This window comes from Excalfactoria chinensis, chromosome 1 (assembly GCF_039878825.1).
Source record: "Excalfactoria chinensis isolate bCotChi1 chromosome 1, bCotChi1.hap2, whole genome shotgun sequence".
In the NCBI taxonomy this organism is placed as follows: Eukaryota; Metazoa; Chordata; class Aves; order Galliformes; family Phasianidae; genus Excalfactoria; species Excalfactoria chinensis.
In genome coordinates this window covers 135,504,130-135,792,487 of record NC_092825.1, presented here as the reverse complement: position 1 = coordinate 135,792,487, position 288,358 = coordinate 135,504,130, and the positions used below count along the sequence as shown (strand labels likewise).

The 288,358-nt window shown below is 38.2% G+C and overlaps 2 protein-coding genes across 5 annotated transcripts in view; one reads left to right on the top strand and one right to left on the bottom strand.

Moving 5' to 3' along the window:
- Positions 1 to 58,154: 58,154 nt before the first annotated feature.
- NALCN (sodium leak channel, non-selective) lies at positions 58,155 to 262,797 on the bottom strand. Of its 4 annotated transcripts, none has more exons than XM_072346553.1 (44): positions 262,651 to 262,797; positions 252,768 to 252,914; positions 249,903 to 250,085; positions 234,031 to 234,114; positions 232,222 to 232,361; positions 231,411 to 231,539; positions 214,636 to 214,790; positions 183,934 to 184,076; positions 183,715 to 183,819; positions 181,036 to 181,122; positions 152,318 to 152,449; positions 144,384 to 144,551; positions 139,910 to 140,101; positions 134,316 to 134,453; positions 130,671 to 130,745; positions 103,559 to 103,695; positions 102,141 to 102,282; positions 90,887 to 90,960; positions 88,253 to 88,354; positions 87,747 to 87,816; positions 86,414 to 86,505; positions 86,144 to 86,266; positions 84,302 to 84,358; positions 83,803 to 83,923; positions 83,578 to 83,709; positions 81,654 to 81,821; positions 80,835 to 80,939; positions 80,125 to 80,231; positions 78,210 to 78,330; positions 78,024 to 78,122; positions 75,764 to 75,857; positions 75,120 to 75,226; positions 74,653 to 74,727; positions 71,912 to 72,031; positions 70,832 to 70,900; positions 68,976 to 69,124; positions 68,532 to 68,625; positions 67,817 to 67,949; positions 67,162 to 67,277; positions 65,304 to 65,461; positions 64,552 to 64,702; positions 62,277 to 62,426; positions 61,473 to 61,590; positions 58,155 to 60,452 (listed from the first exon to the last, which is right to left on the bottom strand). In XM_072346553.1, the coding sequence occupies exons 2-44, from the start codon at positions 252,873 to 252,875 to the stop codon at positions 60,259 to 60,261; spliced, it is 5,217 nt and encodes a 1,738-aa protein (XP_072202654.1). In that variant the 5' UTR covers positions 252,876 to 252,914; positions 262,651 to 262,797; the 3' UTR covers positions 58,155 to 60,258. The 4 variants fall into 4 exon arrangements, with proteins under 4 accessions (XP_072202654.1, XP_072202663.1, XP_072202669.1 ...); XM_072346562.1 differs by having other exon boundaries at positions 262,605 to 262,742; XM_072346568.1 differs by lacking the exon at positions 84,302 to 84,358.
- A 9,467-nt stretch (positions 262,798 to 272,264) lies between these two features.
- ITGBL1 (integrin subunit beta like 1) overlaps positions 272,265 to 288,358 on the top strand; it is a 125,616-nt gene continuing 109,522 nt past the window's right edge. Inside the window, exons 1-2 of the mRNA XM_072352982.1 lie at positions 272,265 to 272,479; positions 273,600 to 273,811. Of these exons, the coding sequence (XP_072209083.1) occupies positions 272,388 to 272,479; positions 273,600 to 273,811 (304 nt within the window). The 5' untranslated portion in view covers positions 272,265 to 272,387. The remainder of the gene's footprint in view (positions 272,480 to 273,599; positions 273,812 to 288,358) is intronic.

Here is a 288,358-nt window from a genome sequence, read left to right as displayed (position 1 = left end):
GATGACCATCCAATACAGGTCTTTCCAAGGCCACAAATGCTTTCTCAAACTGTTTTTAATCAATAGCTTCTTGTTAAGAATGGTGACCATGAATTTCCAGTTATCATGGGGTTCACTTGTACTGACTCTGCAAACACCAGCTTCCTAATAGCATCCCTCCCATCCCCTCATAACTTGCCAGTGCTGTGCAGCAGGGGCTATTTCTCATTTCCAGGTTTAGTCTCACAGATTTAGAACTTTCATTAATGCAGAAAATGTGGAATTGATTTAAGACCTAATTTCAGTGGGATCATTTATGTGATTAAAATCACCATGTGCAAAAGTGTCTACATCATCATCTCCCAGAATCATTTTTCACGTTAGTCTGGAGTTACATTCTCCCTCTCTAAGAACACAGGGACCACCCCAGTTAATTCACTAACTGAATCATAGAATCACAAGGTTGGAAAGGACCTACAGGATCATCTAGTCCAGCCATCCTCCCATTACCATAGCTACCACAGGCCACTAAACCATATCTCACAGCTCCTCATCCAGACGCCTCTTGAACACTGCCAGGGAAGGTGACTCCACCACCTCCCTGGGCAGCCATTCCAGTACCACTGGAAAGGCCTTTCCTTTTTGAACATCCCCACCTTCCTCTTTCTCAACTTTCTTTATCTTCTTTACTTCTAAGCACAAGACAATATGTTATGGGTTATCCCTTTGATCATTCTGGGTCAATTGTCCTGGCTGTGTCCCCTCCTGGTTCCTTGAGCACTCCAGCTCCTCACTATCAGGGCACTATGAGGAACTGGAAAGTCCTTGGTGCTGCACAAGCACTGCTTTGATGCATCTGAAACATCGTTGTGCTATAACCACTATTTTAATCAGAAATCCAAAACAGAATCACACAGAGCTTCTACAAATGTAATTAGCTCTATCCTATCCAAAACTATGGCAATATCAGATTCAGAAGATTAACCTTTATCTCCTGGCTCTTTATCTGTTTCTTTAATCTCAAGGTGAACTTTTGTTCCTGTGTATTACTTTAAAAATTAATTTGATAAATCCATATTAATTTCTCCTTGATTCCACATTAATAATGCCAGTACATCTCAGTTACATTTCTCATACATTTTTGATCTGGAAAACAAAATAACATGGAGTACCTTGCAGCAAAGTAAGTTCTCAGTTGAAAATATTAATGGAGTAATATAATACTTCCTATAGATCAGACCTTCCAAATGGGCTTGTAAGCTGAAATCTAGTCTTCCTCATAGGAATAAAAACCTGAAGTGTTATTCCATGCTTGCCTGTGATTCTGGACAATTTTTAATGTGTTAACAGTAAAGTGAGGAGTTTTCTGTGGTCCAGAGGCATGCTAGACACAGGCAGAAAATCCATCTGATAGTTTCTTGGTGACCATGATTTGCTCTCAGCTAAATGCCGAGATGTGAAGAAAGATATGTGACTATAGCTATGACCTTTAGAGTAAAGGTGCTGATGAACTGTGAGCAGAGGAGTTGTAAAATATGTCTTTCAGTACTTAAAAAATACTTTCAAAATCTGTTCCCCCAACAACATTTCCTAAAACAACCTCAGCCTTTTGGAAACTTTTTGTCCATTTTGTGTCTGCCAGTTATTTTAGATGAAGAACCACATGGACAGCCAGCCAGAAATTAAGAAGTCTTTTAAGGGTAGAAATATTGTTTACTAACGGCATGTTCCCATGCTGCCAGAAAGTCCAGATGCTATGGTGAAAGAAAACACAGAAACAGAAAAGCACTAATCCCCATTACAGTGTTCATCTCTAAACATTCTCCCAAGACATTTTATGAACCCATTTGCAGGAAACGAATCCATTCAAGATACAAACGGGCATGAGAAGATAAAGCCAGCATAAGCTGCTATTTATGTACTCTGACCTCAAAAATTATATCAGATTGACTGTCAATCTCTGTAGAATGAATCAACAGTCCCTGATATCAGAGATTTATTCCCTAACTCGAGCCATTTGGTTCCCAGAGATAGCTGTGGACTTACTGCTGTTTGCTGGCAGGCAAAAGTGTGACTATCACCTCAGACAAATCAAGAAAATTATGATAGGGGGTTGTTTTAATTAAAAGAGAAAAGCAAAAGGGAATAATGAATTTTAGTGAGGAGCACTGCTTGTTAATTATCTAACATACATACGAAGAGAGCACTTGTGAGAGATGGGTTAGAGTGCAGGACTTAGTAGCCAAAGCACTTCCAAGCAGGCTTGGGCTGCTCCAGGACTGACAGTACAGGTCTGGCACTTTCTGTTGCAGCCTTTGCCTTTTGTGCTGTGATATTAGTGGAAGGGAAAGAGCTGGGCAATGCATGAGCAAAGCATGTATTATAGAGGTCACTTCTTTGTAGGCTTTCAGGCAAAAAAAACAAAGAAAGAAAACCATTTTTATGTTGTCATATACTCATATTAAGGAGACACACTGTTAAAATGTCCTGGGTTTGCATTTTTGTTATTGTCTCATTTAAACTATTACTGTAAATGTAAATAATAATAACAATCTTAATTTCTAATACAAATCAAGAAAATGCCTATGAAAATGCAAAAGAAAAAAAGAAAATTAATCTAAATGGCAGAAGTAAAAACTATTATTAAATCAACTGTGAGTCTTCTGGTAGCTGTTATTTAGTTTACTGTGGTTTATTTGATGTCATTTGGTCAAAAAAATCTATATCTATATTTACAGAAATTCAAAGATATTAGAATTCGGAAACTTATATAAACCTTTAGTTTACAATGGTAAATAAAGACACCTGGCTTTGCCAGTGTAACTTGGCCATAAGAACTTTCAAATTCTTTCTCAGTCTACACAAAGTCCCCCTAACCTGAGGGTAATTATTCATGCATTAACATTTTCATTTTATATCTCTGCAAAGAATAATTTATAAGAAACGCATAGAACAATATTTGAAATGGCCATAATCTCTGAGCAAGGAGACAAAATTTCAGGTACCCAGTTTCTTTATAGAAATAAGCAAATGTTACTGCGGGGGGAAAAAAAACAAAACAAACGCTGTTATTTTGACCCTCTAGAATTAATCTTGAGAATTTTCTTCTCTGTGGGATTTTTTTTTGTTCGTTTGTTTTTGTACTTTTTTTCTCCCTTTAGTGACCCTAGGAAAAAGGTTGGCATTTCACAAATGAATTTGGTAGTGCTGCTGCCATAAAGCTGGTTGGCACTATTAATATCAAAGAGAAACAGAATATTATGTACAAAGTAGATGACCCTGCAGGTTCGAGGTTAGAGCTGTGTTGAAATTTAATAGCAAAGAGTGAAACTTCATATATTTAAAGATGAATAACATTTACTTCTCTGAGTTTATAAAGCTGCCTGAAAACAGCAGGAAGAGAAGGAGCTGGGTACTGCTGTGTTATTACATGACCACTGCCTGGTGACTTGGTACAATCAGGCATGATTCAAAGCTGCATGACCAAAGCTGTGGATGGAAGACTGGGCAGCAATTTACATCCACTTGACACTGCTTAATACCGGTTTTGCCATGGTGTGATAGTACCCAAGTGTATGCCAACAATTCTATACATGGAAAAAAAACAAAACAACAAACGTTTAAATCTTTCTGGTGGTCCAATAAGGGCAATTAACTCCAAAATGCTACTATTTCAAATAGAAATGAGCCACTCTGTCAAGAGGCCATGTTGACTCAGCGCTCCATTGCCTCTTGGGGAGGAGCTGAATGGTAGTCCTTCCTGGCTGCCTAGAGGAGCTGCAGAGGTTATAGGCAATGTGATCCTGGATCATAATCCACTCTGATTTCTCATGTTGGCTATATAAATTCTCACTTTAGTCTGCTTATTAATCCAGTACCTATTAGTCATACGAAAGTCTATGCTTTAATCTAAAACAAATGTCTTGTCAGAAGGCAGCCCCTGGAATTACGGACCGCCCTATTGCTGTGTGGTACCAAATTCAAAGTGGTTCAAATTTGATTCCTTTACCTCTTAATAACTTTGAAATGGTTTTCACACCATCTCCACAGGCAGAGGGGATTGCTATTATACAAAATTTGGAAAAATGTGTTTGAAGTAATTAGTTTTTCAGAACATTTGACCTCCAAACAGTAAGGTTGTAGTCTGTTGTCTATTACAGTGTATTTAATGATTAATATTGAGGCCCCAGTCATAACTGCTAATTTTTATAAGAAATAAAGTATCCTACAAAACCTTTATTAATAATATTTGGATAATAACAAGTTAATAATACTAGTATTAGAAGGTAATGTTATTATGTTATTGTACTTATTGCACATAGCTGCATCTTAAACAGTTAGCAAGAGATCCTCTTGATTCCCTGCTTAAAAAAACTCTTCTGAACTACTGATGAAATCTTCGAACAAGGATATAGACTATTATAGTGCTTTCACTTTGTTTCTTTTTCATACTGTCAGTCCACATCTCCAGACTTTCGCAAAATGATTTTGCTTCTTAAAAATAAAAAAGCTGCCTGAAGATTGAACATAATGTCTATGGTTCTTGCCTTTGAACGTTTTTCATGCCACTTCTTACAAACTCACTGCATTTTTAAGCTTTTGACTGGAAGCTTTGTCCTAGCTTTATATCATCTTAATGGTTTATGATCTCATAGTTCAGTGAACTTCACTATTGTCTTGATTTTATTTCTGAGCCTTGAATCATGATCTGAAGCTGTCTCCTCTGGACTGGCTCTTTTAATTGTCCTTTTTTCCCCCCTCCATACCCCATTGTACTCTACTTGTGAACTCCACAAGCCTACCAAGAAGGTATCTCTCACACTGGAGTCACATCGCTGTCACTGGTTTGCAAAGGATTTAAAGTCAGCTTCACATGTGCATTTGTTAGCAGACTCTACTGATGAAATATATTGATCGTAGTTACGAAGGTTCTTTTGGGGAAAATTAGAAACAGAGGAGTGGGAGGAGTGGGGGGGAAAGAGAATCAAAAGGGAAAGTCCCCAGGGCCAGCCAGGAAAAGAGGCTGGGGTAATCACACAAACGAGAGTCTTCTCTCCAGTGTAGCAGGATATTGCTCCTACAAAACTTTTAATGCGGTAGCTACATAGTTCTCATCAGAACCTGCTCAAATATTTTATTTCTATCCTCAGATCTTGCTATTAGCACAATCCTCATGCTAGTGGCACAGATGAGAATCTACCCTACCAACACTGACATTTGTAGGATTTCACAGAGTGGTACAGTTTGGAAGGGGCCTCAAGGATCATGAATCTTCAACCCCCCCACCACAGGCAAGGCCACCAACCTCCACACTTAGTACTAAGCCAGGCTGCCCAGGGTCCCATCCAACCTGGCCTTGAACACCTCCAGGAACAGAGCATCCACAACATCTCTGGGCAGCCTGTTCCAGCACCTCACCACTTTCATAGTAAAGAACTTCCCCCGACATCCAACCTAAATCTCTCTTTCAACTTAAAACCATTTTCCCTTGTCCTGCTATTAGCTTCCCTGTCAAAGAGTTGACTCCCCTGTTGTCTAGGTACTAGAAGACTACAATGAGTTTACTCCACAGCCTTCTTTTCTCCAAGTTGAATAAGCCCAGTCCCCTCAGCCTGACCTCACAGGGGAGGTACTCCAGCCCACTGATTGTCTTTGTGGCCCTCATCTGAACCCCCTCCAATGGCTGCCTGTCTTTCTTGTATTGGGGACCCCAGACCTGGGTACAGTACTCCAGATGGTGTCTCATGAGCACAGAGTAGAGAGGAACAAACATCTCCCTGTCCCTGCTGGCCACCCCCCTTTCTGATGGAGCCCAGAATACCATTTACTTTCCAAGCTCTAAGAGCACAGTGCTGGCTTACATTAAGTTTTTCATTGAACAAGACCCCCAGTCAATCTCTGCAGGGCTGCTCTCAAGGAATGTTCCTTCCCCTCTTTATGAATGCCTGGGATTTCTCTGACCCAACTGCAAAACCCTGCACTTTGCTGTGTTGAACCTCATTAGATTCACCCAGGCCTACATTTAAAGTCTATTGAGGTCCCTCTCAATGACATCCTTCCACTGTATCAACTGCACCACTCAGCTTGGTATCATCAGCAAACTTGCTGAGGGTGAACTTAATTCCATCATTAGTGTCATCAATAAAGATGCTAAAGAGCACCAGTCCCAAGACAGACCCCTGGGGGGTTGTTACCAGCCTCCACCTGGACATACAACCATCAATCACTACACTTTGTTTGCAGTCTTTCAAACTGTTTCTTATCCATTGGGTGCTTCACCCACCAAATCCACATCCCTCCAATCTGGAGATAAGGATGTGGTGGGGGACCATGACAAAGGCCTTGCTCAAGTCCAGGTAAATTACATCAGTAGCCTTCCCTTTGTGCACCAATGCCATCACTCCATCACAGAAGGCCACCAAATTGGTCAGGCATGACCTTCCCACACTGGGAGAGTAACAACATGAAAACAACAGCATGAGAGCAACAAGAGAATGTACTGCCCTGGAGGTTCTGGAAAATGCTGCTGTAGCAGATTGAGTGAGAGAGTGCAGAGCCAATGGAGAAGAGCAAGCTGTGAATTTGTGACTGGAAGGCTCCAAGCAGCACCAAAGCTACCTGCAATACCAAGCAGTCTTATGAAGTTGGAAAGCTTTCCCCGCTTTTTCACTTCCATAAAAATTGCATGTTGCCTTCTTTCTAGGTTATGATATACTTCAAACTTCTTTAATAAACTTTCATAACTGCCTTCCTCATTTAACTGTGGAGTACTAGACAAATCTTGAGTCTCCAATGGGTAATATTAAAGAATAGTTTCTGGAGTGAGAGGGGAAGATTGATTGTTTCCTGTTCCTGATATGCTCTGAAAATTTAATTAAGAGATAAATGAAGAAAATTGTTGCGAAGGCAGGAGGAGAGCTTGTATTCCTGTCCAGTAACATCAACTGAATCTAACAGAAACCAATGATTGATTTTCTAATAAGCCAAGCCAGGAGGTAGCCTGTTTTTATGTTTCCCATCTTTCTTCGAATATCCTGCCAGGGGCTGTAAAAAGTGACTGGTCTTTATGCAAATGAAAGCTATGAGAGCTTTCATTTGTAGTAGTGTCTTCTATTTTATTATGTTGGCCCACAATGCCAGAGGTGGATGTTTGTGGTATGGCAGTAAAAGACTAAGCTTCTCACCAACATGCCGTTTGTGGCCCTGTGACGGGCAGCAGAGGAGCAGTCTGACAGAAAAGTGCCTAACATGGAATTACGTATGAAGCAAAAATGTGTCTCTGAATTCCTCCATGTGGGAGGAAAATGGCATCCACTGACCTTCACCAATGCTTGATGAACATTTACAAAGACCAACCAGTGACTTTAAGCACTGGGAGGTGGTGGGTGGTACATCCCAGCAGTGGTGACAGTGATGTGAAAGACACACACATTCCAGACAATCATGCACAGCTGTCACACCACAAAATGAAGAGCATTTCAATCACCTCACCCAAATGAACTGCTGGATTATGGCCAGGGAGTTATGTATGGAGCTGAATATTGACTTCAGTGAGTTGGAAACAGTGTAGGTAGCACTGGAATATCTCAATGTTTCCTCCAGATGGGTCCCATGAGTGTTCACACAGGAACAGAAAGAACACCATATATAAGTTTGTCAGGACTTCTTGAAGAAATATAAGGCTGAAGGTGACGGTTTCCCAGATCACATCATTACCAGTGATGAAACATTTTGTCATCACTATGAGCCAGAGTCAAATCAGCAGTCCATGGAGTGGTGATATGAATTCCCTTTCAAATAAAAAGTCCAAGACACTGCCCTCAGCATGTTAAGTGATACATACTCTCTTTTGGGAAAGGAAAGCAACGATCCTTATGAATTTCCTGGAACCTAGATAAACCATTGATTATGTTCCATCACAACAGCTGAAGTATCAAACTTCCACTTTCAGTCCAGAGAAAACAACCTTACTCTTGCAAAATGATAATGTCAGGCCCCATACCAGTTTGAAGACTGTGGAGTACATTGCCAATCTCATCTGGACAGCTGTATTTCACCCATTGTTTAGTTCAGTTTTGGCACCTTCTAACTTCCATTTGTTCAGGCCAATGGAAGATGGAGCACATGGGTGACACCTCTCTATAGAAATGCCATCATAGCATTTGTCCTTTTTATTCTGTGGCACAAAGAGCTCTGGTGGGAATGTTGTGAAAGCTATGTGAGAATTTTCAGACATAACGATGTAGTCAACTGTAATGCTATAATGTGATGGAAAACACAGCAATGACAATGGGACAGCAGAGTTTCATGCTGCAGCAAGTGGGGATAAGCTCAAGTGCACAGCTGGTGATGCAGAAACAAAGGGGATAAAAAAGCTGTTTGCCTTCAGAAGACCTTAAGTAAGCATGACTTTCCAGCACAATACCTTTGCTTCCACTGCCAACCTTAAATGAGGTCTGGTAAGGAGTGGATCCTGGCTCCACCCCATCCAGTCACTAAGGTGCGTTGCTTGCACCTGAGCTCCCCTGGGTTGGCCCTGCCTTCCCACCAAGTACTCAATCTCTGCTTCAGGCCATGACTTAGCATTTCCGCTACATCAACTTACAATAAGTTGTCTCTTGTGAGCTCAAGAATACATCAGGAGTGATCAGGCACAATTACCTTCCTTTGTAGGATATTTTCAGAAATATGGTTTCTCTTCTACTGGGAAAAGGGCAGAGACTGACCAGAACTGTGGAAGCTCTTTCACCACTTCTTTGAGCTCTTCCTCACAGGGACTGTAAATGGTAGATAAAGTACCTCAAAAGCAAAGATACTCAAGAAAGAGGAAGACTGCCCAAAATCTTAAGTCCAGGTCATGCACTGGTCATGCTTGTTCCTCAAGGATGGTGGATCTGTCAACACCAGTGGACCTGGTGTTACCCACAGCCATTTCTTTCACTGACTCACAATCACTATGGCTGTGAAAAGGTAGTGTTAGAACAGGTGAGGAGGCCTGCAAAAGTACCCTGTTCTCCTCAGGATAAATCTCCCTCAGGATAAATTTGCCTCTGTTCCTACAAGTGGTGCTTGTGATGTGAAAGACAGAAACACCAGAAAAACTTATCAGGAAAGAAGAACAGTCGTGCTACTTACTTTTGCTCTGCTGCCGACAATACACTGGAGTAACAAGATGCTATTGTTAATAATGCTGATGTTCACTGTCATTATATTTTTGGTGACCAGACAGAAAGAGGAAGCTGGCCTGATGCAAGAGGCTAAGGATGGCTTTCCAAGGTATGTAAAAACTGCGTACATAAAATTGAGCAGTACCCTGTAGATGATTAAATTACATCATATTGGTTTTATTATTTAAAAACTGCCCTGGAGAAGATTCAGTCAAGACATCAGTTTTGTTACTGAGCCCAATGCAATATCTCTCCTTCTGAATTCCACAGTGATGTATGTCTTACCAGTAGTCCAAATGATGGATGGCCTCCATGACATCAGTGACTGGCATGGATTTACTGATGCTACAGTGATACATGTGGCTGACATACATGTAGTCTGGTGAGCTGCAGAGGCTCATTGCTCATTCTAGGGGCCCCCAAAAAAGTAAGTTGTTCCTCTCAGGCCAGGGATGGAATTGCTCCCATTAAATGAGGCCAGGAATATAGCCTTGCTCAGTCTGAAAATACTGGCTGAGCTGAATGCAAGGATAACATTGGAAAATTCAAAAGCTTGTGATATATATGGAAATTGAGAAGGCATAGTCTAATGGTCCCTCTGGTCCTATTATCTATAAAAGTGGTATGCACCATTAGGACTCAATTAGTCCTTATAGTCATCAAAGCAGACTCACAGTCATCTTGCAAAAGGAAACGTTATCATTTTAGGTGCAGCTGGAGGATTATTTGAAGATCCTACCTGGGAGACCGAAAATACAGGAACCACCTGGAAGTGGTGAAGGTTTCATTTGATACAAACTTTATAGTTAAGGACTGATGTTGAAGCACCCAACTTAGTACTACAGCTTAATTAAGTAGCTGCTTTAGAAGGTTTTGCTTGAGTTAATTTTATGAGACACAGAGTCATCATGCAGTTTCACATAAAGAGGGAAAAAGATAGAGCTGAAAAAGCAGTGCAATAGCAATGAATGCAACCATTACTTTTTTAAAAAAAAGCAAAGTCTTCGTCAGCATTTTTAATAACAAAATAAAAATCTGAGACTTTTTTTTTTTTTTTTTTTTTTTCATTAGCTTCATGAATGGTTTGAAAAGTTGCAAAAGTGAAGGAATAGTAGCAGTGTATCCTGCTGCAAAAACTCAGCTTTTAACCTTTGCCAACAACAGTTTCATTTGCAGTTCTGGCTTGCGCTCTGAGCAGTGTCTGGCAGTGAGCAGACTATGCTTTTCCCTTTTGTCTAAAATCAATCATCTACAAAGGCTCACATTCATCAAAAGTAGAGCTTGAAAAAATTACACAAAGAAAATGAAGAGATGGAGAGATTCCTATCCAGAAGAGTTTACTGTCACAGTTCTTACTGTAGAATACAGAACACTGAAAATGATCCCCATAAGCCCTCATCTTTACCATTTTCTGCAAATCACACTGCCGAGACTGTTGAATTTAAAATGATCTAATTATACCATCTTAAAAATGTCATGAACTGTCTCACTTTAGTAGAGGTTCATTTTTTGGGGCTGAGTCTGGTGCATAGTTAAATGTCAGTTTCCGGATACAGCACAGTCTGGAAAAAGACACAAACCCTGGATGCACATTAGCCCGTCTTACTGGAAGTTACTGACTTGCTAGAATTGTTTCCCTAATTACACAGATTACCACTGTTTATGCTAATTTTTAACAAAAAGATGGCATTTATTTTATTTGTGTAGTATTATTTATTTGCTGTGGTCCTCAGCAAGATTATGAAGCAAGTTATATGGGGAAGAAGGTTCTTTATGCTGCAGAGGATGGTAGAGAATAGAGGAACAGATAGAAAAAAGCTAGGAGTTGTATCTCCACCATAAAGCCTGGGAGTCTTCAGTCATGTCCAGAAAATCAATGGCAAGATCTGTTAAGGGACAAAAAGAATTTCCAGAGGTGAAAAAGGACCTGGGAAAGCTTTGTCATGGCTAAAAAACCCTCATGGAATTAATTGCAACTCAGCTTGAAACATGAATCTGCCTGCAAAGACATGGACAGGAAGGAGCCGTGTGTAAACGATTTTATTCTATTTGACCTAGTTGCTTTGAGTGCTATCTATTTCAAAAGCTAAGTATCTAGTTTTTATTCCAGTGAAGATTAACTTTTCCTCAGTCTATTTATTTTTCAGGTTTCTAGGAGGAGTTCATTATAGAAGGTCTGAGCTGATCCACTTCAAATCTGTGGCTTACTCAGAGTTCCACACATATGCAAATGTAAGCCCTGGCTCACCATTCTCCAAAAGTACTGTGGCTGTCTGTGGCCATGTTTTCAGTCTTGAGTCTTCCAGGAGTTCAAGATACATCCATTTGGATTTCTATACAAAGACATCTACATTTAATCAGTAAGTTGAATACCACTCCTGGTCATTTTAGCACTATAATGTTGCAAAATTATTAATCTTGAGCCAAGCTAGAGATTTCAAAATAAACAAGCAAACAAACTACTATTCAACTGACAGTACACTAGAAAAGCAGAATGTTCACTGTGTCCTTTAGACTGTTATTTTGAATAAGGAATGCCCCCACAAATGAAGATGTAAGGTCCTTCCTTTAAGCTCCTGATAACCCTGACTGTCCATTAAGATAATCCAAGACAGGTGTCATAGGAATAACCTTAAAAATACCAGTCCCATATTTTCCTTGCACAAGTTCTTTTTTTGCAATAAGCACATCTTTTATCTCCTTGTTTAGATATTGGACACACATGAAAGAGACATATAATTGCATTTCAGTAAGTGTATGTAATTGTGTTAACTGCAAGAGACTGGAAAGAGCAGCAAGAAGGCCCATACCTTACGTCATTCATCTCTTTTGTCTGCTTATACAGAATTTTCAGTACATTCTGTATAAAGCATCAACTAACAAGAGCTTTTTTTTTCCCCTCAGATTTTATAGCAATTTTCTCTGCCAATTGTGGAATATTGACAGGTCATTGATTACCAAACATCTCTTTCTGTAACCCCAAAGTCTTTATTTCTTAAGAGATAAAGAGAAGAAAAATGTTGTTATGAGAGAAGGAGTATTTTGTCTCCTTGATAGATATAGGCTAGATATCATATAGGAAATAAGCCTAGATACCACTTTATCTGAGTGTGCTTAAAATTGCCTTATGGGGCAAACTGTAAAAACAGATAACACTTTCAAAAAAAGAAATCTCTGTTAAAATAGGCTTTTTCCTCTTTTTTTTTTTTTTTTTTTTTTTTTTTTCCTCTCTTTTTCTCTCTCTTTCTCTGTCTTTTTTTTTTTTTTTTAAAATATCTGTTTATTTCCACCAAGATTTTGAAACTTGCAGGCCTGGCTTTAGTGTAGACAGCAATGTTTGGATCTACTTTTCAAATATAAGTTCTATATACATGTGTTTGAGATCTGTGGCTTTCGAAGTAGCATACCATCCTCTGTTAAAGTTCGACAGAGTTGCAGAAAGTGGGATTTTAAAAAATTGACCACATTTTCTCCTTTTCTTCTATAATCTATGAATGAAATTTCTCAGAAATGTGGCTGAGCAACTCTTTGTGTGGATTTTATTCCACTGAGAGACATTGGATAAAATGAGAGGCTGAAATGGAACCCCATTTGAGCAGGACTGTCCGTTCTTCATGGCTGCAGGATCAGGAAGGAAAAGCAAATCACAGCAAGGCTGAAACACTGGCAAATGTCTTCAGAATGAAATTAACAGTGCTGTGTGTGGTGAAAATGGAAGTGATTCCTTTGTTCAGTGTTTAGGTGACAAAAACTGGAAAGTGAAATGACCTAATTATTTCTTTATTATATCAGTATGTCTTCAAGTGACATTTATTTCATACCGATAGAAGATTATTGTTGCTAACTATGTTGATACAGAAGTTGCATGTGCTCTTTTACTTCAATTAGAAATCATTACCTTCAATGAAAAGGGTCGTTCTGTGCTGAGAGTTGCAGTTCAGAAGTTTGTCCAATGAATTTTCCTTTATATAAAAGTAGTGAGATCCTGGGGGAAAAGAAACAATGACGATTCAGACAACATCCATTTCCTAGTCCGGTCTCTGTAACTCAGATGCTGGAAAACTTTCTTCAAGTCACACATGCTCTTTGGTTATTTCCAGAAGGAAATAAATATGCCTTCATTTCTCACTGAAGTCCTTTAGGGTTCACAGAGTTTTAATTGGTAAGAATGACTCAGATGCAGCTCAGAATTCAGTAACAGTGAATGTGAGCAATGAATGCGTACATCCTTAAAGGCCAAAGGCTGCACTAAAACTTATACCATTATCTCACTGATTTTTTTATTATGTGGTAGGAACATTATGGACTATGAGACTTCCTAAAGCACTGTAATCGGGTTATCTAGATTTATCCGTGATAGAGGCTGCTGCCCATAGAAGGGGAGAAATGAACAAAAACAACGGCAGCAATCTAAGGAAAGAAATTATTTTACTAAATACGAGACACAATATGATACAATATAACTACAACTACTATATCAAACAAGGCAGAGAAAAAAAAGAAAGAGAGAAAAAGAGTCCCGGAGAACCGGGGGCCTACTGCAATCTCTAGGCGACAGGCTGGAACGTTGCTGATAGAGCGAGACGGCAGGGATGGAGCGCTCCAAAGCGAAAGACAGGGCGAAAAGAGGGACGTTCCAGCCTGGGAGCGAGATTATATGTGTGTCCTCCTCCTCTGGTGATTCATCTCTGGCCGCGTTGTCCCCTGGGATATGTAGTTTCCTCCAAGGGCTGAGTACTCGGGATGCTGCCATTCCACAGATCTGGAGCATGAACCTTCCACACTTCCGCATACCCTCTGTTACACTTCCACATACCCTCTGTTACACTTCCACATACCCTCTATTACACTTCCACATACCCTCTGTTACACTTCCACATACCCTTTGTTACACTTCCACATACCCTCTGTTACACTTCCACATACCCTCTGTTACACTTCCACATACCCTCTGTTACACTTTCTTATACCACCAAAACAGTTCATACCGCACATGATGTCATGATGTAGAATATTGACAGCACAAAACCATGACATTCCACCCCTTATTCTACATTATTACATCATGGTTACACAGATACATGGAATTACTGACTGCACTCCCCCAGCATCAATTTGCCCTGTGGTACACACTGAACATCCCCATCCTTCTGCATCACCCACCAGGTGCACCCAGGTCCCTGGGCAAAAACAGTTCCACGGACAGGTTTGCCATTTCCAGAGGCTGGAAGGACCCAAACAGCTTTTCCCAACATGCTCTTCACATGCACAACAGGGACTTTATCTCCTTCTATGGTGTGTAGGGGACTAGATCGGCTAGGACCATCGCGATTGACAGATCCTCTAGTATTGACCAACCAAGTGGCTTCTGCCAGGTGCTTCTCCCAGTGCTTAAATGTTCCACCACCCATTGCTTTCAACATCGTTTTTAATAACCCATTATATCGTTCAATTTTACCAGAGGCTGGTGCATGGTAGGGAATATGATAAATCCATTCAATGCCGTGCTCTTTAGCCCAAGTATTTATAAGTGAATTTTTGAAATGTGTCCCATTATCAGATTCAATTCTTTCTGGGGTGCCATGCCGCCACAGGACTTGTTTCTCAAGACCCAATATGGTGTTTCGAGCGGTGGCATGGGGTACTGGATATGTTTCAAGCCACCCAGTGGTTGCCTCTACCATGGTAAGCACATAGCATTTACCACTGCGAGATCGTGGCAAGGTGATATAATCAACCTGCCACGCCTCCCCATATTTATACTTCTGCCATCGCCCTTCCTCCCAGAGAGGTTTCATCCTCTTGGCTTGTTTAATTATAGCACACGTTTCACAATCATGAATAATTTGCGCAATAGTGTCCATAGTTAAGTCCACCCCTCGGTCTCTGGCCCACTTATATGTTGCGTCTCTTCCTTGATGGCCCGAGGTCTCATGGGCCCATCGAGCTAGAAATAGTTCGCCCTTATTCTGCCAGTCCAAGTCAATTTGAGCCACCTCAATTCTGGCTGCTTGATCTACTTGGTGGTTATTTTGTTGTTCCTCTGTTGCTCGACTCTTGGGCACGTGGGCATCTACATGACGCACCTTTAGGGCCATATTCTTTGTTCGGGCAGCGATGTCCTTCCATAGTTCAGCGGCCCAAACAGGTTTACCCTTCCGCTGCCAGTTGTTTCGTTCCCATTGCTGCAGCCATCCCCATAAGGCATTGGCCACCATCCATGAGTCAGTATAGAGGTAAAGCACTGGCCATCTCTCCCGCTCAGCAATGTCTAGGGCCAGCTGGACAGCCTTTACCTCTGCGAATTGGCTCGATTCTCCTCTTCCTTCTGTGGCCTCTGCAACTTGTCGTGTAGGGCTCCACACAGCAGCCTTCCATCTGCGATGTTTCCCAACAAGGCGGCACGATCCATCAGTGAACAGGGCAAAATTCTTTTCGTTTTCCGGAAGTTCATTGTATGGTGGGGCCTCTTTGGCGCGTGACACCTCTTCTGCTGGTGATGTTCCAAACCTTTTACCTTCAGGCCAGTCCATGATTACCTCTAAAATTCCTGGACGATTGAGGTTCCCCATTCTTGCTCGATGTGTAATCAAGGTAATCCACTTGCTCCAGGTGACATCGGTAGCATGATGGGTGGAAGGAACCTCCCCTTTGAACATCCAGTTCAGCACTGGCAGTCGAGGTGCCAGGAGGAGCTGCGTTTCAGTTCCAACTACTTCGGAAGCAGCCCGAACCCCCTCATATGCGGCTAAGATCTCCTTCTCAGTTGGAGTGTAGCACTCTTCAGACCCCTTATACGCTCGACTCCAAAATCCCAGGGGTCGGCCTCGGGTCTCTCCTGAGGCTCTTTGCCACAAACTCCAAGTGGGACCTTTCTCTCCAGCAGCAGTGTAGAGGATGTTCTTTACATCCTGTCCCGTCCGTACTGGCCCCAAGGCCACGGCACGGGCTATCTCTTGTTTTATCTGCTCAAAAGCCTGCTGTTGTTCAGGGCCCCATGTGAAATTGTTCTTTTTCCGCGTTACGTGATAAAGGGGGCTTACAATGAGGCTGTAGTTTGGAACGTGCATCCTCCAAAAGCCCACCACACCCAGGAAAGACTGTGTCTCTTTCTTGTTAGTTGGTGGAGACATGGCAGTGATTTTGTCGATCACATCTGCTGGGATGTGACGACGTCCATCCTGCCACTTGATACCTAGGAACTGAATTTCCTGGGCAGGCCCTTTTACTTTGCTTCGCTTAATAGCAAAGCCGGCTTGTAGAAGAATGTGAATTATTTGCTTTCCTTTTGTAAAAACTTCCTCTGCTGTATTGCCCCACACAATAATGTCATCAATGTACTGCAGGTGTTCGGGAGCACCACCTTGTTCCAGCACAGTTTGGACCAGTCCATGGCAAATGGTTGGACTGTGTTTCCACCCCTGGGGCAAACGGTTCCAGGTATACTGAATACCCCTCCAGGTGAAGGCAAACTGTGGCCTACATTCTGCAGCCAAAGGAATGGAGAAGAAGGCATTAGCAATGTCAATGGTGGCATACCATTTGGCTGCTTTTGACTCCAGCTCGTATTGGAGTTCCAACATGTCTGGCACAGCAGCACTCAGTGGAGGTGTTACCTCATTCAGGCCACGGTAGTCTACAGTTAGCCTCCATTCTCCACTGGCTTTACGCACTGGCCATATGGGGCTGTTAAAAGGGGAATGAGTTCTACTGATCACTCCCTGATTCTCCAGCTGACGAATCAAATCGTGAATGGGGAGCAAGGAATCCCTGTTAGTGCGGTACTGCCGTCTATGTACTGTCTTTATAGCAATTGGTACTTGCTGTTCTTTCACTCGTAGCAGCCCCACAACAGACGGGTTCTCTGACAGGCCAGGCAAAACAGACAGCTGCTTAATATTGTCTGTATCTACAGCAGCTATTCCAAAGGCCCATCGATAGCCCTTAGGATCCTTGAAATGCCCCCTTTTGAGGTAATCAATACCCAGTATACATGGAGCCCCTGGACCAGTCACAATAGGATGTTTCTGCCAGTCTTTACCAGTGAGACTTATTTCGGCCTCTAACACAGTCAACTCTTGAGAGCCCCCAGTCACTCCAGAAATATGGATTGGTTCTGTCCCTTCATGACTGGAGGGCATTAGAGTGCACTGTGCGCCAGTATCCACCAGTGCCTTATATTCCTGTGGTTCCGATGTGTCAGGCCATCGAATCCACACAGTCCAATAAATTCTGTTATCCCTGTCCCTCCCCTGACTGAGGGTAGGGCCCCTCTATTGGTTACCTGTGATAACCGGAGCAGCTCTACTGGTGGTTGGTCTATTCTGTAGTTCTCTCACCCGTGCTCGCAGTACAGAAGTAGGCTGGTTATGCCACTTCCTCATGTCCTCTCCACAGTCACGTAGGTAGCGCCACATGGAAACACGCGGTGCGATTATACTGTTATTCCTTGCTCGAGCTGGGAAGCGTGTGCGTCTAATTGCTGAGACTTCTGATCTTACAGGTGAGGAGTAGTGTTCATCACCTTTAATTAGTTTGATCAGTTCCTTTAGTAGACTTCCTTGATTGTTCTGATCTTCATTGGACACTGCTGATACCTGTATGGGTTTGTCACGATTGGTCAATGGAAATAGTTTCTCGTGCATCTCATCCAGCCGGTCTTTTACTTGTGAGATGGCAGAAATAGTGGCAGTGTACAGTGGGGAGAACTGATGTTCGAAGTATTGAAGTGTCCTAATCAGTTCACTAACTTCGGGCCTTCTGTTGTGGTCCACATATTCTTTACACGTTGTTGCCAGTGATGACGCGTATTTCTCTGGTGCTGTACTTGTAAGTTTCTGCCATATGTCAGGATCGGTCTTCACATTCTCAGGATCACGTTCGTTTAAATTCGCAGGGTTGTACAACAGTTCCACCATGGCCATTTCCCTCAGGTACTGGATACCACTTTGGATTGTATCCCATTTAATAACGTTAAGCTTCAAAGCTGCCTTGTAGGGGTGCCTTACTTTCACAGCTGCTAAGAGTCGCTCCCAGAGGGTGGCATCTTCATCTGAACATCTGCTAATCTCTCTGTCGATAGCTGTGTCTCCGGAAATGTTTCCTAGCTGGCGTGCCTCATTACCATCTAGTGACAGGCTGTGGGCCCCGTTGTCCCAGCAGCGAAGCAACCAGGCAAGGATACCTTCGTTTTGACGCCGTATGAACTCCTTTCTTGAGCCTTGGATCTCAGTCAGCTTTAGAGGTCGACGATAAACAATTTCCTCCTCATCAGCCTCTTCTTCACGCCTCTTAGTCTTTCTTTTTGCCTTTCTCGGTGCCGATCCAGACGAGGTACCTTCTTCTGCTTCCTCTTCTTCTGCTCCTCCTTCTCTTCGTTCTAGACGCGTGGACACCCGTCTCCATTTCTTGCCTTCCACAGGGGCAACTGATATTGCTACTGATGCCTCCCGTGACTGATTAGAGTCGACCTGGATATTATCTTTGTTGGTCTGAATCTCAGATCGGAAACTCTCTCTCTCCAGAATAGTATTATACAGAGCACGGTATGCGTAAGCCAAACCCCAAATAATGTTTACCTCCTTAGATTTCTGACCCAAGTACTCACTTAATTTCTCAGGGTCCCTCAGGTGTTCAATAGTGAAATCCCATGACACTGCGGGTCCCCACGCTTCTAAGATCTTTCCTAAACCTTTCCATATTCCCTGCCAGTCAGCATTCTCTGGTTTTGGAGGAGACTTCTGCATAGAACGAATGTATAGGAATACATATACATTCACTGATATTGATAACATGAACATGAGTATGAGACCAAGAATTAATATTACCTCGGCTGTTGAAAAGCGTACGACAATCTGAGAGTACAGCCTGTACACTGGATTGAACATCGTGGTGTCTGTTAAATTAGCTATTCCATCTGGAATGTATGTGCCGACAATTAAATTATACCACACTGCATATAAGTACCAGGCAGGTGTCTCCATCACGGTTCTTATTAGGTTATATAGATACAGAATTCCGCAAAAAGAAAGCACGTATGGACAATATGTTGAGAGGATCATGATTGCTTTCAATCCCCTAAACAGAGCGACTGGAATGAAGAGTGGGTTCATAGCTGATAGTAGCTAGCAGGCCCTGTGAAAGTCAGAGCTAACTAGCTGTGCTCTGAGAGAGCAAGAAATCTCTTTGTTTTCTTTACAAAAGCAAGATAGTAATGCTCAGAGTGAGCAGCTAGCTCAGACTGTTGACAGTTCGTCTGGAATTTCAAGGTCACGCTCTCAGTGAGCAGCTATGAAAAAATAACACTCCTGTAACAAAGCTTTTAGAGAGCAAAAAGAGAGTTGTTCTGGAAGCTAAAAAAGCAGCAGATCTAATCGAATCAGATTGCCCGCATTCTCCACCAAGATAATGTAATCGGGTTATCTAGATTTATCCGTGATAGAGGCTGCTGCCCATAGAAGGGGAGAAATGAACAAAAACAACGGCAGCAATCTAAGGAAAGAAATTATTTTACTAAATACGAGACACAATATGATACAATATAACTACAACTACTATATCAAACAAGGCAGAGAAAAAAAAGAAAGAGAGAAAAAGAGTCCCGGAGAACCGGGGGCCTACTGCAATCTCTAGGCGACAGGCTGGAACGTTGCTGATAGAGCGAGACGGCAGGGATGGAGCGCTCCAAAGCGAAAGACAGGGCGAAAAGAGGGACGTTCCAGCCTGGGAGCGAGATTATATGTGTGTCCTCCTCCTCTGGTGATTCATCTCTGGCCGCGTTGTCCCCTGGGATATGTAGTTTCCTCCAAGGGCTGAGTACTCGGGATGCTGCCATTCCACAGATCTGGAGCATGAACCTTCCACACTTCCGCATACCCTCTGTTACACTTCCACATACCCTCTGTTACACTTCCACATACCCTCTATTACACTTCCACATACCCTCTGTTACACTTCCACATACCCTTTGTTACACTTCCACATACCCTCTGTTACACTTCCACATACCCTCTGTTACACTTCCACATACCCTCTGTTACACTTTCTTATACCACCAAAACAGTTCATACCGCACATGATGTCATGATGTAGAATATTGACAGCACAAAACCATGACAAGCACCACTTCAGCTATGAGGTAAAATCTAATAGTTTATTGACCTGTCCTTTAATCAAAGTACCCACAAGGTGTTAAAAGACTGCTGGGGTGGTAGAACTTGCATTACTTTCTGCAGTCATTTGCTACACAGGTTTGAATGCCTCTGTATTTCTTCTATGAGAGAATTCATACATTTGTTTAATTAATGTTAGGTTTTAATGATATTCATTATAATGTACTGTCATTATGGTTTATTATAGAGGCTCAACTTGGAAAAAGATGACAAATTTTTGCCTGGAAGATATGGCATTTTTTAATTTTGCAGGTGATTAAAAAGCATGGGCCAAATTCTTTCCTCAGATATCACAAAATTCCTCTGAGACAGAGTCTGGTCTTAGTTTACAGTAGACTTGTGCAAGTCTGCAAAGAAAGCTCATTTGCACATTGTTGAAAGGACTATGTTCTATAGGGTATATAAAATAGCTCAGCTTGTCTTTAACTGCTAGCAAACTCATGTAGATTCAAGCTAATTACTTTTTGGAACAGAGAGACCTGAAGTCATAGTTGCTTGTTTTAAGCAATCACTTATAAATTAACTGTCAAAATCCTTCCGAATTGTGTGAGCTTAGTGGCTCATTAGATTGCCCAAAGTTAGCGTATAAGCTTTAAATCAATCTATGATATACATTGGCTTTTCAACCTGCATTTTTGGTAGGGCCGCTACTTGTCTTAATTCAAGCTAATTTTCCCTCACTTTTATCTATTAAAGCACTTACCTGCTTCAGCCTAGACAACTAGAGAAAGAAATTCATAGATCGCATCTCTTATAAGAGTTAGAAGTAGCTTCACCGAGACAATATAATTCATGATGATCTGACAGTCAGTTTTCTCATTAACATGAGAAGGTTCTGAATCCAGCCTTATGAGAATAGAATTTGAGTTCTTAGACACTTGTATGATTTTTTTTCTATGTACTTCTGAACTTTTCTGTTTTAGGGAGGGCCTGACGGTTAAAACTGTAGACTCACATTGTATTTTATAGAATCACGGAATCATAGAACATCCCGAGTTGGAAGAGATTCATAAAGTAAGAAAAATAATGTGGTGAAAGGGTAGATTCTGCTGGCAAGGCTGTGTGTCGCAATCCATGAGGACAAGGTTAGGTGTCTGACTGGGAGTTCCCCAATGGCATGAAGAGCTGAATATCACTACATACACTCCATGAATGCTGCTGCTCAGCACAGCATTGCAAGCTCCTGTCATGGAAAAATTAAAAAATAAATCTTTATGTCAGATAAATTAGGCTTTCTTGGATCATTCATTTGGTTTATCCCAGTGGAAAGGATAACTTCCTTCCACTGGTGGAACATGCTGAGAACAGTGGTTATTTTCTCTCTCATCTCTTCACTCTGTTGAAGTCTGGATGCAATTTCTTCAACTAATCGTAGCCATCTATTGATTAAATGCATAAATCTAACCTCCCTCTGCAGTCTGGGGGAGATGCTCCAAAGAAAGCAGTTCATCCCCACTTTGACAGTGGTCTGAGGATGCAGTGTCCTTTATTATGCATGAAGAAGGATACACTGAGAATGCAATTCTCAGTTTCACACAGATATCTCAGATGGGACATATGAATTGTACTGAAATGTCTTTGTTTTTCTCCATTAAAAAGGGAGTTTGGGGTGATTATCTCAGGTGTAGATATCCATAGTGTAAAGTTATTGGGTTTACAAGGCGAGGCCCACTGTAGCTATCCAACACTTGCATCCATGACAGATACCTCTTTTTTGGGAGTAGTTGACCCCTCTGCCTGAGATTTCTGCCAGATTATATCTATGTGGCTCCTCTGGAGTTTGTAAATGAAGGATCTACAGCTGCAGCCTTTCCCATCGTTTGAATATGCACAGGATCTATCTTTTTTTTGCTCAACAGCCTAATCTCACAGAAATTGTAACTGATTATAACACAGATGTGTATGTAAGAATACCTAGAAATAAACATCCGTATTTTAGGTATCTGAGGTTAGGTAGATTGAATCACATCTACAGTGGTCATACAAGTCTGTTTCCATAGAAAAACAGGTTAAATGTGGCAGGAATTTAAATCAATTGCTTCTTCCTAAGTTTCTATAAATAAGCATTCAAAAACAGTGTTGGACTTAACTTTACAGCATGAAGAATATTTATTCTGTGAGAGGAATACACAATTGAGAGTTTTGATGCTAATATTCGGTGAGGCATACCAAAGATTTAGTGTGAACTGAAGTCTTGCTATTGCAAATGGGCTTTCCTCTTAATTTCAGCAGGATTGGGATTAAGTTGATAGTGATGTCATGAGTTAACATGTACATTAAGTGATTCTTATATCTGAAGCATTATCATAAGTGTAAGATATGTTAGAGGTACATTACAGTACAGTCTAAAATGAGCTATTCAATGTCTCCAAAATCATACTGAAAATACCTTTGTGATACTTCTTTTTCACAGCTCAGCAAGCTCAGTAAAAATAATAAGACCAGGTCCCATTTCATCAATTTCAGAGGTGCCAAATGATCAAGAATGTCAAGTCACCTCTTCGAACAGACATGGAGCAGGCTGCAATTGTCATGCTCTTGACAAGGCACAACTAAATTTACCCATGACTAGCAAAAAAACCCCAACATCTAGTCTAAGCAGATTATAACTTATTAAAAGGGCTGGTGCTCTTTCATTTAGTTCTTCCAGCATAGTTACTAATATCCATCAGCTATATGATTCTTCCCTGGAAACAAAGCAGTAGTTAAAACAAAAGCAGCTCCACTATATATATATATATATTTGCATTGCATCACTTTGTCTTTATTTGGTGGTGTTGACAAGTTCACTTGGAGGGCAAGCCAGTCTAATCGTATTAACTGCAAACTTTAACACCAAGGGGTAGCTGGATGCTATGATTTTTCTGGTGATAAAGGTGACTGAAGAAGTTCCTGCCTCCTCTCAAACCTAGCAACATGTGCCTATCCCCTGGGGGCAAGCCAGTTTCCCCTTCTAAATTTCATTCAGATATATGTATATTTGGGCTCTAAATTGGATCAAGAAGGTGACCTAGGTTCAGACAAGTTGTTATTGTTTTTTATAACCTTCACTAATTTTATGTTTAGTGTCAAATAAGGATTTATGTTCAGATCAACATCAATTCATTGAAAACCATGTATGTTCAGTGAAGTGAAAAAAACACAAAGACCACAAGATAAAAGGCTAACCTATAGAAGCTTAATATATTACTGCTTTTTATTAGCAAGTCTAGTCTATAGGTTTTATACATTCTGTTTTTGGAAAGAGAATCAATGATTTTTTCACAAGAGAAAAAAATGCTATTTCTACCTTATACTTACAATATGCATGGAAAGCACATGGTGAATTATATCTCTTTAGTGCACCCATATCTTCCTGTTTGTTGCTGAGGTTGAGATATTCTTTTGACAGTGGATGTGAGGTACTTTTATTAGTTAAAGAAAAACAGAAGAAAAGTGTGTGTTCTTCAGGGAACAGTTAGTCTTATTTGTGCTGCTGCGTATGCAACACAACAGTGAGAGTCAAATACAACTTTTAGACATTTCATAGAACCATTCATTATAAAATCATCAAAGAATCATTTGAGTTGGAAGGGACCCTTAAAGGTCATCTAGTCCAATACCTTGGCAATGAACAGACACCTACAGATCAATCAGGTTCTTCAGAGCCCCATGCAGCCTGACCTTAAATGTCTCCAGGGACAGGGCATGCACTATCTCTCTGGGAAACTGGTTCCAGTGCTTCACTACCTGTATTTTTTTTATTATTATTAATATTATTATTATTTTCCCATATATCCAATTTAATTCTCTCCTCTTTTAGTTTGAAACTATTTCCTCTTGTCCTGTCTCAACATATACTGCTAAGGAGTCTGTCTGCTTCTTACAACTCCCTTTTAGATACTGAAATGCTGCTCTCAGGGTCTGCCCAGAGCCTTCTCTTCTCCAGGTTGAACAGCTCCATCTCTCTCAGCCTACCCATGGGGGGTATACAGATCTACTCTCTTAGATAGCCTTCACAGGGAAGGTTTTCCATCCCTTGGATAAATTCTGTGGCCTTCCTCTTGATAAGCTCCAAAAAGTCCACATCTCTCCGATACTGAGTAATACACATTTGATTGCAGTACTCCAAGTGAGACCTCACCAGTGCAGAAAAAAGGGGCAGGATCTCCTTCATTAACTTTTTCTGGTTGAAGATCCATACTGGGATCTCTATTGAGTTCATTTGCACCCAAAACAGGTGCATTGAGCACCAGCCATAAGGGCTGCAATGATGAACACTCTTTGTTCCTCACACTGCCTGATTTTCAGCATCAGGAAACCACAGTAACTTCAAGCCAAAGTGAGTAAAAGTTTGTATTCAGTTTATGTGCTGGTCACCCAAGTTACATTAATGTGAATTATGCAGTGAGAAAGGTATAGAGGCAATAATTTAGATTCTCAGCCACTGTTTATCATGATGGCTCAGAGGCTCATGCAGCAAATGGCACCACATGGTTTGACTTAACCAGAGTCCTTTTCCTCTGGAGAAGATGCGTGTCAAATTTCATCTTTGATCTGCGACATTAGAAATTGTGAAAAGCTTTTCGATAGAAGCCCAGGTTGGAAGAGACCTCAAAGATCATCTGGTCCAACCTTTCATGATAAAAGTAGGACCTAGAGATGGTTGTCTAACATCTTGTCTAGATGAACCTTAAATTTCTTCAGTGCTGGAGAATCCACCAAATCCTTGGGAAGGTTATTCTGGTGATTTTATGTTCAATCAGAACCTCTCTTGGTGCACCTTGTACCCATTGTCCTCTGCCTTTTCAATACAGCTTCTTGTAAAAAGGGATATTTCTATTCTTTATGTGTGTTAGTGTGTTCTATGTGTTCCACAGCTTTCAAAAACAGATACATGTCTTCAGGAAAAAGACAGGACCTATTGGACAATTTAAACATCAGTCTTTGCTTATAATGTAGCAAATGTATGTTTTTTACCTTCTTTAACAATATTTTAAAGGCAAACTTCGTAAATGGTCACTAGGAAAGTATTTGCAATTCATAACCTCCTTCGTAGCGTGCCATAATTCAGCTCCCTGACTAAGTGGGAATACTGAACAGAATCTCAATTCTGTATTAAAACTGAAGTGAAAATTTAAACTGTTTTTGTTAACAAGTAAATTACTCAACCATTTCAGTCACAGGAAACTGAAGCAGGACATGAATACAGAAGTTTATCTTCCTTGTTTTGCTGATAAATTCAGATAATAACTCAAAAGGCTTGCATTCAGTAGCTTAGAGAAACTTCAGTTTGGGTCTCATTCTTATTCTTGGAAAGTCTGATAAACAGGTTAACAAGTGTTGACACAGAGTTGTGAGTCTTACTTTCTTACTTTCTCATTATTGAGAGATATATATATATTTTTTTTCAGTAGAAATCAGTGTTAATACAAGTATCTGTGTTCTATTCAGCATGTTCTAATTCCAGCATCTTTTCCCTACAATGAGTGCACAGCAAAATATCTCTTTGATGGAAAACAGCTATCAAGTAGTTTAGAGAACTAGTTCTTATAGTCAAAGGGCTCAACTACTAACTGTTCATATGCTCTCTGACTTTCCTGTGGTTGATAGATTGATTTACCCAAGTGCTACAGTTGGCAAATCTCATTTAATCAATCTCAGGTGGAAGTGACTGAAAGTTTAATTTCAAGACTGCTGTCCCTAGTTTGCTCTTTTGCCTTAAAAACTGAATTATTCACTGTGCTTAACTATGGCTTTAAATAAGGTTTGGAAGGTTATGACTTCAGGAGCACTGTCTTGATCTGTTCATAATGTAGCTCTACAATGAAGAGTATGACAAAATGAATTTGGTATGTTATGGCCACTCATAATTTATTTTCCTGATTTTCCAAAAAAGTAGCCTCTAAAAAAATGAAGAGCTAGAAAAAGATTTATGCACATTACAATAATACTTCCTTCCAGACTTCATTTCAAAGCTTTCATAGTTTTGCCAGTCAATTTAATTCAGCATCATAATAAAAGAAGTAAGTCTAATCTTCTTGGCTTTTGAAGCACCTTTATTTTGAGCAAATCAAGCTTGTACTAACAAGAATTAGAGTCATAGACTAGCAGTGCATGATAGTGTCTGAATCTCAAATTAAACATTCATTTATTTTCATTAGGAGATGGAAACTTTCCACAGTGGATCACACTCAAGCAATTGCCTGTCTAGCTTCTAATCTATATCTTTGTGTCCTTTCAACAATTAATAGAGAGGCATTAACTCTTTTTTATTAAAGTCCAAATTATCTAAGTTGCCAAAGACTTTTCATTTCATCCCTTTTATTAGTTACTGATAATTTTTGGGAACTGCCATTTCTAGAACCCCCTTTATTAACCCAGTAGAGCATTGTTCAAGGCTTATGCAAGAGATGTTCTACAGAGTCGGATGGGTAGAAAATGAAACTGAGTCAAATATTTATTTTCTGCTCTAAGGAGGTAGAGTAAGGGAGAAAGGAAAATAAAATAGATAAGGTCTGTGGAAATTTAGGAAGGGTTCTTCTTTTAAGCAGCTGTATATAAAATGATATGAGTGAAAAGGCATGGGGCCATTAGTAGAATTTGGCAGGGAAACAGCTTTTGTTGAAAAGAAATATTTATGCTCTTTGTGCAGGGAATTGGGTTAATTTGACCAAGCCATAAGCCTTGCAAAATTATGAGCAGTAGATGTAAAATATGAAGCTTTTAAAATCTACTGCATGCATATGTATGGGAAAGTTAACCACATAATGAAAATCTAGTAAGGTAGATTGCTGCAACTCAGAGAAGTCATCTTGAAAGCTGTATCTTGCAAGCCTTGTCAGGTGCTGAATGACTCCTTGTGCAAAAAAAGAGATCCTACTGTCTTAGTAAGAGACATTATCCTGTATTTATAATTCCCAGTGATGTAGTGTTTTCTGTCTGTTGTCAAGGACAAGATAACAAACAAGTCAGGATTTTGGTGTGGTACAGCAGTTCCAGTGGCAATTCCTGTGGCAATTTCTGTAGTACAACGAGCTTATGTTTCACCTGTAATGGAAAAGAGGCTATGAACCTGACAGGGCTTGCTGCATTGCAAAATGCAATGCATACTTGATGTGTATAGTTTCATTTAATCTGTGAGCACCGTGCCATTTTACAATGAAAAAAAGTGGGCTAAAAACTTCTCTGGGCAACCTGCTGCAGTGTCTTACCAGCTTCTGAGTAAAGAAAGTCTCCCTAATATCTAATCTATTATCTCCCTTCTTTTAGTTTAGAACAATTCCCACATGTCCTATAATTATCTGCCTATGCAAAAACACTCTCCCTATCTTTTATACGAGCTCCCTTCATGTTCAGAAAGGCCACGATATTGTATCCCTAGAGCCTTCTCCATACTGAACAAATTCACCCCTCTCAGCCTGTCTTCACAAGGCTCCAGCCCTCTGAACATCCTCATCATCCTCCTCCAGACCTGATCCAACAGCTCTATGTTCTTCAGGTGCCAGAGCCCCCAGCCTGAACACAGTACTCCAGATGGAACAGAACAGAACAGAGGGAGACAATCACCTCCCTCTTCCTGCTGGCTGCTCCTCTTCTGATGCAATGTCTATCAGATGAAGGAATAAAAAAACAAAAGTCTGTAGCAGCTGTCTGTAGGGTCAGAGAACTTGTCTACAAAGGTATTTATACTGCAATGGTAATTATATCTTAATATCACAAATTCCTACAAGTTTCATCTGGAGGAAAGAGGAAAAAAGCTCAGCATTAAATGTTTTTGCAAGCAATCAGCTCCTCTAGTACTTGTCACTACATTATATAACTTCTTACGTGCAGTGTACTTTGTATTACATATGCTTTCTCTTCAACAACTCCTGTTTGCCATCATATTCCAGGGTCTAACCAAAACTTCTGCAGAAAATTCATACCCTTGAGAGCACCAATCTCAATATTCACTTATTTATGCAGTCATACTAAACATCCCAAGCTAATAGAAAAGTCAATTATTTTGCTGATTCATAGAAGTTTTTCTTAGATTTCTGCTATGAGCAATAAAAAACAAAACAAAACAAAACAAAACAAAACAAAACAAGGTTAAATGTGCCTTCAAAAAGGCAGCCTGGGTTACAAGTAAGCTTGGAGCTGACTACAGATGGTTACTGATGATTAGCTCCTTGGTTCACTAATAGTGCAAACTTCTCATCTGGAGAACTGCTGAGTTTATTGCAGAGCTCTTGAAGCCCATTAAGAAGAGCTGCCCCAGGAACCATGCAAGCACCCTACATATCTGACATCACATGGGGAGCGCAAGTGATATTTTGCCCAGACTTCCAGCACCAAAAAATAAAGACTTGCAGAGAATTGGTCCTGGATGGAACATACCTAAAGACTGTTCTGGTGAGAAGCTATACTGAGGGCTCCTACTTTGTTTAGAAAACTGCTCATTTAAAACTGAAAACTTTAAAGAATTAGTCATTTGAGCTCTTGCATACTTCAGATCCGTGAAGCAAGCAGGGCACTATGCCACATTCCCTCTCTCAGGGCTTTGTTTCAAGAGGCCGATTCCGATGAGCTGTCGGCCTGCTGCGTTTCTTAGCAGTCAGTGATGCTGAAGTGCTCACTTAGGGAAGGAGGCAGGAGGCACTTAAATTAGTGTCTCAGGATGACAAGATCAAAGCAGGAGTTGCACATTTTAAAAAGTGCAACATGGTAGAACATCTAACAGCTATAGTCTGGTGGCACAGCTGGTGCTAGGAGTGCAACACTAGTGGCCTGTGCTTGAGACATGACTGGTGGCATTGGAAGAGGCTGTCATTCCCAGTGGGAGAGCAAACTAAGCCACCCCCAGTGGGTATTAGGAAAAACTTCTCTGAAGGAGTGGTCGGGCACTGTAACAGGCTGCCCATAGAGATGGAATCACCATTTCTGGAGGTGTTCAAGAATCATGTAGATGTGGCACTGAAGAACAAGATTAGTGGGCATGGTAGGGATGGGCTGATGGTTTGGCTTGATCTTAGAGGATTTTTCCAGTCTTAAATATCCCTGGGTCATTCTAAAGAACACACTGCAGTGGCCATGATGTTATTAGTTCTTTAAAGACCATACCCAGCAGCTCTCAGCCATCAGAATGCAGAAGAAGAGTCTTAGTATGGTGCCTACTATTAAATCCATCATTACAAAATTCAGCTGATTGAAACTGCTGTTGAAATAGGGAAGAAAACAGGGTAATTAGGCAACCATGCCACTACTCTCGTTTAATTTGTATTACCAAAGCAGCTGGAAACAGGAGGCATTTCTCTGTCAGAGTGTGTTACACAAATACGGAACAAAGAGACAGCCGCTCTCCTCACAGCTTGGGAGCATAAAGAAACAACAAAATGCTGAGAAGGATGAGAGAAAGCAGGATGATCACCTCCCTGGGAGAGGGACAGTGAGTGCTGACCTGTCTGTGCTGGGGGAGGGAGGAGGAAAATAATGCTGTGGGAGAGGAAGGCACATGGCCTCTGCCTGGCACTACAGACCTGCTGAAAAAATATGCAGATGGGGTGAGATATCACCAGCACAGTCATGGGGTTGGAGAGACAAGTCTTATGGTGATGTTCTGGCTGCATGCCAACAGTACAAGGTGTCATTTGTCATTGCTGGAGCAGAGCTGTTGTACCAGTCGAGACACAGGGCTGTAACATTGGGAGTACATCAGCAAAACAACCTTGGCATTTACTGGTAGCTCTCCAGTGCAGAAAACCAAATTATAGATAATGTCAATTTACTATAGCTTGGGCTAGGTAGTCAGTTGTATCTGTAAGTGTTTGCTTAAAAAATATTTAAAAATCCCCCCTCCCAGGACTTACAGCTTGTCAAAAATATCAGTTTGACAGTCCTGGGTCTGAAGTCTTCTCATTACGCACGGACCAGATGCAGTGCAGGAGTCAGCAGGACAAGATTCCAGCACTGCTCTGACAATCCTGTCTTGAGTAATAAGATCAACAATTGTCCATCTCCTGATGGTGCCTGCAGTCTAAGGTTGTGGGACTGGTGAGGTTTTGAGAGTGATTCTATTCTCATTGTGAGCTGAGCTGAGGCAAACCACATGTTTTGGATTACTTGAGTGAGAAGTCAATCAGAAGTAGTGCGCTACAATCAAGAGCCATTATAGTGTAATTGTCTGGAGCAGTCTCAAAGGAGACCTGATTGTACTCTACAATGACCTGAAATGAGGTTGTGGTGAGGTGGAGATCAGCCTCTTCTCCTCGGTAACAGTGATAAGACTAGAGGGAATGGCTTCAAATTGCACAGGGGAGATTCAGGTTGGATATTAGGGAAAATTTCTCCTCTGAAAGAGTGGCCAGGTGCTGGAATGGGCTGCCTAAGGAGGTGGTTGAGTCATCATCCCTAGAGGTGTTCAAGAAGCATTTAGATGTTGTACTAAGGGATGGTTTAGTGGGGAAATATTAGTGGTAGGTGGATGGTTGGACTGGAAGATCTTGGAGGTCTTTTTCATCCTTGGTGATTCTATGATTCTATGATTTGCAATAAGACATCAAAAAAATAACTGTTACCCCAGCTCAGCACTTCAGCGTGATCTCAATGAAGCTCTGTGTGTTGGCTCCCTTCATTGTCACCATTGTCCATTGTCACTGGACCATTCAATGTTTTCCAAGTTCCTGTCTTTGATCTCACTGTCCCTCTTGATGTGGCTCAGTAATCAGAGACCTGAAGCTTTTAGGAAAAGTTGGTGAGAGGGATACAAATCAGGCTTGATCTGGGATCAGCAGTGCTGTGACCAAACATATATAACTTTCACTTGGAAATTGCTCCTCATTCAGTATTTGTTATGGGATGAAATGCAGAGGCAGATCAGCTGCTCAGTACCTGCTATTTTGCATAGCCTAGAAACTAGGAAGGGTGGCTCTTGAGTAATCCTCTACCTAGCCAGGAGGATGTCCATCTTCTGTGTCCTTGTTCCTGCAGAAGTGCCCCAACCACTTGGTAATCAAGAAACCAAGAGGCAGAGGCAGCTGTACTACTATTTTCAAGCTGAAATCTCTGCTGCCTGAGGTTTTAAAGTCAGATTCTAGCATAGCTAGTGAGAGCTTCATTTTTCTGACTTCAAATCATAGAATCATAGAATCATTCAGGTTGGAAAAGACCTTTAAGACCATCCAGTCCAACGGTTCACCTACTACCAGTATTGCCCACTAAACCATGTTCCTTAGTACCACATCTAAAAGTTCCTTGCAGGCTTCCAGGGATAGTGAGTCCACCACCTCCCTGAACAGCCTGTTCCAGTGCCTGACCACTCTTTCAGAGAAGATTTTCCTAATATCCAAACTGAAACTTAGGTCTCAAGATGCCTGTAGTATCATTTTCTTTATCTCTAATCTCTATCAATTGGAACAAATTTTATGAGTTATTAAGCAGCAGATTCTAAACTAAGGATTGGTTTACTAAGACTGCAAGTCTATGCAACATGGAAACTGATAAAGCAAAAAACTCACAGTATAGGCATGTGTGGTCAGGGGATTACTATGGGGTCAAACTTCCACGGTAGGTGCCTAAAGTTTTTCTCAGATTTTCCTCATGTACTGAATTAATATATTTTTTTGCATCTCATGCTTAGCCTTTAACTCCGTTTTGGCAGAGTTCAGCTTTGGGCTTTAGTTTATTTTCTTCAATACTTGCATCAGGCAAACTGGCAAGTAAGCCCCTTTGAGTATTTAATACTTGGAATTACACTGGTCGAGTTTATAGATTTCACTAGTTTGTATGAGATCCCTGAAGTACTGTCAATACTGTCCAGGATAGTAATATAACCTTTCGACTTGCATTTTGATATTCTGCACTGCAGTTGAAAGACGTCACTATTTTCCAATAACTGTTCAGAATTAAACAGATGGTTTCAGAATGCTCCTCACCTACTTTCTTTTCAGATTTATATGATCTGTGTGTCTGTAACAGAAAATATGCACTTAATTACCTCCTTCACCACCCTTTCTGATGTCAATAGTAACTTTCTATCGGTATCAAGTAGAATGAATGCATTTTCTTTCCTGATTTTAAATGTAGAGTTGATATATTTACTGAGTATCTCTACACCATTACTTTCCATTTTACTATTTGTGGTTTTTTTTTTTGGCTGAAGGCAGGTCTTCTGGGTGCATTTTGACTACTCAGCATCTTTATCAGTATTGGTTGTTTGCCTTATTTTTCAGCATTCCCTTTATCCACTCTTCGTGCACTGATTAATTTTATTTTTATTGTTAATCATTAATGCTCTTTTAAAAATTTTTAGTTTATACATATATTTTTTAAAGCAACAGACAGCTTTTCTATGGAATTTATGCAAACTCTGTTATTAGAGAATTCCTGAGCCACATTCAAAACTAGCTATGCCAACAGCTATAGTCATTTTTAGAAAATCAGTGTTTTTAAACACATGAATTTATACATCATCTGTTGGTGCCACGTATGTTTGTACAACACAAATGTAATCAGATCATGATTATTGCTACCTAGGCAACAGCTAATTTTTAGGTCATCCTGTGCTGGTGAGTGGCTTGGAGAATGCTGCATCTCCTGGAAACAAGCATTCATTGTTTTCTAGCAGTAAAATACTCTCAGCTCTCAATAGCAGTTGTTTACTGTCAGATTTCTAGATGTCTATTTTGAGCAACTGCTGTAAAGTCATTTCAAAATTTGGGACACCTTTAAGCAGTGATGCTTAAAATTAGATGACATGAACTATTCAATTACCTGCACAGGTTACTCATCCAAAAAGGGGTCACAATTTCAGAAGCGGCCCTTCAGAGCAGGAAGACAGAAGATGTATCAGTTCAGAATTGCTTATTTTGTGTGGAAATCATCTCATATGATCCATATACACTCCAAGGGTGATCCACAGTTTCAGGAATATTCTGTCATTCCTTGACTGGCAGTTTCAAGGTGACAGGAGGAGCAAGCATGCACTTACCCTCTCTTTTCCTTAAAAGTACATCATCTTCAGGTGCAGTGAGGAGATGAGCTCAGGGCTCTGAAATGATCTAGTTGGAAACAGAATCTTGGATGACAGTCTGGTCCTGTCTGAGAATTCATCTTCTGCGTAAGAAGGACAAAGTGGCCTTGTGTCAGATCCTTTTACAGATCCTGTATAGGCCTCTGGTGTTAAGTTATGGGGTTGCCTGTCCAGCTGCTAACCACTTTCTTGCTCCTGTTGGTTAAGCTGACACCCACTTTACTACCCCTACACCCTCAGACTGTGCCAGCTCTTTTGAGGAACATTACTGTTGAACATTGTGGTAGAGTCCTTTTCATGTGCACCCAGCAATTAGAATATCTCCCTCTGCATCACCTCCCCTTTGGTCACAGGGGAGTGTTAGTTCAAATTATAATGCCATTTATTCATCTTTAAGAGAGGAAGGTGGCACTTTGCATATTAATAAGTTGAAATTACACATCCATTTTCAGCATTAAGCAGGCCAAAGAGTCAGCAGATATTTACAGTAAGTTTTTATATTTTAAACACTTGGGTAACATAACCACTCAGCTTTTTAAGTGGTTGCCATAGGAGGAAAGAGAAACATTTACATGCAGCAAAGGAGAACTAAAGCGAGTCTTGCAAGGTACTGTTCTGCATTATCTCAGGCACTTCAGTGTCAATAGGGAATTGGACATGGCAGGCATCCAAATGCTCAGCTTTTTACTACCTGCAGTGTTCCCTCTAATGTTCTTCTCTTTAAGTGGAATTCATCAGATGTAAGATGTGAAGACACATTATACGGTTCTGATTATCTTCCATTACTCTTGATCCATATGTGTTTTAATATCGCTGACCCCGAAGTTCAAAGTTCACACATCACAGTTCCTTAACTGATATTGAGTTAGAAGCCAGGAGATTTTAAGTGAAAATATAAATAAGAAAAAGCTTTTTTATTTCTTCCTGTTTTATGAGCTGTTAGGGTATGTAAGACTCTATTGTAAGGATTCTTCTGTAAAAGTTAGGTTTAGGTATTAATCCTTGCCTTGCCTTTCACCTACCCTTCCCTTTGCCTATCCACTTTTTCTCTTTTCCTTCTTTTTTCCCCTCCCCACCTTCTTTCCCTTTCCCTTTTATTTATTCATTGGTTGTAATTGAGGCCGAGACTCCAAAATAATACAATTCAGTTCTCATTAAAGCTACATTTCAGTCAAATAAAAGCCAAAGCATTAGCAACACTAGAATTTACACTTGTGGAGAGGTTCCTCATGGCTGCTCTTGAGTTGCCTTTCTGAACATATAGGAGGGGGTGGGGAGGGCATGATGCTTCCGTTCTCTCTAGTTGTGTGAAAATAGGGTAAGACTGAATTCTGCCTCATTTTATATCTTGGATTTTGTACATTGAAGGGGAAGATTATGAGTTACTCTTCTGCTTGGCTTCAGCTTTTTAAAGGAGGGATGATGATTTTTTGCATAAGATGGTAAACCTGTGAGATTAGTTTCTTATTCACTATGGACCACGGTACATTTAGATCTACTTTTTTTTTTTTTTTTTTCTTTTTTCTTTTTAATGATCACAAAAGTTTCCTAACAACCTGCATTTATCTCTCCTTATTTTTATTTTATTTTGTATTAGACTGTGGTGTCTAATGAGGACTTATTAACTTGTACCTTAAATTATAGGTCTACATATGATCTCTGTTTCAGGTTTGTGTTACAAGAGAGATTTCTGAAGGAACTGTCTTCTTAGCTTAACATAGGAACATAGAATCAATTTAGGTGACTCAGTCTCCAGAGGCTGTTTCAGAAAGAGCAGTCACTGGTAAGCTTGTGTCATGCCTGCCCACCCTGTGTAGGTATCTGGGATGATCCTGAGCACCTCCAGCAGTACCAGAGCCCTCTGGGTGTCCCCATGTAGCCAGAACAGCTCATGGGGCAAAGGTGTTCAGTTGATGTGTGATATCTGTTCTGAGGGAGGATTCCTTTGCACATAGTGTGAGGAGCTGTCTACTATGCTGACAGAGGCATCTAGCACATATCTGACACCGTGAATTATCTGAGATACCTGCACTGGTCTGACAGGGCCTTTGTGAGGCTCACACCTTGAGGACCTGGTGTGGAGTAGCAGCTGGAGGTAGGGTGGGATGCCAGACCACATCTTTCACGGGCTTACAAATTAGTGCCTGGGCAAATGAACTAATTCCTGAAGTATTGCCTGGAGTTTCATTGAGTATACTGAGAACTAAATTCTTGGCTCACAGAAAAGTAGCTAACTGTCTTAATCTATGAACAGAATCCTCCTAAGTTACAAGGTACCAACACGCAGCTTAAAACTTGCATAGATATTTCAACCAGTGGTATCTGCACTACCAGATGCCACCCACCTGCACAAAGATGAGGCATTCTCCCTCTTCAAAAAAAGTCAAATGCTATGCTTGCATATAGAAAGAGGGATTTTGGCTCAGTTTCCAGATTATTACATTTTCTCTTGGAATTCCTGCCTTTTTTTCTTAGTTCAGTGATGTATTTTGGAATTTTCATTGAACTCTTTTAAAATTCCCAAATGTATTGTTAGGAAAGCACAGCATGTTATGGGGTTTACAGTGGCAAGAAGCATGTCTGTCTCTTCACACATGCATTTTATGTAAAAAAAAAAATGGACATGCTTCAAATTTGCTCACTGCTCTGTGACTCTTGTATTGCAGCCTTGGTTATAAGTGTTTCTAAAATTTCTTCAGACCATTGGCCCGTGCCTGAAGGAAGAAAACAGCAAACATTGTTTATTTTTATTAAGGCTAATACAGGATAATAAATGCTAATGTAATTTTATGAAGCACCAGATAGCAATATTAACCTTCAGGATAAAAAACAGTGCATTAGCTTCAGGTAGATGAAATGGATAAACTACTAAACTCAAGGATCACAGATTTATCCAAAAAAATAATATATATTATATATATATATCCTGAAATAACTGAATATCCACTTCTGTTATGAAAGGATTCTCTATTTTGGACAATCCTGAGATACTGCATTTGGACAAGTTTAAGTCTCCCTAGTATCCCTGAAAGCAGAGACTGTACAAGATTCCAGGTGCGGCTGTGAAGGTCACTGTATTTCATGTAGGAAATGTCCTAGTAATTCCCACGTAAATGCAGAGAGATTTCACTTCAACCTGCAAGGATAAAACAGAAATCTCCCTTGGTTGGAGGGGAAATGTCGTAAGTTAAACGTACCTATGAGAAATGCAGAAGAGTGAAGGGATACTCTCAGAATCAAGTCAGCCAGCCATGAAAAATATTGCAAAGGATAGGAAAAAAATAATGCCAAGGATTCAGTCACACAGGTCCTCGTTAACTGAGAGAAGAACAAAACACCAGGTTTTCTCTGGAGATCAGTACAAATTTCTACCATTTCTGCTGAACAAAGGAATTGGGACATTTTTACATGCTCTTTTCTTCTGGTTAAGGCAATCAGCTCTCACCAGAACTTGTACATATTATGCCCCGCTTGAGAAGTGAGCGACGCATAAATTCCATTCTTTCTTTATGCTGTAACCCCCACAGTGGACAATAATAATGGCTGTCCACCCACAAATACATCATCCTGCAGTAAGGATAGAGTGAAAAAGATTGGTTAATTCAATTAGTTGAATAATAGCAGCATCGGCTCTCAGAAATTGCAATGAAAGCCTCATAACAGGCAAAGGTTATTTTCTAAACCATCATTTTGACAGTCTGCAGAGCTAGATTTCCACTGCAGATTTTTCTCAACTCAGAGATCAACTTTTCTACAGAGCTGATGTCTTGGACAACCCCATGCATGTCTGAGCCCTGCCCATGTCACATGACTTTTGAGATCATTGTGTTGGTGTCTGGGGCTGGTACCGTGGCTGCAGAAAGCTCTGATTGTGCAGCATGTAAACACTCCAAAAGCTGGATATGAGAACACTAATCAAAGGAGCTACTGCAGTCTTCATTCCTCTGTTTATTATTTCTGAAGTATTTGGAAGAATGCAGTTGCTGTGAGCATTATTTAGCCCTGTCTCAGCCCTGCTTTTACTTTTCTGTCCACTTTTAACCGGAGTACTAAGAAAGCACAATCAACAGGAGAGAATATTTTCTGTTCCCTAAAAATCAGCAGCTTGCTGAGCCTTGCTAGCTTCACTACCCATTATCCAGAGGGAAATCTGATGTTTTTCCTCGTCTGTCACATTGAAAAATACCCCATCATAGGAATTAGAGAAAGAAAATAGTGACTGAACACACAAAATAGACAGCAAGATGACAGCTGGATGATGGCAATAATATGTAATCTTGAGAATGAATTTTGTTCATTAAGCCTGCAGGGATCCTACACTAAAATGGCTGTAATGCCTCCTTTTGTAAGTGATGAAATAATCACTTAAAGACATGAACCATGGCTCTGCAGTGTGGCTTGGGACTATGTGTGACCCAAAGATAGCTTGTTTCAAAAATGATCATCATTGAGAAGTTCTGGAGTAGAACTTATGAAAATAAGATCGGTTGTATCTCCCTTCAAACTTTACACAGGAATAGCTGAATTTTGGTGGCTGCTGGTGCCAGCTGCAATCTCTATGCCATCTATGTTTCAAAATCCTCTCATGAATTGCCTTTTTTTCCTTTGACTGTGCTTGCATTTCTGGAGTGTAACTCTAGATCCACTAAAATCTACAGAAGACTTGTCTTTACTTTTCTGTTGACAAGTTACTGCATGCAGTTCAACTTAACTTTTGCAACAAAAAGCTAGGCTTTCTTATATGTTGAAGCTAATCATCACATAATCTCTTCTTCTCCCTTGCTATCTTCCTGACTTGTAGGTTTGACTTTGGGGGTTTGTTTTTATCTATATTCTTCAAAGTTGACAATGACAGTAGGTGTAGACACAGAGCACAGTAACTTCAGCAACAGATATTAAAAACACTATTACTGGCACTACGATCTGCTGCGTATTAAAAGATTATGTACACTAATCAGCTATTGAAGCCACATTCACAAGCAGAGACAAATGACTTGATCAATCTGAACACTCACTTCTTGAATTCTTTTTTTTTTTTTTTTTTTTTTTTTTTCAAATCTGTCAGTAAATAATAGAAAAATACTGAGCAAATTCATTAAGTTGTGGGGACATTTTATTCGTATAAACCATCTTTGCATAAATCAATGTTGTTGCATGTTGACACATTTGCCTCAACAGCAAAGAGGAATGCCTTATTAAAATTGATGGTTTCTACTACATGACCTTTTAAAAAAGCATTTTACATCTAACTTAAGATCCTCAAGCAGGTGAAAGCTTACTATTCACATTACTTTTCTGTTCCATTTAAGTTTTTTGGTCTTCTTTCGTCCTGAAACAATTAGAAATCAGACAGGCATTACTCTAGCTTTGAAGGAGAGACAACTTAATGGAATGCAAACAGGACCTTTTTGAAACAGCATCATATCCTTGTACTGATGGTGATACAGGAGGTCAGTGACTAAATAATAAATCTGGTCTGCCTCCCCACTGGGAAAAGCATAAGTGTCAGAGCAAGAGCCCAGGCACTGGGATGTAACTGTGACACTGGGAAGCTGTTAGGATAGTGCCTGGCAAGCTTTCACAGAATCATAGAATCATTAAAGTTGGAAAAAATCACTATAATCTTTCAGTCCAACCATCAACCTATCCCCACCGTGCCCACAAATCCATGTCCATCAGTGCCACATCTAAATATTTTTTTAACACCTCCAGGGACAGTGACTCTACTGCTTCCCTGGGCAGCCTGTGCCACTGCCTCACCACTCTTTTGGAAAAGTTGTTTATCCTAATCTCCAGCCTGAATTTCCCCTGATGCAATTCAAAGTCATTCCCTCTACTGACATAACCGTCAATTAACACGACTTACCTCGGGACCTCATGAGTCCGGGAGAGAGAGCCATAGTCATGGATGTCATGAGGTCTTCTCTCAATTTACTGCTGTGTCACATGGCTTATATACTAGTATGGCTTCCATGCATGCACATCTTGTACACCCGCTATGCAACTCCACACACGACCCTTCCTAATCCTAGAGTCCTCCCTTGTATAAATCATGTCATCATGGGGCATCCAGTGAGGAGCTTCTTCATATCCATGTTCCATGGTTTCGGTTCAGCTGCTTTGGCTGTTTTTATCTTAGCAGTTCTTTACTCAGGCCCATCTCCCAGTTGACCTTGTTCTACAACACTCTAGTCCTATGGCTAGTTACACGGGAGAAGAGGCCTATACCCACTTAACCACAACCTCCTTTCAGGTTGTTGCAGAGAGTGATAAGGTCTCACCTGAGCCTCCTCTTCTCCAGACTAAATAATCCCAGCTCCTTCAGATGCTCCTCATAAGACTTGTGCTCCAGACCCCTCACCAGCTTCACTGCCCTTCTCTGAACATGCTCCAGGGCCTCAATGTTCTTATGGTGAGGAGCCCAAAAGTGAACACAGTACTCAAGGCATGGTGTACTGGTGTACTGGTGCCAAGTACAGGGGGATGATCACCTCCCTGCTCCTGCTGACAACACTCTTTCTGATACAAGCCAGGATTTCTTGGTGGCTTTCAGGTGGCTTTCTTGGCCACCTGGGCACACTGCTGGCTCATGTTCAGTTGAGATCCAGCCAACACCCCCAGATCTTTTTCCTCCATGCAGCTTTGCAGTCAATCTGCTCCCAGCCTGTAGTGGTACCTGCAATTTATGTGGCCAAAGTACAGGACCGAACACTTGGTCTTGCTGAACCTCATACAATTGGCCTCAGCTCAGTGATCTAGCCTATTCAGATCCCTCTGTAGGGCTTTCCTACTGTCAGGCAGATCAACACTTCCTCCCAACTTGGTGTCATTTTCCAGACCATGTCATACAGAACGTACCAGTTTCGAATGTATGGGGTAACTCCAGGCTTCACATTCCCCTAAGCAAATTGGCAAACATTCACATTCCTCTCAATTACGAGTCTTAAGAAAATTCATATACCTTTTGGGATTAAACCACAGTTCAGGAACCTCAAAGACGGCTGTTCACAAAAGAGAAAAGGGGGTGAGAAGAAACAGGCAGAAAGCAGGAAATAGTTTTGCTATTCCTAGAATAATGTGGAGTTAGAGATATTAGTGAGGAGATACAGTGCAGCAACTAGATGAAAGCCCATAGGAGAAGCTGGAGAAGGGCTGCAGAAAGAACCCACAGTTTCTACTGTGAAAGATGAAGTATCTGCAGGGGGAAAAAAGATTTGGAGATGAAAGGAGTTGGCCACATGAAGAAATTAGCTTTGTGTGCAATTTCAACCCAATTGCTTAAGACCTAATCTGACACTTGCCTTTACAGTGGCATTACCCTAATTTTCTAAGAAAAATGCATGGACTGAAGGCAAAGAATGGTGATACAAGGGTTAACACTGCAGGGATGTCATTTTAACATTGTTCTTTTGTTTGTTTGTTTTGTTTTGTTTTTTGTAGTTTTTTTACCCCCACAGATGTGCATTTCTGGTTCCATGCTGGGATGCTAACAGATGAAGCACGTCTGTTTCCATGTCCCTTAATATTTCAACCTTTTATCTTCTGGTCCAGTGAGAAAGTGGCACAGAACTGAAATGCCGCCCATACTGTGACAATTCAATTGTTGTTTTAAATTCAAAAAATGTCCTGTTGTTTGTGGAAATGACACCACTAGAAAACAAATAGGAGCTGTTTAGAATTATTTACTTGCCTTAAACACAAGCTTTTTAGCTGCAGCAAATTCATGTCTCCCTTTTAAATATCTGCTAGAGAGAAGCTCAGCTGGATTACAATAGTGGCGTAGTTAAAATATCAATACAGGAAGAAAGAGTCCACTCTGAGCAGTACAAGAGAATGCTGTCCAAAAATTTTGTTATTGTTCCTTAGCCATTCATTGTGTCTTAGAATATAAACGGATTTGACACTAAAGCTTCTGGCCTTATGTTTTTAAAGTGTATCAGTGACATATTTTGTTCTTTTGTCCCCACTGCTGACTTTTGCATTTCCAACTCAGTATTTATAACACTTTTTCTGCTAGTAAGGAGGATGATGGCAGAAATGCTTAGAGTACATTGATTTCAAACTAGACTCTTGCTGGCTGTGTCCAGCCACTGCTGCTCCTCATCTAGAGTTGGTTGACCAATGTGAAGGTGAGCAGTACTGGGTGACAAAGCATGGTCACTGTGCACATAACATGACTGAACACTAATTTGTATGTAATTCAAGAAAGATGTGGCATGGTATCCTGAGTATTTAGGTCATAAAGGGTAGTTAAGCACTGGAATAGGCTCCCCAGGGAGGTGGTTGAGTCATGATTCCTTGTATGTGTTTAAAAAACACTTGGACATGGTGCTCAGGGACACGATTTAGAGGAGAGTTGTTAGGGTAGCATGGTCAGGTTGTGATTGGACCAGATGATCTTTAAGGCCTTTTCCAACCTGAGGAGTTCTATGATTCTATGAATCACTTGACTGTGAGCAACAAGCGATGGGAATTTACAATAAAACAAAACGGAGGTGAAAGAGGAAATTGTAACGAACTCACGAGTTACAGGAATAATCCCACACCCTTCTGTATAACTTGCAATTGTGTATCAACACTGCAAGTAAGGAAAAATGTTGCTTTTTTTTTTTTTTTTTTTCTTTTTTTTTTCCTTTTATTGTAAAACAACCAAATTTTGAAAATTGCAGGGTATTTAAATACATCACATGTTTTAAAAGAATCTTATAACTTAATTGTACTTCTGAATAAAAAGGGACTGATATTTATTTCATAGGCAATTATTTCTAGAGCTGCTAAATCCTTTACAGATACACCGCACTAAGGGAAAGTCAATGGTTTATTGATGTATGCTCTAATTAATCATTTTCCCCTTTAACCAGATTTGCGTGAGCACCACCATTGTTCCTATTTTAATAACAAAAGATGATAAATAGTCATAGCTTAAAACAATAGCTTAGTATAGTATGTGAACGGATGGAGAAAAGCAGACAAAACCAAGCAGACGAGCAGTGGAGAAATGATTAATTATATGTAAAATAAAGAAATAAATAAATAGATTGATTTGAGAATTTGGGGCTGAACGAAGTGGATTTTGTAAAGACCAATTAGCTGATGGTGAGGAGAAAATAACAGTCTGTGAAGATCCCTTGCTGAGCACATAAGGACAGTAGCATCCCAAGGTTAAAAATGGATGCATGAGAACCTGCTAGGAAACAATTCAGCACTGAACATGCATGAGGTCAAGTGTGAAAACAGTTTCCTGCTTCTTCTTTTTTTTTTTTTTTTTTTTTTTTTTTTAATCATCACCAAGCAGAGAAGGAATCAATAATCCCATACAGTGCACGCTTCTAAATAAGAACTAACCACCCCATTCTGGGCCCATTCACACGGGCTCCACACATTGCTAATAAAAAAAAAAAAAAAAAAAAAAAAGAAGGGACTTTTTAATCTGTCACCACAAGTTAGGACCAGTATTTTAGTTCTTTTTCTTGGTGCTGCTTTAGATACAGCCTAGCTCATGGCCACTACGCACCTGACAGGGTCAGAAAAGGTAATGAACAGAGCTATTCAGATATAAAAGGAAAATGCGTCCCACAAACTGCTTTTGGCTTTAGCAGACTCTACAGACACAGTGGTTACATCCACGAATGGAAAGAGCATTTGCCCTAATTCAGGGAACAACATTTTACCTTTTTCTACTGTCTCCACTTCTCTCCCTTCTTAAGCAGGACAATTGGCTGAGGGAGCTGAGGCAGGGATTCACAAACCCCATTCCATCAGTAAGTTCTTTTCAGTGTAGGTGATTCTGTTTTCTCCATTAGCAAACATTGATTTCATTCGTTTTGTCTCTTTAGAGCTTCACTCTCCAAGGCTCTGCTTGTTCTCATTGTGCTGCTACAGATCATCAATAACAGCAAGAAAAAGTCTAACAATGACACAAGCTACTTACCTGCTGCTCTAGAGCCAGCAGGGAAAACAAAAGAACAAAAGGAAGCAGAAGGAAGATGCTCTGGTGGTTAATCCCTCCTTAAAACCCTCCTCTGCTGTGATGCCAGCAGCAACACCTGACAGTTATCCAGCTGCTGCTGGGCAGAGACTCTGCTGAGCACCAGGACTGGCAGCATCCCTTCAGTGCATATGTCCCTTGTGAGTCTCCTTCCCATTTACCCATTACTGCTAAACTGGTAAACCACAGCACTGACAAAATGCGAATGGACACCTATGCATTTCAGAAAACCCTCCTGTCACAAATTCTAGGAACATTTAGTCCCACCCAGTCACACACTCACACACTCACCTTGGTAGCGCTGGTTCCCTGGGTGCCCCCCTCAGCTCACCCAGCCACAGAAGGAGCCCAAATTCCCCTCAAAGGCATTTCAGAAATTGTTATTGGCAATATGAGGAGATGTCTTATATGCCCGTGTTAATATTTAGTCTTGGAAACAGTGGTTGCAGAGCTTTGCTCTCTTATTTTCTAGGCAGAAAATAAATTGCTCAATTTTTTTTATTTTTAATTGAAGTAGTTCAGGATGTAACTACCACAGCTACAACAAAAGGCTTTTCTGGAGCAGTCCCCTTCTGAGACTTAGAAATATTTGTCTAATTACCATCCTAAATGCGTTCACAGCCACTTTCTGCCCACTGGTTCTTGCACTAGCAGTGTTCATTAGCCTGAATAAGAACTATTTCTCAGGCGACAGGGCAGGGAACCTGGTAGGGAGCCCCACAGCCAGACGGACTTGTGGGCATCCCAAATCCATTTTTCAAGGAACTCTTCAAGTCTGGAGGAACGGCTTGGTGAGGGAGCTGCACGGAAGACAGACTCTCAGCTGGTGGGGGAAACCAGCAACAGTCAGAAAGATTTCTGGATGTAAACCAATAAATGCTTTATTATATAGGATTTTACATGCAGCGGGACCCAGTTAGCTTCACTTGAAAGTGGAAGCCAAGTCTTTCTTGGCAACTCTCCTATCTCCCACACCTGATGTAGGATGGTTTCCAGTGTAAGAAAGAAAACCTTCAGAAGAAAGCTGAAACTTCATATTTTGCTACAGTAACTTAGCATTCATTAAATGAAATAAATAAATAAATAAATAAATAAATAAATAAAAATAACACTTCAGCTTGCATGTAAGAATGCTTAACTCAGCAAGTAACACTTTGCCAGTGTAAAAGCTTTGTCCCAGGAGGGCCTTTATGACAGCTCCTGGAACTGTAAGAAGCGAAGAAGCGACATGCGGACTTTAAAAGATCTGTGAAATGCTCATGTTTGCTTACTATGCTCCTAGGAGGCAGTGAAGACTGGCTCTGCTACCAGCCAGCCTCATCACCAGAACACAATCTGCACCCCACTGTTGTGACCAGGAACATCTGAGGACTCATCAGGAAAATGAATCTGAAAATGGTCACCAGAATTCCTATGCTGGCACATCACCATCTCTCTTGTCTTAATATGTTCATGAGTTGTTATCCAGCATAGACAGTGCTCTCCGATATAGGGTTTGATTTTGGGTGGGTATGGAGGCAGGAGTTGAACTTGATGACTCTTTTGGGTCGCTTCCAACTGAGGATATTCTATGACTATGGCTATAGCCAAAATACAGTTTTCAGGCTTCTGGTAAGATATCTTCTTTTCTTTCATGCCATATGGCTAAACAATCTTGAAACTAATAGTAGCAACAGGTTCTAATTTGATTGACCCATCTTAGGGATACCACCTTGTTCAGTGTATCTCCAAAATTTAGTGTATGGATTCAAAGTTAGTCAAAGTTTCTTAATGTCACACCTAGAAGAGCTCTTCAGGCATAAATCTGCAGATGCCCTTCAGGTATTCTCTCCCCATCTTGGATTCACTTTCAGTTTTTGCTTGTGACAGACTTCTGCTCACAGCACCCAGTTTTGCCTGTATTTAACTGTCAAACAAGAGGGTGTTCTTCAGCAGTTTTTCTGTCTATGTTATGGCTTTCTCAACACTTTCTGAACCTTTTTCAACTTTCCAAAGTATAGTTTTGTTTTTAAATATTGCCTTCAGATTTCTCCGACGACTATCAGATACTTGGGAACACATTATGCCTCTGGCAGACTTCCTGGGAAATTTATGAATACAACAAGCCTCCAGTTCTTCAGGGGCTTTGGAGAAACTTATATGTCAGCATAACAAGAATGAGCAGCAAGCTGCTGTAGGTTGTCATGGACCTTAGAAGACTGCCCAGAGACAGTAGACTCTGGAAATTACCAACATTTATACAGTAAGTTCTGCTTTTAAAATGCAGAGGACATGAAAATGGTTGCCTGTGGTTGTGAAATCAGATCAAAAAGAATGAGCAGAACTCTGGAAATATATTTAGGTGTATGGGCTATTTATTATCTTGGGTAAGACAAGTGAGCAGGCTGATAAACAGTTGTTCTTAAGTGTGTGCAGCAAAGTTAAGAGATGTTACTGCTGAAGGCTGACTCCTACAATTTCAGATTCATATGGTAGGATTTGGATATAAGGAAGAAGTTTTTTACAGTAAGGGTGGTGAGGCACTGGATCAGGCTGCCCAGGGAGGTGGTAGAAGCCCTTTCCTTGGAGAAATACAAGGTCAGGCTGGATTGGGGCTCTGAGCAACATGATCTAGCTGTGGCTGTCCCTGTTCATTGCAGGGGGTTGGTCTAGGTGGCCTTTAACAGTCTTTTCCAACTCAAAACACTTCTATGACTATGACTTGTGTTGCCAGATCTTTGTCTTTGAGAAATGGACCATTTGAGCAGGAGGTTCAGTTTTAAGAACAGAAAAGATTTTCTGCACAGATGTAAGGCACTTTTCTTTCAGAAGTTCAGGAGCTTATTGAGCAATTATGTTTCAGACTCCTGCATGTCACTGATGGGCATCCCACAAGATAGCTTGTGTTTTTTAACATATACTTTGTATGTCAGATGGAGCCCATGGCTGGACTTGCATGGTGGAGTCATGTTTTCACATAGGAAAATCCTATGATGAGGATCTGTCTATCAGCTTAGTGAGGAGGGCAACATGGCGTTAGGTATTAGAGTGTTGTTGAGAGAACAAGGGTTCAAGATGAACATGGGGCTGTGCCAAATACCTCAGATACTTCTGTGTATGAAATCACATAGTAAGAGAACCTGGAGCACAGAGGGAGGCAGAGCCCTTGTGACAGAGGCATGTGAAGCAGATAGCACTTGGAGAAGTCTCCCACCTGGCAGCATCATCTGGCAAGCTTGTTAAGAAGTGATCTTACCACACTGGACTGCATCAAATTTAACACCATCAATCCCATTCTATAGAGGAGTAATATGCAGCTCTTATGCAGCTATAGCCACACGCCTGTAGCTAACTGTAAATTAAATCTTTTCCTGATCTTACCACTTTCCATAACACTGGAGCCAGTGGGTGACACTGGGTTATGGGCACGTGATGTCTTCTGTGCTGCTTTGTAGAGCTGGTCTTGGCCAGACCATTCCCAGATGTCTGCATACATGATGGCTATGCACCATGGGGTTGGCACATCCCTACAACAGGATTATTAAAAATATCTATTTCCCAATGGAGTCGGGGCTCTCCATGCCAACAATGGTGCGGCCTTGGGCTTTTCTTTGTAAGATGCTAAAGATTTTAGAACTTAAAGACCTTCAGGCAAAGATCCCCTCTTTCTGCATATTTTTATATAACATCAAGGAGACACATTGCTTTTGTGTGATTTCCAGGTAAATATAGAACAATGGACCCGACAATTCAGAGGAGGGCTTTCTCTGAAAACAAGGAGATGTTAAAATAATAATTATTTGGAGCCTGAAAGGCTTGAATTTGCAAAGTTGTGGACATTTTAAAGTAAATCAACTTTGAAATTTGTTTTAACTGTATTTTTTTCCCCTCATTCATCTCAGCAAAAGAACAGATGGTCTGGGCTTTCATGTTCAGTGGTTTATATTGCTCTTATGCTTACATGTCCTGCAGTGCCCCACATCAGTAGGAAACAGCACTATAAAATAATAAAAAAGACATTTAAATATGCTTTTATGTTGTATTGTTGTTTTGTCAATTGTTGCTAGCAGAGATTCACTGTAGAAGAGTAGCAATTAAAAACTGCTGGAGTGACTTCAGGTCATTTTTAATTATTTGTAACACTAGCAATGAAATGCTAATTCCAGGCTGACGTAGCTAAGTCTTACCATCACAGCAGAAACTCCTGTGAGAGACGTACAGGTGGTATTATCCCTGAGATCACATGCTTTGTTGCTTCTGGGAAACTTAGCACCCAGGGAATACAACCAATGGTGACTCAGACAATTGCATATATCAAAGGAAAGACAACTTGGGCACTAAATCAGGAGGCAGAATTGGACACAGAATAGCGAGAGCTTGGAAAATCCCTAGGACATGCCAGATATGAAGGTGGTTGGGAAGGGTGAGCAAGGCTCTGTTTGTGTTGATGGTGGCATGGAGAGAGATGTATCTAACCGACAGGAGAGATGTAACATCTTTTGAGCCCAACCAAAGGAAAAGAGAGAGCTCTCACTACTTCTCTGTTCGGCCAATGAAAAGTCATTTGCACCATACATCACCAAACTGGCTTCTTGGCAACTGGCTTCTAAAACTTGTAAAACAAGGTGTGTAAGGGAAAGAAAAGCACGTTTCAGAAATCTAGAGGCCATGCTTTCAGTCCCTGAATAGGCCTTGCCAAAGGTCACTGGGTGCAGTACAATTCTTTCAGGCCCCTTTATTTTTAGATCAGACAGGTTTCTACTGGTTTGACCTGTTCTTTATCCTACTTGATCAAAGTAAAAAGGCTAAAAGCTTTTCCACTACATGCCACATATTGTGAGAGCTTTTGTTCCCCACAGCACAACAAACAGCATCAGAAAAGGGTTTTCTTCTACTTTATAAACTTCTAAATATCTATATACATATAAATTATATTAAACATTATAATAATATAATGGAAATAGAAAGCAAATATGTTCCCTAATGGGAAAATACTGATCAATACTGACACATCTTGCTTGTACTACTTAGTACTGCAGGAGCCAAACAAAAAGATACAAATGCTATTAAAGGATTTTTTCCACTCAAGTATTTTAAAGTTTTCCTTGTAGCTGCTGCTACAGATCTAACCATAAAAACAGAAGATTGACTATGCCGAGCCAAGCTCAGGATCCAATATCCTGTCTTTGGCAGAGAGCAATAACAGATGCTCAGAGAAAAAAAATGTAAGAAATAGTGCATTTATGGAGTGATCTTTCCCCTGGTATGCACTTGCCGTTTCCAGCAATAACTTTTTAAGAGTTCCTTGAGCCAGCCACGACATCCAGACCATCACATTTAATGAGGGAGTCCTCTCGCTGGGCTGTTACCAGGTTGCTGTAATTAGGTCCCAGGTAATTCTGTGCCAGCTGGAGCTGGGCAATGTTCAGACAGTTCCCAAACAGGACTCAGAGGGGCAGCCCCAGGGGCAGCTCTCCTGCCTAGCACCCTCCCATGATAGAGGTATCTGCCACTCATGTGCTGCAGGCTGACAACCACCAGCATGGCCTCCCTCGGGTTTACCCTTTTGATGATGCTCTGCCTTGCAGTGAGGGGGCACCTGAGGGTGAAAATTAAAAGGAAAACAAAAATTAATAGGAGGCTTGAGCATTTTCAGAAGCCCTCTCAGTAACTTTTGCTGCTGGGAAGCTGTAATTTTGCAGGTTTTAGGAGAAAGAAGTAAAGCCTGTGCACGCTTTGCTACAATTTATTGAAGCTCAGTTTAATGAGCATCCTGCTAACACCCTTGCTATGTTCCCATTGTGAAAATGCTCGCTAACCTCAAAGGGTTCTACAGATCCATGTAACCACTCAAGGACCAGTTATCTGCCCAAGATGTTGTTTGGCTCTGATCTGAATGGGATCAAGCTTCTGGTTGGATGTGCTTGGGCTATGATGATAGATCCCTAGGAGAAAAAAGGATCAAAAAGGCGGAAAAGGAGGATGACACTCAAACCAATTTACCAATGTTTGAATTCTGGAGTCGCAGACCAGCTGCCTTTTGCCTAAATACCCTGTGGTCAAGCCCTGAGAAAGCACTAAGCACTGCTGCGCTGAACTTACCCCCATTGTCCTGCAATAGGGATTCCTCATGGCTGCCTGCTACTGAGATGTGCCTTTCTGTATTGAGTTTTTCCCCTTACTCTGGCACACTGTGCAGATCTGGGACAACAAACTTTTTTGAACTTGATTACATCAGGTGGCCAAAGCTGCAGTACATTTGCAAACGATTCCTCATGTTTTAGAGACTTAGAAGCCTTACAGTACAATGTTATAGTGGAAAAACACATCTATATAAATGCTGATGGGCCCAGTCCTTTCAGATTGCATTTTTTAGAATGTCCAATTGATTCAGCTGCAAGAATCAAACAACTTGTTTGCTTCAAGGCAGACATAGCTGTTGAGACCCTACTGATTCTTCACATTCCTGCTCTCAAAACATCTTTCTGGTTCAGCCGAAACAATGAGCCCATTGTATTCAAACTGCAATAGAAATTGCTTGGGTGAAGAGCTGGCTGATGGATATCTCAACCATTATAGGATTCTGTTTTGTTGCAGAACTGAAGCAGTCCTGAGTGTTTTGAAACACATGAAAAGCAGAGCATTCAAATACCTGACTTACCTCTAGGTAAGAGTTCAGTGTTAAGGAATTGTAAAATCTTAGAATGGTTTGGGTTGGAAAGGACCTTACAGACCATCCAGTTCCATCCCCCTCCCATGGGCAGGGACACCACACATCAGACCAAGTTGCCCAGGGCCTGGGCATGAACACCTCAGGTGATGGGACATCCACAGCAACTCTGCATGGCCAATGCCAGTGCCTCACCACTCTGATAATGAAAAATTTCTTCCTGATATCTAACCTAAATGTCTCCTCTTCTAGTTTAAAGCCATTAATCTTTTCTCTATTACTACACTACCTGAGAAAGAGTCCCTCCCCAGCTTTCCTGTAGGCCCCTTTATGTACAGAAGAGCCACAGTGAGGTCTCCCTGGAGCCTTCTCCAGACTGAACAAGCCCATCTCCCTCAGCCTGTTTTCACAGAAGAGGTACTTCATCCATCTGAACATCCTCCTGGTCATACTTTGGACCTGCTTGAACATCTCCACATCCTTCATGTGCTCTGAGCCCCAGAGCTGAATGCAGTACTCCAGATGGGGCCTCACAAGAGTGGAGTAGAGGACAGTCACCTCCCTCACTGTGTGTTAATAGAGAGCATTTGCACAAAGGCAGATTTTGGAAAAATGAAAGATTTGGAAGATCCTTCTTGGCCCCACTGTCAAGGTTAATTAGGAGAAACTACAGCAGGAGGCATACTTGACAAATACAAGCAGAAACAGCAAGCATGTTTGATCTGGAGGCTGCCATGTTACTGGGTTTTCTTTCTGCTGCTATACCATTTGCAAGTTGGAAGATTTTTTTTCTATGAGCTCGAAGCAATTCCTTTTCCCCCTGGCTATTAATTTTACAGTATACTATACACTCAATTGCAGGCATTAGTAAAGATAATTCTTCCGCCAGTCAAAGCTCTGAGATATCAAACAGTACTGTAATTTGTTTTTCTCCTACTTGGAGAACATATTTCCCTCCTGTTTCTGCACCTCTGCTTTGGGGACAGCACTGTGCTAAGCAGTGGCATGGCCTGTCTTCCTGGGCTGCTCAACATCATGTCAAACAGAATCTGCTGGAGATGCCTCTGAGACAACTACTGTCACTGATTTCATAGCCTTGTTCAGCAGATGTGGTGAACCCACTCTTTTTACAGCAAGTAACAGTGGTCCCAATAGGGTCTCAAGTCCATCAGTAACACCTGTAGCCCCTGATGGCTCTCACCATGTGGCTGCATGTAGTACTAAGTGGCACCTCTGGCACCTGGCCTATCAGCCCTATGACTCCTACATGAGCTCACTCTGTACACCAGCATGACTCTATGTTTGCAGCAGCATACTTATAGTTATTATCAGGATGATGATAGATATTGCCAGTATTTGCTCTCTTAGTTTCACCCTCATCCTGTTCCCAACTAAATGTTGGGGAAAGATGAAAAATAACAATGGAAAGTTTTGGTCTGTTTTGTGCTCCAGATTACATTATTCCATTGTGCACAGAAAAGAAAAATCTCTTTCTGTTGCAACCCTTCTCATATTGCACAGAAACTGAGTAGTGCAGGAGATGTTTAACCATGATGCTAGATCCAACGGGCAACCACAATGGTAACTGACAACCAGACCCTCCCTGTGAGGTGACAGGGTGCTGTATGGCTGCATGGCAGCACCTGGGCATCACTACTCAGTGCACTTGCAGCAAATTTCAGATGTGAATGTGTGGTGAAGTTTTTTGATTAATTCATGTACAGTTCAAGTCAGCAAATCCCTTGGTGAGTCAGCTTACCTGGCAAGTCTTTCAATATAGCATAAAATCCCATGTTTCGCATTGGATGAATGCTCGGGGTGGAAGCCCAAAATAGCATCACCAGTAACGTCAAGGAGAGATGTAGGCATGTATCTGAATGTGAGTGAACTGCAGCTGAGCAAATCACTGCACACAGATGAGTGCGGTACACATGTGAGCATGTATGTAACCAATCATAAAACATGAAATAAAGTACATTAGCTTAAAGGGTCCATTAAAGAGGGGCAACACAACCTCACTGCATCCAAAGATGCAGTAACTTCATGCTGATTTCAGTGAATGCTGCACATCATCCTATGCTTTTTCTTCCCTCTCTCTCTTGCTGTAAAAAGCAACATGAAGAAATAAGCCCAAACACACTCTACTTTTCATGTTAAAGTACAGAACAACAGCAGCACATAGAAATATTTCCCGAAACGATAAACTATCAGTCAACAAATGTCGTCTGTAATGGTATCTCTCATATAACCATAGCTTGTAAGTGAACATACGCTTACTGTTATGCAAAAAAACAAACAAACCCAAAGCCACCCCAATCTAGACATGGAAAGCAGTTATCGTAAAAAGCAGATGTCTTAGTTCAAATTATTGACCATAACTTGCCTTCAAAAAATTAAAATGTGTGTTTATTCTGTGGTATAATAATTCTGACTTTCTTAGCTACCTGGTTCTTCAACTGGAGATGCTGGGTGTTGAAAATGATGTCACTTCTGAATTTTCCTGGGAGTAGAAACATGAACATAAGCTGCACTCCAGCTGACATGCAAATACTGCAATCGTTGGAGACAGAGAAAATGAAACGTTATTGGTAACATAATTTTCTATTACAATGATGTCTGTGCACATTACATACAAGTGGGAATGCCAGAATCATTAGTTTCCCTGTAAGTCACACATCTGCAAACAAAATAAGGCAGCTTTCTGGTAAGTACCACGAGGTTAATAAAAAGTCCCTTGTTGTAGAATCATGCTGAAAATTGCTTAGCAATGTGGTATCTAAATGCTCTGCAAAGAACAAAAGCAAAACAAAGCAAAACATAAACAAAAAACAAACAAAAGAACCCAATTCTGCCACAAAGATGAACAACCTACTAATAATGTCTTGTGTACATGAGCAGGTAGGGAGTATAAAGCAGTGTTAGCCCTCTAGTGTTAGAAAAGTGTTTACATTCATCGCAGTTGGGTGATAACTTAGTAGAACGTTTTGCTGCTGGAAATTGTTGACATGCCTTGGGCATTTCTGCCAGCCCAACTCAGGAGGAGTACAACATTTGGTTATAAGTCTGTAGGATAGACAATAAAATACATTGCTGTAGCTGGATTGGCTCAGAAAACAACAGTGTGTGGATTTTACTAAGACATCTTCCTCCTGATTAACAGCGCTGGTTAACTTCAAAGAAAATCTTACAGTAGCAATCCAAGGCCAAGCCAGCAGAAGTTGTACAAACCGTGTTTGATCAGCAAAGTAAGAGGGAGACTTGGGTCCCTCTTTCTGAGGGCACACTGCACAGGGTGTCACAGCCTTGGGATACAACTCTTACTCCTGAATGTTCCCTGGGCTTGAGAGGTTGCAGAGAGGATGTGTTCCATGCTCTGTGGCATGGCAGGAGGCTTCAAGGTGTACAAAGCTGCTCGCATTCAGCATCTGGCAAGTCAGAGTGAGCAACACCCAGGTCTCTTCCAAAATGCATCCTGAGGGATTTTTCCAGAGGGAATTACTCAAAGTAATTGCTGTGTCTTATCATAGAACTATAGAATCATAAAATCATAGAATGCCTGAGGTTGGAGGGGACCTTAAAGATCATCTAGTTCCAACTTTCCTGCCATGGACAGGGCTGTCAACCACTAAATCAGGCACTAGATCTGGTTGCCAAGGATACATCCAAGCTGGCCTTGAACGACTAGAGATGGGGCACCCACAGCTTCTCTGCGCAACCTGTGCCAGTACAAAACATCTCTCAAAGAGAAAAAATTTCCCCTAACATCTAATCTAAATCTACTCTCTTGTAATTTAAAACCATTCTGACTTGTCCTAAGACTGTGTAAAAATTCTATCACGTTCCTGATTATAAGCTTTTATGTATAGAAAAGCCACAATAAAGTCTTCCCCGAGCCTTCTCTTTTCCAGGCTGAACAAGCTCAGCTCCTTCAGCCTGTCTTTGTAGGAGAGGTGCTCCAGCCCTCTGAATATCATCATGGTCCTGCTTTGGACCCACTAGAACAGATCTGCACCTTTCTTGTGCTTGAGGCCCCAGGCCTGGATGCAATACTTCATGTGGGGCCTCACAAGGGCAGAGTAGAAGGTGACAATCATCTTCCTCTCCCTGCTAGCCTCTCCTCTTTTGAGGCAGTCCAGTGTAATGTTGGCCTTTTGGGCTGCAAACGCACATTGCTGGCTTGCATCCAGATTTTCATCCACTGTAACCCCCCAAGTTCTTCTCTGGAGGTCTCAAGAACTCTCATGGAGTTCTCCTCCCAGCTTGTTCTCATATCAAGTATTGCCCTGACCCAGGTGCAACACCTTGCAAATGGCCTTGTTCAGCCTCTTTAGGTTCATGTGGGCCCACTTCTGTAGCATGTCCAGGTCTCTCTGGATGCTCTCAATTCCCCTCTTCAGGTCATTGGTAAATACAATGAAGAGCACCAGTCACAACATGGACCTGTGAAGAAAACCACTCATCACCAGTGGACCCAGACTTTGATCACAACCCTCTGGCAGTAACTGTCCAACTTATTCTTTATCCAATGAATATTTCACCCTTCAAATCCATCTCTGTCCAATCTGGAGATAAGGATGTAGTTTGGTACCATGTAAAAGGCCTTGCAGGGTCCAAATAGATTATATCAGTTGCTATGATGTCACTCCATTGTAGAAAGAAATTGGTCAGGCAATTGGTTTTGAAGTAACCTGACTGGGGTGGATTAACATAGAGCAGGGGCTGAGCTTAGCCAGAGATCCAATGATAAACCTGCTCTGAACAGAGGCTTTGCAGCCATATAAGTGAAGATGCAGCTTTTAAAATCATTTAAGTTAGCTGATGTGTGAACCTATGAGAGGACTTTTGCCATAAGAATAAAACCAAGGTTATTTGGTTTTTAATGCAGGTCAGTAGAGAAAAAAAGCTTTAAACTGAAATAAGCATTTGCACAGGTATTCAAAATTATTTAGAGAAATCAATTTTCAACAACAGGTTAAGTTTAAGCTGCTGCAATTGCATCATGTAGATAAGCCCTTACAGATACATATTGAATTGATGTATGCATATGAAGCTGAAACACATTTGTAGGCCAAGGTCAGAGAAATGCTCTTGCTGTTACTGATCCAATTAAGATGAAGGTTGTAATACTTGGATTTTTAAACCTGGAGCATTTGACAGAGATCAGGAAAAGAAACAAGTGAGTGAAGCATAATACCAGCTGAGTTCAGGCATCAAGTTTTTTGGTGGGAGAAGAGCTGCTGATGAGCAGGTCCCATTCCCCGCATCAGTCCCTCAGGAGCACCCACAGTTCAAGAGTGCATTAAATGCACATTTAACATCACGGATCTGAAAGTTTTGGCCAAACAGCTCAGGTGAGCTTCATGGTGCCCATGGACTGCTCGTGGCTGCCTAGGCATGGCAGTGCTGGAGGTTTCCTTTCCACAGTGGAGTGGCCAACTGGGCCCGGCATCTGAGCTAAATCCCTTTCAGCAAACACAGCAATGTTTTTTGTTTTGGTTTTGCTTTGATTGTGTACGCAACGTGCTAATGACAAAGGCAATATTTCTCTTAATTTTTTTTTTCTATGACATTATATGTATGTCTGATACAAAATTTTATAGGAAAATGAAGAAGTGAAAATACCCGGCAGAGGTTTTGTGCATAGTGATTATTCATGTGGAAATGCAGTTTTTGGCTGACCAAAATACTGATAGTTTTAAGTAGGAGACCGCAAATAGGTTCTGGTGACATTTTCAGCTAAAAGCAAAAATCAAAACATGAAAACTGAGCTGCATTTCAGCAATGAACACATTAAGGTAATGAATCTGATTTGAACCAGTTTGCTATCAACTGTAGCAAAAGATTTCCTGAAACAGAGCAATGCCTACTGAGACACTGGAGGCTTGTGTCACTTGTGGCTGCTACTCCTATTCAGAAATGCCAACAGCTTTTCAGGCCATATGATCGTCATTTTTTCCCCCTTTCTACCAGTATTTAGGCATTCATTGCAATCTCACTAAGCCATTCTTCTGTGAAACACAATTCTGTAGGCACCCAAGTAATTTGCACAAATTCCTCAGGGCAAAAATGCAAGTCAGGTAAATGAATGAAACTTCTAATGGCACTGAAATACCTGTATAGACAGAAAACTGTGGAAGTGGGCTAAAATGGCACTGCTTGCACACTTTGCTCACTGATGGGTTAATAACTTGGTGCTTGGAGATTCTTCATTGAAACAATGGGCAACAGCTGCTAATGGAGTCTGACACTAGTGCCCTTGGGAGGAAGAGGAAGGTTAATTGAATTTTAGTGAGGCTCCCTTTGTTTTGCAGAGCAATTGAACAAACCAGGGCAGCCAACTTCCCAGCATCACCCCATGCATTGCTGCAAGTTCATCTGTAGTGCAACAGAACTTCCTCCAGTAGTAGGGATGGATTAGCCTTCCTGAAGATGAAGTCATTGAGATTGAGCTAATCATATTGGTAACACTGACAGACATGGCCAGGGCTTGTTTTTATCAGTCGAAATGATGAGGGATGAGATCAATGAGCATTCTGGAGGGAAGGCTTTAGCACAGATTTTGCTTGCTGGGGCTCCAAATGTGCTATAAGAACAGCAAGAGACACTTTTGGATATGCATGGATGTCCTTATCTGCACACCACCAAGAACTCTGGGCATGTTGTAAATAAAATGAGAGAACGAAAATGATTACTGCCCCAAAGTCACTTGCTTTTGGCATCCAAATGTCTAGCATCTCTGAAGCTGTGATATTGGACTTTGTGTATAGACAACACTGAATGCAGTGTTATTTGGAAGATGTTTAAGCCTGATTGGTCTTTATTAGTTAAAACGATGTTTTTTAGCTTGCCAGACAAAGTGCACTTTATGCTTTTAGCTCTTAAATCAGTTGGATATTGTCCATTAGCAAATGGTTTCAGATTATTAATTTCTTCATAATAAATGCAATTGTCTGAAAAAGGACCTGTCTTTGCTAGTGAGCTACACCTGTATTCTCAGACTTCATAGTACCATAGAATTGTCTGAGTTGGAAGAGACTCTTAAAGGCCATCTAATCCACCTTCCCTGCAATGATCAGGGACACCCACAGCTAAATCAGGTTGCTCAGAGCCGTGTCCAGCCTGACCTTAAATGTATCCAGGGATGGACATCCACCAGTTCTCTGGGCAACCTGTTCCAGTGCTTCACCACCCTTATTGTAAAAAACTTTTTTGTTACGGCCAGTCTAAATCTCCCCTTTTAGTCTGAAACCATTTCTCCATGTTATATCACAACAGACCCTGCTAAAGTCTGTGTTGGTACTACGAACCATGTTTTGCACCACCCAAGCTACTAAGAGTTCTACCATTTGCTTCCTATGGAACAGAGCGGTCTCTAGGGTAAGAAGAGGTCTAAATACTTATCTTTATAGGCTAGTACTGAATTTAATTCTATGGGCTAAGAGCACTGTAGGTGGTGATGTTCCCCTCACAGTTTTTGTTTGTCTAGGATCTGTTTTCGTTTGAACATTTCTTCAAGGTTGTCTGGATGGACTGATTTCCTGATTCTTTTCTTGTCTCTCTCCATTGCTTGTTCATGCTGTTTTGAACTCCCCTTCTTTGTCTTCATGTGCAGATGTGCAGTGGTTGCTCTGCTGTGGAGCAGGAGGTTATCACTTTCTCTACTCATGGCAAAGGTATCATACTGACAAATTTTTAACCTAAATCTAGTTCCCTTGGTGCTCTACTGTACTTTAATTTCATATTCATGTAACTGTTTTTTTGCAAAAGCAAAATGAGGGAGTCAGCAGGTGAGTATTGCTTTCATAGAACCAGCTTGCACATTAAATTAATGGCCCGGGGATCTCTGTTGTCTTGTAAGGTGCTGGAAGGCAGGCTATTAAACCTCTACAACCTCTCCACCAGAAACTTACACACATATACAAACATGTTCACATCTAGGAACTAAACCAAAGAAAGAGAGTTAAAGAGAAATAAATAATGACTAATCCTATTTAGTCCCATTTGCTGAATTTGAACCTTGGGGAAGTACCATTGAGGTCAATCAATGGAGTTCTCCCCAAAAATCCAAAGACCCTCCAATTAGTGTAGTTTGAAAGAACTGCTTTAAAAAATCCACTACAATCCATGCACCCAGGCACCATGCAGCATTATCACAAATGAGCTAGATATAGCAAACACGGGTAGAATGAAAACCAGAGGGAGGAATATTGCTTAAAGCAACTCGTTTTTATTGACGGAGTACTGTGAGGCAAAGAAAAAAATGTCTGCCAGGTTTTGTAAAAAGAAGATATGCAGCAAGAATGATTCATAAATATCCGCTGTTCAATATATTATTGAAATCTCAAAGATACTGTCTTATAAATCCAATTTCATTTTCTTGTCACATATACAAAAGCTGAACTTAAACAAGCATGGAACAGAACACAAAATGATGGATTTGCATGTGAGGTTTTGTTGACGGTTCATAATCTAGCCTGTAAACAAGGGAATGCACAGATTCGGTTACATAGATTATAGCCAGAGTTGACTAGATTTAAACTTAACTGTACTCCAAAGCAAATAAAGAAACCACAAAATACAGATGTGCTCAATATGACATTCCTTGAAAAAAAATCTAAGCAATGTTAAACAATACACAGAGAACAAAATGCTGACAGATGCCAAGAAAACTGCATTTTATGGCCAAAACTAATTTTGCATTTATGGAGAAGGCATCTGTGAAAATAGTTCTGCATTCTGACCACCCTACATCAATATTTTGGCCAGAAAACATCACAAAGCACTGGCTTTTGTCAGCTTTTTAAAGGATATGTATTCTAAGTGGTGATAAACATCAGCTGTGAGCCTTGTACAAGATCCCACATCAGGCCGTGGTAGAGCAACCTATCATTTCCATAGGAAACAATGGTAACAGAAAGATCCCAGGTATGCTAAAAAACCCAGTCAGTGGCCAAGCCATAAAATCTACAACCTCTCAGTTTTTCCCTGAGGGAAGGGCAAATTTTCAGCTCACATTTTCTAGGCAGCCTAAATTCTGAAAGTAACAAACTGTGTGCAACATCGCTTTGCTGCATTGCATTGTTTCTCTGCCTCCCTATCTGTATAGCGTTGGCCTTTCACCAGAAAAGCTTACAAAAAAGGACAGCTGCTTTTTTTCACCAATGGCAATTTAGCACTATTGTTGCTTCATAAAATAGAAGAATGCTAACATGTAAGAATGTGATGTATCAGGGTAAAAAGGAGAAAGATACTTAACCACAGTAATGTGTCAAGTTTTAGCACTGCAGGGCTGTACCATGAGTAGTACCCTGGGTAAATAAAATTCACTTCTACCTATACAGGCAAAACTGAACTATATTTTAAAAGCTATACAATACTGGTCCTTAATGGGAGCCCCCAAGATGCTAACTTTCATCACACAGACAAGAACAAAGTTACCTTACGACTACACAAGGAAATGGGACTCAGCTAACAGAAGAATAATGGCACCGTACATATATGTAACCAGTACAACCTGAAAATGAAGCATGACCACATTTGTCATATGGAAGTCTTTTGCTGGATGCTTAAATGCACAGTTTGCATGTCTTTTTTTTTTTTTTTTTTTTCTTTCTTTCTTCTTTTTTTCTTTTTCTTTCCCTGTATGAAATTCAAGCTTTTTGCATAATTAACAAAAACACAGAGATATTTACATTTTAAATCCAATCCAATCCTTCTTATTTTAAAGTGAGCTAACCTGTATCTTGCATATTTTAAAAAAATGTCCAGAAAAAAGCTTAGATTTGTAATTCAGAATCTGTATTTTGTAAAAATACTTCCCTTGAACATGAAGTCAGTGCTGACCTCTTCAGGTCATTTGTGAGTAATAAAATCCTTCTAAAGAAATCTTAATAAATAAGAACTGAAAGAAAACACAGAAAGAAGAAATGCATTACCCCCGTATTGTAAAGTGTTGCCATTTTAAAGCACAGCATAGGTTGAAGAAAAACAGATATGCGTATATCAAAATGCATTTTCATTATATACGTACAGAACGCCAAGTTCTGTCTCTGCTAAAGGCAATACAGTCTCTCTGGCTTTATTAGTACTGCTATTTTATATAGGTTTCCTAAAATACAGTTAATACCTATAGAGGTGAATTTTAATGTATAAGTATGTGCTATGTTTCGTATGGCAGTAGGATAAGCATTTGAAAAATGTTGCGATCATGATTTTAAATAAATCATACATCACTTACAGTGTGTTCGATTCTAAACATAGAAAATTAGATTGTATTTGAAGTGGGTGTTGTTGCAATATGACTTAAGAGTCTTTCAGATGTCAAGAAGGTCCTCTCCACTTTCATCACTCTCCACAGTTAATTGCCTTGTCCACCATTTCTTGACTTCTGATCCACAGGAAGCAGCATCAGACATGGGATTCATTTTGCATCCAACTGATTTCACTGTTAAACATCCACCAGAGCGCAGGTTGACTGAAGACCCGGGATGGCTTCTTGGTTTGGGGGCTATGAAATTAAATAGAAAGCTCCGTATTAGTTTTGCTTGTTTAACATTTTTGCTTGGAATTCAGGTATACAGAACTAACTGAAGTAGGGTAGCTTTAAAATGCTCCAGCTGCTCACCCTGCTCCCACTCATATGCTGGCAGAGCAGTTTAGTTAGCAGGGCTTGACTTCCTTCTGTTGGGATAACTGACACAATACATCATTTCTTACCTGTTTAATTGTGAACTAAATGGTTTAAGTACTGCTTACGTGAGCTGACATGCTAGCAAAATTGTGAAAGAGCCAGAAAAATGGAGGGAAAAGAGTATTTCTACAACTAGAAATTGATATTTGACAATGGCATAGGAGTAGAAGCCAGTGCAAAGTACCAACATGGTTTATGGAACACAAAAAAGCACATATAAGTGTAAGAAAAACACAGTTGAGATCGATGATGACATTCATGATACTTGTTGAATGCTTACCACATACTGGTCTGCACTGTCCATGGATATACCTCTACTTTTCTGAGGCTGTCCACCGAGGAACATTCAAGATTCCTCTGGCTATGATAAGAGCTAAGGAAGTGAACTCTAAACTCCTCATTTGCTGTAGAAAACATACTGAGCTGGCTGCTGCTCAATGATCCCTTCTTAACATGTTCCCTTTTTAACTCTTTCTTTATGTTCTCAAATGTATGGCACAGTACAGCCCTCAGTTAAAAGATTCTAAGTTAGTGTATGAAAAAAAAACAAAAAACAAAACCCAAGAAATCCTGCAAATGACCATATTTGGAAACATCTTCCAAGCTTTCTGAATTGGAAGGAAGGAGAGAGAGCTGTATTTCAGCACACCAGAGGATCAAAAAACTCTGATGTGGGTGCAATCTGCAGACAGGAGGTAGAATCGGGAATTACGAAGCTTCTTGTTTTGCTCAATTGTGTGTCTGCATCTCTAACACTTCATACTTTGTCACAGTCTCATTATTGTACAGCAAGGATTTGTCATGTGGGTACTCTACTGATACACATTTTTCACTTACATGATGGCAAACACCGTGGTCGAATTTTCCACTGAGGTTTCCCAGCATCTGCAGAGTCTTGTCGATAGCCCCCTCTGTCAGAAAGTGTTGGGCTAAGGAGCTGCTGCTGGCTACTTGTCTGAATGGAGAAAAAAAGAAAGAATCCGTTAATGATCCCCACTGCAAGGGGATAATTCCAAGAAGGATTATCTAGCCTTTCTATTCCATTTCCAAGCTTTGCACACAAATGCTAGCAAAAGGTAATGCAGCAAGATTTTCATTCTTTGCTGTCCCAACAGTCTACAACTAAAAGAACAAAGAAAAAAAAAAAAAAAAAAAAATTGGGCTCTTGGACTTAATTCCATTATGCAGTCACACTAAAACATATAATGCAGCTTTCAGACTTCTACAGTGAAGTTTCTTTGTAGTACTTCTTTTATTTCTTACCCAGGAAAAGCTCATGACTCCTACTCATAGGACCTGCTCTAGGCCTAGTGCTCACTCCCAGTGTAAACAACTACAGAATGCACAACAGGAAAACTTCAAGTTCCCAGACCTATAGAAAACACACACTACAGCTGAAAGTTGGTGCTGTAACTTAATCCTTCACAGTGCTAGCAAGACAGCTAACTAAGCCAGGGAATTCCTGCCTTAGGCTATCTTGTCTTTACACGTGAAGGCTAAGACCAGAGCAAAACAAAATATTGCCTTCAAATTTTCCACTGAAAATGATGTTTAAAAAAGAACAAATAAGAAATGTGGGCTTTTTTTGCCTTTGTTTTTTAATTTTGCTCTGAGTAGCTGATGGTCTCCTGGTTAACATACCTCCGGCTGTGCACTGTTATCTTGATTAATAGCATTCATATCTTCACTTGGCTGCGTTGTCTCAATGCTGGGAGGATTCAGAAATCGGCTCAACTCCTGCTGTTGACTCTCTCGTAGGCTATGAATAATGCTGCACGATTGCTGTTGTTTCTATCAAAGTACAATATGTGACAAAAACAGCGTTCTCATTGGCATATGTCAGTGTTCCTTTTTTTTTTTTTTTTTCTTTCCCCACAAACTTTTAAATATTTAACCAAATATTGAGTGCCAGATGTGGATTCCAGGTGCATCGATAAAGCTGCATGTATCAGATGGCTGACATTTAAATAAAGTGACTCCCAGCATATGTCAGGCCTTTATGCAGTAACTGAAGGATGAAACTTACAAAACACATTAAGTGGAAAATGAGTCGCTCATAGTTACCTGGAGTTTGACAATATATGAAGTTTTGAATTTAAGTGTCAACATTTCTCCCAAGGAGGAAACCCAATGAAGGTAGAGAATCATGTAAGATTTACATGAAGGCAATGAAAATATTCAGATTGCTTTCATGGGCTTTGGAACAGGCTTCTAATAAGGATGAATAAAACAGCAGTGGAAACCATGGGACTGAGTATAGACTTACAGTACACACAGAAAAACAAAACCACTACCATTACGATCATACAATCTAATTTGCTTTTAAATTAAACTAAACAGCCTTTAGGAAGGGTTTTGTTTTCCTGGGTAGTTTTCACAGACTTCCTCTTTAGAGACTAACAATAGAATTAGGAAATATATCTTAACTTTCATAATTATATTCACTTTGTAGAAGGTTCATATAATGTGAAATGATCTGAACCATATTATGAGAGTGGAATGAACAGCATATTTAACACAATGTAATTCGATATCATAATGAAATGAACAACTGAGTTGAACAAACCCAGAATTGAGAGCTGAGATCAAATTTACTGTCATTACTGTTATAGAGATGGAATCAAAATGTAACTATTAATCTGGATATGCCTTGAACACTTATGATTCAGATTGAACATAAACTACATTCATATAATCCAGTTAAGATTTTATAAAATTGTAAACAGAAAAGGCCAGCTCTCATGCTCATAGATCTTTATAGAGAACCTACACACACAAGCTTACAAGAAGTAAACTTAATAAAAATTATATATATATATATACGCATCAAAACCTGGACTTAGTTTGCCTCACAGCAAATGAAAAATCAATGATCAAGACAGCTACATTTAAACCTTTTACATAACACTTTTAATGAATGAAAAAGGAGAATAACTGCAAAGGCCAGTTCAAAATCCCTGAAAGTATTTAGCACACATTTCATCCAAGACAAAACTTGATCAGCATATACTGAAGCTATGCAGAACAAAGGCAAAAATGTTTCTGACAATCAGGAGCGCTGTATAAACAATACAGCAGCAAGAGCTTGGTCTATGCAAGTGAATTAAACAGACAGGGATTTCCTGCAGTGCTGAATCCAAGAGGCAGGCCAAGGCTTGTGTGATGTGGTCTGTCTCTCCGTCTCCCACAAAAGACAGTTTTAAATTTACTGCAGTTTCTGCTCTGCTTGCCCTGAATTGTGCCTGAAGGATAGTCTTATAAAAGTGGTCTGGGAGAGCAGGAGCATGTATGTGCCAAAACTGTGCCAAGGAACACACAGCCAGTATGTGTGGTCCCTTGCCACTCCTGACAAAAAAAAAAATGACCTGGACCTACTCAATCTACCTGAACAGACACATGTACCATGTGCCATGGTCTGTAGACATGATTTGCATGTACATGTTGCTCATTTGTATACAGTTACTGTCATGGCTCATTCAGTGCATCCTGTGACACATTCCATTTGAAGACTCATCTACTGGTATCTTATTCATGGTATCTTGTACCAGCGGAGGCAAGGAAATAAAACTATATTTAGATGAAGGATTAGAAGGTTTCATCAAATTACACTGTTGTTTTTTTTTCTCTTTCATTCCTTAGACTTTGGACTTTGCACACACATCTTCCTGCTGTATTGAAGAGATAGATACATTTTTGGCAGGAAGACAGCTTTTGACTTCAAAAGATGCTTATTTTTGTAATTCTGTGAATTGAGCTGTAGGCATATTTTTTTGCTGAGCTAGCAACAGCTACATTCCTTTTCACATAAATATTACGATGGCTCCAGAGTAAATTAAGCATTGTGACAGCAAATTCTAGCTTTGCTGAAATGTACAATTTATTGCAATCATTTAGATTCTGTTTTAGCTTGACTTACTGCTCTGATTCTCTTTAAGCACTTCTTCAGCCACATCCGTATGGTCTGTTTGGCCACCTCCTCTTCTATGGTATATTCTAGCTGTTCCCTTGCAAGCAGCTCTTCCAGTTGAAGACTTTTTCTTATATCAACAGACCTATATGAAAGCATGCTGGAAGAAACATGTATGTTGCACTTTTAATATGCTGATGCTCATCCAGTGCAACTTAGAAAATCAAAACTCATCATTAAAACTTTATAGCTAAAATACATAATTTAGACATGTGCAAGAAATTCAGACCTGAAGCTAAAAAACACTGAGATAATTATGGAAGAGACTTGTTCTCAAAACAGATGAATCAGCTACGTTTAACTATCTGATGCAGGTTATTTGCTGAACCGTGAGCAATTAAGGCATGAATAGTTTTGGTGGGCTTTTATTTTTATGTTTACGGTAAGCTTAGATAATTCTATGATTCTGTAACATTCTCATTTCTACTTTATTTCTCATCAGATACACCGTCCAGTTCCTACATGCGTGAGGACAGTTTTGCCTTGCTTGGGATTCAAGGACAGCATAGGATTGCTTGTTATGACAACTGTCTCAAACAAAAATGTTAAAATTACTTAGAACTACATAGGATTCCCTCCGAGGCAGTGCCTCTGTGGCTACCAATCTTGTTTCTTCCAAAACCTAATAAGTATCTTTTAGCCTAGAGGGAAATACATGACATCACATGCATTCTACAAATTTAGAGAGAATCTCACACTACCTCAGCACGTCATGGAAAGTGACATCACCGCCATTATGGAGCCGTTCCATTTCATAGCACATGTGCTTGAACAACAGCTTGTCTTTGTCAAGATCTACCTCCAGCCTACCACGCAGAAGCCTCAGCAGAAATTTCACTCGAAAGGTAGGAATTACTCCCTGGGTAAAATTGCATAATAGCTGGTAAACTGTTATTGTGATATAACAATCAATTCAGACGTTCAATTTGATCAGTGAGAGAAAAACCATTTCTCCAAAGATTCTATGTCAAATCCTGGACTGTTAAAGTCAAACTGAATGCATTACTAGATAATACATACGTGCAGCTAGTTGTCGTTTGTGGAATTCTTTGCATTCATTTTACAGATACACAATGAAAATCTGTGCTGTTTATTTTGTCAGAATTTTTCAAAATTCCTTAGGCTACTCAGTTTCCCCATTTGCATTCATCTGAAATTAGATTCATACATTGAAAATTCTGCCTTTGATAAAATGAATTTAAACTAGAATTTCCACATTCGCATCCAGACCTGCATCTAGCTGTAAAACTGTTTCATCACTCAGAGCAGGGTGCCCATTCCCATGGCCACGTGGCTTATGTAAAGCACCAGGGTGGAGATCCCACAGCGTCTGGGCAGCCTGTGCCAGTGCTCCAGCGCAGCACAGCACAGTGCTGCTCCTGGTGTGCAGGAGGAGCCTCCTGGGATACAGTTTGTGCTCTTGGCTTCATGTCCTGGCACTGGGCACCACTGGGAAGAACCTGTCCTCTGTGAGCCCTCCAGGTAATTATAGGCACTGATGAGGTGATCCCTGAACCTCCTCCTATATGAACAGTTCCAGCTCTCAGATTTTCCTCATAGCAGAGATGCTCCAGGTCCTCATTCATCTCTGTTGCACTTTGATGCACTGTCTCTAGCAGCTCCATGTCTCTCATACTGCTGAGCACAACACTGAATTCAGTACTCCAGGTGTGGCCTCACCAATGGCCTCAGTAGTTGATCTGCTGGCAACACTTGTCATGCAGCCAATAGTACTGCTAGCCTTCTTTGCTGCTAGGGCACATTGCTGGTTCATGCTCAACTTGATGCCTGCCAGAAGTCCCTAGTTCTATTCTGTAGAAGTGCTTTTCAGATGGGTAGTCCCCAGCTGATGCCTGGGTTTATTCATCTGCAGTTGCACAGCTATACACTTCCCTTTGTTTCATTTAATAAGGTTTCTGTCAGCCCATTTCTCCAGGTCTCCCTGAATGGCAGCATGACTCTCTGGCATATCAGCCACTCCCTGAGTTTTGTGTCACCAGCAAACTTGCTGAGTATGTACTCTGTTCACCATTCAGATTGTTGCTGACCTCCAACTAGGGTTTGTGCCCCTGATCACCACCCTCTGGGCTTAGCTGTTCAGCAGCTTTTCAGTCCATCCTGCTGTATGCCCATCCAGTCCATAATTTATTTGCTTTCTTGTGAGAATCTTACAGGAGACAGAGTCAAAATCTCAGCAAAGCACTTGTGAAGATTAGACAAAAATGGGTGTGAGATTGCAAACTGGAAATAATGAAACAACTCTTGTGGAGCTGGGACTAAAAATGCTACTCTCTAATCCTCTGAATATTTGCATTTATTTCTAAGTCCACTACCATCAGCACTTTACAGTTGTAAAGAACACAGGTTAGTATTTGATAGATCATCAATGGTGTTAGACCATGTTCACTGGGCTTTCAGAATCTGGACAGTAAATGCTCAGTGAGTTCCTTCAGCACTCTTTGTTTCCCCCATATGATTTTTCAATGAAAAAATAAATAAATAACTCCCAAACACAAACATTTATAATTGGATTTCTGTACTCACTTTGAAGTTTCTTACCTCTCTCTTGTCATCAACCATGTTCCAAATAATTTGAAAATGCCTAAGATCATTATAACTTAAAAGTTGGTCTTCTTCAGTTGAGTAAAACAATGAGAAATTCTCCACAATGATAGCTAAAAAAAAACAACACAAAAGCAAAATAAAGAAAGCCTGTAGTAACATTCTAACCGATGAACTGTAAGCCACAATGAATTTCGACAAAATGTGAACTGTTGTGCAAGCTTCACACCAGTGATCAGATGAGCATTTTCAATAGGCAATATGCTGTCATGCTACATAAATACTCATCGTGCTTACTTTTAAAAAGCTGTGCTTAAATATGCCTAGTTGAACATTTTCTAAAAGTTATTAGAAGAATTCCTACAGTACTGGGAAAATGCAAAATATAGGATAGAGAAGCTCAGAAAATAGAATGTGTATAAACATTCTACAACATATCTCTTGGTTGAAAAAAATTCATGTTCTCAAACTTCTGACGTTTTAATATACTCCATGCCAGAGAAGTATCAACAACATGCTATGAATATAAGATAACGATGAAGGCGTAAACCTTACGTATATGTTACCTACATATCTGAACAGCACAACAGACACAAGTCTAATATATTACATGTAAGTGACACTTCGGGTTTTATTGCATGTTTTCACTTACCAACAAGCAAATTTAGCATGATATATGCAATGATGACATAAAATGAACAGAAATACATAAGAGCACCAGCATAATTTCCACAGTCTGTTTTCCAGTAGGTGCTGTTATCTGGTGTACAAAATGGAGGCTGAACCTTGAAAACCAAAGAAGAAAAAGTCAGTCAATAACACTAACACACACAATGCACACTGTGCATTTGTACCTCTGAAAAGAAACAAATTGGTGCCCTGAAATATGGATTTCAAAAAGCTTTTCTGTACATTAATTTTAAGAAGGAAGCGAAAAATATGATTTTCATTGCAATGGAGTCCACAGGCAGATTTTTACTTAAGCAAAGTAAAATGATCCAAGGACAAATTCTGAGGTTGTTATGACCAGCATTTACCTTTCAGTACGTTTGAGCAGACCTTTTGCCACAATCAAAGCAGAGATAACAGTGGAAAAGTGATTTACTGCACTTCAGATTCAGAAAGCAAATTTTGATTTTAAAATCACGTAACAGCCTACCCCCATGAAATTTTACATTGTGAGTCTGTGATTCTGCAATTGTTGTGTCATGTATGTCATGTACTGAACTTTGTGAACACTGCATGTCTTGAAGGGACAAAGGCAGTCACACTGCTCCTAGTACCACTCTAAGGTACTAGAAACACACTGTGATGTAAGGATGTTACCTATTCCTTGCCTAGTTTATCTCTGTTAGTACTGTATTTACCATGCAGTCATGCATAATCTTGTTCCAGTCTTCTCCGGTAACTATTCTGAAGAGTACAGTAATAGCCTTACCAGCCGATGAGAAATTTGCATGTCTGTTTTAAACAAAAAGAGAGAGAGATCATTTGATGTCCCAAGAGTAACTTATGGCAAGAAAAACAAACAAACAAAAAGGCAAACCGTTTTCATTTTCTACTGTTCTGTTATTATACGGAACTGAAAACAGTTACAGTACTATCTGAATGAGCTCACTGAATTATTTATTCCATGACTTAAGACACAAGAGCTGAAATGTAGCTCAGACACAGGTCTGAATATCTTGGCTCATTTTATTAAACAGCAAAAGAAGACTCAAAGCCAGTTCCTATTTCCTGTCCCTGTTCTTGAAGTCTGATGACAATACTGATTGGGAATTTCCCAGGAACAACTCCATGAGGTACTGTACCTATTAATGTTCTCTCCGTATTTCACCGTACCAAATAAAACTACTCCAGCAAAAGCGTAACAAAGAAGCAGTAAGAACATTCCCACTATGATGAAGAAACTCTTGTACATGCTGACAACCACAGTCAGGAGCAGCATTTTTAGTGTAACCTGGAAGGACAGAGAAAAAGCAATTCATGATGTCACTCAGTAAACCAGAGAGATGAGTGAAAAGTGAGTTACTGCAGTTGCCATTTTGACATATAAGCTAATGGAAGAACCCACTGAAACAGTACATTATAAATCTGATTGAAAGTCAACATTTTGTGTCCTCCTGTGAAATTCAGTGCACTTTCTACTTGTTCAAGATATCAGCCCATCCTCAAACAATATCTGTAAATAGTACTGTATAGGATAAGATGACAACAATACAAAATAAGCTTTACTATGGATTGGCATTCAGCATAAGTATCAAAGCACTGTATGAATGGTGCTGTATTAAACTACTTAGAGCTTACCCAAAAGTGATGCGAAGCTTTAGGCTTACCTAAAAAAATGTGCTAATGTACAGAGAAGGGGATCTCCTTAAGATCAGTATGATTAATTTAACAGATTGATTAAACTAGTTGATTTCGCATGCGAGTTGGCCAAAGAGCTTAAGAAGATACTGTAATTCTGAAAATTACATAGGCAGTACTTAATATATTACCTTTACATGCAACCATATTGAACATTTTACTCTTTGTAACAGTATTTAGATTTCCTTAAAATCCTTGAATACTTTGGATGCTATAGAAAATTCTCTTTAATGGAACTGAGGTATCAGCTTTCTTTAGAATCATGCCAAACTGGTCACTCATGCTGACTTTCAAGTATTGCATCTCACCAAATAATTTGGTGAGGCTGATGCAACTCCTCACATAAAAGCACAAATGGCTGGGTTAAAACCTTGAAAAAGCTTCAGAATCAATCAGAAAGCTTTGAAGGCAATCACTTGGTCTGTCTGCATTAGGAGAAGCAAGAATTTTTTATTTGATTTCCAAAGATCTACAGGCTCTGTGTAGTTTGATCACAGAATCTTTACTGAACAAACCCCATGTCTTGCTGCTCTTAACCCTGGCAGTCCACTTTACTTTTCATCACATTTACCTTAATATGTCAGACTTCACAGAAAACATTTGGATAATCCAAGTTCTACAGCTAGAGAATGCAGAATGTTTCTTGTTAAAAAAAATGTTTTCTGCCTATTCTAATTCTGCTCGTCTACTCTCAATTAAACCATATCAAGTCTCAGCATAAAAGAAGACTTTAGAAATGACTTGCATTGTAGCCATCCTGGTGCTTCCAGAAGAATAATTTGGCCCATTATTTTTTTAAAATTAAACAGAAATCCTTTATTGCTATAAGAGATGCAGTGCTAAAGGCACAAGTCACAGACCTGCATCCTGGAAGATGAAACTTCTATTACACAGCACTACCATAACAAGGCGACTAGACCTTCCACCACTTCACTAGTTTTGCAGAGAAAATAAATAAATAGCATGCACATCACACCACAATGAAATGGAAAAGATCAAAAGTAGGACAATATGCACTCAGAGTGATAGAGAAATATTTCAAAAAATATGTTCAGTGTTGCAGAGGCACATTTACTTTACCAAATGTGCAGCTTTTCCAGTAATTGTAATGTTTTCTTATTATACAATGCACACAGAAACCCTGACATTTTAAAGGCAGTATGTAAAGTTAGAGACCGATGCTTGAAGTTCCTTTTTGGCCTATAATTTGGAGCCTTATGGAACGTGCACTAGAGATGAACAGCAACTACTCCTTTAGTCTATATATGAGTGCTGCAGTGGTTGTAGATCTTATACTTACATGCTTTCCACAAATAGAGAAAAATCTGAAGACAATTACACATGCCCCCATCATGTACGTGTATGCGTTCTGGAACAGAAACATGAATATGTAACTATCCCATGCTGATCTCCTGGAAAGTAAGGCAGTCACAACACAAACCGGTGGCAATACTACTTCAATAAGAACAGTGAGGCAGTAAGAAAATAACAGAAGATGCTCTACCACTTTGAAAACACTGACCCAGAGTCCACACATATCTAACTAAAAAGACATCAAGTCCCTTTGTAGGTAGGATGCAATTACACCCAGCTGCCCTGGTCTACTTGTCTAGGCAGCTGCTTGCTTAAAGAAACTCCTCAGGCCTTTGTAAATACTCAGCAGCAGGAAGTAAAGCATGGATGCCAGAACAAAAGGACTAACTACACAGAACAGGTTTTCCACCAAACAAGTTTGGGGCAAGAGAAGAAACCCCAGTCATAAGAGGGAGTTGACTTCAGCAGTTGGCAATTAGTGACAAGCATCAACAATCCCTTTTCCTCCCTTCATAAATAAGAGAACTAACACTACAGCAAACTTTAAAAACAACTGGGGACAGATGAAGGAAGGGTTGAATTCTTTCCCTCTCCTCCACAAGGCATTTCTTCTGTTTTCTTAATATCAGTAGACCAGAATCACTGCCGGGACTGGGACAGATAGTGCTGTTCAGTAGTCTTCAACCTATGCTTTCTTTCAGACTTTTGCTCCTATCTAGATTCTGTGCAATGTCTCCTACTTGCACCTTATGAGACTCCTGCTGGCAAGAGCTCTTAGTCTTTTCAGGTTACTTCCTTTCCTCATTCACATTCCTTCTAAAGACTTCAATTTTCTACTGTATTAGAGATTCTACCTCATATCAGCCAGATGACTTTCTTACTTCAGTGCCCAAGAGAAGGATTTCTTATTCTTAGCAACAAGCTTCATTTGTTTCATTTGTATTTCAGCCTTTTACTTATTAAATGAGCAGGGGTTTATGTGGATGTAGTGTAGCAGTGATCCTACTGCTGGTGCTTAACAGATAAAATTAAGTTTAAGCACTGGAACTGCATTTTTAAATCTTACCAGCAAGGCAAAGTGAAGTATCACCCATATAACTCCAAGAGATGTCACTAAGAGATCATATCGATTTCTTCTGCTTTGCCAGAAGCCAGAAGGTGACATGGCAATAATCTTCATTGTGACCTACAGATTAAAAACAAATTTTCAGTTTCAGAATTACCATTTCTTACTATGGGGACCTCTTCCATCCTCTGAAATATCTGATCTGAAATAAGTACCAAAGGAGTGCAGCTGAACATCCCAGACAGAATGTTCTATGTATGAATTGCTGAAAGTAGGTTTAAGACTTCTTGTAGTTAAGTGAGTTATGAAGCTTAAAATGATTGTGCTGATAATATGTAGCTAAAGGAGGTACTAGTATGCTATACAGCTGTCCATAGAAGCTGCTAAATTCACAAAAGCATACGTGAGCTCAAGAGTATAGATGTGATCTGCAGCTCCTATATATCAAATTAATTAAAAAGCATTCCCATATTGCAAATATTCATTTCTTTAAGGAATGATCTGTACCCACACCATCTGTACTCAGAAGTGTATAGAAAAGAAAACTAAGAACAGTAAAGGCAGTACATTTCACAACGTTCCCACTAAAAACTGCAGCAAAAGTGCTTGACATTTCCATAACAGGTAACAGAATTGCAGGCATGAAGCTTAAGAATAGATACTGATAGGAAAGTCACAAGTAACAGACACTGAGGTATGGTGATGCAGGCAGAGGGGATGCCAGAGTGTTTCTTGTACTCAGTTCACATCAAACATCAAAGCAATTGAAGTGTTGCTATATAAAGGGAAAAACTGTCAGGCATTCATTATGTGATTTTTTTCCCCATCTCAGCTTGCAATGCTGCCACTTAGCAGTATTCTTTAAACTTCTGCAAAACAAACTTCATGTAAAGGGACAATAGGTTATGGCAAAGAAATGATTTTCCAATTACTTCAGTAGAATATTTTCTGAAACCTGATAACAGAATAAAGAATAGAGCCTCTCAAACTCTAACTAGCATTTGAGGTAATACCTAAGGGTGTCTTGCCTCATCTCTCTCCAGTTAGCTGAGGTGCCCTGGAATATCAGAGACAGTTGTATGGTGAGTGCAGGGATAACCTCCAAACATCCTTACTCCTTGCTGTAGCAGCTCAGGGAGGTAAGAAGAGGTCAGCTAAGATACCAGAACAGCTGTTACTGATGCCTATCACTCCACATCTCGCCTGATTAGAGTCACAGACAGAACACCTACCTCACCTACATTCAGGTGTTTATAATCTTGACCACTACATGCAAATACAAAAATTACATATCAGTTTGCTCTGTGATCATTAGTTCTGCAACAAAAGTGAGATCTCTTAAGTTCATCCTATTCTTCTATACCACATACATAGATGTTTAAACCTGAATCAGGACTCATTAAACTGGACTTGGGACCATTAAAAAGGCAGAAAAGCTTGGCCTTCCTCAAGAATTAAGTCCATAGTGGTAACAGACAATGTAATGTGCACAGCAGACCCCATAACATCACTTTGCTGCATTAGAGAAGATTCAGGGTAGGAAGCTGCTTTTTAACTCCATGAACTGAGTGCACTCACAAGGTGATAGCTTGCCTGTTGAGACAGTCCTGGCTCTGACAAAAGTCCCTTTTAAAATCTAGAAGAGTATTCATTTCCCTTGGCAGTTCAGAATAAAAAGTATTTCTGAAGACATAGTTACTGGGTAAATTAAAACAAGTCTGTGTGTGATACAAATCAAACTTTTCCATGTTTGCTGAATCTCTCAAGAGACATTGATTTCTCCTGGGTAGAGGAAAAAGAAGCAACAACATGGGCATATTCTATCTACAGCTGCTACAAGGTATTCGCTTCATTGCCTATTCATCACTGCTGGCAAAACCTATCACTGGAACATAGGAACTGTCATATTGGATTAGAGTGGTAGGAAATCTAGTTCACTATCCTGTCTATGATAGTGGTCAGTATCAGCTATTCAGCGGTGACTGAAAAGAAAAAAACATTCAACAACAAACTTAGAGTCCTGTACTAACCAACCCACAGAGGAAGAATCTTCTTTAATGTTTAATGCGCTTTGCTACACTATGTATATCATTATACAGAAAATAAATAAATAAGTAGATTTTAAAATGTGTTTAAGTCCTTAGGTTCCAGTCTTATGAAAACAAGTTATGTATAGTTGCAGAGCTGATTGCGATGACACATTTTTCACTTACCACACAGGATTCAGATCTATTCAACAGAAGACAGACATGCTGATAGCTGACACAGCTTATTGAAAGGTATTACAATGAAATCATACCAATAACTGTGAGTGGTATGATGATGTCACAGCTACAGAATAGTGGGGATTAACAATGCCCCATTTCAAAGGTCTGGGCAAGATATAATCAAGCAAGAACTCTGTCAGACAGGTATTGTGTTGTACAGAATGAATCTGAGATGTTCTAAAACCAATGAAAATAAAAGCTTTCACTAGGTTCACCAAAAATACAAGCTGAAATGATCAGAGTTGAGTGTGTATATACAAAAGGCCTCAGGCTCAAGACAGCAGAGCTGCATGACTATAATAAATGAAAAGTTTACTTCTACAATATGTGTTGCAAGGCAAACAACATGGAGAATCCCAAGTGTGCACGTATTGAAATAAAAACCAGTGAAGAACAAGACAGCATTCCTGAGGTCAAATGGAATATACATATAATGTTCTTAATCTCAAGAAGTTATAAAATAAATTACTTTACCTCAAGGACAAAAATGAAGGTGAAAACAACAGACATTGTTGCTAGAGGAACAGTCACTGGATCTGCAGCATCCCACTGAAATGCAAACAAAATCCGCTCATAGAAGAGAGTTCATGTTAAACAGAAATAGATGTCTATTCAATGCTTACTTTTATTAAAGTATTTATTAATGAATAGATTACACTTTAATATATATTCAGATAGGAACAGCGCTGTGATGTATTCTCCTCTCATGGATTTACAGCTTAACTGGGAATTAAAATTAGTGGACCAGACCACAAAAAGGCAGAAACTGACTCAGCTCCACAAATTACAATTAATCTACTGTGACCTATGCCAACTCTACCTAGCAATCATGTTTCGCTATATTCATCACAGTAATGGCTCAATTGATCGTTAATTGGTGTTGGGGAATGTGCAACACATGCTGTAAAACTATAATAAAATGCTTAAAGAAACACAATTACCTTAACTGATAACAACACAGACTGGGCCAGAACAAGTACAGCGATAGTTCTCTTAAAAAATGGATGTTGAGTTATATCATACATCTTAGCTCTAAAGCCATCGTTATCTGAAAAAGTACAAGGTAGAGAAAGAGAGTTAAAATTCACAGCAGTATTTTTCTCTTTCAGCTTCTTGACTTATTTTCCATGTTCATTAGTGGCAACATAATCCTTGACCAGTTTTGAAATACATTTCTAATTTTCTGCTACAATTTCCCATATCAAATAGGGCTTCTGAAAATATAATTTCAAATACCCACCACCAGTGTTGCATGAAGGCTTTGGTACTTGTAGGGCTAGAGCACCATTCAGCTGCTGTCAGGTTAATGCATTCCATTCATATCATTAAAAGCCAACTGCAAATATATTTCATTTAAAAATTCATTTTTTCATTATGGCTTATCCTAAAACCATCGAAGTGCAACCTTTTTTGGGTTGATTTTAATAGCCTTATGCAGAGATATGTAGTTGAAGCCTGTTTCCGCATTAACTTATGCACAACCTCCTAGTGGCCTCACGATTACAATTTTAATTTGAGTCTCAGACTCCTGGGGCATTATGAACACTAGGGCTCAACATAAATGAAATCAAAATATCTTTGATACCTGGACGAGGTGGGAGATGAAGAGGTTGTGCTATCTTCAGTCTGCTTTTCAGATCTTCCCATCGTCTCTGATCTACAGTCAGTAAAGCTGTCCCCTTAACAAACAAAGAGAAGCATATAAAGCTCTTGTCATACAAAAGCAAGAACGTTTAATGCTGTAAACATGAAAACAATATTCTCTTTGGTGTCTGAAATAAAGTTACACATTCAGCCCTCCTTAAATAACACACTGCTTGGAGAAAGGAGTCAAAGTATCTACCTGCACTCAAGAGGATTTCTGGATGCATTAGCTGCCAGTTTCTGGGACTCAACCCAGCAGGCACAGTTGTTGCTCTTTGTAGCAGCAACCCAGGGCAGGCAGTGATGCACTGCAGGAGGTCTTCCATTTGACTGAACATCATATGCCAGGAAGCACTGTTTTAAAGAGTGGTCGATTTTGTCTGGACTTTGCTGCAGAAAATCCTGTGGCTCATCAGTGCTGCCACAGTTTCTCAGGGAGCAAGCCCTCTAGGAGCCTACTGCAGCTCTCCACAGCTCTTCTGTTCAGGGTGTAATTGAAATAAAATAACAGTATGCTGTGAATCTACAAGAGTTCTCCACATAGGAAGAGCTGTGAGATGGACCTTCAAGGTGGTGGTGTTAGGTGGTAATTATGGGAAAAAAAGAAGAAGACAAAGCCCAAAGCAGAATTCAACATCACTGAGAATGTCCCTTGAAATGAAATTGGACTCTCATCACTTCAGAGAACTGTAAGATTTCACAAAAAGAGAATGGAATTGGAGGCACAAGAGAGATCTTCTCAGAGTGACTGTTACAACTCTTTTGCCTGGTCACACTGTTGTGCTGTGTTGGTGGTGGACCTGAGGCTGACTGTGTTGCTAATAAGGTCAGTAAAGCTCCCTCTGAGGTGGACATAATCTTTTTATGGAGTTGCATCCTCAGATGTCACTCTGGGAGCAGGTACCTTGAAACATGACACAGACAAAGCAGTGGATATTGGGATGCCTATTAGTTGTGTCCAAAACCATATCATTTAGAAAAGATTAAATTAAAAAGGCAGCTCATTTATCCACATGAGTGAGTCTGTTTTATGTTCTTGGAGAGCTTTCACTACAAAGAAGACAAAAAGTAACAAAACAAAACAAACAAACAAAAAAGTGGAATTGTATAAATGGTGATGCCAAGGTGGTCTGTCCATCAGAAAGTACCAGTCCAACAGCTGAACCATTACTAAGGGTAGTAAAGTACAGCTGTGTCTGTGAGTGGGTCTACTCCTGGAGCAGCTGTATTTGCATTTGGACTTCAGTTCAAAACCATCAGAAAATTTGAGTTAATCATGTCTGAACACATGATGCTTGGGAGCTGCAGCAAGAGATGCATGGGGCTGTGCAGCAGAGGGACTATGGAGTGCACTGGGCCATAACAATGGGGTTGCTGGACCCAGACCAGAGTCCCTTGTAGTACTCCCAGTCCATCATCTCTAGGACTGAGGCTCCTACAGTTCACAAAATAAGAGTCACAAAATCACCAAGGTTGGAAAAGACCTCCAAGATCATCCAGTCCAACTGTCCACCTACCACCAATATTTTCCACACTAAACCATGTCCCTTAGTACATCTAAATGTTTCTTGAACAACTCCACAGACAGTGACTCAACCACCTTTCTGAGCAGCCCATTCCAGCACCTGAGCACCCTTTCAGAGAAGAAATTTTTCCTAATAGCCAACCTGAACCACTTCTCTCACAACTTAAGGCCATTCCCTCTCATCCTATCACTAGCTACATGGGAGAAGAGGCTGACCTTCATCTCACCACAGCATTCACTCAGGTCATTGTAGAGAGTGATGTCTCCTGAGCCTCCTCTTTTTCAGACTAAGCAATCCTCAGCCTAGTTGTAGAACATACAAGCATTTCATGCCTTTTTTATTACCAGCCACTGAGTACTTATCTACACCAAATTTGCACAGCAAACTGTGGAGCATCTGTAAATACTGTGTGCTTTAGGTTCAGTCTCCAGCCGTCAACTTGACTACACTAGAGAGCTCTGGAAGAGTACGTAAGAGACTGCCATCATCCCAGACATGAGTTCTGCAGCAAATATGGATCAGGTATGTCTGAGGCCATACTTGCAGGATTGTAGAAAGACCTCTAAGTTTGCCATAAGGGCAGTCTTACAACACCAGATGTAAGACAGTGCAATAATACATTTTGTATGTATTACAGAGCCAGTTCTGTACAAAATATACCACCTCATTCAGTACCTTGTTTTCATTGAAATTAGCAATGACAACTCCAACGAAAAGAGTCAGTCCAATCATGCAGCCAAGGAATACAAACACATGAATATAGATTCCATGGATCTGCACAGAAAGAAAACATGATTCATTGTTAAAACAAATCATTGTATACTTGTTGTAAAATTCAAAGACTCTGCTGTGTTTCCTTACCGGTCCAACGCGATGAATAATAACATCTCTGACTTCCACCCATCCCTTTAATGAAAGAACTTCAAATAGTGCCAGCATTGCATTCCCCACATTATCAAAATTAAAATTCCGAGGATTTGCCCTGAAATGAGAATACAAGTAGGTGTAAACTCCATCAGTGAGGCTGTTCTATTTCCTATCCTTATTCTTTATAGTCTAACATTTAAATATCTTGCGAAGTTGGTGTGAAAGACAATCTCTGAAATACATGAAAATTGTCTCAAGAAATAAGAAAACAAGAACTACAGTAGTAAATATGGACAACTTTATTTTTCTTGATCCCTATATATGTTTCATTTTTCTATTCATAATCTGATTCACAGTAAATAAAAGTAATTAAATCTGTAAAATGTTTCTGTTTTTTTTTTTTTTTTTTTTTAATGAAGTGTTTTTGTTAATGAAGCAAAATACATTGGTAATGCATCTGATGCCATTGGCCACATTCTCATAAACTTACCTGGAGGAGATCAAACTCAAATCATACAAATGATTCAGATTTCTAAATCAATGAGATCACTTAGAAAATATTATTCATTATTTCATTATCAACATGGTGTAAAGCAAACTGTAATGAGAGGAAATCACAAATTCCCATGCCAGATGCTCTGATTTTTTTCTATCACTTGAGATTCCAGCTGACTGTTAAAAGCACCCTCTTTGAGTTAGATTAGCACACTGCTGTCTCTGCAGTCTGAGACCTACCTAATTTTCAATGACTTATAAATGGAAATAGTTGGACTCCAGAAGAATTGTCGAGTGGTGGGTCATTCTGAAAACCCTATCAGTCAATGAAATATAGATCTCTCAGATGCTGCTTCATACTTGTTTTTATGTATCTTATTCTCATTTACTGTGGCCCTTGTAAGTTGTTAGTCTCCTGAAACTTTGGCCAGGCGCAGCCAACAGGTGGCACAAAAGTCCTTGAGGTAAAATATTTTTCTGCAATAACAAAACATTCCCCAAAGCTTACAGTTATGCCGATGAAGTCAATTTTTGCTTATTTCTGGATCAAGCTAAAGTGGAATGAATTTGCTTACTTGAGGAAGAATTTGTCTGAAGCATACAGAATCAGGCTTCTGCAGATGTCAGAGTTTCACTGACTGAATCACAGCATATTTCATTAGTGTAGGGTGGCTCTGAATCTGCCACTGCTGGTAATTTCTTTGCCCACACATACACTCAATTAAAATAATTGTTGCTGTTTAGCTGATTTTGCAAAATGTCATCCAACTTAAAATATAAACAATTAAAGGGATTTTTTTTTTTTTTGCCTGTTCAGGTGTTACAAAATATTAAAATACTTTATCAGAATATTAATCATAAGTATATTATTAGCTCTTAAATAATTATTACCACAGTTCTCTGCCAGATAGACCACAAGCATTTCCTTCAAGGGACATAGGAGGTAGTTGGTAGACGGTGTAGCTGAGGGCCATAGAAGTGATTTTAGGTGTGGTTCGTTCAGTAGTTTTAGTGGTTCTTTATAGGAATGTTAATTTCTACTTATTTTTCTTCACAGATTTTCCTATTCATTCATAGATTATGGTGTTAAGAAATAGCTCCCAGTGTGCCTTAATAGCATCACCAGCTACACTGAAGTGACACTTTTGGTTCAAGCCAGTAATCATACATCTAAGTCCTGGATTCACTAACCATTTGTTGTTGTTGTTGTTCTGCTTTATGAATAGAACATCAGGCTAACACTGGTAAAATTTCATATGCCTGACCTATTACAAATATACCAGAATTCTTACCTGTACTTAATATTACTTACTAAGATCCCCCCATCAGCAGTACAATGTCATGAGAATGGAGACATATTCTACATCAACAACTGAGTGTTTGAAGAAAGACAGGTCAAAGTGTAGCAACTTACCAGACTCGTGGCACCCAAAATCCAGGCTTTTTCTCTCCGGGTCTTAGCTTTAAATTGAGATTTTTGGAAACACTTACATTTATCCTGAAGATGCCATGACAGTCTTCCTACAGTAAAACAAACCACAGCCTGAGATTAAATAATGGTCTGGGCAAGAGGCTAGAATGCCAGTATAAGCAGCGCACTTGCCATAACAGGAAAACAATGCAAATGGAAATGATGAGTTATTTGCAGGTCTAGTTAGTAGTCATGGTCCTTTACCCAAAGTAAAATGCAGGTTAGGAATAATTTAAAAAATACCACCTTCCTTCTTTCAGGACTGAGAGAGCTCATCATGTTGTAAAACTATCTAGCCTTTCACCTCTTTCCTAAAGGCCACTACCTTCTTTAAGTGACAATGATATTTCTCCTTAGGAATACAAAGGTGTCATGGTTAATTCCATGTGATATAGGGTATTTGAATGAATTTCAGAGCTTGTTCAGACAGTTCCCTTTATCTGGAATTTCTTTCCTTTTTGACATGAAAACCCAGTCTTACCCTCATTCACTCATTCCTCTAATACCTTTTCCAGTCTTATCCTGCATCTGAAAATGAAAGTGCCCAAGATGTCCATCACTCATATGAAAGTTCTGATTCTGCCACTTGCTTTCCCTAGAAGGCAGAAGTGGCACAGCATACTGTTATTTTGAAGTAGGAATGCAGTTCTTACCCTAGAGATGATGTGAGGATCGTTGCATTTAGCCAGCTTTCCAGCAAATAGCTGCACTCCAAAGCTTGCAAAAACAAGCATTAATGTCAGCAAAAGAATAGAAACCTGTGCAGATGAAATTAGATTTGAGAAAGGGGGTCAGATCATTCCGTGCAATTCAGAGAGAATCATTCCATTGCACAAGCCTTCACATAAGGCTTTCATGATGTTACTTTATGTTCTTATCCGGTAACCAGGTGCTGTGTGATTAACATTATTAATATAACATCTAAGAATTGTAGATAAGGATCAAAGTTTTCTTTCACTCAGTACGATCTAGCTAAATTCTGCGCACGTAGGAATTTCCATTTGCTTTATAGAGAAATCTTCAAGTACTTAAAATATGTGCATCTCTTGCTTTGCTGAATCAGGCTTTACTAATTAATCTGAGTAAGTGACTGTTAGATAGTTAGTTCCGGGGTAGCTACAATAAATTTATGCATGAGCAAATAATGATAAAAATAACTTTAAGAGGACACAGCACCTATGAATTACTAACTAGCTTTAAATTTTTTGTCCTCGCTCTACTACTAACTGATTGCAAATATTTGTGAGCTAAAAACAGTAGCATTGAAAAAAGAATGACTACAGCAGTGTTATCTAGTATAAATGAAAATGAGTTATTTATATTCCTGATTTTTAAATTGTTCTGTGGTCATCTGCAGCTACTGTGAGAAGTAAACATACAACAGTGGAGAAAATTGCCATAAACAATATAGAAAAATGGTATCTTCTTACTCCTACATTTGATTTTTAACAAGAAAAATAAACCATACATACCAAAAAGATTTCCTTAAAGCCACTAAACAGCTCTCTTACAACTTTCCTCATCTGAGGAACTAGTTTGAATATTCGAAGAGGTCGGAGGCAGCGGAGCACCATTAAGAGCTGAGCTCCAGATTTCGCAGGGACATTCTGAGGCATCCAGCACAGGAATATCAAACTTACCTTGAAGAGACAGAGTAGAAAAGACAAAGAAGAATTATGACTATAGAGTTTTACCTGAGATAAGAAGAGCACAGGAGATCAATAAATGCTTCTCTTCCTTAAAATTAAAGGGAAGATTAAGGAAGAAATGACTAATTTAGAAAGAGGACTTGAATCTCCTATACCCTGGCTGATTGTCTAAGTAATGAGCATCAGCCTGTCTTCCCCTTTGACTCAAAATCTATTTTATTCTATTTGACAGATGGAATAGTTCCCAATGAGGAAATCAAATCAGCTGATTCAGTGTAGGGACATGAAGCCTCTTCTTGGACAGACAGTGTAATCTCTTTCTCCTCATTTCAGAGACCCTCCTGAAACTGAGACACCCTCAGAACAGGTATTAACAGTATCCTCACCACTTCTTCCCACTGCTTTATTACATCTATAGATAGTATTGTCACTATGTTATTTCACCACACAAATACTATGCATGTCAAAGTGTCTTCTGTTAATGTACCTATGTATTGTAACCTGAATAATCTTTGACAGTGATTAATTAGAAAGTCTGTTAATTATTGCAGATTTTTGAGAAACTTAAGGCCAGTGTTATTTAAAGGCAGACAGAGATGAGAGTGCTATAAAGAATAAGTAAGTGTCCGAAAAACAAAGGATCAACCTGACACCACAGATATGATTTAACAACTAGTTTGATTTGTTAGAAACAACAGCGGCTGTTTTAAAAGACAGCCATCCTAACAAGATTCGCCAGTGCTTCTGACTTCTTTCCATACTGCTTTTAAGATCACAAGCATGTTTAGAATCACCAAGGTGGACCACTTAAATTTTCCTTCAGACAAGCAAAGGATGCAGAGGGATTTCTGAAGGCTAGTGCACCCGCTGATTATGCATGCTGCAGTGGGAGCTTTGCAGAAGTATGCACATTTGTATTTATGGCAACAATGGAGTCTTCGATACAAATTGATCGTGACAAATTTTATGCAGCACATCTGTCTGGTGGATTAATCGCTGAAAGATTTAATCTAAACCCATCAAAGCAATTTTACTTAGTAATTTCTTCAGTTATAAAGTATTTCATACTGTATTACGCCGCACACCAGTTTTGACACATTTGCTGGTATTTATTGTCATAAGTGAAGAGGAAATGGGACCCCTTCTCTTACAATGAGAGGAATTCAAGAAATTTCCAGGGAACAATGAAAACAGTAGAAATATTTTTTTCCCTTAGGACCAGTTCTGATGCAAATGCAACACAGAAAGGCAGTGCTCTTCTTGCCTTCTGCTAAAGTAAAACCAGCAACCAGGATGTGTCCTTCTGTCAAATGGCAGAGGCTTTTAAGCATTTCTCACAAAGCAGAAGAACTGTCAAAAGCAGCGGAAGCAATGAATGACAAAGAAACAGAACAATGATTCTCCTGCATAAAAATGCTACAGCAAGGTCAGAGATTCTGGGGTCACTTTAGAATGAAAATAAGATCTGATCAACAAATGAACACTTCAAAGGGACCATATAATCTAAAACCAACATTGAGTTGCCAGGCTCTTATCACATCTGTGTATATTTAGATATCTGAACAAATATTTGTACATATAACTGACAGTTCTACAGGCGGATACAGTTGTGTTTGTACAGAAAGCATAGTACTGCACTTGCATCAGATTGCTGAGCCAAACCTTATTACCTTCCCAAACATTTATCTATCCAAATTTATCAAAATTAAGAATGCTACAGAAAACTCCCATAAATATAAAAACTTACAAGATATATAAATATGTCCATAACTCCTCCGAAATCCCTAATGACAGCTGTTGGTGTAAAAAACAGGCCATCTGCCATAATCTTCAGATTAAGCTCAATGCTCATAAATATTACAAAAACATATTCAGCAATCTGAAAATCAAAGCAGAGAACATTTAGGGAGTGAAGAATCACAGGGCAGCTGTGCTTCATTTCATTAAAGGCAATGTGATTCAGTATCAGTACCTGGAGTGTTGGAGCATGCATAACTCTTCTGAAAGGGGATTCAAACATCATGGAAATGCAGGAGCATATAGTAACGATGATCATGACCCAGTCCAGGTAAGTTACCAAACCCAGTAAGTCACTGTGAACAATACGTAAGGATAACTATTACAGAAAGACTGAGTACTATGTCATTTATGTTGTGGCTACACCACAGTTAAGCACTTATTTATGGGAAAAAAAAATTGAACTGAGAAATGTCAAAGATTTAATCATTACAGAAATATATAGCAGAACTAGTGAAATTACAAGCAAGTAAAGAAGAAGAAAAGCCTGACTTAGAAGCAAAATCCTCTTTCTATTCATTCTCCCATAAAAATCCCTGGAAGGAAAGTCTGTTTTTTGGGGAAAAAGAAAAGAAAAGAAAAAAAAAAGCGAGTGCATGCACACATACGCATGTGCTCACACACTTATACTGCAAGCTTATGCGACCAAGCGAAGTTACTTTTATAGTGCTTACTAAAGCTGATGGTATTTGGTATTTTTCACAGCTCCAGTAACAGGATCTGTTTTAGAACTATAAAGAAAAAAAAAAAAAAAGAAAAAGAAAAAGAAAAAAAAAGAAGAAAAGATATAGTCATTTACATCGTATTTTTTGTCAGCATTATCATTATACCATGCATCCATCACCTCTGTGTAACTCCTGACCGAAGTCAAGTACATACATTATTTTGGTTTAATTTCAAATGTCTGTTGTATAACATCAATACAGCTGTATCACTTCATGGCCTATCTATAATTTCTCCAATGATTCCTTGGATGGTTAGTTTTTGAGTCTTGTTTTTGTAAAGGTCTCAATTTTATGCCTTGGTTGTGGGTGACTTGCTACTGAATTTTATATTGCAAAAAGCTTTCTCAAGAGTTCTTTCCTTTTAACTCAGAAATCGAACCACTATCCTCAGCCAACATAAAGTTCCTTCCACAAACCTCAGTTCCTTCTTTACTTGTTCAGTCATTTTCTGATTAATATTTCTCTCCACTTCTGATTTTTCCTGTGAAATTGTCTTTCTTTCTTTACAATTTCCAAACAGCTATTAGGCAGTAAGACAGGCCTACATGCTCTGGATGCAATAAGCATGTATCTGGGTGATGCAATGTAAGATCCTGCTCCAGCAATTATTTAGGCTTTTCATATAAAGCAGAATGGCTTCAGCAGGAGAATCCTACCCAAGAATCCCATCCACTCTGTCCCAGAGGTTAAGGGCACTTTTTACATATCTTTCAAATCCTTGTAGCAAATCATGCAGAGAACGGATCTGCACTGAGGAATCCTATATCCCAAGTGAGGGCTCTAGTCACTGGGATGTGAAATTGCCATCACTTCCTCACTGAGCTTAAAGTGAAAAAAGGACTGACCTGACTTGAGGCATTACTGCAAGAGGATATTTCATGGTTATGAACTGCAAGAAAGCAATATGCATATAAGGAGAACAAGTTGCATCCTCCACAGCCCAGGATCAGCCACTTACACCCCTCAGTAGTCAGAAGACACCCGTTTTGGTGTCTTTCCACTGAACCCTCTGATTTCTATGCCTTCCTAAACTCATACCTTGTTCCCATATTGCGTACAGCAGGATTCCTCAACCTTTTTACTAGAAAAAATTCTATTTCCCATCTATTTGAAAAGGTCTCTGTAAACATCCTGCTTGGCAAGCTGGGTGCAAATAAATATAAAGTAGGCACACTTTAAATGAATGAAAAAAAACTGTTAAACAAAACCAGTTCTACTCTTGTAACGACAAACATATATGTTAAACTGCTACTGATGTAAATATCTTATAACCCTTGTGTAGTCACAGTACTAGATGGCACTGTCACACGTTTCAGAATTGGATGGGAATATATGTTTATGTGTTTTATTTTGCTTCTTTAATTTGAAACTGCTTCATGAGCCAGTGGACCACAATAAAGTCAGCAATTACAGAGTAAACCTAGGCACCTAACTCAAGGATATGTTTTTATGTAAGTGGCATAACACTTTAATGACAGTGTTGTAAAACTGATTATCTAACCTTCCTGGTATACCTAAATGTAATTTGTTGAAGGACACAGAGAGAATTCGATAGCCAAGCATGCACTGAAAACCTGGCCTTCCACATTCCAAGCTTGTGGACTTGAGTCATTGTCTGTCTGAGACTACTGACTGGAAAGACGACATGTATTGAGCCCCAAAACAAGGGTGCCAGCCATTGACAGGGGTTTAAAGGAAGATTTGTAAGGTGGTTTTATATTATGCTGCCCCTTCTGAGAACATGAAAACAAACACCTGTTTGAATCAACAGCTAATATGAAAGAAACTTACGCATTAAAGCGAGCTCTTACGACCACTCGGCAGAAATTCCTGAACCTGTGCTCACGACCAACTATGAAAAGTGGTTTGTCAAAATATGGGTGATTCTCTCTCAGCTCTTCCTCTTGGACTTTCCTTTTAAAAGATGGAATATAAATTATTAAGTGATACGCATTATACCTGCCAAATATATCTCTCATTCTTTTTTATCATACTTTTTCCTTCATATAGAGAATATTTAATATAGAAAAGTGTGCATTCATACTTCTCATTTTAAAATACCTTTTCATTTCAGCTTGTTCTTTTTTTTCTTGGATCATCTTTATCTCACTGTCTTCTCTCTGTGCATTTCTGTACCTCACAGTGTTGGAGTGCTAGAAGGAAAACAGACTCTTTTAAATGAGGTCCATGGGTTGTTTTTTAATGTTTCAGATGAAAGCAAGATACGGCATTTTGCACAGAAATATTCAAATGGAAAAACTTTCTTTTCAAATGTACTGTATGCTAATTTGGTCAAGCATATTGTACACTATTTTCTATCTACAGTAAGGTCTTTTTTATGTTCAGCAAGGTCAATTTCAGTTTTAATGTCATGTGTGAAGTCCAATGCAACTGTTAATATTAAAAGCTAAGGTCCCACAAACTCAGTTGTTATGCTCAAACTAGAATGTATGCCATTGAAGGAGTAGGAGTGAGAAAGAAAAGGCTCTAGGCATACTTTCAGTATCTAAAATCTATTGTATGTACTGCTTGGCAAAACAGAGGAAGGAAGACAGTGAGTTGTGCACAACATACAAGCAGGGACTGCACAGATATATGAAGAGGGGTGGCTGAGTGAAGATGAATGTCTGAACTCATCCAGTGGAGAGTGCAATACATATTGCTGTTCAGAGTTCAGTGAGACTTTGGACCACTTCTGAAGGGGTAATGTCAGGTGTTACTCTTAATATCAGGTGTAGTCTACTTGAAGATATGCGTTACCTACAGTTTCTACCATCATGCAAAGTAATTCAGTAATTACTTCTTATGCAGTTGTTTTCAAATATGTAGTTCATTGAGAAAATGGCTGCCACACTTGGAAACTGAAGGGCCAAAAATCTCCCCAAGACATAATATTACAAATTTTCAGAAATGAAGATGCACTTGACTGCATGAAACTATACCACAGCAAAATCTGTAAGCAAAACATGTGACTACCATTCTCCCTTTTAGTTTTTGTCCCTTGCTCTGGCAGTTTTCATGTTTGAAAAATACTGTTAAACTTCCACTGGGAATTTTGAAGCGTTGTTTCACCAGCCCGAGTTATTTATGTAATTCTAGAATAAGGTCTTTTGAGGTGTCCTGTGGAGCAGTTTTCGTTTTCCTAATGCAGTGTCTACAGCTTCAGGATATCAACCTCAAAAAGTGCTTCAAAACCAGTAAGTTTATCAGTGATATAGTCATGCCAACGGCTAAATGCAATTACAGTACTTATTCCACAATCTCAAGATTTCAAAAGACAAACTGTAAACAAGACAGTAGAAAAACATTAGCTTTACACAAGCATTCATTATTTAGTACATATTCTGATTTTTTATATTCCCAAATTGAAACCAGCTTTTCTATGAGGACTTACATCTTGAGTCAAGGTTTCAAGAGATTTTCCTCTACTGATTCGCTGGCTGTTGGAACCATGTCTTAGCGATCTGAAATAATCATAATCAATTTAACGATACATCTCAAGATGAAATTCTGACCTTTATAGGGTGGCCATTATAAAGCACTGTTCTCCAGCCATACATTATCTCAAATTCATATCATTTTTTTCTCACTCACATCAGAAGCTTATATGTTCTTCAATTGTTTTCAATCCGGTCTAACATAAGTCAATTTCTTTCCTTCTGATCTTTAAATTGATAGCTTTGTAGTCAGCAAAGGAAATGGCATTTCAAATAAAAAGGCTTTTTTTCCATTTATTCACTGCAATGAATTTCATTATGGTTATAGTGAAGAATGAAGAACTCAACCCTTTGCAGAAGTAAGTAATTTTAGGTTTACACATACCTGGTATTGCTCAAATTTAACTCTGTTCATTTCCTTCATTTTAAGACCATTTTGAAACCATCCTTTCTGTCCATTTACCTGCGTTCTTGTCGTATATGATGCTGGACACTAAGTATTGACCTTTCCTTTGCAGGCTGCCCCTCAAAGGATCCACTCAGCATGCGTTGTCTAGTGCAGGCCCTACAAAGAAATATGTTAATAAAGGCATATAATTTTCAGTATTTGCAATAAATTCTGAGGTAGTGCATTCAGCCAAGTCAGCTTGGTTACCTGGTAGCTAAGTGAAGGATTTAACAGATAACAGTAATGCAGCAAAATACTTTTCATGAAAAGGTGTTATTTCCAACATAGTGGTCCCCGTTCTGCAACATAACAAGTCATTTGATAAACCTTCTTTGTGTCTTGTCATCTTTGAGTCTTTTCAGTTTGCCAAAGAATTTATGTTCCCTCCGCACTTCATTCATTGAGTGTGAAAAGAGTCATCAGTAACATCAGCTCTTAAGCAACAGGGAGGGGAAAGTACAAACACAGCTGTCATTTCAGGGTATTTCCCTTTCAGAGGTGTACTTGGAACGTTTTCACATGCTCAAGACATTCAGCATATCTTTGAGTGCAACCAAATATTCACTGAAATGAAATGCTGTGTGTTGCTGATAGCCTGTAATAGGAAGAATCTGATTTCCATGAAGGAATTTCAGCATTATGTTATGTGCCCTGTTTGGTTGCATTTTTCTTTCACCATTCATTTGCTCAATTTTCATTTTGCTTTTACTGAATTTTGGCTGACACATATCATACACTTTCTTGTCAGAAATCTGCACTTCATTCAGAGACCTGGTTAGTAAGCATGCTACAGCTAAATGGAGTGTGTTTCTTGTGCTGGTTACAAGATTTGCATAAAGAAAAGAAGAGTTTTCATTAAAAGGCAGCAGAAAGAACTCTGATGGCTGGGAAATATAACTTCATCCTTGGAAAAATATTTTCACTTTTCAGGGATGCTGATTTTACATAACATGACTTAGAGTTCTTTTTGTGCTCTGCAAATGATTTAGAGAAACTCACACAAGACTCAGCTGGTGATATTTCAAACTTTTTAATGAATTGAATCTTCATATATATATATATATTTAAAACAAAAACGCCTTCATGATGTTAGTTTTCTCTAGTCTAAGATTGGATAAATGCTCTTCTTGACAGCATGGCATGATCATCCTTGATGGCTAAAGGCTTTCCATGTTATTTATAAACTATGACTTTGTCTTTCATCCTTTTCTCCTATTTTTAATTCTTTTGAATTGAAACACATAATTGAAATGTGTATGGACCCAAAGTGAGATCCCGAACAAAACTGAGAAGCTTAGAATGTCTGTCAATGCCATCAACTGCAATCATACTACTGCACTATAAAAATACATTGTGCTACACTCATTAGAGTTCTGTATTTTCACTGTCATTTGTGCCTTGCTGTTTCAGCATTCCATCCAACCAGTTATTTCCTCTGGATTACAGAATACTTTATAGAATCAACAGAGAAGAGGGGACGTCATGGAGTCAACCTTTGTTATTATCACCTCTCAATGCAGGATCTGCCGTGTCTACCCTGTGATAAGCAGATGTTTGGCTAACTTGCTTTTCCATATCTACAGTGTCAAAGCCTTCAAAGCTCCCTAACTATATCACAGTGATCTATAACACAGTGGATCTATCACTTGGCACAAAACCAGAAATCAGAGTAACTTCTTACTGATGGTAACCATCAGTATTTCTTTTTGTTTGTGTTTACAGGAGGCAGGTGAAATCCTGTGATGTTCTGTCCTTATGGAGATTTCAGAAGGTAGTGACTAAATCTGGATTTTGCTCCTGATGACAATAATCATCATTCTGAGAAACACATTGTATCAAAGCCTGGCAGTAAGGCAGAAAGAAGGCACAATATGAGAGTAACTACGCACTGGCACAGGCTGGCCAGAGGCTGTGGACTCTCCTCTCTGCAGCTCTCCAGAAGCTGCCTGGCCATGGTCCTGGGCACCCTGCTAATTATTTCCCTAGGACTAGTCATTGATAACATTCTAAACATGCACCTGTTTCGCTGACAATGTAAATATAAAGTCAAAGTGATCTATATTGGCATTGCTGATGCACATCACATCTACAATAATCACTCTAATATAAAACTGACAGTGGCATGAAAATCTGCAGCATAACATTACACAAACAAGTCTTGTAGACTTGGGTTTGTATTGCTTACTTGCAGTACTGAGTACTTACTTTAAACAGAGTACTAAAGTGAGCAATTACTATCAAAGCATCATGAATCCTTACTACAGAAGTCACACTTCTGGAGTCTTTGTCAGTGTACATTTCCTACTTGGAAGATGATTAACTGTAGTCTGTGCTTTCAAGCATACAATATCCACGAATATTTATTTGCACAACTAGGTAAGAATTAGGCTGGAATTCCCTAGATAAAGCCAGTCTGTTTACATAGAATTATTCTTGGTTTAATTTTGATGGAAAAAGTTAAAACAGCTGAAACAGGATCCTTCTACACAGCACAAATACATATTGAAGAAGAACCTTTCTTTCACTGCTCTTTTAGTGTGCAATGTACCCAAAGAACAATTTATCTTTGATAATGAATGCAACAGACATACTACAAAGGAACAGACACATGCAGTAATGAAAAACAAAGTCATGAGATGTTGAGATTACCTTAGGATTTTATTGATTGCTGTCTCTTTTTCCAGCAGATTTCTTGCTCTGATGCTGAAAACAGATTTACGGAGCTATAAAATCAAGAAAAACAAACAAACAAACAAAAAATGAAGTATGTTTTAATTATCATAAAATAAAACATGCGTATTGATAGACCAATGAAACATAGTACATAGAGAATATGTAAAATTAAACACATATATTCTCCATCATACCGATATTTTTCACAGCTTGTGTCCCTGATGTTATTTGCCAGAAAACAAGTGCTAGGAAAAGATGAAAATTTGCAAAGCAAGTTTATTGACTGCGCATAGTTCCAGACTTTGGTGTTCCTGTCCCAACCCTTTGCCAGTTCTGGTAAAAAGAAGCAGATAGATAAGTCTGTTGTTTAGCACTAATATTCCCTTTACTATATATTTATTTTCTCCCTTAGTTGGACAAATAATGCATTGTCATTGCTGTACCTCTCCTGCCTACTTCTGATCCATATTTTAAGCATATTCTTGCAAAAGCTATTCAAGACTTCCTGAATATTAAATGAAAAGACTGGTTTACAAGAAAAAACATAGACTTACTTAACTCCCTCCCCCAGAATGGAGGAGTTGAGGAGTTTCACCCAGTGATGAGCAGAAAGCCTCTAGTACTTTATAAGAATTAACTCTGCCAGCTGTTTGGAGATCATTATCTTAAAGCAAATATTAGAGAGATTTAGGAGCTCCTAGCAATATACATTTTTTTCCCCCTTTTTTTACATTAATCTGAAATAGACATTTATTTAAAGCTATTTATTATAAATAATGGATTAGTCTAATTGATGTTCGTCTTAAGGATTCACCACTTACGAACTTGATATTATTTACAATTGTATTAATTACAGATTGCTGAAAAGCTACCACAAATCCAAAGTCACTCAACAACAGTTCTGCTAGAACTTTTCTCAAGACATAGATCATTTCTGATTCACGGTAAGGCATCTCACTGTAAGGAAAAACAGAAGCCTAGAAAATATCTTAAAACTTAGTTGGGCTCCTCTTAATAAAATGGCTGTTGCTTTTAGGCTTCACATGTAATAACCAGTTAACTGTTCTGTAGATGTGAATATTTTGTATATTAAAATATATCTACACGAGCTTAAAATAATTTATAGGACTTTAGCATGGTACCTTACTATGGGTTCAAATATATCTTGCACAGGGAAAAGCAATGGCAACTCTTTCACATCTTTATTTTATCTAATGTCAGTGATTAGCAACTGGAATCTCAGATAGCTGCTTTTTTTTTTTTTTTTTTTTTTTTTTTTTCTTTCTTGCATCAGGATTGGAAAAAAAATAATCCAAACCCCAATAGTACCTATAATTGTGCATGATGTTAGCTATTATTATGGTTTTAAGGGAAATGTTAATCTTACAGGAATAATGAAGGTGGAAAACTGTCTTATTTGTTTCAGTTTTTTTGTTGTTCTCATACAAATAGTTGTCATAGAATAATTACAGTTAGATCAAATATAAAGGTTAAATGAGCATTGCCTGCTAATGCCTGACGTCCACTTATTTCTAATGTCAATTATTTGCTTGTTAACATATCATAGAAAACTAAAAGATTTTGAACAGAAAAAGAATTAATATTTCCTTCCAAATCCAGCTTTTGCTCAAATAGTGTGAGTCAAATTGAGTTTCCCAAATTTTTCTACTGCTTCCTATCTGCTGTAGACCATTTCTTTAGGTGTTTAAAATAGATGCAAAAACACTTTGGCATGAAGCAAGTGCCAAAGAACAAAACAAAACAAAAAAAGCTCCATCCAGGCTGTCAGCAAGGGCAGGTGCCCTGAAAAAGCAGAGATTTACACACATACATTTAGTGCCCCTCCTTGCCATCCAGAGGCAGCAAGTAAAATCTAAAGTAAAGCTTCTAATAGGTCTATGGCAAGGGCTATGTAGGTCTGCTGAGTCCTCTTTCCAGTCAGTGAGACTTATGAAGAAAACTAGCTATCAAACTTGCACCTGAAGCTGTACAGCCTTGGGCTTTAACCATGGTTGGAGCATATTTGATGATTTGAGGTTTAGGTGCAGTTCTGAAAGTTTATGATCCTGCCCACCTCTGCACTGTGATAGAGTTTAGACTGTGCCAGGTATCCAGCTGTTTCATCCAGGCGTACAGCTTTTAAAGATGATTGCTCCTTAGGCCTTAGGAGTTCTTCTGTCATTGCAACATCACTGAATCTATCTTAAATTTAAAATATCTAGCAGAAGCAATACAAAATAGTATTTTTAGATGTGTACACACAATCAGTGCCTCATACTTGAAAGTATCAACCACCAGATAGCAACGTGCACGTCATTATTCATGTTGAAGAAAATCAAGGATCACTTCAGATTCTTAAATGTGTCTGCATTAGGTAAATGAAGCAGACCATTTCCTGTTTTATTTCTCAGATTTGCATAGCACACCAGGCAAATGCAATGGAACTGCAGAAATAGAAAATGAGGTTGGTTATCACTGTGTTGTTTAATAACGTCTAGATGCTGCACGTTGGTGTAGACGGAGGCTGGCAATTAAAACCTGTGATACCTGCTGAGTTCTTGACTGTCGTAGAGGAAATTACTGGCAGTTTTAATTTGGAAAAGACATTACTTGATCAGATGATACAGAATTAAGTAAGTGTACTATAATCTACTCAGGTTATTTTAGTGCCTATCTTGTTAGCTTGCTGGTTTTTTTTTTTAGTACAGATTGTGATGTACTACAAGGGCATCCTCAAACGTACTGCTGTTCATACATATTTATTCATATTTATGCAGGATGTAAGTACACTTAGAGCAGAAAAAACAGCGCCATATAATGTTCTGCTAGAGAGCAACTTTTTTCTTGGCATAAGCACTGTCCTGAGACCACCTAACAGCATCCATTAGTCTTAAATATGTTTTCTTGAACTTATAAAGAAGAGCTGTGACAGGTCAGTGAGGTACCAGTAATACTTCGTGGATGAAATGATTTTATATGGAAAACATGTGCTTCCATAATGCCATGAATAAAACACCTCTTGATTTCCACATTCCTTTCACTTTATTTATATAACCACGCTTTTGGGGACAGGTTTAGGAAATCAGCCTGTATGTAGTGCCTCTTCCACAAGTACTGGCACCCTTCATTGATGCTGTTGGTAGGAAAAACTTTGGGCATACAGAATGACTCAGTCCTGTCAGTGTGAACTTGATCTGAATTCTGCATTCCCACATAGTTCTGTTCGTCCAGAGTGACTGGGACAACGCAACGAACCACTGCATCCGCTGTAAAGGCAGATAAATCACAGAACATTGTTGCTCTGCAAGTGCCACCCGCTGCTTTGGAAAGGTACTGCAGTCACGTTAAACGAAAAGCTTTAGTAGCGTATTTAAAAATTTGAGGCTTTCTACTCTGGGGAAAAAAAGAAAAGAAAACAAAACAAAACAAAAAGAGACAGATTTTTTTGCATGAGATTTAAGGAAACTATCACAGAACAGTGTCTTTGCTAGATGACAAGCAATGATTGTGGATCAGTCCCATTAGCAAAGTGTACTGGCATGGCAGTTCAGACTTCAGAGAGGTCTGTAACAATTAGTAATGGTTTAGATATGTCTCACTTTTTCTAAGCTTTGAGAAATGCCATTTATTGTCAAACTTGATGTGTTTTTCCAGCAATGTGTTTGTGGTGTATAAAATTGCAGCAAGCACTGCTTAAAGCAATTGTTATCAACTTGAATTTGACATAGAATTTTGTGTTATCAACAGCTTAAGCTGTGTTAAGCAATGTGATGACAGCATAATGTTTTTGTATCATGGCAGAGTTGGCAGGAGAGACAAACCAGTGGTGGTGTGTGTTCTGCAACAAAAGGTGAGATGAAGTAACAAGGAAAGAACAGCATACAGATGTCCGAAAACTGTAGTTAACAACAACAAAAACATGAACACAACAGATTTTCCTAAGGAAATCTCTTAAGTGTTTCATGTACATTAGCATTTTAGATTAGTGCTCTTAACAGCAATCTTATATAAGCAACTGCAGGACCGTATGGGAGTACTCTTTTGAGTCATGCCAGAAATTCCAAGCAAGGGGGAAAAAATCATCCAAAGCTTGTGTTTCAGTTTGGGATTTGTTGAATGGCAATTGATGATTTATGCAGGCTTGCTAAATGAACAGATTGTTAGATATTATATCGTCATTTAAACATGTACATTTCCAAGGGAAAATATGAGGAGTCAGTGCAATAAGTGATATTTTAGAGTTATATCTAAGAAACAGTGAGGAAATAATGTTTATTTGTGCAGAATCTGTTCAAGACTTGAGCATTCCATTAAATACAAGATATTTTTGGCCCACAAGAGCTTGCTGTGTAGCCTCTCAAATGCAGGCATCATTATTTTTTCAAAGACATCCTGTTTATGCATCTTTAGCTTGAAGATACCAGACTGCATCAAAACAAAAGTGACAGAAAACTAAAAAAGTGAAGGAAAGCAAACTACAAGACTGCAAGCTGTTGACAGGCACCTAACACAATTTTCAAAAGAACTGATGCCTAAATCAGCAGACAATATACAGCAAGCAATGATGGTCAAAGGGTCAATTCAATTATACATCTTTGCTTTGAATGTACTTCCATTTTTTCAGACTGCCCCTCTGCTGCCACCTGTCACACAGCAACAAAACATAATGGAATATTGGCAGGAAGATTCAGCCTCTACTGCCATATCACCACCATCTGCCTTAGACACTGTGGGCCAGTGTAATAAAATAGGAGGCATTATTTTCAGAGCAGGAGCTGTAACAATTTTGCCATGTCTGAATTTTGGTTGATTGAAGAAACAAGAGGGGTACGATCAGTCCCTTGTATTTTAAGGCATCCTGTATCAAACCTTCAGTCTGTAAATGCAAAACTGATGAAAGATAATGTCTGGTAGAAGTGACAAATTATGGCACATTGAAAACGGCAAAGAATGCAGTCCCCAGTTACCTTTGTCTCAGAATGTAAGTGAAAACTGGGCAGAATTCTTAGCACACTAAATAGATGCAAGAGTGACAAAGCAATTTAAAATCATCAGTAGCCTGAGACAGACCATAATGAGAACAGTGCCTTGTTATTATTGCAGTTCTACCTTCTCTGCTCTGAAATATGGTCAGAAAATAAAATATCACAGGATGAAGTGTGAAAACACTTTATGAGAGAACAGTTTACAAGTTTGTATTTTCCTGTAAGTTATTTTATATTATTGTAATACTATATAATATTTATATAATGCATTTCATATATAATATATATAATATATTTATATATATATTTATATAATGTATTTAATATTATTTTATTATTTAGATATAAGAACATTGTTAGTTATCTGCTTAAACTGAAAAGCAAAACCCAAATCTCTAAAAGATTCAAAATAGATAGAGAAGTGTCCTATTTTCAGAAAACCTGAAATCCATCATGGTGTTTCCATATATTAACTTCATTAGAAAGATCTCAGTAAGAACAGACATGGAACAAAAATAATCCCCTTTGAAAATCAAGGTTGTAATAATCAAGAAATGATGGATTCACAAGCCATTCTTATTCTATCAGCTAGATTGTTTTAATGGCTCTTCTGAACGTTATATCTAAATAGCTTTTGGCAATGTTCTGCAGATGACATTAATAGGTAAGACTGAAAAACTTTCCTGGGTTTAATTAACAAGAGATAAAAGGACAGTGACGTTGTGGACTGAGATCTACTCAGATACTCAGTGAGAGGAGATTAGGATACGGTTTTTGGGATTTTTGTTGATATTTATCCACAAAGTTCTGCAAAAAATACCTTAGGAAAAAAAAAATAGTCTTAGTGTTTACATGTCTGTACACTTTTCTGCTTGGATTTCATGTGCAACAACAATTTATTAGCTTCCATTATATTCAAAATTAATGAGATATGGGTTTTTTTTGTTTGTTTGTTTGTTTTTTTTTTTGTTTTCCTTTTTCAAATCACATAGCTAACAGAATAATCAGGAACATGGCAGAATTCTGTTGTATATTTTTTATGCACAAGTCTTCTTTGCACAATAGAATATCCAAAGAATAGTTCAGAAGAGGCTGATTAACCTTGAACATTGGTTTATGACAAGAAGTGCAAATTCACTTCAGGAAATGACCGTTCATGGATAAATATTTTACCCTAGTTTCTCTTCTCAGAATTAAAAACAGGAATACAGTCTATAAGAGTGTCTTTGTGCCTGATGATTTTCTAAAAGGAATCTTAGGACATTCTGTTTTCAGTACCAAAAGGTTTTTCAGCTCTTACAATTACAAACAACTTCTGCAAAGAAAAGCCCTTTCAGAATATTCTCGGAATGTAAGTAGTTCTTTTTGCAAGAAACAGAATGGTTAATGAAAGAAGCTGAGAACAGATCAGGAGACATGCTGGAACAAAATACCACATTAAGTTACAACATCAAGAATAGACTGCATGTCTCAGCAGCTCAGAAACGGAGTACCCATGATGCTAACCAAACATGCATTAAGAGTTGTGGTCAGTCTTGTGTGTTGAATATGTGTGCAAAATAATAACCAGATAAAATCATTAACATTCCCTGAGGTGCTGAAAACAGATTTCTACATAAACTAAGGGGAGTTGATCTCCGAGGAAGTACTCAGACCTTTCCAGGATGAGGCTTATAATCAGGTCGATGTTTAAGTCCCATCCCATATAACTTTAACAGATATCAGATATCAGCAGGATCATATCTGGGAATGAAGCCAAACAGACACATACAAAAAACACATCCACCAGGTGCAAAGCTCAGCATCCCACCTGCTAAGTAACACAGGTCATCATGAACATATCACCTCGGTGGCCTGTTCTGCGTGCTGACTTCCCAAAGAACGCAGAACCCAGCACGCTGCTTAATATTCATAGTCCTTCATGGTAATAGCTGTGGCTACCTTCGAGATCAGCTTTCCCTTTTTGGCCATCACCTTCCATCATACAGCTGCTGCTGTAACTAGGAAATCAATGGGAGAGGCATATGGTGTGGGAGGCTGAGCTTCCACTGGAGCTAGACCTTAATTATGGATCTTGTTCCCACAGGAAAAAAGGAATGTCTGTGAACTTCACTGCTTGTACAGCTAAAAACAAAACTCACACAAGTGAAAGGAAAAATGGTAGTAAAGGAGACGTAAAAAATATATTTTATACAATCCAATTAATCTTAAAATGCAGAAATGAAATGACCAACTTGTTTCTACTATTTCATCTAAAAGAGAGAAGTTAAAGTCTGAGCAATAAATTGTGGATATACTGAAAATCCTTTTGCTTTGTTTTGCAATTCATTCCTGCTGTGCCACAGCTGTAAACATGCACATGGGTATATCTACATAATGAGCCATAGGCATTTTCAAAGTTCATCTCATGAGCCTGTCAGTTTTGAATTATAATTTAACAGTGATGTGCTGTGTTGTGTGATCAAAGATAAGTAACTAATTTGGGAGCATCCTCTTAGCAACAATTTTTAGCATGGCTTGCTGGAAGCTGTATGTCTCCTAAGAAAGTATTTCTGCCTTCCTTTGATTCTAGCCTTGAAGTGAAGAGCTCAAGGCCAGTACTCTACTAGCGCAGCTGCATTTTATTGGACACCTGATTTCTTGTAAATCTTACAGCTTGTTTGGTTTTTGCCCCCTGAATCTTGCTGCAAATATTCCTCAGGCTCTCTTGTAAGAGCCATCACGGTGAGATGTCTTTATTTTCAGTCAATTTCCCTTCTTCTCATTCATCCACACCAAAAAATAATATGTGAACACACATTTCAAACAGCTCTCTTGTTCAAGAACTCACGGAAATACTGGTTAGATAAGAAATTTCCCAGCATGTGGTGAATAGTTTTCATATTTCCTTCTGTCTCTGTAAAGATACCTTCTTCTACAGCTATAAGGTTCATGTAATATCATAATTTTTATTTTTTACCACTTTCATTACATACTTTTCCCACAAATTTAGAATGACATTGTCTTCTTACACTTGCACTTTCTGTTTAATCAGTCTTCCTTCTTCCACCAGTAGACATCTTTGTGATACTTTCTACTACAACAGGAACCTTGACAGCCCAGGTTCCTCCAGTGAGAGACCCAGAACTTCAACTTACGGCCTGCAGACTACATCAGAACAGGCTAGATGAACTCTGTGACAAGATCAGGGTTTAAGAAAATTTGCTTAGCAGATCTCAAGGAGAGAACAAAGAATGGCCAAACCCCATTTTCAGAAGAGTTAAGATCAGAGAACCCGAGAGAATCCTAGTCTTGCACATGAAGTTACAGACAGTCATTAAGAGCTCAACCAAAGTATCGTGCTAAGTTGTCTATCAAGTTTCTGTACTTGAAACAATCCAGATAGAGCTAGCATGCGAAGCATAAGAATGAACATAGCATGGTCTGTCTACACACATCTACCCATACACTGAATTTCTTAACCTAATCACACACTGAGTACACAAGGTTAAGGGTAGTAAGGTATCCAGAAGCCATTCTTATATTAGTTTTTGAATATTTTATTTTGTGATATTAGTTTAGAAATTTGGAGGAGATTGAAATAAATCTGGAATTCCTAGACTTGACTAAAAAAAAAAAGCGATGTAATCACGATATCTGTTTTCCAAAACTGTTCATTGATTTGCATAGATGAAAATAATTTTGGATAGTTTTCCATTATGTTTATGATTATGAATAAACACACTTTTCAGTTATTTCGAGAAGATAAAGCAATGTAAAAATAACAATGTGATGAAAATCCACTGCCCTCTTACAACTTAAAATTGCTTTCCAAGGAAGTAGACTATTATAATTCTGAAAAGTCTTAATCAAACCATTACATATTAGAACACAGAATGATTTGCTTTGATGATAGTCACCCAAATGATGGGTCAGATTGATTCTGAACACAAAAACAAGTACCATACTTACATTAGCACATTTTTGGAGAAAGAAAAAAATAACATTGATGAGCTACTTTACAAGTAAGTGTGTATATTACACACTTCCTATCACTTTAGTAAGTGTGGAGTACAGAAATGCTATCTAAATCTGGGAGAAAAAGAATGGAAAGAATCAGATCTGCCAGCAGAATCCCACATTTTGATTCCATTCCATTTTTTCCATTAGTTACAATGCAAAAGAGATGTGAAAAGTTTCAGAAGACATCACAACGTTGTCTGGAGGAGTGGAAATGCATCCTGCTATGCAATAATACCTGTAAAACGTTTGGTCAAGTTTCCTTTTGTCTTACAAAGAAAAGTAAGGTATACATGCAAGGTCTACATTTAAATGCAACCAGTCATTCCAAGCTTGTTTTAAGGATATTTTTAAGAAGATTTGTTCATACAAAAGTGAGGTTGCCTTGGCAACTGTAACTATGCGAAGCCAGAGTAATTACTTTCACAAAATCCTACATGGTGCTTTCTCCATCTTAATAGGAATGTGTAAATACCTTGCTTTAAGCTACACTTGTCAAAAATGTTACTCATCACTGACTCTACCCTCAAGGCAAAGAAATCCAAAAGTGTGTGCTTAAAGCAGGTTAAACAGTCCAAAAAGAATTTGCAAAAGCTTATTTCAACTCAAAATGTAAAGTCTGATCTCTCGTACTTGCTCTTGGAGTGAAGGGAAAAGTTGAAAAGAACATACATTTCTATTTTCATGTTGCAGAATCTGATTGAATGCTATTTATTTACCTATCTTAAAACAACCAGCAAGGACTAACTTTTGTGAACAGCAATGAGACAAAGTTAAGACTACAGTTCTATACACTTAAGCTACAGTCATGTAAACAGACCTACAAAATCACTGCACAGTTCTGCACTGCACCCTGTGGACCAATGTATGTGTCTGGAACATGCTTACGGTCTCCACTCATCCCTTCATTACATGAGAGAAATGATTCCCTGACACAGTGTTTGAGATCCATCATTAATAATATTTGGCATAGTTCTGCTGACCCCTAGAATTATCAGTTAATAACTTATACAGTAACTCTTCTGGCTTGTTAGAGTAGATGATGTATACATAGGCAGGATCTCATCCCACAGCTTTCTTTGTTTGATGATCAACACTGCACCACAGACCTCCCCCTCAGGCTTTGGTTTACTGATGTCATGGACTACATTGGCCCAGGAAGGAGTCCTTGCATTTCAGTAGGTATGAAAATTAACAGTAATTTGTCAATTGGCTCTTGACACTCATTAGCAGAAGAGTATTACTTTCCATATGCCTACTTTCTGCCTGCTACCCTGAGTTCATCACAGAATCACAGAATGACCTGGGTTGGAAGGGACCTCAAGGATCATGAAGTTCCAGCCCTGTTGGAAAGTTCCCCCGTTGGAAGTTCTAGTTGCAAACCACTTACTATGAAAGCCAAATACACTGCATAACCACAAGTGCCCTCTTTCTTTTCTTTGCTTGTGATTCTCTGTAATTATTAACAGTACTTACAAACCTCTTGTTAGTCTTCAAACAGGATTTGAGCACCCCATTATTACAGGTGATCAAGAAGTAGTATCAGTGTAAATGCCACTAGAAATCTGGGAAACCAGTATCTTCCACAACACACATGGAGTGCTTTTCTGACCCTGTAGTTATATATGGTGCCAGAAGTCACACACATTTACTCATGCAGCAGCACCATGGTCATCATCTTTCCAAGCAATCCTGGTGTTTTTCAAATTCAAACATCTATACCAGTCCACCTGGGAGTCTCAAATGCACGTGTTCATCTGTTTTCTGGTGACTCTTAGACCTACATAGATGTAAATGTCCTCTAAGTAACTAGAATAATTCTTAGATTTTTATTTATCTCCGCTGATTACAATTTACCTTGCTTCAGTGACTGAGTTTTCAATGGTAGAAAAGTAGCAAGCCAATTAGGCATTCACTATGATATTCACTGGCTTTTAATTTTCTACCAGCTTCTCACTGCTTAACAGCAAGACTAAAAAAGTTTAGGCACATAAGATGGCTGCACTGAACAATACTATGTACCACAGTCTGAGTTTTTAACTTAAAGGAGAGCAGAAAATTTAAACCAAATGAGGAACTATTGTGATGCCTGCTTTAGGCTATCAATGTTAAGTATAACCTTTTATTTTGTGTTCAGTTGTTCTAGCTTGTGTTTGTTTTTATGTAATTTGACAAACTGTATAATATGAGATCTCTCCTCACAATACTCGAAGGAAGACCTATAGCACTGAATGCTCTTGATTTACCTTTTGATCAATATATTTGTTTTCTTCAATTGCTGATCTCTTAGAGTGGTCACAGGATGAAGACGACGCTGAAGGAAGTCTTCGCAGCAGACAGCTGGTGTCTTGTTGCTGGCGATCAATAAACTGCTTCATAAAACTCTCCCTTGTGAACAAACAGAAGATACCGATGGATTAAAGACACCAGAAATGTTAATATTTGGTTTTCTTTATAGTATGTCACAACACATTAGTGCCAAGGTGAGCTGTGAGGAAAAGGTATGCTAAACTGCAGATGTATAAATGGAGAGAATACAGAAAAAATAACTAATAAAACATAAATTTAGTTATTAAATAAATCTGTAGCTGAATTAAGAGGTAGATGGCTTGCATATAGCTTTGAAGAAAACAGTTTTGTTCCTTTTAAAAATAATTACAAGAATTCTGACTATTTATTTGCTAATTAAAGTGCTAAATATTTTAAGTGCCTTTTGCAGTTTTTGGCTCTTCTGAGCTCATTACACTGTGAGTTGTTGCTGCAATATAAATCAAATGCTGATATAATCCAAATGAAACATAATTCCTGCAAGAAATTCTTTCTTCAAGACTTCAAACAACATCTGTTCACATAACTGCTCAGAATGCCAGTATTAAGGCACTTCAGCAACTCTGTGCCTCACATATGCCACATTGAAAATGCAGAAGTATTTGTTTACAACAAATGTACATTCATCTTTCTGTCTTTTAAGTTTAGCAGCAGTTTAGTAGTAGTTACAGTTTTCAATGTAAGTTGACTGTATCATAACTAATTTTTATCTGAAGAGATAATTCCACATAGTAGAATAGCTTCAGGTTCAAAGATCTGATTTGCTAGCTGCAGATCTGCAGCAGCAGCCCTGAGATTTCTGTAATCCTTCACAGGACTTTGCCAATAGGAATGAATGGTACTATTAACTGATGATCTAGTAGCCAACTGCTGAAGTGAGTTTTGCAGGAAGGTGGCAACAGCACCCATCCAAAGAGGGGAGGGGGTCGTCACAGTGTAACTGCTGTTTGATGATCTGTGTTATTCACTCTTCATGATTTGCTGTCAGTTGAACTCATCTTTAAAAAGTCACATAAGAACTGATTAGACTGTTGCTTGCCTGTTTCAGCTAAGAACCGAAACCTGGAATGGGAATGACAGCACTGTACTTTTCAATTATATTTTATTTGTGTTGGTTCCGGTCAATCTAACTCCTTTCATGAGTACGTTATAGTGAGTGATAAGATATTTTTAAGGTAAAAATAAAACATCAGTTCCTTTCAACTTCAATATTAATTTTGTTTTACTTTGATTTTCTGTTAGCTGCTTACTCCATTAGCAAAACAGTTAAGTATTGTTGGTGTTATGGGACACGGGGCAGGTTAGTAGTGTATTACCAATGGAAATATTGCAATACCTTATTTTTGGAACGGTGAAATCTGAAGGAAGCTTGGAGATTTTCACCATTTGTGGCCTGTTTGGAAATTTTTCGAAGATACGTAGACGTAAGGGAAGCTTCTCCTTCGTATCCGCATTTGCTTCACTTTGCTTTAGCTATTAAAAAAAGAGAAAATAATGAAAAGCAAAATTTTGGTTTGTGATATTGCAGCCCTGTTTTTTCAGAATTCGAATAATAATAGCAGTCACTTAAAGAAACAGAAGATGGCAGCAAAGAACTACAGAGGGTACATTTCTAGCTCAGGAGCATATTGGTCTGTGCTAGAAGCTAAAAGCTGACAAATCCTGAACAATAGCATGCCTTCAGCTGAAAGTAAAAAAAAATAGGAGGAATGCTACCAATTTTACTTTTAAAATACAAAACATATTAGTGCTCTATTCTGTATGCTTATTCTTGTGTTTCCTTCCCCTAACACTTTATGAAGGAAATAAATATCAATATTCTTTTCTTTTTAGTCACATCTTTCTGTATGTATTGACAGCCCTAAAATATTAAAACAGAATGTAGCATATATATGTAAGGTGAGGAATTATGAAGGGATCCAGACCTCAGAAAAAGGAAATAACAGGAAAATTGCATTTATGTGAGCATTACAAGTAATAAAAAGGACTCAAAGGAATGGAGTTCTCACACTGAGCTGCATCAAATCAAATGATGAATGTTAGATTTGTAAGCATCCAAAAAGGGTTGTGCCATGGAGTGCCACACATCTAAGTACTAAGAAGGCAATTACAGCTACATGGACAGATAATGGATAGATCTAATGATATAAGATGAAAGATATTTGATATGGAGATGTGATTCCTGAATCCTGACTACTAAGAATATCGATCCTGAGCATGTAGCAACTCAATTGTGTCATCACAACAAAATATCATATCATTTATTCTGCGAAACACATTCATTTTAACATTTAGCATTAAATGGGAAATTAAACTTTTAATTTCTATCCTCTGTGTATTCAAATGCTGTGCACCACTTCAGTAATCACACGACTGATTGATATTTAGTTGCAAAGTTCAGTTCTCCTTCGCACACCAGTTTGTTTGCATGAGCTTGGGAGCGTGTATTTTATGACAGTTTTGCACAGTCAACACCTTCAGGGAATGCTGCTAACAGGTATCAGCTATAGATTTTTACAAAGGTGAATAGAAGTTGAACAGAGCATTTGCACTGCCTCAAGCAGCGCATGCTTCCACAGCATGACACAGAAGAGCAGCTGTGCTGCTGCACTGTCATGCTACCAGCAATATCACCACTTCCAGACACAGGACAGCTTAAACTGGAAATCAATTCATATGCGGTTGGATACAAGTTGTCATGTGGACTGGAAACTGTTTGAAGGGCTACGAACAAAGACTGATGATTAATGGTAAAGTACTGAATCGGAAGAGAACGGGAATACTGCATAAATCTGTATTATGTCCAGTCCTACTTAATGGCTTCATTAATGTTCCTTTAAAAGAAGAAATTATGACATTAATGAAATTCACTTGAACTTAAAATGTGACGCCTGCAAACACTGCAGTGAACCAAAAAAAAAAAAAAAAAAAAAAAAGAGAGACAGAAATAGAAGTAGAGGCTGGAGATAATAATGACTGAAAATAATTCTAGAGAAAGAATAAGAGCAGAAGCTATACCAGAACTTCTTCAATACAGCATCAAAAAGGCAACTTGGACACCAGTTACATTACCAGACAAAGGCTATGTTCACAACCAATTTCTCTTGTTTAGATATTATATAGTCTTAGAAAATGGCTCAGAAATCGGCAGCTCCTCTCAGTGTTGCTATGAGGAGCCTATTCCAGGCTCTTCTTTCAATTTTAAATGCCATTTCGTTGTCTCACACTGATTAGACAAAACAGTGAAGAAAAGAGACATGAAAACAAGGGAAGAGTTACAGAAACATGTGAGCCAGAAGAGAGAAGAGGAGTGAAAGATTAAAGGGGGCCAATATTAAAATTTCAGCAACAATAGCTGATAGTAAAGCAGGAGGAGGAGATATAAAATAACAGAAGAATTATCTGAAAGCAAAGTATTTGTAATGGAGTACCCCAGACATAGGAACGCAAAGATGAAATTAAGAAAGGGAATTGGTAGGCTGAGAATAAATATTGATATTCTTATGGGAAAATTTAGTAGTGTTCAGAGAGATATCTGGAGGGAAGTGCCTCATCATTTCATCCACACAGACAGAACCCTTCAAATGCCAAAGTATCAGGGAAGTGAATTGGATAATCTGACAGGACTTTCCTACAACATTATAGTGTCGAAAATCTTTGAGAAGGGGGAAGTTTTAGAGGAAAAAGAAGGCTTTGAGTTTCTGCTAGTTTGCTTTTAGTAATAAATCATTGTACAAACAGGTAGGCTTGGCATGGATATATTATGTCTCTTGCAGCTTTGGACTCCTATTTACAAAAGTCAGTGTACTCACGATAGCATATGATAGATTGCAGCACTGCCTGAAGTCTCAATGCAGAACAGATCAAAGACAGCTTGGAAACAGGGAACTGCGTAGCTAAAGTGACAAGCAAGGGGACAGTAATACCCCCACCCAACCAGGAGAATGATCCAGGATAGGCTTATTATCTAGGTTATTTTAAAATAACCTAAATCCAAAGCATTACTACAGAATATCTCCGATTACACATGCTGTGATAATATTACATAGTGAGGACCGTGAAAAATATAGCTTCACTGAGTTCTTCTCTACACATTTAGATTGTGTAATTGTTGCTCTGCATGACATACATCCCATTTTATATTGCTGCTTAAATTCTTTACATTTTAACCTTCTTTAACACATAACACATTTTTTAAAGACAAAAAATGAAGTTGAAACGTAGCAATGATGGTGCAGCATGTTTCTAGCAACATCTAAACCCAAAACAAAACTTCAGGACATATTCTCTATGATTTTTATTTTACAGTTATTATTACTATTGGCAAGGAAGTGTATACTGGCTTGATGTGGTCTGCTTGTCTCCTGGTCTCCAGCTACAAAGAGCTTACAGAGAGCAGTTCACCATTTTCTTAGCAGAAGATCATAGAAGGAATTTATGCCAATTCCCATTGTTTTCATGGTGCTTAAGTTTATAAGGACAGATTTAATGTCACGATACTATTGTCTACTCTGAGCCAAGATCAGAAGAACTTATCAAAACAGTATACTTTTGGGAATAATGGGGAGGAAATCTTAATTTGGGGATCCAGTGGTTCACAGTAGCTTGAACAATACATGCAGATACAAGTTCACAGCACCAGGAACTCTAGATCTGGTTCACACAATCACTACAGATAAATACAGAAGAAATCTCTAACAAAGGCAAATTTACTGGAGATATTTACAGCTTTTATTTTTTTTTTCAGAATGACATTATTCTATGCTTCCATTTGGCTCAAAACAATTTCAAGTGAGTCCCTCAACCATCTGCACTCTGCTTGGTGATTTAGTTTGGGAGCTGTGTTGGTAAGCAAAACAGATAAAAACAGAAACCCATAAGCAGTTGTCCTAAGTTCATATGGTAGTATGAATGGTGGTGAAAGTGGAAGAAGGGAGTGGCAGGGGTTATTAACAGAGACAGCAGATAATGAATAATGGGAAAAGGGGCAGGCTCAGCTATTTAACACATATGCACACTGCTAGTGGTCATACATTTGAGGCGGGATGTCCAGCAAAGCAGTTACTGCCCTACTGGAGATAACAGCCCTCCCAGCAGGAAGCTGGCATCTCCCATGGAATCACACTGCCCTAGCCAGGCCAACAGAGATGCCGAACAAGATCATTCACAAACGCTCCATCTATGCCAACTATAATAGCTCTCTCATCTATGACCTAGAAATGAAAGTGTCAAAACTTAACAAATATTGAAATATGGGCTATGTTTAAGTACTTCAGCCACACATTGCTATGTAGAAGCTGAAGAGATCAGTAAAGCAGTAAGTGGTGGATCTCGGTCTTTTCTATCATAAAACATTGTAGTACTATCATCTCACAAATGTTAATCATGAACAGTGTCATCAGGGCGATAGCAGCAAGTTCTTTTCAAGCATGTAGTGCAACTTCTCTGACAGGCAGAAGCTAACAGCTTGGGGCATAAAAGAGCTCTGGGGTCAGGTAATGTGAGCATGATGACTTGAACGGTTCAAAGAGCTAACTGAGGTATCTGTTCATATCACCAATTTGCATTTAAAGACAGAAACATCCTTGTAAGTAATGTTCTTGGCAAGGCAAACTGAAAGCTCAAATTTAATACAGTCATTGAGTTTCTAGGACATTGACACATTGGCGAGAACATGCCAGAGGAAAAACAGAGTTAATCATATCCCAGGGGATGAGACCAACCCTTCCTAACATTTTTGTTGTTGTTGTTGCTCTCTGTTCATTTAATTATGATTGAAAGAAGAGCTAGCAATGTGCAATTTCTAAAGAATGAAAGATGCACTTTTCCCGCAGTCTGTGAAATTCACTGAAACGTTGTGTAAATATTTCAATGAAATTAAATGATTATGAAAAAATATCATGTTCAGTGTAATTGCTCAAACTCTTCCATTTGAGTTGACAGTTTTCATAACAAGTTGAGATCAATCATGTCCAAAATTAAAAGCTGCACTACCAAAGTACATACAGTTTATTTTGGAAATAGCCAACTGCCCAGAGCAATTTCATGGTGAGTATGCAAAGTTCAAACCATTGAAGAAAGTTCAGGGGGGGTCTCACTACAGCATAGTTTTAAATTAATATCGTCTGGTACATTACAGTGTGTTGCTATATATCAACATTTTTTTTCACTGGAAATCTCTCCTAGGGCCTGTATTTGAAGCAAAAAGGACGGTTAAAACAAACAAACAAAAAACAAACAAACAAACAAACAAACTGAAAACGGAGGTAAAGAACATTGACAGAATGCAGTAGGTTGAATTCGGGTAAAAGAAACATTCAACAGAACAAAAAACCAACATTATTTATGTTGTTGATATGTTATTATGTTTCTCTATAGTGCTAAGTAAAAGGCTGCCTAAAACCCTTGTCTAAATTCATACCAGCTGACTTCAACCATACTTCAGTGTTGGGCTTCTGGTTCCTCTGGACCCTGAGACACAACTACATAAGTTATTTTTCTATGGATTTTCCAGTTTGTCAAGGCACCTGAAATAAAGTGAAATCCTTTATGTACAATTCACCCAAGTAACACTCCTGTGGAAGGAAATTTGTGTTGTGTACTGCCTGCTTTGAGAGATACAAGAGCACATGAGTTTGTCTGAAAGTTGTGAGGTTTGCTGGGAGAATGCAATAGAACTGCCTGGCTTAGAGGTGACAAACCTGGTGTCCAGGCTTTGTCTGAAAGCACTCCCTCAGGTAAATTGCTTCCATAACTACACTAAAACATTGTCTGGGAGAAAGCCCAGATGGACATCCATGACAAACCCAGCTATGAGCTAACAGTTATGCAGTTTACTCAGACAAGGGCTCAGAGTTGAAGGTTCCTTTCTAGCCCTGTTTCAGTTGAGAGCTTAGATGTACCAACTGCAAATTTTGCCCTTTGGACTCACCTAAATAAATGGGGACATTGCAGGCATGTAAGAAATGCTTCCATTTAGCAACTGTAAAGCAGAACTTAAATTGATTTTAACCACATTCTGTGTGGGGAATTTTCACTGAAATGTACAAAAGAAAAAAAAAGAAAGAAAAAAAAAAAAAAAAAAAGATTAAATCCAGGCTAGCATTCACAGCAGAGTGCACTGTTGATAATCAAAGGTTAAAATAAGCAAAGAAAGTTCCTGGCAGATGGAGGAACAAGACTACACATTTATTTCTCATATGCATAAGATTTTTTTCTGTTTATAAACAGCTTTTCTGTGTCACAGGGCTTATATGCTGTGCATAATATGATTGGATGCTGTGATTGCCACTTTCCAATTGTTCATTTAAATAACTTTTCCCTCAATTTTGCATCAAGTCTAACAAATTAATAAGACATTGAGTAAAGTTTCACCAATGTGTTTTCTTAATAACTTCCTTCCAGTAATTGTAGCTCCTATCAGTTCTTCATGAACAAATCCTGCTGAAAAGATGTGGTTGCAATTCAAATGACACAAAACTCCTCTAGCAAAACTCGGCTAAGATTTAGTCCATTTATTTAATAGAGGAGAGGAATCCTGTGTCAGAGAGTTTTCCTTTGATTGAGATAAATAAAATGAATTTTTCAGAGCAATTACTACATACTCCACACATCAGCCATACTCTCAGTTTTATCCTATCTTCCAGTGACAAAAAAATATTAAAAAAAGAAGAAATAATAATAATAAAAAAGAAATCTGAGATTCTGTACAGTCAGTGACCAGATTCAGTGCTCAGGAATGCGCTGTCTGTACCAGATTCATTCTTCATGCCTTTAGACTTCAGTACCTACTTTAGCTAATTATGTTCTTGATGACTGTCTCTCTTTATAGCCAAAAGAGATGGAGAGACACTTCTTACAGGTCATCGGCTTGCTGCATCTTTCAGACGTGCTTATCTTTTTCCAGAGACTAAACAAATATTTTATTTCTATTATATTCTTTTTTTCAGTTTTGTGATAAGGGGAAGAATGTAAGCCACAGAGCCTACGATGGCATTCACCTCAGTTAATTTTAGCTGTCCATAGGTGACATACACTGTTTAATCCTCTAGGCACCTCCTACACTTCACAGGAAGAGGTAACTCCAAGTCCCGCAGCTCATCCCATACTAAGATAGAGTAGAACATTGGGGCACCTTCTTCAAATGTGGAGAAAATATCAGGCTATGCCAGTAGTAGGCGAGTAGTATACTAGAGTATGAATTCAAGAATTGGGATAGATTGTCCATATTTTTAAACTAAGGCTGCTGGCAAAATTCTGGCCTGACCAGCTATCACTCTCCTTGATGATGCCTGAGCATGGTTTGTGGTTTATCACCTCTGGGCATATTCCCATTAGGTGGTTAGGAGACTTCCTGTTTAAGCGGTAGGCAGTTTTGGAAAGGGAAAATAATTCAGCTGCATGGAAAAGCCATGCTGTGCGAACCAGTATGCTCTGAGGACAGAGACCAGATTCTAAACAACTCTCTCTCCTCATATAGCTAGATAAAATGATTAGCTTAGAGAAGAATCTCTAGCTTAGACAGTGTAAAAAATAGTTTATAATAGAATCATAGAAGTTTTTAGTAGTTGGAAGGGACTTTTATTAGTCAGCTCCCCTGCAACAAAGAAGGACACCACAGCTAGATCAGGTTGCCCAGGGCCTGATCCGCCCTGACTTTGAATGTCTCCAAGGATGGGGCACCCACCAACTCTCTGGGCTGCCTGCTCCAGTGCCTCACCACTCACTGTAAAAAAAACTTTTACCTTGTGTCCAATCCGACAGGGTAAATTTGGCCCCTAGTTTAAAACAATTCAGAGATTTGTACATTTTGGGATAGATAGTTTAAAAACAACAACAACAAACAAATAAAGGAAATGAAACAATACATTTTTCTTTTAATAGCTTTCTCACATTTAGATGATGCTTTGCCACTTTCAAATTAATCATTTTTCTCTTGGAATAAAGAGCACAGATTTCTTTGTTTCCACACAAAGGTTACTGAGTCACAAAAGAATATTCTTTACAATAAAAAAGCACATTACACGCTCCATTTCATCAGAGGAAACTGCTTGAGATTTCGTGAAAACTAGGCGCCATTATTTGTTATGACTTCTATGTCTGATGAACAATAAGCAGCTAAAATATTTTCAAATGAACAAATGCAGAAGGTGCATGAATTGTGCTCTTTTAAGAATACTGTCGTTCAATATCAACTAGATACAATGTGTTAACCTTTCAAGACATATGGCAAAACTAATTACAGCTTCTGTCTGGGAAGCAAAAGAAGTAGCACTGCAGGAAAATTCAGAGAAACTTAAAGTTTGCTCACCCATTCCAGACCCAGTACAAAGGAAGATTTGTGGACGTAGCTTTATAACTGGCATTTACCATTCTGTAGTCAAAACACACTAATTCATCTGCCGTACTGGATTCACAGAAAAATAGAGCCAGTCTGAGAAATTACAATTATAGACAGATTTTCCAAGGTCCTCACCACAGGTAGCTCACATTTGGTTTAAGAAGAAATGAAGAGAACCAGACTGATTGACCAAGGAAGTCATAATTTTGACCTCCTATCAGGATAAAGACGTTGAAAAGCATAAAAAAATGCAGAAAGGTAGGCTTGACTTAGGCCCTCTTAATATCAAAGTATGGGAAGAGTAGAATTTCATCCACCTATGCAAAATCTTTATCACATCTGATTTGTATAGGCTGATTTACAAGGATAGATCACCACTTCACTGATGTGGCCACATGGCACATCCAACTTGCCATATTCCAGAAGACCCTTCTAACCTGCACTTATCTGTGATTCTATTATTTGGTGATAGTTAACTGGTCCAAGACAATTCTTCAATTGTCTTCAGTTTCACTGCTGTAAGTCTACATCTGCCATCTCTTGATATCCTGCAGTTAAATTCAAAATATTACTACACTGTGTCAGATTCTGTGAGAAGGTCATTTATGTAACTTAGATTTGAGACATACATAGTGGACCAAGCTCTGCAATATAATATTCTTAACACTGAGAAACTGTAACTAAAGCTGAGAAAAAAAAAAAAAAAAAAAATCATTTCTATAAATAAAGGCAAAAATATAGTATATATCTTTAAACACAGAAGACTTTATCTTTGCACAAATGAGCTGCTTCTTGCTTATTTGTGCTTTTGTTGTTTGTAACTTGACACAGGTGACTGGAGTTATGATTCATTGCCATTTTAAAGCATTTCTTCAGTATACATATTTACACATAAAATAAGTTTAACCAAAGGACACGCAGAGGCAAACCTGTGTGAGGCTGATGCAAGTTACTTTAGGTCCAGGCTAGATGTGAAAGAAAATAGTTTGGTGATACTGGCTGCCCTTTCTACCATACAAGTTTGCTGATGAAATTTAACTGGGGCTGATTCTGACTATCTGTTTCACAGGCAATGGGTATGGTTCTCTTTGCCTTGTGATGATAAATTGCTTCTTTGAGAAGCAATATACATATTACCTTCCTTAATTCTGAAACAGTGCTCCCACTTGTTGGATATTATGCAGGAAAAAAATGCCTGTGATTTCTCATCTTCTGTCATGTTTTTAAGAGTGTCTGATTTGTTTTTGAGAGTCTGTAAAGAGAAGTTATCCGAATCATTAGAGGAAGATAAGTGACTTACAATCAGGAACCCAAAACTCTCAAAAAAAATTGTAATCAATTCATCCTTCTGCACAGCCAGATTTTTCAATGAGTAAACCAAAAATAAAATCTCATGCAAGGGCCAGGGCTCTATTTTTATACGGGTTGTGCTACATATGTACAGGAGTGCACAAATCCACAAACTCCTATGGGCTTAAGACACAAATCAGAAAAGCAAATGCAGTCCTGCATGATACAAGTGAAACTAAAAGTAAATACAGCATAAATTTTCACGGATGTAATTGCCATCAAAATAACAAGTACTGCTGCACCACTGTTCTCCTGCCTGCCAAAGACTGACAGGATTTTCCCTTACTTCAGAGAATGAAGCACTTAGAATCACTATCTGTACTGAGAAACAGTTGCAATTTTTCTTAGATATCAACCAAATAAAATAACAACAGCAAAAGATTAGATGGACTCCTGGCGATATAAAAGCTAGGTAAGCATTCTCTTCCCTAGTGGCATAAATGAAGCAGTAGAAGCTCATATTTATATTTTTGTTACTGCTGTTCACACATTCATAGCCACTTCAACTTCCATCTCCCATCCTTGGAAAGTGTGTGCTTTGACTATGATCATCAGCTAGAATTTTCAAAGGCTTTCTTTGATACAATAAAACTGTTCTCCAAGAGAAATTCTCTTGGGTTTACTGTGTTTTCTTGACAAATAATAAAGTACTGCATATGTCAGGGAGTGGCAACTTCTGAATTAATACCTAGGTATTTACTATTGAGCCTGACATGCAAAAGCCAGAATTTATGATCCATTGATACTTTATAAAAAGTGGTAGATAAGGCAAATTGCGTAAAAAATAAATGTGGAAACTACAATCTTCAGAAGACTTTCAAAGCAGGAAGAACTTAGAAGGAAGACTTTGGCACAAGTTTTTCAGCTGATCACATTTTCCAGTTTAGTTTTCTAGAAATGGAAATATTCTCCTTATAGATTTGAAATAACAGTAGTTCGAATGCTATTAAAATGTAGTTCAATCTGTATATGGCCTTTGAATGGAGGACCAACATGTATTTTGTGAACTTTCTACCATCTTATCACTATGATGAAAAGAAGGATTTCATCCATTTTATGTAGCGCTTAACATTCAATTTTGTAGTTATTTCCCACTTAGAATTACCTCAAGCACTATTCTCTGAATAATAACACTCTGAAAGCAAGTAAATCTAATTCAGCTTTAAAAAGTCCCTTGATTTTCACACACACGCTTGCATATATATATACAAGAGTGTGTTGAAATTAGATATACCAATTATAACACCTTGTTTGCACAATATGTTCATGAAAAATCCCTATGCTGAAACTCACACTTCAAAGCTGAAACCTCAGCACCCAAAATTTGGAAGTGCCAGGTTTGACACTACTGCTGAAACTGTCATTGGCATCTTCCTAGATCTGCTGAGTGCTTGGCAGTACTGAGGAAAGCATAGAGATCAGGGTCTGTGTTCTGACCCATGCACCCCAGATAAAACTGGGTTAGGAATGTTAAGATTCTTTCCTTTGTAGCTCTTCATTGCATAATCCTTAAGACAAAAAGAAACAAACATAAAACACCAGAAGACCAAAGAATGAGTTCTTTAAAAGGGAAATAAATGTCTAGATGGTTTTTACTGCCTTTAAGTAAGCCTTTGATTTTTTTACATCTCTGCTTCTGGTTTGCAGGATGTTCTAATATGCATGACAACACTTATGTCCATCAGGTAGAAGGCTTAGAATTCTGTATTTTCCATCTCTTCCCATAACGACATACAATGCCCTGATATATCACTCAACATAGCTTTTGGAGTCAAGTGTCTGAAAAATCCATTACCACTGTTTCACCTGCCACTATCCCTGGTCTCCATTAACAGCAGAAGTGAGCTATGTACTTAATTCCATTTATCAAGAGTCTTTGTTAAGAGAAAAGAAAAAATTTCTTCACACTGAAAAGTACAACTGGGTCATAAGGTATGAATAAATATGAATTCCACTGAATGAAGGAGCTGTTAGCAGGCCTGTCAAAACGATGTTTGCATTGCCAGGATGGACTTCTTAGTATTAACAGGAATAAAGTCAAAACTACCTTCTGAATGAACAATGACTGTATCTCGGGAAGTCCAGGCCATTCAGAAAGAATTCACTTCCTGATACTAAGCTGCTTCACTAGAATAGATGTCTGAGGAGAACACTTGAAGGCATAGATGATGCAAACTGAATTCATCCATGCAGAAACAATGGCACCCACTGACATTCATCAACACTTGCTGAACATTTATAGAGAGCAAACAGTGTATGTGAGCACAGTGAGGTGGTGGATGGTGTGTGCCAGCAGTGGCAACAGCTATGTGAAAGACAAGCCACATACTAGATGGCCTTGCAGATTTTTGACATGAATGGAATGGTGGCTCTTGTTCATCACTGGTGAAAATGCATAGCTAATGTTGGTGACTATACTGAAAATGAGCATTCTTTAGCTAAGAATTTGATCTACCAAATAGTGCCATAGTGGTGTTTGAATCTTTTGTAGTTTCTATAGAAATAAATAGGAGACCTTTCCAGAAAATGGTGCTACAGGAATTCTAGAAAATTGTATTTTCTACACATACAGAAACACTGGAAAGTTTATGCAATGGATATTGAACATGAATTATTCCAAGATGTGTTATTTAAAGTGCCAAATGTGATTGTAAATGCAGAACACTTTAAACAGATTTACCCAGTGAACTGAAAGTTTGGTCAAATTATAAAGCTGCATGTACAGATGCAGAAAGGCAGAATACAGTGGAAGTAATAACAGGCATGTAGGAAGAAAAGCACACTGAGTAATTGTTTGACTGTAATGACAACATATAACACACACAAAAAGGAAGCATTACATGAAATAATTATTTGGCAAGCTTTAAGTAGAAATCTTTGTTTACTTGTTGGACACTGGAAGTTCTCAAGCCACATATCCCTCTAGAGAGTGACCATCATTCAAATATGAAATATCACTGATGAATGAAACATTACTCACTAGGTGCTTTCTCTGTTCTTATGCTATTCCATAAACATATTTTACTGACCACTGTCAGAGGCTGTGAACCAAAAGGACCTTCCTTTAATAAGGTCTGAAAAGACCTGTAGGCTTCTGAGCCTACAAGCTCTTCTACATAATAAATGCCTAATCACAATATTGGCATTTTTTTTCCTCCTCATTACCAGAAACATAGCTAATGAAATTTCATCAATCATTGGTCAGAAGAAAACTGCTAAGCGACTGTTAGTGCCTTGGTTTTACTTTCAGATGACTGCCACATTAGTAACAATCTAATGAGAGCTAAAAGGGAGATGGGTTACCACAAACTCCCCTCCTCTGGACAACAGGGTACGTGGGAGAAGGGTTTGCTGATGGTTTTCCTGTGAATTCAGCAGCCATTATCTTTCATGAGTAATATCAAGCACAATCATTCTCAAAGAGCAGAAGTTCAAGGGTGGAGGCACAAGAGGACTTACAGTTGAACTTGAGAGATTTGGGTTGCCAATGCAAATATCTCTAATGAGGATTTACCATAGGACAACCCACTGCCAGTACAAACAAGGTATGTAAGTACTGCACACCATTTCATTACTGACAACAGGAAAATAATCTTGTAGAATTAAGAAGCAGTACTTAACAAAAGAAAGCTGATTAGAGGTGGTATGTGGCACCATTGGAGCTCTTAGAACGTCAGGATTTATTTTTTTTTTAAAGAAACAACATTATTCTAAAGTATGCGTACAAATTTCCAGACTTTGGGAATACATCCAACACTTGGATAAAATTGGCCCGATTTTAAACAGAATCTGTTCTTCTTCAGCAACCTGCAAGAATCAGGACACTGAAAATCTCCGTATATTTAACAAGTTAACGGTGTGTAGGTGTGTGCGTACACCTGCATTCACATACGCATATATTTGGAAGTCACATACACATATATTTGGAAGGTACTCGCAAGAGCAGAAATGAGAGAAAACTTTTACCATTCTAAAAACATTTGTCCATATGTGTGTGTTTGTGAATAAATTCAGAGTCATATAAGGTGGTTTAAGCATATACACTCGAGAGCAAAAATATATATTATGTTTTTATTGTTTGGCAGGAAAACAGATCCAAAATGTAGATTTGGGATGTGATAATTAGATGACTAGCACAGAAAAATATATATCTGAATACACTCAGAATGTCTTCACACCCTTTACTCTTTTCAAATAACACAAAAACAACTGGAAAAAAGATCTTGTCCTGACATTTTGATTGGTGCTTTCTTTGCCCCAAACATAAGTGTTTATACTATTACCTAAAGGCATCTTCCCAGTATTCCCACGTTATTTTTAGTGCAGGACAGATTGTAGCACACTGCATGCATTCTAATTACCCTAAGGCACTGGCAGTATAACTAAAAAAAATAAAAATAAAATCTGATTCAGTCTTTTTTGAATGATAAAAAGATAGATATTAGAATTCCTTCCTTTATTATTTTTTTCCCTCTTTTTCAAAAACTTGTGTGAGATATTTTAAACGAGACTGAAATACACCATTCCATCCAAAAGGATGTTGTCACTGCCAATGACAATTGACCGCTCTATTCTTCATTGGGAACTGGATTGGATCTTTTCTCCAAGCTCCTTGCACAAGTCTGCTCTTCTATCCTATTTTTCAACCTGATGACTGGAAACCTCTGATCTATAAGTCCAAAAGTAATTGCTATTGGCTTGTATGTCAACTAGCCACATTTCTATACACATACCGCTTCCATGTATAAGGTCATGAAAGGAAACTAATGGCACTGAATTTTGAATTACTTCTCCAGTAAAAGCTGCACTCTAGCACTAAATTAATTTATCTTAACTGTAAGCAATTAACCAAGGCACCAAACTTAGTCAAACAGGTACCCGGAACTCCAGGTTCACAAAAGTATGAGATAGAGATCTGCAGAATTCCATTTAGCATACCTAAGATCTCACTCTGTCTCTGGAGAAGCCAATTTCTCACCATTGTTCAGAGAAAGAATGCATCTTACTTTTACAAGAGTTCCTCTATTGCTAGTAGTGTAAACCAGAAATGAATTTGATTTTGTTTCTATAATTAAAACAAACAAACAAATCCAACACCATGAAAAGTTTCTATAATCGTCTGTCACACCATTTCATTTTGCTGAGTTGGTTGTACTGTCCCCAGGAATGCCAGTACAAACCCAATAACTGAGACCTTCATTTTGTATACTGCTTTCAAGGGAGCTGTTTACATAAATGGAAATTACAGTACCTGGTTATATGAGAGTAAAGTTCGGTTTGAGCATACACGTATTTTTCTTCAGCACACAGTCATCACAGTCTAAACAGTAATGCAACGAAGGAGAAAGGATGAGGACTCCTTTTCTGTTGCTTCTCTTTTCAAAAGCTCTCACCACACTTTAATGATTTTTATGTACACACCAGCAATGCTTACAGATTTCAACAGAGAATGGTAGTACATTGTGACAAGCTGTACCTGTATCAATACATTGTATAATAGCCTCCTCTGCCCCAATGTGGGTAGAACCTGAAATCACCATGACACAGGAAGACTTTACAGAACAAAACAACAACCCTGTTATCCTTGTATGACAAAGTTGAAAGCCAGTATTTCACTCATACTGAACTTAGTTCATTCTTTGAAGTGACAGTCAGAGGGCCTCCATGGAAGGAAGACCTAGTGATTGGCCCAGATTAACACAGAAAAACAGGATTCAAAACAACAAAGCCTTTTATCCCAGTTTTCACAAGCACACTGAAAGCCTTTATGGAGCTCAATAATGAAAAGGGTAGTGGGTGATGCAAGGGAGAAATAAATGCTCAAAAAGATTAAATCAGACCAATGGGCCTCCCATGATGTTTGAAGCTATGCAAGAGATCACTTCTGCTCAACTGATCATGATGATACTGTGAGGACAGACCTAAAAAATGGTAGTGGTAACAATGACTCAACACTGTCCTAACATTGAATTCAATATAAAATAAAACAGAATAAAATAAAATAAAATAAAATAAAATACATCAGTGAGCAGACAGCTGTCAATGTAACACACAAATCTTAGCCACTACTTGATCATTTTGTGAAAGTTTTATTGTATGTCCTACCAGTAGAAATACATCATCACTGGAGTATGATGGCCAATACATGGTAAGTATTTCCATGGCTATGTTACATTTTTCTAGATTTTATGCTCTCTTGTGGATAGGAAGCTCCATCTGGAAATATATCAGCTGTCAACAGGAGCTGATGTCAATAGATTTGATTTCAATATGAAGTGATACTGAGTAGAGAAGATGATCATTATCTGCATTGTACTGCAGTTCACCTTAGCCTAATGTAACTCAGTTCTGCTGAAGCTCCTGCCAAATTCTCTTGCATCATTAAGGCAGCTTTAGGATTTTGCAGTGGGAGATATAACTCATTTTTAGCCAGTTCTTAGGAGAAAAAAAATATAGCAGACATTTTTTTGTGTCTGTGCACATATACACTCACAAGATAAGGAGGTTTGAGACAACAGTATATCACACAGAGCAGGAGTATGTGTTATTCCTTTTCAAAATCACTGTAAACAGGTTAAGGTGTCTTTCTCCTTCTACATGCTCAGCCCAAATTTGTTCCTATGAGCTTAGGGGAAGCCAGCAAAATCGCCATACAAGTGCATAAGAATATCCATTCTCTTCACCACCTTAAGCGTGGATAGAAAGTGCCTGCTGAAACTCTCAAAACAAGTACAACTTTTAGAAACTTTCCTCTAATAATCAACTTTATTATTATTATTATTTTATTTTAAATGAATACTTAAATGCATTACAGACTATCACCTCAGATTTTCAAGACAAACTCACTTTGTAATGAAGGAAAGTATAAGTGGTGTGAAGTATAAATGAAGATTACATTAAGGCACTCAAGGAGAAAAATCCTACAGTAATAATTTGTTACAGCTCCTATATAAATATATACTCCTGAATAAGATACAGCTTCAGTAAATGAAGCAGAAAAGTCTATTCTCCTGGAACTGAACCATAAAATAATTTCCTTCTCATCATTTAAATTAGAAATATACTGTAAGAATTTTGAGAGAGATTCTTCAAATTTTTAAATGAGAGGAAGAAAAAGAGGAAGAGGACAAAGGATGGTCCAGAACAGAGTGCTGGGAGCACTGTTTTATCTGTGTAGGATTTCATCTTATATATCCCAGAAAAATCTGGTGCCCCTTGTTTCTTGAATGACTTAAATCTAAGCCTACAATATCTTTCAAAGATGTGGAAAAGAGATAAGAGCTGACGCTCGAAAATCTTTTTCAAGAAGCTTTTTGTGCATCTATTGATACCACAATTCGAAGACTAAAAATGACAGCCAGCATTAACAGTTTTGGTTCCTAGAGAAGGCCTGCCAAGATTTTAAAATTACTTTCAGCTACTGCAAGTAGCATGTTTTCTCCAAGACCATCTACATCTTTTTATGCTTCCAGAATCACTTGATACACACCAGGAACTCAACTAAGATATGTACTGAATAAATGAGTGAACTGTTTTTTTTCTCTTCTGTCATCCATACGACTACACAGATCCAAAGTCCTAAGACAAACACTTAACACAAGGAGCACACTGAAAGAATACTCCATTAAATACAACTTGTATTTAATTATTATTATTATTATTTTTGGTCAACATTATTAAAGCTGCCAAATGTTTAACACTTCACTGCTGCAGATGTTCTGGCCTCAGATGTTACTGGTTTCGAAGCAATTCAGATTCTGGCACTTTAAATAACAGATGATTTGTGTTGCAGACGGCAATGTAACAGCCTTGTTCTGAAACCTGAAGTGTATATGCTTTGGTTTTCAAGATCAGGAGAAAGGGAGAATCAAGGTCTCTGAAACCATCAGAGTGCTCTTAAGGTGACTTAACTTTCAAAGGAATTATTCCCTTAAAATAAATAAATAAATAAACTTTCTTTTAATAAGTCATGCATTATAGCATGGCTAGCAGTTCACTGAATATTGGCTAGCTGCCCTTTGAATATGTTCTATGGGAAAGCAGAGTTCTACATATGGAAAAAGCAACCTGTTGGCTGTTAGATGTGCTTTCTTCTTAATAGAGATGAAAATCATTGTTTTCTAGACTTCACTTAAATTACGAAACTATATTTTCACAATTCCCAAATCCACATTAAAGAAAGCTTTTAACTTCTGCATTATTTCAATTATCTTTTACAGTGTGGACTTCCTTTTTGTTCTGGAACCAGGCTTAGAAAGAACTTCTCAGCCTCACTTATCATACTGGGTCACACAGGCTTCAGTTTAGCTGATGGTCAGACTGTGATTTACCTTATCCTTATGACCAGTTCTGTTGAATAAATCACTTTGTTGGCCCTTGCCTCTGCTAAATTTCTGTAGAGTTTTAATTCTGAATATTTTTGAATGAAAACTTAAGAAAAGATTGAAGCAAAATTATTTCTTATAAGTTCAGAGTGAAAAGTTAAAAGAAAATAAGTATGGTGCTGAGTTCAGGTTGCCTTCCATATTTGTTCCATAGTCAATCATATAAAATGCCAGCAGCAGGAGTGTCTAGCAGATGCTATAAAAATAGCATGTATTTTCACTAGCTGGAAAACCAGTGTGCTGTTTCAGTTGTTAGAACTGCTTTACATACAGATCATGAGTATCTGGAGGGCAAAAGCATATGGAAACCAAGTTCCGTATCTCAGTATCTAGGAACAGTTAAAAAAAAAAAAAAAATCAAATGAAAACTGGAAAGGCTTAAATAGACAGACTAGCTGCCTCAGCGAACATAATGTGTGTTATACTCATGAGGAGAGCAGCAAAATCCTTGCCTTTTCTCTCATTCATCTGACTTCAACAGAAAAACAAAAATAACCCAAGCCTAAAAATGAGGTAAAATTTGAAGCCTTTCCTAGCGCTGAAAGTAGAAACATGCAATATGCAAAAGAGAAAGTGAAAACAACACAAATGCAAGATGAGGTTACAGAGCAGACTTCTGTGTTTAGCTCTGGGAAAGATGAGTGTACTGCTCTTTTTTTTTCCCCTCTTCTTGTCAGTGTGAATTCCATATTCTGTGTGAAAGCTTTCTCAAACATCACAAACTTCAGGAATAACTAAATGCATTAGACACAGAAATACTGAAAATTGATTGATAGTAGAAGGTTTGGTCCAATGGAGAGCAGGGATCATTCCCAGATCAACAAACAAGTTCAGAAAGGAGAGAAACATTAAAAAGTTTCAAGAAGACTGGCACTACCCTTCTGACTTAATGGAGGCTCTCCTAATAAGGAAATATCCGCTACGAAAATTTTCGAAGATGGGAGGATGGATAAATTCCTTTGACAACAAATGGGGAAAAGTGAATATAGGCAGAAGGGAGTATATGACCTAACATAAACAAAAGACTGCACTTATTGCAACTAGATATAAAAGAAAAAGAAACTGGTGAGAAAGTAGGAACCACAATGACAACAGTACTAAACATAGCAACAACAAGGAGACTGAAGCACAGCGTGTAATAAAACAAGGAAAAAAAATCCCAGAATCTTGCTATTGATGTAGCAACATCACTCAAAATATTGCAGTGAGGATTAGATGGATAGCCTCAACATCACCAATGGTGCAGTTAGAGCTTTATTCTCTGAAGAAGCAACTATTTCTATGATTGTCTTCAAAGACCAAACATAACCATAAAAACTTAGTGGGATGCATTGAAACCCATGAGTGCCACATTGCAAACATACTCCCATGGCAAATGGTCAATGTCTGTTTTCACGCAGACCAGCCTGTACTTTCATCTGAGGATGCCTTTGGCTTTTCAAATGAAAATGATCTACATTTCCTTCCAAGATACACTATTTTTTCTCAGAAATAACTGCACTTTCTGAAGTACACAAAGTACTCTTTGGAGATTTCTTTCACATGGATTAACAGCATGTATTTGATTTCTCTAAGTTAGATATGAAAAACACAGACACTAGAAATATTTTTAACTTCATCAAAATAGTAATTGTATAATCAACAACTGATTGCATACGAACTTAAGACTGAAGGTACAAATTGTGCTTCCCTTCTCCAGTTTATAAGGAAATAAAAACTGAAAACTGTAGCACTCACAGAAGGCAATATCTATTCACAGGAAATCTAAGTTGGAATTGTCAGGCATGTGAGTTTACCTAATACAAATCTCTGATTCAAAACTTTTGTTTGAGACATACTTACTGTCTTGACTCACATTGACCAAAATTTGGATTAAGCACTATTGCATGAAAGGTGATCAGTATCCTACTCATATTCAGAAAATGGTTCCAGAAATTTGTATGATGCTCAGGAAACACCAGGCACTTCCTTTACACAGTAGGAGGCCAAAATTGTCATTATGAATTAAGGGTTTTTTAACCTTAGTACCAAAGAGAGCAGGGAAGAAGAAAAAAATAACCATTCATTGAAAAACAAACATACAAACAAAAATCAGTGCTAATTACTGTTTACCTAATAACAAAACTAGATGAAAAAAGGAAAATATACAGTACATTTTAAGAAATAATAAACACCCAAAACCAAATGTGTTCCTCCCCTTCCCCTCCCCCCCCAATATTTTTCAAAGATCTCTCTACTTTGCTCTGCCATAGTTTTTGACATTTGGGTGGCAGTGTACCCCAGCACCACTACTTTCCCACTCCTCCATCACTAATACCACCGCTGAAAGGAACACATACTATGGAATTAGATCCCATAACAGTTCCCGCTAAACATTATTCTGCTACAATTGTTCTTTCTTATCAAACAGGGCACCTAACAGTTATCTTCTTGTCTTTAACTATTCACATTCTGTCCAGATTACTGATTTTCTTAAATTGTATTTTGGAAGTGTAAGATCCCAAACCACTGGTATAATATTGAATTGTTCAGACACTAAGTGTGATTAAAAATACAATAAAACAGGAATCTATCACAAAAGACAAATCAATCAAAGAAGCCATCTTTATCTCCAATTTTCATGAATGTCTTTGTTTTCAACATCAGAATTAACAATGAGTTTAAATAAAAGAGAAAATGAACATGGGAAACATCTGCTTTTTCTAGAAGCACAAAGGCAAAGTAATGTATATTTTAAAAGACCATTAAAAATATACTCTATAAATAGATCATAGAATCATAGGATCATCAAGGTTGGAAAAGACCTAAAAGATCATCCAGTCCAACCGTTCACCTATTACCAATAGCTCCCACTAAACCATGTCCCTCAACACAACATCCAGTCATTCCTTGAATACCCCCAGGGTCAGTGACTCCACCACCTCTCTGGGCAGTTCATTCCAGTGCCTGACCACCCTTTCTGAGAAGTAATACTTCCTAATGTCCAGCTTGAATCTCCCCTGCCGTAGCTTGAAACCATTCCCTCTGGTTCTATCACTAATGACACGAGAGAAGAGGTCGACCCCCAGCTCACTAAAACCTCCCTTCAGGAAGTTATAGAGAGCAATAAGGACTCCCCTGAGCCTCCTCTTCTCCAGGCAGAACATTCCCAGCTCCTTCAGCATCTTCTCATACGGCCTGTGCTCCAGACCTCTCACCAGCTTTGTTGCCCTCCTTTGAACATGTTCCAGGGCCTCAATGCCTTTCTTGCAGATAAATATACAAACACCTCTTGCATATGTTGTTTTGATATGGATTCAGTGTGGAAAAAAACCTTGTTTGTATTTCACTGTGTGGAGCTGAAGGAAAGGGAAAGAAGCACATACACCTGGGAAGTAACTTGACTGGTGAGAGTGAAAATGTCATTAAATAGGAAGAAAAATGTTCTTACTTCATACTCTTGTTGATTCGTCCCAGAATTTCTGTTGCTAGGTAGTAACACATGTATTGAGAAAATATTTTTAGTAACGAATGCCATCTGTATTCATGTTTTAGGTGTGCAGAGAGCCAAGGAAGTTAGGCCACTGCTTATACTTAGAGATGCTTGAGAGACTTGCTCTTCCCTTTGTGGAAATGCATCACAGTTAAATGGTTCCTCATTGTGCTTCTTGCAAATTGCTTTTGAAATCCCATTCAGATTATGGAAAATTATAGGAGTATAAAAATGATTGCACTGGATTTGATCAAAGGTCCATCTCACCAGTTTCCAAGGACAAGAACAAGTGAAAAATGTCTAGGAAATGAGTATAAGAACATAAGAACAAGAAATTATACTTCCTGTTTTGTTTCTTATCTTTTAGTCCACAAGGAAATATTTCATAAAATTGGGTACCATTAGATGAGATTCACTTAAATGTGTGGTATCAGTGCCACCTATATGAGTATATATATCAGCAGCTACAAAATGTGCTGCTGCTGAACAATAATTCATTAACTTGGGCAGCTTGAGGATCATCTTACAGCTGGTTTCTAATTTTCTTATATGCACCCTACAGACAAGGAATAGCTCTCTAAATACTGCTCTCCAAATGTATCTACTTCTTGTCATCTCTCCTACAAAAAAAGGCTGAGAGGGCTGGGCTTGTTCAGCCTGGAGAAGAGAAGACTCTGGGGACATCTCATTGTGGTGTTCAGGTACTTAAAGAAAGCCTATAAACAGGAGGAAATCAACATTTTACATGGGCAGATAGTGACAGGGCAAGCAGGAAGTAGATTTAAACTTAAATAAGGAAGATTAGATGCTAGGGAGAAACTTTTTGTTCAAAGAGTGGTAAGGTGCTGTAGCAGGTTGCCCAGATCTAGATCATCATACAAATACAAAAAAAGCTATTCAGTAACAGTGATAAAAAATGTTTTTAAATTCAGAGAAACAATCTACTATATTGAATTTAAGTTAAAAAAAAACAACAAGAAACAAAAACAAAACCACAGAACAATAACAAAGTCATAATGTTGTAAAAAAGAATTTAAAAGGAACAATTAAATGAAAGAATCTGGGAGGGGGAAGTGTATAAATATCCTGTTATAGGAGCACTGAATACATCGGTGGTATAAGCTGCTGCCTGCGGCACTGGAGGGCCTGGGTTCGAATCCCCCCCTGTGGCGCAGGGGTAGAAGTGCTGCTTCGCTACACAGGGGGCTCAAAACCCGGGAGTTGGACTCGATGATCTCTAAGGTCCCTTCCAACTCGCACGATACTATGATACTATGATGATATGATGACCTGCTGAAGAAATTCTAAGAAGTTCAAAAAGGTCAGCATTGTCAGTCAGAGTGGAAAGAAGGACTTTGGATATATGTAAGAATCTGATTCAGAAAGGGAAGTAATATGCTAAACAAAGAATGCAGAGAAGAGCACGAACTTTTGCAGACTTCTTTTAAAACATTTACATGGTGGATTGTGAAAGGCTTTGTAGGACTATTTTCTAAAGAAATAAAATCTAATAAGGAAGCTTATAAAACATTTAGAAAGCAGTAAAATCTGCAAAGACTTTAAAAGAGTGTCAGAATACTATTCAAGAAAGTTTAGAAAAATAAATTAAAACAAGAATGTGAAATGAACTGTATCTACCACAGAGGAAGTCAAAGAAGACCTGAACCCATATGGAAAATTAATTTCCAATAGCAATGTCAGGTGAAACACCTTTGAAAGATAGCTGACACAAGGTCATTTCATTACACTTCAAGACCTGATAATGCTCACTCAAGACTTCCAAGGAATCTCAGGGATATAACAGTGGTGACATACTAACAGTCATGAATAGTCTATCACATAAATAAAATCAATAACGAGATAAAGAGAAGTGCCACATAAGACGTTAACTTAAAAATGGAATTTCAGGAGGCTGCATGGGAAACTGAAAAACAGTGACTCAGACTGCTTATCTAGGCAGACTGATAGAAATTTAGAAACTATAGAATTACTAAGTATGTAGAAAATATTATAGGAAAAGTTAATGAGGTTATTGTGGTGGAAAGTCATGCTTCATAATTATCTAAGACCACTTTGAAGTAGGCTAACAACATCTAGGTAATAACTCATGCAACGTAGCTGAACTGCTAAAAAGAAAAGCCCAACAGAAGGTTTTCAAAGAAATCCTTCCAACTTCTTAGATTTTCACCAACAATTTCAGGAGAGAGGGTGGAAGATGGGAATAAAAGAGGAGTAAACTAAGATTTTATCTGATAGATTTCTTTTGTGTTACTCATGTGCTGAGCACCACTGAAGAGGGAAGAACTGGAAAACAAGCAGGATCAACCTCACACCTGGAAGCTAGTGCATATGTGTATGGGAGAATGGTAATCACAGCCTGAACCTCTGATTAATCAGCTGAGGAAAGTGTGGGGTCAGTTGTGGGAGCACAGGTGAGAGTGATGTAGCTGTGCTCCTGGAAGGGGTGGAGCTCTACTCCATCCCCTCTGAGACATCATTTAAGGGCTGACTCCCACTGAGGCAACATCTTTTGGAGATTGCTCACCAGTGAGGACTGCCCCAGCTTCTTCAGCCAAGGCACCACCACTGGTGAGTTTTCCTTTGCTTATTCCTTCTGTACATTTGCTACCATCTGTATATTAACAACCAATACAATGTGGTAGGGTCAGTCAGGAAATACATTAATAATCAAGCTTAATATACATACAGCTGCTGAATGTGAACTATGGTACAATCTCTTTTCACTTGACTTGAGCTATCATGGCAGACATAGCCAAGAGGATGACACATGGAGACATACTGTGAACAAAGCACAAAGCTGTAATGAAGTAAACAATAACTCTCCTCTTAAACCATCTGAATGACATCTTGGAAGAGCAGATTCCACTCCTATGTGTGTCTGTAAAGCTAAGTAAATAACTGAAATAAACATCTAACAAGTTCTATTTTTGGTCTAGACAGTATAGTGTTTATCACTTCACATTCTAGAGTACATTGCAAACATTAGCTAATTAGTCCTTGGTCAATAACCTGAAAATAATATCATTTTTGTTATCAAGAGCACGTTAAAGAATGAAGATATTATTAAGAACTAAACATCTCAAAAATGATTATCAGCTATGTACCACTTCTGGCCTAAATATAATCTCCCTTTCTTCTTTGAAAATCCTCCAGTACTTCATTATTTGAAAATGCCTTGGGCCTCAAGTTCTACAGTCATTAAAGGCAGTGAAAAAAAATGCAAACATGAGGACGAAAATACTTTTGAAAGCACTACAATTTTACCAATTTTAACAAATCAATGTACTTTTTCATTAAGAGCTTGAATGATTTGATTAATTCCTTAGAACATGACTCAGCTTTGAATTATAGATGTCAAAAAAATTTCTGCGTAATGATACAGATCTTTCTTTATAGAAATGGTCTTGATTAAAATGTAACAATTACCTCCCAATCCTCCTTCCCTTTATAGTTCATTTTTAATGGAGAATTCAAAATATCATTGAATTAAACTTGTTCAGCTTTATCTTCTGAGATAAGACAACCAATATTTCAGTATTATAGTGCACAGCTATCAGCACTGAGTCTGTGATACCATTGCAGGTTTACCCCATGGGTAACATCCTCTGTTCTAGATACTTAATCAGTTGTGCAATCACTTCCAGTGATTCAGCTCCAAGAACCAATCTCTTATTTCCTTTTATTTAAAGCATTTTTAAACCATGCAATACTTTATATAATATGAATTTGTTTGACTAAAACACCAGGAGAAAATGCATCCAGTAGCAATGAGTAACAGTCTTTGAAAAGAGGCTATACTGTTTACATCAATATTTCCATACCATAAATACAAGTGAACAATTGTCGGGTATTTTAGACATCTTCATACGCCATGGTGGTATTTAATGCCTCTGCCATTATACCAGAGGCAAACAATCTGTCATATCCAACGGCCACGTGGCTCTTCTGTTAATGCTGGCTTGGTCATGGAAACAGACTATCAATGCAGGCTGAAGAGCTGGGCAGAGGTTCAACAAAGGAAAATGCTGAGAAGTGATATACATACAGATTAGGGGCTGACCTGCTCTGCAGAGAAATGATCTCTTCAGAAAAGGACTTAGATGTTCCTGGTGGACAAGAGATTGTCCATGAGTCAACAACATGCCCCGTGGTCAAGAAGATCAATGGTATCTTGGGGTGCATTAAAAAGAGCATGGCCAGCAGCTGGTCAAGGGAGCTGATCTTCCCTCTCCACTCTGCCCTGGTGAGGTCGCATGGGGAATGCTGTGCTCAGTTTTGCTCTCTTCAGTTCAAGAAGGACAGGGAACTTCTAGAGAGAGTCCAGCCACAAACATCATTAGAGGCCTGGAACATCTCCCTGAAGAGGAAAGGCTGTTCAGCCTGGAGAAATCTGAGGGGGAATCATAGCAGTGCTTATAAATATTTAAACTGTGGGAGTCATGTGGACCTTTTTGCAGTGCCCAGTGACAGAACAAGGGTTATTACAGAGACAGGGCTCCTACCAGGCTAATAAGATTTTAGGCTGTCACAGTGGTGAGCACAGCAAGTGGTAGCCTCTCATCATTGTTCTTAGTTCCCTAGTTTCAGTGGGGTGTACCTAAAACACAAAGCCATGCTGCAGTCATTTCATACAGAAAGCTGTAGATTTTTAAAGTTTCACACAAAAGCCACCAGATTTCAAATCTCAAGCTCCACACTTCAGAAAGTTGATTTGTGCTCCTAATTCATGCAGACATTATGAAAAATTTACTGGAAGATTACCAGTATGATATGACATGGCTTATCATATCTCCAAGTAATTTTCACTTCCTCTTGAGACCAATAAGGAGAAAAAATGAATAAACCTTATTTGCTCTACTCAATTTGCCATGGCAAAAGAAACAGGAGCTAGGTAAAAGAAGGCTATAATTCAAATATTACAAAAAGAGTTCCAATACGTAAAACTCTCTGCTTGCCGTTGCATACGTGAAATAGGCAAATGCTGATGATTTGGCTCTTCTATGCATACATAAATTCACTCCAGTATATTTACATAAAGCACACAGACACCTTTTTTGGTGGTTTGTCCACTACATCAGAATGGCCAACATGAACTTTCTAGCTGTATCTGTTTTACCTGATTTTCATTCTGGGATTCAAGCCTGAGACAGTGACTTCTAGGTAATCCTAATCCCCAAATATGAACAGTTAAGTAAACACATTGACTTTGCTAAGTGCCTTTAGGAGTCCTCTAACAAATTCAGTCTTGTCCTCTTTCCCACTTTCTGTCTGCTGACTCTTGCTAGTGCTCTCCCCTGCAATGGTTTTACAGTTTGCTCACATATTAACATGTAAGCCTTGATCTAAATAAAAAAAATTACTTTATTTCCAAATAGGAGCTACATTCTGCAAAATTTTACCTTCTAAAGAAATGGGTCCATGGTGTGCTGATGCTTCACATCCTACTCACAGCTAATCTGCTTAAGGAGGAACACTATATTTTCACTTTTTTTTTTCTTGCTGCTGTACAAAGTACAACAGTCACATGGTAAAGCCTTTTATTAACATGAAAATAGGCCAAACAATATTTTATCTTTCAGTATGTAGTTCGTAAACAAAAATATTATCCACCTGTGATTTTTACAGAATTTTAATTACATGTCAATCTATACTGACTTTCATTGAATATTTGAACCATTTTCTAAATCTCTTTTTTATAATCACTTAATTTTTACCCCATACTGTGTGGTACTAGCTATATAAGAGAATAGGGCTGTTCTTTTCAACATCTTCCATTTCCTTCATACTCAGTGAAAATGTTTCACATCTTTTACCATAGGAGCACCAGTAGAGGAATGTCTTATTGAAAATATCTTCAAGCAGAGCAAAAACATGTTCTTACTTGTTTAAGTTTCTTCAGATCTTCATCAAGCTCCAAGTTGTCCAGAATAACAGCTACAAACAAGCTGAGAAGAATCTACAAAACAAATGCAATTTATTTTTTAATTGCCTTGTATTTTTAGTCATAGAAGTACTATTAAATATGAAGGAAAAATGAGGGTACAGCTGTTGTTAAATTTTACTGCCTATCACATCTGTTGAATTAATATTTCATGCTGATATATGCCTGCTAGCTATTTTGTAAGTAGATTTTTTTTTTTCCTGGCTTACTATACAATTGTTGTATGGATACTAAAAAATGGAATTCTAGGTTTTATAACCAAGATTTTATATATGTTTAACATAGTACTAATCAAAATACATTTTGCAGGAAAACTAAATTAAAATCAACAAAGGCAACCTGACAGTAATTTACTTTATGCTTAATGCTCAGTGCTTAGAATGGATATAAACAAAGTCGCTAACTCCATTTGAGTGCATCACCACAGCAGAGGAAGCTCATGCACCTTCTTTTACTTTCCATTAAACATTGTGTTGATACGTTTTTGGGAGAAAGAATCGCAGAAAAAGAAAATGTGTGTATCCCATGATAATTTTCTTGTGTAGAGATGCTGAGTAGAAGCCAAAGAATGTGATTTATTTATTTACTTATTTATTTATTTTTTAAATACAGCTGTGAAGGAGAGAGAACAAGCAGAGAAAGGATGTAGGTGAGGAAGAATGCTACCATTCAGCATCTCCCCTTAGTTGACTTAAGTCTTAAAGCAGTAAATACATATATATATATATAGCTTTGCAACTATTGCTAAGGTATAAGTCTCTGTGGATGAAGGCTGTCATAGTGAGATTCTATAGGCAAGCATCAATTTCCTAGAGATATCAGCAAGAATGTCATCTCTTTTACAGGAGTTACAGGCCTAAAATATTTCTGTGGTTTTTATTACTAACTGACAACCAGAGCAGAGCATTCTATTTGCCCATCACTGTTACAGTTTACTATTGTTCAATGATACTGGAAAGAAAGGATCCTCCTCATAAATTTATAATATGCTAGTCTTCAGAAAAATGAGTTATCTTTTAATAGGGAATTGTCTTTTAGCAATATGTAGAACTGTAGTTGTTAAGGAAACCATACTAAATATTTCACATACCTAAACATCACTTCAAACTGTTTTCCATTATCTCATTATTACAAACTCTAAAATATAAGATGGCCTTCAAAATGCAAAACAGGTCAGAACACTTATAAAATACATAATCCCTGGTATAAAGTAGCTTGCTCCCTTATTGATGATTTTGCTATCATTTTGTCAGGATATTACAGTACAGTGTTTTTCTTTCCTTAGCTATTTTAAACAGCCTATGACACTCTAGTACCTGCAGCTTGGAACCTGCTAGCTAAGGAGGTACTGTTCTATGCAAAACAGAAATACAGTGCTCGTTAAATACATTACCACTTTCAGCCTTGCTTTTTCATGCAATCATATCAAGGCATCAGGACTTTCATTAACTCAATTTTCAACTTTCTTCAACAAAAACTAACAACCATGTACCAGAAAAGTTAAATGCAAACTTATTATTTGTTCAACTTTCTCCACTGCCATCTCAACTAATAACAGTCTTAACTTCCAGAGGAGGTTTTGTTTTTTGAGCTTCAACTTTCTTTTGCTTTCTAATGTGAAACCTATTCATTTCACTCCAAAACTCTACAGTTTGCTTTGCCAAATGGCTGCAATTATCACTTCTCAATTCTAAACCACCCCCTTCTTCTGGCTGTTGAAAGTCATTTCTCCATTTGACTTCAGCTGTTTTTTGGTTTTGTTTTGTTTTTCTCACTTGCAGCTGTTTATTCTTAAATGTCTTCTTTCTGGTTTCAGGAACAGCCCAACTGTTTCCACCCTCCTTTACCAATTACAAGTTTCTTTCTCTCTTTAAGCTTCCTTTGTCTTCAGACAATTCTGTCCTTAGAAGCTTTTCCCTTTCAAGGTCTGAGAAAAAACTTAGAACTCAAGCTAACAACTTCATAAAGCCAGTTAGTTTTGCAAAGCTCTCTTAGAAGAGCTTCTTCATCCATATAGAATTTGGTAAGTGAATCAAAAGAAATGCATAGACTTAGGGAGCAAAGTAAGGGCTACATAATTAAAATGAAATGCCCGGGAAAAGGACTGATGACAGTGTACAGACAGGTGGTTTAGAAACTAGCAAAATAAGTAGCTTCAGTAAGCTTACATAGGAGTCCCAGATAACTCTTTCTGAAAGTATAAAGCAGAATACAAAAAATCTATTACAACTAACTTACTTTTCCATTAAGTTGTGAATTTTTAGTGCAGAGGCCACCTGGCACTACTTTACGCATTTGCTTAATGTTCATCAAAGAGGAAAAAAAGAATGATTCAATTTCAGGTTGGTAAAAAACGCAATAAAATTCTCAAATCAGTAACCAATTCATGACCAAAATCCACTTCTCTTTTGCATTTTATTCCCACTTCCAGAGGATGTTTAAAGATCACTCTAGCATATTAATTTGCTTTTCCTGACCCAAGGACTTATCAGTAGAAGTTCCATATAACTGACAGCAGTGTACATTTGCTTGCCTTATGTTTTAATATGGTTAAGCTGTTCCAATACAATCAAATGCCCTTTACTGTCATTTCTCAGTGGTCAGGATTTCAATGAATGTGAAGAAATTTACTGCACTCACAATTACAGACTGATCAGCCAGGCAATTATAAGTGAAGCAGGACAAATCATGAAGTAAAAAAAAACAAACCAACAAAAGCAGTTGGAAACTGATGGAGATGGTATAAATATAATTAGCACCTTAAGAAGCAGGTAACAGTGTAGTAAATTGAAAGAAGTAAATGAAAATATGAATAAGTGTGTCAAAAACTGAAGCGAATGGAAAATACAAAAGTACAGAATAAAAGCAGTAGTGAATTGAGGGTGGATCAAATTGGTATTCCCCTTGCTGTGGTATTTTATCCGAATTCAAAATACATTACCAAACAATTTTTGATATAGGATTTCCAAAAGGCTGTTCTTTTTACCATTTTCTCTATAGAAAAACATAATAATCTCATTTGAAATCCATACAGGAAAAACTTCTGTTTTTCAGATATAGTCCAACTTTCAATACACATCCAGGAACTGCATTAGTAATTCTCATCCTTTTGTTGCCTGCTATACTATATTGTATATTTTTGCAGTGATTTTGCATCAGAGAACAGGCAAGCACTGTCTTATTGTTAAGAGTTTGCATCCTAAGGCTTAACACTTCTGACTCTAATTATTACTGCAAAGAGAATGCAGTTGAAGACCATTTCTATGTGAAATATAAACACTTGCTTCACTCTGTAATCATCAGAACTGTGAAGGCACAAGACAGTCCACAATTATACTATTAGCCTACCAGCGTGATTTGGATCTTAGGAAGAACAAGTCACACCAGAACAAAAGCTCCCCGCTTATGCCACATGGCTGAAGGGCTGAAGGTTCTGCCACACCAAAGAAATAAACCAAAAGCCCCTTATGCTGAACACGTGCATCACAATCAGTTCTAACTAGAAGAAAAAATTAAATAATACAAGAGCTATGTGAGTAATTCTAAACAAAGAAAAGCACAACGCATTTGCAAATTAAAGCTTACCAGTGTAGCAAAAAGATGATAGAGTATAAAATAAATGGCAACTACTGGTGCCCACATATGTCCTACAGCATTCAGTGTCTGATCCATGACATCTACCCATCCTTCCTGTGTGAGAATCTGAAACATTGACATGAATGCCTGCAAGAAAAGAAACACATACATATTAATATTTCACAAATTGTATTAATGTAGTTTTTTACACTCATTACTCAAGTTGACTTAACAGAGATGAACATTAACTTTTTTGTTATTGTTGTTGTTTTTAATCTTAAAAATATTTGTATTCTAAGTTTTGAAGTCAGGTGACAGGTTATTTCAGAGCAACGGCAGCAATTAATAACCTAACTTTCACTTGCTTCAATAGCTCAAGCTCCATTAGCCCATATGAAAAGCTTTTTGGTTTCCTCCTGGGATAACAAAATAGGAAAAAAAACCAAACACCTGATCATCACAGCTTATTGTTTACAATAAAACACTGAATTGTAATTTGTTGGTTATGCACATATTTCAGTGTTACCTCTCTATAAATATGCCTATAATAAAATGTAAAATGAAATGAGACAAATTGTTTATGTTATCTTAACAGCAGAAGCACCCTAGGCATCCCACTGATGAGACTAACCAGTACAAAACAAGGTCCCAGTTTTTCCATCTGTTTCAGTTATTCAGATTCTTCCTCTATGCATTTTGTCAACAGCATTCATTGTGCAAAGGTTTATGTAACATTTTCATATCCCTTCAGACCAGGAAAGAATGTCAAAAACAGAAAGAATAAGGCAAATGTTTCAACCTGTTTTCTTTGGTGATAGGAATGTCTGAATCCAGATGAGCCCTAGAATCCAGATGTCTGAAACTTCTGTAACCACATACTTAAAGCCACAGAGCAAAATGCCAGGACTAAGCAGTGTAAAACAGAAGACAAACTACATCCTGTCCCATCTACTGCCATTTTTTAATAACAAAAGTCATGCCTGCCATGCAAAGTCCTGGCGACTGGAAAACAGGAAATATCTCTTATTTTCAAGAAAGGGAGAAAGGAAGACCTGGGGAAGACATGTTAATGCACATAAGATATGAGAATATTATCTGCTACAGCCAGTATGGCTTCACCAGATCATGCCTCAGGTCTCAAGGGAGACCTCATTGCAGCCTTTCAGTACCTAAAGAGAGCTTATGAACATGAGAGAAATAAAAATTTTACAAGGTTAGATAGTGGTAGGACAAGAAGGAATGCTTTTAAACTATAAGAGAGGAGATTTGGATTAGATATGAGGTGGAAATTTTTCACCGACAGGATGGTGAAGCATTGGGAAAGGTTGCCCAGAGAAGTTGTAGGAGCCCCAGCGCTGGAGGCTGCCAAGCCCAGTTTGGATGAGGTCCTGGGCAACCTGTTTTAGTGCTCGATTTAGTTGTTGGAAATGCTGCCTGTGCAGGTGGGTCAAAACTAGATGATCTTTGAGTCTCTTTCAACACAAACCATTCTATGATTCTAGGATGATGACCTCATCAACACACAGTACCAGTTCTCAGCCTCCTGCTATCAGGTGAAGATAAAGCTAAAGTAGGCAATTGCAGAGCATCTCTGGAATTGTATAGCACCTCTGGAAGCAGTAGTGACTGACCTCACCTAATGGGTATGACTCCCTTTGCTGAAATATAACTTAGATGCTTAATTACATTAAGTAATACAACCCAGTTCTGGCTTTAAAAACACCTGGGTGAATGGCTAATTGAATCAGTGCAGTATTCTTTATACTGAATTACATCAAAACATATTTTTTTTTAAAAATAAGTATTTTAAATAAATCTTCAGATACAAAGATAAACTACTGCTATGTTGTGGACCCTTATTAGTACAAACACTGAATTAATTTGGAAGAGACACACTTAGAACAGCATAAAAATCCAACCTGCTATATAAATCAGCTGTCCACAAAGCATACAGGTATTTCAAATGGCCTTCCAATAGTATTTAAATATTTTATTATCACACTAAGTCCAGTAAATGACAGACTATTAGTTTTAAGAGAGCACAGCAGTACACAATGAGTTTGTTTTGCATCCATCAATCTCCTTCAGAGCAAGTTATTTTTAGCTGAAAGGTGCACTTCCCACTGTTTATATTAAAATGAATTTGAAATGCAGCTATCTAGCTGACAGAATCAACATCTGTGAAGATGAGGCTTAGAGATTTATGCAAATGGTGATATTCTGAATTAATTTACGTTATAGAAAAGACTGACAATTTCTTTGAGTATTTATGCCCTATTACTTAATTAGCTGTTTTGATGATGGAAGTCAAACTACCTTTTTATTTTTAGTAGAAGACTGGCAAATGTACGATGGAATGTACAAACGAAAGTGCCAGTTCTGATAGCCTGCCCATCTATTACAGGGTGGTGCCACTCCAAGAACTACTTTCAGTTTTAACGTACTTGCCTTTTAAGTGCTGCTTGTCCATATAAAATTTTGGCCAAATCCCTGAGGAATTTGGTAAGCAGTTCCCAAATTCGCTTATTCAGGCAAGCTTCCCTGCAGTCAGTGGGATTATTTCTGCAAATGAATTTAGCAAGATTTATGCCAATGCTGTGCAATGCTGGAATTGCTTTCTACCTATCTTGAACTTTCTTTTTTCTCCTGACATAGTAATGAGTCCTCTATGACACACTGCAAGAAGCTCTACGAGAAGCTCAGCGGCACGGAGACTGTAATTGCATCAGAAAATTAAGAAAACATGGTGCAGCTTTTTAAAAGGATGTGGATTATGTTGAATGAAAAGGTCAGAGATGGAGTTTCCTTGGTTCTCCAGACTAGAAGCCGAGTCCTGTTTTTTCTGATGACCACAAGATTGTTGGTGTAGAGATCAGTAGACCTAGATCTCATGTTTTTTTTCTTTTTTTCTTTTTGTTGCATTTCAGAGAATAGCGGTGTTCCTGGCCTTGTAATGTGTCTGAGACACTGAGTAGACAAATACATGGCCTCAGACCTCAGCAGAAAGTGGGGCATGGAACTCAGACACTAAAATCATGTTTTGTTTTCCATACAGTGAATGTTTAAATTTCCAAGCAGCCATCTTATACTACTGCCTTTGCACAGAACTTCCCCTCTGATTTTTCTCCATTTGGGGCCTTACACTGAACTACCCAATTTTGAACTCGTGGCTCAATGTGTGCAGCCAAAGAAGACATGCAAAAATAGAGATGGCAAAATGATTAAAAAGCAGATAGCAAACATTTATAATTTTATATTTGGTACTACAGAGAAAGCCAGTCCAATTGGAAAGTTGCAATGGGCAAAAGAACAGTGAAATTTGTAACCATAGCAACATTGAGTTTGTGCCTATTGACTGTTGTCAGGAAACCATGTGAAAACATGCAATTTATAGGCATTAGTGAAAGGAGGAGGTCTCCTTGTTCCCAAACCCATACTGTGCCTTCTTATAAAGCACTTCTGGCATCAAAATGATTTTATGTTTTGTCTGTTTCACTGTAGAAAGCACTTTAAAGTAAAAGCTAAAATTTTACCTCTAGAGTCACCACTCTGTTAGTGTACTTGTCCTCTGTGTATTCAGAACTGAAAGAAACTCATAGCAACAGTGCTGCCATTTGGGGTTTGCTCATATTTGAGTGCAAGCTCTTAAAAATTCATAATGGCAATTTCTGCTAGGCAGACTTCATACCTTCTTCTATGTTATACAGTGATACAAGTATTTCATCAGTCACATTATGAAAAGAATGCACTCCAGTCAAATCCAGAATTTTGTATTTCATTTCTGTCTTACAGCAAAACCATTCTGTGGTCTTTACTGAGAGCAGACATTAGAGTGACACTGTCAAACAAGTTATTTTTAGTATTAATTTTTCACTGACTGTGTGAAACTATTTAAAAGCTGCTTCATTAGAAAATTACGGAAATTAACCACATGCTGCAAATATATATTTCTGAACCATTTAGGACTAGCTGAATAAGTATACAAGTAAAGAATAACTAAAAAACAAACATTTTACTGCACTCTATCAGACAGAAGCTGTAAGAAATATTTCAGTTCTCTGGAACTGAATATTAGAGCAGCCCTTTATTATGGGTAACGGCTCTTGCATTTTTTCCCACAAAAAAACCAAACACGAAGTAGAAAACAACTGAATATTTTCCATTAAAGTAATAAAAAACAAAGAACCAAAACCAAAAACAAACAAACAATCAAAAAACACAAAACAACCCTAAAACTTACTGGAGAAAATACTTGCTCAGTTTTGTAATTTAGTATATGCACATATCTGCAAAAATTCAACATGGTGAAATTTCTTATTAAAGCCTACTTGCCTCAGATTGAATGTTCCAAATAATTTAAAACTTTCCTAAAATCTTGAGATATCTTAGCAATGTTTTACTGCAAGTCAATCTTTTTCAGTTATTTACACCGGTTAGAAATATCCAGGTACTCACAAATGTCTTGTTTTAATTATACTACAATGACTCCTTCAAGACTATCATTGCCATTTTGCCTAAGTAAAAAAAAAAAAAGAATTCTGAAACTAGGCTCCACTGTTGATTTGAAGCTTTTGAAGTTCAATTTTTTTCATCAGAAGTTTTAGATGGGACTTGGGCATAGCATAGGGTGGCAGTATCACTCAGTTTAGAGGCAGACACACTGATTTTTAAAGTAGAGTTTAAGTTATATTATCCTCTTTTTGTTTTCTTCAGCATTTCAAAAAATGATTATACTGAATTCTTTATGACTGTTTTTGTAAGTACAATTTATAATATAGAAAGTATGGCATCAATTTAATTCCTTATGAATAGGTTTTTTTTGTCTTGCATTTGATGGCTAGCACCCCATACATCAAATCCAGGCCAAATTGTTGTCTAATTATTTTGTTTACTAAATGAACGAGTCTTGAGGCTGTCTTGTTCATTGGTATCTAATTGTTCCTACCAATGCACTTTCTGTAAAATAGATACATTGGATAACCAAACTGGAGTGACAGAAACTAATAAATTATGACTGAAACCAATCCACGTACACTCAGTTTAATGCATTATTAAATAAATGTCCATATTTCATTCAGAACAGTATTCAATAAATGCATTAGCTCCAATTTCCACCAATTTTCAGTGTTCTATTCTGAATTAACTCCATGCCCATAAGGCAGACACTTATTTTGTCAATGCAGACAGGTTTTATAACCCTTTGTAAAGGAAGTATTCCTGTACTAATCAAGATCAACTGCTTTAGAATATGAAGATGTAAATCATGTGTATATATTTTATATGCATTTTTGTGGATACTTTCCATGGTTCTAGAGATGGGTCTTTTTTTGTAGCATACTAGACTGCTGTTAAACCATATGCTTATCGGTGCGCACACATACAATTTTTCCATATTCCTGTAACAGAAATAGAAATACAAACTTCACAACTGAAGTACTAGTGGAAGACACCCAGAAAGTGCATATTTTTAAATCTCTGCATAAGCTGTTCCCGCCCCATGGTTCTTAGAAGAATAAAAATGTTGGTCATATAGGTATGAATATACATATTAATGACAAAAAAATCACAGTACACAATAAAGTATCATTGCTGGTTATACTTGCCCGTGGAAAGGTTGTAAATCTATCCAGTTCTTCCACAAAGCAAAACATCTGTAAACTGATTGCTGACATCACAATTAGAAGGCTGGCAGTAAATACAACCAAACTCCCAAGTTTTTTTCCTGGTCCAAAGATCTTATACACAAAATCCTCCAAAGCGGGAGAGATCTTTATAAGCCGAACTACTCTAAGAACCTGTAAAGAAAAAAGAAAATACAACTGCATTAATTATTTGATTATTATGTTAATTAAAAACTTGTCAGACTTCAAGGTAAAAAAGGAATGTGTAGCCTTATAACACAGTAAATATTTGGTTATCACTGGTGCAGCAGTTGTTAGATTAACAACATTAAGCTGTGGAACCCGTCAGACTTTGTACATGTCTTGACCTGCCTAGAGGTTTATTTTAGCTACTAACAATTATTATTTAATGACCAGATAACTATTAACAAGTTTAAATTTTTCTTAGCCTTGGAAAATTGTATGATTTAATGCTCATTGCTACATATATCTTTTGATTTAACATACATTAATAAAAAGAAGCAATTTTTCACAGATAAAGCTGTCTACAGCCCTTTCAAAAAATGCAGCACCAAGGCATGGTATGACTGCATATTTCTTGAAAGCACAGGCATAGGAAGATTCTGAAGACCCCAAGGTTATCAATTCTCCTGTGACCCATGGCCATCACAAAAAAGCAATGGAGTAAAGCCATTTTTGGAGTAAACAAAGAAAGAGAAACACAAAACAAACAATAGTGAATCTGAATGTAATGAGGGATTACAGACCAGTGAGGGTTCATAGTCACATCAAACAAAAGAATGGCCTCCAGTAGAGGACAAAACTCAGCAGTCATGATTTAATAACTGAGAATTGATTGCAGCGTAAGTAAATTGCTCCAAAGTTTGCTTACCATCACTCTTAAAATCACACATTTTAAATGAACAAGATCTTGAAGAGCCTTTGAAGAAAGCTCTGCTTTGAGCAACAGGCTGAATGAGATGACTTTGAAAGGTGACTTCTAACCTACTCTTCTGTGATTGTGTGTTATTTGTTACAGAAGGTTATATATTTGCACTTCAAATGGACAAATCTTCCACAGTTCATCTTTCTATTTCAGTGACCCAAGGCAAAATTGCTTGACATTGTGTCAAGTATAACCTAGCAAATTTGGTAATAAACACATTGCTACACAACAAGGGAAACTTTGGGTACCATTTCTCAGTATCAGAGAAAATGGCATTGTGTGTCACTGAAGAATTTGATGTATTTTATGCATCCCAGAGTTAGCAGTGGCAGCAGAACTGTGATCATGTGTAGAACTCCTGAGCCACCCACTGCTGAATCTGCTTTTGGAAAGTTCTGAACCTCCTATTCCAGCCACTGATGGTGACAAAAGCAATAACACAAACACTACTACCAGCAAGAGGCAGTGGATTCCTCAGTAGGCATGGGAGAAAACTGACAGGAGTATGTGGGTCAAATCTAATTCTGCAGTTCTTACAAAGACTCTCCAACCCACAGTATAGACTATATTTCTACAAAAATCATGTTGAAACTGAAAGGTAGGAATTATAGTGAAATTACAGGCTGCTGCTACATGCACCTGGGTACCTATCTATCAGGTACCCAGAATATACTATGCTGTTGGGAAGAAATCACAATAGACTCAGCTGTCAAAGAGAAGACAGAAAGTCAACACCAGAGAGCAACTTATTCCAAACAAACCAGACCCCTGTTGAGATGGGAAGTTCCTATACTTTCCTCAGTACTTAAAAAGGGCCCTGGAGCTGAGAGGGTACATGGGACAGTCTAACTTTAACATCATTTGAATAAAGTGAGGTAATGTCCTTTCTATCACATTTCACATTGCATGTAAGCTGAGCACATAAAACTGTTTGCCAAGAGAGTGACAGACAGAAGGATCAGTGAGATTTCCAAGTACTACAAACATTTAAATGTGGTGCCTTCTTACTTAGACATCTACTTAATGTGTAAATGTACATGAATGCTAATGTCAACAATGACCCTAGTGGAGTGAAGATTGCATGCTGGTTTGTATTCTGAATTGTGTTTTGGTTGAACTTTACTAACTGCCTTACTTTTTTTTATCTTCCTTTGGGGAACTTTAACTGACCTTTAAGCAACACGCTAATCTTATTGGTCTTCTCTTTTTTTTTTTTTTTTTTTTTTTTTTCCATTTATTTTCATTAGGCGACAAATTTAATCTAGCAAAAGTACACTGTAATGAACATTTATGCATTCCATGTAATTGGATGGCGAACTGTATTAAATTTGAAGATGTAGATGATGCCCAATCTGGATTAAATATAAAAACACATTAAAAAACAAATAAAAATGAAAACGACAAAAGGGAAATCACGGTTCTGTCACAATAATAGCTACATCTCGTATAAGTGATGAAGTTTATTAAAAAATGACTCAGCAGTATTTCTCCAATCACAACTATCATTTTGCAATCTAATGCTGTTTAAATCTCCCCCTTCTTTCCAGTTTAGAAGTCTCTACAACAATATGTGATTTCTGTTATATCTCTCAGATGAGATGTTCTGTAGATTAGGGAATGGTGCTTTGCTGTAGTTTACAGATATTTTCTTTCAAAGAAGAATTTGCAAAGTGTTTTGAATGAACACATGAATGTAAGAAAGATAGGTAGGAAAGTGAGCAGTAGCCAATGTGGTGAAGAACAAATGATACACTGGTAAAATATAATTATCAGACAAATGAATAATAAAATATCTGCTAACCAGGACTGGACAAAGAAAATAATATTTCTGCTTATTATCCTGGAATGTGTCAGATGACTTCTGTTTCCAGTAACCTGTTTTGTTGGCTGAAACTGAGAAAACTGAAACTGAAAACTGAGGTTCTCAAAACTGGACACAGTACTCGAGGTGAGGCCTCACCAATGCCAAGTACAGGGGCAGGATGACTTCCCTAGTCCTGCTCACCACACCATTCCTGATACAAGCCAGGATGCCATTGGCCTTCTTGGCCACCTAGGCATACAGCTGGCTCATATTCAGCTGACTGTCCATCAGCAAACCAAGGTCCCTTTCCATCAGGCAGCTTTCCAGCCACACCTCCCCAAGCCTGTAGGGTTGCCTGGGGTTTTTGTGACCAAAATGCAGGACCCGACACTTGGCTCTATTGAAACTCATGCCATTAACCTTGGCCCATCGATCGAGTCTATCCAGGTCCCTCTGTAGTGCCCTTCTCCCCTCAGGCAGATCAACACTCCCTCCCAACTTGGTGTCATCTGCAAACTTACTGAGGGTGCACTCAACCCCTTCATCAAGATCATCAATGAAGATGTTAAACAGAAGAAGTCCCAGCACTGAGCCCTGGGGGATGCCGCTCGTGACTGGCTGCCAACTGGATTCCACTGACCACAATTCTTTGGGCCCGGCCATCCAGCTAGTGCTTCACCCAGTGGAGTGTATGGCAATCCAAATCACGGGCAGCCAGTTTCTCCATGAGAATGTTATGGGGGACAGTGTCAAAGGCCTTACTGAAGTCCAGGTAGACCACACTGACAGCCTCACCTTCATTCACCAAGCAGGTCACAGTATCACAGTATCACAGTATCGTGCGAGTTGGAAGGGACCTTAGAGATCATCGAGTCCAACTCCCGGGATTCAAGCCCTCTGTGTAGCAGAGCAGCATTTCTGCCACTTACGCCACAGGGGGGATTCGAACCCCGGGCCTCTGGTGTTGCAAGCAGCAACTTATACCACTGCACCACCGGAGGTCACCTTGTCGTAGAATGAAATCAGGTTTATCAGACAGGATCTACCAGTCATAAACCCATGCTGACTGGGCCTGATCCCCTAGCTGACCTTTAATTGGTCCATGATGGCTCCTGAGATTATCCATTCTGGACAACAAGGTGAGGCTGATAAAGGGAATTAGTTGGACTAGTTGTCAGAGGAATAATCACAAGTCTGAACTAATAAGTAAGTCTTTCCTTATCTTGCTTTCCTCTTCTTTCCCAAAGTTAACATGTAGGAATAGCCTCAATAAACACACTTTCCCTCTGGACTGAGAATAGTTGGAGAGCTGTAAGAGAAACCTTAAGCTGGTTCTGGTTAAATGTCTTCAGAATACCCAATGACTGCTCTTCTCAGTTAGGGATGTGACTGCCATGGATGTCAGGAGTTGGAGAAGCAACAGAGAGCACATTTAGATCTTAGGCACAGAAGCCAGGAAAGCAGTGGTGGCTTTTAGAAGAAGGAGTTGTAAGTAAGAGTTAGAAATAATCCTAATTCTGAAAATTTACCCAAGAAACACAGTTAAGTACAGACTTACTTGTTATTTTAAAGGTATTCTCAAAAGGAGTCCCTACTGTGAGAACATCTGTAGTCTGATGATAGAAATAAATGAGACTGAAATATGTACTCCTCCTGATGGGTAATATTGGTATAAGGGTAAAATGTGAAAAAACAGCTGTACATACCTGAAAATACGTAAACTGAGAGTGATAGAGATCTGGATAAATATGAAGAGTGGTTCCAATTACAAGTAGCAACTCAAACTTGTGAAGAGAAGAGCTGATGTATCCGGTGAAACCCAAGCACCAGATCTTCAGCAGGGCTTCTAAATCAAACAGAACTGTAAAAGCAACCTAGGTGAATAAATAAAACAAGAAAGATGTGGTCAAAACACTTAGTTCAATTACAACTTTCTAAGTTATAAAGTCTATCAAGGTTCTGTATGGCAAAAATAAAGATCTCCATGGTACTTAGAAAAGAAAAACAAACTTAAACATGGTATTTCATTTATTTCCACATGATTTTAAAAAACGTCTGTGAATGCATGGTACTTATTTGTTCACTGATCAACTATGAGTAATACAGAACTGAAATGAATTTTTACATTTATAAACAATTAAAAATAACCATGAGAGTACTTTATTTGGATAAACAATTTAGATAATCTAATGAAAATCAACTGTGACAAATCATGCACCTACTCTTCTTCTAAGGAATTATATCTATTCTGCCAAAACACTTGTTCTTTATTCAGCTTCCATTACAAATAGTTGGAAATCTATCTTATTCATATAACTGTAAAATCTGACACCTACATTTTCAAAAGCTGTATGCTTAATCTGAAAATTCAAATACCCCAATGTTCAATTTAGATAAGACTTGTTTTATATATATATTGTTTCTCATATTGCTTATTGAAGTGTACATGTCATGACATTTTCTGAAGTAAGTCCAATCACAAACGTAGAAAGGCGTGAAATAATAAATACAGCCAAAGAAAGAATGAAGAGGATACTTTCAAAATGTGAAGCTGTGAACACAGAGAAGCTGTCTGAAAAAATTTAAGACATCTGAGAAGAAAGCCAAAGTTTAAAGGTCTTTTGTTTGAAAATTGCTACCTCAATTTTTCCACAATTTGCAAAGTAGTAAGACAACTGAAAGAGGTTAAAAAAAAAGAAAAAAGAAAAAGGAAAAGGTGATGGAACTTGAACATTAAAAGCTCAGTCAAGAATTGGTAATTTTTCTAAGTTTTAAAGAGAGACTGTGTTAAAGAAGCAAAGGGAGTAAGTTGTGAATTTCAGAGTAGTTAGAGAAGCCTTTCCTGAAATAATTACCACAGCAAAGTGCTGTGACAAAAGGGAGACAATTTTCTAAAGGTTTACATCTTCAAAATTTTCTCTTTCTTCTCACAGTGATGAAAATCATCTTGGCTGGATACGCTTCTTTCTCACTTGCCTTCTTCATTAAGCACTGTCTATTATATGAAGTATTCTCTCCCTCATTTTCCAGCAGCCAGGAAACTCAAGATGGAAAAGACATTTCTCCTTCTCTCAGCAGTTTTCCTGTCTAACTGTTTACATGCTTTGGGGTATAAGAGAGACACTGAAATAACATTAGGCTGTATAAATATCCAGCTAAAGCTTTCGGAGTCTTGTGTAAACATAAAAATGTACAGCTTAAACCTTATTTTAGATTAAAAATTATTAGCCTTTTTTATTACAGAAGATGGAGAGATTAACTGACTGCAGAAAAAGAGGTTTAGTGGATTTGCCGGGGGTAACAAAGTTGGAGACTAAGATCTGACTGTGACTGATGGTGTGCTGCCTCAACTCTTCAGTCTTCTTCCCTAAACCACCTTCTTCAGCCTGGTCTTGCTCACAAGGCCTTGCAAAGAGTGAATAACGGTACTGATAATACGCTTGCTAAAACAGATTAATGACCATAAATCAGTCTCAAACCAGGGGCTGAAAGAAATGATAGCAGACTCCTGGTTCGATAGCTGAGTACCAATGGAATTTGCACCTAAAAGATGACTGTGAGTCAGACATCTTACACCCATCAACAGAGTACTCAAAGAGCCCCCCTTTAAGCACTCCTGTGTGGCAGCTGGCTGCAAGGCAAGATCTCCCCTTGAGGAGGAGGCCTTTGACATGGTCCCCCATCACATCCTCATCTCCAAATTGGAGGGAAGTGGATTTGATGGGTGGACAACTAGATGGATAAGCAATTGGTTGAAAGGCCGCAGACAGAGGGTGGTGGTCAATGGCTCTATGTCCAGGTGGAGGCCGGTAACGAGCGGTGTCCCTCAAGGGTCTGTCTTGGGACCGGTGCTCTTTAACATCTTTATTAATGACATCGATGAGGGAATGGAGTGCACCCTCAGCAAGTTTGCTGATGACACCAAGCTGAGTGGTACAGTCGATACGGTGGAGGGAACGGACGCCATTCAGAGGGACCTTGACAGGCTGGAAAGCTGGGCTCGGGTGAACCTAATGAGGTTCAACACAGCAAAGTGCAAGGTTTTGCACTTGGGCCGGAAGAACCCCAGGCACTTGTACAGGCTGGGAGGAGTTGTCCTTGAGAGCAGCTCGGCAGAGAAAGACCTAGGGGTCCTAATAGATGAGAAACTTAACATGAGCCAGCAGTGCGCTCTGGCAGCCCGGAAGGCAAATGGGATCCTGGGCTCCATCAGGAGAGGGGTGGTCAGCAGGGATAGGGAGGTGATTGTCCCTCTCTACTCTGCTCTTGTGAGGCCCCATCTGGAGTACTGTGTCCAGGTGTGGAGCCCTCAGTACAAAAAAGATATGGAGATTTTGGAAAGGGTCCAGAGGAGGGCCACGAAGATGATCAGGGGGCTGGAGCACCTCCCCTATGAGGACAGGCTGAGGGAGTTGGGTTTGTTCAGCCTGGAGAAGAGAAGGTTGCGGGGTGACCTCATTGCAGCCTTTCAATACCTGAAGGGAACTTACTCCCAGGAGGGGAGCAAACTCTTCGAAAGGGCTGATAATAGCAGGACTAGGGGAAATGGTTTTAAGTTAAAAGAGGGAAGATTTAGGTTGGATGTTAGGGGGACGTTCTTTACTAGGAGAGTGGTTAGGTCCTGGAACAGGCTGCCCAGGGAGGTTGTGGATGCCCCGTCCTTGGAGGTGTTCAAGACCAGGTTGGACGGGGCTCTGGGCAACCTGATCTAGTAAAGGCGTATGTTTGGTGGCCCTGCTAGGCAGGGGGGTTGGAACTACATGATCCTTGAGGTCCCTTCCAACCCGGGTGATTCTGTGATTCTGTGATTCTGAGAAGGCATCCCTTATATCTTGGCATCAAGACACCTTTCCAGTCCAGATTCTAGGTAAGTGCCTGATGATAGCTTGTTTTAGGCTTTGTTAGCCTCACTAAGATCACATCTTAGATTGACTGTAACCTATGTTGGCTTAGCTAAGTTTGTATCTTAGACTGACTATTGCACATACAACCCCTTTGACATTAACTGTTGACCAAGACTGGAATTAGGAGTACATTCAGATGCACCTTGGCTCCTTACCTCCATGAAAGGAAGGAGATCCACTATGAACCTCATGACTCATCAGGAGGGCCTACTATATGTGTGATGCTTACCCTATTCTCTATGCAGTAAATAATGAAGTGTATCCAGCCATCTTGAATCCTGTTAAGTCACAGTCTTAGTTATGTTTAAGCTTTGTTAAATCACTATATTATATCCATATTATATCAATAATCATACTCTAGCTTTTCTCCTATGAGCACAGTATAGTATAACTGCTTTCTATCTGCAACAGTGACAGTGATGTTGCCTTAAGTGTTTACCTCATTTAGTCCATCAAAAACACATTTATCAACACTAAACAAGTTGTTTTTTGAGTCAGCTAGCTAGAACTGTATGTATTTTGTGTGTACAGAATTGTCACAAGCAAGGGGATCAAACACAGAAACTTATATCCTATGTTAACGCCTTTACAATATACAGCTGTTTATGAGCAGTGCTGCCAACTATATTTACATAGATTCTTCAAAGCATGTAAAACAGTTATCAGGCTTCAAATGTCTTTTGAATGGTTAAATCAAGGCAAAATTCTTCATAGCCCTCAAAATCTTTTGTCAGATTAGGAAAGAAACACTGCAAATAACAATCCATGTGATTTCATACATACACTCCAGGTACACAGGATGCTTGTACTCTCAAATACAGCTAGTTTTTCAGCCCTTGCAGTTCAAAGAGCTCAAGGAAAACCATGTGCCACATCTGAAGAAATTACTCTTTTATATGAAAATCCTTATTGTAAAACGCAAAGCAAGTGCTTTACCAAAAATCATTAAAATGAAAGCTCACTTCTAAAGAAAAACACATCTAATTAAGTAACAGTAGGAGGGGCAAATTAGAGATGAGAGTAGAAAGCTGTTGGAATTCTGTTTCAAAGCAGGTGGAATAACAATATCATTTAAATACGCACATACATACTTCAGAGCACATAGCTTTCCTGTTAGGGAAAAGACACTCACAAATACAATGTTAAGTATATTTTAATTTATTCTAAAAATGTGTGGGCGGGATCATTTGCATTTTATATGCTTGGGAAATGAATTCAAACCAGCAGCACTTAAAAATGTATCAAATGGTTTGCATAACATCTGATTACACTTATACACCTGTCTTCTACTGACAGAGCTTGCAATTTTTGCTTTTAATTCATATCAGAAGACTGAGACTATTTTACTAGATCTTCTTCTGAGGTGTGAAATGTAATAGAATGTTATAGATTTATTTATTTATTTATTTTTAAGTTGAAATCACAGCTTTTGCTGTAAAGACAGAGAAAAAGCAGATTCACCTAAGCAGCCAGTGGAGGTTAGAACAGAAAAAGTAGGTGTAACACATAAGCAACACATAAGCAGCTGCCCTCCACCAGACTGCAGATTTTACTTTGCCAAAAAAAAAAACCTTTATCCTTGCCCTGTATGAGGAAATAAGGTTGGGAGAGAGGGAAAGAAATGGAGAGCTGCCAGGAGTGGGGTGATGTCTGAGTGCTGCCTCCCAGCCAGAACCTGGAAACTACAGCCTTTAGCAGTGTTGTGTTCAGGCTCTTTAAAACAGTACTTGTTAAAACCGTATTTGTAAGAATCCCACCTGTTTCTGCTAAGGCTTCTAGTCTGTGCTGCAAATATAAGTTTCACAATAGCTGAATAGGAAATGAAAACAGCTAAACTTGTCCTCTTTCCTAGGATTTTTTTTTTTTTTGACTCTTCAGCTCTTCTATTGCTGCATTTTATACCTCCTGCCATAAAACAGGAGTTTATTATTTGATTTTCATATTGTTTGTAGTAAAGGTTAAAACAAACAATAAAACAAACAAATGCTAAATGGACATCAAAACAGTATGTCTTACAGACAAAATACGCTCCTCTATTCCAGGCTTGTTTATAGAAAATTGAACAGGTAGAATAGTAGAAATTGAACAAATTAATTGTTTGAAAGTTTCCCCACTAATAAGTATTAGGATTAATCTAAGCCATTCAAGAGATAGAAAAAAATATATATTTAAGGAAAACCAGACACTGTTCGTAGAACAGAAATTTAGTACACTTGTCTACAAAAAACACTTATCTTGAAGAATAAAATCCTGAAAGTATTTATGTTGAAATGTTCCAAGCTCTGAACTTCAAATAGATTTGGAAAAGAGTATTTCTAGCACTGGTTAATAAGTGCCAAAATAGAAATAGCACATGCAGCATTTCCTATTATGAATATAAGTTGAATTAATGTTATTTTATTAAGAAGCCAGGCTCCACTTTTATTTTTTTGCATAAAACAGAAGTGCTCACCATGAGCAGTTCATGGTCCAGGCTTTAATGTTAATAACTCAGTTCTGGCCTGGAGATTAAAATGAGTTCCAATATCTTCACTTCCAGGAAGTGAAAATATTGTCAAACCTGCAGGGGATAGCCTAAGAGGATCCGTTTTTTGTTGGTTTTATTCCAATGTCTTATTCCCAGGATCATCTTCTTGCTCATTCATGTTGTTTTTAGAATATGCTTAGAACTTGAGATAAAAAAAAAAAGCAAATATTTTTCACAATCCTCTTCCTATGACAACTGTTCAGAAGTTCAGATAGCTTCAATATGGTAAGTGTATTTTTTTTTTTTTTTAAGAACTTTAACATCTGGAACAAAGTACTTCTAAAGCTCTTTGGGGTTTGCTTGGGAAGTTGTTTAGTCTTGAATATGTAAAGATATTTGAATATGTAAAGCCATCACTTACCTTCTGACTAGAATTCTGGTTCTAAACTGCATAACTAAGCCAGAGCTTGTTTTTTTGAGATTTGAGGTGAATTCTCTATTTGAGGTCTTAGTGAATTCCTTCTATTTGCTAATCAGAAGTATGAGATATATTGCTATGATATGGCAAAGGATTGATTTTATACAGATGATTTTCCAGTTTATCAATAACGAGGTTTACTGGATTTTTTACAAATATGTGTATTTAAAGGTTGTTTTTTTATGGTGCTCTTCCTTTCAGAAACACTTGCCATATCTGATACTAAGAAAATACATTAAATCTAAGTATTATTGGAATATATTATAATAGACATTAAACTGAAGCGTATATTGGAAAATAGCCTATCTTAGCCTATGAATGAACTTGGCTAAGAAGTCCAAACATCCTAATTTTATCAGTCACTTTAAAGAAATTTCAGTCTGGCATACAGTCTTGCTGGAACTCAGTCAGAAATAAAAGAAAGTTTGATTTCTATAAATGCTGGAAAGTTACTTTCTCTTCAAAGGAACAAGGTTGTAAGTGTTATGTTTCAGAGCTATTTACTAGGGAGCTGTTTAGTCTATCACTTCTGTTCCTCGTTGAAATGAAGGAAAAGAAGACAAAGCCAGAGTGCCACTATCACCTGCATTAATCATTGCTTTCCACACAAGCCCCAGTAACAAGGAATACTAGCCTATAGAGCTTGCATTTCAAGTGCTTCTGTATTTTTCCTGGGGCCAGGCCAATTTTTACTCAGTGTTCATACAAACTGCAGTCATTCCCATCAACATGAAAGACAACAGAATGATAAAGCACTGAGGTTTACAACCCTCACTATTTGAGGGTTTGGTCTCTGGTGCTTTGTAAGTTTTTAAGAGATCACATTAAAAGTCTAAAGTATACCATAAATTAAAAAAAAATGAGTACCAACTCATCTTCCCTTAGAACAGGGAGATGCATAAAGTATAATGTTGTGCACTAAAAGGCTTGTGATTCTTCTGCCATTGTCACTGTCAGCCTTGTATGCAATACTGGTGGCAGCAGAGTCACCATGCAAAAAAATGCTGTCAGCTTTCAGAGAGGGAGACCATAGAATACTCTTAGAGCATCTTTATTTTAGTTGTTAACCCCTTTGGCTCCAAAGAAGGTCTGCGTAATTACTAAAGTCAAGAGAATTGCAGTAACTGTAAAGCTTGCAACCACGATCAACATCTTCAGAGAGCCATTCTCAGTGAATTTCTGCAGTGGTGATTCTATTCTTGGGTAAGGTGACAACTTGTAGTGCTCATTGAAGTATGCACTGTCAATTAAAAATACTGCAGTACTCTTCCTCCACTAAACTCAGGACTGAATAAATGCCTCTTTGCAATGTGCTGCTAAGGCTTTTGAGTTTACTGAAGCCAAGCTATTTTCAACACTATTCTGGCTGTGCTTAAGGACCATCCTGAAGACAAGCATTGGTCAAATGAAGACGATTTAGAAAGAGCTACAATAATTTTCAAAGCCAGAGTTCTACTTTTTTTTTTTTTTTTTTTTTTTTTAAATGTTAAATTCTTATGAATGTTATACTCTTGCTAGGCAACCATAGCAATTCAGCAGCCATGCATTGCCTGCAGGTGTTATACTTAAGCCTCAGCTCATTACCACTGACATTTTGTTGGAGGAAATTACCTTTCAAAAGGTTGTCAGACAGAGGAACTTGAACAAGTTAGCAAAGAATTCTTGGAATGCTTAAGGGAATAGTAATAAAAAAAAAATAAATTACATCCTAAAATGTGCTTGACATTCAGATTTTCCTATTTAGCTTATCTTGAAAAATAAGCAGATAGATAGTTGTTTCAGCATACTCACCTCAGCTAGGTAAAATTCGTCGTATTGTCTCTTGAAATTTTCTCCTTTGTAGTAGTTACTAGCAGCAACAATAACATCTACAGCGACCATGCTTAGTATGAACATATGAAACACTGATGACCTCATCATTTTCTGCAAAAGAACAAGTTTTTCGTCAAGATGAATCAAGCCACATGTATTATAAAGTTTTATTACACTGTCAAAACATAATAATCTATAATGATGTTTAATAATAATTATTTTTTTAACATGATTATAAGTTATTAGTCTTTAAAAACTTCTAATACATTACGTGAATCACAGAATCATGGAACAACCTGTGTTGAAAAGGAACTCAAAGATCATATAGTTTCAACCCCCCTGCCATGGGCAGGGTTACCAACCACCAGACCAGAACTTGTTTAAACATGACCTGTTGCTCACCAATGCAAGCAAACTGATTGCTGACATTAGCATTGGAGGCTACCTGGGCTGCTGTGATCCTGTAGTGGTGGAGTTCACTCTACGGAACAACACTGGACAGACAAAGAGTAAAGTCAGTATGCTAAATTTTAGGAAAGCTGAATTCTAGCTCTTCAAGGAGTTAGTCAACAAAATCCCCTGGGAAGCTGTCCTCAGGGACAAGGATGCAAAGCAGAACAGGCAGATATTTAAAGAAGCTTTCCTTAGGACATCCAAGAGCTCCTGGTCTGCCTTGCCCTGCTTCCTGTTTGTGTCTGAGTTTCATCAGCAACTACTTGCTCATGCATGTCATGTTTACTTGATTTCCTGAAATTGGGGATGGACTTCTATGAGCTTGGAAAAGATCCTAAAAAGATAGCCAGCTGCTCTAGACCTTCTTCTCTCAAAGACTATTTTGTAGGATTGTTCCAAACAGATACTAAAACAGGACAGTTTGTTCTCCAAGGTGGTGGTTCTGCGTTTGGTTTTGCTCCCTCTTGCAGGAATCATGAACTTTAGCATCTCATGGTCATGGCAACCAAGTCTGCCCCTTATCTCTCACAATCCAGCTAGTTCCTATTTGCTTATAAGAGGTCTGGACAGAAAACCTGCCCTCATCACATGTGTCAGGAAGTAACCATCGTGCTAAAATCTCCTGAACTGTTTGCTCCCTGCTGCGCTGTCCTTCCTGTAGGTACTGGGGAAGTTAAAATACCTCAGGAAAATCTGGGCCTGTGAATGTGAAGATGTTATAGTAGAATGCAAAAGTTAAGTAACATATCTTTAGATATGCAAACACGTGTTAACTCCTAGAAGACTTATACACATTTGTAAAATATTATCTATCTCAGTATTCTGGGAGCTGAGGTTGTAATGTTGACAAAGAAATCTCTACATTTACATTCTACAGTTAACCCTTCCAGGAGCTTAGGGTCTTGAACTGCACTTTAAAACTGTGTTTTTCTTTTTTTTTTTTTTTTTTTTTTTTTTTTTTGTTTTGTTTTGTCTTTGTTTTGTTTGTTTTTGTTTTTGTTTTTCCCCTTGTATGTGTTCAAATTAGAACACAGTACAATAAATATAACTGGCATTTAGTCAGGCTTTTGGTAAATACTTGTACCTGCCTACAGGAGCATTCATCTGTTGAATTCTCTGTTGAATTCCACTGAAATCAAAGCGGAGGGGAGAATATGCACACAGCTACATGCACACACATACACAGCCTCTTGCCTCAAAACATCTGGATTTAATATGTGATTCACTGTTAGCATTGCAGACACAATACAGTTCAACCCTACTCCTTCAGAATGGTTTCCTTTCAAACATAGTGGTACAACATTGTTATACATTCTCATCATGGAGGCTGAGGGGATAAAGCTTGACAGGCAGCAATTTACTTTAAAAGTCTGGGCTAATAACAATGCTTAAAGTGCAGTGAATCCACTAAAACTTAGTGGACAAATGCTCTCTTGCATTTATTTTTAATTCACATAGCAAGTTATCAGGATATAGTAATAAAAAGCATATTTTCAAATATGCAATTTTGTAAGTGGTGAGATTCCAGTAAGTAGCATCTTATCTGTTACTTTTCTATTTCACACAAGTTTGAAACAGACAGATAGTCTCTCTGCATATTTTACACTGTATTTTTAATAGTGTCAAAATTTTCTTCATAGTAATAAAGTATGCTGTCTTAATTGTGACAGGATTTGCTAAAATAAACTGCTGTGTAAGGGTGAAAAATTTACTTTTCTGTCCTATCACAAAAAAAAAAAACAAAAAAAAAAAAAAAAAAAAACCAACACACCAAAAACAACCAAAAAACTTATATGTATATATATATATATATATATATATGTATGTATGTATAAAACAAACAGGGAAGAAATATGGTACCAGAGGAAGAATAAAAATTAATAAGAAATCTTGGTATACACATATATATGTACACACATCCTTTCTCAATGCTGTCCATATCTTGGGGAACTCATACAAAAATTTTCCAGTGCTATATTTTATGCTGGAAAATAAAATGCAATAACATAAATAATACCCTACAGCACTATAATAAGCCCAGTACAATTCAGTGAAGCTTTTTGTCAGTTACTAACTGTTGCCTTCTCATCTCAGCTAACATGAAAGAAGACAATTTAGCTAATAGAGAGTATTATGTTTGCATAAGACAGTTCAACACTAAGATAATAATGATATAGTCCTTGTACTGCTTATGGATAGCTCAAATGGCCTGCAACATAGAAATATGCAGGCACATGCACAGCAAAAGCACTACACTGAGAAGACCCTAAAAAGAAACTCATTATTTTTAAATCCCAAGACTGGCTTATGGTTGCCAGACTGGCATCCTAAGGCTTCATATTTCAATACAACTCATTTGTGTCAAAGGTGAATATATCCACATTATATACAATCCCAGAGGATTAAAATAACTGGATTTAGATTAACTGTGTGACCTTTTATGACATCTTCATTATTGTGCTTGAAACACCGAATAGGTTACTTTCTTGTTTTTGTCTTTAGCATGGCAGAGTCTAGCTGCTCACCTGTCAGGAATGCCATGAATGACAAGCTGCGTTCCTGTTGGTCTTAGAGACAGACTGTAACATCCTCAGGAGATCAGTCACTCTGTTCTAGCACATACACCTACTGTGCCCAGCTTTCTCTCTGTTTTCACCTATCTTGTTCTTTCTGCATCACAGAATTTTAATTTGGACTTGTGCCCTTGAGATGGCTCATCCACACCTCCATGTTAATGTTTGACCGTAAGTGTTCATTATATCTCTACACATTCCTGCAAGACTTTTGGAATATGGTGTAGGAGAGAGCAGAATTTATCTCTCAGAAATTATCCAAGCTTTTAAAATCATTCTGGATCACCAGATCAGCAGTGTGTCATTTGGATTACAGCCCTTTTTCTTCAGAGAACACAGCCATGGAATGTTTCATTTTCAAACTCAAAGGAAGAGACATAATGCCAGGTTTAATTTACTGACTTTTTTTTTTTTTTTTTTTTTTTTTTATTCACACTGTAGATGTGTGATTCTTAAACTGTAGAAATAAGAAGAGAGAAATGTTCCAATGCTGCTGTCAGACAGATGCATGATGGGAAAATTGTGTCTAATACTAAATTGGATGTAAGATTAGCTGTGCTGAAGCAGTCTTAAGTGAAATGTCCTGGTGCTGCCATCAATCAACTGCAGCAGTGAAGAATTTCTCATATCTTCCTTGAGTCACTCCTAAAACTGGCATCTGGCTTCACGTAAGATGATGACTTCTAGTGTCCAGGACACTGTGGAGAATGTGGATGGCACAAAGCAGAAGGGATACAATGGCTCTAATAATCAGTGTAGAACAAATATGTGGCAAATCAGATTCCTTCTGTGTTTGGAAACACACAAGTACTTTGAGAATTTGCTTTGTGTGTAGACTGGAATTTCATGAAAACAGGAAAGTTTTCTAAAATCCTATTCATTGTTATCCATTAGAGATGTGGTTATTATGGCAGCAGCACTCTAAATGAAAAACTGTAACATCGTGGATTCACTCAAAAACTCAAGTAAGCAACAACACTGGAACTGCTGGCCAGAGAAAAACTACCTGGGTCACTTAATCTGACAGAACGTTACTGTGCATAGGTCTAAAGCAGTCCTTTGTCACTCCAGGAACAGAGTATTCTGCTCTAATACTACATCCAGCAGCTTCCTACATGGCAGAGGGAGGATGAGTGACTTAAATTGGCCTTTGCCAGTTCACTGCCTTGGAGAAAATTCACAGTAGCTGCCACCTTATACAACAAGATCAACATACACCCTGGGCCATGAAAGCAGTGCTCCATGTGAAAAGCAGTTATGATGAAAAACAGAATAATGACATAAGGTGGAAGTATGCATTCCTAATTCTAAAACCATTTTTAGGGCTTACTATTTATATCAAGTCTTTTCTTATTCCACCATCCTTTAGATGGGATTTTTATTTCAGGTCTATTATCAGGACTTTCCTTACCAAGAAAGCATTCAAACTTCTCGGGTCTGACTGTAACGGAAGGACATACGGGCTATTTTACCCTCATGTTACCAGCTCAAAACTAGCAAATCTGATAATGTTCAGTAACACAATGTGAAATTTTGAAAAAGATGTCCTAAAAGAGGGCAATGGTTTTAGTTCAGATCGACAGAAATTCAGACCCCAATTGACAATAATTAACTCTTATTGATGGCCTAGTTAAAAGAATTCTGATGATGAAGTGGCCTAAAGAATAAAAAAAAAAATATTGACAAAACCCTGAAGTTTATTAGTACTGAGAAAGTCATGGAGAAAATTTGATATACAGAAAAGTTCTGCTTATTTCACCACTTAGTGTGTGAAAAGCTCAGAGTACATAATTGTCAGACTGGCAGGAGCAGCTCTTAAAAGATCCAGATCAATTAATGAGCAGAGTAAATATCATTTAACTAAAATAACTCTCTATATGGGTTAACAGCTTTTCTCCTAAATTTGTTACTCTTGAATTTTGTATCCATCAACGGGAAAAGTAAGTTTGTAACTTTTTGTATTTTATATATACTTGGCATTGTGGATAATTTGTACTCATATCTAGGCATGTCTTCTCAGGTATCTAGACTAGCTTTTGATTTGTACAAGCTATTCACATGTGTATGAAAGAGATGATATTTTTACATACTCATCACAATCAAAAAAGTTATGCTACTACAACCTTCTTTGCTTATTGGCCTGTTGCAGACTAGATCACCCCAATGCACTGACACGAAGGCAACCTGACTTCTAACTCAACTGCGTGCAATGCATCACAATGACTAGTTGCTAGTGACCTTTCTAACTGTACTGTAAGTCTTATGGTACCTGATGCTTTCTCAGAGCCTATCACAGAAGACAAAACCTTTGTTTAGAAAAGCTAACAACGAATGACTCAAGTGCATTAAAACAGTATACAAAGCACTAAGACAAATTAAAAATTAAAAGGAATTATCATAAGTTCACATTTTCTTTTTCTTTTAATGGGTTTTATACAATAGGGATAAGTTATGTTGAACGTGCCAAATTCTTAGCACTAAAAAAGTAACATGGAAAATGGTCATTCAAGATGCTAGCCAGTATTGGTTTGATTATGGAAGCAGGAGACATAGCATGACTCCAAGTTTGTAGTAAGGTAACAAGACAACAAGACTAACAAGGCAACAAGGATAGAAATAGTAAAGAAAACTTGACTTCTAGGATTCTGTGCAACATGACTTTGAAGAGTTGTTGAGGAAAAGATTCATTCCTGGGCTAAAGAACAGACAAGGCCTTTGATCCTGTTCAGGTTTATTATACTCTTGGTCCTTATTTAATCCTTTTTTTTTTTTTTTTTTTTTCCCTTCTTTTTCTTACAAAGTGCTTGATAATACCTTGTATATGAAAGGAGCTTTAGAAAATCACATTCTATACACTGCTAATCACAGATAATTCATAGCATGAATAGGATAAATTTGATTTCATCTTGTTGGCTAATGGCCATCTAGGCAAATACAAAATTGTGAAATTGCTGGAAATTTTCCCTTTTGTTTGCAGAACACTGTAGAACATTTAACAAGCCTGTAACTAATTTTCTACAAACCATTTTGCTTTCAACATACTTTATGGCTGCCTGACAAAGATATACTTGCAAGAAAAAATTAGCAGATCTGAATATTTCTGAGAATTATTAAGAATTAACCACAAATTTTAAGGGAGCAGGCTTCTACTATCATATATTGATGCAGTTATATATCAGTGTGGGGCACTACAAAACACTGTCAATCTAGGATAGCATTTGTATTTGGGAGAAATTGCCATATGAGAGACAAACTCAAGTAATGCAATTTTAATGAGGAAATAAGGTGAAGTGTGAGTTTGTTGTGCACTGACAGAGATGGTATTTAGATAGTGTAAAGAAAGCAAATAGCCTCAGTAGCCTCAGCTCAGATGTTCTGGTGAAGGCAGGGAGGCAGTGCCTCCTTCCAAGCTGCTCATCAAGTGAAATAAGAGTTGAACAATTTCTCACTAGTTTTGGAAATGGAAACAGTTCCTTTGGCATCCTTTTATTTTTCTGTAGGCAGCGTACTTCTCAGGGCCATGATGTAGTAGAGATGGATATGAAAACACTTTAAGATCCATGGTTCAATGGAAAATAATCACTTTTACAACATGGAGATACTTTGTTCCCAGTTGCTGGAGATATTCAAGGAAGCACAACCCTCCCCCCCAAAAAATCTGAGTTATTGCAGGTTTTAGAATATGCATAGAATCATAGAAGAGCTTGGGTTGGAAGTGCCAGCACCTCACCACTCTCATAGTAAAGAACTTCCCCTAATATCCAACCTAAATCTTCTCTCCTTCAACTTAAAACCATTTCCCCTTGTCCTGCTATTATCTACCCTTCTACAGAGTTGGCTCCCCTCCTGTTTATAGGCTCCCTTCTGGTACTGGAAGGTTGCAATGAGGTCAACCCACAGCCTTTTCTTCTCCAGGCTGAACAAGCCCAGCTCCCTAAGACTGTCTTTGTAGGAATGTGCTCCAGCCCTCCAATCACCTTTGTGGCCCTCCTCTGGACCCTCTTCAACAGCTCCCTGTCTTTGTTGTATTGGGGGCCTCAGAGCTGGACACAGTACTGCATATGGGGCCTCATGAGGGCAGAGTGGAGAGGAACTATAACCTCCCTGTGATATGCCATTGGAAACCTTTCCCTAAATGCTACATTTCTGGCTGCTGCAGTGGTGACAGTACCCTGGGAGAAAGAACACAAATAGAAAACTGTCCTACCTTGAAAAGTATTGTACATGCTTCACTCTAATATGCTTCTTTTTCCACCTTCTGCTTAATCTGATTAGTCAGTAAAACTCAAGGCAGAGACTGCATCTATGTGTTTTTATATGGTTATTACTTTTTGGCCTCAAAATAGGCTGCAAATGGAAGCATCACTGAATAATGGAAAAATACTAGAACATGCAAATATGACATAGCAGAAGATGCAAACGTACTCCAATAACCAAGCACGTGCCTGCTTTTCATGCTATCAAGATATCTTCTTTAAAACAACAAATATCACTTTCAAATTATTTGTAGCTAAAATCACACAGAAATTAGCGTGTGCCAAGGACTATGTTCCTGTCTTTTTTTTTTTTTTTTAATAGGAAATTTTGATGAAAATAAAAATCTACTTAAAAAAAAGTGAACAGAATTCCAATCAAACGAACAAAGTAAAATCAGTAAATCAGAAGAATGAGAAACTATACACTTGGGAAATGAGTGGCAATAATAAAGGAAAGCTTACTGAAGAGAAAATATGTAAGGCACAACTTTTACGAGTAAACAGACTAATGGCAAAAATGTCAGACATCCTGCATTGTTACTTTGCATTCTATAATAACAGAATAAAGAGCTACAGATGTGCTCCCACTAGCAGTAGCCACTTTTCTCCTTCCACAAACTTCTAGGACAGTCAATCAGAGCAATGGTGACTCTTCTGTCCTAAAAATCCATGAAATAATGGCTTTCTTGAAACTAAATGAACCTCCTCCTCCTCACTAGTTTATAAATCAGCTAGCACTGATATGTTATTTTCTTTGTAAAACATGCGGAGGAAGTAAGCTGCCTTTCAATGTCTGCAATCTGACTTAAAGAAATGGAGAGCAGCAGCTGCAACATAAAAGAAGCCTAAAAATACTACTTAAATTGTTCATGACAACAACAGTGCAGGAAGATTCTTACCTTCCCTCAAATTTTAGAACTCTTAGGAAATATATCATCACCTCAGCAGTAATTTTCTTAAAGCTACGTATAATAAGATGCAAAATAATATAATTTCAATACAAATGTACCTCTTTATTTTTTTTATTTTTATTTTTTCTAAACATTGCAAAACAAGTCAGCACATGCAATGAGACAAAATAATTACTGTATAAAAACTGAAATGAAGCAGGCTAAAGTAATTTTTGAACTATTTCTAGAGAGCTCACCTAAGCTGTAGGGATGAAGAGTCCTTACTCCTTACCAAGATATAACTAATTCCTTATCTGCCCTACACGGATCAAGTACTTGATAATATAAAATAAAGCCTACAACTTTCTCCTTCACAGTAAAAAATACTTTATATTTCCAAATTATAACCGATCTCCCAGCAGCAACCTAGTATCTGAACTACTTTAAAACCAGAGTGGTAAATGCACTTATCATCAGGTACAGGAACTGGTAAATACCCAAACTAATATTCTCACCTGTTGCATTAGGGATTAATACACCATATATATACATAAATGCTTTAAAAAATACATACACATATCTGTCTATACATATACAGAGACTGCACACCAAATTCTAGCTGATTTTTGATGTTGTGCTCTGTTGGTCAGATTATTATGGATGTGTTTCACATTCTCAATCTACATTTTCAATTTTTTTTATCTGAAACCTCAATCTACTTCAGAATCTGCATTACAACATTGTATTTAGGTATTGTTTCTGAATCCTCAAGATATTACCTTCTATTTTATGTGTGTCAGCGTTTTCTTATTTTTCTGTCTTTTTATTTTGAAAAACTGTTACCACAAAAGAATAAATGTACTTAGTAACGTCCTGCTTACTGTACAGCAGGACAGTTCCACATTTGAGACTAATTCTGTCTGCCATTACTTAAAAGCTGTACTGTGTATGAACTGTGACACATTTATACATTGATCTCTCCTCCAGAAATATGTTAACTATAATCCTGACAAGTAATTGATTATTATGCATGCTTCAACTTTCTGCCAAATTGAAGGGAAGGTGATGGAGTAGGTAAGGAATTTGGAACCCATTTGCACTGTAGTTTCTTTCTATGCCTTCAGAATTTCTGTAGCTTTTACATTTTGAAACTGTAGGAACCTTACTTCCAAGAGTTTTCAATTATCACTGTTTCTCTGATTTAGATGGCCTTGAATACCTCACCTTGAATACCTCCCTGAAATTGCTTACCCTTTCACTTACATTTCAATTCTGGATCCATGTTTTTGAATGTCATTTATTAACCAGATGTGAATCAGCAATTCTCATTGTCTCTATTTAACTCATTTTCTTTATCTATTTATTTCTTGACTCATCAGAGCTGTGTTCTTTTTATGTTATTACAGTAGTGTCCATGATTTACAAGCTGCTTAACAATCACAAAGGAAAACATTGCTCTTATTTTAGTGAATGGATCATGAGCTAAAACGGCAATCACCCATAACAGATTAGTATTGCGCCACAGTCTCCAGTCGGTGCTTACTGAGGATCAGCAGAAAAACTTTTATAATTTATAGTATAATTCTTAGGATAAGGCATTACCCATGCAAAAAGATAGGCTCAACCGAGTAAGAGAGATGTATACACCTTTTTACCCATAAAAGTTTAATCCACCTTCTCAAATGTTTAGCCCAGCTTCAGTTTCAATGTTGTGGTGCAATGACTCAAATGAGTAAGTTGCTCATATCAAAGTTGGTATCTATTAACACTGCATAGATCATGTTGAAGAAACAGTGCTTCAGAGGGGGAGATTAGTGTTAAATATACGTGCTTTAACCTATCTCTGGTCAGAACAGTGTTCAAATATCATGAGAGATCTATGTAGGTGTTTTGGTGATGTTAGACATAGAGGGCGGAAGAGAAATGACTACTCAGAACAAGCTGGAGAACTGAAGACATAAATTCTGCTATTAGGAAGACCTGAAAGCATATCTAGTAGTTCCTTTAAATTCGTGAGAAATCAACATACAGAGCAATTCAGAACAGGAAGAAATTTAGTTTATACTTGCCAGTAGCTTCTACTTACAGAGGATGAAACACAATTTTGAATCCCAAACAATTTCTTGTTCCTTGCATACTGAGGAAGCACTATAGCAAGGCCACATGTTTTAGCACAGAGTAAGAATAAAAAATGAAAATAAAACTTACAAAGTAGGGGAACAATTTTCTTCAGTTCAAAGAAGTGAGGGAGAAAAAGCAAAAATTAAATCTAATTGATTCAAAGGCTGCCTTCTGTAGGTACAGAAACAAATATGTCCTTCTGAATAACTTTCTGAATAACAGAATAACTGAATGCTTTTCCAGCATCAAAATACGTGTGTGGAAGCACCTAGTTTTCTCTTCAGACATCTTGCTGTCAGTATTTCAAAACAGAATGAAAGTGAGGTTTGTAGCAGTTCCTCAGGGAAGAAAATATTTCCTTTAGGGGTTTTCTTTTGTCTACTACTGAATTGTGTCATTATTTACATTTCGCGACAAAGATAGTAAGAAAAAAAAAAAAATTATAATAATCCCTTCCTTCATGGAAAGGTCTTAAACTCAACTAGAACTACTTATCTTCTCTGACCCTATTGCAGCTTTTTATCGTATTATATCACTTATGTGATGCTTTGGAATTCTTTAGAAGGCTGAGCTAAATTTCAGTGCTTTTTCTAAATCTTGAATGGCTGAGGTGTTCAAAACTTACAAACGTACTTGGTCAGCATTTGTAGTAGTAGAATACTTCAATTCTTTGAAAACTTCCCTCTCTAACTAGAAACTGCCAAATGTGTGCTTTGGGCCATTCTATCTACAATTAAGAAAAATCTTTTCCTGAGTTGGGCTGGTCATTTGTATCAATTATTGATTTCTGATTGCAATGCTTCGCCTAATAGAGTGCATTAATCTTCTAGGTTACTATATGTAATTGTCTTAGGAACACGGTGTACGATACAGTTCAGACAGGCAAGAGTTACCTCCCTCAAAATGCACTGAGTTCTGGTCTTTATCACCTTTATATAATGACTTTTCTATGCTCGAATGAAGCAACAAAAACTTCACACTGTGGGAAAAGTTTTATGTCAGGAAATAGGTAATTGAATTACAGTCAGCACACGGTGAATGTGATTCAAAGCACGTACGCATCTGCTTGACACAGAAAAGCTTAGAACATTCAGAAGTAGTTACTTGGGTACAGAAAGGGAAACATAAAGAACATACTCATAGTAGCACGCTATGGAAAATCTGAATTTTAGAAAATGTTTTTCTAAACTGAATTACTTGGCTATATAAATAAGCATAAAATATTTTAATGGAATTTCTACCTTCCGATTAGCTTTTCCTTGCATTTTCCTTGCATAATTTAATTACCATGCTCTTCTCAAAAACTTGTGATTTACATATAAAAGCAGGAATTACTTTGAAATAAATCAAATGCTCTATTAAATAAGTGATCAGATGAATAATTACAAGGAAAAAAAGAATTTGCTCATAGACTCGAAACCTACTTTTTAATAAGGCAGCTTGAATTCAAACAAAATTTAACTCATCACAGAAGTGAATCATTGGAGTTATTTTCACCTAACAGTGCTGGAAACTGCTGAGTACATACAGAATCTGCTGCCTTGAGTTAGGGGACAGCAGAACTAATCAGAGATTTTGACTGCTATTAATCAGGAGAGCAAAGAGAAGTGATTTCCTATGTACTTTCCTTATTCTCAAAACACATCTGTTCTCCAAGTTTGCTCACTACTGCAATATGGATGTGACATCTACCTTTCCCTCACTAAAACAGAACTAGAGGCATTGGTTTGTAAAGGCAACTCAAACTAATGTGGCCTGGATTAAATAAAATAGTATTTCAAATTGAGAATATATTGAGTCTAAGGTAATGAAATTATGGTTGGATTTGGACTGCACCACACAGGAATCCTGTTGCAGCTGTGATCAGGATACATGAGACTGTAGACTTCTGGTTATTTTGAAGTTCTCCCTTACAAATTCAGTTGAGTATTTACTCAAAATTAGTTGTGTGATTGAATGAGTAACACAATAACTCTTTAATTTCATAGCTGCCTGGGAGACTGGCTCACCTACGGGCTGACTTCCAGGCAACAAATCTGGCCATGGTCTCCACTAGTCAGAAAGCTCTTGTCAAAAAGAATATGGTAACTCAGACAGAATGTCTGCCCAAAAATGGGGTGGTTAATGTTTTGGCTGCAAGGAGTGTCTGAGCCTGATGCTACCGATGAAGGTTGGCAGGGATTCCACCTGTGTGAGGTGCGAGCAGGTGGATGATCTGCTCAGTATGGTGGCAGAGCCTAAGGAGGTGGTGGAGAGATTAAGCAGCAGATGAGATCTTAGCAGGAGATAAACTGGTGGAGTATCTCCCTGCCAAACTTGCAGGAAAGACACCAGAGTGATACCCCCCAAACAATCATGGACCCCCTGGCCTGCCATCACTGAGCAGAGGTAGGGAATTCAAGAGATGAAGAGGAGTGGAAGCAGCTCCCAGCTTGGCACTGCATATCTATCTCAATTCCCCAGGTTATCCCTATGTAACAGGTCTGAGGCTCTGGAACTTAAGAGGTGAGTGAGGATGAAATTCAAGGTCCACTCAGGAGGTTGACTAGAGTGAGGTGATAGACTCTATGCCTAAAGACTGTTTCCACCAAGAAGGAAAGAAGTGTAACTGTCATAGGGGACTCCCTTCTGAGAGGAATGGAGGGCCCTATATGTCGGCCCAAGCCTGCACACCATTTCCACATGCTAGCATGCAAGAATACTTGATGGAATCTTGGATGGCAACGATAGGAGAATTACCATTCATGGACTTGTGTAACTCATTCTAGGATATGGATTTATTTACATGAGCCTTACTTCCAGTTCTTCCTTTTCAACTGATTAGTGCACTGCTTGTGTAGGAATGTAGAATATTAAATTAAGGTGGGAAATGAAAAGAAGGGAAATCAAATAAAAGAGAATGGGAGGTTAAAAGTTTACCATCTACACATACACAGCTGTTTTAAGAAGTTTAATTAAAAAAAACAAAAACAAAAAACCAAACAACCATTATTGTGAATTGATTTTGATACACACTAAACAAAATGAAGCAGCTAATTAGTAAACTAAATCTCTTCTACTTTGTATGGTAAGAGTTTCTATTGAAGTTTACTTCAAAGAGTTTCTTTATAATATTAGCATCAAACATTTTTTGAGCAACAAAGTAATATCCTTTGATAGGAAATTTTTGTTGTCCTATATTTGTACTATGCAATTCTTATCTGATAATTCTCAATGGAATTATAAGGTACCTCGTAAGACTTAAAGAAAGAAGTATGCTGTAATTAAATGATAAAACAAGCTAATAACATAAATCCGACAATATGAGTGCAAGTTACAGAAATTTAGATGTTTTTTCATTTGAAAATCATTTAGTTGATTTTATTTTTCCAAGGAAAAATAACTACAGCACGTTTAAAAATGGTCACATTAATATAAATCATAAAGCCCAATTATACAGTCATTCCTGAAAAAGAAGAAATTATAGAAATTCCAGTTACTTAATAAAAACTAGGTTTATATTAGATAGTAAGGTAGCTATTTGTCTTTACCAATACCCATCTCTTTAATCTTGGTCACTGAAATACATACAGAATTTAAGGATTTTTTGAAAGACATCAGTAAATACATACTCCCATAGTACTTTTATCCATACAAATTCTTTTGAGGGAGCTGTCACCCATGCTATATTGCAGTACACTGAGTTAATATGCGATCTTAAACGTCAATGTAGTACAACCTATACAGATATAGATGTCCAGTTTTCAGTTTTGCCAAAGTATATTTTATCTTTAGCAGATGAAATCTGGTGTGGCTGCAAACTAGAAAGTGCTCCAAAACGTTTCATTAATATACTTATTTGAAGAGCGAGGCCCACTGAAAATGTATTAGCTCAGTATGGGATTCAGTAATTCAGCTGGAATCTTGAATGTTTAAATCTCCTAGGCATTGAGCTATCATCAATGACTTTTCTAAGATTATGCAATTATATAAATTATATAATCACCTTCTGTAAATGTCTTTCTACTAATGATAGAGCACCTAAGGTGATCAAGTCTGATCAGCACATTTAATTCTCAGACTCCTCAGACACGCCAAACAAATTCCATTACTCCTACAACTCTGTATAACATTGTATCAACACCTATGCATAAATATCTACTCTTGCCCTCATTTGCACTCATTTGCATGGCTTTTAAGTAATTTTTAAATTGTTTTACTTAATGTTGCCATCCCACCCACAACCTCATCTAAACCACAGTTATATAATGTTCATTTCTTGCATACTATAGTTATTCTTCTCTTGAACAACCAGTAGGATTAACCTTACTAGTTATACAGTCACGGCGGTAGTGTACATAAGGTAAACTGTATGCTGATTTACAGTGCTTGTGTTTTTGTGGGCTTTTTTTTTTTTTCTGTGACAACAGAACCTAAGTGTCATTATTCCTACAATTTTCCAAGTAATCTGCAAGTGTAACTGCACTGTTTCTTGTATACTCACCTATATTACCGTACTTTCATTTTAATGATGCTGCAGGTTTCTAGTGTTTTTAGCTTAATACATTTGCATAAGTGCAATCCACAGAAAAGGGTTTGTAGCATCCACTATGTACCTTGTACATGTACTAAACTGTATCATCATAAGCTTCTTATTGGTTTACAAAAACATCAGACTCACATCTGGAATTGTCTTCATAGAGGTCAAGATTTTCAAGCAGCCAGTGGATTTAAGCACGTTAAGTTCCAATGAAAAAAAATAAGTACAAAACAATTCTTGGAATTACTGAAGTATGTTAGTACAACATTAATTCCAAGAACTAGGCACTACTGAAAAAAATGTGTTCAAGATTAAACATATGCAAGAAAGTAAATTTCTTACAGCTATAATAAATTTAAGGAAATCCATTTTTCCCTTTATATTTATAGCTGGGAGAAATAACCAGCTAGTTTCTTCCATAAACCTCTAAATCTTCATGCTTTTATGGAGGAACATTTAACAGGAGCACGTCCCTTTTCCCTCATGAGTTTATAGTAGTTTTGTTTGTTTCAAGATGGTTCTGACATTTAGATTTATTTCAATCTACTTTTCTTAAAGTCTGAAAAAACAATTCTGTATATTCAGAACATTTGAGATGAAATCCTTCTCCAGTGCTAGTGATGGCATAGCTCTTGCTGAGTTGGGTGTTGGTTCTACTATTTCTCTTCTGTACCTCTCCCAAATGGGAAGAGAAAAAATCTGGAGGAACACATCCTTTAGTACTAAAAGTTGATTTTTTTTCTTTAAGGGGCAGGGTAGGAATATATAAAACAAGGTCACTAAACTTAGACTTGCAGAGCACTGAGAATTCCTCAAGAATTTCAGAAACCCAACCCATGAGCAGTAAATCTTCCTCTTTTGCAGCTTGATCAGCAAATAACAACATGCCTCAAAACACTCAACTTAAAGGACCACAAGGCAAAGTTGATGTATCTGTATCTAGCTTTTAATTACCTAAAAATAGCCATCATGTGAGGCTGGTTTGGGGACAGAATTTTGAACAGAGAATGTGAATTGTTTCTAATCATAAATACTGAATATTATTCTTACACTGCTTAGTTTGATAGTAAACTGCATGACTTCATCTTTAAAATAGCATTCATTTGAGATAATCCAAGAGCTTTCTGTTTTGTCCTGCATCAGTTTTCTCTATAAAGTGTTTGTTGATTGACTTCATGTCAGTTACTGATCTTGTGATGGATATGCTCAGAACTTTCCTTTAGAGAAATCTTCCCTAAAAAAACCCCAAAAGCTTTTAAGCAGTAACAATGACAAGAATATAAACCCTGTATTTTACTGGAATGAAAAGTAGAAAGTAAACTCTTTAAACAAGATAAGAATTACCACAACTTAACCAGAAATCATAGGAGTGAAAAAAGCTCATGAACAGCTATCTCCTTGTCCAAATATCCTTGCAGGCAGACCACTGTTACAGGTTCATTTTTAGTTAACTCGATGACATTCTCAACTGCATTCCCTATGATCATCCTGCTCTGTACACAGGAAGTTCCTTCTATCACCTGTCTGAGGATGTCTACTCACAACCATTCATGACACAGGCAGCAAGATCCTGATGCTATTACGTACCTACACCTTGTCTGACACCAGCCACATCCTTTGCAGCCATCTCTGTCTGAAGTGTTCTCTGAAGCATCCCTGAAAATCGAACAGGGCTCCCTTCTCTCAGGGGAATCCTTTTAGCTGGGAGCATGCAAATAAAAGTAAGAAACCACAAAAAAATTATACCATCCGATGCAAGATACAGAGTAGGCCAGATTGCCATGCGTACCTGCATGCTCACCTTTGCACAAACAATCCCAATGGCACCAATAAGGGGATCAGGGCACAAAATTCTTACATATTTCAATGATTTTAATGAGATTCAAACACATGTCTTTGCTTGCTAAACTGAATTTTTGCTGAATATGGTATTCAGGTAACACAATAAGGGCGTATATGCTTAATGGCTTTAGATGAAAATTACTTTCCATTAAAGCAAATCTGCAAAGCTGCAAAGTTACAAACTGTTGGAATTAAGGTTGTGTGCATCTGGTAGGTGCACATGACAACGTAGTTCTCAATGATGTGATCACAAAAGCTCTGAACAAAGCTTCCAATCTTTCCAGTGAACTTGGAGGAGCAGTAGTATATACCTCAGTAGATAAAAACCTCTGCAGCGTGGGTGTGAGTGAAGCAGAGAATGGCATATGCAGAACGGCTTCATACTAAGGTAAAAATACATTTTCTCGGAGAACTGCATTCAGTGCCTAACTGCTGAAAACTTTGTGATACTAACAAAGCTGCTTGAAACTTTTTATATCCCGTCATTATTGCAGTGGTCCTCATTTTAATGTTATCTAAATCAACACAGTAAATATATGAATTTCAATGTGTTGTCTGCCATGTTCTTCCATGCGTTTCAAAAGCAAAGCTGAGTAGTGAGATCTAGGTGGTTGTGCAATATGGATATGCCTTACTATTCCCATAGTACATCTCTCCTTTCTCTCTTTCTACTGGTATTTGTTCAACATAGTCATTTTAAAGAAAGTGTGCAATCTTCAGAGAAGTGGGAACTTTACTAATGTACAAAAATAGAAAAACAGAGCGGTTCACAGAATTAATGGTTACTGAAACCTTCCCTTTCAATCAAGCTTATCACTGAATGTGCTTGGCAGAATGATTACTATGGAACAACAACAAGCAAACAGTACTCAGATAGCAGCTATATTCTGACATTAGCAAAACACTCTTTGTAGCTATGGCTAAAGTCTACCTGATGCCTAGCAGCACAGAAATGTTTGCTTTAACAGGAAGAGGTTTAATCTATGCAAAAAAGAATACGGTACAGTAGCAGTACAGGAGCTATTCTAGCTCCACAAAACATACAACAGGAAAGCACTTGGTACAAGAAAGAGACACCCAGAAAAATAATACAGATAATTCTCCAGAGGCAAAACATAGAACTGCTCAACCATAACAAACTTGCTCAGAGGTCTGTTATACTTGCTTCCTTTGTTTCTACCCTGTTTCAGTAACTGCTGTGTATAAATGTGTGTATGCATGTATCTACAAGAGCAAAGAAGATCTGCTTAAGTGGCAGATAAGGGAAAGTAGGCCTGAACAGACAAGGTTTATCAGGCTTGGTTAAGGAAAGCCACTAAAGACCAAAGGTTACTGAATCTTGGCTAGTGAAGAAAGTAAGGAGAAATTACAGATCTGTGAATGGATTTATTGGTGGTGGCTTCTAAGGTGTGCTTAGTTTGTACAAGGGATGAAACTGAATGACTATGGGTAAAAGCCACGAGTAGTCAGTGGGAGACAGATTCTCAGCAGAAATGGCTTGGATGCTACCAAAGAAAACTGAGAAGGTATCCAAGATGATAGCTCTTAGCCAACAGAATCACTGACTGGATGACAAACCTGTGTGCAGATAAAGAGAGCATGAAGAAGGGAATCGGGCATATAGTCACCTTTCACTTAGTGTTTCAGTTCCTCTTCTGAGTATTTAGGATCCTATGGAGGGAAGTAGAGACCAAAAATAAAGGAGCACCACACACATACTCCCACTTCTGCCATATTAACAGCATCTGTAGTTAGACAATTTCCGAAACGAAGCCCATTAACATATATCTGCTTTCCTAAGCCTGACTTTTCCAAAAAGAATATGCTAGAGAAATGGATATGATTTATTCATACTTTGAGCACAGTATAATTAATAAAATGGCAGCACTTAACAACACTTAAAGTATGAACTCTTGAGCTTTATTCAGTAACTCAAAGTGGAACTTCCTTAGGAAACTCACTAGCAAACTTAGAGAAAAAAAATCCAACCTAGTTGACTGCCACTGTTCCAGCTGTGCTTTACTGCTGTCTTTCTCATCTTGTAAGAGAGTAAAAAAGTAATCTACTGTATCATAGCCTTAGACCTTTTGATATAGTATAGTTTTCTAGCTTTTTGCCCAGCCTGTCTGACAAGGAGTACAGGAGAGCATTTTCCTGCTACTGCACAAAATCTTTCACAGAACCTACAACATTTTTTTTTAACTAGAATTTTTCTCTTATTTCCTTTGTATCACATAATGTATACTCCATTGTATTCTTGAATATTTTTCTGTTCTTTCAACTCCCTCCTTCTAGCCAGCACTACCAATCAAGCATGTTTATGTTTTTTGTTTTTTCCTAATCTAAGGACTGTACTTCACCCTTCCCCTGTGTAAAGAAAGAATTTGCTGAAACGCTTTCACCTTGTGAAAATCCAATCTCGGGTGCCAGATGGTACTTTTACTCTGTTAAAAGAAAGAAAGTAAAGAAGGAACACTGGCCACCATAACCAGCCTCCCTAATTATTAGCAGGCTGCACAGGTCTGGGTGGGACCTCTTCAAACTCAAGCATGGCTCCCTCCATTCTGTACACTCTTGGAACATCACAGAAGTTTGAGGACTTGAATACCTCCTTTGCCCTCGTACCAACCCTGATAACACTAATCCATCATCCCACAGAAATGGTGAGCTGCAACACAACCCCTATACCATCTCGGGTTGTCAGAAATAAAGACGGATAAACAAGTGCACCAGAAGGACACAAGGATGCCACAGGGGTTCAGAAAAGACCAAGGGCCAAGTATTATGTACAGTAAACACTGGGGAAGTCAGTAGCCATCCTCCATATGCCACAGTGCCCTTGCCTGGACTTCAAAGATAAGTGCAGGAAGGAAGGGTAATCCTAGGAAAGGGAAGCAAAATTGTGAGGGAATCAGCTTAAAGATCTGAATTTACTGAGCACAGTTGCAGCCTTCTAGCTTGCAAAAAAAATGTATATGTCAGCTGGCAATGATTCTTGCCAGCTGAAACCTTAAGATTCACAAAGCATGAAGGATGAAGTCTTTGATATAACTGCACAAATAATTCCCCATATAACAACTGCATTTTGTCAAAGAAATCACTCATATAGAACAATGACTCTCAAAGCTTTAGGTACCTTTTACTGATTTCAGTAGCACTTAATAGATGCAAAAAACATATGAAAATCCAGTATGCATGCTTGCAGAAACAGGACTCAATTTTGCTTCAAAGCAGCATACAAAAAAATACACTCATACAGAACTATAGCGTCATACTTATAGTGCTATTTAGGTTAGAAAAAACCTTCAAGATCATCACGTCCAACTGTCAACCTGACCTACTGAGTTCCATCACTAAACTATATCCCTTAGTGTCACAAATCTGGGACCTTTCACACATTCTAAATGATTAAAGATCTTGAGGTGTTTTTAAGCAACATCCTTAAAGAAATAATAGTTTCAGTGCTTAGTGGCAATTAAGCAGTCCACAAAATAAATAAACAAGAGACAAAAAAACAACCTCAGAGCTGGTTTTCATTATGAAAACAAATCTGGTTTACAGCTTGAAGCAGAAATATTGTTTTCTTTTCCTAAGAAAAACACCATTCTGTTTTCACACTATATCAATTTTAATAAATTTCCAAGGACACACAACATTTTAAAGTAGATTATTATGGACTAGTGGAGAAAATGAAGATACAGACTTTGGCTTTAGATATTTACCCCAAAACAACTGGCACACCTAAAATGGGAAAGTATACCCCCTCCACTTGTGTGCACCACATAGGCAAATGGACACCACCAAATTCAGATTCTCTGATGTCCTCTGGCAATGCCCACCTCCTGCTGCTGGATGTATGAAAAACTGTGCCTTCATGATCCTTACACTGGCATCTAGGAGCTTATGGATATTTGGGATGAATCGGGACTCCTCTCAGAGGAGTTACAGTCAGCATTTGCAATAATAAGAATATGATAATAAAAAGCACAGGCTTTTTCTTATAAATATGTTTACAAAAAAAAAAAAAAAAAGAGGTTAGGAACACTTAGGAATTTTTTTAAATAAAAAATTTTCATCTGAATATGAAATAGCCACATATTTCAAGATTTGCTAAGAACTGATTTTTAAGCTCAGATTCACCCAGTTACTCTTAGGAACTTCACTGAGGAGTTGAGAAAGCCACAAGGCTCATGCAGTCTCCCTGCGACACAGCAGAAATACAGAAAATGCAAGAGAAAATTCAGCATCCCCCATATGTGAATTATGTGCCCTTCAGATTCACAATAGGAATCACTCTCTACAATGACTACTGAGGAGCCCCAGCAATAATAAAAAAAGACATAGCAGAGGGATAATTTTAAAAGTTTCAAAAGCCTGCAAAGATCAGGGGTTTTAAATCTAACAGTTTACAGAGCTGTAGAACATGATGTTCTATGTAATTCTAGTGAAAGGAGACCTTTCTTAGAGAAATATTAGAAATACAGAAAATACTGGGGCAAGAACAACTCTCACAAAGTGAAAAATTCCTGCTAGTTTTATTCTAAGACTCTGCAGTCTTCCACTTTGCTTAGATTTGTCATCCAAGTTATAGCTCGAAAGGAAGTCATGCTGCTGCTGCTGCTGCTTCCAGCACTTTGATTGCTGTAATTGTGCTGTACACAAAAAAGCTACGTGACAGTTTAAATATCTGTTTTCAGTTTGATGGGATTTGAAACACTGGACACATTTAACCCCAGAAATAAATTTTTCTAAAGGAAACTCAGCTGAACTTTAATTTTAGTGGCATTACTGAATAGTTTCTATAATTTACTGGCAGTTAAGTGCCCTTCAAATTGTAAGTGCAAATTATTAGTATGGGCTGTATTGAAGTCCATTATTGAAAAAAAAAAAAAAAAAAAAGTCCATTCTGCCTGCTCAGATATCAGCAAAAACACGCAGGTTAAAGAAAGAAGCATAAAGCCAAAGCAGTCTTTTAAAAATATTATAACAACTTGTGTATCTTTATCATGGGAGAGGTTTTTGCTAGTTAATTTGACCACAGTTTTGACAGGAATTAATGTGTCTACTTAAAGCCCCTGTATGGGTGAGAAATAACTCTGTAAGAGAAAGCCAAAATTAAAAAGCAAAACAAAACAAAACACCTCATGTGAAACTTATTACATGTGGGATGAAAAGTTTATCTGGGGCCTCACGTGAAAAATCAAGTTTACGCAAAAAGTTATACTGTCCGCTTGTCCAAAAATAAAGGGAAGTTCAGAGACTTGACTTGTTCAAAGTGTTAGCCAAGGGTTCCATAAGTCTTACATATAATGGTTTTTGAAAACCTATTGCCTCTGAAAAATCCCAAATCTTCAATCTTAAATCTCCCAAGGAGATGTCAAGGGCATCATGTGATCATGTCTTCAACTGCAGCAGGCCCTCCTCTAACAAAGAATACTGCCAAGGAAAACCATTGCTCTCTCATAAGCTTAAATTGTAGTTTAGCTCTTATCTGTTTAAGCTTTGTGGTGGGATTCTGGCACTTTAAGTCTGCAGGAAAATTACAAGTCCAAGCTGAGGAACTTTTGCTCATGAAATCTATTTGTTGAAAGATAAAACAGGGATGTTAACATGCTTTCTTTCTTTCTGTTATAACTGTTCTACAGTTATACTGTTACAAATTGTACTAGTGATTCACTTCAGTTGTAGTGAATCAGGACAGTTTATGTAAATGGAAAACTATGAAGAAGAAACTATCTCAGAAGAACTGAGAACACTTTCTTAATGTGCTTAGTTTTAAAAAGGAAAAAGAAGGCAGCCAGGTAGGGAACTAAAAAAGAGAAACAGGAAAGGAGAGAGAAGGAAAGCAAGAGGCATGCATGTAGGCAGGTTGGTTCTATGCCTTTTCAGGTGGAAATATGCATGCATTTCTATACATCCTTGAAGTGAATTTCCTTTAAATCACTGGATCATGAAATGCCTTGTGATGGAAGGGACCCCAAGGATCATCAAGTTCCAAACACCCTGCCCCAGGCAGGGTTGCCAACCACTAGATCAAGTACTAGGTCAGGTTTCCCAGTGCCTCATCCAAACCAGTCTTGCACACCTCCCCGGATTGGGCATCCACAATCTCTCTGAGAAGCCTGTTCCAGCACCTCAGCACTCTCTCAGTAAAAAAAACTCTCCATGACATTTAATCTAAATCCTTCCTCCTTTAGTTTAAAACCATCCCCCCTTGTCTTATCACTATCTACACATGCAAAAAGTTGATTTCTCTCCTGTTTATAATTTCCCTTTGAATACTAGGAGGCGATAGTAGGATCTTCCTGCAGCTTTCTTTTGTTCAGACTCAACAAGCCTAGCACCATCAGCCTGTTTTCAGAGGAGAGGTACTCTGACCATCTGCAAAAACTCCACAACTTTCCTGTACTGGTGGCTCCAGATCGGGATGCAGTATTCCAGGTGGGGCCTCATGAGGCACAGCAGAGAGGGTCAATCCCCTCCCTCTCCACGGTGGCCACTCCTCTTCTCATGCAGCCCATGATGTTGGGATTCTGGTTGCCCTTCTGGTCTGCAAGCACACACTACTGGCTCATTTTAAGTTTTTCATCTACCAGGACCCAGAAGTCTTTCTCAGCAGGGCTACTCTTAAGGCATTTTTCTCCCAGTTAGTAAACATTTCTGGGATTACCCTGACCCAAGTGAGAAACATTGCACTTTTCTTTATTGAACCTTATTGTGTTCACTAAGTTCACAAAATGAATGTAGAAAATAGCGGACAATTATAAGCATTGACAAAATTACTCTAGGAATTTAATAACCTATTAGTTAATTAATGTTTGTAAGTGCCATAAGGTCACCTATGGGAGATTATAATTTTTCTTGGGAAATAACAGACTGGTCACCAGATACAACAGCCAATTTCTTTTTTCAGTGTTTCCTGATACCCACAGTCTAGTTTACTTTTTGAAGCTTCTTCATCACTGCTAATTCTATTTATACACACAAATAGAAAAATAAAGTACCCATCATCTACATTCCATTGTGTCTCATTTGTTACTGACTGCACATTACAACAGTTTATGACCATGTCATTATAAATTGATTAAAAACACCTCAGGATCCTCAGTCTGAGTATGCAAATGTCCATGATTTTTGGCACTAAAGGACAAGATTTAGTGATGAGATTCAGTAGGTCAGGTTGATGGTTGTACATAGAATCACAGAATGACAGAATCATCTAAGATCATCAGTTCCAGCTGTCAACATGAAGCTACCATGCCCACTAAACCATGTCCCTATGTGCCACATCTATGTGTTTCTTGAAGGTCTTCTCCAACCTAAATTACACTGTGATTCTATGAATTTGTATTAGAGAAAGAAAGTAGTCTTAACAGCATAGCATTTCATTTTCATTGTGGCTTGTGTAGTTCTTCCTCCAGTTAAATGGACTTTAGTCACCTCAACTGTCTGAATTCAGAACTTATTTGAATGACATACTGTTTAATGTCAGTTTACATTCCTAGTAGAGACACTGAATTGCAGCATCCCGGGAGAATACTCATTGCCTCTTCAGTTACCACTGTTACTGTAGTTAGAAAACCCTGAAAAAAGGGAACCAGGCAGCAAAGGATGGTCATAGCTTTACCTTTCTCATGTGATATGACATAAAGCCGAAACTGAATAAATGTTGAACACTACTCCATTTTGTGAATTCTCAACCAGCTTAAGAGCTACCCATATGATAGAATTTCTACCTCTCTACTCCAGAACTTTCTACTTTCATTCTAAGACAGGACTTCAGTTAATTGAAGAAAAGGTATTTATACATGTATTTAATGGGAAGAAGAGAATAGGACTGAGTAGGCATAGCTTCTGCTGGATTCCAATGTTACAGTAAAAGGCAAATTACTACATAAATAGCAATACCTTGCTTTTCTAGTTCATTAATAATTACTTCCCAAGATAGAGGAGAAAAGCCATTTGTGGTCTCTTGTTATTCCTGCAGTGAAAATCCCTAAAGAAAGGCTTAATCTCATTTCTCTTTTATTCAATATATCCATTATAAAACTGCTAAAATGATCAAAGCAGTAGGAATTGAGTATGTCTCCTCCACCCTCCATATGTTTTCTGTCCTTCTTTATTACTTTTGATCTCTGTATCCTTCTCTTCAAGATTTGCTAAAGTTCTGTAATATATACATCCATTCTGTTAATATTACATAGCATGAAGGACTAACTTTTTTGAGGTAAAAATACATGATTGAATTTCTGACATTAATCAAATGTTCAAGAGCTCTGTAATTATAATAATATATCTTGCTTTTTCAGATCATAGCTTTATGACCTTCTACTTCTTTCCTAGATGGAGCACTTAAAATTAAAATGGAATACAGTATTTTTAATCTGTGGAAGATTTTATTATCAGAATACGAGCACATATGCAATTTGTGAGTAGGTGACCATTTCTACTCATGTTTACACATTGCATACAGAGTTCCCAAGCTTTTTATAGATGCCATTCCATCTCCAGCAGTGTGTTTCATTTCTGCTGGACACGTGACCCTAATATATCAGCAGGAACATGGAATTTTTGTCCTCCTATGTTCCTCTATTTTCCAGAGGAACTATATTTCCAGACTTTGTGCATTAAAACTTTACGAAAAAGACTGAAGAAGTAACTTTTTGGTATTAGCAATATCAAACAGTTTTTGTGGAAGACACGTGAGTTGAATCTTTCCAGTTCAGCTTTAAAGTACTATGCACATTTTACAAGACTACATCATCTAGAAGCCAGCGAGAAGGAGTGATAAAAACATCAGCAATCTCCAAAATTAACAGGAAAGAAATGAAAAACACAGCATGGGATCAAAGGGATAAATACATCCCCAAAGAGTTTTTAAATCTTTTTTTTTTTTTTTTTTTTTTTTTTTTTTTTTTTTAAGTCTGTTACTCAACTTTTCTTTATTTGTGAACTGAGAGCTTCCTACTGTGCTTGTAGGAGTAAATCATGGTAGGCAGGAAGTTCTAACACACTACAATGTGTTAAAGTAATACCAACAGTGACAAAATAATGTGGCAATGTGGGAACCTCAGCAGGCAATCATTCAAAATGGTTGATGTTAAAATGGCAAGCACAAAGGGTATTTGTCAGTGACAAAAGAAAATCAATATTTAAAATCAATGCTAGTCATGGGGAGCAGTGAGAACAAGTAACAAAAGACCACAAAGCACCTTTGGGAACTCTTAGAAGAAAAAAAAAAAAAAAAAAAAACAGAAAAAATATAAAACCCTAACACTGAAATAAAAGCCTGTTTGGCCCAATTTGGGATAGATTTGCAAGTCAAAAACAGAAACAGTACTGTTGCTGATTTCTCATGTTGCCACTTCCAGCCAGCTCTAAAAAGATAAAACTTAGTAGATGGGTGTATGAGTTAAGTAAGATTCCAAAATACCAGATTAACATCCTTCTTTTTATTTTAATAATTTTTAACTGGTGTGAGATTTTATACAAGAGCACATCCCAAATCTATTTGCTGTTTCTGTTCTGCCTTTATGCCATACAACTGGACAGGAAGACATGCTCTCCAGTGCTCACCTGCCCAGCACACTTTTTATGAAGCAGGATTCTAAAAGCTGTTTGAAAACCCCTTTTTGTAGAACAGTGGGTGACAGAAGTGTAAAGACATGGTTATCCTTCTCATTAGGTCTGCTATAATGATGTGTTAGAGTGAGAGAAAGTTACAACAGAATAATAGAATTGTAGAATCCTCAGAGCTGGAAAGGACCTCTGAAGGCCAACTAGTCCAACTCCCCTGCAACGAACAGGGAAATCCACAGCTAGATCAGGTTGCCCAGGGTCTAAACCAGCCTTGCCTTGAAAGTCTCTGGAGACAGGGCACCCACCACATCTCTGAGAAACCTGTTCCAGTGCCTCACCACCCTCACTGTAAAAGATCCTTAACTCTGCACAGAGTCCACAGGATATTTGTCTGAAATGTTACTAGTTCAAGAATGGCATTGCTCTTCATGCCTCTGCAATGCTGTATCTAAACTAGGAAGGCTTTCTAGGCTGAAAGACCTGAACAAATCTTTGGGAAATAAGAATGGCTGTACAAGGGCAAAACTAGTAAAATCTGACAGAGCCAGCTAGTTGACCTGAAATGTCTTGAAAAAGCTGCATTAGATAGGCTTTATATTACCTGTAGCACACAAATTACGTCAATCTTTCCACCATCACTAGAAGCTTTATAGAGATGGATGTAAACTTAATTAGATGGTACATGCCCATCTTACTAAAGTGCCTCTGAAGTAGTTAGTAGATTTAAACACCACAACAGCCAAATGGGAAAGGGATACATGCACCTTAACACCTTAATGAATGTGAACTAAATCAAAGATGCCTATTAAGTGGTTTTCTCGAGGTCTGCAGGAAATGTGTACTTGGCCAATAAACCGAACCCAGACCTCCAGAGTTCCACTCAATTTCCTTAGGTGCTAGAATACCTCCTCTCCCAAAATACAGAACATTTTATTGAGAAAGTAAATTCTAAATAACTGAATATGTGAAGTAAATGAAGTTTCACCAAAGCACAGAACCAGACCCATGCAACAGTTGAAAGAGAACTTCTAATAGTTCTCCCTTTTACATTCACAGCAGTAACATTCAAAGAGCCCAGAGAGGAGTTACTAAAACCAAATTTACTATGAAATTTAATTAAAATGATACAGGACAACAGAGAGACTTCACTACCTTTTTCCAAGAAACCCATCTTTCACAGGATATTGAATGACAAAATCCTTAGATATAAAAGGTCAGAAGAATGTACATCAAAGGTAGGATATATGTTCTCCAATCTGACTAACTCTTTCCTAAATTCAGATTTATAAATCATGTTTCTCTTAAGGAACAAGAGTCAGCCAAACCCTTGAAAAATAACAAGCACAGTACTTAGTAAGGATTTCATGCACAAAGAACAGCTTCAAAATACTGCAAAGGCTTTAAATACATGGATTTTTTCAGAAGCCTATTTTCTTCTTACTTTTGGACAGATAGAACTGAAACAATAACCCATGGTGAGATGAATAAAGCTCTGAGTGTTTCTGTAGACTTTGATGTTTTGCCTTGTTTGGTCTGTATTTTTGTCTTTGTTTCACTAGAATGAGGTCTATATGGGGCACTATTTTAATGAAATAGTATTTTAGTGCATTGCTTTCTTTTGAATGTCACTGACATCCAGCAAGGTCATAGAACACTGGAAATCCTTCAGATTTTGACAAAGGAGGATGAGAAGAAAACTGCAGTTTTAATTCAAGAGTACTAAGCACTCACTGATGCAGGAGGTTTACATTCCCTGGAACATACTTTGCCATTTGTTCAAATGATTCCTAACTAGGCCAAAGGCAGACCAGGTAAATCAATTGCTATGCAACCTTTCATATGGAGGCATTTTCATTGTGAGTTCAGCTATGTTTTATTCACATAGTTATTTTAGAATATCACAAAAGATGTTTCTGTTGCCTTCAAAAACAAGAATTAAATTTTGAAAAGAAATAGTCAGTCACCACCTATATGCATCTTCCCCTATTCAAGTAAGTCTCTTTTCAAGATGGAACCAGAGTAATGAGGTGTTCATTATGATTAATCATGCTTCTTGGTGTGTGTAACTGTATTTTGTCATCACTAAACAAGTATGTCTGTGGTAAATAACCTAGGAGTGGATTTGATTAATACAAAAATTATGAGAGATAAAGAAAAATTACTTAAAGTAATTATAGTTCCTTAAAGTAAATATATATAAATATATATAAGTAAAAGATTAAATATCTCTCTCTTGAGCACACAATACAAAGCATTTATAAAGAACACATTTTTCTAATCTTCTCACTTTGAGTGTCATGCATTTTTTCTTAATCTAACAAATATGAAGAAATGCAGAATTAAATGCATTTTAAATGATTTTTGTCTATAAATACTGCAGCTGCTATTTTCCACCACAGTCCTTATGCCAACGTTTGAGTAGTGCTGGTTACACACAGTGATTCATTAAAAAGCCATGTCATACCTGTAGACATGCAGGAGCTCTACCCTGGGGTTTATTCACATCAACAGCCACAAGCTGCCAACCTCCAGCAGCATCTTCATGAAACATCTTGAAAGGGAAAACAGTTGTCAGAAATGTTTTACATGCCAATAAATAAGAGTGAAGTATAGATAAAAAGAATATTACAAATAATATTATAAAGAATAAATACAAGTGAAGGTCCTTAAGGACCAACATACATTTTCATGATTGTTAACTTAAAATGAAAGAGGAATAGTTTTTATTGATGCAGAAGAAAAGCAAGTAACACGCTCTTTTCCCAACATAAATAGGTTCTAAATTTTACTCAGGTAACATCGGACGCAAGGTATCTCTATTAGTCCTAACACAGAAACTGATTCAACTTAACTCTGATCCCTACCATCACACCGTGGTACCCATTCATATCAAATTTCTTCCTTAGTAAACTGTGACCCAAAAGTATGTTTCACAATGCATTTTCAAATAAAAGAGAGCTCTTGACTTTTTTAGTGGCAAAATTATTTTAGTCCGAGGATCAGACTTCATTTTTCTTGTACTGATGCACATCAAGAGTAGCCATGCAGTACTTCTGTACTGTTACCCAAAGATTTAATTAATGTAAATAGCTGAACTATATCCCAGCAATTATGACGTAAATGGAACTCTCTTGACCACAGTTGTACTCACATTTTACCAACTCTTTTTTTCTGGGGGGGAAAATAGTCAGAAACAAAATGACATAATGTACAGTGCTGGGCTTAAGAAATAATAAGCCGTGTCTGGGAGTAATTAACACTGCCCTTAAATTGTCCTTGTTTAAAATGAAAGGCTCTACCATTTTTGTTGCTGTCTGAGGGTCTGCATGCATTATGTAATGAAGCAGGGAAAAGTTCCCACCTCACTCCCATACTTTTCTTGACCCTCAGCACCAAGAAGGCCATCTCTAGAACACAGCCACAGCTGCATGGTTGAAGGTTAAAAGCCTTTTCATTTGACAGATGCAGTTGTGGTTATGTTCTTATGTAGCATTTAGGTACCAGGAAGGGTTGCCAGCTCAGATCAGCATTTATTTCTCTTTGTACCGTGCTTCAATGTGCAGAGCTGAAGAGCTTTGCAAGAACTTTCCTTTTTATCCTTCTCCATAGCCCCCTTCATTGACTTTGACTCTCTTCCATAGGGCTAAGATTCTGGACAACTTTAATGACTTATGAAGTGGTCAAATGAAACAAGATGCTGATGCTCTTCCTCAAGTGTATTTCATACAGTCAAGGTATTTAATTTGCATCTGGTGCCTTGAACAAGAAACCCTGGAATAAATTTCCTTCCCTTCTTAATACAGAAGATAATTTATTTTTTTTTTTTAGTTCAGTAAGCAGTACTCCCTTTATGTCTCATTATATCAGTGACTCAATGAACAAAGTAACCATTTACTTGTCTCCAGCCTACATACCAATTTTATTTTGCATTATACTATTTATATTCAATATGTTCATATTTCTTCAGCATCATGACGTTATTTTGGATTTTTTTTTTTTTTCTTATTCTTGGAATACTTTAATATTGGCTGCTTCTTGAGTTTCCCTTTATAGACCTCTCTGTACCAGAGGATGTAGCTAAGCCTCAGTGAAATAAAAACTACATTCCTTGTGCTTAGTATGTATTATGTAAAAAAGTCTTTTTTTGTTGTTATACATTACATTGATACCAACAAGTCTGCTTTGACTAAGCAATAAATGGAGCATCAATGCGATAAAGTCTATTTGAGGCAAAAAGATATAGTAATAAGCAGAAAAATAATAGATTTATATAAAGATTACAAGAATATCCTAAGATACATCAGAAACCATTAATAAACAGTTTTGGAAATACTTAAATCCTCTGGTTTAAGAAAACAAATAATGTCTAGCTATGGAGATTAGAAAAAAATTCCTCATCAGTATATTTTTCACATCTGTCCTTCCTAAGGGCTTTTTGCATGCAATTGGTACTGGTCTCTCAAAGATGGCAAAAAGCTCTAGACTGGAAAAGCTTGACCATTTGTACACTCAAGATATTTAATGATTGTTACAATCATGAGTGAGGAAGTTTAAATCTCAGCCTGTGTGCCCTTATTTTTCAACCTGAGCCTTTCTTACTACCCAATCTGAGCTTAGTGCAATTTCTATCTTCCTCCTACCCATTATCTTCAATCCAGGCTCTCTCTTTCTATTCCAACTTCGAATCTGAGCATGGCTCTTTCATTGCCTCAGCACTTTGTTCACACTTCAGCTACACTCTGACCTGTCTTATTCCAGCTACAGTTAGCAGTTTCAGCTCTTATTCCTTAGCAAAAAAAGTGACATTCACTTGGCAACCCTAATTCCAAACCACCCAATGACATGAGAAACAAACTACAATTCTACTTAATTAAAATAGAAACTTTGCCATATCATATCTAGTCAACTAGAGAACCACATTACTCTTCTCTACCATATTTTTATTAAGAAGATATTATACTCTAGAATAGAATTTTATATGAAAATACATATACCAACTGTAAAACATATGTGTTAACACATGAAGTCATACATATCTGAACCTAGTGGGATGCAACAATAATTCACTGGAATGTTTCACTTATTCATTCTTAAATAAAAAACTATCAAATCCTCAAAGAAACTCAGTATTTGGGTTCATTACCTGAGTGGTGGCAGTCGAAGTGGTACTACTCCTGGATCCCCACATCTGCTGGAACTGCACTCTAATTTCCGCAAATGTTTCAATGATGACTGCAATGAAAACATTCTGCAAAAAGAACAAGAAAGAATGGCTGAAATGGCGCTCAGCAAGCAGAAAGAAAGAAGAAATTCATTCTGATCTGTATTTCAGACAAGTTTAAGAAAACAAATTTTTCAGTACCTTAACAAGCCAGGCCAGAAAGAAAATTAAGGTGATGAAATAGAAATATGAACGCCATCGGGGAAAGCTGTCAATCGCACGGTACATAAGGAACACCCAGCCTTCCTGAGAAGCAGCTTCATAGACAGTAAATATGCTTGTGCCTGAGAAAAAAATGAAAATGTTTGGCATTAGGTCCCCTGAAAATTTCCAATATCAGCAAACAATCACCTTTTATCTATCTTATTTTTCTCTTCTCTAAAAGGTATCAGCTCTCCTCTCATCACTTCAAAGAGAATATTTTCAGGTGCATTTCTGTTTCTTCTTTATGCAATTGAGTATGTATTGATTTGGTATCACACCAGACTTCATTACCTCCATGGACACACATACTTAATCCCATAGATTAGTTGACTGCGAGTAGGCAAATGTCTCCAAATGCAGAATATGCCCCATTATGTCCCTTCAGTAACACTTAACAAAAAGTAGCTTTTATTCAATCAAGTTCAGCATTCAGCAGGTGAAAGGAATCACTATTAACATAAGGTAGATGGAGTAGAAGCAATGTGCCAAGATGGTGCCTGACAAAGGAAAAGTTATGAGGGGTTTATATATGTGGCAACCACTTTTGAATATTAGCTGTGAAGTTACTGCTTCTTCACTTAAATATAAGATCCAAACTCGTCCTAAAGGCTGAGGGACAAAGTGCTCTAGCACTCCTTCCTTATCTCTACAACAGAACCTTAAAAATTCTGATTGTGGCTGGCGAGTCATACATCAGTTTAGGTTGGACATTAGAAAACGCTTATTTACAGAAAGGGTAGTTAAACACTGTAATAGGCTCCCCAGGGAGTTGAGTAACCGTCCCTGGATGTGTTTAAGAGCCGTTTGGATGTGGTGCTCAGAGATATGTTTTAGCAGAGGGTTGGTAGAGTTAGGGTTCTATGGTTAGGCTGTAGTTGGACTTTATGATCTTTGAGGTCTTTTCCAACCTGAGTAATTCTATGATTCTATGATTCTATTATTCTATGAGATAATTCTAGGGACTGTTACTGCTGTAGGCTCTGTATAGCTACTCTGCAAAGCACAGGGCAGACTCGTGAACAGGTTTAAGTGTGCCAAATGATGTGTGTGTCTCAGTTCTATCACTAGTTGCAATTTGGCTATGAAAACATTATGCTTAGTAACATAGGAGCTACAGTTCCCTGCACCAGATGGAATGCTAAAATGCCTGTGTCCCAGTTTACAGAAACAATACGGGGAGAAGTTCAGTTTCTCGACTTATATGGAGCTAGGGTGATGTGGCTTAAATGATGCTCTAGAACGGACTTCAGAGTTTACAAACTGAATCAAGAATCTTATCTTCAGCAGCCCCTAACCCACACTTAGCTGGCAGCAGTTACACACAGGCACCCTCCCCACCAGGGGGAATACGTTTGTTATCCTATTTATTAACATTTGAGAAACAGCACTCAGACAATGACAGACTTTTAGCTATAATGTAACTCTAATTGAAGGGGACAATCTTTTACACATGGGCTAAATTTAAGAACTTCTGATTTTGTTTACATCCTATTCATTAGCTATTCATTTGCTAATGACAAGTCTATTATGTGTGAAAGGTCAAATAGGGATAGGTCTCAAAATCTCAATATGGAAAAATAAAAGTAAAAAGAGAAGTGCCGTGTACTCTTCATTCTTCTCTCTATTTTTGCCATGTAAAAGGAACAAACTAAGAAGTCTCCAATAAACAGTATGTAATATATAAATTTGGAAAATATAAAGAAAAAAATGAAGAGTAGAGATTTTTCTAGATTTGTCATAAGAAATGATATTTTGGTATGAATAAAAACACTTGCTGGGGATCAGTTTTCTTACCCATTAATTTTTCCCTCTGTGTGGCTTAGTAAGTAATGATAGATTTGCTTTGTTTTACTGAGAATGGAGATATTTATAAACCTGCAGTGCTTGGAAAGTGCTAACTCTGCTAATGCCCCCCAAAGAGAGCATCTCCAAAGTTCAATGGTAAACTTGTCATATGAGTTACAATAAGAAAGAGTTTGATCCTCTCTAAGTACAGAAAAATATGACTGTTTGCACAATTAATATATATAGCTTCCTTCTGCTCACTAAGCAGTCTTGGAAAGAAATGCATAATAATAAATGAAGATAAGTAAATAGTGCACCTAGCATAGCAGATAAGCACGGTTAGATCTGAACTGGACCAAATGTGTGACTTGCATTCAAACAGATCTGATTCTTCCTGTCTAAGACAAGGTGGAGGAGAATGTGCCCACTGTTTTGCCAACTCTTTGTGGAGAGCTCCAGCATAGACCTCTACTGAAAAGAGCTTTTGGACTTTGACAGACGAAACAAGCAAGCTAAAGCAAAAGAAAACCTAGATATCTTAAGATGAAAAATCTATGGTAATTATTTTGAAGGAAAATGACTAAATATGGAAATTTCCAGTTCTGAATCACCCTGCAAAGAAAAACAATGTAGCAGTGACTCTCTAACTACATATTAACATCTAATGCCTTGAACAGACAGGCATACCCATACACCAAATTCATTTCAGCCTGGTTTCTTACACAGTATCACTCTTCCTATAGAGTTGTACCACTTTGATATTGAACACCAATCTCAATCTCTTTATCAGTTCCAGTTTCCTTATCACACTCCCCATCCTACCTAACCAAATCTGAATTAATTTTACTTTTCCACACCCCTCTCCTCATCACAGCACTCCTACACTTATGCTCCTATTCTTTACCATATCAGTCAGATTACTCCTTTGTCTTTGGCACGTCCTGAGAGCCAGAGGCATGGAGAGAATGAAAACACATGAGAAGAGCAGGTCAAAGCACTCTTCATTTGAATGAAGTATCAACAAAGTATTTTCAAAACCATTTGATTTTCAGATCTGTATCTGATTCTGTAAAGATTTTTATAAGGCAGGAAGCTCTTACAGGAAGATTTTGATTCCATATGACAATGGCACTGTGCATAGCTGAGGGGCTCAGTTTATCTCCAACTGGAGAGTTCTGGCATGAAATCTCGTTCATATTTAGATGGACATGGGATCTGAACTGTAGTAATCTAGTGTCTCGCAATGAAACAATCAAATCTTAATCCCAGAGAGGATTTCTAGCTTTATTCCGGTTATGTACTTCTTAAATCAATTGGTTTTACTCTGAGAAGGAACAAAATTAAACTGTGAAATCAATTTGTGGAATCTCACAGGCTGCTGTGAAATCATGGAATTGTTCTACAGTCACCTTTTAACTCTGCACTTCTATTGCTTCATTTCATGAAAGATCTTGCATAATTGTTGTAGATGCTAACATCTATGCTAACACATAATAGAGAGTTTGAGAAGTGCTGCTACTGAAATGAGGAGACAAGAATCAATGCCATTTCTTCTGTTTATGCTCACTAGTTTGATCTATAAATGTTGAATGGTTGATATGGTCATGGTGGACTGGCAGTAATGTTAATCATTTCTGTTAACTCTTTTGGTTGTTGAATTCCTGCTTATTGAATAATGTTCTAAGGATCAATGTACAGGAGTGGAATAAAAATAATAATCAAACATAGATAGCAAATCCATTTCTGTTTCTTCAGAAAAGACTGGTCTCATCAATGCCAAAATACTCATCAGTGTACAGTTCAGTATTTTGCAATTCAGAAATTCCTGAAGTAATGGTTCAATTATCTAATATACTGTTGCTGTACTGATTAAAACATGAAATAAAATACTGTTGGTAAGGGCAGGCAGAGATTAAGAAAAAGAAGGAAACTATTAAAAGTTGCTGGCTAGGAAACTGTGATTAGTCATTACCAATGGGAAAGTCACAGTGAAGACTAGTAAAATAGCGGGGATGTCATGTTAAGTATTTATAACACATACACTGGGCCATCTGCCACACTCAGGCAATATAGTGAATGGAAAAAAAACTCAGCCCAATTGCAATAGTGTGTGTTCATCTATGACATTACAGCAAAACTACACCTTGTGTGTAACTGGTACAAGTGTACTTAAGGCTATTAGCTATTATAAAGCAATCACCACTAAGAATATGCATTCTTACTTGAAGCATGTGACTATACAGAAATATTGCTTTCAATATTGGCGCCCTGAATTACACTGCTAACTGCCTCTGTAAATACTGTTTCGATTGGATATAAAGTACAGGCATGACAGTACAAGGGATCCAATGCCATAAAATGTATTACTTTCGAATTTTATTTATTTATTTTTTTTTTTTGGTTAACATCTTCCTTACTGCATGTGCTTTGCTCTTCTAAAAATTATGTTTGCTTCAAGACAATCAGCAACCAACTCTATTCATTGCAAACATTTAAGATCTGAGTACATCTTCCTAAAGCAAATGTACAAGTCATTAAAAAGACTCTCCTTTCACAGCAGCCCTGCTTTTCTTACCATTAATTTTAAGTGTCATGGCAATGCTGCCATATACGAAACCTTACTTATACATCTTAGATAAAAAGGCAAAATTCTCCTTTTCTATAGGTTTCAGATTTTTGCATGTCAGTGACACTGTGCCTTCAACTAACTTAGAGGGCTTAAGCCCTGATTGCTCAGTGCTAGAAGTGCAATGATTTGAAGCACATCAAGAAGAGAGGTTTTGTTTGAACTCATCTAACAGGGTCCACATTTTTTATGTTATAATACACCACTTTCTTTAGCCAACAAGTACAGTTCATCAAAAAAGGAAAATATTTCTAAATACACAGATTAAATACCCAAATATCATAGCATGTTTCAGTCTTAAAAGATTACTTCTATACAACCAATACATATTGCTACCTTTAGAAACATTTTGCAATCACATGCAATTTTTTATCAAAAGGAAAGAAAAAGTCCAGAAAAGAAAAGAAGAACAGGAAAAGAAACTGAATCTTACTCAACTTGATTGATATTTTCCACTTGTTTCATATCTTAAAGTAGAAATACAGTAATCAGGAGGAAAAATTATACCCTTGCTAATTATGCTCATTTACATACATGAACATTCAGCACAGAAATGTAGGGGTCTTATGCCTTCCTCAATACCTATGTTTTGTTTGATCCTAAAGGGTCACAGAGGAAGTAGTTGTTTTACTACCCAAGAATAAAAGATTATAACTGATTATAATAGAATAAAACTCTACTGGTTTCCATGCCTAACAGGGTGTAGAGTGGGTGCAGGGCGGCTCTTTCATACTATGCAGAGGTATAGAGTACCAGGGAAAAAAGAATTGAAGGCATCAGAGCGCATAGCTGATGATTTTCCATAGAGGAGTGAAAAAAAAAAACACAAAAAACTATCAAAAACCTATTCTATCAAAAACCTATATTGTAAATACCTAAGAAATATGCCTCTGTGACATCAGATCTTGCTATAATCACCTCATCTTGAGAAAAGACACAATGAAAAAGGGAGTGCACTACTAATGTCATTTTTATAACTGCAGAATTAAGTGGGCCAAGCTAAAAGATCACATGGAACATTTACCAGATCTGGAAACAGAATCCTTTTATCCTGACTCTGTGCTATGTTTTTGTTTTGAGATTAGGGGAGAAGGATGCAGTGCTATAAGTGTCATTTATAACCATCAGTCTTGTGTGATTTGTAGCAACTCCAGGTGAGAAACAAAAGCTAAAAACTGTTATTTGGAGTGCCTCTAATTCCAGAGCTTTCTGCATATGTATTCTATATTTATTGACCACCTCAGATTACCGCATCAGTTTTTTCTCAGATCTGTTGTGCCTACAACGAAGCTGTTGAGAAAAGCAATTTGTGTGTGTGGGTTGGGGGGAAAGGGGTCTGGATATAGGAGTAGATGAGACTTCTATAGTGCAAGGTTAAAATGAATGAAAACAAACCCAATCCCATAAGATAGATGCCAGAACAATTGAGTTTTGCAAAAACATGATATAAGGTTGGCTTTTAATTTTGTTTTGTTTTGTTTTTTCCTTTTAATCAGGAATTCTTTGGAATGCAGATGTTTTTATTAAAAGCTTAAAATATGACATGCTGTTAGCCAAAGAAAGGCCTGAGATTCCAGCTGACAGCTCGCCGTAGATTTCCTCACGTTCCAAAAGCCACTAGATGGCGATGCAGCACCTCGAGCGCATCTGGAACACCAGGCGGCCGCTAAGCTGCTGCCCGAGTCAGCTCGGGCTGATAACCTCCCAGCGTGCCTGCAAAAGGATTGATTTTTCTATTTCCTGGCGAAACTAAGAAGCCCTCGGGTGCTGTCTAATTTAACTCTGCTGTGCTGAATACTGAAAGGTATCCTTCCTTCTGATGACTTGCTAAATGCTGTACCCTTAGCAAAACAACCCCTCTCCCAGCTGTAGAAATGTTGCTGATCCTGTCTCTGTCATTGCTCACTTTCACTGATAAAATCAAGAAGCTGAATGTTCCTGGATGTTCCCACTGACCAGCCGGCTTTTAGATTATGTCTCATCTTTCTGCACTGACACATTTGTAAAATACTGCATGCAGTCAGGATCTTCCAGCTATTTTACACTGTTGCTTTGGTATAATTGGAAATGAATAAAAATTGCCCAGGAATGCTACAGCAAAACTGTTTGTGCTTCTGGGAAATAGGCAATAGGTGAAATGGAACAAAAAACCAAATATTGGATGGCCTTAGTGGGCTTTCTTCTCGTCTGAGTGAGCCATCCAGTCCATTTTACTCTCCCAAACAACTTGTATCAGAGTTTGCCAGTAGGGATGAGGAGGAAAAGAAAAAAGACAAACCATGCCAATGTTCTGCTCCTCCTTTGAAACCTCAAGACACACCGATTAGCCAGACTGAGCTGCGACAAAGCTGGCAAACCAAAGCCTTGTGTAGACCACTGATTTGCAACAGAAAGAAAACAAACCAACCAACCACAACATTCCCAGTCTGAACATAGTATTTTGACCTATGAAAATGCAGTGACTTTACTAACTTGTCACATTATTGTTTCTTCCTTCTGAAAATCTGCTTCCTTATGAGAAGATGAATAGTCTATATATGAGGAGACACTATACAAGACTATATACAGAAAAATACTAGTAAGGAGATAAAGAAACACCGTAAATAAAAGTGCTAGGATGAATGCAGTTTGTTCTACAGACATAATAATGGAAAGATGGAAAGTCAGGCAACTACATTATTTGCAAATATAAGTTTGTTCATCACTGAGAAGCATCAGCTTACTAATATGAATACAGTTAAGTTCGCATGTACATTGGCTGCAGAAGGTAAAAAGGAGCATTGCAGTTCACATTTAGTTATACCACTAATGTCTTAGATGTGGTACTACTGGTGTTCCCTGAATTAATACTTTAAAAAAAAATCTGTTTTAAATTTGTAAACAAGTTCATCGCATAAATTGGGACAATCATTCTTCTGAATGATTTTAGGTGTGAATATGTATGAATATTTAACCAAACTAGCATTTACAGTTGCTTTTCCTTAATACTTTGACTATAATGCTCCACAAATCAACCAGCAAAGAACCAGAATGTCAGCAGAATGAGCAGAGCTCATAAGCTGGTCTTATGTGCTGTCTGCTTTTCCCTTTTTTTGCAGTCCCACAGCCATAGTGCTAATATAGACACTCATAGAATCACAGCTCTTTTTGTGTATGGCAACTTTAAAAAATGTACTGGCAGTTGATGAGGATCAGGGAGAGGCTGAACTGTGAATTGTTCACACCTCGCACACCACTACCTGGAAGCTCTGCAACACAGTCAACAACTCCCACCTCTCCTCCTCCCTAGAGAGGCTTTTTAAGGAGGCAACTTCTTCTGGATCCCCAGGCTCCCATCCCATCAGAACTAGCAGAACTTGGGAGTGGTACCTGAAAGTAGGACGCTGCTATGCTGGGCACTGACTGAGGGCTCAACACCACAACTCCTGACAGCCAGCACTCCCTGGAATTTGAGGCCCACATACCCTCCAGGCTTCTTCTCCCCATTCAGATCTTTGAAATCTGGGTGAGCAGTCCGGAATTAAGCATAGAAATAATGCCAAGTGCAGAATCCATCCTCCTCTCAGAGAAGCATCTGCTGCACAGTATTAAGATGGAACAGTTACAAGGTACACAGATACATACCTGCACACACTTGTTTGAGGAGCCCTGCAGAATATCACAGGGAAGTCAGGGTCACTAGCAAAGCCCAGATGCTCCAAGGCACATGCATGGACAAGCAGCTTATACTGGATTCACACAGCTGGGTACAGACTGAATATCAGGGAGTAAGTTCTTTACTATGAGAGTGGTGAGGCACTGGCACAGGCTGTCTAGAGAGGCTGTGGATGTCCCATACCTGGAGGTGTTCAAAGCCAGCTTGGATGGGGCTCTGAGCAGCCCGGTTTAGTATTAAACATGGAGACTGGTGGTCATGCCTGTGGTGGGGAGGTTGGAGCTTCATGATCCTTGAGGTCCCTTCCAACCTGAGCCATTCTATGATTCTGTGATTCAAACCCTAATAATACTCACTTTCAGACCCAGAGAGCAAGAATACAGAAGTACAGAGGCCTTAGTTTTAAAAGTGACAAATGCTGTGAATATGGGCCTGCCACCACCTCAGTCTTTGTAATGTCTCTTATTTAAAGTACAGTCACAGAAAAGAAAATGACTGCTACAGTAAATGTTATGACAAAATCGTGTAACATAAAACCTGTTAAACAGAAGAAGCTCTGTAATTTACATTAACTTATTCCTTTGAAAATGAGCCATCTTTTTATAGGACTCGTTTTTTCTTCTTTTATAATATATTATGCATGTAGATAGTTCTAAGACTGTACAGTAATAATGACAGTTCAAAAACCAAACATTCAGAAATTCCCACAAATTCTTACATTTAAAAGTTAACAAATGCTTAAGAGGTTATTGTATTAAACAGACAAATACAAGGCATCCAAACACTACAGACTTTAGTTATCTGGATTGTCATTCAGCCATAAATGAAATATTTGGAATGCCTATTAAAATCAAGATAGTGATGGATCCCCTTGTTAGAGAAAAAAATCTAAGTATGTACATCTTCAGTGACATTAAATTCAGCACTGACTTATATACTGTCAGTCAAAATCAATCACTTTTTGCTTCATTTTTTCCCCCAGTAGGCTTACAGAGCAATCCAACTCATTTCAAGAGGAGCTACGAAACACTAAAGTTAGCAGGCACCAAGTTGTCAGCTAATTTTCTTAATATAAAATGTATCTCCTTTGAAAGAGAAAGAAGTAATTGTTAAAGTATGGAAAAATGAAATCAGAGGACACTCACATAGAAATATTTCCATATCTAGCATGACCATGATGATACTTCCCTCAAAAATAGAGTTAACTGAAAACCCTGACTATAAAGTTTACTTGATAACACCATATCTTCAGTTTGATCAACTGGTAGCAACTGCCTCAAAAGCATGAAAATGGGTGAAGGTGGAAAAAAAAAAATTGCACTAGAAGATTTAGGAGCTACTGAATACATCCATAAGTGATTCAGCTCAATAGAAGAAAAACTGGGGGAGCTGATATGCAAGGAGCCCATAAGATTGTGTGTTTTTGGGAAGTAAGGAATAAAAGAAGTTGTCTGATCTAAGTGGAGCATTTCCATTGTGACATTTGTATTAGCAACTACTGAAAAAGTCAGAGAAGCTCAAGACAAAATGCTCTGTAGGAAAAATAGGCTGGCACTGTCCATAAAGAAAATAAGATCATGTCTAGAAAGTACTAAAAAAAAAAAACCCTCTTTCAAATGGTTTTGAAACCTATTGAGTATTTTATTTGAGATCTACAGCAATGTGTTTCATTACTTCCAGTGGCCGTGAAACCAAAAAGTGTAAAAGTTTACAGAGGAAACAACCTCTCCACTCTCAGCAGAAACTTCAGAGACAAAGGAGAACCAAAAGGGACTTCACATTTTACTATACAAGAACCCATGACTGTGTGGGAATTGGTTGGTCAAACTTATAAGTAGCAATTAAATAAAGTTAAATAAATAGATAGACAGGAAGGATGAAATTTCATGGCATATGATGCCAGTATCTTACAAAAGGTATATTATTTGTTTTACTGTGAAGCAGGAAACTCAACAATTTAAGGGAATCCAGATTAGCCAAGCTCTGGCTGTGCACTTGGACTGTTTCAGCATCACTTTGTTCCTCTGAGTATCATCTGTGAACTGTATTCATTTCTCCCAGGATATAATCTCTCCCCTAGAATGAAGAGATCGACCCCTTTCTCTTTCACAGATAACATTTCCAAAAGCAATTGCATGAAATTTTGTCTATCCTGCAGACAGTGTTAAAGCAGCCTTCCTCTTAGATAAGATATGAATCAGACCAGTCCCCAAAGCATCCTGATTTAATTGCTTCTCCTTCTTGCTGCAGGTACAGCGTATGTCTGAGCAAGCCTTTATTCTTTTTCAGCATAAAATTTCACCTGAGAATGAGAGCAACAGCAAAAAGACACAACCAGCAAGACCTGCTGAGTACTCAGTGGCCAGATAGCACTTAGCTCAATAGACTTGAAGAAAAAAAATAAATAAATAAAAAATCAAAACACAACCCGAAAGCTTGCAAAGGAGCTTGAAAGCCAAATAGACATTATAAAACAGTTATGTATCAGAAATCTCATTACTCTCCAGACGTCTGAATAACAAGAGAAAATATGCAGTGCTAAATACATCTTAAGAGACTAGTGTAACTAAAGAGAAACGATCTTCAGGAGAGACAAAGGAATTGTGATTGACTGTCAGAAGAAAACCCAAATGCCACTCTGTGACTGATTTAGTCATTAACAAGTTAAGTATTCCCTGTGTATTTTATAGCTTCGGAGGAAAAGGAATGTGTTGAAATGAGAGAGAAGTTTGAGGAGGGGAAGGAGAAGACAAGAACTGATTTAGCATGCTGCTAGCTCTCTAAAGCCCACAGCACCTTTGTGAGATAAGCGTAGTGTTAATTCCATTTCAGAAATGCCTATATTAAATTAGAGAGTCGGAATTTCCTCACAGCAAACAGAAGCAAAGTCTGAGGTGAGACTGTAACTTAACGATTCATGATTTTAAAAGACAGATTAGGGTTTTCACAGTTTTTGTTCTTTAGTTGAATATTAAAAGGGAATCAACCCCAATTTTTAATTTAAAAAAAAATGCATATCAGCAAGAATAGGCAGTTACTATTGTTTCCTCTCCTTCAGATAATATAACATTGTATTGAAAAACAAAACAATTATTGTAACATTTATTTTTTGTTGTTATTGACTATCTTACAGTTTGCGTGTCCACAAATATACTGGTTATCAAAAGAATTCTTGGAAGTCTTGTACTAATAGACTAAGCAGCTGGAAGTTTTATTTGGAGATGAAAATCAAAACCGTTGGAAAGAAAAGCTGTATAAACTGCCATATATTTTTTTGGGGACAGAGAACATTCAAAGTTTTAACATACCCCATTTAAACTTCGTTTTCCATATTATCTCCTTCTGCAGAAATTCCTTCTGGCCATTATGCACTACAGGAAATAGTTCAGCACACCCACAGGAGAAATTTCCTGGATTTTTCTCTGTCAAATAAAATGTTTTCTTTTTTCTCAGATATACCTTCTCTCTTTTTTTTTCCAGCATCAAACTTCCCTACAAAAAATGTTTATTCTTTATGTGTATGTGTGTCAGCTTCATGCTTTGACTCAAAGATGCTTTAATATCTTTTAGACCTGTGATATTTAACATTTTTTTTCTTCAGAGCTTTTTGCTAAGGAGGAAAATATGGTATTTTGATCAGAGGTGCGTGGTAATGTGGTTTGAAAAAAGTGTGACCGTGCTTGAAAAAAAAAAAAGAAAAAAAAAATAGTTTTAGTACTGCTCTGTGAAAGCTTCCCAAGAAATACAGATCAGATCTACCCCCAGTCGCTTTTTATCAAAGGATGAATTAAACAGACCCCATTTCCCATGTGAAAATAATCTTCAGTTGGTGAAATCAGAGCTATTAGGTATGGAAGCGCAAATAAATGACATGTATAAATCCAGAGATAATTTTCTGCAAGTCATTTACTACATAGTGTCTACCTCTTTACTTACTTTCACCTGAAAAGCATGTTCAGAAGTCAATCCAATCACCTCACTGAAGTCTAAGGTAACTCTAATTATCACTTACTTCACTTTAGAGTAAGAGCATACACGAAGACAGTTATTACTTAAGTTTATAATAAACACAGCTTGTTATCCTTGGCAACTTGTCCACAAGCCTACCACAGCTTGGTGGAATTTAATGCTGCTATGTTACATACCCTTATTTTTCAAACAGGAATAAAATCCTAATCTGAAAGCTCTGCAACTTCAAAATTCCAAATTCAGACACATGAGCTGATGTTATGATAGCTAAAATTAGTCTGATTCTTTGAGATGTTGAAGGACAGAAGTTCTAAATTTTCAGTCCCGACCTGAGCGCCAGTGCTAGAAGCCAGAAGGAATTTTAATATTTCTTTTAGTACAGAAGTTGGATATATCATTCTTTGTTTTTACCACTGAAGTCCCTGAAAAACAGAAAAGATGTTGGGAAAATGGTAGACTGATCAATAGGCTGTTTTCAAAAAAGTTAAGTTGCCTGATACATTAAAAGTAAAGCTAGAGATTGTAAGATGCAGTCAGAGAAGAAAAAAACACTCTTTCCAGATCCATTTACTTTGCAGCATCTAGGAGATGGGCTTCCTAAATGAAGATGAATGCAACATAAAACCTCAGAAAAAACAAGCTTTTGAAACTGTCCATGAGACTGATCTATTTTTCTCTGGCAATAAAACTCCTTCCTGTGGCTTTCCTAAGAAACTTGTGAAAGTACCAATTAAATGCTTTTAGCAGGAATAACACGCTCAGGTCAGAAAAACTCCTAGTACTTAATAGTCAAGCACTCACTGTAGTAAAATAGAAAACTGTAGAATCTGTCTCACAGGAGCTGTTTAAGAGCAGATGAAAAGCGGATCTTTAAGTAATCATGTAGTCTTGGAGTGACCAGGTAAAGAGCCAGACCTTCAAGAAGATCTCAGATAATTTTCTTCAGTTTTTTGTTTATTTTTTAATTCAGCATAAAAATTATTGTGCCACAATGAACATCCAGGATTGAGGCACTTTCACCTGCAACTCCTGTGTTCTTCCATAAAACCATTTAAAAGATCTGATTTGCTCCTAGAGAGTGCTCATACTCAGTATTAACAGCAACATTCAAAAGCAAAAAATGTGTACCCTCAGTTATCTGATAATATTGGAAATTTCTATCTGTGTTATGAACTGAAGGTTTAATAATCAAATAGGAATAAGAATCCTAATAATAAGCTTTTGGTAAAGTAAAGAGAGAGAAGAAAATACAAGTTTAAGAGAACATAAGTTTCAAATCACAGAAGAAGAAAGTGAAATAATAGTAGTAGGTGGAAGAGGTGTGTGGTATAACCTGCATTTGTAGGGAATTAAAGCGATAAAGAATTTCACTGACTAGTATGCCTAAATATATATATTTTTTCTTAACTATTCTACCTACTAACTTCAAAAGATTACCCAGCTTCTTTCTGTGGTACTGACTATGCTAATTATTTGGTCTGGCAACCAGATGGCTTTCTTGTTTAACAGTCCAGAGGAAGCTTTGCAAGGCCATCTTCTACTAATTTGTCACAAACAAGCTGATGGAAATTAAAGATGGTATAGAAGCAGAGTGGAAATCCTCTTAAGTTTTTCATAGTCATGTAAAATCAGTACATAAACTCATCCTTTGTAATTATGAAAAGAATGACATTAGCATGCATAAAGAAATCTGTTTGTTTAGATCTGGTCAAATGAAGTCTTTTTCTACAGTAGGTCTCCTTAGTATACTATAAGAAAAGTAATATGTAGCAGTAACAAGTAAAGGATCAAAATTTGAAATGGTAAAAAAGTGTTATTTTACCATTCCTTAAATTGCAGTTGTAAACAACAAAGTTTCACAGAAAGAAACAAAAATCAGCACTTATTGCAGTCACATATAGTTACACAAAACTGATGTGCTAATTTTTATCATCACTTCTTTCTTCAAAAAGTTCTATGTTGACCAAGACAAGTAGCTAGTAAGCATATTATTTCTTAAATAAAGTAATTTTCACAGTATTTTTATTGAAAAGCTAACAGAACACAACTTTGTTTGCTTTAGAATGCAGAACAAAAACAGTACTGTAATAAAAGCCTATCTTGATTTTAAAATGAGTTATCTGGTAGTTTTTGACAGTGCCCATCATACACCTGGGTTTTTCTAATGCTGCAAGTAGACTCTACAAAAAAAAAACAGCTCAAAGTGAAAAAAAAACAAAAACAAAAACAAAACCAGCTTGTGTTACAGTTTCATCCAGCTACACTCCTACAGATGTTCCAAGTTCACTATTTCTGAACTGGCTAAATCATATTCTTCAGTAAGAATCCTTTCTTTCCTAAGGAGGCACTCATGAGTCACAGGTTGTAGATCTAACTTCCATTGAAAATGGTCCCGTTTCTAACAGTGAATCCTCTGGCAGAAGCAAAGCATTAAGCTTCACCATGTTTTTTATTACACAGGATAGGATGCAGGGATGTAAAATAACACTGCAAATAAAACAAAAACAAAAAACATCATTTGCCATGGCTAGATCATAAATTAACTCTTGTTATGAATACTATGGTAAAAGCACCACTGCCATGTGCCACAAAGTGTGTCAGTTAAGAAAAAACACCTGCTTTTTGATATTTTTGCTTTGCACTGAAAGGTGGTACCCTGCAGCATGTGTAGTCTGTCTGTACCCTCACTTACACCAGGAGACCAGAAAATACCTGCCCTATCACCCACGCAAAGTTGGTTCGAAGGTACTAAGCTGATATATATTCAGAATCACATGCCTGCGTGACTCTGACTGTAAGACTTCACGAACCCTGACTCATCTTGAACATTCTGTGCCATGGGTCTAAACACAAGCCAAACCACAGCCTCAGCTTCTTTCAAACCAGAGCTTTTGAGAACACTTACATATATCCCATTCCTTGATGTTATGCTTCCATGGATGTACTTTGCTCAAGAATTCACTACAGCAGTCCTAAATAACTGATCACTTACTACTTGTGAGACTGCTATAAGCATGGGAAGTCAAATCCACTACCAACACTAATATTTAACTAAACTGAAATGATGGACTGCTTAAGGACCAGAGGGAACAAAACAGAAATTTAGCAAAAATAATTAAGTCAGCTCTCAAAGATACCAAGAGTCTTTATATCCATGAAAGCATGCATGTTGTGGATTTTGTAGTACTTCTAAGGAAGAAATGAAATCAGCAAGCAGCCGGAGACTGACAAGCTGATGGAGACCAGCAAGTTCGATATGATAAGATTAAACATAACACCTGAATGGCCGAATGCTGACTTACTCAAAGACTTCCATAGTATACAATTTCCATCCACTGCCACTACTGCTCTGCAAATCACTGCCATTGGCCCACTGTTCTATATAAAATATTGAGAAGAAAATGAAAATACCTATGTAATGGAAGAACTATGATGCAAACCAGGAAGATAGGAAAAAGAAAACAACTGGAGGTTGTTTTTTTTTTGTTTTTTTTTTTTTTTAGTTTGTTTGTTTGTTTTTGTAGGGAAGTATTAAGTAGCAAATGCAACTGTTTTTTGAGAGATAATAATTAAAATATTTAATTAACTGTGACTTAACCTGAGAATTGTAAGTGAAATGCCTAAAATAAGGAAATGGCAGAAGAAAAGCAAATATATATAAAAAACCATATTTGTATGCAGAGTACAGTTAAGTTGGCTAATACAGAAAGATATGCGAGAACTACACATACCATTATTAAAAAAAACATGCAAAACCTGCCATAGGCAGGTAATTAAAAAAATGAATACCACAGTTTATCAGCAGAGACATACAGAAGCCCTGTTGTGACTAATCTGTTTTATTTAAATTTATCAGCCCCTGGGTAACTTCTGTCAAGATGAATCAGCATTACATACTCAGCTCCTTACAAACAGAACAGATTATTGAAGTTTTTTCTCTTGTACACATTACCACAGCATCTGTGCCACCCTGTTCCACTGGTGACTAACAAGACCTCCCGATAGAAAACTCAGCTAATTGTTTTCAGCTCTTTCGAAACCTCTTCAATAAGTAATTTTATTTTTTTCCATTAATTATAGAAGTGTATGACTTGCTGGAAGTGTAGTCTCAAATTAATCTGATCTTTTTGCAGTTGTTTAAACTAAGTGCCAAAATTGGGAGCATAGCTACTGCAAACTTCTTCACAATGAAAAATGTGATACTGTTATATGGTTTAGTCCTTTTCAGAAGTGAACTAATCATCTTAGAGGGCTCACACTAATTAAGCATTCTTAGGAGGCATCAGCTATGGTCTGCATCTCTTACTGAAATGAGGCAAAGTAATGCTCGTTATGGTAATCCTCTGTACTTCAACATGGAAGTATCCTGATTCTGCTGGAAAAGTAGAAGAAAATCTTCTACAGGAGTGTTTGGATGACAGTGGAAAATGCTGACTGCAGCACATAAGTAGAGTTATCTCAATGCTTTCCAAGATGATCAGTCCCATCTTCAGAGGTAGAACAGGAGGTCTTCAAAAGGTCATCAGTTCTGCTGAGCATTAGGGAGAACTTCCAAAGCTGCTTGTTTCAGTAGGCAGACTCTTTAATGAAAATCTCTCTTTAGATTTTAGGAAAGATAGCAATGATTTGCACATTGAAATAATTCGTAGAAGAAAAGTGTCCTTGTGGCAAAATAATAAAGACTTATTTCCCAAAAGTGTGTTCTAGTAAATAACTACCATATCTATATTTTCTGCATGTAGATGTGTTATAGATTTATTTCTAGACAATACAAAATCTAGTTTCCCATTTGATCACTAGAAATCCAGATTGATGTAAAGAATACATAAGCTATCTAGTGTCCTTAGATACTGATTTTATTCATTCAATTCATTTGTCTTTCTATTTATTTATACTCTTTTTCAGTTCCTATGACAGTGGCAGAAACTGGAATTAAGCAATCTTAATGCTATTTGAAGAAGTATTTCAGTAGTTCACAGAATCACAGAATCATAGGGGTTGGAAGGGACCTCCAGAGATCGTCAAGTCCAACTCCCCTGCCAAAGCAGGCTCCCTACACCAGGTCACACAGGTAGGTGTCCAGGCGGGTCCTGAATATCTCCAGAGAAGGCAACTCCACAACCCCCCTGGGCAGTCTGTTCCAGTGCTCCGTCACCAACTAGTTCACAAAGAATACAAAATACTCTACTACTCTTTTACCCTGTAACCAAGGTCTTTTCTAAATACAGTACATATATAACACTATAACACAACAGAAAGCTCGGCAATGATAGCAGGGTACCAAAGTCATAGGTTGCAGCAAGCAAGAATATGCCCAAATGCAGCAGCTGTGGACACAGAAGCAAAACAAAAAGCCTGCTTACCCTTAGAAGACCTCAAGCAGGCAGGAATCTCCAGCAAGCTATGCTCACTTTCCCTGCCAACCCTAAAAGAATTCTAGGAGAGTGGGGCTAAGGAGAGATCCTGACTCCAAACTATTCAGTCACTCAGGTGCATTTGAGCTCCCCTGGGCTGGCCTTGCCTTCTTACCAGGTGCTCAATCACTGTTTCAAGACATGACTTAGCATTTCTGCTACAGCATAATAGATATTGTGAAAGAAGTTTTTCATGTCCCCTTGTAAAGACACAGACTCTAGAATGCGATAAAGCAACCACTGAAAGTACCAACCAACAGTAGGGAAAAGACACAATTTAAATGTGTGAGTTAGGGAGTATAAAACTGAGACTACACCATTTACTGCAAAAGGAGTAGGACTTGCCACAGGGCACTGATGAGTGGCAGCAGTGTGAAGTCAGTCAGCACTGATGAGTTGATGCGCTGGAGTCACACCTAAGCTTCTGTTATGTGTGGTACCCCCTCTAGAGTGGCCATCTGTGATCCAGATTTTCTGGAATTGCATTATTCCCCTGTATTGCTCAGCAGAAGTGGGAAAAGCAAGCTACAATCTGGCCCTGCATTATCAAATCTTAAATCAAAGATGATTTGATAAGCCATTCTAATTACAGTAGCAGAAGGGCCTGTTGCACAATTATAATAGATTCTATTTGTAGTGTGTTTTTGCTCATTTCAAACAGTTCTATAAAAAATGCTGTTTAGAATAAAATAATTAAATCTCAGGGGGCAAGGTAAAACAATGCATCTCATGCATTATGCAAATACTGAAGGTCAAAGCCTGTAAAGTGGTCACATACTGAAGCTCTTGTCTGAAAGTGAAAATCTTCTACTGAGAAAACAATTACCTCTATTATCCCAAAACTGCAGCTTTCATTATGCAGAGCTATATTGTCTTAATGGCACGGACTGATAATTAAGCTGATAGGATCTAATTTTCTTTCCATGGAATGACAGGTTTCTAATTGCCTATCATCATGCTTTGCCTGTTGGCTAAGAGATTCCTGCCCTGTAGTGTGGCTGAAATCAGTCCTGTCTTTTGTTTTAGGACAGCGCACACTACTGTCATGCAATTCCACTTTCCTTTCCTTCAGATTGTTCCTTGTAAAACTGTGAGGTGTTGAGTAGCTGTCCATACAGAAACAGGTATTGCCTTTGACACAAGCCTTATTTAAATTCTTACACACAGTGGTGAGCAGAGCCATTAGTTTACTCGAAGCAGACACTTCTATTTATTTTCTTAGTAAATTTTCATTAAGGAGATCATCTTAAACTTGTATTTTCCTTTGACCATGGAATTTTTAGCATACGTCCCACATTGCTTTATTTAGCCTCTCAAAGTTATCGAACCCTTAGGCTAGTGTTCTACATTACAGGAACAAGAAACGTCACCATAGATAATAGACCTGAGTGTTTAACTTATGCTTCCCACAGGAATTATAAGTAAACAATAGCAGCAGTACAAAAGCAAATTTCCTTTTCTGCCTTCACAGAGTGCACATCATCTCAAAATCACACTAGGAGGCCTTGCTGTGCTGAAGCAAACAGCAAAAAGCAAGGATGAAGTGGTCATCTGTAGAGATAGTACTTAACAGAACATTTATCTCAGAACATTCTGGAGAACACAACGTGAATTCTTCCTAGAAACTCCCTCTGCTCCTGCAACACAAATTACAATGCCTTCAACACTGCATTTTTTAGCAATCTCCACTCCACAACTCCTTACAAATGTGTGTTGGAGCAAGCAAGACCTCTTGAGACACTAAGCAGTAGAGAAGGAGGAGGGGAGATAATCTAGCCCATTAAGAAGCCAACACTGATGCCGGTGCCAGTGAGTTCTAATAAACTGTAAGCCTTTTTTTTTCATGATTATGCTTTTGATCTCCTCATAATCACTGGAATAAAGTTACACATGCAGAATTTAAGACTATATTACTTAAGAAAAAGTGCATTGAATTCTATATCAATCAGAGATATAGAAGTCTGAGGGGATATAACTTACAGTGGAAAAATAACCCACGCAGAAACAAGATGCAATTAAAGTTTGCATTTGAATCAAATGGCTCAAATTTCATTTTCTTAAATCCTTCCTATATGACAGTATTTCTGTCACTTCTCCATTCCTCCAGCTTATGATTAGTGAAATTTATGGCCTTCAACTCAAAGTCAGAAAGTATGTTTTTCAACATTGCCAACCCTATCACATAAATACTTATCAGAAGGTATGCAAGAAGGAAAATGTCAAACTATCTACTTTCAAAATTAAATCTAACAAAAATATATTGGTTCATAGTGCAGACCATTCTCTCATCCTTCCCAGGCACAGACAAGAATGAAAGGGAATGGACAAGGCACACAGCACAGACGTCAGGCAGGTCACTACCTGCTGTGAAGAATACTATACTGACACATGCAATATATTAAACTATATATAGAAAAATAGAATAGATACCACTAAAGATCCACGATTACAAACAAAATTGAGAGCAGAATAAAAAGTAAAGCATTCTGGAAAGTTTTACTCCATTACAGAGCTAACTATTCGGCTGTTGAAAACAACACCTCTTATCCTGGAATGCCAGGGGAAGTATGTTCCAGCAAATTTGCTTAGCAGCAATAAAGTTTTCTTCGACTGTCAGTACAAGACAACTGTACTAATCTATTCACATTAGTTTCACCTGACTGCTTGGTTTAATGCAAGACTCAATTACTTCGGGATTAGCACAGTAATAAATTAAAATACTTGAGGACCGCTCAAACTACTCTTAATTTCCCCAAACTCTACAACTTCTACAAATCATTTGTTAGTGTAACAGAACTAATTCAGTGGATGCTACTTTTGCTATTTGCTCTGCATCTATCAACCATTAATAACAATAAAAAAGATCTGAATTAATGAGGCAAGTGAAATGGTGTCACTGGGGAAAGTGGCAAGTTCACAGAAACACCAACAGGCTAAGGCAGTTAGTTGGAGTTTGTCTTTTCTTCTTCTTCTTCTTTTTTTTTTTTAATTCCAAATCCAGGCCTCTTATTTAGTTGTACCATATTAAGACACAGTAATTTGCTGCAAATTTCTCATGAATTCCTCAGTTAAATTAAATCTACCTTTTAGTGGTTGGCAAACCTGCACATTGTGGGAAGGTTGAAACTAGACGATCATTATGGTCCTTTTTTTAAGCCTAGGCCACTGTATGATTCTACATCTCCCATACAACATTTCAGAGCTTGCAAGAAACTGAAAATTTTCAAGAAGCATGCTCCCTGGTTGTCTGCTCATTTTGGTGCTGTGTTCATTGCAAGTAAAGAAATGACCTGTTTTCTCCTCAATCCATGCAACCTCACTATCACAGACCTACACTAGAGAACAACCATTTTATAATGACACCATCTGTTTAAGGTAGAATCATCATACTAAATTATGAAATTGTAATAAATTGAAGATTTCTTGCAAACTACTCCTCTTCAGTGGAAGGCTCATCAGGACCTCATGTTTGAAAGGCCTTTTCAGTCTTTCTACAGTAATAATAATTTTGCCACGCATCCAAGAATTTTTGCTAATCAGAGATAACAATGACTCTAAAACCACTATCATTCCCCAGAGACTTGGGTAACAACAACATCTAACCTCTATCAAAACTAAAGAATCACATGCAGTTGTCTGCTTTTCATGAACCTTAGTGCAATACTTTTAAATAACTTTTTAAATACTTTTCAAAGTATCATAGAATCATAAAGACTGGAAAAGACAGTAGAATCATCTAGTCCAACTGTCAACCCATTACCACTATGTCCACTAAACCATGACCCTCTGTGCCACATGTACACATTTCTTAAAAACCTCCAGGGATGATGACTCCACTATTTCCCTGGGCAGCCTACTCTAATATATGACATTCAATATTAGGGATTTTTTCCTAATATCCAATCACACACAGAAGTATTCTCATACATGCATAGTTCAGAGAGGGTATAAAACCCCATCCTGTCAGACTGCAGGAGCAAGTCACTTACAAAGGATAACCAAGTTATTTATGACCAAAGGAAGTCAATAAGTAAGGGCCAATTACTCCATGTTTGGTCAGAAGACCACAAAACCATGACAGCTTCATATGGAGGATACCAGTATTTCATAAACTAGTCTGCTGGCCAGTTATCCTGCAAAATGGCATAAAAATTGGTATTTTGATTATGAGGGTTAGAAACTGTCAAATAAACTTAAATTTAAATGGAGAAAACACATATTATGAGGACACAGCTGCCTCCAGATCAAGAAATAACTTCAGAGGCAACAACACAGCATGAGCATCTTGGTGGCCGCTTAAGACAGAAGAACAAATGTTCTGACAGCACTGTGACCGAGCCAAGAGACCTTCTTCGGAACACACCATATCCCTGCCAGAACATGGAAAACAGTGGAAGACCACTACAACACTGCTCAGCAGCACAGCCATGGAAACTACAGAACTGGTGACCTTCTCAGAAAATTATGTAGCTAATTTTAAAGTTTTTTCTAACATTTCACACTCAGAAAGGGAAGGAATAGGATCAAGATATAAAGTTCACTATGCAGAAAGTAGAGATGTGTGTAGGAGAAAAGCTTATTGCTGTCATCTGAAAGGTGCTGTTTATCACAGTGTGCTTTACTATGCAATGTATTAAATTTATGTTCCGTGGACACTGCCAAGACTAGAAATACTGAACTGTGTGAGCACATTTTACTAAAAGAAATTTGCCTAGCCTTCTTTTCTGTTTCTACTCCTAAATAACAGCCTTCTTTTGCTGTAGTGATCTGAAAATTAAGTCGCATGATTTAGCTTTTAAGAAAAGTCTGAGTAATTCTGTAATGGCAAAATGAATTTTATGCACAGTGCATTGATAAATCTTTCGTTTTTGTTAGTTCAAACTTATGCCATTCTTATTATCTATTTTAACATTAAATTGCTAACAATACTACTGAGCGTACTTGATTAGAGGGAGGATAAACCGAAGTATTTGAAACTGTCCCAATCATTCAATTTATAAGACACTATTAATTGCCTTTGGAAGATAAGGTATTCAGAAATCAGTTTTCTTGAGAAGAGGAAGAAGTGGTAACTCAGCCACTTACATGAAACTGAAGTATAAAAAGCAATATATAAACAAGGCATCAAAATTGTAGTAACTTGGCAAGCAGATTAAAAAAAAATAAAATCAGAAAAAATGCTACAAGAAAATATCAGGATACCTTAAGAGCTTCAAGCTATTAAGCTTAAAGCTTCATAGCTATGACTATCAAGATACCTTAATAGTTTCAGGTCTTTAGAAGATGCCCTAAAATATTTGGATTTGACATACTGTATTTCTGTGACAGTTAAATTTGATCTAGAAGATACTATCCCATGTCCTGTACCCTGCAAAAGACAAATTACATTTGTCTATATTTAACTTCCACAAACTGCAATTCATTAGTATTTTTCCTGCTAAACAAAAAAGCCCAAAGCAAAAATGGAAGGCCTTCTTTCATTAAGCTCTTTCTAATGGGAAATTAAGCATGACCTTAGTAAGCTGGTCCCTAGAAAGCTGCAAGCAGTGAAAACAGCATTGTGCCCTAAGCCTACAAGGGGATTCACTAGTTTATCCCCTTTCACTTTGTTTGTTATATCTGAGGTACAACCTGAAATTCTTTACCTCATTCGCATAGCCATGGCTCACTACCTACAGTGCTCACCTCATATCCTTTGTAACAAGAATTATTTCCCCAGAGGAGAAACACAACTACGATCCTAAACTTTTCTCACTTTGAGTATATGGGGAAAATGAAACATTTTCCTTAGTTCTCCAGGCTCATGAAAATGCTGTATCACCTTCTGAAGCTTCCTGTCCAAAGGCAAAATTACCCTGCTTAAGCTTATTTAGGTGCCAGGGTTTAGGAAGACAGTAAGGGGCACACAAGAGGAAGGCCACTCCTGGAGGGACAGTGGCCAATGGCTAAACCCATACTGGAGCAGAGGCTGTGAACAAGGAAGGAGCAACAAAAAAAGAGTATGAAAAGGAGAAGCAAGAAAGAAGCCACAATGTACCTAACTCAGGTTCTGTGCCTGGCCTCACTCCACATGCAGCAAAAGCAGGGAGTGGGGACTAGGACATACGGAGGGAGCTGTGCAGACTGAAATTGAGACAAGCAAAGGAGTGAAGGTGTTTTCCCTGTTTCTTTCTTATTTGTCTTCTTTCCTTCTCAACACTTGAGTCAGTGATTGAAAGTTCATGTCAGCTGGCAATAAAACAAATTAAGTGAAATTCCCTGAGCAAATAGAGTTCTGCCCACAACAGTGCTTCAGCTGGAATCAGGGCCCTATTAGTCTCCATCTGCAAGGCTTAGGTTGAAATTCCAACATGAAAACAAAAACCTATTGCCATAATAAAAATAGTGATTTTCATAGTTTCTCAATCAGCAGATGATTGGGGTATGCTTTAAGTTATTTTGATTCACATTTAGAAAACACGACTTTCATTGCTAGGCACTCTGAATGGCTTCCCTGATTATGTTCTGGCAACTTTACACATTACCATTGTTATCACTTGTCACATTGCCACATAACAACCACACCAGCCACTGTCATGAATGAAGGCCTTCTTATTAGGTACTTTACATGCAAGCATTTGACAAAAAAGAGCTGTATAAATAGCATGGTGTTAGATCTTTTTATCAAAATATTTAATACTATGATACACTTGGTAAGATAAATGGAGTATTAAGACTCAGTACATAGTACCAAATGTACATATCCCCCACAGAAGAGTCTGACCCCAGGCTTTGATGAAATAATTACTGGGCCAACAGTTTTCATAAGAGCTCATCTCCCTATCTGGTATAATTAAATGGAGACCCTGACATTATTACATCCATTTGTTGCTTTCTGTTATCCCAGATACCAATGGACTGAGAGCCAAGGGATTCAGTCTTTGATGCTGATACTTACCCATTACTGGCCCTGTGTGCTAGTGTAAAACCACACTGGATTTGTTCAGGTGGCATCTTTTGTGTGAAAGGGCAGAGAAAGGCAACATGTTAGGAGGCTGAAAACAAACCTGTAATCCTTTTGGCTCTCAGTATTTTCTACTTTGAACAAAGAACCTAAAAATATTTTTATCCTGGTCATCAGTCTGAAGTTTACCATTTCTCATGGAGCTGAAAATGTCCAAAGCTCTTGCCTAGGGCAAGAGTCAACTCAGCTTTTTCGTCTGGGTCCCACTAGGGACACAGAAAGATCAAGCAATTGCTGATAGTGCAACTATCTTATCTTTTCCTTCCTAGTGGACCTTATGGCACTCTACTCTTAAGAGCAGTGCCTTTTCAATTCAAACTGGTTGCACAGTTTCAGGTTTTCCCCATGTTTAAAGGACCCTTATGGGAACCAGTGCAACTCCAATTTTGGCATTTAGAAATCCAATTTATGGCTAAACAAATAGGCTATTTTGATCATTTCACAAACCTTTTATTAAAATAATAGCTATAAGTGAATAGCGGAAGTTGACTTTGGCCCCACAATGATGTTTTCATTAACAAATATTAAATTAGGCTAACTTCTATGCTACTCATGGCAGACATTTTTCACAATGACATATAAATTTTTTTCCTAATTACCAGTTTAAACAAAGGCTCTCAACTGTACACATACCATGAATATTTAAATTCTGGGTCACATATCATAAGGGACAAGTCCTTATAATATGAATGTGAAATATCTGAGACCTCAAGCTCTGTTGCTGTTCTACAGCCCATGAAATTAGATTATTTTGCTGGCTTACTGTGCCATTGAACAATGTTCACTGTTACTATAAGGTGAGAAATGTTTAATAGATTTTTGTTGTTGTTTTTTAACATGCAATTTGAAGCACTCCTTAGCATTTGAATTTCATTCTCTTTGAGATATAACATCTGTGTGTTCATCTCCTATACATAAAATTGACGTTAATATGGTATTCTTTGGCAAACACTTTTCACATGTACCAGATGTAATTATTATAATTTAATAGAGTACTCACCCCAGCAAGCAACAGAATAAGATCCCCTGATTCTTTTTTTGGAATGACCTCTCATGGCATAGAAATTCTTTCTCTTCGTAGCATATCTTTTAACTTTTAGGGATCTTTCACCCTGGGCCTTCTTTACTTTGGAGAATATTTTAGGCAATGTGTAGCATTGAAAATAATGAAAAAATAAGCCTGTAGGGTCACGTGAAGAGTAAAATCAGTGAAGTAGTTGCAAGTGTACATCTGTAGGTAACAGGTAACAGATGATTGCACCCACGACACATACAAAATGATTACTAGCCTGAATGAAAAAGGACTGATAGTATATGGAAAATACAGGTAGGAGGAAAACTGCCCAAATCCCAGCAAAAAATTTTGTGGGGAGGGGGTCTTGTACTTTTTTGTCTACATGACACCCTTTCCAGAAGCACCCAGGCATTCAGCCTTTCCAATAACATTTGTGTGGCCCTTACAGCAATTTCTGCCATGTTAACCACATTGTCTAGAGATAGACACACAGTCACACACATAGTGGCATGGAAGGCAGAAGTACTTGTTACAGTTCCTCAGGTCTCCCATACTCCTGTTTAATTCAACATTTATGCATTTAAAATATGTTGGATGAAAACACGCAAATATAATTGCATCCAATGATTTATAAAGTTATTGGGGGTTAATTTATTGAATGAAGGTAATTTTTCTCAATATTTAGCCCAAAATATTTACACTCTTCACAATACTGTCATGCTATCAGATACACTCTGTGGAGTTAAACATTGCTTGGAAAAACAGACAAGAGAGTTAAGTGAGAAACAAGCCAACTGTGAATGCACCTGATGCTCTCAGTGTGAGTCAAAGCTGAAGGCTGTTCTAATATGAAGCAAATATCAATCTTTTTATAGAAGTCTGAATCAAAATCAGCTAAGAATTCTGAAAAAGAGAAGGGCTTGACAGTACTATACAGCCATAGTCAGTAGTAAGGAGCTTTGCCACCCACATCCACACAGTCAGCCAAGCCTTTCATTCATTTCCTTTCTCTTACACCCACTCAGACCCATGGGTAGTATTTGAAAAATCTTCAGGCATCCTGATGGATAGCATGTTGTTCCTGCACTGGAACAACATCTACTTAAGTAGTTGCGTGCCAAACTGTTGGAAAGAGCATTTGAGTTTCTACTGAGTTCCTGAGCCACTTGCTAGAAAAAGCAGTAACTCCCTGTAACCTGTCATTAGCTGGAACCTTAAACATCTGGAACCTTAAACACTTCACCTAGATGGAGCAGATTACTCTTTCTCTCATAACCTGAAAGGGTAATGGATTTGGGCTAAAGAGGGCTTAGATAATTTATTCTTCACTCAATGTTTTACTTGTTGCCTCACTTCATAAACCATTCTAAGATATATTTCTATGAGTGCTGATCATAATTCTTTGAGAAAAGTAGCCAAACAAAACTGCCCTGGCTATTAATAACTTTACTCTCATTAAAGATTACACTGATGAAGTTGGCAAAGCTGATTGGTGCTCTTAATTTCATTCTATATATGATACAGAAATACATATGTTGGAGAAAACAGAGGTGTTAGCCATAGATATATGCTGATGCGTCCTATGTTTGAAAAATTATCACAGACATCAAGTGTGAGTATTATACTGTTAGCAAACACTGGCATTCTGCAGGCACTAGGGAACCTATGGTACAAATCTTAGTGTGTTATTGCTATACAAACACAGAATGGAAGCAGGATTTGTAAATGGAAGCAGCTGATAATTGCACATTGTCAGAAGGGAAGACTATCAAATGAGTTTCCGTAAGAGTCTGTTCTCAATCTGGATACCAATTTTTTACCAAGTTGATAGAAAAATAAATTGTATTCATCAAATTTCAGATAAAAGTAAGCTTAGTGGTTCTGAAAGTACTTAGGAGGAAGGAAATAAAACTCAAGAAAAACTTGACAAACTTAAGAAAGAGTCTTTAAAAAAAAAAAAAAAGCATGCTATTCAAAAAAGACAAGAACAAGGTTTTATATATTTAAAGATATAATCAAGTAAATGAATACAGGTTAGAAAACAGTGATGGCAGCTCTTACAAAAGGACACAAAGGCAGTAGCAAATCAGAAAAACACATGAATCACCCACATCATGCTGTTTTGAAAATGGAAAGCATCTCACTGGGATGTAGAAGCCATAATAAAGCTTAAAAACACATTAAGTAATGGCTTTACTAAAATATTCTGCCAATAGTGCACTTCAGCAAAGAGGAGAAAGTCTATAGGAGGCCAAAGAGAATAATTTGAGGTGTAAAATACATACAAGTTTTACAGCAAAAGACTGAAACATTTTGAACTATGTTGTCTAGCAGATCCATAGAGGGTAAAAGATGCAAAATGATGGTCTTCAGAGATGCTAAAAAGCTTTTTTGAAATTTTGACTCTGTCCATATTGACCAAAGTATGAAGTTATGATCTTAAATTGCAAAAAAGAAAGATTCAGGTTATACTTGAGGAAAGTACAGACAACTAAGTAGTGCAACAGATTGCCTGGAAAGATTGTGAAATCTGTTTTAGACAGAAAGGGGATAGACAAGATTATTCTGACAAGATGACTTCAAGCCATATTTATCAATGGTCTAAAACTATGTTCGTCCTTAAAAATTGCACATATGCATGCATACAAGTATAGATATAACAGATGAACAGAGTACCTAAAAGCAAAAAAACAGAAAACCTGGAAATTGACAACTACCAAAACCCATGCTATCTTTTCAATTTCCATCCCTTTAGAGTAAAAGACAATAGAATTGTGAGCAGGGTATGGCCAAAATTAAGGGACTTTTCAATTATGTTGTTACCTGCTTAGTATCTCCTCACAGCACAAAGAGCTCCATTAGCTTTTATCTGATGAGGACAGTTTGATCACCCCAAGTAAAATTGGGATCAAACCCCCCCTCCCCTCCCCCCCCCCCCGAAGAAAAGTATAACAAAGAAAAATGTCAAATACTTCTATACCACAGATTAAGTGGCAGTAATGATATGGTAGTTGTCAAAATGCTATGCTCTTGTGATTTTTGTAATGATACATTTCAGGATCCAAAAGGACAGGCTGCATATTAATATGTAGAAGTAAAAAATCAATGAACATAAGCAATAAAATACTGTAATTACACAGAAAAAAATCTACTTTATTACTTACCTGTTCACTACATATAAAGGTACATCACAAAACAGAGATTTATAAAATATTGATAAACTTTCTGGTTATTACTCTGCTTTTAACATTTCTAATTTGAGAAAGTTTATTTAACATTTTGTGGCTGCTGTGAATTATCTGGTAGTTTAAAATTTAGTAATCAGCTTTCAATTGTCAGTTTCTGACTACAATACTGAGAAGTGCTTAAATTCTGGTTTCTAATATCTAGATGAAAACAGTGTACAACAGAAAACTTTCCTATGTCTATTAGCAATCTTTGATCTTTCAAATACAGCAATCAGAATGGCATCTCAGTAAAGCCAGGACTGTGACTCAGGAGGCTGGAGTCTCAGCAGATTTTAAAGTCTGCCTTGCAGGCACCCTTGGACAAACTATTTCACATGTCTTTGTCAACCTACTCTATCATTAAAAACATAATGGTTTCCTTTATTAAGCACTCCAAATCTTCTTCCAGTCATCAATTCACCTAAGCTGATCTAACACATTGCAACTACTTTTCCTTGGTGACCAGGTAGGCAGCTAGAATAACAGCCTTCAATGCCACAGCTAATTTTGAATGTCAGGATTAGAAGGGTGATTTCCATCTATTTGAGGCATAATTTTTCTGATGATGCACCTAGCCCACGCTCCACTGCCAAACTGTCTCAAACTAGAGAACTTGCATGTGGATGTTTTTATCCTTGAGTTGAACTCAGCTCATATTTCCCCAGGCATGGCAGTATGCTACAAACTTAAGAATCTGAAGGTTGTCTGTGAGATCAGACAAAGTTGTTCTTTGGTATCTACTGAAGAAAACTTTCATATAAAAGACAGGTACTACCTAAACTGCTATTGAGTTAGCAGTACAGTTACAACTGTTTCACTTGTGCCTTCTGGGAGAAATAGAAGGGACCTGGTTCAAAAAAAAAAAAGGACAAATGGCAGTTTCGATTCAGAAACTATTTGGTATTATAGAGTATCTATTATAACAGGAGACTATTCTTTTAACTCTCTGGTTGTGCTGAATTGACTTCAGCTGCAAAGGATCTCGGTATGAAAAAATCCTTTTGGATTGTAGTCATTCAGTCATCAAAACTTTTTACTGCATTCAAGTTTAGCCGTGGCCAGGATGATAGTCTACTGGCTAGAATTCGTGCCAAGAAAAGTGAAAAATAAGCTTATCAGAGTCAGAGAGAGGCATCAGAATGAACTTGGCCTGTAGGCATGCCTTCTCATTTGAAGGGAATTCCCTAGCTGTTCTCATGAAAATGCAGTTTCAGGTCATATTGGACCTTCGTCTGCTAAATAAAGTGAGATAACTTCAATACTCTGATAGCATAACTGCACATTTTCCATTTCAATATGGATCTCACCACTGCTGCCCATACCCTTGCTGTCTTTACTGAAATATTTTTCTGTGTTCTACTTGTTTCCCTATGGGGATGGGCACAGTACACTCCAGCTTGCAGAGACTGCAATTTTCAGGTCATTCTGAGTGTTTCCCACAGAACAAATATTGCATCAGTAGTTTGATACCCCCCTGCCTGATTCTCAGTCCTTTTGTTGAATGATGTTCTGACTTAAGCAGTTTGGATCCAGGTTGCCAGGTTGGGATTTGGTGTTCTTTTTCTGGTGTTATTTTGGGGTTTTGTTTTGTTTTGTTTTGCATAGGTATTCCTACTAAAATTAGACAAGATGAATTATATACTCTAAAGTGAATCATAAATAAAACACAGTAATTAGTTATTGCATTTGCATATTGATGACAAACAAGTAAACTCTTCTTAAATAATGGTATTTAAATCCTGGAATCCCAGGCAATATAAAAATAAATAACTTCAACAGTTAACTCCAAAACAAATAGCAGCTTCTCTTTCTGGCATGTATTCTACTTGAGCAGAATGCTGACTGCATTATATATCTTTTCAGAACAGGCATGAGCTATCTGTTCTACTCATTTCACAAACATTTTTAAATGTATACTGAAATGGATTTTACCAGTAAGACAGACCTATCTCATTAAAGCCACTGTAGCCCAGCTCTTGCCTGCTTAGTCCCAGATCTTCAAGGTCCATGCATTTAAATCCAGGTGGGCACTGGTAACCTTCTTCTAGCTCTCTGGAACAGTGGGTGTCTGGGATAGCTAAATTATTCCAGGTTACATTTCTGTGAAAAATACAAAATTAAGGTGTTACATAAACACAGCTCATGGCAAAACTACATATTTGAAAGTAAGAAAAGTAAAGTAAAAATTATATCAGCTATTATTTTTGTTATCTGATGTTCCCTGATGTATGTTGTTTTCATTAAGAACTTACAGTAAAAGATGAGCCAACAGACTCATAAGACTTCAGTCCTATGTGCTGACAGTACAAATATAAGCAGTAGAAGTTTCACAAGAATGCCTAGAGACCACAGTAAAAAAACAGAGACTCTAGAAGACATACAAGAGTTAACATTGAGCTGTTCCAACTGTTTTTTATTGGAATTTGGACACTTACTGCTTTAGTTTCCTTTGAAAATCTTGAGAACATGTTCAGCTGCAGTCAAAATTGGCTTTGATACCCTTTAACATGGTCTTCATGGATGACATGTCAGCCATGTAGGTATGTTAATTACTTGTTACTTACATAGTTAATTACTTGTTACTTACAGAGTTAATTACTTGTAACTTACATAGGTCAGGTTTCTACCACAGAGAGCCAAACCCTTAATCTTGCTTAAGTATAACCAGTCACAGACAGGAGGGAATTCATATCACTACATCTTTAGTGCTGTAATGATGTAAATACTGTTTGACTGAAACATATCTGATTCAGTTCTGAAAGAAGCCAATAAAGGTTTGGTTAAAAAAAAAAACAACAAAAAAACAACAAACAAAAACAAACAAAACAAAACAAAAAGCGAAGAAAGTAATGAATTGATTCCATAAGATTTATGCTGGAAAGGGTATAGGGAGAGGAGAGCAAATTTGTGGCTCCTTGTTCTATGCCTGTGGCATACATACATGAATCCGAGTATATATCCAAGTACTCCCAGACCCCTGTAAGGAGAAGCTCAGATACTTAAAAAAACACATTCTGAGAAGGTCCATGTTAGGGTCTACAAATCAATACAGGAGAGTACTAAGTACAGAAGTGAGGATTTATGCTACCTCTACTATGAGCCAAATGGGTAAAAAAAGATAAGAAAGGTTGTGATGCACCATAATTCCAAATATGTTGAACAGGCACACAGCTAAGCAGCATCAGTTTTCTCCTTGCTTATATTCTCTCTTTCATTGTATAGAAATTCTGCGTTTAGGTTCAGTCCCAAAAGCAATTTCAAGTCAGATTTGGTAAGCTAATCAGAGTGATATATAATCTGAGAAAAAAAATGGTCCATAGCATTCTCCCGGAGAAGATGTGGATGCTCTGTTCCTGGAGGTGTTAAAGGCCTGGTAGGATGGGGCCCTGGGCAGTCTGGTCTAGAATTAGATATGGTTGGTGGCCCTGCATGCAGCAGGGGGGTTGGAGTTTCTGATCCTTGAGGTCGCTTCCAACTCAAGCCATTCTATGATTCAAGTTCAGATTGCTTTTTGACTTCTTAGTCACAGCACGGACTTTCAGCATAGAAACATGCCAAATGAACCACTGAAAGTTAAAAGATCTTGTAGTATTCGCCTTGTTATCGAGAGGCCTCAGCACAGAGCCTTAAAATTCATCATTTTAATTAATCTTGTTTGTCCACAGAACAGGTGCAATTTTCAGTCTGCCCTTTAGTATGATTAGTATCTTATTGTTCTTCTCAAAGTCCTCTTCCTTTAATCAAACACACACGCATTTTGACAACTAAATTGGGTGAACAGGAGCTGTAATTACTTTATTTTTCTTGCTTTTATGTGCTGCATGCAATAGCAATAGATTATTCTAAATCTGTCAGTGTGAAACTAAAGCTTCCTACACATTTTTTCCTAGGCAATTATAAATGCAGATAATAACTGTAGCTTCACCCATTCTGTAGCCATTTCTAAATGATGCCTGAGAGCCACACACACATCTGCATGGATGAACACACACACACACACATACACACCTTCAGCTGAAGTATTAAAGAATGCTCTGAAAATTAACCATATGCTTAACTAGAGTGGCAGACAGACACACAAGAGTATGTGCATCTATTTCACTTTTTGTAAACATGCTCAGCAGTTGTGTCACTCAAGGATTTAAAATTTAATCTGGCCAGTATGTTAATACATATCCAGTTGTGTGATGTAAGTACTTTAGATTTATGATACCATTATAGCCATTATAAGATAGGATTATCAAAATACAACATTTTATGAATATTTTCAAAGATGAAAAATAATTCATTGGATAAAGTGCGTGCAGAACCCAGGATACTAGTAGCTAGTTGACTGTATGTTATGGTTTGTATTAGCAAATCCCTTGTATCCTAGGAATCACAGTGAGAGGACATATTATTAAAAGTACTGCTGGATCCATCATCACTGTACAAAGCAGTTAGTTTAAGAGCTTGATTTAAACCTAGGTGAGGGAATAACATAAATGTAGAATTCTTGAATCACAGAACGATTTGAGTTGGCATGGACATTAAGCTTCTCTGAGCAGCCTGTTTCACTGCCTCATCACTCTCTCAGTCATTTTTATACGACATCACACCACCTTCTAAAGAAGAAAAGCTGTCTCCATGCACTGTGTACAATTTAGGCATAAAGGAAGAATCTCTGAGTACAGATCTGTAACTATACAAGCATAGGCTTTTTAGGGTAGACTACACCAGGCAGTTTGTGTTTTGGTTCAGGATAGTACTAAGCATGGACGAGTCTACATGGACTAGAATATATTAAGCTCCTAATGCATAATTGGCTATACCACCTGCTATTTTCAGCATAACAGGATTTAAAATGTTTTGTTGCTACATGGGCCCTACTCAATATCAGCTTAAATACTGTGATGCTGATTCATTACATAACTAGCTTTAAGCATCTGAAAAGCTTTATAAGGTAATGTATGTGTATGTGAATTGCTCCAAAAGTAATGCCTTGTATTTATTTCCACAAAAACCTCAAGAGATACAAAGAGCATAATAACACTATTTGATAGAACAAATTCTCAGTTACAGAATAGTATTATCCAGCATCAGCCATTCTTTTTTGCCAGCCGTGAACAAGAGCCTGCATGCTGTGCTTGCCAAAAATTGCATCAGTGAGCCAATGTACGCTATATGTTCTTCATAACTGTTCAGCAAGCATCAATAAATGTCAGTGGATACAATTTTTTTGCATAGAGAAATTTGATGACACACTTTTGCTTCATACACACTTCCATGGCAGACGCCATTCTGTCAGACTGCCCCTCTGCTGCCATCTGCCACATAACAACAGGATCTATCAGTAGGAAAGTTCAGTCTCTACTGCCACAAAACAAACATCCACCTCTGACATTGCAAGCCATCGTAATTAAATAGGAGACACTACTATCGGAGCAGCTCTTGTACTAAAGTTATTTGCTGAATAGGGTGCCTTGATGAAATCCCAAACACTTTCCAGACAAACAAAGAAAAAGGTCATCCTGATAGCTCAACTGTATATTTCTCTGCCCACTACATTGGTATTGGTATTTCTAAAGTTTTCAGTGGTAGATTATTACGGGTCATACTTTTAAAAAGCTCACTAACAGCAAGTACTTTCGTCAGCATTCCTACAAATAACCACAAATTACAGTAGAAGAGTCATACCATAATTGGCCTCTATTGAAAACCTCATTCACTTAGATTTTCCAGTTTGCACTTCCCATTGACGCTCAGGACAATGCTGCTCCTGGAATCATCACAGCTCTAGATAATCCACTAACAGTATCATCCAAATTTGCTGGTGGTAGCTAAAGAAATTTCAGAGTACCTCTTGGGCTTAAAGATTACTGTTATTTCTAGGCACAATTCTCCCTCTTATGTTCTGCAGTCTTCCCAAGGTTGAGATTTTTAATGTTATGTTTTACTTTTAGATGAACTCGGGTCTAAAATCATCATGCGCCACATGCAATTTACAGAATCAGTTTTCTGTTTCTAATCAGAGAACAAAATCTGTTTTATCTTTTAAACTGTAAGTGTGAAAACATCATCCATATTTAATGTTTCTCATAATTATATATGTAATTATAACTATAAAGCTTTCAAATCTGTCTGGTAACATATTGTCTCTGATATCCAAGCACTGTTTTCATTACATTAACTAATAAGATAGAGTGTGCATGAAGGACTCATGAGTTTAAGGACAGTATCAGCACAAAGTTTCAGCTTTGGCAATGTTCCATACTTTACATTTTAACTTCATATTCACAGATTTCCCTACTCAAGCTTCACTAAGTGAAGATTAGATAGCATCTGCTAGGGATAATTATATTCAAATCAACAGGCCAAATAACGGAGGGCCTTTCTCATCTCTTTATTAATTTTTAATAAAACTTGAGATAGCAGGGAAATTCTGGAAGAATACCAGTGTGCCATTATTTTTAAAGGACAAGCAGGATGACAGCTTATCCTAAGATCAACAGAGACAAAAGAAAGAATAAGCTGTTACACAGTCTAATTGATAAAGAGTAAAGAACTCGAATGTAATTAACGGCAGGCAGTATGGATTACAGAAAATAATTCTCACCATACTAGCATGATTCTGATAAAATTGCTGATTTGCCTAATGAAATTGTCTAGCATTAGGCTTCATAAAGCAACTCACTCAATAACACAGCTGATTAAAAAATTGGTAGTATATAGTATCAGTAAACCATAAATGACCTGAAAACTGATTAACTGACAAGAAATGATCATCATGATCTACCATAACCACTAAGCGAGAAATAGGTATAAAATCTACAGCAGAGTAGAAACATGAAGGACGATAAGGACTGGGAAGTGTGGATATCAGGATCACTTGTTTACCTGAATCTAACAAAACAAAATGGGTTTTAATACAGCTAAATGCAAAGTTATGCAGGTAGGATCATTGCAAGCAAACGTTATGGCTTAGGGTTTATGGAATAAAGGTGATAAAGGAGGATGTAAATGCAAAATCATACAATATAGATGCTATGTGAGTATTTAAGATAACATGACATAATAGGACATTCCCTTATATTTGTCACTGTAACATCAGGGCAAGAAAGAGCTAGTGCTTTTTCCCATAACAATAATGAATTTGTGTTCCTTTCTGTATTACATTCACACAAATTACGATTAATGTTATATTCAGGATTTTCTTCATCTATTAAAATTGTTTTGAATTTTACAAAAAGAGGAGAGAAATATGAATATGAGAAAAGGGGAAAACATATTTAGCAATAGCAGAGCTACAGATTGTTAGGTTTTTCAGAAAGCATACTGAAAGGTGCCTAAATTATTGCATGTTAATGAATTCACACTGAAAAGGTACTGGGAGTTACGGTTCTGTGTAATCTACCATGAAAAAGTATAATGTGAACAGAAAGCTAATGGTTGAAATCAGACAAATTGAGATGATGAATTAGGAACACAGTTTTTAACAGTGAAACATCTTCCAGTATGAAATAAGAAGTTACCTTGCTTATAAATTATTATTTGGCTAATACTCTAACCAAGAGCAGATACATATATAGAAGACATACTGGATTTAGAAGCAAACTATAATATTTCATGAAGGAAAAACATGATTAAGTCAGCCTAAATGATCCAGTGATATCAGTACATATGCCCAATGATAAATACATTCTTATATCTTGTTTTACAATTAAGAACTTTTACTGATATCTTACACATTCAGCTTCACGTTTCAACATCTGTTCCTTGGTAGCTTTCTCGTAGTTCACTAGTGTCAAAGCTGGAGCCTTTGCAGATAGAACTTGGAGTTTCTTATACTACTTAGCTAAATTTGTCAAGAAAGAAAGGATTGTTTAAGCGTTTATTCAACAAATCAACACAAGTACTGTTTGTATTCCCTTATTCAAAAGGTATAATTAAATCCAGTTTCCAAAGTCATAAGTCCTACTTAAATTGAACTGCCTATGAGAAAGGCAGTGATATTAAGTAAAGTCTGATTTGATTGGGATTGTGATTTTTTTTTCACTTTGTATATGACCTAAATGAGTCTTTGATGTTTCATCTATTCCTATTCACTTTCAGCGGTTTTGAAGAGTCTGAAACACATCTCCAGAGGTTTGGAGGTTGGTAGGTTCAGTCTGTCCCAGTTTCAGCTGGGATAAATTTAATTTTCTTCATAGTGGTTGGTAAGGTGCTGTGCTTTGGATTTAGGGTAAGTATAATGTTGATAACACATTGATGTTGCTGAGTACTCCTGACACAGCACCAAAGTCTTTTCAGCTTCTTGTGCTGCCTTGGCAGAGAGGAACTAGGGGTGTGCAAGGAGCTGGGGGATGCATAGCCAGGGCAGCTAATACAAACCAATCATAGTGGTATTTCATGCCATATGAAATCATGCTCAGCAAGAAAACTGGGAGTATTGGTCAGGCAGACTACCACTGCCTGGGGAATGGCTAGGCACAGGTCAGTGAACGATCAATGATGTCCTATTAAACTGTTTCTATCTCCACCTTCAAGTTTCTTCTGTTTTCCAGTTCTCTCCCTCATGACACTGTGGAGGACTGAGCAAATGGCTGTATGGTACTTGGCTGTCTGCCAGGTTAAACCATAACAGTCATATTCTAGAACCAGCTTTCTCCATGAGCCAGAAAGGGAGTTCAAGGCATTTAGGTTCCTAACAATGGTGCTGAAATAAAAACCAGATGACTCAGTAGTCAAGACAGATAGCTTGCACTATGTCACTGACCAAAGGAGAACAGGAATGACTGCAGCTACTTAACAACTGTGACAGTCCATTGGTTTCATCACTTGTTACCAGAATTAGAGGAAATAGAAATCAATTCAGTCTGTCATTACCCTTCAGAGTAACAAGGCCACTGAAGACAGAAAAATGAGTAACAGAAGAAATCTTTCCTATAGACAGTGTCGGAATGAACAGTCAGCCATGAGAAAGTAAATCTCAAAAAAGAAAATACAAATGTTCCAGTGTGGAATTGTTCTTCAAATAGTACACATGAACAGTACTACACTGAAATTCTATCAAATGTCATCCAGCGTAACAGCTCTATGGCAGCTCATTTTTGTGGCTGCTACAATCATTCAGGAGGCAGCTGAGTCTAATAGCAACTGCAAGATATGTATGCTAATGTAAGACTGAAGAATTAAAACAAAATGAATGAATGACATTCACACATCAATGAAGACTGTTACTAATAGTACTGAAACACAGGAAATAGAAATGACAAGTCAAAAACAAATTTGGCTAGCTTGCATGAATCTGCATTTCACCAAGGGGTATAATTGCTTACATGCTATCTATGGTATCTATTAAAATTCAATGAAGTCCTTCCTCGGAGAAAGTAAAAATAAAGTAAAAACAACTCAGTTCTCTTTTAAATTGCAGGGGCATCAATTTGAAATGTATAAAAATTCTAAGATGAAGACTAGATCCATTTTCACTTTAAAATATGTTCAGAATCACTTAAAAAAAACCAAAACAACAACCTACATTTCCATCTCAGACTTACCTGGGTTAAATGCAGAAAAATATCTTCTTAGTAGCTGTTTCCCAAATACAGGGGAAACTTATGTAGAATATGAAAATTGTATGCCTAAATTTAAACTGGGATTCTTGTGCATCAAAGCTCACAAGTACTTTGGGACCTGTCACTCATAGCAGCAGAGCCTTGTGAGCAACTAATGGCATCTACTTGGACACATGCAAAGCATTTGACACTGTTCTGCACAATATCCTGGTTGTCAAATTGGAGAAAAAAGAATTTGATGGATGGATCACTCACTAGATAAGGAATTGGCTGGATGGTTGCACTCAGAGGTTTCCGTTCGATGGCTCAGTGTCATTGAAGTGTGACCAGAAGGTCCAGGGAGGTGATTCTGCACCTCTACTCTGCTCTAGTGAGACTCCACCTAGAATACTGTATCCAGTTCTGGGTCCCCCAACACAAGGATGTGGAGCTGTTGGTGAGGATCCAGAGGAGGGCCATGAAGATTATTAGAGGACTGGAGCACCTTTCCAGGAAGAAACAGGCTGAGAAAGTTGGGGCTCTTTCTCCTGGAGAAGGTTTTTGGGGGGACATTATAGCGGCCTTCCAGTACCTGAAGGGGGTCTACAAAAAAGTTGGGAAGGGACTTTTTATAGGAGCTTGTAGTGACAGTACAAGCAGAAATGGCTTTGAACTGGAAGAGGACAGGTTTAAAATGGATATTAGGAAGAAATTATTTACAGTGAGAATGGGGGAGAAGCTGGAACAGGTTTTCTGGAGAGGTCGTGGGTGCTCTCCCCTGGTAGGCATTCAAGACCAGGCTGGATGGGGCTTTCAGCAACCTCATTTAGTGAGAAGTCTCCCTGACTGTAGCAGGGGAATTGGAACTAGATGATCTTAAAGGTCCCTTCCAACCCTAACAATTTTATGATTCTATGATACCTGCAGCAAGGCAGCATTTGTAGATTTACCTAGCACCACATTGTTACCACCTTAGTCATGAGACAAGGTCACTGTCAACATCACTAAAAAATATTGCCAAATGACTCCAAATCTGAACTATATGCAACACAAATTCCTTACTACAGCTTTTCTTGTGAAGTATGAATTATACACACAGGATGCCTTCATCAAATGCACCTACACAGCTCTGTGACTAATGTGCCATCTAAAGGGACAGAAGCTGGGACTCTTGGCAAAGCAAAAGAAGAAGGCTGCCAGCATTGAGCACCTGAAAACAAACCTTCACCATTAGTCTGCTAACTCCAAATAGACACTATTAGGCATTTAATGATGAAATTGGTCATTCTAGCAGGAGAAAGCAGTGTGATCTCTTGGTTCAAGTAAGAAAACTAAATGTTGATAGTCTACAACCAAAGTTTTTTTCTGCAAGTACTAGCTGAAGAGCTCATTAACCTGTCAGGTAGAAAGTGTACAGGAATTTGAGCTGAACTGTGATTTTAATACTGACCCTAGGCAATAGCAAGGGCTTTTAAGAAAAAAATGCAGGCAGCAGGAGATATTGAAGGGCTAACAGCTGTTCATCCTCATGGAAGGAGAGTGTGAGGAGGCTAACCTTTTTTTGAAGCAAGCTAGGGGAAAAGTGATGCAGACATGGAGATGGAAGGGACAGGATGGATGATAAAGTACAAAAGTGTGATGAGAGTTGGACAACTTAGGTATCTGTGAGCCTAGCAAAGCCTGCTACAGAAGGGACAGACAGGTATGTATTTTCAGTGCTGCAAAAGAAAAAGGAATGTAGTGTGTTTGTATGAAGGGCAAACAATATAATTCACTGAGTATAACGAAAAATGAAATGAATATCCAAGAGCACTCTCACATCCATCTCCAAGCTTAGTTAAACACAAAGAGAGTGAAAACAAGATTCAGCGAGGCATTCTCTCACCTCTGCCCTAAAACACAATAGCTCCACTTTTGCATCCAGTCCTCCCAGCTTTCAATGTAATCGCCTTCAAAAGAGTTGTAGCAAAGGCAAATAGTGCTTAGGATTCTGAGGATAAGGATATTCAATTTTTTTTTACATGAAAGATCACAGAAAATTGTAGAAATATAAGGCTGGATATGAAACTTCAACATAACATGATATATATATCCCTGTCCAAGATTACTCTGGGTTTTCCCAAGGCAACCATGTTTAGACTCTCTTCAAACAATTCTTAGACAGTCTGATATTACAACTTACAATTATTTACAAAGCATGATTATATTGATCTCTGTACCTCAACTATGCTCTCAAGTCACATTCTGAAGGACCACTCTCTACACAGCCACCTCACAATCTTGTATTCATCATTTTTCCTAAGTGCAGTATGGTATCCCTGTTGTCTTTCATTCAGTGTTTTTATAGAATCATTAAGATTGGAAAAGACATATGAGATCATCCAGTCCAACTGTCAACCTATCACGCCTGCTAACCTCACCCCTCAATGCCACACCTACATGTTTCTTGAACACTTCCAGGCATGGTGACTCCACCACTTCCCTGGTCAGTGTGTTCTAATGTCTCACCTCTCTTTCTGAGAAGAAACTTTTCCTAATATCCAATCTGACCATGTCTTCAATTTCTCAAGATCATTTTTATTCTAACCTTGTCTTCCAGTATTTCTGCATTCCCTCCCAGCTGCAGGTAATCTTCATTTCTGTAAGTATACTCTTTTTGTCATCATCCAGGATGTTAATGAAAACTCCAAATAGCACAAAACAGATTCATATGAATCCCCATTTGACAATTCCTTCCATTGTGACAGTGAGCCATTGATATGAACTCACTGACAGTGTTTTCCAAGACAGTTTCCACCTATTCTATGATTATTTTCACCTTAAATGTTTCACCTGTCAGCTTAAAAAATTGTGCTGTGAAACTGTTAAAAAGCATTCCTAAAATAAAGATATATGACATTTATTCTTGTCAATTCGTGTCTGTTACCCTGTCACAGAAGATAATTATCTGGTTTGACATAGCTTATTCCTGATAAATCCATATCAGCTATTTCTCATTTCCTTGCTACCTTCCAGCTGCTTACAATTTTTTGTTTGCTTATTTACTACACATTCTTTCAGGTATAAAAGGTAAACCTACTGATATTCCAACTACATGAAATGAAATTCCCTGGCTTGTCTTGCTTTGTTTCTTATCTCTTCTTTCTTTTTGAACTTCTGCTGCTCTTTTGTCTTCCAGTTCCTCAGCTGTGCCCCCCAAATTCTTGGAAATAATAAAATATCTGTGATAAATGCAGTTCGCTCATACATATCTCAGGATGACTATTCCCAGACCCTCCAGAACTTCAGTAATTCAAATTGTTAAGACAGGATTCAAGTTTAGACATCATATTCAGCTTCCAGAAAACAGTAAAAAACAAACAAACAAACAGAAAATAATATAGTTATTTGGTTTTCAAAATATGTGGGATAGTTTGCTCACAGAACAAAATCTGGAGTCTCTTTCAGAACCTTTTTCTTACTACATCCCATAACTGCTTGTATACCCAGAAGTGACCCTTCTTCACAGCTCTTCTAGGCTAATATAGATGTACCACTCAGTGATAACTACCATTGAACCTCTGAATATCAGTCTAACCACAGACTTCCACATTACTTGTCTGGCTTCCTCTCAAAACATAAATCACAGAATCATAGGCTAGGTTGGAAGGGACCTCAAAATATTGTCTGGGTTGTTGCCGTGACTCGGAAACCCCTATTTCCCAGCTTCTTGCGAAACCTCTGCTAGAGCCAAAAGACCACCGTGACTCATCAAGAAACGTGGCAAAATGGCGTTTATTAGGAGTAATCAACACCTTATATACCTTACTACTTCGTCTACGTCCCCTAGGGCACACCTAGATGAGATTATCTATTACCCTTTCAGTTGCATATCTAAAAACTCTAGTTATAGGGGCTCCACTATGTTCCTCTGTGACCCAGCGTTTGACTGTTCTCACTGTAAAATATGTCTTTTTGTTGTATCAAGAAGCCTCTTCTGGTTACCTTGTACTCATTATCCTTTGTTCTCTCCATGTGTTTCTTTGTGGAGACTCTGTACACTTTGTAGCCATGCTTAAGTATTAGAAAATTGTCATTAAGTTCCCTCTGAGCCTACAGGTTTCCTGTGTAAAGTTCAGTAATCTCTAGGCACTAAATCAGCATGGCAATTCAAGGGAAAAAGCTTGCAGATTGAGACAGAACTTTTCCAATTGCAAAGAGCTGTGGCTATATGTGACTCATGTTTATAGTCAGTCAATTTCACAATATTACACAAAACCCATTCCAATTTACCCCAAAGGACTACTTAACAGCCAGAGGAGAGGAATCCCATAAAGACAGACAGGCTGAGCAGAAATGCAATGTCTCCACTAGAACCAAAACTGTATAAACATGAATCCCCTCAAATTGAACACAGGCAAGCATGTGCAACTACAGAGCTACCAAGAGCTGAGGCTATTTAGTTCTCCTCCTTAGGAATTTGTAAAAATCTCTCCTTACTCAAAGTACAGCTTGACAATAAGAAGTACTGGAAAGACTGTGTGAAAGAAATCAACAGTACAGCTGCTGTGAATAACTGTGTTTCTACCTATCCCAGAGAAAATCAGGATTTATACCCAGAAATTATGTACGCTCTGGAAATGGGGATGAAGACCACTGCCCTTGGGTTTCTATAAGGGCTGTCACCTTCTTCCATTCTTTTATAAGATTCCATCTGGATAGAATTACTTCTCCTTTAGTCTGATGCTGTATTTTTCTTGATTTTGGATAGGTTCTAAATAGCATCTGGCCTGGAAAAAGCAGGATTTCTTCCATTTTTCTTTTCCCTGAGGAAATATCAGAGATCTATCACCATTGCAGAGATTCTGAATTAATTCCAAACAAAATAAAGTAGTGCTTTTGCTTAACTGGCATGAATGAATTAATCTGCTGTCTTACAGAAGTCTTGTTATATTGGCTTTTCAAACTTAGCCTTGGATTTCTTCCTTTACTCTGAAACCCAGTTACTCATACTTTTTATCTCAAATTCCTTTTGTTCTTTTAATTGTATTTATTATTTCCTTTATTAGATATTGTGGTTAACTTTTAGCTCTAGCAACTCTGAATCTAGAGTGAAAGATGACCAAAATTTCTTAGATCTTTTTGTTGCTTGTAATTTGATTTTCTCATGTTTTCCAGGGCAGTTCTTACTTAAAGAACAAGAAAATTTCCCAAGATGGATTTTAATTGACTGCCATGGTGATAAGGCAGACAGAAATACTCAGTCTACACTCTACTGAAAGCATAAACAAAGTATCTTAATGACCGAGTATACAAAATTAAGTAATTAAGATTTTATGGCCTTTAGTCATGTTAACCTTCCTTTGGCTAAGGGAAAGCTCAAAAGAAGCTACAGAAGTAAAAAATTCTGCTTTAGGATATATATAATTTAATTGTGTTGTGCAAAAGAAATTTTATGTAGCCAAACATTTCTTAGTAATAAAATTAAAAAACAAACAAACAAACAAACAAAAAACAAACAGAAAGCAACAAGACACTCAGTACAATGTGCATGAAGATATATAAATCATAAGAGAAAAAAATTTTCTTGTGTCCCAGTGGAAGTAACATTTGTATACTGGAGGTGCCCAAAAATCAGTCACAGGAAATGTGGAAACACAGCTTACTTTCCCCATATTGTTCACTTCTTATAAATTAATTTCAGAAATAATGGCAGAATGTGTCAAACTGTTAACAGGGTATTCACTAATTTAGATAACTGTCTATAAATACATTACGTTACATCCATACTGTATGTCTTTCAAGCAAGTAAAGAAGATCCATAATGAGGAAGTCCATGCCGTATACCACTTACCAACACTAATAAAATAATAAAAACAGTTATAGCAGTCAGAGAAATCATCAGGAAAAAGCTGTGACTGCAGCTTTAAAAAGATAAGTAATAATCACAAGGGAATACTGAGTTAGAAAATTGCCTGGGAAGAAGGTAGTGTTCCCCTTGGGAAAATGAAGTCTGGCAAAATAAATAAAAAGATTATATGAATGAGAGGGAAAAAAAAAATAATAAAAAAATAAAGAGCCATCATCAAATAACAACAATAACAACACAACTTTTCAGCCTTTAGAAGGAAGAAGAAAATCAGATTTTGCTGATTTCAAAGATGGAATAAGATGGAATAAAAAACTCAGACCACAGTTAGCTCATTCCAGTACTTCAGTTTGTCAGAGCTAACATCAGAAAATCACTGAGGAGGTGGAGGGACAGGAGGTCAGGGAGTGTGGGCGTCAAGAAGTACGGAAAGATAAAAGAACTTGCAGCAGACAAAAGAGGCAGTGAGTGTCTGATGTGGCTACCATGTCCTTTCAAATAGGGGGGAATAGCAAGATTTGAAGATGTCATTTTCATAAGACACTTGCCTCCTTTATAATATTAATTCAGAAGGCAGTAGACTTACTAAAAGTAATTTCTGAAATAGTTGTCTTGACCTCCATTATAAGATTTTATCCATGCTTTTTGCCTTAGAATTCTGCTAAGTAGTCGCCCCAGATTAAAGTCATCAAAGGTGGCCACTAACCGTGTACTTTTCATTTCCTAAAATTGTCTTAGAAGTCTTGGGTCTGATTTTCAGAATACTGAGTATTTGCAGCTGTGACTCATTAAAGCTGCACTTTAGTCTCTTAAGTTATTTAATGCCAAGTACAGTCAACATTAGCCACTCTCCAGTGCCTGGAACAGAACTACCTGGGGTAGAGACACAAACAGGCAGACAGACTCCAGTTTGGAAAGTATGTTGAAACCTGATTATAAAGTAGAGAAACAGATTTGTCTGTGCTTATGTGCTCTACTACGTCACAGCTAGTGAACTCTCCTTGATTCAAGGGGCATGCTGTCTCCTTTCTTAAGTACAGTCTGAAACAGTGTCAGCCTGCAACTTGTCCTCTTTTGGCAGTATGACTGTTCATTTTTTATTCCTACTTTCCTAATCCAAGCTAGTTGTTACCAACTCTGCAGGCAGCTCTCTCCTTGCATAAGTCAGCCATGACTTATGCAAGGAGAAGAAAGAATAATTTCACTCAGTGCTGCTACCCTGCATTCCTCATAAATAAATAAATAAATAAAAACACAAAACAAAACAAAACAACAACAACAAAAAAAAAACACTCAGATATGTGAGTTTTCAAGGTATTATGATGAACATTATAAGAAAAAGAAATCAGTGTTTTCACTGCAAGAATGAGGAGTATGTCACAAGTAACGTACAAGCTCACAGGACAAAGAGAAAAAAAGACATATATTGTATATATACATATATATGTTCACCTTTCACTTGTCAAAGTAAATGAGGCAGCACTTGTAAAGAAAGAGGTTTCCAACATAAGCATAGTCCACACACATTCCCTCATTTGAAGTTAGAAGTCAGGTTTGGATAAGGGAGAAGTTATTCAGTGACTTTCAGAAGATTACTGTCTCAGGTATCCAAAAATTAAATTAGATGTCAAATAGTTGAACAGCTAAAAAAATATAGGCTTCATGATACCGATTAAGTCAAGGACTGATGTTCAGCCTCAAGTCTCACATTTCCTTAACTCTGTAAACTTGACATTTCCAAGTTAAACATACTTCAGACTAGTTTTTATTTTTATTTTACACACTGGGTATTTGACCCTTTTAACCATTCCCTGTAATTCAGCTTTTCAGTGACCTAAAACTGAACCATAAACACTTTTCTATTTTATTTTTTCAATAATGCAGTAGTTAGAGAGCAACCAAGTACATGCAAAGGAAACTGGAGACTTTTTTTTTTTTTTTAATGGCCAACCTTAACATTTTATATTCATTAAACTACATTGAAAAAACACCTTGTAATGTCCCACTTAATCTTTTTCAGCTGAATTCAAGGAGAGGCTATAGCCATTGATATAAGTTATTACATAATGCCCAATCTTCCCTGTGTTACCTATGCCATTTCCTGATTTCCTAAACTATATAGGCAAATCATAGCTTTCATTACTGCAAATAAAATTTTTATGAAGATATTTTCCTCCTTGTCCGTGGGAAAATAAAAAAATCTGTACTATAAAATCAGAATAAAACATCTCATTCACTAACTAGGTGAAGAACAGCCACATACTATAATATTGACTAAAAAAATGAGAAAATATCCAAAATTCAATCATCTTTTTCATTTAACAAAACACCATGTAATGTCTAACATATTCTAAAGTAATTCTGTAAACTTATTGGATCTGCTGCTTTTAATAACCACGTTTCATAGCTTATAGGCCCTATTTTAGAAAAAATCTTTAACATGCCACTTTGCAGTTGTTTGACTTTTTATTCTTCACAGTAGTAAATTAAGCAGTATTTTGCTTTTCTTATAATGTCTATTCTATGTATGTTCTGAGAAATTCAATACAGAAATAAAAGGATCCAATTTTCAACAAAGCAAAGCTTCAACTACAAAGCTAATGTTTCCCTATCCAAAGAAACAGGAGAACAACAACAACAAAAATAATAATAAGAATAGATTCAGTAGAAACCCACAATGGTTGCCAAGCATATATATCCAAGATACACACTTACAGAAGTGGAATCATATGGGCCATCCCTGTAAGAAAAGGCTACACTGTGCTTCACATTAATCTTAAGCATGTACTGAATAAAAAATGTGATGTAAACTTGATCATGAGAATAGGATATTAATTGTATTTTCTGAAGAGTGGGTACAAAGGCTTTTCAGTTTTACATCTAACTATCAGGTCTCAGTGACACGCCATCCTAAAAAGAGTGTGAGATTCTGTGGGTAGTTCTGCCCATTACTTTAGATCTTGATCAAAATGTACACATTCTGGGAAAAGATAGGAGAACACAGAGAGAGGTGATGAAAAACATTAGTGACTTGGCTCAGCCACAAGTAGCAATGCTCATCTTAGAGACTCCCCTGCTCTGTTCTCTCTCACTTACACTCTAGCCACATGTATCCCCTCCCCCCCACCACCTCAAACAGCCTGCCACTCAATGCCTTAATTTGTAATCTTCTTTACATTTAAACTTTGCATTGTTCTTGTAATTTGTAAGATTTTTTGTGTCCCAAATTTATAGTGGGGAATTTATTTTAATACCATTTTATATCCATTTATGCTAACTGAACTTATATATATCCACTGAATGAACAGTCCCACATTATGCTTGCCCAGGTCAACTCACCCTGGCTGCGTGTCATCAGTCACACAATGGTATGTAAAAGTTCCAAACATCTGCACCCCCAGGATTCCATACAGGAGAAGAAAGAAGAGAAGGAAAATTGAAACACTCCAGATTTGCTCTCCAGAACGCCTGGCAAAAGAAAGGAACAGCACAATGAATGCACAGGCAACATGAAGCCACCTCTGAAAAACTGTAGAATAGGAAATATGCTCACACAGAGAGCAGCATTTCATCCCACAGAAAATCTGCCCTCAAGATTGATCTCTTGCTATGTGCCAGAGCTAGAAAATGGAGCTAAAATTTTTCTAATCCTCTAAGTCAAAACAATATATAGAAGGGAGAATAAAAGTAAATAGATTTTGTAAAATAGTATCTAATTAATTACACAGATGAGATGAGGAAGTGATGAAGTAAAGCTTATATCAAATAAATAAGAGAAACCCTTTCACATTACTATGACTTTCACTATTACAAGTTGTACAGAATATATTTGCGTATGCTTCCATGTGTCTGTATACACATACCGAAACAACTGCACACATAACATTACAACCTTATTGCTATGCTGTCATATTAATCAAAGATAATTTATTTCAACTGGTTGAAAATCATGAGCTAAAATGATGAGAAAAATGCATTAAGATTTATCTAAATATTTGGTACTTTTGTTTATTTTATAGAAAACTTGGTAATTTCTTTTTTGGCCAAAAATAAAACTCAGGAAGACAAGATACACTAAGCACCATCTTCTCAGCTGCATATTCAGTCTTCCAAGTCTGTTGTTCTTTAGATAACCACCTTACTTACTTACTTTAAGATATTTGTTATCCTAGTTCTTGGCAGCTCAAAACGAAAATATATCCGGAATGCTCGAATCATGATGAGTGGTCGTGGAATTCGCAACATGCCCCAAGGTGACATCTGATCAACTATTTCAGCAATTTCAAATACCTATGAAAAAATAATTTATTTTGTCTTGATAAACCTGTCCTGTTCCTCTTGGCATCCATGTACATTTTTAGAACTGAAAACTGTGCATGATTTTTATTTTAATTTTCATGTTCAGTCTTCTCTTGAGTCATTTTATGGTTCATTTTAAACATGTTTTTGAAAAGAAACATATTAGTAAAATCTTTAACCCATTTCTGAGTTACCGTAACGAAAACCCCAAAATACACTCAATATATTTTGCCTGTGTTCATAATGCTTCTGTCTCAATGAACTCAAGAACAGCATGTAAGTTTTTGTTAGTTGCATGCATGTGTGCTAGTCCCACCTCTCCTTTGTTAAAAGTGAATGATTTACACTTTCCAGTATGAAAATCAGTTATCTGTCAGCAATGCACATCATTAACACTTTTGCTATTATATAAAAGTAGATTCATCCAGATTGCCTTACATTTGCTAACAAATTATTTTAACTCCAGAAGCTTGTACTGCATATGTTCTATGAATCCACTTAGGACACAGATTTCTCAGTCAAGCTTTGAGACAGGGAACCATTTCCTTAACACTCTGACAGGTTAGGAGTGCCTCCAGAAGGAGCATCTCCTTTAGAGGAATGAATCAGTAAAAATGTCTTGTCTTTACCTTCATTTCTTACTCTGAGAGTTACCGCTTATTTTACTATTTGCTAAAAGTATTAAGAAAATGGAGGCAGAACCTGGCAATGCATAGGCTGAGTAATCTCCGGTGCATATCTGTAATGACCAATTTTCATTCTACACATGTCCATAGTGTATAAATGACTATTGTGTATGTGAAGCAGAAAATGGCAATGTATCTATATTTAACTTTTAAAAAGTGGACAAAATTTGCCAAATGTCAATTACTATGGAACTTATGACAGTCCTTGTATTATTACAGGCCCAGCCTCACAGTTCTTGATTTGTTCTTACTCCAGAAAAGTGGCAAAGATTAAGGTCTACCAAGTGGGACACAATTTCACCTGTGCCTTAACAGTTTATGGTTTGTTTTGTTTTGGTTTGGTTTTTTTGTTTGTTTGTTTGTTTTTCAATATGTCCAAGTTCATTACCTTATAAAAATTTATCACATTGTTTCCAAATGTATTTACTACTAATTTTTATTTTTATTTATATTTTTTTTCCCACTGGGCTTTTTCTTCCGTTCTGTAGAAGGTTTTGTTACATGCGGCCCATAATACAAGAAACTCCTCCACTTACCCTATCAGCATGCCAAGATCATGCCAAATGTCTACCATGAAAATCAGTCTCCCTGTTGTTGCCTAAGCTAGCCACCACTGCAGCTTTCTAAGCACAACTGAAGGAGACCAGCACAACTGTCAAAAAAAGTAAGGGACAAATGGGTCTCTGAAGGTGCTTCTCTCCTTTTCACTATGCAGTTTACAGTTGCAAGCTTCAGACTGATATCTAACTTCTTGACAACAAAGAAATAAACAAGATAAATACTAAAAGATAAACAAAATTGCTAACATAGATATGCAGCAAAGTGTAATGAAAGTGTTAATGAATTTGACATATTATTAAAAACCAGCTTGATCCATGTAGAATTATATTTCCAGATCTCATAATTACTTGTTTATGCCATATATTTTTCATAATTAAGGAACAATTTATTGAAAAGGTAAGTGAAGTAATTACCTGTAAAACCAGAGACACCCAAAGGCAAAAGACCATGAATCCATCAAACACACACCAACGATCCTTTACATAGGAGCTATCCCCCTACAAGACAGAAAGGTTGTTGTTTGATTGCCAGAATTTAGTAACATCATAAAAAAAAGTAGTTGGAAGAAAGAAGTCATCTCTGGTAGTTTCATTCTTGTGCAACACTTCTCCTTAGCTTGAGTTAAAAAGAACTTCTTAAGAGGCCTGTCATTTATACCCTGATGTAGTTGAAAAAAGAATAGACACAGAAAGGAGCACTGTTCTGACCATAGTGTGATACATGCATCTTGACACAATGTTGGCTTTCCAGTTGTTTCGGACATTTCCTGAGCAACTCTTTATCATCTCAATCTCACAGTTCTTTCTTAAGCCTTGGTAATATGCAGTATGGTGAACCTTCCAACTTCTATGTTATTGGCATTCCATTGATGGTCCAGCACAAGGTATTCAGAGTATACCTTTGCACTACTGAATAAAAGAGACTGAGTACTGTATCCTTGGTCATGTGTGCCTTCCTACCTGTTCTCTGGCTCTGTTTTAGACCTTCTTCAACCAGCTCTCTAAAATAATACTTTAGCTTGGATTTGGTGATGGTTTAATCCAGAGATCACTCCCAAAAGGCAGCTTAGAGAAGGCTGCAGAAAAGCTCGGTTCCTTCCATACGGTACTCCATTACTGCTCCAGTTTGCACAGTTAGGTATCCCCACATCCCATGAAATTCACAAAGACATGGAATACACACCCTCCACAGCAAAATAAAACACTGCTAATGTCTTATACTTTATTTCAGCATTGTATGGGAAACAAACAAACAAACAAACAACAACATTTACTAAGGAGATTATATCTGAAGGCTACAGAATTCTGTGGTAGATCATGGAGCACAGAAGAAGTTGGACATCAAATGCATATAGATATACGCAGCTTGCTGAAACAAAGACCAGACAAAACTAGACCTAAGAAACATGGATAACCCAGTTTCATGCTATCTTGGAGCAAAAACTTAAGCAGAGATATTGGTAGGATACATAAAGAAATATCCCTTTCCAAATGAACTTTCTCACAACAGATTGAAGATACCCCTTCTGCCTTATACATCCTCTTAGTTCTTTTTTTCTGTTTAAGTGTTCTTCCTGTTACAGTGTTATGCACCCCCTTGTCACAGATATAACTGAATGAAAATAACTGTCAGTTCTCAGAAATTTTGAAGACATTACCAGACTGACTTTTGACAGAAATGTGAATCCTGGCTAGATATGCATTGTTTCTTATCCCAGTGATAGCTATTTCAGTTGATCTGTACTTGGTTTTAGACAACTCAGCATCTTCATCAATTCAAAAAGCACAGATAAGAAGTTTTGTTTTAATGTAATATTTTCAATGTCATACACTATCCTAGAAAGGATTTATCATTCCTTGCATTAGGTGACAGCAAGATGTATTGTGTAAATAGAGATAAAATGTTTGTGGGCTTTTTTAAGTTTTATTTCAGTTGCAAAATTATTTAGGGCAGAAGCAAACAAAAGAAGAATATAAGGGTAATGCAGTAAGTGATTTTCAAATTAAAAATAAAGGGCAGAGAACCTTAATACTATTTTCAGACATGATATTTTCCAACTCACAATCATCTTAAAGTCTTCATCCTACTAACTATGAGAATTATAGTACCATGGAATCATACAATATACTAGGTTGGAAGGGACCTACCTGTACAGATCATTGAGTCCAACTCCTGGCTCCACATAGGACCACCCAAAAATCAGACTATATGTCGCAAAGGCTTGGACTCCAGCAAGCTCTGTGTCATGACCACTACCCAGGGGAGCCTGTTCCAGGGTCTGACCACTCTCTGATGAAGCACCTTTTCCTGATATCCAACCTGAACTGCTGTCACAGAGTTATCTAGATCAGTCTATGTCTATGACAGTGGGGGCAGTAGGCCCGTAGGCCCTTCCAGTCCCCAAAACTATGACAACTTCCCCTGAAAAAGGACTGCAAATGAGGAGATAATGGAAGAAGTAGTGTTGCATCATAATTTTAACCTGTCCCTTCTGAAGAAAGTAGACTTGGTTCAATAGTAATGTCTGAGCTAAGAAAATCTTCATTCAGGGCAGAACAGACAGCTGTCTCAGCTGTTATGCTCAGTAATTATGAAGCAGACACCATTTATTCCTGTTCTCACTCACTAAACAAATCTCCAGTGGCATTTCACAGGCAGACTTCAATTGTACCTATGAACAATGATGATGATTGGTCTTCTAGCTGAAAGACTCACTTTTCCTCTCCTCAGAACCATTTCTCTAAAGTAAGAAGTTTTCCCTGAGTTGTGCTATACAGATTTGAGCATGAGCTTGTACAGGAGTTCCTGTATTCACTCTCCTCTGAATAATCCCACAAGTACTCACAAAAATCCAAATCTTTTTTTAGAAATTGCTTTCACTCTTCACAATACACAAGGCATGATTGCAACAGCTCTGATCCTTTTCCTTACAGAAAAGGATGTCATGACCCCTTTTATCTTTCTCACCACTCACACTGCTTCTCCATATCACTTCTCATGTTAGTTCAGGCCAGCACCCCCTCCACAGTGAGGGGAGGGGTTCACTGGGCACCTGGATTACATTCACAGAGACCACTCATTCTGGGGAGTTGCTGGACCTATCTGCTGTGCATATCTTGGCTAAATTGTCATTTGTCACTTGTCATTTGCTGGCATGGTGGGGAATCTTTAAAAGTCTTTATATCTTGTATGGGGGATCTTATTCATGGTTGGAAGAATTTTTAAGACAGGATAACATTCTACTTATCGTGAAAACCAGAATATTCTTTTTAATATGAACCTGGATACTGACTTCTAGTTCTACTTACTTTCCACAAAAAATCTAATTGAAATGTAACGCAGACTAATGTTCACATATTGATAGCACTGAGCAGTAAGTATCATTCACTCTATTCCAGCTTTTAAAAAAGCTTTGGGTTCAAATTCCACTCTCATTAAGTGAATGCCTTTCTGTTTTCACACATAGAAAGGAATACAAATGCTGTGATTCAATACCAATTGTTACTTATTTACCTAAGGCAGTTAGAGCACTGTAAGGTGTTAACCCCTCATCATTTTTTCATCATGTCTGTTGGAATTGGAGAATTATTAATGAGGTTGTTTTAGGATTGTACTGTGAGTGCACTATCCAATATCATTAACATTATGGTTCATAAGTTTTTGAAATGTGGTCTAAGCATCTACAAAAGATGAAGGATTAGTACTGTAGACTAAAACCTCATGCTGTGATGGAATCCAAACCTCATAAAGCTATTATAGTTGCCAGCTTTCTATTGTCTGCAGTGGACATTGAAATTGTTAATATACACAGCAAGTAAAGAAAGCTTACATACAGTTTATATAGACAGCAAAATCCCTTGCTCCTGACACTGCAGTTAATGCTGGCCCTTAAAAAAAATCTTCAAAAATGTGAAGGTAAGAGTAACAATATAGCTTAGTTAAATGGATTTATCGTTTCTTTATTAATTCCCTATTCATTATTTTGCAAGCATCACTCCTGGTCTCTCCAACAGTTTCTCCTAATAGCCCTTTAATCTTCTCCCTTGGCATTTATTTATTCCAGGCCAGCACCATTGCCAGACTAGTAAAAAAACAAGGAAATGGCATTCTAGGTAAACAGTCCATGTGGAATGGATTAGAGGGCTGTTTCGCTCTCAGAGGTGCTCATCTAAATTAATCTGGAATTTGATATTCCAAAAGAACAGACATAACAGTCTGTAACTGCAATATTCTCTGCCCTGAAAGAACACTTTAATCCTTCCATGGTGATACAGCTATAGGAAAGAATACCTCAAACTCAGCATAAGATCTTAGTGTTCCTTTGCATATTTGTAAGCAGGTCCAAAATTAAATCACTTCCATACACACTCCTTATTTCACCATTTTTTCCTCTAATACCATCTGTATTGGTTTTTAATGTACCGATGGTAACAAAATGTACAGAAGGTATATAAGTGAATAAGTAAAGGAAAAACTCACCAATGGTGGTGCCTTGACTGAAGCAGCTGGGGCAGTCCTCCCTGGTGAGCGATCTCCAAGAGATACTGCTCCAGTGGGAGTCAGCCCTTAAATGAGGTCTTAGAGGGGATGGAGTCAAGCTCCACCCCTCCCGGGAGCACAGCTACATCACTCTCACCTGTGCTCCCACAGCTGACCCCATACTTGCCTCAGCTGATTAATCAGAGGTTCAGGCTGTGATTACCAATCTCCCATACACCATCACTGTTACAATAACTGAATACAACATATTACTCATTCCTTCATTTTTGATTTTCACTTGGTATACTGACACCCCTATTACAGTACTGAGATGCAAAACGATAACACTTTCTCAGCTATAGCCAGCGCATTACAGATAAAACAAAATGACAGTATTATGTGCCCTCAGGAGCAGTTACACACATTTACAAAAAGGCTACATTTATAAGACCTAATTCATCAAAAATGTGAGCCAGTATAAAATACAGATGGAGCCACAGCCTGGAGCCATATCTCACTTGAGGAAGTCATACCATGAGAGCAGTCTAATATCTACCAGAAGGGAAGACTGGTCAGACTACTGGTTTTTAATTCAAGTTTATTTTGTTGTCAACCTTGCCAAAGACAAAATTAAATCAACAGTTGAAATGCATAAGGCAGCATGCTAGAAGATTGATTATGTCTGCTAATTTTGTTAAGCAATTCCAATAACTCAGTGGTAAAGCATACAGTTTAGCTGGATGATAGTGCAGTCTGTCAATTTGGTCATTTCTGCCCTGTTTCTCGGGAACGCTGCAGGATAAGCAACAAATCACTGCAAATGAAAAGCCTCCTCTGCATCCCTGTTTGCCTCTGGGAATTTCTTTTTCTCTCTCATCCTGGACTACAACCTGTTTTCCGAATCTTTTCCTCCCACCTCTTCCAGCTGCCTCTGTGGGAAAGTGAAACAGAAAAGGTGATGTGACATTTGCTCTGATGGTAATCAGATTTATCGTCATCTGCTCTGGAAAGCAGATCTGCAGCCTTGGGTCTGTTGTTAGGTGAATATTATTCACCCAGCCTCAGACAAAAAGGATAGCTGAAAGAGGGCATAAATGTGATGCCTAAGCAAGCCTGGGAACAACCAGCTAGCTTGTTCTGCCGTGGTTGCTGGATCCTGCCTGTTGTGGTGATAAAAAAAGCACATCAACACCTCAGAGCAAATTTTTCATATCTGCATGTGGGCTACTCCATGTAGCACTACAAATAGGCATTAAGAGGTGGAAGCTGACACTGGCATTTTAGGAGCAGCATAAATACAGATCAGTAAATAGAAGGAAAACAAAGAATAAACCCCCTTGACTTTTGTTACCATAATGCTAAAAGCGTGAGCAAGGAAAGAGAGCACAACTGACTTGGGGACAGAAGAACCACCCTTCCCCCCAAAGGCCTCATCAGGCACTGTATGGAAAGGAGTGAGAATAGAAGAGAGGAAAAAAACAGATCTCAAGGGAAAATTTTGGGTGAACTCTCTCTTCCCTGCAAACACAGATAAAAATAAACACACAGAGAGTACCTGGCTCCTACCCCACCTACACGTACACTCATGTTTCTGGCTAATCTCCAAACTTCTCCCGTTTCCTTAAAAACCTGCAGTTCATGGGTTTATTTAGTAGAAGAGTGATGTGGACAAATCCAACCCAGCATCCAAACTGTCAAATACTCCCCAGACCGTCCTCAAGCATAAGAGAATTCTGTTTTGAATTGTCCTGCCCTGTCCCCAGATAAAATTATTTTATGTATCAGACATTAGTTGTTTTCTTTCTAAAATGGGTGGTCACTTCAAATTTAATCTCCTGCAAACATGACAGCATCAATTCAAAATGAAACAAAATATATATTTAAAAGCCTGTCCTTGAGAAAAGAAGAAACAATAAAAGATCAGGGCCAACATTTTTCATTTCTGTTTGTCTTCTTTTCTTCAAAGTCTTCATTCACAGTGCTAGAACTTCTTTAAAATACATTCTAAAATACATTCACTTAGCAGTGATTCAACTGGGAGAGCCACTGGAATTACAATAGTGAAACGTAACTCTGAATGGTTATGGTTGTGTAATATTACTGTACCATCACAGAATTACACAAGTTCAAATTGTAACTAACTGTGTACTGCACTGAATTGCTCCATCATCAAATGCTTCCAAGGAACATGCTATAAATTGTATAATCTATCTTTGTCATAACACACAATGCAGTGTTTACATTAATCTTGTACTCTGTACTAGAGAAGCCTTGGAAAAAAAAATCACTTGATATTACAGCAGACAAAATGAAGCTACTCTATTCATAATATGAGAAAACAAAACACATCTTTTGTTGTCCTTTGAATTAGAGGGTGATTTTGCGTATGCTACTGAAAGCAGACATACACAGATGAAATCCACCATTGAAAAACAGCAATAATCCTGACAAAATAATTACTTTATTGTATTATAAAATTAAAATAAAAGTGAATTTGCTGAAATTTTCAGTTTACTTTAGGAATTACCATGAATGTTTCATTCATTAAAACACAATCTCAGGTGCAGGCTGAAGGTATGCTTGATTTTTGTCAACTTATGTAACAAAGTTCAACAAATTTAGTATTTTACTTTTCATATTGTAATCAGAGGCTTTTGAGCTATATTATTCATCATCTCACTTGCTGTCACTAATAGCAAAATTACCCAGAAAACAAAAAAACTAGATCAGAAACAGAATGTTAATTGGGCAATTCAGAGAAAGACATACACAGTTAACAAAAGGGAATAGTTTTAATGAATTTAAGAATTCTCTGCAATGAACTAAGAATCAACACTTTCAAGTAGTCAAACAAAGTCTATTCTACTTGCCAGAAATCCTCTAACAGCATTTGCCGTAAAACAATGGGGGGGGGGTGGGGGGGGAAGAAAAGAAAAAGAAAAGGAAAAAAAAAGAAAAGAAAAAGGAAAGAAAAAAAAAAAGAAGAAGAAGAAAAGGAGTTTTAAAAGGTATTTTTAAACACAACTGTTAAGGTTTAGCAGACATGAAAACATAACACTCCTTCCCCCCGAGTACAAAAAGCATCAAAGGGAATGACTGTTTCCACAGACCAATGGAAAAAAATGCCTCAACACCCCTCCTGTACCCACAACATCAGCATACAGTATCTCAGTTCAGCTGAGGCATAAGTAATGTGGACAGTCCAATGTGGAGAGCTGCCAGGCATGGCCTCCCTCTGCAGTTAACTAGGAACTCACACTTCCCTGTCAGCACCTGGTATGCCTACAGAACCTGTGGGGTAGTAAGTTCCACCAGTGTGTAACACCGCTGCTTTCTACAGACACTACTCCACAGCAGATGGGTGCCAATGTATCCTGCAGAGAGATTTCATGGGTTACCACACAGACAAACTGAATTTCATTTCCCCCTCCATCTGCTCATTATCCAACTGTATTCAGTGTCATAAGGATTGTCTTACTAGCTGACGCAGCTCCCTTGGATGTCGTAACGGTTCATCAACTCTTAAAGTGGCTAATCAGAAGCAGGATTAATACACTACCTGTAAAAAAAATCTATACTATGAGAATAATTAAACAATGAAACAGGTTGCCCAGTTATGTCGGCCAGGTTTCTAGTACCTCCCTTCTTGGAAATACTCAAGACAGCTTCAACTACTTACAACTATATTGAAGGCCCTGTTTTCAATAGAGTACTACAGTCTATATAGGTGCCTTCCAATCCAGAATTGTCATCGACACTGTGCCTCTAGCATTACCTCCTCAAGATGCCAGTTCTCTGGGTAGACTCCAGTTCTTTACTCAGTTGCATGTGCATGAATATTTGCTTGTTTTTAGAAATACTCTGATGCCTTGAGAAGGCGACATGATGTTTGGCAGGATCCTGCCATCCCGAAGCTGTCAGGTTTCCAGAAGATACAACAGGTTGCTCTGGATCCAGATGGTTCAAGCTGAGAGCTCAAACCTGGAAATAGCAGATACAGCTGGGAGACTTGAGTTGGGAGATTTGATAGGCAAACCCATGTAATGAAACTCACATCTACAACCATCACTGGCAGTCCTCCTTCAACAGAAATCAGCCACAGTGATGAAAGGTGGAGTACATAAGGAAGAGGCCTCTTTCAGAAGGTGGATTTTATCACTGATGAAGCCATTTTATTCTACAAAGCCCAGGAAAAGTTTAAAGAAACAACTATCTTAGTATGGCCATAAGAAAGCAATGTTTTAAAACTCTCCTTAGTGGTGATGAATGCAATACACAAAACATTTTTTTTTCATTGAGGTTACTACCTTAAAAGTCCCCCACAATTTTTGCCTTTTCTTCATGAAAATACAGATTCACATATATGTTCTTATTCACTTGCACAGAGACGGATACCACTACAACTTTTCCTCTTGATGATTTGCTCTGTATATGTAATGCCCCTTATTTATGTAACATCACTAAAAAGTTTCATTCATCTCATCAGCCTATATATTGAAAATTGTTTTAAAAATGCATGATGAATGTCAATATATTTTATATTTTTTCTTATCTGCTTAAGGTTAAATTATGATCTCCACAGCAATTCACTAAACACGTTGTACTGGACACATTTATCCATGCCCCCAAAGTGATTTGCAACAAAAAATTTCTATGACCCACTGACTGGTTAGAAAAATTATTTTTATTTTTGAAATAATGCCTATGTAAACTTAGTAAGTAATTTAAATGCCTTTGATTTTCTAGTAATCAAAGACAAAAATTGTGCAAAAAAAGCTCCACTGTGTAATATGAGTCATTACTTCCTTGTAATAAACACTTCAACAAAACCAGGAGCAAGTAACCATAGAGACAGGTGTGTATATTTTAGTGCAGCAGCCCCTATCCTGCCCCCAGACAGTAACAATGAACTAACAGCGTGCTGCGGGCAATTTCCTATTTGTTTTTTTTTGTGATAATCAGTTTTAATTTCTTAAATTTCCTGTGACTGGAAACAGCATCAGAGCATTCGGCCAGCAACAGGATCCCAATAGGCAGGAAAGTGATGTCCTTGCAGTGGACCTGTGTCTAGCAAAACTGCACAACAAACACAGGACTGAAAGGCTTATTCTAGTAACGAATATCAGTACTGTTATGAAATAATATTTGAAGCCTATCAATCATAGCTGCCACTGATGTTTAACTGGATATTCCAGTAGTTAAGTTTTAAGACAATTTGCTGTAAAATACATTCTCCCAGCACAGAATGGCATGTGACCTGCACTAAACATCTAGGATTCTAATAGCTTTGTGCATAGGACAGAATTATGACTTTTCATATAGATACGTAAAATAATTTATTGTAAGGACAAATAGTTTTCACCACATAATCCCTAGGCATAGTCAAAACTCAAAACTAAAGTTAACTAGATCTTTGTTTCATATTTGCTTAATGAGCATTTTTGCTGCCAGTGGCAAGTAATATTCACTATTTTTTGCCCTCCACAGAATTACACTTTCTTCAATCACACAATCTCTGAATTTTCTCATCCCCACCAATTCTGTCTGTTCTGGCCTTCCATGTTGAGGTTCTTAATCCTCTTTGTGACTTGCACACCCCACAACAGATTACTCACCAACAGGCACCACAAGGCATCCATGCATGCTGACACAGGAGAACAGGAGCCACATATTCTGTTCTACCATCTGACCTTTGGAAACAACACAACTTTCTGATCCTTAATTCATATAATGCCATGGAGTACACAGGTTATATGAAGCCACAGAGTGCAGGCATTTCGAAGCTTTCATCTTGTTTTCAGACTGTAGCACAGGACAAACCGACCTGATCAAGCTACTGAATGATCAGACAGGGTTTCACTGAAAATAAATCGGTATCTTTCTATCTTAAATGTGTAACCTTATTGGAAAGACTAAACTGATTTTTTAATTTTTCACTAGCTGAAGGTGGAATGCTTAATGTTAAAAACACTGAAAATAAAAGAAAAAAATACTTGCAGTAAATTAAACAACAATTTGATTGTTCTGACTCATGGATTAACTTTGGGATGAGGATTATTATGAAATAAACTCATTTAAGCATAACTGAGCTAACGCCACAGTTAAAGACTCAGCTGGCACTCAGCTGTAGTAATATTTTCCGTAGTGACTGATTTAAAAAGCTCTAAACCAGGAGTTGGCTTAACCACTCACTGTAAGATACCTAAAGGCTAGGTGATACCACCCAGCCTCATTACTTAATGCTTCCCTATAATCAAAAAACAGGCCAGCTGAACTGACTTTTGGAAGAGCCTCTTTTTGATGCAAAAGTAAACAGCTAATTACAGACAACTACAGACCTGCAAATTAGCTTTGATGAGTTCTACTAAAAGTGTTTCTATTTTAAATCCTAAAACTAAGAAGCAAAAAGGTATCTAATGCAAGCAAACGTGACCGAAAAAAAAAGGAGGCAGTATACAACTAGAAAGCATGGCAGAGCCTAATTTAGATGACTGCAACCAAAGTACTCATCACAAGACAGAAATTCCTGCTCCACCTACACCTAAACTGCAGGAGCACAACTCCATTTAGCTGCAGAGAAATGAACATAGCAGCAAGTCTGTGCTGCTTAGACAAGCCTCCGGTCATCTCTGTCCTTGCTGTAGATAGCAGCTACAGCAACCAAAACACCTGTCAGAAAAATGGTGATGACAGTGGGCTTCCTGTATAGCACTAACACTGCCCAGCAACACCTGACATGCTGAAAGCCATTGATTTCAGCTAATGAAGGAAACTGGACAGCAGTATTTAACAGAAGCAGCTCCTGTGATGGGGCTGGAGGTAGATAAAGTTTTATTTCAGCTTGTATATGACTTCAGACTTGGGGGAATTCTGAAATCATTGAATAGCACTCTGTGCTACTGAAAAAAAGTCCAACACTTGTAGTCATAACTCTTTTAGTTTATACAAAAGTTTGCTGTGAATGTAACTGATTAAACAACAGTATAAATGTCAAAGCCGTTACTTCTGACTTTCTTTAATTTCCTTTGTTAGCTGATATATGGAAAAAAGAAAAAAAAAAAAAAAAACCAACAAAAAAACAAAAAAACAAAAAAACACCTCTATTAAATCCCAAAAAAAAAGACATTTAAATCCCCCAAAAAACATTAAATCCCCAAAGAGACAATTTTTGCCATAATGACACCAAAATAAGGTACAAAAATATTGGCATGAGTAATACAGATAATCCATTAATTTAGGTGCCACATTTTCTTTTATACCTTGATAAAGTAATCAACACCTAACGTTTAATTTCAGTTGGAGACCAACTAGTATTCTTGAAAGTTATTCTTCAATTTCTATTTAAAATCTATTTCATATAGGTTTAATACCATGTGCACAGTATTTTTCTGAGCTATTTCACATTATTTCTCAGCGAGTTCTAACACAAGCCAACACTCTTCAGTTTAGAACTGTCATGGTTTTGCAATTTTGTAATTTTGCTATCAGTATTCCAGAATTAATTTAGAATTCAAGTGTCAAATTATATTGTAAGTAACAGACTTGGTCTATTTCTCTATCTCATAAAACTTTGCAACTCAGTACAAGATGGTTTTAATGTTTGTATGTATGTTTTATAGAATGTAGATAGCCCAACACTGCACAAATGGTCGTACAATTTTATAACACCTCAGTCAGTAAGAAATTATGGCCTGAACTGCATTTTTCAGAGATGAATTTCTATGGTAGAGATGTTATTAATGTTTGTTTAAGACTATGAGTAGCAACAATAGTCTATAATACTAAAAACAATTATAATAGTATCATGTCGTAAGCTCTTCAGGCTTTTCTTCCCAGATAGTGCCTATATACACAATTCAATGTGACTGCACTTTTATCCCTGTTTCAGTTCTTTCAGAAGAGTCATTTCAGCATAACAAACACCTATTAGAAGTCAACAGCATACGATAATGTGATAATAAGAAATACCAACATACTGTTTTGAAAACGAAAGTACTTCAGACCCTGATTTCACCTGACTTATTTAATGTCTGTATTTCATGCCTCTTGCCTGCATATATGTGAATACTGAAGGTGGTAGATGCCGATATGAGTATTGCCTTTGAATTCCTCTGACTGAATCTTGTCAAATAGGACAAGCAATGACCATTATTCACAAGGTACAGGCAGCCCAAATTTTAAATAGATTCAACTAGCACAGAATAATTATTCAGGAGGAAACTTGAGCACTAGAAGACACAATGTCATGGCAACATCTCAGTTTAACTTTCCTTCTGGCATAACAAAGCACTTGGATGGATGCATCACTTTATTTTCTCACTTAGTTACACAGGGTAAAGAGAATCTTTTTTACAGAGAAAAGGCTAGAATTTTCAGAAGCTACCTTTTCTAAACCCCCAGGGAACCAGAGGAAGTAAGTTTATGATTTGTTCTCAGAAGGTGTTAATTAGACATGACTTAACATTTTCAAATATCTTCTTAGCTCAGCTATACTTATACTGTTACAAATTGAGACTTAAGTGGATTTTACCTATCTTTCCCATAAATCAGATTTATGTCTGGACCAAAATTTTGCATTTATCAAGGTTGAAAAGTTTGTTAGCACTTCAAATCCAAAGGCTCTACAGAATTACTGATTGATGGTGAAGTTCAGTAGAATCATAAAGCAATATATTAATTGAACCTGTGTTCTCTAAAAGTTTTGAATGCACTTAAATCAGGACCATAACTCATAGACAATTTCTCTTCAATAAAGATGTTTCATATGCAATACCTTTAACGTATGTTAATAGGCTTCTAAACAGTGCTGTATTTTACTTCGATTGCCATTATGTCCATAGGCAATTATGTTCTTGGCAGAGTTATAGTAATAATAACTGAAGCAATATTTTCCCTAGAATCAATAATCCAAAGAACAAATAGAATAATTCACTTAAATGGATTATTCATTGATTAACATTCAAAGAAACATGTAGGTAGCATATTAAAAGAAAACTAATTTAATAGCTCACACAAATTAAGGCTAATTCTATTCTAACATTATTTTATGAAGATTACTGTATATAATGCAAGTTCACATAGTTCAGCTACAATTCATCCCTATTCACATCAGTAGGGCAGCCAGCAGGCCCAGTAAAGTAACCTTTTCCCTTTAATTAGAACTTGCGAGACCACATTCACACCTCGTTTTGAGCTGAGTTGAGGTTGGGACTCCCCAGTACAGGAAAGACATAGATATAATGGAGCTAGTCTAGCAGAAGACCACTGAAAAGGGTAGGAAGTCAGGATGAGTGACATGGATCTGTTGAGCTTTTACAATCATTGAATCATCGAATCACCATGGTTGGAAAAGACCCACATGATCACCCAGTCTAACCATCCACCCATCACCAGTAGTTCTCAATAAACCATATCCCTCAACACAACATCCAAATGTTCCTTGAACACCTCCAGGGTCAGTGACCCCACCACCTCACTGGGCAGCCCATTCCACTGCCTGACCACTCTTTCAGAGAAGTAATATTTTCTAATGTCCAGCCTAAATCTCTCCTGGCACAGCTTGAAGCCATTTCCTCTGGTCCTATCACCAGTTATACAAGAGAAGAGGCCAACCTCCAGCTTACAACAACCTCGCTTCAGATAATTATGAAGAGCAATGAGGTCTCCTCTGAGCCACCTCTTCTCCAGACTGAACAATCCTAGCTGCTTAAGCCTCTCCTCATAAAGCCTGTGCTCCAGACCCCTGTCTGGCTTTGTTGCCCTTCTTTGAACGTGCTCCAGAAGAGAAAGTGGAGGGGAGAGTTTCCTGCTGTCTGCACCTGTCTCATCAGGGGATACAGAGAAGATGGAGTGAAACTCTTGGAGGTCCACAGAGGTGACACAAGATACAGTGCACTCAAGGTAGAACATAAATATTCTGATTAAGTATTAGGGAAGCATACTTTTTGCATGATCAAATCCTGGAGCAGGCTTCCTAGAAAGCTTGTGGAATCTCCATCTGCAGAGGAGTCTACAATTTGTGTGGACACAACAGTGGACAACTTAATCTAACAGGATCTGCCCTGGGCAGCAGGTTGGACTACGTGACTTTTGAAAGTCCCCTTCAAACCTAAACCAGTCTACAACACCATAAATAGCACAAAAGAGAGCAATTCATTAAAGTGTAACTGCATTTAGTGTTGAATGCTATAATACATTAATTGTAAGCAAATACTCATTTGTTAAAATAACAATAAATGCAGTAACAATAAATGCAGTTAGTTTCTACTTTATCTTTTCCCAACAGTGGTTATGCATAATCTGTATTACCATACTTTTATCCCATAGAGGAAGAGTAAAATGTCAGTGTGAAAATCAAGTAATCTGCATCCTTATTTATACATGTATAACACAATTCAGGACAGTGGAACAAACTCCAGACTGCTATTCATTCTCTGAGGACAAACTCATCAGATGTGCTTCAAAGATAAGTTCATAATATCCACAAAAATAACAATTTAAACAACCTAATGAAAGATATTAGAATATGCATCAATATGTTATTTGTTGCCCCTAGGTGTTGACTGTGAGCGAAGCTGGTATTTCCATACACAAAGGCTGAGAAAACAAGCTTGGTACAAAAGTCATGCTGTTGGCCATCCATTTCTCTCCTTCTGCTATAATATTTACATACCTATTTCTTTGTAAAGTCCATGCTGGCTACAATAGTAACTCATTAACTCTGCACTGTTCGAATGCTCGCATTGGTCACTAATTCCCCATTTGTGAGCCTCTTTGTCCTCATAACCACCTGCCTAATGGATATCTCTGAATAATCAATAGCTTGCAGCCAGAAATACCACTTCACAAAGGATTACTTTGGCTTTACATAAAATGAGAATATTTTATCAGAATCATCTTGTTTCAGTAACTTTCCTAAATACTAATATTAATAATGCTCCAACTTTTACTATTAAAATTCTTTATATACGATGGCATAACAGCTTAGTTTGGCAGCGAACAAAAAGTGCTACCCACAAACTCAGAAGAAACTGAAGAGCTAACTAGAACTTGTCTGGAGTCACCAGACACAGTGACTATATGCTCCCTGCAGTAGTGATAAAACTGTATTGTTAACAAGCACCACAGATGTATTTTACTATGTATAAGACAAACTTGTTTTTGTTTTTTTGTTTGTTTTACTGAAGACTAGAAACAATCAGTAAAATAATTCTAAAAACTGATGACCACTGAAAAATTATGCAGGTTAATACTCTCCCATATCATACCTACCCATACAAGCTAGTACAGCAACAACAGTAAATATATGATAACAGAATCATTTGTTTACCTATTAAGGAAAAAAATACAGTAAAGAAAGATTGCATTTTCATTCAGCTCACAGTAGGACATAAAGCTCTCATTTAAATAAAGCAACCACACAACAAAATATCCAGTCTTGTGAAAAGGCAATCCAAGTTCTATATCAATATATGCATCTCCAGACATTTACAAAAGATTATTGCTAATGTAAATGCCGATTATTCTGTTTTTCATTCTTTAAATTAATACAATGAAACTAACTATTTCTTAGTAGGAACCCATTAATATGAATGGGTTAATATTAAATTTAGGTGGAGATTAACTATGCAGTAAAGTCACGTATTTCTTGAGCTGTCTTTTCTCTTTATATTCCACGTTGTTGCTTGCAGCTAAGAACAATCATAGCAAAAGGAACTGAGAAGTTATGAAAGAAAGATCAGATGTCAGTGGTATGTACTCATCTCAATTTTCTTGAGCATATATAGGTTAATTTCCAAATACTTACCTTAACTATGCCACGGATATGCATTTTTGCTATCATCTCTGCAGTGTAAAGAAACATCAGTAGAGTGTCAAGAGCAAATGTCACATACTGGAGAGGAGGATAATGCTCAAAAGTCTTTGGAGTGTTCATACAAACAGAAATAACACTGATGATGGCACAGATTCGTAATAAAGAGTGCACCCACTGGAAATGAAAAAAAAAGACATTGCAAGTTTGCATTAATGTTTAAAACAAGCTCAAATATTTATCCCCTCTAACTTGTACTGACACTTCTTGTAAACACACATTCGTGGTTTTCTTTTACATCACGATGCACATACTTAAGGTCCTAATCTTAAAAGTAAGCACTCTTGACTTTTTGAAATATACAAAACAAGTCATTAATTATGTAATATGGGAGACTGTATAATTCACAAACCAAGTATTAAGAGCCAGGAAGCTGAGAGTAAAGATTCTATCCTTTCCACTTTTGTAATCCTATTTATTTTAAAATGCAACTTGACACACTTTATATGTTGACAATATGTGATATTATTAAATGTTATAAATTAAATACATCAAATGAAAATATCCATGGAAAATTTTGATTTCCTATTTAGGTGAATTGATTTTTTAGTTGTTTTTGTTTGTTTGTTTGTTTTTTAAGATGAATTGATTTTATTTCAATTCATTATTCGAAAAAATGAACAGAGAGAGGCAAGGGATTAAAATCATCAGGATAAATATAGAAAAAGACTGTCACAGAAAACAGCTTTTTCTATATCAGGATACATTTTTGTTCAAAACAAGTTTTGTTCCTGTAAGAGAACAGTGCATTTCTAAGGCTACTTAAGTCTCCATCTCACAACAGTCATTATTAATAAGGCTATATTCAGTGCCAACCACACTGGGAGGTCTAATGAGAAAGCAGAATGTATCAGTGTAAGGGTTTAGCACTGGATTTTATTTTTTTGCTTTTAAATCAAAACACCGCTGAAACATCTTGAAGCCGGACAAGGGTAATGAATCAGAGTTGGTAGGGTCAAATCTTTCAGAAGAAAAAAAAAAGACACTCAGCAAGCAAAAAATTACCAAAATACACAAAAAAGAACCCTGAGATATAAAAGTGAATTAAAACAAATTTGCAGAAAAAAATGATACAGTCATTCACACCAGCTCACACCTTCTGATAGCAAGAGATGAACAGAACATTTATTTCATTTAGTGCTCATCTAAATGTAATCAAATTTGACCTGAATCGAATACTTTTTTTGTTTGCCCAAATGAATAACCCAAAAGTGGAAGGCATCTGATGCATTGCTTTGTGTCCCTTTTATACAAACATTGCCTTAAACCTTGCATTAATTGAAAAGAAATGACATAAACAGCAAAGTTTTGCTCATATATAAACTTCTTGTCAGGCTTAGTAAAATTTTAATATTGTACATACTGAGCAATAGGCACCTAGTTTAGCAATATGACAAGAAAAAAGCTGAATACCATGCACTAAGAAACACATGTAAATAACCCTGCATATATTCCTGCAATAACATTTTGAGCTAATTAAAAAATTCGATGTGAACATTCTTTTTTAAACTAGTTACCATGAATAGTTATTTGTATTGTTGTAAATGATTTACATGTTAAGAGCTGGGAGCAAAGCAATATGGATATGAGATCCATAATGCAGTGGATGTGATAGTTTCATTAAAAGAAAGTCATGCCAACAACAGGTATTTATTTTAGGATATTTTACTTTCTGCTTTCACATAATTTTTCTTTAGGAGATGCACAGAAATGCCTTCCTATGAAACCATGAATCATTCAAATAACATAGGAATCCCAGATGCACTCTGCCTGTTGAAGTAAGTGATCATAACAACCATATTAATGTGGCTAAGGCATTCTCTTAATCCTGCGCATTCTGCTAATAGCTCTTCTCGTAATGAAACAATCTCCTGTTTCAAGTCACCAGACAATTCCACACTTACCTATTGTGTAGGGCACATTGTAGGTCAAATTGTACTAGAAAAATATGAGCTGTACTTGAAAATAAACAGTCTAAACACACTTCTATATTCATGAGAGACATAAAAAAAGGAGATTTGAAAGCCAAAGCTATCAACTGATGGTTACCATATCAACAATGAAATGCTCTTTTTGACATTCTCTTCAAAAGCTCATTTTGCAGACTTCACTTCTACTTTTAACAAATATGTAGGAAACAGAGACATTGAAAAGGTAGCTGTGTAAAACAGCAATCAGTATATCAAAGAATCACAGAATTGTAGGGATTGGAAGGGACCATCAAGTCCAACCTCCCTTCAAAGCAGGTTCCCTACATCAGGCTGCACAGGTAGGTGTCCAGGAGGATCTTGAATATCTCCAGAGGAGAATCCACAACCTCCCTGGGTAGCCTGTTTCAGTGCTCTGTCACCCTTACCATGAAGAAGCTCTTTTGCATATTTGTGTGGAACTTCCTATGTTCCAGTTTATGGCCATTTCCCCTTGTCCCGTCCCCACACATCACTGAAAAGAGGTTGGCCATATCACTTTGCCTCCCACACTTAAGATATCTATAAAAATTACTAAGATCCCCTGCCAGCCTTTTTTTTTTTCTCATGGCTGAACAGACCCAGGTTGATGGATTTGATTGTTATTTGTTCATCCCCATCACCTCTGCATGAAAAACCAGCCTTTTGACTTAATTTCTGAGTTTCTGCAAAAAATAACAATAAAAATAATAAAAAATAGAACTTACAGATTAGCAGCTATAGCTCAATGACTGTTTCTGACTACTGTTTCAGAACTTTTCTTAGAAGTCATATTTCAACAATATAAGTTGCATTTAACTTACAATTAATAACCCTGGAAAAAGATACTTACTGGCTTGTTAATCCACAGAATATCTGCATTGTCTGACAAAGATTCATCGGGACCAAAATCTGTAACTGGCTGGGCTTCCACCCTTGAACTCTGTTTCCTTTTCAGCATCCTGAAGTTAACTTTTGTTATCTATGATCATGAAATGTCCTTGGGGAGAAAAAAAGAAAAAAGACATTAATTCACCAAAACTATTTTATGATGCCTTTTTGAGCAGTTTTATAACTAAGCTAAAGCACTTTCTGTCATGGTTTTGCAATTTTGTAATTGTAAATTGTAAACAGAATTGCAGAATCACAGAAGTTGTAAGAGATCTCAAGGGATCATTGATTCCAGCTTCCCTGCTAGAGCAGGTACCCTACAATGGGTCACACAGGTAGGTATTGGTCTTGAATATCTCCATGTAAGGAGACTCCACAACCTCTCTGAGCAACCTTCTCCAGTGCTCCTACACCCTTACTGTAAAGAAGTTCTTCCACATGTTAGTACAGAACTTCCTATGTTCAAGTTTCAGGCCATTACTCCTTGTGCTACACACCACCAAAAAGAGCCTGGCCTCATCCGCTTGCATCCCACCTCCCTTTAAATATTTGTAAATATTTATCAGATCCCCTATCAGTTTTCTCCAGGCTGAACAGACCTAGATTACCTAGCCTTTCCTCATGGGAGATGCTCCAGGCTTTGTGACCCTCCACTGGACTCCCTGTAGGGATTTCCTGTTGTTTTTTTACAGAGGAGCTCAGAATTGGATACAGTAGTCTAAATGTGTCTTCATCAGGGCAAGGTAGAGGGGGAGAATCACCTGCTGAACACACTCTTTTTATTGCATCCCAGGATGCCACTGGCCTTTTAGGCCACAAGAGCATGCTGCTGGCTCATGGCCAACCTGTTGTCCACCAGGACCTCTAGGTCCTCCCCAGAGATCATCTCCAGCAGATCATCCCCTAACCTGTACTGATGCATGGGTTTATTCCTCCCTGGGTCAAAGGCTCTATACTTGCTTTTATTAAACCTCTTCAGATTCCTCTCTGCCCAGCTTTCCAGTCTGTCCAGGTCTTGTTGAATGGAAACATAACCTTTAGGTGTGCTGGCCAATCCTCCCAGCTATGTATCATCAGCAAACTTGCTGGGGGTGGATTCTATCCCTTCAGTCAGGTAACTGATGAAGATGCTGAACAAGACCAAACCCAGAACCAGCCCCTGGGGAACACTACTAGTTACAGGCCTCCAACTGGACTCTGCACTGCTGATGACAACTCTCTGCTCTGAGCTCGGTCAGTCAGCCAGTTTTCAACCCACCTCACCATCCACTCATCTATCCCACATTTTCTAAGTTTCAAAACAAGGATGTTGTGAGATTTTGGTTTCATGCCAAAAAATTTTTGTATTTATTAACAGGATCTTCATTTTAATAAAAAGTTTTGCCTATATAAATCAGTGACATGACTCTCAGTTTATGCCAATTTACTTGAAAGTATGCAGCTCACACAATTACAAGAAACCCAGTAGCACTGTCAGAAAATTCAGACCAATATGCGAAGGCAGCTATTACTGTGAACTTAAATCCAAAGTAATCATTGGATGGATTTAACCTGAAGCCATTTAATTTTATGGTGACACTTCCATTTATTATACTAGGCTAAGATAAAGCCCAATAAGCCAAAGGCAAACAGGAGATCTTAAGTAGCAAACAGATGTTATTGTTCTTTACTGAAATCAAAAGAGTCTTTTTGCTATGTACTTTTACTATTAGCATGCATTTTTCTAATACTTCTCTTTAATGTCAGTAGTGCTAGAAAGCTAACAGTGGGAGAGTTGGCTGTCTCTGGGGCTTATTTTGATACATGGGAGCAGAGAGCAAAACGTGCTGTTTCCACAAGATTAGGCAGAGTTTGGACATTCCTGCTGGGGTGGCACAGAGGCTGAGCCTTCTAGAGGCCTCAGCAATGCAAGAAGAAACCACTACAAGCCACAAGTGCAGAAAGGAAATCTAGATCTTAGTATCAGCTTTCCCCCAGACAACATGCATCCCCAAATCTGAATAGACACAAAGAGCTGATGATGCATTCTCCCAAGAAATCACAGCCTACCCAGAAGGGATCACAGGGCTTACACAGAAACTGTCTTTCATGAAATGAAAGGAATGGTTTTCCAGAAAGGTGAAGGGGAAGAAGAAAGCAAGATCTTGAGTCTTATTATAGACCTTTACCCCAGGCCAAACCTGGCTTGTAGGTGACACTAGACTTCCAAAAAGATTGTCAGCACTAGTGCAAAATACATGAAAGCTACAAGTTGTCCATCAAATATCACAAGGTATGGTCATGACTGCATCAGGAATGCCAAAGAAACTGCCCTTGGTGAGTTGGAAGAGGTAGTGAGTTCAAGACTACCGAAGTGCTTGTGTGGTTGGCCTCAACTTGGCTTGTCACCACACAGACTGCTGCTTCTCACCCACTTGGCACCCGTACACTCCCAGCTATCTCTTCACTATTATGACAAGCATCACCAAATCACATTCTTCCAGCTTCCTCTGAATCTATCCCACTCTATTTTTATTTTTTTTTTCAGGTTTGCTCCATTCTCAGAAGAGTGCTTTGTGCTTTTTCCAATTATGTCTCTCCATATGTGAAGTCCTACTTGAAAGCTTTTCTGAGGTTTTTGGATTACTCTCCTTCATAGCTGCTAGTAAACTAAAACTCCTGGTCATGACAACTATATGATAAGCATGATCAGCCCATCTGCACCTTTCTCATATTTGCTGTTTAACAGTTAAAAACCTGGACCACTAGCTAAAAGTCTAGACCATCGATCTCAGTCTACATAGACCATAACAATGTAGGGTCTTCAGCTGAAGGAGCTGAAATTATCCAGTTCTGGGATGTTGGGTTTTTGTTTGTTTTGTGGTTTGTTTTTTGACCTTTCCTCCCCATCCCTCCCCCCCTCCCCCTCTTAATGAAACAGAAACTACGTAAAGGTACAAAATAAAGGACAACTTCTGACATCTTTATTCACGTTGGATGGTTAATCACAGTCACCTCATACAAGTGAAACTTACAAGCTGACATTAAGTATATGCAAATATTGCAAAATGAACATGATAGATTTATAGTCCTCCTCTAGCAAATGAAAGCTGCAGTACAAACATATACATACAAGTTGCCTGTTCTCTGAAGACTTGTGCTTGAGCTTCATGCTTCCACTTCCTTCCCATAAATAACATTGCTACTTTTTACTAAATTTTCCTTCTTTTTCCTATTTGTTTTCATGCCTAACGTAACAACATATTTTCTCTGTTTAGATCAAGTATAGCTAGAAATGCTTGAAGCCTCAGAAATGGTGTATTTTATTTTGAGGTCATGAAATTTTAAAATATCTACCCTTAGCACAGTAATAAGTTTACTGCAGTTTCTTTGGGGCTGCAGTTCTCAAGACCTAAGAAGGAAAAAATAGTACTTTCTAAAATGTTTCCTGCACGTTTCTTTGCAAACTTAAAAGTTAATCAGTCAATCAATAAAATATTATTTTTATGCTTAACCATTTCTGCAATTCCTAGTGTACTCTTAAGAAAACACTCACCATTAAATAAAGGATCAATAACATAAGTACAGTCAATAAGAGAATCATGAAAGAAGTCAGGATTTGAAAAATGAGCAATTGTTTTAAAGAGGACAATTCTTGAAGTGTCCATTTGGGAAATAAAGGAATTAATTATCAACTGTCCATTAGAGAGGATCTGTTGTTTTTATGTTTTTCTTAGAATTGCTCATATAGAAATCTGATGGGTAAGAAGACATCCAAATCCTTCTAAAGAAATCCCCATCTACCCTTATACCAAGTGACACCTTTCAGTTCAGTATCACATACTTAAATGTTATAACTAAAGGGATCAGAATTCTTTATAAGAAGTGGCCTTGAATAAATAAACTGCCATGCATATAAATCTAGCAGAAGAGAGGAAACGTTTATGGAATATAGGAACATTTTGTTTTAACTCTTGGACTGCAATCCATTTTGCATCTTTTCCTGTAAGTGGGAACTAAAATAAAGATGAATGAGAGGAAGGGAGCTGTTCAGGAACTCCTTCCAGCATGCACCATGCAGTGAGCACCACACCAAGCTGTGCTAATGGGGAGGCTGCAGTTCTCCCAAACCCTGACTATAAATCCACCCCTGCGGTTCCCCACATTGATTCTGACATACATCATTAGGTCCTTCTTTGATCACAACCTGTTATTAACATGAAAGGCCTAATAAATTCTCTGGGATGTATTTCTAGCTCCAGACTTTTTAAGAAATACAGGGTGCATGGAAAAGACAGGTTTTGGGACAAGAAAATACCATGGAATTCTGGGGTTACATTCACTTCAGACTTCTTTGGACCATTTCCTTTACAACAGCAATGAAAATCGGTAGCACAGATGCCAACCTTCTCAGGCAGGAATGAAGCCTATTTGCTTTTGAAACTCTCCTCTATTTTTAGAAAGAAAAACAAATTAAAGGAAGAGAACAAAACAGAATATTATTCACTCACTGTGCCCCCTCTGATCCATGTGGTCAGCCTGTTCTCCTTCTCACGAACAACCTTTTACTCCACCTGAGAACTAAATTTAATCGTACAGTAGATTTATCAACATTACACTAAATTTACAGCTTCTGCTGAAATGAAACTACACTAACACAATAGAGTGTTTTATATGTATGTATATATATAAAATAAACACAGTAAATTTAAAACTGACTGCGTGTAGGTAAAGAAAAGGTCTGAAGAGGGTTTAATCCTAGTTTGTGATATCCACACTAACCATAAGACACTTCTGCTGATGGAAGCTTTCACTTCCTACAAAAATCAAAAGACAAATTAACAAAAGTAGCTGATCCTACCCAACATCATAACCTGAGAACTCTGTGTCTTGTTTACCAAAAAAGAAAGTTTGCTGTATATAGCATATTCTGCTTGAGAAGTTCCTACTACAGACTCAGGGAAATGTGCTTATAAATGTTCTCTGATAGAAAGAAAGCAGTTGAAAAATGACTTCTCATAAAATAAACAGAAAAATAAAGCAGATATTCCTATCTAAGATTTATGGAGAGAGTTCAAAAATAAGACAAACTCTTGGAATCAGCAATGTCTGCTCTCCAGCATATTTCTGTCTCACAGTTTGTTGACTTGGTCACCTCAGTGCACAGCCTGAAGGTCCTCCCATGGCTGACCATTTGCCCAAGTATACTCTTCAATGCAAATTTTCTCTTGTTTGAAGGTGTGGACTCCAATTCACCTCTTCCCAGATTCAGAACACACAAAGAGTTCACTTAAACTTATAATAGAATAATTATCTTTCAACTTCTTACTATCTGTAGAAGCTGAAATATACCAAATATAAAATAGATGACAGGAAGAGGACATCAACATCCAAACATATAGCATGATGATAAAACATTTGTTCCATATTATATTAAAAACAAACAAAGAGACAAAAAACACACTGGAAGAAGGAAGAAATTGTTCTTAGCTCTCCCAGGCAACAAACAGGACCTGAGGAAATGGCCACAAGTTGTATCAGATGAGGTTTAAACTGGACATAAGAAGGAACTTTTTTCTCTCAGAGAGTGGTCAGGTACTGGAATGGCTGCCCAGGGAGGAGGTGGAGTCGCCATCCCTGGCAGTGCTCAAGAGGCATCTGGATAGGGAGCTAGGAGGTATGGTTTAGTGTTTTTTCTGTAGGGATGGTAAAGGGAGAATGGTTGTACTAGATGATCTTCTAGGTCCTTTCCAACCTTGTGATTCTATGATTACGTGGTTAAAGAAAAAGTCCATAGACATCTTCCTTCCCTCCTAACAAATTTTCCCTGTTCTTGCACTAGCTTTTCCCTCCATCCCTCCTATTGGGCACAGTTGAATGTACAAGATATTTCAAGGTCTGTTCTCAAGTACCAGAGCATCTAAAGTGAGACAATTATGTACATGACAGCACAGATACACTTTACTTTAGAAGGGTAAAGACAGAATTCCTAAGGATACAATCATATGACACATGACACTCTGAATGTTATTAACTTGTAACTAATTTCAAAGTAAAGCTTACACCCATGATTTTTTATCTTACGGTGGTATTATTATTCTATGTGATCAATTGTACCAATAAACCTCCTCATTATTTTACATGCAGCAGACTGTTAAATATTGAAAAGAAAAAAAAAAAAAAAAAAAGAAAGAAAAAAAAAAAAAAGTGAAGGAAATATCCGAAAAACCCCTTTCATTTCATTTCACATCATTTAGATACAGGTAAGAAAGAAGTGACAGTTGAACCCACTAATAGAACTCCAGACCAAAACTATCTCTCTGGGGTTCAACAATCAAGGAAAGTTTAACATTGGCTTGCGGCTGCCAGTGTTGCACCTGGAGAGCTCAGCTTGAAAAAAACCAGGCATCCAGGCTTTAGTTCTTTCCTCCTGACACTTTCCTGTGTAGTTTCTGGCTAAGGACAATGCTCATGCCATATTTAGTTCTTAGATTTAAGCTCTTCCTTCCAGCCATAGACAAAATGATTCGGACCACTCAGCAGGCAGAATCAAATATCAAATTGCATATTAATGCAGACCTCACATGACCAACATGTAAGCCTACCAGCACTGTTACACCACGTCATGCGACAAGTTCCTTTCCCAGGAAACCTTCCGACACAATTCTGGAGAACCTACACGTATCCACCTAATCAATGACCATCGTAATTTTATATAAAAGTGTTGTGTTTTCACATTTTTCAATTAAGAAACCAACAAAAACAAAACTGAAGATGATATTTCAGATGCTGTGGTTGTAATGATGATCACTGGTGGCGCAGAAGTTACATGTGGAGATTATACTGATGGCAGTATATTCCCTCTATGGATCCACAGTGTGATTTAACAACTATATTGCTTCAAATGTTCACTTCAAGTGCAGACCGCCCACCTATCACTTGCTGTCCCAAGATTAGTCTGCTGCAGTCTAGTCTATACAAAAACCCTTTAAAGGACAAAGTTGATGAAGAAATGCAAAAATGAGCTGTCAAGAGTCATACTAGAATAAAAAATGAAAATTAAAGAGCTATGTTCTGCGATTTGCTTTTGTGGTCTGTCCTTCTCTAGATGGAAATCACATTATATGTATGAAAGCAAGGGGACAGGGAGCAAGTTCGAGAGGATTCAGGGAGCAACCCATTCTTTATAAAGCAGCCCACATGGCATAATCTCCTATGAATGCTGCAGGAGATACATTTTGCAGGATTTTAAAAGAAGGCCTGAGGGCACCCTTCCCAGTATGATGAAGGGGTGGAAAGGAGTTTCTCTGTAGGCAGAAGGCTGGCAGCACGCCGGCCTAAGTGATTATTTTAATGTTGCTGGGATTTTGTTGTACCACTAATTACGCTCTATGGAGCCTACAACTTCGTGTACACATCTTTTCACTACTTAAATTGAAATACATTAAAATATAATTATTAGTGATTATATTCCTTCAGCACTGTTACAGTTCTTACTAAAGTAATTATTTAAAAAATCAGAATGAATTTCCCTTTCCAAATTCTTCCCTTTGTTTTAGGAATTGCCAGAAAAACAGCCAACTCCCATGTATTTTAAATGTGGAATTCTTAAAATAAGATCAAGACTCTTCCCTCTTCTTATCTTTTCTTTATGACAAACAAACTGACCTGTGATACTCGATCTCATTGCTGCAATAGAGCTCTTGCATGTTGCAGCCACGAACTTTAGAAACCTATTGCCATCTTCATAAACACAATGACTGAATGTTGTGCCCCAGGAATAAAAGGGCAAAGTTGTGAAGGTTTTATTTTGGGGAAAATATATATATATATGTATATATATATAAAACGGAAAGAAGAAACCACAGCATCACAGGCCAAATCAGGTTGAAAGGATTTACAGTGTCTCTAGTCTAATCTTCTGCTCAAGTGTGGTCAAATGTGATATCAGCCCATATTTGCACAGTCCTGAAAACCACCAAGGATAGAGACTGCTCAGTTTCTTTGGGCATCTTTTTCAACTGCTTAAGTATCCTCACAGAGGGTAAAAAGGGATGAAAGATGAGTATATCACAGATAGATCTGAGAAAATAAAGTTAGGGAAAATAGATAAACCAGTAGAAATAAAACAGTTTGAAACCATAGCCCAGAGATAGCGTGTCCCAAGACAAGACAACTACAGTGGTAAAGAAAAAAAAAAGAAAAGGACCAAAAAGGAATTAAAATGTCATTCAACCCATAATGTGCATATTAAGCTGATTTTCCTCTTCTGAAAAGACTTCAAGCTCAGTACCTACAGGAAAACCATGTCATTATCAAACCATGGAAATATTGTATTGGTAAAACAGTAAAAATAGGTTGATTTCATGAATACATTGACTCTGTTTAACTCATAAACGCATAAAAAAATCTTGTTTTCAACTGTCTGAATTCCTCAATAACATTGAGGAGAACCCCACATTCCAGAAGCCACCAACAGATCTATCTCATCATGATACACATCCAAGAAGGTATTCTCATCCTGGAAAATCACTGACTTCCCATTTCTTCCTGAGTTTGGTTCTATAGCCCAACACCTCCTGTATCAAAGCATGGTACTTCTTTCTTTGGAGTAAGGTTTTAAGGCCTGAAAGCCTACATGGTTCAAGACATAGGTTGGAATGAATGCCACACAGCTCCACATGGTGCTTATGGTGACGTCAGTGTCCAAAAGGAAGAAGTTAAAACAGTTTGGATGTTGGAAACTGGTATTCTCAGGTGTATCTCAAATGTGAATGAACTTTGGTGGACCAAGCTTCATAATAAAATAAAAAGATATGACAGACAATATGACCACGAGTCTATACTTCAATGCTGTTGATTGCCATGGCTTTAAAATTTCATTTTAAAAGCAGTGCACCTAAATGAAGCAATTAAATAATTCCCTCAGCCGTTCCTAAATGTTCCTAGAAGTACATTCATGGACTTGCAGCAGCCTTCTAGAAGCCTAGTAGACCAGCTCAAAGATGTTTTTTTAATCCATCCACGGATGTTTCTTAATTTTGTGATTTACACAGAAAAAAAAATAGTTCAAAGTTAGTATGTATTACTTCTTTTTTGGTTGCTTAGGGGGTTGGAGGGACATAGTGGCTGTAGAAGGAAATAAATAGAGGGAAAATGAAATGGGAAGTTGAGATGTCACGTCAAAAAAACGAAGACCTAAAGAGCATTTAGATAGCATTGTGTCCCTGTGAATATTTTCTTGTTGAGAGACTCAGAATGTAACACTACAACTGAAGAAAGCACAGCTAACTTAAAGGCTGATGAGAAACTAAAGGCCATCAGAAATCCCAGCTCTTCCTAGAAATGTGCTTTTGACATCAGGAGTGCAAAAACATAAGGATGCGAACACCAAATCCCAAATATGCCTTTCTCCACTGGACCAATGTAGACCCCAGACACCGACCACTGACTGCAGGAAGGCGCACTGCAGCTCAGCCTCTCTCCATTCACCCCGCACCCGGCGGCTGACCCAGTTGAGCGGGCCCCATGCCGGGCTCGGCGCGAACCACGCACCCGGCCTGCACAGTGCCGACACCCAGGCCCCGGACGCATTCCTGCCCCGCAGGCCGACGGCAAGCAGCCGCCCTCCCACTCCGCCCTGGCGCTGCCCCCTCCCACCGCGGGGCTCGGCAGGACGCGGCCCCTGCGATGCCCGGAGCCTCGGCCGGGCCTCTCGTCGCGCGTTCCGCCGGCGGCCTGGGAAGCGCGGCGGCAGTCAGCGGCGCTGGTTGAGCGGGGGGCCGGGGATGGAGCGGGGAGGAGCCGGGGGACACCGTACCGAGCCAGCGCCGCGTTGAGAGCCGCGCCCGATGCCTCCAACCTACCGCCAGCATCCGCCTTCATGGCGCGCTCAGAAGGGGCCGGCCCCGGCCCCCGCGGGTGTGTGAGGTGCTAGCGGTGTTTCGGCGACGGAGCGGGGGGAGCGGAGCGGAGCGGAGCCAGGCGGCCGCCCTCGGTCTCTCGGCAACGGCGGCGGGTGGGGCGGCCTGCGGGCCCCGAGGAGCGTCCGAGGAAGGGACCGGGCTAACCCCGCACAACATATGCACAGCCAGGCCAAATAAATAACTAACTAAATAAGTAAAATCCACCCTAGGTTCTGAATCCTCCGGGTTTATGAGGCGCGGGGTGAAGTGGTTTGGGAGCCGCAGGGTGAGCTGAGGCCGCCGATGACTTCACGCAGAACCATCACGCAGCGAGAAAGCAGAACGCAGCCCTGGGAGCGCATCCTGGGGTTGGCACATCTGAGGCAGCTGTCACTGCCAGTGCCTCTCCTATGCCCCCAGCATCAGTCTGAGCGTGTACGGTGCTCTTGGGAGTGAGTGTGTCGGCTCACTGAGACCTAAAATAGCTACGAGTGAATGAATGGAGGGAGAGCCCGATATCACCTGTTGTAAAGGAATACCTTAAAGAAATACTTAGAAAACTACCTGTGTCACTGAAGTCACCACAATCCAGTCTGTATTTTTATCTTCTTGTGAGAATAATAATAATAATAATAATAATAATATAAGTGAATTTGAATAAATTACGCTTTAAATGATTCCAGTTGGTAGCCTTCTGAGCCTGTAAAATTAGCAAAATCAAAGAGATAATCCTGCAAATGCAGTTGCTGTGATAGCATTAAAGATGTGGAATAGGATTTGAAAAACGAAACCCTTTGCAAAACACTGCAGAAAACAGAAGGGAAATGTAGGGCAAAAGTTGCATTAGGTTCTGTTAGATTGTATCTATGTGAATGTTACAACAAAAAGCTAATAAGACTGTCAGGGAACTGGCCTGAGGTTTATGGATGCAGTTCTGTCAGTGCTTGTGTCTCCTGCCTTAACAGCATTAGCAGTTCCAGTGAATTTGAGTACCTAATTATAGTGTTTGCAGAACTAGTGTCTCTAACAGTAAACGACCAGCTGATACAGAAAAAAAATAATAATAAAACAGAAAATGAAGAGGAAAAAAGTAAGCAAATCAGTTTAGAAATAAATGTGTTTACAAGTAGTTCTCTTAGCATTTTAATCATTTTTCCCCTCAATTATATTCTAGTAGTCAGACTAAGCTTTTAGGCAGTGTTATTCTGTTGAGGATAGCATCTCTTGAATGAGAATTGACAGTTGCAGAGCGAAACTTTAAAGCTACATCTAAGCAAAAGAAACGAGCATATGCAAAGTCGGTGTGATTTTGTATGACTGCTTTTCAGTGGATATACTGGCCAGTAAAAAATAATATGTGATATAACAGTTTGGTTTAGTTAGGATCTCAGAACACCATCTGGTCTGGTCAGTCTGCTGAACCATCTTGGTTGTCCAGAAAATGAACCTAAGCTCTAGTGTATTCACATCTTCTGTAACTTATTTCACACTTCTGCTTTTACCTCCTATGATATTTGGTACCTGTTAGATTTTGCCATCCCTTCCCCTGTGCAGCTTCTGTGAACTGCAGGCTACTAACAGAGTCAGACCAGTACTACAGTACAGGATTGCATTCTCTTCCACTGTCTGTCCGTGAACGTGACCTGCATCAGGTGGTAATACAGCTGGTAAAATGATTTAACCCTTGATGCTTTGGTGTGCTTCCTGTGAGCAAGGGTAGTGTCTTTCATTTATAGAATCATAGGATCATAGAATTGTTTGAGTTGGAAGGGATCCTTAAAGCTCAATTAATCTAACCCCTCCAGCAATGAACAGGGATATATACTGGTAGAAAAGGCTGCTCGGAGGCCCCTCCTTAAATGTCTCCATGAATCAAGCACCCATCACAACTCTTAGCAACCTGTTCCAATTTTTCAGTACCTTTATTGTAAAAAACTTTTTCCTTATATCCAATCTAAATCTCCCTTCATTTAGTTTGGAACCATTTATCCTTGTCCTGTCATAAGAGTTGTGAAGAGCTGTGGAGGTAACTGTTATCTATTATTTGCCAGGAAAAGCTATTTCTTGATTTGGCGTTTCATCACAAATTTACATTGATGATTGCCACAGGCAGAGCAATTATGAACACTTTAGAACTGAAGTTGTGCATATCATGTATATGCATATAAAGTGGAAAACATATATTTGTACAATGGCTGATATAATTTTGCAACAAGTATCAGTTGTTTTACGTTTAAGGCTATAGTTTGGTTTTATTCTGTACTAGAAAATTCCCATTGAGCAAGACAAAAACAGACAGACAAGGACTGAATCTGGGTGGTAAGTGGAACTTTATAATGTAAAATAAGACAAAAGGAAAGATGTATCTCCATAACAATTTACCTTTCCTCTCTCTAAACCTAGAATAGAAGAACAAATTTTAATAACTCCTCAAGCTTCAGCGTGTGATTGAAACTGGCCATGAGGAAACTTTCAAATAAAAGCAAACCATAAATGATTCCAAAAGACTGATAGTAAGAATTCAAGAGCAGAATTCTCACATTTTCCTATCACTTTACTTTCTGTAACATGATCTGTGAACACATTAAGAACTTCCATCATAAAAGGTGATTGCAAATCATGCTTTTAGTCCTGCTCGCTCAGTAGGTCCTGAAGAAAAAGAGTGAGTGCAAAACTTTGTTGTGTGTGTTTCTCAGCAGAAATTTAATAGATCTCAAGGCTTGCATTTTTGTTTGTTAGGCCGATTTTTTAATATTTTTTTATTTTTTTATTTTTTATTTTTTTGAAAGAAATTAGCTGAAGCATCTACATAGATAAAAATTAGTTGTGGGTTTCTAGGTTGTACCAAAGCATCTCATCTTCCCCATTCTCGGTGCGAAAGATCAACAGTTAAGAAGGGAAAGCTCTTATTCTAAGCACCAACTCTTCTGTTTTACAGAACTCAATTGCTACTCTCTTCTTTGTTAATATACATATAAATACGTGCTTCCATAGCAGTATATGCATTTTGTGTAGCTGAGAATAGAAAGAGGCACATTATTAATAATGAAATTATGAACTTACATTCTGAATGTATTTGAGCTTTATTTATACCTTTCTTGTTCTCGCCATCCATATATGTCTATTAAGAAGCTGAAGAAAATGGGAAAAAAATCTTAAAACATCCCATAGAGCTGAGCTTAATGGAAATGCTATTGTTGGAATTTGATTAACCACTTAGAAAAGAACTCACTGCTTGATCTGATTTTAGTTATTCTGTAATGAGTAAAAGAATTCATGAAATATTCATTTTGGAATGATGGTCGAGCTTTTAAAAAAGGTCATAAAATATCATTTAGAAAGTCAGAATTAAACTAAGACCCAAAAGAAGATTTAATCATTTAGGCATGGGAAAAGAGTCAAAAAGTTGCTGTCTGGCCCCAAGGCATCCAAAACCCTTAGTCATCTTAATGGCTGTGAGCACAATACTCTTCAGGAATCTGAAGTTCTGCTCAGCACATGCAGAGCAGCATCACAGTGACAGGACTCTGACTGACTGAAACTGGTCCAACCGCCCAGTGTTCTTCCAGCTGCCAGCTTGGTATGGCTCAGGATGAGAAATGCCTTCACTTGGAAGCATATGACCATAACAAAAATTGTCATGGAGCAGCTTCAGACTGATGAGTGCAAGAGAAGGTGGGTTAGTATTCATGAGATTCTGATGGGGATGGATTGCAAAATTGCTGTTCTGTGAGTAGTGTCAACACTGAAGAACTGGAATAAAGGACATGGAGTAAGCTTTTTAAATTTCCAGACATTAATCAGGGTCCAAAATCTAAAACTAAATGTGTTTGTATGTGTGCTACCTTTAAAAAATGGAGGCATTAAAATTAAAAAATAGTAATAGGGGCAATAACCATCACCACCCTCTATTTCTGTCTTCATTTTTGATTCAATAACAAGCAGCAGGACCGATGAAGGACAGAGTACTGAAACTATAAGAGAGGGGTTGCTGTGGCCTGGAAAATCTGGTGTAAGTATGTTCAACTTGGACATTAAACCTGAATTAATGCTTTTGTGCCTCTAAAAAGTCAGCAATGTTCATTTTTGAAATGTGCTGTCACTGGGAACAAATCCTCACTTATAGAGATAAGAATGATCTTTCATTTCACTCTTGTAACTAGTTAAAAACATATAAAAATCATAGACATTCAATGTTTGTCATTGTATTCGTTACTATTTTAGATTTGTTGAAATTCCCAGACTGCAAGTAGAGTTGTCCCTTTGAAAAATAAAGCTCATTTTGATGGATTGAGGTTTTATGTTGAAAAATGTCATGCCCATTTATGTCCTTTCTTGGCCTCTTCAACAATACTGTTAGCATGGATATTACCAGAACTTGACTCTCTTTCTGAACTTAGTGCTAAATGGTTAAGAACATGATAGTATGTTTTTAAAAACATACTGTTATTTCTGGCATTCTGAGCCACCTTGGAAGCTTGTGCCTAAAAATCTCATGCTGCCTTAAGGCCTTTGTAAAGGAAGGGTAGTATTGCTGTTGGGGGGATTGATTAGTAAATACTAAACAAACAAAAAACCTACCTACTATTTAAAGTTTTGACTGAGACCTAAAAGTGTAAGCTAAGGCTTTACACTAGGGTATAAAACAATAACCTCTTGATTAATGTTGGCCTGTGAACTGTTTGGATAGCTTATATTCACTACTATCCAGGCCAGCTACATTCAGGCCAGCTCAGCTTTAATCTTGTTCTAACCTTGATCCTATAACTCCAAAAGCTATTTCTATTCCCTGTGTGATACATCAGCTGTCCCAGATTCCATGTCATGTCAGCAAAAAGAATACAAGGTTTTGTGCTCTGTATAGCTCTGCTGCCAATGGTTAGCACAGTGATGAATCTCAGCAGTTGTGTGCATTTCCAAACTGTTTAGTTTAGATAGATTTGACTTACCTCTGTCAAGTGTTTTGGTCTTCAGGTGTTGAAACAGCTTGTTACAAGTTAGATCTTTAGAGACAGCTAGTTTGGTGATTGTGTGTCTATGACAGAAGTGATGCAGGAGCTTTCAAGCCTCTTCATTCCAGGTTTTATAGAAAAATAATAAGTTCTATTGTTTTCAACTTCTGTTTAATTTCAGAAAAGTGAAGTGAATGTCTCTGCAATTTCTCTTCATACAAAACTGGTGGTGTTACTATATTGGGCTCCATGGAAACCCAGAAGATTATTTGACAAGTTTTGTTGGTCTCCAGTTGTATTTTGAAGCTTAGGCTCTTCAGTAGATTTTCTGTGTTTTGTTTTATATAAAAAAAGTCCTTAAAAATAGCATGGAATTTTGTTTTGAAAACCTAATGCCTTAATTAAAGAGATGGGAAAATTAAGCTGGCCACAATGAGGCCATAATAAAAGAGTTAGAAGAGTCCATTGGCTTCCCTGCACCAAATCAAATCTGGTTTAGCAGCATGGTATGTAATCAGATTCACATTATCACAGAATGGTTGAGGTTGGAAGGGACTTTTGAAGGTCATTTGGTCCAAACTCCTGCTCAAAGCAGAGTTGCCTAAAGCTAGCTGCCCAGGGCAGTTCAGAAGGCTATGAAACCACAAAATAGCCATCACTAGTTTGGACAGGATATTTCACTACTTGTTCTTCTCCTGGTAAATAAAATTGCAGGAGAAAGTCTTATCCCAGTCTCTCACCAAATCCTCACAAAATCCTGCAAACTTGTAATGAGAACACTAATAAGGATGTATTTAAGCTAAGGTTCAGATGTAGGGTGTTTAGCAGAATCAATTTTCTTGATTCCACATCTTTATGTGAAGACATTTCTTGTCTGACAAGTGTTACTTAAATCTATTGCCAACTTATCAGAAGGCGTTCAATATTGGTAATGTGCTCCATTTCCTCCTCCTTCTTGGCATTGTGTTGAATTTCTCTTCTCTGCTTCTCTACCACCTCTGCAGGTGATGACATAGCAACACATTAAGTGTATATCTACCATGCTCCTACAGGTCTGAAGACTCAGTCTGAAACTCCAATATGAAGAAAGAGTGACATTTTATGAGCACTACATTGTGTTGGTGTACGTTATCTAGTGGAGAACAAAGCTTTTTATGATTATGTCCAGGAGTGGCTGAAAAGTAATGAACAGTCCTCAAGACTGTTGTCAGATTCTCATCTAGAAAAAGACCATATCTTGTTAAATTGATAGTAAACCTTTTAGTCTGTATGCATAAGTATGTGTGCATGCATACAAACATTCTCAGCTTTGGAGCACAGGCCTTATGAGGAGTGGCTGAAGGAGCTGGGATTGTTCAGTCTGGAGAAGAGTTGGCTCAGAGGAGACCTCATTGCTCTCTACAACTACCTGAAGGGGTTGTAGTGAGCTGGGGATCAGCCTCTTCTCTTGCATAGCTAGTGATAGGACTAGAGGGAATGGCTTCAAGCTGCATAAGGGGAGATTCAGGCTGGACATTAGGAAATATTACTTCTCTGAAAGTGTGGTCAGGCAGTGAAATGGGCTGCCCAAGGTGGTGGTGGAGTCACCAACCCTGGAGGTGATCAAGGAATGTTTGGATGTTGTGTTGAGGGGCATGGTTTAGTGAGGACTATTGGTGATGGGTGGACGGTGGACTGGGTGATCTTGTGGGCCTTTTCCAACCTTGGTGATTGTATGATTCCATGATTCTATGGATAAACAAATAATAGACCCAAGCAAAGGGTAAGAGACAGTAAAGAGGCATTGAGATATTATATTGTACGTATGGAAACAACTAACAAACTTAAGCTCTGCGTGCGCATTTGAAATAGTCCTCTTTTGAACTGTGTAACTATGTCTTCTCAAAATTCAGAAGGTTCACAGTCAAAATGTATGCATTACTTAAAACACATACAAATGTAAATATATAAAAAATAATGATGCAATAAGGTCAGCATATCATGACAGATGTTTTCTCCTCATACATATGAAGTTGTAGTTTGCAGACTGCTCAAACATTTTGCAGACACATATCACCACCAGTCTGTACAGGAAAAAAGGAGAAGGATGAACAGATGGCAACATTTTAGTGTGTGGATTAAAGATAAATTTAGTGCCAAAAGGGAATTACTATTGTTTAAAATGCAGAGCTTTCTATTATTTGACTAAAACTCCAGACTTCTAGCAGTACAATTTCTGACAATTAGACTGTTCTTAAAACTGCTGCCTTTTTTAACTTAGAGGTCTTAAGATTTTTTATTATCATTATTTATTGATAATGACACTTCAAATAAATTGGAAAAACAACCGTATAGAACACATTACTTTATTAAGTGTGGACTTCAGCGTGCAAGGAATGTCAAAAGTAAAGGCCTGCCAATTTGCTTAGCTTTTCACTAGATCCATCAAAGTCAAATGCAAGAGCTTAGTGCATTTGGAAGAAACCTGTAGGTCAGACTTTATATCAGATTTTTACTGGTTGTGTGAGAAAATTTTGCAATTGAAAATAACAAAGGACAGAAAAACTGTTAGAAATTTAGTGTACAACATGCAGCAGCTAGATACAGGACTGTAAATTGTTTTTCCTTCTAAATAGCCTTGCTACGGGACAAAATGATGTGCACTACATGTAGGTAGCAAAGTTGTAGACTCCACAACTTCAAGGTACCATGTTAAAAAAAAAGGCAAAATTCTTATGCTTTAATGGCCCATTGGAATCAAATGTAGTTTAATATCTCTAGGGAATAAGAATGTAAATGTGTTGCTTCAAAAGTAATGTCTCCTATTTATTTCTGTAAGAACTGCAACAGATAAAAAGCATAATAACACTGAAAGATAGAGCAAATTCTCACTAAAAAACACTGATAAACTGATTAAGACACTCTTCATTTCGTGGTGTAACAGCTGTGCATTGCTCTCTGGAATGTGTCTTGTTCTTCACATTGTGGTTGTCACTGCTGAAATGCACCACCCACTTTCTCACTGTGCTGGCATCTACTGTTCGGTCTCCATATATGCTCACCAAATATTGATGAATATTGATGAATGTCAAGAGGTGTTTTTTGTGTTTTTTTTTTTTTGTTTTTGTTTTTGTTTTTTTTTGGTGGAAGAATTTAGTTCTGCATCTTTGCTTCACATGAACTTCCATGTTGGGTGCCATTCTGTCAGATTGCTTCTCTGCTGCCATTTGTCACACAGCAACAAAATGTAATGGAGTATTGTTAGGACAGTTCAACCTCTACTGCCATAGCACCACCTTCCCCTGACACTGTGGGCCAACAGAATAAAATAGGAGGCATTACTTTTGGAGCAGCCCTTGTATGTTGTGACAGAACAGATTTTCTTCCTGACTATTCTTTTGTGTTTCATTGAAAGTGCATATTTCAACTTGAAAGGGTATGATTCTGAATTGAACTGTATAGGGCCCAAACTGGACTTAAAAATGCTCTTTGGCATCTGTAAGACCAATAGAGCCAAGTCAATTGACTGACTTATTGTTCACAGAAAGATCTCTGGCAGAACTACTGATGTTAGCAGGAATCCTGGGAAGTGTGCACTTGAGTTCAATATTACACTTCTGGAAAAGGCAGCATCTGTAAGATTTTTAACATTATTTTGAAGTTTTCTAGAACAATATAATCCATGCTATTCCAGATATGTAACATGAGAACAAAGTTGTTTGTTTTTGTGAACGCTACTGAAGAATTTGGCCTACAAAACATCCCCTGAAACCAATTAAATCTTCTACGAACTATCTCCTTTAAAACTGCCCATGTGAATGTCTAGGTAAGGACAACAATGCTGTACTATCTTATGTAGTGGAAGTTTGTTTTCTTTCTTAAGAGCTTTCCATCACAGGTATGTATCAGACAGTCAGCAATTCCCCAGGACAACCCACAGGCTCACAGGGTGGCTGAGGCAGGCAGGGAGCTCTGGACCTACCTTCACCCAGAGCAGGGTGCCCAGGTCCATGGCCAGGCAGTCCTGGCTCTTGACCTCTCCTAACAGGAGAGACATTTTGAACCCTCTGTTCACAACACTTTCACAGAAATGCACATGGTTATTCCTGCCAAATTTCACTCATTTGGTATGTATCTCCCTTCTTTTAGGTTAGTTTTAAGCCACTTCTAAACTTCACTGCTGGTGCACTGAAGCACTGTGCTATGTGTGTTGGGATGCTAGGCATCAGCTCGCTACTGATATATTATACAGTGGTGCTCACCCAGCCTGGTGCCAGCATATGACCTGGATCTGCTGCACAGCTGCTCAACCTAGGGCTGCAGGGGAGCATCAGTCCCAACCACTCTGCCATACAGCTTTCTCTGCTGCCTTCCAGGGCACATCCCAAACAACCATCCATCAAAGGACGTGGGGATATGCATACCTTGAATATTTACAGTGCCTGCACTTTTGAGACTGAGACAGTTTGCTCACATCTGTGTGCGGGCCACTTTTAAAACATCAAAATAAACCATCTGGCTGCGCAACTGTTTCTAATTACTTCCCTGCCTAGACTGTAAACTTCAGGGTTTGGCACCGGCCTCCCTCCCAGAGTGCTGCCCAAATCCCGCTCCCAGGCAGCTAATCACCGCCACTGCAGTGTGGGGGGAGCAGCCCTGGAGCTGGGCTTGTCCAGCTCACAGCTCCACACACACCCAGCGGCTCTGTCTGTCCATCCGTTGTCTGTCCATCTAACCAAGGGAAGCAGCAGGAGCACAGCCGGCACAATGCATGCATGGGGGCTGCTGGGACTGATGCTGCTGACGGTGTCAGTGGGCTCCCTGCCCAGTCTGCGGCCCGCCGCCCCCTCAGCCCTGAGGTAAGTGCACTGGGGATGCTTGATGGAGGTCTGAATGTGGAGAAAGCAGAGTGGTGTGCAGGTGTGAGGTATTTTGTGTCTGAGATGGAGAACTTTCATGCATTAAAAAGGGAAAAGTTGGACAGGGATGGCTGTTTTATGCCCAAACCTTCAAATTCTGCTTCTGAGTAGAGTGGGAACATGACCACAAACTGTGTGTGCTCAGCTGCCTCAATGTGGCAGCACAATGAGCATTATTTTCCTTTAGGTCTTTGCCTCCATCGGGGCCAGCACCTGCCTATGCTTATAGTCAGCATCTCTTCTATCCTAAGCCTGTAATATCTAGTTTCCAAGGAGTGTGGATACTACCAGCCTCAGTCCTCAGAATTCCCTATCATGGTGAACACCCACTTTTGGCACTTGTCACTTGGCCTTGTTCTTTTTTTCTGTTTTTTACAATCCTGATCCTGGTAAGGCAGCACCTGATTATCCTTGTGTATATCCTGAAAGTTCTGATCTCCACTGCATGACATTACTGCATGGTGAAACAGCAAATATGCAGATCTTGCATGTGTTTTCTCCTGAATTTAAAAAATCACAGCCACTGAATTTGTAAATGGAAATCGATAATGACTGCTGTTTTCTGTTCTAATGAAAGCATAGATCCTCTATCTCTGACAACCTGCAAAATGATTACTTTCACAAATATATCTCTAATAGAATCAATGATAAATTGCTTTTTGATATTCTGTGTTTTGGTTTTGCTGTTTAGAAATTCTATCTTTTGTAAAGCTTTTGGAATAATCCAGACCAAAATGCTTCATAACAGATAATCAGATTATACATGTGTGGTACATATATGTGCAGATATGAATGCAGGTAGGTGTGAATGAGATGATCCTAATGCAGTTTAACATGATAATTAATATACAGTATAAGCATTCCTGTAGATAACAAGGATATTTTTGATAAAAGGGATTAAAATCAAGTCATTTCAGGAAAATGGTAGTTTGGAACCATAAACAAAGCTGTGGCATTAAAGATGATGTTGTGGGGAATGGTTGAAACTGTGGCAGCAGGGTGGTTTATTCAGTAGCACCTGGCTCTGACCACAGCTTCTTCTCTTGTCTGTCCTCCTCAGGAGCTCCTTGGGCAGCCCTGTTTTATGCCTTCTGCCCCGTGCTGAGGCTGAGCTCCGGTGCCGCGTCCCAGGGGGCCCAGTGTGCAGTGGCAGGGGCAGGTGTGACTGCGGGGTCTGCGTCTGCCAAGTGACAGAGGCTGGCAAATACTATGGGCCCCTGTGTGAGTGCCAGGATTGGGTGTGTGAGATCTACGATGGGAAGGTCTGTGCAGGTAAGGAATCTACTGTGGTGACTGGAGCTTTAGAAAATTAAGAATTTATGTGAAGTCCAGAAATATGTTGGAAACACAGAATGTAGATATAGCAGAGACACAGCCAGCTATGCATCTTACAGTACCACAAGATCATAGAATCATTAGGTTGGAAAAGATCTTCGAGAACATCCAACCATAAGTCCAACCATAATTTAGAATCTTTAATTTTTAACCATTAATTATTTTTTTGACAGCCTCATAACACTGAGATGCAGGGTTTTGGCACATTGGAGGACATTAAATGTCACAAGTCAAAGGAAATGCCTCTGCCATAAGATGGGACTTTGCCCACTTTTTAGCAGCAAGTGTACGAGTCACGTTGGTGTGGAGACTATAAACTGTGTTTTGAATCTAACACAGAATGCAGGACTATGCTTTATTCGTGTAACACTGCTGCATTTGAACTTCTCACCTACTAGTGGTGTGCAGTATCTATCAAGGCTTTAAATTATTGCTAAACAACCAGTTGTGTCCTGTAATGTTTTTTTTTTGTTTGTTTGTTTGTTTGTTTGTTTGGTTTTTTTTCTACTAAAAGGAAGAATATTTGCTGTAACATGTATCATGCAGAGTGGTACAAATACCGAAACAGTTTTTCTCAAAGTAGAGATAATGATGTCCAAACAGAGCCTTAAAACAATGTAATTGTCTTGTGGTTTCTGAGATTTCTCCACTAACACTTTTTCCTTTAATAGCAGATTAAATGACATACATTTTTGGGACAGAATGTAGCCTCTGCCATTTGCTGGAGTGTATCGCCTGGTTTGCATCTAAACATTATCACTCTTTCATCTTTCCAGCTGTCTTTACTTAAGTTTTAGGGCTATTTCTGTCAGATTTTGGAGGGTTTCTTTCTTTCTTGCTTGCTTGCTTGCTTTCTTGCTTTCTTGCTTTTTCTTTTTTTAAAGCAGCTTAGAATAGGATTTTAGAGAAAAGCAAGAAGAAATGCCATCACATTCCTAAGGGGATTCAGTCTGGATCTTGATGAAAGGGGCCACACGGGCACTTCATTTCTAGTGTCCCTGCTTAAACAGCTTTACCAGATTCACACAAACGTGTCATCTTTTCAGGCCAAAAACTGCAATTAGGTCAATGGGAATGTTACAGGAATTCTGCTAGTAAGAGGATAATACAGATGCATTCCAGCAGTGGGTTTGGCAAATTCTGTAGGAAAAAAAGAGCAACTTATTTTAGCAACAATGTAGCTAAGAAGTCCAATACTAATATGAGAAGATCAAGAATGGGTTTATAAGAAAAATATTTATCTTTGGCACCTATGACTTTATGGAGAAACTGATTTATGGACTCTCTAGTCAGCACTATAAATCCAGCTACACCAGAAATATCTGAGGACTGCTGTTCATGACAGTGTTTTGCTGCCCCAAAGGTGAATTTTCTGATCAGTGGTGTGATCTCAATATGCTTGGTATTGTTTCTTGGGGCAGTTACACAGTTAAACTGAAAGCTCCTCCAATTTTAATAGTTTACTGCAAATTCGGTTGTTATGCTCCTGTTAATGTCATGAACAGCAGCTGAAAGTTTTGCTAGTGCTTTGATGGAAAGAGGTGCTGACAGGATAAACAAACCCAAGAGATTTCTAATGATATTTTGTAAAGCACTTTGTGTATCAGTTTAAAAATGCAAATGTTAAGTGATAAATGATTTTTCCAAAAAGCAATTTTTGTAGTTGTCACTTCTAGTTGGAATACTGAAGCAGCATCACCACTGCATGTTAAATAACTAAAATCCTAACTAAACTAAAAAAAATCAGTACCCATCTATGGAGAGGGAAATAGCTGAGGTTTTTTGATTGACTTGTATTTCTTGTCAGTAGTAGAGCTAACTTTGCTGTACATTAGAGTTGACTAGAACTTCAGGTGAGCAGATCCTAGACAACTTTTTGGGGGGGCTGATATGCATAGTATGGATCTGGTCAGTGGAAATTGTATTCCAGACTATCCACTCCTGGTCTGGTCTACTGTAACTGGCAAGAGGGTTATCCATGCAAGGTGTGACTAACATCCCCTTTGTCCCTTGCAGAAATACTCTGTTATCAAATTTGCAGGAATACTGCCCTTTCTTGTGTTGAGCATCAGTAGATATTGATCCTCAAAGACTAATGTGACTTCCTTTATTTGCCTTTCAATTCTGTGGTCTTGTTATTTAGCACAACAGAAAAATATGGCTAGTATTTTGATTTTATTACACCAGCTTCTATGTGTATGCCACATATGGAGAATTTCACAATCTTGTCTGAGTATTCTGACAACAAAATCTGCACTGAGAAGGTTATTACAATAATTCATTATGTGAATGTACCACTTTAACATCCAGTCAAGTCTTGTCTATTAGTCACCACTCTTCTTAGGCAAATTTCATAGAATCATAGAATCATAGAATTACTCAGGTTGGAAAAGACCTTGAAGATCATCAAGTCCAACCGCAGCCTAACCAGTAGCCTATCTCTTAAAAAACAACCACAAAACAATACCACAACAACAAACCTCTTCTAAGTCATATCCCTGAGTACCACATCCAAGCGGCTCTTAAACACATCCAGGGATGGCGATTCAACCACCTCCTTGGGGAGCCCATTCCAGTACCTAACCACCCTTTCTGTAAAGAAGTTCTTTCTAATATCCAACCTAAACTTGCCCTGGCGCAACTTGAGGCCATTTCCCCTCGTCCTGTCACAAGTCAGTAGTGAGAATAGACCTGCCCCACTCTCACTGTAAGAACCTTTCAGGTACTGGAAGACAGCAATAAGGTCTCCCCTCAGCCTCCTCTTCCTCAGACTAAACAGCCCCAGCTTCCTTAGTCTCTCCTCATAGGGCTGATTCTCCAAGCCCTTAACAAGCCTCGTTGCCCTTCTCTGGACCTGCTCCAGTACCTCCATGTCCTTCTTGTGCTGAGGTGCCCAAAACTGGACACAGTACTCGAGGTGAGGCCTCACCAATGCTGAGTACAGGGGCAGGATGACTTCCTTAGTCCTGCTCACCACACCATTCCTGATACAAGCCAGGATGCCATTGGCCTTCTTGGCCACCTGGGCACACTGCTGGCTCATATTCAGCCGACTGTCCATCAGCACACCAAGGTCCCTTTCCGTCTGGGAGCTTTCCAGCCACACCTCCCCAAGCCTGTAGGATTGCCTGGGGTTGTTATGACCAAAATGCAGGACCCGACACTTGGCCCTGTTGAAACTCATTCCATTAACCTTGGCCCATCGATCAAGTCTATCCAGGTCTCTCTGTAGTGCCCTTCTCCCCTCAGGCAGATCAACACTCCCTCCCAGCTTAGTGTCGTCTGCGAACTTACTGAGGGTGCACTCAATCCCCTCATCCAAATCATCAATGAAGATGTTAAACAGAAGCGGCCCAAGCACCGAGCCCTGGGGGACGCCACTTGTGACCGGCCGCCAACTGGATTCCACTCCATTGACCACAACTCTCTGGGCCCAGCCATCCAACCAGTTCTTCACCCAGCGGAGCGTGCACCCATCCAAACCACGGGCAGCCAGCTTCTCTACCAGAATGTTATGGGGGACAGTGTCAAAGGCCTTACTGAAGTCCAGGTAGACCACGTCGACAGCCTTTCCCTCATCTACTAAGCGGGTCACCTTGTCATAGAATGAAATCAGGTTAGTCAGGCAGGATCTACCATTCATAAACCCATGCTGACTAGGCCCGATCCCATGGCTGACCTTTAGTTCGTCCATGATGATACCTGAGATTATCCTTTCCATAACCTTCCCAGGCACCGAGGTGAGACTGATGGGCCTGTAGCTGCCAGGATCATCTTTCCGGCCCTTTTTGAAGATAGGCGTCACATTTGCCAGTCTCCAATCCACCGGGACATCCCCAGTCAGCCAAGACTGCTGAAAAATTATGGACAGTGGTTTGGCAACCACATCCGCCAACTCCCTCAGAACTCTAGGGTGCAACCCATCCGGCCCCATGGACTTATAAACATTCAGCTTTCTAAGTAGATCCAGGACCATCTCATCACGGATCACGCAAGGCTCTTTTGGTTCCCCCTTCCCGTCTACCAGTGTAGGGGGCTGCGTTCCCAGGGAGTTACAAGCATAACTATTGAAGACCGAGGCAAAGAAGGTATTAAGTACCTCAGCCTTGTCCCGATCCTCAGTGACCAAGTTGCCCTCAGAATCCAACAAGGGATGGGGATTTTCCTTAGCCTTCCTCTTGGTATTGATGTGTTTATAAAAACATTTACTATTCTCCTTAACCTTAGAAGCCAAGCTCAGTTCTAGCTGCGCCTTGGCCTTCCTAATTTTCTCCCTGCACAGCCTCACTACAAACCTGTAATCCTCATAAGTAGCTCCCCCATTCTTCCAGAGACCGTAAACTCTCTTTTTGTTCTTTAGATCAAGCCAAAGGTCTCTGGTCAGCCAGCCCGGCCTCCTCACCCGTCGGCTCATCTTTCGCGATTTTGGGACAGTCAGCTCCTGCGCCTTTAGGACAATTTCCTTAAAGTATTCCCAACCTTCCTGGGCTCCCACACTCTCCAAAGATACTCCCCAGGGGGCCCTCTCAACCATAGTCCTGAGGAGGTTGAAGTCCGCCCTCCGGAAGTCCAAGGTGGCAGTTCTGCTGACTCCCCTCCGCGGTTCGACAAGGATCGAGAAATCTAGCATTTCATGATCACTTTGTCCCAGACGGCCTCCAACCTTTACATCCCTCACCAGACCATCTCTGTTAACAAACAGCAGGTCCAGAGTTTTGTTTCCCCTCGTCGGCTCCTTCACCAACTGTGTCAGGAAGTTATCTCCCACACACTCTAGGAACCTCCGAGACTGTTCCCTGTCTGCTGTATTGTAATCCCAGCAGATGTCTGGGAAGTTGAAATCCCCCACCAGAATGAGGGGGAGTGACCTTGAGACCTCCCCCAATTGCCTATAAAGCATCTCATCCACCTCATCATCCTGGGTAGGTGGCCTGTAGCAAACTCCCACAATAACATCGGTATTGTTGGCCTTGGTTTTTATTCTGATCCATAAGCTTTCAACCCTGTCATCATCATTATTGATTTCCACGCATTCACAATCTTTTTTAACATAGAGAGCTACACCACCACCTTTCCTACCTAGCCTATTTTTTTTAAAAAGTTGGTAGCCCTCAATCACTGCACTCCATGTGTGGGAGTCATTCCACCACGTTTCAGTGACGGCAACTATATCAAAATTTTCTGAACAAACAATGGCCTCCAGCTCCTCTTGTTTATTACCCATGCTGCGTGCATTAGCATAAAGGCACCTGAGCTTGGCCTCCTTGCGATCAGCAGCAGCCCTAATAGCCTTGTGACTACTATTAGGCGTTTCCACAGCCACCAGCTTAACACCAGCCCTCGTGTTTTTCCTACAAGGAGGCAAGTCATCCTCCTCCTTCACCAAGGGCCAAGACCTTAGGGGTTTAGAAGCATACCCCTCTCCTGCAAGCACAGGGACATTGCATGCAGTTTCCATTTTGGTGACCCCAGCTACTGCCCCACCCCCCTTCATAACTAGTTTAAAGCCCTCTGGATGAACCTACCCAATTCTCTCCTTAAGATCCCTTTTGACCGGTGGAACCCAAGGTCAAAAAACCCAAACCCCTGCCGGGCACACCAAGCTCGGAGCCAGGTATTGATCTGTTGGCCCATTATATTGAATCCCTCATTCTTCCCTGAAGCAGGTGGGATAGAGTTGAACACAACTTGTGCTCCCGAACCCTTTACCTGTCGCCCCAAAGCTCTGAAATCCTTTTTCAGAGTCCTCATGGAAGTTCTGCCTACCTCATCACTACCAACTTGGAACATTAATAGGGGATAGTAGTCAGAGGGGTGGACTAGAGAAGGAAGCTTCATCCTTACATCCTTAACCCGGGCACCCGGGAGGCAGCAGACCTCTCTATGTAGAGGGTCTGGCCGACATATTGGCCCTTCTGCTCCCTTCAGCGCAGAGTCACCAATAACGATGACCCGTCGTTTTTTCTTTGATGGTGATGTTCTAATGGTGGGTGAGGAATGGATGGACTTGGGGGGCACCACCAACTGAGGAGTACTACCATCATCACCATCCGAGGACCTACTCAGCTTAGGGGGTTCCCTTTTAGGTAGTTCCTCCACCCTCTCTCCACTCACCTCCTGATTGATTTCCAGTGCCTGAAACCTATTGCTCAGGGAGAGTGGTGGACACGGGGCAGGCAGGCAGGGGGGATACCCACGACGGCGAGTTGGAATTCTCTGCCAGCCCTCCTCAGTGGTAGGGATTGTCCTCCTGTGGTAGGGCAGGGGGTCCACCACCTTCCTGGTGTTTTTTCCATACTCCTCACCCTGCTTCTTACTCCCACGTTCTCTGGTGGCCCTTAGCCGCTGCACTTCCTCCCTGAGTTCCACCACCAGGCTTAGCAGCTCGTCCACCTGCTCACATCTCACGCAGGTGGGGGCCCTGCCACCCTCCCCAGGCAGCAACAATTTAGAATATTCCATCAGAAATGAAAATTATATGTTGACAATGAAGGACAATTCATTGAACAGTATCTTCCAACGTTTCTTATGTTAAGCCACCAAGCTGATTTCCTATGTATGGAATGCCTTTCTTTCTTTGAATTTTAGAGCAAATTTTTATGACTCAGTGATGAAATTATATTTCTTCTAGGTGAATAACCATGATGTCTCACTGCATTTCTGTTCTCTTCCTTCCTTCCTTCCTTCCTTCCTTCCTTCCTTCCTTCCTTCCTTCCTTCCTTCCTTCCTTCCTTCCTTCCTTCCTTCCTTCCTTCCTTCCTTCCTTCCTTCCTTCCTTCCTTCCTTCCTTCCTTCCTTCCTTCCTTCCTTCCTTCCTTCCTTCCTTCCTTCCTTCCTTCCTTCCTTCCTTCCTTCCTTCCTTCCTTCCTTCCTTCCTTCCTTCCTTCCTTCCTTCCTTCCTTCCTTCCTTCCTTCTCACCTCTCTCCCCCCGCCCCCCCTCTCCCCCTCCCCCATTAATGTTACGTATACTACACTATTTTATACTACACTATTTCATGGTAGTCTGTCCTGATAAGTATAATAACAATTGGAGCTGAGTGGGATCACATGCAGAACTTTGAGACACTAATTGAATATTCCTCTAGAGAGCCATGACATTTGAGTTGAATGTTATTTCAAGTGAGTTACTTTTCATCCTGCCAGAGTGATGACTTTTTGAAGTGGTTGATGTGTAATCACTAGTGATGTTCATATTCAGAGTTGGACAGACAGAGTTGTCTGTCACTAGTGCCAAAGATAGTTATCTTGGTGTTTCCCTGCCCATCAGTCCAGACACACTTTCATTTCCATCTCCTGTCCCAAGCTAAACAAAATACTTAGCTGCTCAATATGCAGTTCTTCAAAGATGCTTTCTGGGTCAGATCTACTTTCTGAACCAAATGTGGGAAACCCTTATTCTGAAGATGGAAGGCCTGAAAATAGACTTCCGTCTCTTTATCAGTCGTTTTTTTCTTATTGCAAGCGATATGTAAGCGATAGAAAATAAATTATTTCATAAGTAATGAAGAAAAGTAGATACAATGTCTCTCCCTGTTCTTTTACTCTCCCTTGCTTGGGACTTCTTTGCCCTGTATCCCTTCCAAGAGGTTTCCAGATGCTTTGGAAAGAACTGTGATCAGTTTTTTCTCTTTTATCTTATTAAAATGGGTTATGTAATAGGTGATATTTTCAAGGAGTTAGAAACAAAGAAGAGAGTGATTAATTGGATCCCCTCTCCTCCTCGGTGGCCTTTTTCATAGTATCATAGTATCATAGTATCGTGCGAGTTGGAAGGGACCTTAGAGATCATCGAGTCCAACTCCCGGGATTCGAGCCCTCTGTGTAGCAGAGCGGCACTTCTACCCCCTGCTCCACAGGGGGGGATTCGAACCCGGGCCCCCTGGTGTTGCAAACGGGAATTCTACCGCTGCGCCACCGGAGGCCTGCTGTATGTTAGGAGTGCAAAGAAGAGTTAAATCCCAGTACTGTAATTCTCTTTGCAGTGCTAGTGGCATTTGTATTTTGCCATTTGTTGCTGGTTTTCAAAGGAGGAGATAGAAGTAAGAAGAATGCACACCACTAAAACGAAATCTCAAAACATTAATACATTATTCAGGGCAGGGCGTGTATTTGTTGCTGTTTATTTGCAAATAGTAGTTTTGACCTCAGTTTCATATTGCCTAGGGCTTTCTTAGTGTAACTGGAGAATGTGTTGTGTGCAAAGGAAAATAGAATGTGGCATGAATTCCTATTGCTTGACACCTGCTTGCCTTTGGTTTCTTGTTGCTTGACAACTGTTTGCCTTTGATTTGAAAGAACAGAGGAAATTCAGTTTTACTGGATTTTTACAAATATTTTAGTTTTTGTTGTTGTTGCTGTTGTTTTAAATATGCCCGTGATTAACAAAGGTAGAGAAAGTAAACTATGCATAAACTTCCGTGACTAATTTAGTGGGAACACTCTAGGTGTTCTTAGAGAAAGGATATGGAACGTACCAGCTGGAACACCAGAGCTTTCACTGCTCATGTCTAATAAGATCAGGGGTCAGACAGGACCCTGTGGCAGCAGAAAATAGTCCAGCAAAAGGAAAGGGGTCTTCTGTGCTCACAACTAATTGATTAGCTTTGTTTTTTCCATAGTTATTAGGTTTTGATAAACAATTTTTCCCCTTCCAGACTGAAATTGTGAATGGAATTCAAAGAACTTGCAAAGCCTTTATTGTCCACAGCTTTATGGTGCTGATGTTCAAGATAGGTAAATTCAAGCAGCCTTGGATTTGCCTGCAATTGTTTTAGTTCCAACTGTAATGTGTACATTCATACCAGTGACAAATGAGGAATGAAGAGAAAGGTCAGACAGAGATTTCAAAGCAGATTACACTTGCAGCCCGGAAAGCCAACAATATCCTGGACAGCATCAGGCTTGCAGTGTGATGGGGATTATTGTTCCCTTCTATGCTTCTGTGCTTGTGAATCCCCCTCTGGAGTACTGTGTGCAAGCTTGGGAACCCCAGTATATAGAGGTGGAGGTGGAGTTGTTGGAGAAGGTCTAGGGGAGGGCCATGAAGATGATCAAAGAGATAGAGCATCTCTTCTGTGAAGAAAGGTTGAGGGAGTTGGGCCTGTTTAGTTTGGAGAAGACTCCAGGGAGATCTCATTGCAACATTCCACTACTCAGTGGGAGCTTACAAGAAAGAGGAACACCAACTTTTTACACCGTCTGATAGTGACAGGACAAGGGGGAATGGCTGAGATCCTGGGCAGCCTGATCTAGCAGCTGGTGACCCTGCCTATAGCAAAGGGGCTTAAAGCTAGCTGATATTTAAGCCTAGACACTTTCATGAACATATGCGTTCCATTTCCATTAATATGAAGTAGGTGGGTGATAGATAATAAATGGTGTACTTACTGTTACAGAAGAGTGTATTAACGATCTTAACCTGCTTTGGCAGTAGATTGTTTTAGTAAGTATGACAACCTTTATAAAAGAATTGACTTGCTTGGTAACTCTTTCTGTGCTTATTTAAAATTCTATTACTAGCAGGTGGTTTTGCAAACCATCCATTGCTTCTACTACTGGACTGTAGACCTTTTGTTTCTTTCAGCTTTTACTCACACTAGAAAGAGGGGATTTATTTCAGCCCAAACAACTTGCAATTTCTGCCCATAGTAACAGTTCCACATCTGAAAACACATATCTATATCCAGAGGTATGTTTTTTCTGCACTCCTCTGCTTTAAGTGTGAGTACAGAGTGAAAACAATGTTCTTTAAACAATATTTTCAAAGGTTATTTCCAAACTTCCTTTTCTGTTAAGGGAGTAGGTTCTAATTAGCAGACAGAGATTCTGAAGGTGTTACATAGAGAGTGGGCTGAAACACCAACTCAAGCAGCCATATGATCGGATTTTCATATAAGAAATAATAAAGCTTCAAAAGTTTGCACCTGTCTCCTTCTTGAAAAGCAATTTCTAAAGCTACTCAGACACGCTTAATCCTTTGATATGTCCAACTGATAAGCACCACTGACAAAAGCCAAGGTATTTTCTCATCAATGACTTGAAAAGTGGCAGCCAGAGTCTTCAGAGGAATACCTGGGTCTCTTTATGGGGAAAGTGGCTGGGAGCGCCAACTCTGACACTCATCTGGAAATTAGTGCACTGAGTAATAATTTTATGAGGTGGAAAATGTTGCAGTCAACCTGCTATTGCCCTGGCAGCCACATGCAGCAGCCGATGTTGTATCTGGAGTAACTGGTCACAGCACTGTGTTTGTGGGGGCAAAGTTATTCCAGCAGCTTTTAAACTGGAAAGAATAGCAGCAATGAATGAGTTGTACAACTATGGTCTGATTTTCAGAGATAACGCTGAGGCCTTCTTACAGAACTGTAGAAGTTAGTACTGCAAAAGTAATTGGCTTTTTTGTCTGTTGTTTTGTAGCCAGGTAAATTATGTGGAAAGCAGATAAACACTAATAATAAATGTATTTAAAATCATAAGGTGGTGTTGAAGTGCTTTGCTGGAATATTGTTGTAAGACTGGAACTTCCAGTGATCATCTTTTGAATGAATTATTTTTGCTCTCACTTCTGTTTCAAGCCACAGATGATCCTCATCATGAACACAGCCAGTGTAATGCAGCATAACTCCCAGTTTGAGCTTAGGAACAGATCCAAGTGACAGCTATTGCTGAAAGAAAATTGTCCATCATCTTCAAAAGGGCAGTTTCTCTAATGGGAATGGATAATATAGGAGCAAATGTGATTGAATACAGCTGCTCCCCGTTTATGTGTGTTCACATGCAGTTGAATCTGAGTTGATTTGTGAAAATCCTTTTTCTAAACAACAACAGCAACAGTAACAGTACAATCTCATTTAGCCCAGCCCTTATTTAACACCATAAGCCTGGCATGCTCTGGAGAACTCTTTAACATCTGTCTTTCCTGCTTCTGTAAGTGAAAATCCATCTGAGAACTATCCTGAACAAATCACTCTGAGCAACCTGTTCCTTCATAAGCTCAAGATGCAGTGTACCTTTTTCCAAAATATACCTTTCACATTTCTTGGTCCACCGTACACAGAGAGACTGAAGCATTTCCCACTGCACCATTTTCCCCCAGGACTGCTTAATGAATTGAAGCATAGAGGAAAAATATGGGAGTGTATCGTTGGCATTATTTATTTTTTTAATCACTTTCCTTTGTATGTGTTCTCTGATAAACAGAGAGGCTTAACTGTGGCATACATTTCTGTGTCACATTAAAAAATAGTTTTACACTCAAGATTTAAAGTATTCCTATGAGCCTTCTGTGTGATGCACAGACACACTAGAAACGACTGAAGATGAAACTGGCAATATTACCAAACCCAAGTTATATACTTCATTAGATTTAGAAGTGGATCCTGTCTCTCCTCTTTACTGCTGGGGATAAAAGATGTTTTAATAAAAGCTAATACTATGGCTATTTTTTATATATTTTTATATTTTTTATATTTTCCACTGACATAAGTCTAATGAAATCAATACAGCTATGTAAACAAGAAAATTGGTCTCAGTATTTCCTTCCTTTGTTTGACCAGAATCTCCAGTTAATAGCAGATAAATATCACAGCAGCGTCTTGCAGTCCATGACATTTACTTGCAAAGAGTAGTGGTAAAATAGTAACAATATAAATGAAATCTTGGAAGTTAAGAATGCTTTCAATCTCAACAACATTTTAATCTGATTTTTGTGCTTTGTTTTTGTGTTGTTCTTTGGTGTATTTTAGTACTTGAAGGACTTTCATGTAACTCAGCAGATTGACAGGAGATCTACCAAATATATATATTTTTTCTGTAGACTGGCAGAATTAGACTTAACAGAAATGTGCGTTTTGTATGAAAATATTCTGATAAATGAAAACATAATTCTTTCAGAATTAGACTTCACTGCATTAATTAAGAAATCACACTGTCAGAACCATCCCAAGTTTTATTAAATAGTCTACTGATTTGGAAAGTTACAATTAGAAGAACGTTTTTTAATTGGATGGGCAGGATAGTTGTCATCTGTCCCTTCTCCATCTTCATGCTTTTGTGTATGAGCTCTGCGGGATTCTGTTTTGTAAATAAGAAAATTCTAATTGCTCAGAATTTGTATCTGCTACACTTACATGCAGGTTAGAAGATATTCTATTTGCAGATATTATTCAGATTAGAGATCATTATTTCTCCATTGGTAGTTTCAAAGAAATACATCACACAAGAAGGTGTGAGATGAAGTTCTTGCAATATAATTCATTTAAATAATACAGTAGATACAGATTTTACTTTGTTTTGTCTGTGTCTCACAAAGGTACTCAGAATATTTTAAGATAAAGTTATTCAACCTGTACTCAATTTAGCTATCTCTTAAGACAAGCATGTAATTTCTGGACCTGTCTTTCAGGTTTACAGGTGTTGTCTTGACTTTTCCTCCATCTTTTTTTGCACAAGCAGTGTTTTCCAGCCCCAGTCTGAAGATTTTGACTATCCAAATGCCAGATTGTTTTTCCTAATACCACTCCCTGCTCTCAGAGTCTTTGCTGCTTTTTGGGTGGTCTCAATCTGGCCTAGTTCTTTGTTGCTACTCTTAATAGGTTTCCTAATCCATTCTTCTAGCCCATCAAAGCAGTTTCTGTGAAGACCTGGGTGAGTGCTTGATCGACTTTGGCTCTCTTTACACTTCCTGGTGGCTGTATCTCAAACCAGTGACCTTCGATGTCACACCAGTGCCTCAGTGCTGTGTTCTTATTGAGGAGGAATGCCTCAGGTTTTCACAGACTTGTAGAAGTTAACCATGGTTGTATGAAATTAAATACTTACAGTTAACTCATGCTTTATTCATGTGAGTGCAGTTCAGTAGTAAAAGCTCTTGGTAGGATATGATGCTAAACCACAGAATCCTTACAATATGCTTAAATTTCTTCCTACTTTCCCCATTCCCAACACATCAAAAAAAATTTTGTGCAATTAAGTTTCTTACTCCCAAAGAGAGCATTTCTTGCACACTGTTGTAAAGCTTGCCTGAAGGAGGCTGTGGGATTTCTGTCACAGGCTGGAAAAGTAACTGTCAGAAGTGAAAAGCACCCACTTGTTTATGCCTCCAGGCACCAAATTGGACCAGATGATTTCTTCCAGAGGTCTCTTTGAGGCTGATTTTCTTCAATGCTGCTGCGAGGCCAATTGTCTGGCCTAGTGTTCTGCCCTCATGAGGAGAACCTGTAGTAATGATATTTTTCGTCATGCTATTATGTTTCTAAAAGTAATAATTTGTTGAAAGGGATGCCCAACCATAGTTTTTAATCTCTTAAGACTGTGAACTTTCATCTTTCACAGTGTTGACAATACTTTAAAATAATAGATGTCTGTTTTCAGTTTGTGTGACCCCACTTTTAAATCAAGTCTTTAAGCAAGAACAATCCAGGGAACAAGTTTGTTTATTTTAAATGTAAATCTGCTTTCAACAATGAGACATAAATTAATGTGGTGGTTTGACTTCTGTAATAAGTTGGGAGTCACTGAAAACTTGTTTTTATATCAAATCTTTGTTATGGAAATGAAGTAGTTTAAGTATTAAACAGAAGCATTTTTGTTTCATTTGCTGTGTTTAACCACTCACAGTCTTAGTCAATGATTGACTGACAATAATGGGCAAAATGTTAAAAACAAGCAGGAAAATTGAATGTTTAGCCTGAAGTTTGATGTAGGATAATGCGTATCACAACAAAAATGATATTCTAGAAGCTCCTTGTCCTTTTTGGCCCCATTAGAGGGCAAATAATTTTTACTTAAACAGGAACTCCATCTGTTCTGTATATTTCACTGAAAGTAAATATGTAAAAATGTTTTTTTTTTCATATATTATTAAAAAAAAAAAAAAAGAAAATATAAAGTAGGATTGCATTGCTAATAAAATTGTAGTTATAGAACATTTTTTTGAACAATGTCATGGGGATATTAATTTCCTATGTTGTCTCAGCACAAAATCATAACCTCCCAAATGTTCATTATACTTTGATAGTGATGGATTGTATCCTGTGTTGATGAAAACATGATCTAGGTGGATGGCAAGTCAAAAGATGTGGCATTGACGGGGTATAACTTTTTTATCAACCTGGTTACTCTCATAGAAATGGGAATGTGCAAATTACTCCTACCATTCCTTTCTTCACCTTCAAAGAACCCAGTTATACACAGAGAAATCTGAGTACAAATCTGTATGAATGTTTTTTTTTTCTTCTTTCCCTCTGATGATCTTCCTTCATTGCCTGTGCATGTGGACCATGCTTCTTTTACACGTTCATGGGAAGGGAATGGGAAATTCTACCTCTCAGTGTTTTCTTTTTTTCTCATGCATGAATGAAAATAAAAATATCACTGCTTAACTTTTCCTTCATTGCAGTGTCCCTCACATCCCTTCAAGGAGATACATGGCTTCAGTGATTTAAAGGCATTCACTGTTTGCCGCTGCTGAGAAGTAAAGATTT

Coding starts and splice junctions, on each gene's coding strand:
- NALCN (XM_072346553.1), bottom strand. CDS start 252,875: ATGCTGAAAAGGAAACAGAGTTCAAGGGTGGAAGCCCAGCCAGTTACA. Junction 134,454..139,909: donor GATTTACAACCTTTCCACGG/GCAAGTATAACC, acceptor CTTTTCTTGCAG/GCATTCATGTCAATGTTTCA. Junction 102,283..103,558: donor TTCACCGTTCCAAAAATAAG/GTATTGCAATAT, acceptor TTTGTTCACAAG/GGAGAGTTTTATGAAGCAGT.